Source organism: Tursiops truncatus, chromosome 9, assembly GCF_011762595.2.
Source record: "Tursiops truncatus isolate mTurTru1 chromosome 9, mTurTru1.mat.Y, whole genome shotgun sequence".
Classification (NCBI taxonomy): domain Eukaryota; kingdom Metazoa; phylum Chordata; class Mammalia; order Artiodactyla; family Delphinidae; genus Tursiops; species Tursiops truncatus.
Genome location: NC_047042.1, coordinates 9,519,060 through 9,800,198, shown reverse-complemented (window position 1 = coordinate 9,800,198; position 281,139 = coordinate 9,519,060). Strand labels below are relative to the sequence as shown.

At 54.1% G+C, this 281,139-nt stretch overlaps 7 protein-coding genes and 1 long non-coding RNA gene across 23 annotated transcripts; 2 read left to right on the top strand and 6 right to left on the bottom strand.

Annotated features, from left to right (window-relative positions):
* Nucleotides 1-29,744: 29,744 nt before the first annotated feature.
* On the bottom strand, nt 29,745-55,696 carry POLM (DNA polymerase mu). Its single transcript, XM_019938902.3, is given in 19 exon segments — nt 29,745-29,969; nt 30,199-30,246; nt 30,249-30,287; nt 30,362-30,428; nt 30,430-30,596; nt 30,697-30,786; nt 30,893-31,087; nt 32,405-32,512; nt 34,287-34,358; nt 35,203-35,373; nt 35,498-35,596; nt 36,326-36,504; nt 37,577-37,686; nt 37,815-44,374; nt 48,349-48,423; nt 52,751-53,233; nt 53,583-53,689; nt 54,197-54,526; nt 55,150-55,696. Coding segments are annotated over 14 exon segments (1,608 nt in total). The 5' UTR covers nt 37,991-44,374; nt 48,349-48,423; nt 52,751-53,233; nt 53,583-53,689; nt 54,197-54,526; nt 55,150-55,696; the 3' UTR covers nt 29,745-29,882.
* A 2,747-nt stretch (nt 55,697-58,443) lies between these two features.
* Nucleotides 58,444-68,009, top strand: AEBP1 (AE binding protein 1). Of its 2 annotated transcripts, none has more exons than XM_073809530.1 (21): nt 58,444-58,696; nt 60,354-60,686; nt 61,227-61,289; nt 61,417-61,488; nt 61,620-61,754; nt 61,832-61,897; nt 62,591-62,668; nt 62,791-62,874; nt 62,992-63,039; nt 63,679-63,788; nt 63,867-64,006; nt 64,347-64,431; nt 64,531-64,675; nt 64,778-64,863; nt 65,026-65,149; nt 65,417-65,613; nt 65,702-65,881; nt 66,084-66,435; nt 66,516-66,655; nt 66,809-66,908; nt 67,119-68,009. In XM_073809530.1, the coding sequence occupies exons 1-21, from the start codon at nt 58,444-58,446 to the stop codon at nt 67,724-67,726; spliced, it is 3,399 nt and encodes a 1,132-aa protein (XP_073665631.1). In that variant the 3' UTR covers nt 67,727-68,009. The 2 variants fall into 2 exon arrangements, with proteins under 2 accessions (XP_073665631.1, XP_033718753.1); XM_033862862.2 differs by having other exon boundaries at nt 60,345-60,686.
* A 108-nt stretch (nt 68,010-68,117) lies between these two features.
* POLD2 (DNA polymerase delta 2, accessory subunit) lies at nt 68,118-75,890 on the bottom strand. Of its 6 annotated transcripts, none has more exons than XM_073809531.1 (12): nt 75,844-75,864; nt 75,366-75,424; nt 74,277-74,729; nt 71,376-71,497; nt 71,063-71,186; nt 70,660-70,774; nt 70,316-70,514; nt 69,966-70,046; nt 69,658-69,815; nt 69,327-69,454; nt 68,738-68,839; nt 68,118-68,383 (listed from the first exon to the last, which is right to left on the bottom strand). In XM_073809531.1, the coding sequence occupies exons 3-12, from the start codon at nt 74,494-74,496 to the stop codon at nt 68,223-68,225; spliced, it is 1,410 nt and encodes a 469-aa protein (XP_073665632.1). In that variant the 5' UTR covers nt 74,497-74,729; nt 75,366-75,424; nt 75,844-75,864; the 3' UTR covers nt 68,118-68,222. The 6 variants fall into 6 exon arrangements, with proteins under 6 accessions (XP_073665632.1, XP_033718759.1, XP_033718758.1 ...); XM_033862868.2 differs by lacking the exon at nt 75,844-75,864 and having other exon boundaries at nt 74,277-74,550; nt 74,668-74,729; nt 75,320-75,764; XM_033862867.2 differs by lacking the exon at nt 75,844-75,864 and having other exon boundaries at nt 74,277-74,550; nt 74,668-74,729; nt 75,366-75,764.
* Nucleotides 75,891-86,132: 10,242 nt separating this feature from the next.
* Nucleotides 86,133-91,914, bottom strand: MYL7 (myosin light chain 7). 2 transcript variants are annotated; one of them, XM_033862861.2, is made up of 6 exons: nt 89,573-91,914; nt 89,310-89,385; nt 88,874-88,978; nt 88,366-88,444; nt 88,107-88,155; nt 86,133-87,619 (listed from the first exon to the last, which is right to left on the bottom strand). In XM_033862861.2, exons 1-6 carry the CDS (start codon nt 89,606-89,608, stop codon nt 87,518-87,520), a joined length of 447 nt encoding a protein of 148 aa, XP_033718752.1. In that variant the 5' UTR covers nt 89,609-91,914; the 3' UTR covers nt 86,133-87,517. The 2 variants fall into 2 exon arrangements, with proteins under 2 accessions (XP_033718752.1, XP_073665630.1); XM_073809529.1 differs by having other exon boundaries at nt 86,133-88,155.
* Nucleotides 91,915-92,033: 119 nt separating this feature from the next.
* Nucleotides 92,034-147,584, bottom strand: GCK (glucokinase). Of its 8 annotated transcripts, none has more exons than XM_033862853.2 (11): nt 147,454-147,580; nt 139,152-142,277; nt 102,632-102,794; nt 101,897-102,204; nt 100,761-100,880; nt 98,994-99,089; nt 98,706-98,805; nt 95,473-95,656; nt 94,164-94,319; nt 93,383-93,616; nt 92,034-93,125 (listed from the first exon to the last, which is right to left on the bottom strand). In XM_033862853.2, exons 2-11 carry the CDS (start codon nt 139,194-139,196, stop codon nt 92,981-92,983), a joined length of 1,551 nt encoding a protein of 516 aa, XP_033718744.1. In that variant the 5' UTR covers nt 139,197-142,277; nt 147,454-147,580; the 3' UTR covers nt 92,034-92,980. The 8 variants fall into 8 exon arrangements, with proteins under 8 accessions (XP_033718744.1, XP_033718746.1, XP_033718748.1 ...); XM_033862855.2 differs by having other exon boundaries at nt 101,897-102,111; XM_033862857.2 differs by having other exon boundaries at nt 101,897-102,051.
* A 27-nt stretch (nt 147,585-147,611) lies between these two features.
* Nucleotides 147,612-156,615, top strand: YKT6 (YKT6 v-SNARE homolog). 2 transcript variants are annotated; one of them, XR_012333841.1, is made up of 8 exons: nt 147,612-147,865; nt 150,317-150,399; nt 151,588-151,688; nt 152,703-152,807; nt 153,095-153,160; nt 155,408-155,509; nt 156,098-156,240; nt 156,324-156,615. XR_012333841.1 is itself a non-coding variant. In XM_033862852.2 (7 exons), the coding sequence occupies exons 1-7, from the start codon at nt 147,762-147,764 to the stop codon at nt 156,357-156,359; spliced, it is 597 nt and encodes a 198-aa protein (XP_033718743.1). In that variant the 5' UTR covers nt 147,612-147,761; the 3' UTR covers nt 156,360-156,615. The 2 variants fall into 2 exon arrangements, 1 of the variants encoding a protein (XP_033718743.1); XM_033862852.2 differs by lacking the exon at nt 156,098-156,240.
* Nucleotides 156,616-157,038: 423 nt separating this feature from the next.
* On the bottom strand, nt 157,039-159,750 carry LOC141279503 (uncharacterized). Its single transcript, XR_012333842.1, has 2 exons — nt 158,975-159,750; nt 157,039-158,141 (listed from the first exon to the last, which is right to left on the bottom strand). It is a non-coding gene; the product is annotated as an uncharacterized lncRNA (long non-coding RNA).
* A 2,403-nt stretch (nt 159,751-162,153) lies between these two features.
* On the bottom strand, nt 162,154-255,280 carry CAMK2B (calcium/calmodulin dependent protein kinase II beta). The gene is made up of 24 exons (XM_073809526.1): nt 255,112-255,280; nt 221,595-221,689; nt 203,243-203,302; nt 196,198-196,252; nt 192,420-192,485; nt 186,639-186,711; nt 183,218-183,320; nt 183,046-183,129; nt 182,246-182,340; nt 181,964-182,086; nt 181,421-181,504; nt 180,622-180,664; nt 179,625-179,699; nt 174,422-174,459; nt 174,187-174,258; nt 172,643-172,687; nt 171,030-171,078; nt 169,520-169,633; nt 169,098-169,178; nt 167,948-168,061; nt 163,123-163,198; nt 162,923-163,017; nt 162,511-162,745; nt 162,154-162,291 (listed from the first exon to the last, which is right to left on the bottom strand). Exons 1-23 carry the CDS (start codon nt 255,174-255,176, stop codon nt 162,513-162,515), a joined length of 1,938 nt encoding a protein of 645 aa, XP_073665627.1. The 5' UTR covers nt 255,177-255,280; the 3' UTR covers nt 162,154-162,291; nt 162,511-162,512.
* Between the last annotated feature and the right edge of the window lie 25,859 nt (nt 255,281-281,139).

Here is a 281,139-nt window from a genome sequence, read left to right as displayed (position 1 = left end):
GATAAAGAAGATGTGGTACCTATATACAATGGAATATTAGTCAGCCATAAAAAGGAGTGAAATTGGATCATTTGTAGAGATGTGGATGGACCCAGAGACTGTCATATGGAGTGAAGTAAGCCAGAAAGAGAAAAACAAATATCATATATTTGTGCATAGATGTGAAATATAGAAAAATGGTACAGATGAACCTACTTCTAGGGAAGGAATAGAGACGCAGATGAAGAGAATGGACATGTGGACACAGTTGGGGGGGAAGGGGAGGATGGGGTGAATTGGGAGATTAGGTTTGACATAAATACACTACAATGATAGATAGATCTAGTTCCTACCAGATAGCTAGTAGGAACTTGCTGTATAGTGGAGCACTCTGTGATGAATTGGATGGGTGCCATGGGGGGCATGGGGGGGATGGGGGGTGGGAGGGAGGTCCAATAGGGAGGGGATATAGGTATACATAGAGCTGATTCACTTCATTGTACAGCAGAAACTAACACAACACTGTAAAGCAATTATACTCCAATAAAAAAAAACTTAAAAATATATTTAAACAAAGATATGTCTAAAAACAATGTTCAGTAGGTGACTTGAGAGCAGTGTTACATCAGTGATTTGAAATTATGCCCATACATTAAGGCATGGACAGAATTTTTTAAGAACAATTTTAGAAAGATTGTTCTAAGAACACTACTTGCCTTCTTTATTGACAAGTGTTATATCAGGAAATGAATGCTATTAAAAAAAGAATGTATATATGTGTATGACTGAGTCACTTTGCTATACAGCAGAAATTAGCACAACACTGTAAATCAACTATACTTCAATTAAAATTAATTAATTAATTTCAACTGAAAAAAAAAAGGAAATGAATGTTATACACATTCCACAAGGTAGGAATGGAAATTTATAGGAACACTCATTACAAAGATGTTTCTGAGAACACACTGCATGCTGTATTGAGAATAGTGCACTGCCAATGAAAAGACATCGTGCCCATTCTCAAAGGTAGTTCAGAAGTCTTTCTGAACACCTATTAAGATGTTTCTAAGAATCCTACTTTCATCTGCCTTACAACACTGTTTTATCAGTGCATCGACTTAAAGAAAAAGGCACAATGTAAGAGTTGTGAGTTTAGGGGCTTCCTTGGTGGCTCAGGGGTTAAGAATCTGCCTGCCAATGCAGGGGACACGGGTTCGAGCCCTGGTCCGGGAGGGTCCCACATGCCGCAGAGCAACTAAGCCCATGCACCACAACTACTGAGCCTGTGCTCTGGAGCCCGCGAGACACAACTACTGAGCCCATGCGCCACAACTACTGAGCCCATGTGCCACAACTACTGAAGCCCATGCACCTAGAGCCCGTGCTCCGCAACAAGAGAAACCACCGCAATGAGAAGCCCACGCACCGCAAGGAAGAGTAGACCCCGCTCGCCGCAAATAGAGAAAGCCCGCACACAGCAACGAAGACACAACACAGCCAATAGTAAATTAATTAATTAATCTTAAAAAAAGAGCTGTGAGTTTAAGTTTTATTCAGGGAGCTTACTGGGGACAACGGCCCAGGAGACAGCCTCTCAGTAGCTTTGGGGGAACTGTTCTGAAGAGGTACAGAGGGAAGCTAGTTTATATATGATTTTGGCCTAGGGAATGCTTAGAGCCTAGCATACATCTTGGTAAAAGATTACTGCTAGTTACAAAGAACAGACATCTCAAGTGAATGATTTTAGTACTTTTCTATGTTTGGGAAGATGCAAAGAATCTGGGTTCGTTAAAATTCTTCCTGGGGTCTAACTCTCTAAGGGGTCTGCTTGTCCAAAGCACAGAGAATCCTGTGATCGTCTTAATTTCCTCTAGGAGTGCACTGTCGGTCAGCAACTGCACTGGGCTATAATTAGTCCTTGTAGAATTGGGTGGTGAGTGAAAACACTGTGTGTTCTTTGTTTACAAGTGAATGGAAGTGGCACCCATCTGCAATGTGTTTGGAGAAGTGTTTCAAGACACTTGTTACAAAGATGTTTCAGAGAATGCTACTTGTTTGCTGCATTTAGAGTAGTGTTATATCATTGACTGGAAGTTATAATCATCTGTAATTCACGTAGAGAAGTGTTTAAGAAAACTTGTAATATAGATATTTCTAAGAATGCTATTACATTGAGAAAAGTGATAGTCATTTAATGGAAGTTATACTCATTCTGCAAAGAGTGTACAGACATGTTTAAGAACACTTGTAATAAACGTGTTTCTAAGAATGCTATATACTTGCTTGCTGTGTTGAGAACAGTATTATATCAGTTAATGGAAGTTATACTTGTTTGGAAAGCATGTAAAAACGTTTTAAAACACCTGTACAAAAGATGTTTCAAAGAACACTACTTGTTTGTTGCATTGACAAGTTTTATCAGTGAATGAAAGAGACATATTCTGCAATGCATTGTAGATCAGTGTTTCACAGAAACAGGCTCACAGACATAGAGAACAGACTTATAGTTGCCAAGGTCGGGGGCAGGGATGGATTGGGAGTTTGGGATTAGCAGATGCAAACTATTGTATACAGGATGGATAAACATCAAGGTCCTCCTGTATAGCACAGGGAACTATATTCGATATCCTGTGACAAACCATAATGGAAAAGAATATGAAAAAGAATATATATATCTGAATCACTTTGCTGTATACCAGAAACTAACTCAATATGGTAAATCAACTACAATTCAATAAAACTTTTAAAATAGAAAAATAGGGATTTCCCTGGTGGTCCAGTGGTTAAGATTCTGCACTTCCAATGCAGGGGGCCTGGTTTGGTCCCTGGTCAGGGAACTAGATCCCACATCCCGCAACTAAGAGCCCACATGCGGCAACTAAGACCCAGCACAGCTAAATAAATAAATAAATAAATATTTAAAAACAAAATAAAAGGTGTCTCAAAGAACACTACTTGCATGCTGCATTGAGAACATGGTTTTATCAGAGAAAGGGTAGCACCCATTCTGTAAGGCATGTACAGAATTTTTAAGAACACTTGAAATAAAGAGATTTCTAATAACGCTACCTACCTGTTAACATTGAGAGCAGAGTTACATCACTGATGGAAGCTGTAGCCGTTCTGCCAAGCATATATAGAGTGTTGCTCAAGAACCCTTGTAATACCCTCTTTCTGTTTTGGTGGTGGGCTGGTTGAAGATGGAATCCACCGAGGAAGGAAGGCCTAGGTCTTCAGCACCGTGTGTGCCAGTCCAGAAGCAGCACTGTGAAAGCCTCTGTAACACCCACTGTAGACCCCTAAAAATCAAGGGGGCTTGGATTTGGACATTCTCAGTAGGAATGGTTAAAGGCTGATGAGATCATAAAGAGATGAGGCCAGATAGTTAATAAATCCTATAGTTCAACTTGATTCATAGATAGAAGCTGGATTCATTTGATACCAGAGAAATGAAACTTCAGGAGACTAGTTTGGAGTCTCACTTCTTTCCCAGCCTGGAACTCTTGGGAGGTGTAAGTTTTGGATATACAATAGATAATAAGAGCATTTTTGTTTTATGAATTAAGGTAGATGATTCTTCAAATTAAAGACAGACACTGACTTTTCTCACCAGAAATGGTTTATAGAATCAACTTGCAAAAATGTAAGATGCAACAACAACAACAAAAAAGAGTAAAATATTTTCTTCTATTATTCTTTGCTTCTTTGCTAGATTGTAAACCCCATGAAAGGATAACTTGCTTATCTGTAATACCTGGCCCAGAATAGATACTCAAAAAATATTTGAAGTTAATTAAAATCTCCATAGAATTTTTCTTTGAATCCCTGGAAAATAACAACCATTTTAATGGCATTTCAGCAAGACGTTTACATGGAATAACTGGGACTTAAATTTTGACTCTGATATATGAACTATCTGGATACCAATGAGACTACTTAATATCTGATTATGATGCTTGATCCTTTAAGAGGCAATGAAGAATGGCCGCCAAAGCAATCTGTGTATATGAGGAATAGATATATAAAAGCTTACTAATATTTAATAGGAAATCTTTTATCATGTACATTTTATTGGAGATTTTTCATTGATTTAAATTGCACATACCCCTCAGGTAGGACTAAAAAGTCTTTTTTTTTTTTTTTGCTTTATATTTAATGTTGAAATATTCTCAATTGTTTTGGCTAAACTATACTTCGCAGACTTTTAAACCTGTAGAAAAGCAAAGACTATGACACTGGAGTAGACATAAAGCACAAAAAGGAAAGATCGATAATTTGTGTACACTAAAATTCAAACTTATGTTTGCATATCATGTAAATGACAAGGTCTCCATTTAAATCAAGAAAATGATCAAAGGATATGAATGGACAGTTCATAGATGAGGATCCCTGAGTAGTCACTCACAGGACAAGGTGCTTTATCTAACTAGTAATAAAAGAATTCCCCATTAAAACAACACTGAGATACCGTTTCACTGCCATCAGATGGGCAAATATGAAAACAAAGAAAAACAAAACAACCTCGACACTTAGACGTGTTGCTGAGGCTCACGTGGGCTCTCATCTTTGTTGGTGGCAGTGAAATTTATGTTATTACTTTAGAGAACAGTTTGGCAACATCTAGTTTATTGGAAGATGCTTATACCCGGTCTTTGGGTATATATATTCTATAAGAATTCTTGACATGTGTACTCAAGGAGACATGTATAGAAAGTTCATTGCAGTTAATATTTTTAATTGTAAAAGCCTGGAACCAATATCCATTAGAAGAATGAATGAATAAATTGTGGTTTGTAGCATTTGGCTGTTAAAATGAATTAATACAAGCTATGTATATTAACTTTACATATCAAAAATAATGAATTAAAAAAATGGCCAACTGATATGTGTTGTGTGAGACGATTTGGTAGTTTTAGAACACGCAAAACAAAGTTTGATGTATATACATATATTAAAAGTATAAAAGCACGCATGAGAATGATAAACACCAAAGGCTGGCTTGTTTATCTCCGAAGAGGAAAGAGGAAAGTGGACTGAGGTGTATACAGGTGAAGCTTCAATTGTACCTGTAATTTGTTACCTCATTAAAAATTATCAGATGTGAGGTTTGTGTTTATTAAAGCTGAGTGGTGGTCATTCTCCATACATTTTTGATATTTAATAATAAAAACCAATATTTTAAAAAAAAGAACCTTTGTAATAAAAATGTTTTTTAAGAATAATACTTACGTACATCATTGAAAACAGTGTTATATAAGTGAATGGAAGTAGCACCCTTTCTTCAATGCATGTGAAGTGTGTAAGATCATGTAGTAAAAATGTTTGTAAAGGGCTTCCCTGCTGGCGCAGTGGTTGAGAGTCCGCCTGCCGATGCAGGGGACACGGGTTCGTGCCCCGGTCCGGGAAGATCCCACATGCCGCGGAGCGGCTGGGCCCGTGAGCCATGGCCGCTGAGCCTGCGCATCTGGAGCAGAACAGTACCTGCTTGCTGCTTTGAGAATAGTGCTGTATCAGTGCTTGTGAGTTTTAGCCAATATACGGTGCATATATAGGTGTTAAAAAACACTTGTATGAAAGGTATTTGTAAACACTTTACTTGCTTGCTGCCTTGATCTGTATTATTGTAGTGTAAATCCTGACCATTTTTTCCCCTTTTTTGTAATGCAAGTGCCTGACTTAAGCTTAAATTGATGAGGCATCCACTTCCAAGACAGCCATCTTGAATAAACACATTGCCAGCCACACACTAGATATAGAGCCAGGCCGCCTCCCCTCACTGAGGCTCCTTTGTTTTAGAGATCTTGGTTGACTTCAATAACTGACCATTTGGGCCACTTGCTTTTTTCTCCTCCTGTGCTTTAAATTTCCACTCTTACATTTTAAATTCACCAATAGTGAGCCCACAAAACCCTAGGCCTCCACCCTCAGCCCCAATAAAAGCAGTACCCCAGGACTGTGCTATCTCTCTACCTGTGACCTCGCTGTGTGGTTCCAGGCATGCCATGTAATTTCCAGGTCATATAAGTAATAAACCTTTACTTTTTTCAGTTTCCTGATGGTTATTGCTGAATGGCATCTCGTAGTCATAAGAACCACAAGGACCGATCCAACTTCAACACTGGTTATTGATAGGCAGAGACCAGCACAAAATAGTTATATTATTTAATGGAAGATTTACCATTTCTGCAAAGGATGTGTAGAAGTGTTTAAGAACATTTGTAATAAAGATGTTCCTTAGAACGTTACTTGCTCTTTGCATTGAGAACCATGTTATACAAGTAAATGAGTGTCATACGCACTCTGTAATGTATACAAGCGTTTTAAAAAAAAAAAAAACCTTGTAATAAAGATATTTCTAAGAATGCTAGTAGCTTGCTGTGTTTAGAGCATTGTTATATCATTGAATGGAGGATATGCCCATTGTCGACTGAAAGAAAAATGCACGACACAGAAGTTGTGAATTAAGTTTTATTCAGGGACCTTATAGCCCAGGGTACAGCCTCTCAGTTAGCTCCGAGGAGCTGCTCCAAACAGGCAAGGGAGGAGCTAGGATATGAAACCATGGGTATGGAGTCAAATCCATTTCACCTGCCTTCACTAACCAAGTTCGTTCAAGACTTAAACGTCTTCCATGTAGCCTAAACAATAAAATGTTTGCCTGAGTTGTTTTCCAGAAACTGGGCGTCAGCTCTGTCTACTTCACGCGGAGCTGGTTAAGACTGGATAGGGCATCACGCATGTCCATTCAGTGACCTTTTGACATCAGAGGGCTGAAAACTCCACCCTCAGATTGTGCTAAGCGCCTCCGTTTTGAACGTGCAGAGACCTGTAGTTTGGTTACACCTGCACAGAATGACGATTACCACACCTTTTTCCAGTCACCTTTCCCCACACTCCCCTGCCTCAGACTACCCTGCTGCTTTATTCTTTATCCCATAAATAACCCAAGTCCCTCGCCTTCAGGGAGATGGATCTGAGACTTGTTCTCCCATCTCCTCATGGGGCTGCCTTGCAAATAAACCCTCTCTTTGCTGCAAATCTCTGCATCTCAGCGTTTTGGCTTGCTGTGCATTGGGCAAAATGAATCTAGTTTGATAACATATATATGAATTTTTTTGCTAGATAAAACATGTAGTCGAAAATCAAAAGATTACTGATAACCAAAAGAACAGACATCTCGAGTTAATTTTAGTGCTTTTCTATGCATGGGAGAATGCATGCAAGAATCTGTGGTCTTGAAATTTTCCCTTAGATATCCATCTTAACTATCTAGGGGCCAGTATATCCAAAGCACAGAATGTTTGCTGTTTTTCCTCATCCTGAATTCCCCTCAAGGTGCACTGTCAGTGGGTGACTGCACTGGCTAATAGCTTGATCCTTGTAGGACTAGAATGGATTCTTTTCTTTACACTATTCTGCCTGGCATGTACAGAAGTGTTTAAGAACACTTGTAATAAACTTGTTTCTAACTATTTCCTTGCTGCATTGAGAATAGGGTTATATCAGTGAATAAAAGTGGTCCCAACTGTGCAATGCATGTAGAGAAGTGTTTAAGGACATGTAATAAAGATGTTTCTAAAACTTCTACTTGCTTGCTGTGCTAAGAACAGTGTTATCTCTGTGAATGGAAGTGGCATTCGTTCTGCAGTGAATGGAGACAAATATTTAAGATCATTAGTTATAATGCTGGCAAGGGTGTGCAGAAAGGGAACCTTCCTACACTGTTGATGGGGAATGTAAACTGGTGCAGCCACTATGGAGAACAGTATGGATGTTCCTTAAAAAACTAAAAATATGATCCAGCAATACCACTCCTGGGCATACATCCAGAAAAGATGAAAACCATAATTCAAAAACATACATGCACCCCATGTTCATTGAAGCACTATTTACAATAGCCAAGACATGGAAGCAACCTAAATGTTCATCAATAGATTGAGCATCTGTGTGCCAGGGAGTTTTAAGAGCTTTACCTATATTAACTCATTAAACATCACAACAATCCTATTAAAAAAAGAAGAAAGAAAATGTGGTATGTATACAGTGGAATATTAGCAATAAAAAAGAATGAAATAATGCCATTTGCAGCAACATGGATGGACCTAGAGATTATCATACTAAGTGAAGTCAAAGAAATACAAATATTATAGGATATCTCATATGTGGAAACTAAAAAATAGTACAAATGAACTTACAAAACAGAAACAGACTCACAGACATAGAAAACAAACTATGGTTACCAAAGGAGAAGGCGGGGGAGGGATAAATTAGGAATATGGGATTAACAAATACACCCTACTATATATAAAATAGGGGACTTCCCTGGTGGTCCAGTGTTTAAGACTCCGTGCTTCCAATGCAGGGGGCATGGGTTTGACCCCTGGTCAGGGAACCAAGATCTCGCATGTCACGTGGCACGACCAAAAAGATAAATAAAATAAAATAGATAACCAACAAGGACCTATCGTATAGCACAGGAAACTATATTCAGTATCTTGTAATAACCTACACTGGAAAAGAATCTGAAAAAGAATTTTCAGATAAAACTTTTTTATATGAAAGTATAAATGTCACTAGTGAAGGTAAATATACAGTAAAGGTGGTGATTTAATCACATATAAATCTAGTATTAAGATTAAAACAAAAAAGCAGTAAAAATAACCATAACTACAATAATTAGTTAAGGAATTTACAAGATAAAAAGATGTAAAGTGTGAAAAAGAATATATAGAATATGTATATCTGAATCACTTTGCTGTACACCTGAAACTACACAATATTGTAAATCAACTGTAGTTTAATAAAAAAAAGTAAAGGTGGTGGTTAAATCACATACAAAGCTAGTATTAAGGTTAAAACCAAAAAGCAGTAAAAATAACCATAACTGCAATAATTAGTTAAGGAATTCACAAGATAAAAAGATGTAAAGTGTGAAAAAGAATATATATATATAGAAGAATATGTATACCTGAATCACTTTGCTGTATACCTGAAACTATCACAATATTGTAAATCAACTACAGTCCAATAAAATTTTTTTAAATCCCTAATTATAAAGATTTTTCTAGAACTCTTTGTACTTGCTGTGTTGAGAACAGTTTCATATCAGTGAATGGAAGTCATACCTATTTTGTAATGCATGTACTCATACGTTTAGGAAAACTTGTAACAAAAGATTTTCTAAGAATGCACCTTGTTTTCCACATTGAGTACAGTGTTATACCAGTTTTACCCACTCTAAACATGTACAGAAGTGTTTAAGTACACTTTTAATGAAGATGTTTCTTTAAAAAGTACTTGCAGCTTGCATTGCAAGCAGTGTTGTTATCACTGAATGCAAGTTATACCCATTTTAAAATCATTTTTAATTGACAGATAACATTATATTAGTTCCAGTTGTACAACGTAATTATTTGATATTTGTATATATATTGTGAAATGATCACAACTCTAGTTAACATCCATTGCCACACATAGTTTCTATTTTTTCTTATGAGAATTTTTAAGATCTACTTAGCAACATTCAAATATACAATACAGTATTGTTAACTACAATCACCATGCTGTTCATTACATCCCCAGTATTTGTTTATTTTACGACTGGAAGTTTGTACCTTCCGACCCCCATCACCAATTTCTCCTCCCACCCCCTGCCTTTGGCAACCACCAATCTGCTCCTTGTAGCTATGAACCTGGGTTTGTTTGTTTCTTTCTTTCTTTGTTAAATCCCACATATAAGTGAGCTCATAAGGTATTTGTCTTTCTTTGTCTGACTTATTTCACTTAGCGTAATGTCTTCAAGGCCCATCAGTATTGACAAAAAATGGCAAAGATTTCCTTCTTTTTTATACCCATTTGGTAATGCATGTAGAGAAGTGTTTAGCACACTAGTTATAAAGATTTTTCCAAGCACAGTACTTACTTGTTGCATTGAGAATAGTGTTATATCTGTGATTAGACATTATACCTATTCTGCAATAAATATACAGAAGTGTTTAAGAACCCTAGTAATAACGATACTTCTAAGAACACTACTTGTGTGGAGAACAGTCTTATACCAGTGAACGGAAGTTACACCTATTCTGCAATGCCTGTAGAGCAGTTTTTAAGAACACCCATAAGAAAGAGATTTCCATTTTCATTTCAGACATTTTATTCAAAACTTTTATCCCCCAATCTTCTTTATCTTATATCATTTTGAAAACTAACCAATTGCCTGGAATAGTTATGTCTAAAGAAAAAGCAAAGTGACTATGGAGAAAACTTGAACAAAATAATTTTACTCACTATGAATTTGAGGAATAATATACATTAATACTACTTCTTTAATTCACTAAGCTAAAAAAATTTAAGTTTTTTTCCTGCACAAAATAAATGTGCACTGAAAAAGAAAAAGAACTATTCAAATTTTGGAGAGTCACTGGTTAAGAACTTAAAAATTTGGTTCCCTACATCTGACATCTGTTTGCAATTATCCCTTTGGCGGGCTGTCATCACTCCAGGCAAGTCTGGGTTTACAAGCTATGCTCTGAGAGTTAGCTGTTTTTAAAGAAAAACTGTATTACATTAATTTATAATATAGGCAACCATTTAACAGAAGTATGATTTGGGGCCTACTAAAAGACTTATTTTTCCATGTAAATTGATGAAAGATCAGCCAAATTAAAGAAAACTGCAACCATTGTTATTTGTTGCTTACCAGCTGGGTGCATATAGTAGAAAAGAGAAGACAATGAATTCACGTGAGAGAGGGTTAGAGTGGGGAAGTGAAGCTTGAGTAGAAATTACCTACTAATCAGGTCTTCTTCTAACCCTGAAATTCTATGGTTCTGTGAAAGGGAATGAGAGACATAAATCATAAATGTCTATTCTGGTCCTTTGCCCAATTTTAAATTGGATTATTAAAAAGACAACCCTCAGAACGGGAGAAAATATTTGCAAACGAAGCAACTGACAAAGGATTAATCTCCAAAGTATACAAGCAGCTCATGCAGCTCAATATCAAATAAACAAACAACCCAATCCAAAAAAGGGCAAAAGACCTAAACAGACATTTCTCCAAAGAAGGTATACAGATTGCCAACAAACACATGAAAGGATGCTCAACATCACTGAACATTAGAGAAATGCAAATCAAAACTACAATGAGACCTCACACTGGTCACAATGGCCATCATCCAAAAATCTACAAACAATAAATGCTGGAGAGGGTGTGGAGAAAAGGGAACACTCTTGCACTGTTGGTGGGAATGTAAATGGATACAGCCACTATGGAGAACAGTATGGAGGTTCCTTAAAAAACTAAAAATAGAACTACCATATGACCCAGCAATCCCACCACTGGGCATATACCCTGAGAAAACCATAATTCAAAAAGAGTCATGTACCACAGTGTTCATTGCGGCACTATTTACAATAGCCAGGACAAGGAAGCAACCTAAGTATCCATCGACAGATGAATGGATAAAGAAGATGTGGCACATATATACAATGGAATATTACTCAGCCATGAAAAGGAATGAAATTGAGTTATTCATAGTGAGGTGGAAGGACCTAGAGCCTGTCATACAAAGTGAAGTAAGTCAGAAAGAGAAAAATACCATATGCTAACACATATATATGGACTCTAAAAAAAAAAACTGGTTCTAATAACCTAGGGGCAAGACAGGAATAAAGACGCAGACATAGAAAATGGACTTGAGGACACGGAGATGGGGGAGGGTAAGGTGGGACGAAATAAGAGAGTAGCATTGACATATATACACTACCAAATGTAAAATAGATAGCTAGTGGGAAGCAGCTACACAGCACAGGGAGATCAGCCCAGTGCTTTGTGACCACCTAAAGGGTTGGGATAGGGAGGGTGGGAGGGAGACACAAGAGGGAGGGGGTATGGGGATATATGTATGCACATAGCTGATTCACTTTGTTATACAGCAGAAACTAACACAGCATTGTAAAGCAATTATACTCCAGTAAAGATGTTAAATAAAATAAATACATAAATTGGATTTTTACTTTTTGAATTTTAACTTTTGCTATTGAGTTCTATGAGCTCTTTATATATTTTGGTTATTAATCCCTTATCAGATATATCTTTTGCAAATAATTTTCCCCATTCAGTAAGTTGTCCCCACTTTTGTTTATGGTTTCTTTTCTTGAACAGAAGCTTTTTGGTTTGATGTAGTCTCACTTGTTTATTTTTTATTTTGTTGCTTATCATTGAGATGTGATTTCCAAAATATCATTACCAAAAGCCATGTCAAGGAGTTTTTTTCCTGTTTTCTTCTAGGAGTTTCATGGCTTCAGGACTCACATTTAAGTCTTTAATCATTTCAAGTTAATTTTTGTGAATGGTGTTAAGTTAGGGGTCGTTTCACTCTTCTACATGTGAATATTCAATATTCCCAACACCATTTATTGAAAAGACTGTCTTTTCTCCATTGAGTATTCTTGGCCCCCTTGTCAATTATTAGTTCACTGTATATGCTTGTGTTTATTTCTGGGCTCTCAGTTATGTTCTATTGGTCTATTTGTCTGTTTTTTATGCCAGTATCATATTGTTTTGATGCCTATAGCTTTATAGTATAGCTTGATATCAGGAAGTATGATGCCTCCTGTTTTGTTCTTCTTTCTCAGGATTTATTTGGCTATTTGGGTCTTTTTGGTCCATATAAACTTTAGGACAGTTTTTCTTTTTCTTTTTTTTTTTTTTTTTGGCTGTGCCATACAGCTTGTGGGATCTCAGTTGCCCGACAAGGGATTGAACCCAGGCCACAGGAGGGGAAACACCAAGTCCTAACCACTGGACTTCCAGGGAATTCCCTAGGACAGTTTATCTATTTCTATAAAAAAAAAAGTCATTGGAATCTTGATAGGGATTGCACTGATTCTATAGATGGCTTTTAGTAGGATTGACATTTCAATAATATTAATTATTCCAATCCATGAACATAAGATACCTTTCCATTTATTTGTTTTTTCACTTGCTAATCTTAAAGTGTCCACTGGAGGGGCAGGGGCCTGTTGGGAGACTCTCTGGGAGTGGAGGCACTGGTGAGTGCCATTTTCCTGCTCTCCCTCTGTCTTGCTAAAACCAGTGGATCTCATCTTTGTTTTTTCTTTTTTTTTCCTTGGCGAATGCCACCTCCACACTCTCCCTTTGCAATACTCAATGGTGCCAGTATTTCCCAGAGGGGAGATTTGAGAAATTCTGGTGTCCCAGTTTATTTATTTATTTATTTTATGTCTTGTGCCCCAGTTTTTGTAGCTGCAGCCCAGGGGACACCTCTTGTGTGTTTGGCTTTGGAGGCCAGGGGGACTTCTGTTCCTGGGTCCCACAAAACTGTAACAAAAGGAGACATACTTCTTAGCAGACTACCACCCCCAGGGTCTACACAGACAGCAGACTAAAACACACCCCTGAGAGGCCTCTTTACTTGTCTTGGAGCTTCAGCCTGCAGGACAGGCTTTGGGTTTACCACACATCTAGAGGCTACGAAGGTGCTCTCAGGGAACATAAGCCAGGGGATGCTATCTTTGTACTCACCCTCTGCCTTGCTATAGCTTTCTGGTATCTCCCAGAAAAGAGGTTATACATTTGTCTGGAGCCCCGGATTTTGAAACTGTCGCCCAGGGGGCACATTTAGATCACTTGGTCCAAGGCCAGAGTTTACTATTACAGTCTCACAAGACTGTATTTATTTGCATACTTTAAAAGTTGCTGCCTGAGGGTCCGGATTCCAATCAGCCTAAAACTGGGTGCAGACTGAGATCTCTCCCTTTGGGGCACTGGCAGGTCTTGGCACACCCTCAACTACTGGAAGCTCTTAAAAATAAAATAGGCTGCTTGGACAATCACAAAGATTTGAGCGACAATGAAGAGCTAGGGCAAGTTTGAACAATAAAATTTATCTCCTATACAAGAACACGCCTTTAAGATTAGAAGAGGTAGCTGTTTCATCTAATACATAGCAACAATGAAGAGGGTCAAGCAAAATGAGGAAACAGAAGCACATATTCCGAATGAAAGAACAAAACAAAACCTCAGGGGAAAAAACCTTAATGAAATGAAGATAAGCAATTTACCTGATAAAGAGTTCAAAGTAATGGTCATAAAGATGCTCACTGAACTTGGGAGCTGAAAGGATGAAACAGGTGAGAACTTCAACAACCAGAGCAAAAATATAAGAAAGTACCAAACAGAAGTCACAGAGCTAAAGGATATAATAACTGAACTAAAAAAAAAATATTCCAGAGGCGTTCAACAGCAAAATCATCTAGTTTGCTAGCCAAAGAAATGATTAGTGATCTCGAAGACATGGCAGTGGAACTCATTTAATCAGAGGAGCAAAAACAGAATATAAAAAAGTGAAGATAGCCTAAGGGATGCACAGGACAACATCAAATGGACTAACATTTATGTGTATAGGGGTCCCAGAAGAAGAGAGAGAAAATGGAGCAGAAAACTTATTTTAAGAAATAATGGCTGAAAACTTCTGTAACCTGGGGAAGGAAACAGACCTCCAGATCCAGCAAGCCCAGAGATATCAAAATAAGATAAACCCCAAAAGATCCACACCAACACCTGTTATAATTAAAATGTCCAAAGTTAAAGAGATAATCTTAAAAGCAGCAAGAGAAAAATAACTTGATATATACAAGGGAACCACCATAAGGCTATCAGCAGATTTTTCAGCAGAAACATTGCAGGCCAGAAGGGAGTGGCATGATATAGTCAAAGTGCTGAAAGATAAAAACTTCCAACCAAGAATACTCTACCCAGGCAAAATTGTCATTCAAAATTGAAGAAGAGATAAAGGATCTTCCACATACACAAAAGCAAAAAGAGTTCATCACCACTAAACTGGCCTTACAAGGGTTGTTAAAGGGACTTCTTTAAGCTGAAAAGAAGGGGAGATAATTAGTAACAAAGAAAACATATGAAAGTATAAATCTCACTGGTAAAGTATAAATGTCACTGATATATAGTAAAGGTGATGGTTTAATCACATATAAAGCTAGTATTAAGGTTAAAACAAAAAAAGCACTAAAAATAACTGTAGCTACAATAATTAGTTAAGGGATTCACAAGATAAAAAGATGTAAAATGTGACATCAAAAATATAAAATGTGTGGGGCTTCCCTGGTGGCACAGTGGTTAAGAATCCGCCTGCCAATGCAGGGGACGTGGGTTCGAGCCCTGGTCCGGGAAGATCCCACATGCCGCGAAGCAACTAAGCCCGTGCGCCACAACTACTGAGCCTGTGCTCTAGAGCCCGCAAGCCACAACTACTGAAGCCCATGTGCCACAACTACTGAAGCCCGCGTGCCTAGAGCCTGTGCTCCGCAACGAGAGAGGCCACCACAATGAGAAGCCTGTGCCCCGCAACAAAGAGTAGCCCTCGCTCACTGCAACTAGAGAAAGCCCGCGTGCAGCAGCAAAGACCCAATGCAGCCAAAAATTAAATAAATGAATAAATAAATAAATTTAAAAAATATATATATATATATAAAATGTGGGGTAGTAAAAATGTCAAGTTTTAGAATATGTTGGAACTTAAGTTGCTATCAACCTAAAATACATTGTTATAAATATAAGTTATTATATGTAACCTTAATGGTAACCACAATGCAAAAACCAATAGTAGATACACAAAATATAATGAGAAAGGAATCTAAGTATCCACTACGGAAAGTCATCAAACTACAAAGGAAGAGAGCAAGAGAAAGTGAAAGAAACAGAGAAACTATAAAGCAGTCTAAAAACAAGTAACAAAATAACAATAAGTACATATCTATCAATAATCACTTTAAATGTGAGTAGACTAAATCCTCCAATCAAAAGACAGAGAGTGGCTGAATAGATTTAAAAAACAAAAAAACTACCTATAGGCTGCCTACAAGAGACTCACTTCAGATGTACAGACACACACAGACTGAAAGTGAAGGAACTGAAAAAGCTGTTTCATGTAAATGGAAACCAAAAGAAAACTGGGGCATCTATTCTTATATCAGACAAAATAGACTTTAAAACAAAAACTAGGGGCTTCCCTGGTGGCGCAGTGGTTGAGAGTCCGCCTGCCGATGCAGGGGACGCGGGTTCGTGCCCTGGTCTGGGAGGATCCCGCGTGCCGCGGAGCGGCTGGGCCCGTGGGCCATGGCCGCTGGGCCCGCGCGTCTGGAGCCTGTGCTCCGCAGCGGGAGAGGCCGCAGCAGTGAGAGGCCCGCGTACCGCAAAAAAAAAAAAAAAAAACAAAAACTATAGTAAGAAACAAAGAAGGTCATTACATAATAACAAAAGAGCCAATAACAATAAGAGGATATAACATTTGCAAATATTTATGCACCCAACATGGGAGCACTTTAACTTTTAAAGCAAATATTACCAGACCTAAAGGGAGAAATAGATAGCAATACACTAATACTAGGGGACTTTAATACCCCACTTACATCAATGGATAGATCATCCAGACAGAAAATCAGAAGAAAACACCAGCCTTAAAAACACATAAGGCCAGATGGACTTAATAAATATATAAAAAATATATAGAAAAAAATCCATCCAAAAGCAGAAGAATGCATGTTCTTCTCAGGTGCACATGTAATATTCTCCAGGATAGATCATATATTAGATCATATATTAGAACAAGTCTTAATAAATTTAGGAAGACTGAAATCATATCAAGATTTGTTTTTGACCACAGTGGTATGAAACTAGAAATTGATTACAAGAAGAAAACTAATTCACAAATATACGAGGTTAAACAACATGCTACCAAATAACCAATGGTTCAACAAAGAAATCAAAAGAGAATTCAAAGAATACTTTGAGACAAATAAAAATGGAATTACAACATACCAAAATTTATGGGATGCAGCAAAAGCAGTTCTACAAGGAAAGTTCATAGCAATACATGCCTAACTCGAGAAACAAGAAAAACCTCAAACAATCTAACTTTATACCACAAGGAACTAGAAAAAGAAGAACAAACAAAGCCCAAAGTTATTAGAAGAAAGGAAATAACAAAGATCATACGGAGATAAATGAAATGAAGACTAATAAGATGATAGAAAAAAATCAATGAAACTAAGAGCTGGTTCTTTGAAAAGATTAACAAAATTGACAAACCTTTAACTAGATTCACCAAGAAAGAGAGGGGGAGGGGCTCAAATAAATAAAATCAGAAATTAAAGAGGAGACATTATAATTGATATGACAGAAACACAAGGGATTATAAGAGATTACTATGAACAATTATATGCCAACAAATTGGACAACCTAGAAGACATGGAGAAATTTCTAGAAACATACAACCTTCTAGGACTGAATCATGAATAAATAGAAAATCGGAATATACTAATTAGTAGTAAGGGAATTGAATCAGAAATAAAAAACTTCCCAGCAAACAAAAGTCCAGGACCAGATAGCTTCACTGGTGAATTCTAACAAACATTCAAAGAAGAATTAATACCAAATGCTTTCTCAAATGTTTTCAAAAATTGAAGAGGAGGGAATACTTCCAAACTCAGTTTATGAAACCAGCAGTACCCAGATACCAAAACCAAACAAGGACACCACAAGAAAAGAAACTTACAGGCCAATATCCCTGACAAACATATATGCAGAATTCCTCAACAAAATATTAGCAAGGCAAATTCAACAATTAAAAGGATCACACAGCATGATCAAGTGGATTTATTCCAGGCATGCAAGGATATTTCAACATCCACAAATCAATCAATGTATTAACCAAATTAACAAAATGAAAGATTTAAAAAACATCATCTCAATAGATGCAGAAAAAGCATTTGACAAAATTCAACATCCATTTATTATATAAACTCTCAATGAAGTAAGTATAGATGGAACATACCTCAACATAATAAAGGCCATATATGAAAATATCCAGAAGAGCCAAAGCAACTTTGAGAAAGAGGAACAAAGCTGGAGGCCTCACGCTCCCTGATTTCAAACTATATTACAAAGCTATAGTAATCAAAACAGTATGGTACTCACATAAAAACAGAAACATAGATCAATTGAACAGAATAGAGAGCCCAGAAATAAACCCATGCATATATGGTCAATTAATTTATGACAAAGAAGCCAGGAATATACAATGGGGAAAGGAAAGTGTCTTCAATAAATGGTGCTGGGAAAACTGAATAGCCACACGTAAAGAATGAAACCAGACCACTAATTTACACCATACACAAAAATCAACTCAAAATGGATTAAAGAGTTGAGTGCAAGACCTGAAATCATAAAAAATTTTGAAGAAAACATAGGTGGTAAGCTTCCTGACATCAGCCTTGGCCATGAAATTTTGGATCTGACTCCAAAAGCAAAGGCAACAAAAGCAAAAATATACAAGTGGGACTACTTCAGATTATCTTCTACACAGCAAAGGAAATCATCAAAAAACGAAAAGGTGACCTACTGAATTGAAGAAAATATTTGCAAATCATATCTGATATGGGGTTAATGTCCAAAATATATAAAACATATTTAAAAGTTGTAACTATGTATGGTGATGTGTGGTAACTAAGGCTTAACATGGCAGTCATTTTGTAATGTATACAAATATCGAATAACTATGCTGTCCACTTGAAACTAATATAATGCTGCATGCCAATTATACCCCAATAAAAACACTTTTAAAATTAAAAAATGGTATTCAGAAAAGATGATGTAAAAGTGTTGATGATTATTCTCTATTGTTTAGATTCATTATACCTTGCTTAAATCTCTAGGACTTTTTTGTTACTTGGCACAAATTTGTACCCTTAAATGTATGTCCTATCCCATCCCATCCCCCTTACAACCATCATTTTACTCTATGAGTTTGGTTTTTAGAATTCACATACAAGTGATATCATGCAGTATTTGTATTTCTCTCTGACTTATCTCACTTGCAACAAGGCTTATCCATGTTGTTGCAAATGGCCCAATGTAAAATAAATAAATAAATGTATATATCAATTTCTTTATCCATTCAGCAATTTATAGGCACTTAGATTGCTTCCATAGCTTTACTATTGTGATAAATAAACATAGGATTGCATATATCTCTTCAATGTCTTGCTTTCATTTTCAGGGGGTATACACCCAGAAGTGGTACAGCTGGATATGATAAATCTATTTTTAAATTTTTTCTGGAATTTCCATATTGTTTTTCACAGTGTCTGAACCAATGTATATTCCCACCACATGTACAAGTGCTTCCTTTTCTCCACATTCTCGCCAACACTTCTAATCTCTTGGTCTATAGTTTCCTTTTCTTTTGTTGTGCGAAATGGCTTTGGAATAAGGATAATGCTGGCCTCACAGAATGAGTTTGGAAGTCTTCCTTCCTCACAATCTCTTGGAAGAGTTTGAGGACTGGTGTCAATTCTTTTTTCTTTTTTTAAAGTAAATTTTATTTATTTCTATTTTTGGCTGCATTGGGTCTTCATTGCTGTACGTGGGCTTTCTCTAGTTGTGGTGAGCAGGGGCTACTCTTCATTGCAGTGCGCAGGCTTCTCATTGGGGTGGCTTCTCTCTGTTGTGGAGCACAGGCTCTACAGCACAGGCTCAGTAGTTGTGGCGCACAGCACAGGCTTAGTTGCTCTGTGGCATGTGGGATCTTCCTGGACCAGGGCTCAAACCTGTGTCCCCTGCATTGGCAGTCAGATTCTTAAGCACTGCACCATCAGGGAAGTCCCTGGTATCAATTCTTTAAATGTTTAGTAAATAGAATTTGTCAGGGAAGCTGTCAGCTCCTGGGGAGTCTGCTCCTCCTATATTGAGAGGTTGATGCCTGATTCAATTCCTTTTGTCATTATTGGTCTGATTTTCTATTTCTTCCTGATTCAGTTTGGTAAATGTTGCAGGAAATTTATTAATTTCTTCCAGATTATATTATTTGTTGTCAATTATTGTTCATGGTAATCTCTTATCCAATTTTTTTCTGCAGTATCAATTATAATGTCTGTTCTTTCTCTTATAATTTTTTATGAGTCTTTTTTTCATAGTTTAGCTAAAAGTTTGTCAATTTTATTTTATTTTTTTAAAACAGCTCTCAGTTTTGTTAAGCCTTTCTATTGTTTTTCTGGTCTCTATATCATTTAGTTCAGCTCTGATCTTTATTTCTCATTCACTGAATTCTTCAGCTTCAGAATTTGTTTGGTCCTTTTTTATAATTTCAATCTCCATAGTAATTTCATTAATTATATTTTTATTTTATTTTATTTATTTTTGCATTACACGGGCCTCTCACTGCTGTGGCCTCTCCCGTTGCAGAGCACAGGCTCTGGACACGCAGGCTCAGTGGCCATGGTTCACGGGCCCAGCCATTCTGCGGCATGCGGGATCCCCCCGGACCGGGGCACAAACCCACATCCCCTGCATCAGCAGGCAGACTCCCAACCACTGCACCACCAGGGAAGCCCTCATTAATTTTATTCATTAATTTTATTCTTGAGTTCATTGAACTGTCTTCTGAGTTTTCTTGTAGCTTGTTGAATTTCTTCATAACAGCTATTTTGAATGGCTGAGAAAAAAAACTGGTAAACTGGTAAAGTAGACTTAGCAAAAATTAAAACATCTGCTTTGAAAAATACACTGGTAAGAGAATGAAAAGGTAATCTACACACTGGGAGAAAATATTTATGAATCACATAACTAACAAAGGACTTATGTACAGAATACAGAAAGAACTTTCAAAATTCAACAGTAAGAAAGCCAACGATTCAATTTTTTTTTTAATGGGCAAAAATTTGAACAGACACTGCACCAGAAAGAATATACAGACAGTAAATAAACCAGTGAAAAGACGGCTGACATTTGTAGACACTGGGGGATTGCAAATTAAAACCACAATGAGCTACTGTTACATATCTACTAGAGCAGTTAAATACTGAAAATACTAAGTGCTGACAAGGATACAGAGCACCTGGCGACTGGTACATGTTTAACTTACACGTGTGGCTCTCCTCACTAGTGCAAAATGATACAGCCATTATGGAAAACAATTTGGCACTTTCTTATAAAGTTAAACATACACTTATCATCGAACCTGGTGATCCTATGTCTTATTATTTACCCAAGAGAAATGAAAAGCTCTGTTCACACAAAAACCTGCATATGCATGTCTACAGGTGGTCTATTCATAATCACCAAAACCTGGAAACAACTGAAATGTTCAACAGGTGAATGGGTAACCTGTGGACTATCCATGGTATGGAATATTATGCAACAAGAAAGAGGAATAGGGCTTCCCTGGTGGCGCAGGGAATCTGCCTGCTAATGCAGGGGACACGGGTTCGAGCCCTGGTCTGGGAGGATCCCACATGCCGCGGAGCAACTAGGCCCACCCGCGAGCCACAACTACTGAGCCTGCACGTCTGGAGCTTGTGCTCCGCAGCAAGAGAGGCCGCGATAGTGAGAGGCCTGCGCACCGCGATGAAGAGTGGCCCCCGCTTGCCACAACCAGAGAAAGCCCTCACACGGAAACGAAGACCCAACACAGCAAAAATAAATAATTAATAAACTCCTACCCCCAACATCTTCTTAAAAAAAAAAAAAAAAAAAAGAAAGAGGAATAGCAGGAACTTAGATGAATCTCAAAGGCATGTTGAGTAAGAGAAGCCAGTCTCAAAAGGTTACAAATAGGTTCCACTTACATGACATTCTGGAGAAGGCAAAACTGTAGAGACACAGAAAAACCAAATGGGTGGGCTTGGAGTGGGAGAGCATATGACCACAGTGGGACAGGATGAGGGTCTGTCCTGATTTTGGTGGAGGTGAATGGGTCTAAATGTTAAAACTCATAAACCTTTACACCAAAAGTGTCAAGTTTACAGCATGTTAATTTAAAAAATATAATTTTTATGTGGTGATTGGCCAAGGAAGTTCTCACCTGATAAAGAGACTTTTGAGTTGGAAGATCACTTCCAGGTGGAGAGTACAGCAAGGGCAAAGGCCCTATGGCAAGGAGCATGCCAGGGGATTTGAGGATGAAAGACCACCATGTGGCCGGCCCCCCTCAGTGAGAGGATGAAACACCCACTGGCCTCATGGGTGTCTAGGACGGTTCAAGTAGGAAAGCAGTGAGGCAGGAGCACACCTGCTCATCACAGGGCAGTGGGGCTTGAGAGAGGGGTAGTGCCGGAGATAAGACAGGTGGAGGCCCCCAGGGGCCACTGTGAGGACTTTGGCTTTACTGAGAGGTGGGGATCCACTGGAGGGCTTTGAGCAACGAGTAAAAGATACCATGTGACCTGTTTTTAAGACTTTTGAGGACAGACCTTAAAGGAGCAAATGTTGAGACAGGAAGCCTGGTTGGGAGATACAGGCCTAACCCAGGCAGGAGGTGGTGGGTCAGCGTTGAAAGTTCTCTTCCTCCCACCTCCCTACCCTTGGGCCCTTTCTCCAGATGCCCCAGCACACCCTTTAGCCCGAGGTAGATTCCGAGCAGGCAAGAGACCCGCCTTCACCTCTCAGCTCAGAGGCCCTGAGGCTAGAAGCTGAATCAGGCACTGTGCAAAGCACTTGCCACCCACTACCTCAGGCTCTATAACAACAACCCCAGAAACAAAGCCCCATTCAGGTCCATGCTCTACAGGGGAGAAGCCTGAGGCCTCTGGCCACGGGTCACAGAGCTATGATGCCCCTGTAAAAAATTAATAAACAGAAACCTCAATTAAATGGAGCTGGGAGATCAGAAAGGGAGCTCCCACACCCTGCAACAATAGCAGAGCCCAACAGGAAGAAGAAAGAGTCTTTTCAATCCTGGCAACTACTCAGCCAATTAAAAAACAGGGACTCTTTGTTTATTACAGCCTCCCAACTTCCTTTTCCCCCTCCTTCCTTTGCCATGTGGGGACTTGCATGTGGCTCACCGTGGTTGCAGACCCTGAACTGCAATTCTCTGCTGATCCCAAATAAACCTACTTTTGCTAGAGAAATAACTGGCAGTCTATTTGTTTTAGGTCAACATTTTGGTGACTTGTACAGGGATCCAGAGAAGACCCCTGATGGGCTTGTAAGTAAACAGGTGCAGTTCCCACATGAGCCCATTGCTGCTCTGATTTTCTCACTGACCCTGGAGTTTGAAGGTACTTCTCCTGGATCTGAGCCTCTGCCCTCTTTGAAGCTCTCCAGGCTTTACCTGGGATCTATTTTAAGGTCTTGTCCTTTCTGGATAAGGCATGTTCTGTACTCAAGTACACATCTGATTTTGAAATCAGACTGTTCCAACTGGAACTGGCTAGGCTTCAGCCCATTCCTTTGGGAACCGAGGCTATTTCATCAGAACTGTGCCAGTTCAGCCTTCGGGCCATTCCTTTAGAATAGGGGCTGTTCTGTTGGAACTCTGCTGAGAAGCCTTTGGCCTGGCTCCTCTAGGACCAACCTATTCCTTTAGAACTGGCTGGTATTAGGCCTGCAGGCTGTTAGAGATATTTGAACTGTCTGGGCTGCAAGCTGTTTAAGCTGTAAGCTGCTTGAAATGTTTAGACTTTTAAAAAATTATCCTCTTACTCTAGAGAAAAACTGCTGAAAAATGGGATCCCAATTATCTAAATATTTTGAGGGCAGCCCCCGCCCCCCACCTTACAGGGACTCTGGCTGATTTTTTTTTGTTGTTAATTTATTTTTTGGTCATGCAGTGCAGCCTGCGGGATCTTAGCTCCCCAACCAGGGATCGAACCCATGCCCCCTGCAGTGGAAGTGTGGTGTCTTAACCACTGGACCACCAGGGATGTCCGTCTGGCTGATTTCATGTTTAAAAACTGTAGCTCTTCCTCATAAGAATTTCTAACTAAATGGACCCACCTCACCAAATGCAATCTAGAATATCGATGGCCATTATGGGGAGCTTACTTTTCTTAAAACGGAATTGGACTATCAGAGCCCTAAAATTTCCAAAACTGAATGGAATGCGTATTTTGATTGGTATTTTGAGGCTTCCAAATGTTATCAGCAGCCTAAAACTGACTTTCTGCAAAATAAGACTTTGAGGCAAACAAATCATTAAAAAGATAGAATGGCTCCCAAAGCCTCAGGCTCTTCTTCCTTGGCTGCTTTGTCCCGGGCTCCACCTCCAGCAACATCCTGTCTCCCGCCCTCAGCCCCTTGTGCTCAGGCCATGCCTCCAGTGCCAACTTCCTGCTCTTCTGGGCCACCTACACCTGCTCTAGCTCCTCAGTTCCCCATACTAATTCTCTCACTGAACTTCCCTTTTTCTCTAAAACTCTCCCCACTCGCTTTTCCCCTGAACTTATCAGAACCTGTCCCTTTAAAATTAAGCCTCCTAAGAATCCAGACTTACACCCTTAATTTCGTATACTCCCTGGACTAAAGGTGAACTGTGAGCCACAGTCAAAGATGTTTCCAAAGTAACTGAAGATCCTCACAGATTTGCTGAGGAATTTAATATAGTCATTCAAACTCAGCAACCGGGTTTCTCTGACTTACATCAGCTAGTTCACATGCTTGTCGGTGAAGGCCAGGCTCAGCATTGGATGAGAACTGCTACTTGGGAAAATCCTAAAAGGCCTTTAGAATTACAACCGGGAGACCACCCTGCTAACTTACATGATCAGGCTCACGCAATGCTAGGCGACTTCATGGGGCAATTCCTGCAGCTTTTCCAAAGCCTGTTGATTGGAACAAAATGCAGGCTTGCACACAGTAATCTAATGAATCTGTTCGTGACTATTAACAACTGACTTCAGATTGTTTTTAAAGAAAATTCTGATCTTCCTTCAGATGTTAATTCTACCCACGCAGCTTTTAACTCTATGTTTACTAGTGGGCTGAAGCAGGACCTTTCCCTTCTAGCAAAAAGGAACAGGATGGAATGAAAAACTGTGTCCACTCCAGATTTAGTTAATCTTGAAAACCAGTTCTCTCACTTTCTTAGAGGAGTCACCTAAAAGGGAGACAGCTAAACTCCTTTATCTTCAACTCCAGCAAATGAAGGCTCCTAAATGAAACCAAAACCCTCCTATTTGTTTTAGGTCAAATAGGTCCTAGTTTAAGCCCTACTTTCTGCTATTGTTGCAAAGAGCCTAGACTTCGGAAAAGAGACTGTACAAATCTAAGTGCTTCAGGCACCTTCAGTCTCCTAACCAGCTTTTCCACCATCCTCCCAATTCTCAACAACGGGGCTCTTCTCAATCTTCCCTCTTAACCGGCTTAGAGAAACGTTTCTCCAGATTGGGGGTGAATCTCTTCAGTCCTAATTGACACTTGGAGCCACTCTCAAGGCTCAGCCCCACTACTATAAAGCAGCCCCTGCCTCAAAGTGAACAGTTCAAATAGTGGGGATCTCCAATGAACCTCAACAGGCTCCTGTCTCTGAACCTATTCCACTCTGTTTAGGCCCTCTGAGAGATACACACACTTTTCTTCTTAGTTCCTCCACCTCTATCCATTTATTATGCCGAGACTTCTTAGAGAAGCATCAGGCCAGAAGTTCTTTCTCCCAAAAGGGGGAAATAATTCCAGAATTTGACAGTAGTCATCAGAGTAAACAACAATGTGAATTAAACGACTCTTTGATATCTTTCATTTGCTCCATCTCTGATGATACTAGAGCTGATTCTGGAAACACAGATCATTTGTCCCTATTGAATCAGCTACCATCCTTTTTATGGGCAAAATCTCCACTGACACTGGCAAAATTCACAGCATATCTCCCATGGAGATTCAAACAGATCTCTCAAAATCTCTTCCCAGTATTGACAATGTATAAGTAAAGAAGCCATCCCAGGCATAAAGCCCGTAATTGAAGATTACAAGGTTGAGGGCCTCATTAGTCCTTGTACTAGCCCTTGTAATACTCCCATTTTACACATGAGGAAACCTAAAAGCCAAGGGTATAGGTCTGTCCAGAACCTCCAAGTAATAAACAACATAGCTATCCCTTGACACCCTGTTGCTCCTTTCATACGTTCCTAACAGTCATTCCCATAGGAGGTAAATTCTTTACTGTAACTTGATTTATGCAGTGCATGCTGTCACATTCCGGTTGAACCTAGCGAATAACTTTGCCTTCACTTGAGAAGAAAACCTATTCACCTGGACAGTAAGACCTCATGGTTTTACTGAGAGTCCTTATTTCTCATAACTCCTGAAGGCTGATCTGGATGATACAAAGTTCCCTAGAGGTTCTACTTTGCTTCAATATGTGGATGATTGGCTTCTTCGCTCTTTCTCAAACCTCCTCACTGGAAGTCATCATCCACCTGCTAACGATTTCAGCCTTAAAGGGACATACGGCAGTGAGGATAAATGGCAGTTTGCCCCAAACCCAGGTTCATTGTTTACGGCATCTGATATCAGAACAAGGGCTACACTTAGTTCCAGACAGACTTCCTGGTGTGCTAAGTTTCTCTAAACCCAAAACTAAGCACCAACTGTGAGGTTTTCTTGGGCTAGTTGGTTATTGCCAAAATTGAGTTCCAAATGTCTCTCTCATGGCCAAACCTCTGTATGTTTTACTGAAGCACAACTCCAATCCAATTTTATGGGAAGAACCAGATACACAGATTTTAAGGACTTACAGGAGAGTTTGAAGAACCCACCTGCCCTTAGGCACCCCAATGATCAGATTCCCTTTTTGTATACGAAAAAGAAGGGAATGCCCTTGGGATACTCACCCAAAAGCAAGGAGACCCCCGTCGACCCATAGGGTATTATGGCCAGCAACTGGACCCTGAAAAACGGAAATACCCTTCTCGCCTCGAGCCATCACGGCCACTGCCCTTGTGGTCAAGGTCGCTGAGAAAATCATTGTGGGATCTCCTTTAATCATTTCTGGACCTCATGCAATAGCCCTCCTGAATTCTCATCACACTCAACATTTCTCAGTCAGCCGTCTCACCTCCTTTGGAGTCCTTTTGTCAGCTGCTCTTCACATAACTCTTCTACGTTGTAATAACCTTAACCCTGCTACTCTTCTCTCCTCTGTCACTGAGGAAGTCCCTCACAACTGCTTAACCCTTGCTTAACCCTGACAGACCACCTCCTGACTCCTCATAATGATGTCTAGGAAATTTCAGTCGGTAACACCGACTTCTCACGTTCACTGACGGTTCTTATTTAAAAGGGGACAATGGCAGATGTTGTGCTGGGGATGTTACTGCAACTTCTTTTGATGTTGCTGAGGCAGCATCTTTACCTACAGCTACTTTGGCCCAACAGGCTGAATGATACGCTCTCACACAGGCTTGTACTTTAGCCAAGGACAGAACTGCCAATATCTATATCGATAGTAGATACGTTTTCGGAGTAGCTCATGATTTTGGAATGTTGTGGAAGCAATGTGGCTTCCCTATTTCCAGCAGAAATAAAATTTAAAATGGCCCCCGGGTTCAGGAATTATTGGATGCAACACTTTTATCCACCCTTGAGTTATTAGTAAGATTCCAGGGCATTCTAAACTGGACTCTCTGGAAGCTAAGGTAAATCACCTTGCCGAAATTTCTGCAAGGAATTCCGCCTTTAAAGGAACCACAGCAGCTAAACTTCTGTCATGGTCCAAAGGGATATTTCCTCAAGTGATACCTTGAAAACCTGGCTCGGGAAGCCCAAAAACTGGCCTCGGGAAAAGACTGGGAATTCAACGACTGTTGGTTTGATAAAAAAGAGAAAGCTCTGGTTCAGGCCAAGTAACAACCCAGTCCTACCCACTCCTCACCACTGTACATGCATTAAACCACTGGCCTAACAAAATGACAGCCTTCATGAGTCAGTACTGGTGGGGAAACACTAGCAACGCCACAGAAAGCACCTACTCATTGCTCCCCTTGTCTGAAGTACAACCCAGGGAAGTCTGATTGTACGGCTCTGGACGTTTCAAATTGCCTGATGGATCATTTGAGATCTGGCGAATGGATTTCATACAATTTCCTCCACTTCGTGGATGTAAGTATGTTTTAGTCATGGTATGTATGTTTTCACACTGGACTGGAGCTTGCCCTTGCAGATAGGTTACTACCTCTTCTGTGACTCAAGTGCCTTGGGAAAGATTATCCCTACCTGGAGAACTCCGCTTCAACTTCATGATGACAGAGGAACCCATTTCACTGGCCAGGTGCTTCAAAAAGTCTGTGCTGTTTGGCCAGTTTTACACTTTCACTGCACTTACCACCCCCTACCCTCTGGTTTGGTCAAACACACTAACAGCATTATTAAGACTCAACTGGCAAAACGTGTAGAGGCCCTCCAAATACCTTGGTCAAAAGCATTGCTGTTGGTCCTTCTAAATCATAGACCCACCCCTTTTGGAACTTTTATACCCTTTGAGGTAGTCACAGGATGCCCAGTGCACTTGGCTCCTGCCTCTTTTTTTTTTTTTTTTTTTGCGGTACGCGGGCCTCTCACTGCTGTAGCCTCTCCCAGTTGCGGAGCACAGGCTCCGGACGCGCAGGCCCAGCGGCCAATGGCTCACGGGCCCAGCCGCTCCGCGGCATGCGGGATCCTCCCAGACCCGGGCACGAACCCGCATCCCCTGCATCGGCAGTCAGACCCTCAACCACTGCGCCACCAGGGAAGCCCGGCTCCTGCCTCTTTTGACCCACAACCAATAAGAAGAGAGATACTCCAATACTGCAAAGGCCTAATTGCTTCTATTAAAAATAACCATGTTTTGGTAAGCAACCTTTTCACAGTGCACTCTTGGGAGATGAAGACCTTAAACATCACACCCTGCAACCTGCAGGTTTCATCTATTGGAAAAGACACCTCCAGAAGGACTCTCTTCAACCTTGCTGGAAAGGCTGCTATCAGGTACTGCTAACCAACCCTTGTGCTGCAGAACTCCAAGGAATACAACCCTTGGACTCACATGACACACCTAAAGAAAGCACCAAACCCTGTCTGGACCTGCAAATCATCTGGTGACCTGAAAGTAAACACTTCCCTGAACTGAAGCAGACGACATCCGATGAGCCAGCTTTCCAAAGATATTCAGACTAGGCCTGTTGGAATTTTGTCACCAGACCTTTGATTACATAAGGCTTCAGATAATCTCTACCGTTTAGGATCTTGGTAAAAGACATGGACGTCAGATAAAAAGTGCCTAAGAGTTGTCCCTCCTACCCCTCCTTGTTACTTAAATATAACCTCAATAGATCTCCAATCTGTGCACTTTCCCTCTGATGTGGGACACTACACCCAGGAAACGTCCTTCCTTGTATTGAGGAACAGAAAGACCCTGAAACTGGAAAGCCTGACTCAGATTAGTGATGCTTTCAGAGATGCATCTTGATCGAAAGGGGAAGTGTAAAAACATTAATAAGAGTTGGGAGACCAGAAGGGGGAGGGCTCATGCCCTGTGATGGTAGCAGAGCCCAAAAGAAAGAAAGATCTCCTCTTCGTTCCTGACGAGGACTCGGCCAATGAAAAGCCATGGACTCTTGTTTACTATAGCCTTCCCAAATTCCTTTTCCCCTCTGTAAGAGCGTTTTCCTTTCCATTTTTGCTGGGGACTTGCACATGGCTTGCCATGGCTGCAGACCCATTCTCTGCTGATCCTGAATAAACCCATTTTTGTTGGAGAAATAACTGGAAGTCTATTTGTCTTAGGTCCACATCCCCCACCCTCACCAGCACCCCGTAGCAGACCTCTGGGCAGAACCAATGCCCATGCTCCCCGGTCACCCACACCAGCAACACGTTCAGAAAATACAGCTTAGTTTGTTCCACATGCTCATTTCATGACAGCTTGAACTGGGTGTATGTGGGGGGCTGGTGGTCCACACAGACAGGGCTCCCACTTGGGAGGGGTGAGGACTTGGGGCAGCAGTGCATCTTCCACCTGGAAACATTCAGGGACCAGAACACCCACAGCGTCTGGCTCACATGGCACCCTCCATTTCCAGAGAGCGGAAGTGGGGGCCAGCTAATAGGATCAGGCATTTCTCGGCTGGAGGGGAAGGTACTCAAGGCCCAAGAGTCTGAAAATGTCTTCCTCTGAAGCCACGTGGAGAAACGTCTTCTGCAACAGAGTGCAAGCACGAGTGCCTGGGAGCCACTCCACCACGCGGCAGCTTCCCGGAGGCAGGTGTGGGGAGGAGGCTGGAAGGGCAGGCAGAGCCCAGCCCCGCGGTGGGGTGCTTCTTGAGGGCCCTGTGGGTCCCAGGTTGGAGGGCCCTGGGGCCGACGCAGACTGTGGGCCGGGCAGAGAGCCGTTTTCCCCACCCAGGCCTCCCGTCCCAGCAACACACCTGCCCCAGATCAAACAGACCATGGCTGTTCAGCCAGAGCCCTTCCGGCTCTCCTTGCAGCTGAAGCGGCGCAGCTCCCGCTTGAAACGCTGGGGAAGAGTGACTGCATCAGCAGGGCCGCCAACCCCAGACCCCAGGGTGGCCGCAGCAGCACACTCCCTACCTTGGAGCCAGTCCAGCCGAGTAGCGCAGAGGGGAACTGGCCGATGGGGGTGACCACCAGGTGGTCGGGGTGGGGCAGGGCCTCTGGGCGCCCCTACAGCATCCCCTGGGGGTTGTGGCAGGTGGAAAATGCAGAAAGTCCCCTCGAAGGCATCCATGGTGTGGCTCTGCCGGTGCAGGTGGGTGGGGTTGTCTGCCTGCCGGCTGCGCTGGTGCTGGCGGTACAGGACAAGGTCCTGGGGGAGAGCAGACATGGCCGGGCACCGCCATGTGGGGCTGGGACAGGAACCAGGATCCTGGCAGGACCGTCAGCGGGGGGAGCAGGAAGCCCCTCACCTGCTTCTTCAGGCAGCACATCACTCTGGGCAGCAGCCCTGCCTCCCGGCCCTCCTGGGGATGGGTGATGAGGAAGTCCACGTCGTGGCCCTGAGGGGGCCAGTCTGACTCTCAGCCTCCGTGTTCTCCCGAATCCCTTCAGTGAGGGAAGGCCCACCTCAGTGGTCCCGCCTCAGACGTCTTCACTGGGAAGGGCCTGGAGCTGAGCCGGAGGGCGTGTGGAGCCCCCTGACCTCCGGAAGCCGCCGGTCAGCGCGACCGTGGCCCCAGGAAGGGCCTGCCCCACGGCTGCCTCCACCGCCTGCTGCAGGGTCTCCACATCTGACCGCAGGATCCGGGTGCTCAGGTCCTGGTGGTGCTGGAGTCCTGTGGGCAGCACAGCTCTCCTGACCTGCCCAGCCCGGCCCTCTCTAGCTGTCTCCCACTAGCCCCTCCTCTCCCTTAAATATCAAACGCTTATTTTGAAACAATTGTAGGCTCACATGCAGTTGAAAGAAATAACAGAGGTCCCCTGTGCCCTCTGCCCAGTTCCCCGCAGCGGTAACATCTGGCAGAACTACTGTAGGTCACACCAGAATTCTGATGCTGACACAATCAAGATACAGACTATCCCTTTCAACGCCTCGGTTTTCCCATCCATGAAACGGGGCCGGGAGGCGATAAAGAGATGTGAAGATGGCTCTGCCGCTTAACAACACCTCGCTCTAGCCTGTGTCCACCTCCTCCCCTGTCAGAGGGATCACTGGGCCTTCCACACACACAGTTAGGAGAGGTTTACGTGAGGGAATAAACGGCCCCGGGCAGGATGCGCGCTCAGTAAGCGCTGCGGGCCTCTCCTGCGGGGAGAGAACACTGAACGGAACCGACGGATGCCACCATCACGCTCCACCGGACGCACGGCTCTGTGGTCTCACGTCCTGCTGACCGGCCAGGAGACTCTCCCAGGACCCCCAGCTGGCCTCCCCTCCCCCAGTCCCCAGGAAGATGTTCAAAGAGGCAACGAGTGCTGGGCTGTGGGGCTCCTTCAGCCGGGTCCCCGATCCAGGCCACACGGAGAGAACACAGAGTCTGCTCAACACCTGCGACCTGCTGGCCTCACGCCAAGGAGCTCACGGGATTCCCATGCTTTACAGAGAACGTAATTCAGGCTCAGAGAAGTCAAGACTCAGGGTCACGGTCTCCTACCTAGAAAGCGGCAGAGATGGGACTCAAACCCAGGCCTGACAAACTCTCAAGTTCACGTCTCTCCACCGCTCGGCACCACCTCCCACTAGCAGGCTCCTCACTGAGCCTCTCCCCGCTGAGCACAGGTCCCCACGCCATCAGCCAGTGGGCCAAGGCGCCAAGCAGCACACAAGCAAGTGTGCCCAGGGCCCGGGCTGCTCTGACATGCCCTCCCCTCTACGGAATCAGGAGTAAGGGGTACATGCCTGGTCCAGGCCCAAGTCTAACCAGGAGGTCCTGAACGGCACGGCAGCTACTCTGACCATTATCGCTCACTGAGAAGGGGCTGCACCGGGTCCTGACTCCACTGGGTCAGGAAGCCCACCAAATAAAGATGCCCGTCTTCACACTCACCCCATTCCCTGCCACACAGGCAGCCACGAGCATATGCCATGCGTCAGAGCTAAGGGCTCCATGGTGTGGGAGGCTTTCAGGCACAGGTGCTTTGGGGAAGCCCAGGGCCCAGCGCTCCCAGAGGGCTCACCTGCTCTCTGCTCTGGGGCTGCTCTCGGAGGTCGTCCAGCGTCCGCAGCCCCTCCTGGTACCACCGGTCAGCGGTCCTTAGCCCGACCCCAAAGATCTGAGTGAAGAGCTGTTCTGAGGATGAGCACAGCACACTTGGTCAGGAGCAAACTCTTACAGCGAGATGCAGATGACGACACTGATCCGTGCAAGGCGTGTCCCAGGACAGCACCACTGCAGCGTTACACAAGTGGCCTCATTAAGTCTTCGTCTGGCCGGGCAAGTGGCATCCCCACTCACATTCTTCAAGTTTAAGCAACGTGCTCAAGGCCACACAGCGAGTGCACAGGCAGGACTCAAACCCCGAGCCCGGCCTACACAGCCCACCCTCACAGGGGACGGCAGGGAGAGACCCCACGTGCTCCCTCCCCAGGCCTCGGTCCCCTCCTCGAGCAGGGTCTCTCCCCAGAACTTGTACAGTTCTAGCCTATGATTCCAACATCACCAAAGTAGGCGACCTGACAGTCCGTACATTCACTGGGAAAACCATACCATCCCACCCAACAGCAGCTGGGACTTATTACTGTGGCTCTGCCTTTTAACAGGCAGCAAAAAGGGCAGTTAATAGCCAGGGGGTTGTTTTAGCAGGATCTGGAAGGAACAGGTTAGGGCTGGCTGGGGCTCTGTTCCAGGTTCAAACATGACAATTGCCACTGCCTGGCCACGGGTCAGCAGAGATGTCCAGGCCAGTGGAAACTAACTATGCTGCTGGAGCTGACCTCTCGTGGGGTGGCCAGCTGCCCTCACACGGGTATCCCACACCCAGGGTGGGCGCTAGCAACTCACCTGTTTCTTCCTTGACTATAGCTCGTTGGACAGGGGTGGGCACTTGCCCTAGGCCAGCCACTCAGAGCCCCTCCCCAGGGACTTCTGAAACACAAGAGCAGGCCCAGGGGAGGAAGAACAGCTGGGTGGCACTCGTGTCCCTGAGCCCCACTTCCTGCAGACCAGCTGTAGCCTGCCCTTTTGGGACTGTGCTGGCCATCCTTCCCTAGATCCCCTGAACCAAGAGCATGAACTGGATGGGAAAGATGCTGAGAATAACCTAATCATGCTGTTTATAACAGTAAACTTCTAACTGTTCACGTACTTCTCTCCTGGCCTGGATGCCTTCTGGGACTCAGGGGTACCCCGGGGGAGGTAGCAGATGACTGTGCCCTCTCCCAGCGCTTCTCCAGCCACTAATTCCTGTGTTGCCTCCACACCCCTGAGCCCCCCACCCCCCGTCCTTTACACAGGGTTCCTCTCCCTTTTTGAAGCCCACCCCCCCGACCAGTCGCTGATCTGACAACCTCCAGCCACAAAACCAGGGTGTCTAAGGAGCCCGACCAAGGCATCCACAAGAGCTCTGGCAGCTCCGTTATCAGACCAGAAATGGGCGGGACCAGCGGGAAGGTGCGTCGTGGACACAGGCAGGACGCCACCAAGAAAATGAGTACGTGAGGTCACAAAGGTGGAGACACTGTGAGGGTGAGCAGCCCCACAGATTTAACGGTCCCCGTGGCACCCGGAAAAAGGTTCTGTTTTGTTCAGTATGCTCTGTGTAAAATGCCAGAGCATGTGATATACTTGAGAATATGCCATCAATAGTCAAATAAGAACACATGGTGCCGAGTGATCTAGAAAATTCCCTGTGCTCAAAACAAGCTTCTCGTCCGCCTCCATCTGGCTGCCTCGTGTATATCGGGTGTCGGCTGACCTGCCAGTTCCTCAGTGAGACCTTCTCTGACCCCGGGGGGGACCCACTGCCCCCACTTTCCACCTGACATGGCATGAACCATATGCTGTGGCTCTGGGGGAGGACCGTGGAGCTCCGTGCCCCTGCCGGGGGCTGCCCTGCGTACCTTCATGGCCTGGTACCTCTCCGAGAGCCGAACTCTCTCCACCTCCTCACACACTCCGTGTTCCAGCAGCTCCTGTGGGAGAAGACAAGGCCTGACTGGCAAGAGGAGACCTGGGTGCCCAAGGCCCAGCAGGGGGGCTTTGTGGGAGCAGGATCCCGGGGGACTTGGAAATGAAGACTGTGCCCAGGGAGCCTCCAAGCCCCTAGGGCGGGGAACGTGGGCCACCTCTCAGATAAATAGCAAGCCCTGGGATACGTAAACAACTGCTTTTAAAACATAGATGAATTCAGCAAGACTTCATTTAAAAGCTCAAGTGGGGCTTCCCTGGTGGCGCAGTGGTTGAGAGTCCGCCTGCCGATGCAGGGGACGTGGGTTCGTGCCCCGGTCCGGGAAGATCCCACAATGCCGCGGAGCGGCTGGGCCCGTGAGCCATGGCCGCTGAGCCTGCGTGTCCGGAACCTGTGCTCCGCAACGGGAGAGGCCACAACAGTGAGAGGCCGCGTACCGCCAAAAAAAAAAAAGCTTAAGTGAATTCAAAAGTATCTTTTCCATCGTGATATACTTGCTCAGTGGTAAGTGTACAAAAGGACAACTTCACATTTGGGGTCCTCAAATACTTCGCATTGTAAAAAGAGGTGCGCATGCTCAAGGGTCCTCTTCCACCATCCGCGACAGTCTGCGCTGGTCCAAGTGGAGCCAGCTACCAGCCTGCCGGGCTCCCGGCAGCTCCCTTGGCTGAGCCCCTTCGGTCCCCCTAGGGCAGGTGCTGTGGCCCCCATTCACACGTGAGGAATCTGAGTGAAGAGGGTGGCCGGCCACAGCTGGGCTCTGAGCCACCAAGCCACCTGCCCTTGCCAGGCCCTGAGGCCCCCTCACCTCCCCCCACCCCGCCCTGCTAAGTGCGGGGAGCACCGACCTGGACGACCCTGCACGAGCGTTCTCCAAAGTGGGCCAGGCCACGCAGCTGGCTCAGGGCTGTGACTGGGCTGGGAAGGGCCTTGAGCGCTGAGGCTGCTCTGCACAAGGAGAGTTGGCGGCACTCACTGCCGGCGAAGCCCGCGGCCTCCGCTAGCGTCTCCAGAGCCTACTGCAGGGAGGGGCCCTTGGGGAGGGGCAGGGATGGCGGGGTACCTCACCCCACCCGTCCCTCCAAGGCTGGGACAGGGGAGGGCCTGGCCCCATCCCAGGGAGGCAGGGGACCCAGGGCTCACCGAGAGGCCGGCATGGTGGTGCGTGAGGGGTGTGGGCCGCTGGCAGGCACAGGGCAGCCTCCATGCTGGGCGTGGCAGCCCCTTCCCGCACACAGCCACCTGGGGAAGGGCAATATACAGGCTGCTTCGAGGCTGCAGGGTGGGCAGGGGCCAAGGAAGCCCCCCGGAGCCCTGCCTCTCCTGGGTGGTCACCTAGGGCTCTCGGGACAGACGGGGCCGACTCTCAGAGGGCACAACTGCCAGAGGCACGGGGCAGAGGCGGTGTCGCCCTGCAGAGGCCAGAGCGGCAGCAGTGGCACCAGCTGCCACCGCACGTGCTGTATGTGCCCCACCTCCCAGAACCCCCTCCGGCAAGTGGGCTGGGGTGCCTGTCACCCCCACTTCACAGACGGGGACACCGAGGCCTCATGGCTCACAGGCAGAGTCAGGATTTGAATGCGGGCAGCCCTGCTCTGAGCCCACACCTGCAGCCCCCAGCTGTGCTCACCCAGGAAGCACAGAGGTGGGCAGAGGCCATGAACCTCACAGCACCCCGAGGACGGCCTCCTGCTGGCCCCACTTGGGGTCACAGTCTCTCCACTTGGTAAGCAAGAAAGGCCTAAAGATGGCAAAAATAAGTGGATCTCAAGAGAGTTTGCACCAATGGTGAGAGGAGAAGCGGGAACGGCCTGGCTTCCCAGGGCCCCTTGGTGGTCCGGGCTGAGCCCTCACCGCCCACCTCATGTGAAAGACACTGAGGCACGGCTGCCGTGTCACCTGTCCCAGCTGAGCTCTGGCCTGCACTGGGGCCTTCTCTGGGGCCCCACCCTCATCCTTCACCCAGCTCACCTCCAGGCAGTGCCGGCACTCCACAGGGACTGGCTGCCCAGCCGCCATGCTCTCCGTGAACCAGCTTACGTCTAAGAGCACTGGGCGGGTGCATCCTGGGTGAAGGGCCGCCGTCCTGCGCTCCTGCTGGCAGACGGCCTCCTCTGCTGAGATCCCGTCCATCATGACGTGTGTCACCTCTGAGCTGGGTGGAGGGAAGAAGAGGAAGTGAGGCCCAGAGCCCTTTCCCAGACCTGCCATTCTTCCTGCTGCACTCCATGCCTCCAGGCCTTTGCTGTTACTATCCCCTCTGCCTGGTGACCACCTATTCATTCTTCAGAAAAACCTCCCAACCCCTCCTCCTGGCAGACAAACATCTCCACCACTCCAGCATCCGCAGAGCTGTGCGTGGTTCTCAGCTCTAGCTATGATGAAAAGACCAACCCTTTTTTGTGTTAACTTGTCTGTCTCCCTCTCCCCCCAACCCCAGAGGAAGGAGAGGCCAGGGGTACAGGGGCCAGGACCAGGAGGGGGTCTTCATCGAAGTGCTGGAGACAAACTGCTTGGGTTTGAACCTCAGCTCTGCCACACACTTGCTATGTGCCCTTGGGCACATCACTTATCTCTGTACTTTGACTGCCTCATCCACAGAGCAGAGATAATAACATATCTACTTTGCAGGGTTGCTGTAAAGATTAAATGAGCTAATAAGCAAAACGGCTTAGATAGTGCCCAGTACATTCTAGGCTGTGGTCATCATCCTCTCCTGAGTGGGTCTGCTGCACCCCTGGGAATGGTTAACTAAGCTTCAGGGGGACTGGCCCCTGATTCACTTGCTCTTTCAACTTCAAAACCATGGGAACCCTCCTCCCTTACTTTCAGCATTGCTTCTGTAGTGGTTTTGTTTTTGTTTGGTTTTCTTCTACTCTTTGAGCCTCACTCAAGTCACTTTCTCAGCCCTGAGGAGAGAAATCAGTTTAGCTAACAGGGCAAGATGAATCCACCTAAGGAAGGACTGTTAACCACCGCTACACTCACATGGCCCTTTATAAAGCCTCCGGCATACATTCTCTCCTTGTCCTACAGAAACACTCCTGACCCTAACTGCTAACACCCTTTTACAAAAGAGGAAATTGACAGGAAGGCTATATGACCATGAAATGCCAGGGCTAACTTGGAATCCAAACACCTCAGGTGCCCCTCCGCTCCGGGGTCAGCTGCGTGGGAGTCGTTTCAGATCTCAATATCCTCAGCAGTAAGGAAACAACATACGTGAATGTGGCTGATCAGCTGCAAAGTTCCGAGCACGGGCATCTGTGTTCAGGCCATCACGCCACTCAGCAGCATCTCCCGGCCCACCGGGCGCGACGGCATGGTGATACCTATACGGGCGTGCCACGTTCCCCGGTGAGGCGAGGCCGTGGGCGCCGGACCCGCCCCGCGCCCCTCAGAAAGGTCGGCCCTAGGAAGGTGGCCTCGCCTGGCGGCGAGCTTCGCCACGACCGCGCACCTGTAAGCGTCCAAGACGCGGAAGCCCTTGGAGAGAGCCAGGCGTGTGAGGAAGGCCCGGCGGTTGCGGCCCATGCGTGGCTCAGCCAGGCAGACAGTGACCCCAGGGAAGCGTACCGCGGAGGAAGGGGCGGTGTCCGGGGTCCCGACCCCCGCTCGCCGCCGTTTTGGTAGCATTCGTCCCCTGGCCGCGGGTGGCGCCCGGCGAAAGCAGAGAGAAGCTGGACAGAAGACGGAAGGAAGGCGGACGGAAGGCGGGCGGAAGCCGCACGGATGCCGGAAGCCAGCGGGAGGAAGCCAGCGGGCGGAAGCCGACTGGAAGGGGAAGTGGCGCCCGGCCACTCAAGGAGGCAGGCCCCGCCCCATGCAAATTAAGTCTCTGGGCGGATTTCGCCCCCAGGGTCGTTTGGAGCGAGGTAGAGGTCCCGGGGTTCCACCTGATTGGGTGTTCCGGCCTCTCAGCGCCAGAGGCCCCGCCTCTATGCAAATACAGCCAGAGCACACGCCTTTTATTTAAATTACACTCGCAGAAAGTCTCGTCCCATCCTTGGGACCACCCGGGAGGAGAGACTGGGTTGGAGGGTAGGGGGGTCGGGTAAAAGGGGTGCGGGCAGAAGCTGGAAGGGAGGAGGCGGAGGTTAGGGAAGTCGTCCTCGGAGGCTAAGAGGGGAGATCGAGGTGGGGGTATCCGGGGATCCGTCCTCGGCGCATGGGGGAGGGAGATGTTAGTGGTGGGTCCTTGGCGGGTAGGAGAGGGATCCGTTCTCAGCAGGATAGGAGTATCCGCCCCAGCCCCTGCTGTTCGCCCCTGCTATTCGCCCCCTCCGACTGGGTCGGGCTGGACCGATGGGCACCGGAAACCTGGCGGCGCCGGGCTCCTGGATAGCGGGCCCGGGCAGATGCGCGAGTGAGCGTGCTGGTGGAGCGACCGCTTCAAACCCCTGGAAAGGGTTTTCAGTCTTTCTCAATCGAATGGCGTTAAGGACGACTGGCCGGCCATTTGGAAAAATGGAAGTTGGATCCCTCCCTTACTGTTTAACACCAAAATAAAATCCAGATGGATCAAATGTTAAAATCTAAAAAAGAAAAAAAAATGTACTGGGGAGTCGATGAATGTTTTTATGGTCTAAAGTATCACAATAAACCTGAAGACACTAAAGGAAAAGAATGATAAACTTGAAGACATACAAATTTAAAATGTATTTAAACATTAAAAGGCAAACCAGGGCTTCCCTGGTGGCGTAGTGGTTGAGAATCTGCCTGCCAATGCAGGGGACACGGGTTCGAGCCCTGGTCTGGGAAGATCCCACATGCCGCGGAGCAACTAAGCCCGTGCGCCACAGCTACTGAGCCTGCGCGTCTAGAGCCTGTGCTCCGCAACAAAAGAGGCCGCGACAGTGAGAGGCCCACGCACCGCGATGAAGAGTGGCCCCTGCTCGCCGCAACTAGAGAAAACCCTCGCACAGAAACGAAGTCCCAACACAGCCATAAATAAATTAAAAAATAATAATAATAATAAAAAAGGCAAACCAGGGGAAGAGTGTGACACATTTTGAATTTAAATCTAATTCCTGTAATTATGAAATTGTCCACGGATTAATAAGGAAAAGACGACAAGCAAGAACACCAGTAGGCAATTTACAGAGGAAATGCTACTCAAAAACATACCAGATTCCCTGACTCGTCCAATCAGGGAAGGGCAAACTTAAATGAGAGTATCTTCACTTATCGCATTATCGGACGTTTACAAAATTGATCACACATGAGGGAACTGGCAGATTGTAGGAGGGACTTTTTGGAAGCCAATTTAGCAACCATAGCCAACAAAATGAAAACAAAAATCTCACCCAGCAATTCCTTTTCCAAGATTGGTATTGTGTGGAATCCCTAGACCAGGTTGGGAAAGCTGACATCTTGACAACATCGAGTGTTCCTGTATGTCTCTCATATTTTCAGACACTACGCTTTGGAATCTCTTTGTTATGCTATGTGATCTCCTCAGTCTTCCCTGCCTGCAGGCACAGGGCTGAAACAGGCTGGTGCCTCAGCCCAGGCCTCCTCTCAGCCTCCACTCCAGCTCCTGACCTGCCCTCCTGGGCCCATGACACACACCCTGGCTGGGAGGCCTGGGATGTGGCCCCTCTCTCATTTCCTGTGCTCGTTTCTCCTCCTGCCATCTGGGAAGGGGGAGCTCCCAGGCTCTCTGCAAGGAGTCCGTGTTCCCCATCTGTGGGTTCTGCCTTTCCTCAGAGAGCAGCAGCCTATCCCCTGAAACAATTTCCATTCTTCTTGATGGCCTCTGTCTCCATCCCAGGCACCTGGGTTCTCTTTTGGGGCGGCAGAGGCAGCTTTTTTTTTTTTTTTTTTTTTTTTTTTTTGCGGTACACAGGCCTCTCACCGCTGTGGCCCCTCCCATTGCGGAGCACAGGCTCCGGACGCTCAGGCTCAGCGGCCATGGCTCACGGGCCCAGCCGCCCCACGGCATGTGGGATCTTCCCGGACCGTGGCACGAACCCGTGTCCCCTGCAACGGCAGGCGGACTCCCAACCACTGCGCCACCAGGGAAGCCCCAGAGGCAGCTTTTAATGACCCATTGCACCTGAATACTTAAAATACTGGGCAACTTGCAAAAATGAGGATTTCCACAGGCCCAGGGAAGTTTTGTGAGGGGTGATCCTCAGTGCCCACTGAGTGGAGGCCTGGGCACAGGTGGGCAAAGCCACAGCATCGATGGTTGGCGTGCTCCTCTCCTCCCCTCCCTGGACCACCAGGTCACTGTCCATCCAGCTGGGAAGTGGAGACCTCAGCCCTCTATCTCCGATAAACCTGGCTTGGGGTTCCCAAATGTCTAAGTCCCCAGCTCCCTGCTGCCCACGCTGAGACCACCCCCCCAAAAAAAGTCAGAGGCTGCACAGGTGATCTCCTGGCTGGGCCCTCTCGGCAGCCCTGAGGGTGGCAGTCCTCCCTTGTGTTCTGCACTGTGCTTTCTCATGCTGTGTTTTGGATTAGTTTTACCCAGATGTATGAGCTCGCATCTTTCCAAGATGAATCTCATCTAGCTATTTCCTGTTCCCACTTCCAGTTCAGAAAAGGCCCCTGGGGGTGATTTTTCAGTCCTCGTGACCTTCATAAAACCTCCCCATGGAGCACCGTCTTTGAAGTCCGCTTCAGTGCTGTTGGCGCCTGTCCTTGGCCTGTGGGGCCGGGACTCTGCCTGGCTCTGAGGCCCAACCCCCCACCGATTCCCGTCTCCTGCGGGTTACTTGCCAGCTGCATTCCAGAGGGTGTGCGGTCAGCCTGCTGATGCTGTCAGACTGGAGCTCCTGAGGACCACTGGCCCAAAGTTCTGACCTCTAGTGCCACTCCCTGGACCTTCCTGAGCTACCCACTGCATCACTGTGGGTTTGGGCTATCTGGTGCATCAGTCTGCCCAGGCTGACAGAACAAAATACCACAGACAGGGCAGCCAAAACAAAAGAAACATTTCTTATTATTCTAGAGGCCGGAAATCCAGGATTAGGGTGCTGGCAGGCAGCTTTCATTCTGAGGCCTTCTCTCTTGGCTTGTAGACGGCCACTGTCTCTCTGTGTGCCTACACGATCTCTTTGTGTGCTCGTGGAGAGGGAGAGAAAGAGATCTCTTCCTCTTCTTTTAAGGCCACCAGTCGTAACAAATTAGGACCACACCCCTGTGACGTCATTTAACCATATTACTCCTAAAAGGCCTTTCTCCAAATACAGTCACATTGGGGGTTAGGGCTGCAACATATGAATCTGAGGGAACACAATTCAGTTCATAGTACCTGGTGTATTTGGTCCTGTGCTGCTGTAACAAATTACCACAAACTGGGGGCTTGAAACAACAGAAATTTATACTTGTAGTTCTGAAGCCTGGAATTCTAAGATCAAGGTGTTAGCAAGGCCGTGTTCCCTCTGAAAGCTCTAGGGGAAGATCCTTCCCACCTCCTCTAGCTCCTAGTGGCTCCTGGCATTCCTGGGCTTGCGGCTGCATCCCTCTGATCTCTGCCCCATCCCCAACCCAATGGCTGCCTTCCCTCTGTCCCTTCCCCTTTTCTTATATATATATATATATTTTTTTTAATTTTTAATTTATTTTTACTTTCTGGCCACGCTGCATGGCATGTGGGATCTTGGTTCCCCAGCCAGGTTCAAACCCGTGCCCCCTGCAGTGGAAGCGCAGAGTCTTAACCACTGGACCACCAGGGAAGTGCTCCCCCACCTTTTCTTATAAAGGTACCAGTCATTGAATTTAAGACTCACCCTTAATTCAGGATGACCTCATCATGAAATTCTTAATTACATCTGCAAAGACCCTTATTCCAAATGTGGTCACAGTCTGAGGTTCCTCATGGGCATGAATTTGGCAGGGGGGGCACCATTCAATCTACTACCCTGAGTCCACACCTCCGACCCAGGCTCAGCCCTGGACTCTGCTGACAGGTTCCATGGCCCATCATGGATCTCTGCAAAAATCCGTCAGAGCTGCAGGATATAGTTTCTGATAGGAATAGATGTGCTCATGCCAGGGACTGTGGCTTGCCATGGGCCTGCCAGGTTATGTGACCAAAGGAGATGCTTTATTTTTGAGAAACTATACTGTCTTTTAAGGAAAACATGGGTTCCCTTTGCTTGTTGGATGGTGTCTAAGTCTGGTCAGGCAGCTATAATGAATACCACAGATTGGGTGACTTGAAAAAAACAGACATTAATTTCTCACAGTTCTGGAGGCTGGACATGTGGAATCAGGGTGCTGGAAGATTCAGTGTTGGTGAGGGCCCGCTACCAAGCTGCAGAGTTTTCACTGTATCCTCATATGTCAGAGGGGGTGAGACATGGTGCCTCTTTTATAAGGGCACTAATCCCAGCTACGAAAGCCCCATCCTCATGACCTAATCATCTCCAGAAGGCCCCACCTCCTAACACTAGCACCTTGGGCATCAGGATTCCAACATGTGGATTTGGGGGAAGGGGGGACACAAACAGATGGGCTCTGTGTAAGAAGGAGGTGGGGGGCTTGGAGGCCTGGGACAAGATCTGGAGTGGGAAGACTGGGCCAAGGGGTAGAGAAGAATCCCTGACTCCCTCCCACCATGGGGACTTGGCCTAAGAATGATGGAAAAGAGATAGATGTGTCCTTAAAATGAAGGCTCTTAGCGTTCATTTGTCCAACCAGCCCTGAATCAGCATGGTTGGTAATCCTTAGGGGAAGGGCTAAGTGGTCTGGAAGAATTACGAGAAGAGGGATGTTTGCTGAACCAAACTCCGTCACAAATTGACACAACTGTCTACCCTTTCCACCACAGGTAATTCCATTGATATTAAGGCAGAATATGACATTATTACGTTCTTGAGTGAACAGACCCAATGTCATTTGGGTATTTTCCAATTTACTACTGTTATTGAAATAAAACACAGATATGACTGTGGGGAGTTCCAGCTTATCGGCTTCAAGGAGAGCCCTGGGCTGGAAGGTTTGGCTCAATGCCCAAGGTTGTCATGGACAGTGGCCCATGGGGTGGAGGGTATTGAGGGGCCAGATAGGGAGGCAGCAGCCTGCCCCAGGATATGGGGCAGGTCAAGGTCAGAGTCTGTCCTTCACTGGAGGAAAGGGGGGTGGGTGGTTAGCTCAGGAGGGTGTCCGTGGTCAGGGCCGCATGCAGATGGAAAAGGATGGAATCTGGGTATAGTGGGGCGGGGGGGATCCTAGTCAGTACAACTACTGACATTTATGGAGGGCTTGGTATAGGCCATGTATTGTGTTAATTATTTGTTCTATTACATCTTTATTCTCTCCCCAGTTGTATGGAATTGGTACTGCTATTACTTCCCCCATTTTACAAAGAGAAGAACTGAGGCCGAGAGCCAAAGTACTCTTTCCAAGTTTACAGTGCACACAGAGGCACAGTTATGATTTAAACAGTGGCTGTTTGACTTCTGAGCCAGCCTCCCAACCACGGATTCAACAAAACTGTGTTGCCCTAAGTGCAGGAGGTACAGATATAAGACGCACAGAAGGACCTGCCTTCATTCCATTTTTGTAGAGGCAAGACAGACAGACAAATAAGGAGAATGCACACGGTGCCGGGTGGTGCCACGGGGCACAGAGAGCATGGCCGAACCAGTCCCTTCGGCGTGCACACCCTTCTCCAATCGTGCCTCTGATGCTCTCTCCGGCAAGAGGTGGGGTCTATCCCCTCCTTTTAATAGGGGGCCGGCCCTGGAACTTTCTTGGACCAACAGAAGGCAGCAGAAGCGACATTGTGGGATGCGTGGGCTCAGCCTGACGAGGGCACGCAGCTTCCATTTCTGCCCTCTTGGAAGGCAACTGTCACGGAAGGAAGTTCAGGCTGCACTGTGGGTGCTGGGAAACACGTGAACAGAGAACCAGGAGCCCTCGGGACACCAGCTTCCGGCTGACGTCTTAAAGCAGCGGCGCTAGATCGTTCCTCATATTCTGTAGGCAGACTCCGCACGTGGCGTCAGCCGGCTCCTCCCCCATGCAGTGGCTCACAGAATGGTAAGGAATGATGTAGCACCGCTGCTGTAAGACAAATCAGCTTTAGGGCATTTTGTCACACAGCCACAGATAACTGAGAGGACGGGAGAAGGGCAAAGCGCCATGGAGAGAACTAAAGTCAGGGCGGGGGGGACTTCCCTGGTGGCGCCGTGATTAAGAATCCACCTGCCAATGCAGGGCATGTGGCTTCAAGCCCTCGTCTGGGAAGATCCCACATGCCGCGGAGCAAGTAAGCCCGTGCGCCACAACAACTGAGCCTGCGCTGTAGAGCCCGGAAGCCACAACTACTGAGCCCACGTGCCACAACTACTGAAGCCCGTGCGCCTAGAGCCCATGCTCCCCAATAAGAGAAGCCACCGCAATGAGAAGCCCACGCACCGCAACGAAGAGTAGCCCCCGCTCGCTGCAACTAGAGAAAGCCCTCGCGCAGCAGCAAAGAGCCAAAGGAGCAAAAAATTAATTAATTAATTAATTTAAAAAGAAAAAAGAAACGTGGTTGAGAGTTATCTATCATTACGTAGGTTATGGTGGAGCGAGAGAGAGAGAGCGAGAGAGAGAGAGCGAGAGAGAGAGAGAGAGAGAGAGAGAGGCAAGCAGAGGGAGTCCTTTCATTTAGAAGTACACAGTCAAATATTTCCTGGTGAAATCATATGATGTCTGGGATTTGCTTCAAAATCATGTCGAGGCGGAGGAAAGGGTGGGACACAGATGAAACAAGATGGGCCTTGAGTTGAGAACTTTGATGACAGAGGCGGAAAGTTCGGCATATCACCTCTCCACTTCTGGATATGTTTGAAATTTCAATAATAAAATGTTTTTTTTTAAGCATGTGCACTTAAAATGAGAGCAGCGCTCTCTGCCAGGAGCAGTTCTAAGCACTTTACACGTGTCAGCTCATTGAGGCCCAGGACATTCCTGTCAGTGGATGACATCCATGTTCCCATCTTGCTGGGAAGGAGAGAGAGGCACAGAGAGGTCAAGTGACTTGCTGGAGTTTGCACAGCTGGTGAACAGCAGCCTTGGGGTGCTGCCTTGGAAAAACACCCCTGTGTTCTTCTTTATTCTCACGTGACACTTCTGACACTAGATGTGTGGGTTTTCCACACCCAGCAATTCTCCAGCACCAGCTGGGCGTCCTAAGTTCAACCCAATTCTGACACTGACCAGAGTTAGTGCAGACCCGCCTGGCCCCGCCTCCACTTCAGATGCCAACATTGAGTCCACGTTGTCACCTGTGCTTCTGACCAACTGGCCATAAGCTGGGGTTCCCATGAGCCCCTTTCTCCAATTTGATATTTTGTTAGAACAGCTCACGGGACTCAGGAAAACAGTTTACCTACTAGATAACCAGCTTATTACAAAGGATATTGAAGGATATGAGTGAACCGCTAGATGAAGAAATAGACAGGGCAAGGTCCAGAAGGGCCCTGAGCACAGGAGCTTCTGTGTCCGTGGAGCTGGAGTGAGCCCCCCATCATATGGATGTATTCACCAGCCAGGAGCTCTCTGAACCCCATCTTTAGGGACTTTTATATAGCCAGCTTCATCACACAGGCACGATCGATCATTAACTCCATCTCCAGCTGGGCTGAAAGTTCCAAGCTCCTTATCATGGCTTGATCTTTCTGGTGACCAGCCCTGATCCAGAAGCCATCCAGGAACCCACTTAGAGTCACAGAATTGCAGCAAAAGATCCTCCTTCCACCCAGTAGATTCCAAGGGATTTAGGAGCTCTGTGCCAGAGAGTGGGTTCAAAGACCAAATATTAGAACAAAAGATGCTCCTCACGTTCTTATCACTTAGGAAATTCCAAGGGATTTAGGAGCTCTGTGCCAGGAACCGAGGGCAGAGACTAATATATATTTTTTCTATCATTTCACAGATGTGACCCGAGGAGCCTAGCTCCATCACAGAATTCCTGGTCAATGTGCTTCCAAAACTCCCGGCTGATTATGTCACAAACTGTTACTTGTTCTCTCTGGGGGATCAGACAGTTTGAAATTCAGAAAAACTTATCATAATCAGTTTGTTATTTTGCCTACTTGTGTTTTCTAATTTTCCTGCCATGAGCACACACCAATTGCATAATAAAGAGATTTGTAATAAGAAGAGTTTTCTTTTGACCGTGCCACGTGGCTTACAGGATCTTAGTTCCCCAGCCAGGGACAGAACCCGTGCCCCCTGCAGTGGAAGCTCGGAGTCCTAACCACTGGACCACCAGGGAAGTCCCAAGAAGAGTTTTAGATAGACCTAGAACCAGCAGCAGAGAGGCCCGGTAGGGGTGCTTAGCCCAGGGCTCCTGACCGCAGGGGTGCAGGGGTGGGGTGGGAGTTACCCTGAGACTTCCCAGGCCCCACCCCTGTTTCCAATGGCTCACAGCCGGCAGGGTTTCAGACCCAGCAGCAAGGTCGGCAGGACCTCCGTGTGCCCACCCCGGCGCAGGCACTCGGGGCCCACCTGCAGGCCCTGCAAGTCCCGTGAGGAGCACAGGCTCATTTGGGGATGTGGCATCTCAAGGGGCAGGGGTTAGGGCAAAGTGGCCACCATCACATAACATCTGATCCTTTCATCAAACCTGGAAGGGGTGAGGTCGCTGTCCCACTCCCCACGCACTCCCTGGGCGCATCTGCCCTTCCCCTTCACCCCTCCGTCACTCCCACATCCACACAGCCAGGTTCACGGTCCCAGTTCCAGGACTGTGTCTGAAGGGCAGGCCCCCATGCTGGTCTACCCCTCCTCTCCCTGTACCTACTTTCCTGTGGGCCTTCTTGGATTCCCACCCACCAGTTCCCAACCAGCAGCCTCGCTGGCTCCTCTGTCATCCGCTGGGCCCAGGTCTTGCGGGTCCTGCCCCAGCATCTTCCCCCGCTTGGCATCCCTGCCCGTCATGACCCCTCTGCCCTCCCCATCTCCACACGGCCGCACGAAGTCCCACTGCCCACAGCACAGAACCCAAGTGCAAGTTGGCTTCCAGGGGTCTGCTGACCTACCCGGGCCTCACGCTGCCCTCAGCCCCCTGCCCACACTGTGCCCATCCTGAGATCCCCTCGGCAGTTCCCCTACAGCAGGGTCTTCGTATGTCCAGTCCCCGCTCCTGGGTTACCGTCCCCTCCCTGCAGGGACTCACCCAGCTCATCCCCCTCACTCTTTCCTCCAGAAGCCTCTGCTGGTCCCCCGGTCCGGGTTGGGTCCCTGCATGTCCCCCAGCCCACTGGCCCAGAGCATCTGTCTCCTCTGCTGGAGAGAAAGCTCCCAGGGCACGGGTCCTCCCTGTGTGGACTTGGGGTGGCCATGCCCACACATGGAGCCAGTCTACGGACACTTTCTGGCTGGGCGAGTCTTCCTGGCACTAAATGCATGTATCCTATTCTTACTGCCCTCAGCAAGTGCTTCTTGCTAGGAGATGACCCCGTGCCCGAGGTGAGCCTGTGAGGCCCAGGGCTGGCTCGACTGAGCTTATACATCCCCGTGGGAGACCCTGAGGGCCGGCCTCGGAGGCCCATGTGATGGTGATCTCCCAGAATCCAGGTCTTTGGGGTTCTAGACATGGAGTCTGACCCCTTCTCTCTTTGGGATGGTGTTTGTGCAAAGAACTATCAGTGGATGATTTAAAAGGTGGGCAGGGGTCTGGGCCTTTGGTGGGTGAGGGCTGCGTGGTGTGTACTGGGAGGGAACTGGGGCTGCAAAGGCCACCACGGAAGCAGGGGAGGAGGACGGCGAGCCAGCCCGGAAGGAGGTCACGACGGGGCCTCTGGTGGCTCTGGGCGATCCCTGGGGCCTGGTGAGAGTGCCAGGTGCAGGAACAGTTCCCTGGGACTGAGCAAGTGGAAAAATGAGTGTGAACAACTCCTTAGAGAAGCCTGGCTCTCAGGGGGAAGATCCGGATAGAGACGGCAGCTATGGGTTTCAACACTGAGAACTCTGGGCGCGGCAGCGGCCTGGGGGGCGCTCTGCAACTCCACGCTAATGGCAGGGGTTGTGGAGCTGGGGACGCATACCTGCTAGGGGTCCCCTTCCTCCTACAGAGCTGGTCAGCACGTCTTGTTTTTGCTGGCTGGGCTTCTGGCTCAGGTCTGCAGACAAACATGCAAGAATGTGAATACCTTACACACAAACTGATTATAAAATGGCTAATACCACGACGTGTTTCTTATTCTTATCTTCCCTGGGATTTCAGCTTTCACACCTTCCTCTACCAGATGCTAGTTGTTGTTTTTTTTTTTTTTTAACACCTTTTGAAGGTCTTAGTAATCTTACCAGACACAAAAGTGAAAATAATGTCAGCTGTAGAAAAGACTGTCAATTATTCCTCAGTATTTATCTCATTCTTCTTTGATAACAGAACTCACACTTAGCTGGCACAAGGCTGTCAGAAAAAAGACTCCACTTCTCAGCTTCCTTTGCAGCTGGGTATGGCTGTGACTGAGTTCTGGCCAAGGCCAATGGAATGAACTTGGAGCTTTGTGTGAGCTTCTGGAAGAAGTTCTTAATGGAAGAGATGGTGCCCTTCTATGCCTTTCTACTGGCTGGGATGATGCAATGATGACTGGATCTCAAGCAGCTGTTTTGCATCATGAGATGGAAGCCAGATGCTGAGATGGAGGAGCAACAAAATGAAAGGAAGGGGACTCTGAGCTGGTCTTTGTCTTTTGTTTGTTTGCTTTGTTGTTTTTTGGGGTTTTTTTGCGGTACGCAGGCCTCTCACTGTTGTGGTCTCTCCCGTTGCAGAGCACAGGCTCCAGACGCACAGGTTCAGAGGCCATGGCTCACGGGACCAGCTGCTCCGCGGCATGTGGGATCTTCCCGGGGCACGACCCCATGTCCCCTGCATCGGCAGGCAGACTCTCAACCACTGCGCCACCAGGGAAGCCCTGGTCTTTGTCTTGAAGCTCACAGACAGAACCTGCATCAGTTATCGAGACTCCCTTGGTGCTCACCCACTGTCATTCTCTTCACCAGTGTCAGTACCACCCTCCACTCAGTTCTGACTAGCTCCAGGACTGTTGTCTGTCTCACAAGATTCTGTTACGGTATTTATTCTGTATTTAGTCATTTAACAGATATTTACTCAGGGCCTCTGTGGGCCAAAGAGCTGTAGTAGGAAATATCACAGCCCCTGATCCCTTGGTCTTGCGACACTGGCACTGCTGGTAGGGAGACAGATGATAAACATCTGAGATGAGTGTTAGCTATTGCTGAGTAACCAACCACCCAACTCAGCAGATTAAGACAATCACATTTATTAGCTCACCTGCCTGCCAGCTGCCTGGGCAGCTCTGCCCATCTGAGCCCAGCTTGGCTGGTCTCACTGGTCTCCCTCTTGTGTCCCACTGGCTGTGGCAGCCTGTTTTGCATGGTCTCAGCTTTGTTCCCTGTGGTCTTGTCCTCCAGCAGGACAGCCCAGGTGTGCTCTCATCGTTCTGGAAGGTTGTGGGGAAGGGGAGAGAGGATGCTTCAAGTGTTTTTTCAAGCCTCTCCTTGGACCAAGTTTGTTCCTGTCCAACTGGCCAAAGCCATCACATGGCCAAGCCTGTAGTCAGAGTAGGAGGGGCCTACAAGGTTACAAGGCACAGGGCAAAGGGCATGGGCACAGGGAGGCCACTTAACTGGAGCCATTAGCACCATCAGTATCGCCCAATGGGTCAATATGTCAGAAATAAAGTAGGGGAGTGGGATGGTTTGTTTTGGCAGATGTAGGAGAGGGCTGAAGTTTTATGAAGGGCAGCTGGGGAAGCTTCAGTGAGAAGCTGGGAAGGACACTGCAGGCAGAAGGAACAGCAAATACGTCCCCTGAGGCAGGACGTGCCCACCTGTCGGTGGGATTTCCTCCCACTAAATCAGGAACGTGTTGTATTAGTCTGAGGGCGGGGTGGGGGGTGGGGCAGGGGAGGCCTTCTCAGGGCCTAATGCAGCACCTCATTCCCCAAAGTCCCCCTGGACAGGATGGACATCCCAGGCTCGCCACCTCCAGAGTCACATGCTTCACCCACCTTGAGGTCACAATGCACTTCAGAACGGGAAAATCTGTCCTTGGAGTGGCAGAGGGGTGCAGATGTTGGGGCACATGCTCATTTATGAGGCTGGCGTCCAGTTTCCCGAGAAGATGAGCCCAGGGCCTACCCAGGCCTCGGGTCCTCTTCTGGCTCCAGGGGAGGTGGCCGGTGCAGCCATACCTGGGCACATGGCCGACCCCTCCAGCAGCTGATTGGAATAAGGTATAGGGTGGAGTCCAGTTGCCAGGTCCAAGTCCCCTCTGGGAAATGCATCGAGCTGAAGTCCAGGCTGAAGTTCTGGTGTATGGAGGGGTCTGGGTGAACAGTGAAGGCTGGGCTGCAGGGGAACGTGGTGGCCCTCTGTCCTACCAGGCACCTGTGGGATCGCCTGTCAGGGCTCAGCTGCTTTAGAGAGCGTATCAGGCAGGGTTCCCCAGAGAAACAGAAGCCGCAGGATACATGTACACGTATAGAGAGAGACTTATTAGGAAGGATTGATTCACATGGTTATGGAGGCTGCCATCTGCCGTCTGCAAGCTGGAGGCCCAGGGGAGCCAGTCGTGCAGCTCAGTGCAAACCCAAAGGCCTGAGAACCGAGAGAGCTGATGTCCGAGGGCAGGAAATGGACGTCCCAGCTCAAGCAGAGATTGGGGCTACCCACACTGGGGAGGGCCATCTGCTTTTCTCAGTCCACTGATTCAGATCAGTGACTCTTTTTCGGAAACAGCCTCACGGAAACACCCAGAAATAATGTTTCACCGTTGATCTGGGCATCCCTTAGCCCAGTCAGGGGACACACAAAATTACTCATCACAGTGGGGTTTCTGATCTCTGCAGCCAAACGGTCCTGCAGGACAGTGCTCAGACAGTGATTTTCTGGTACCGCCTCCACCAGGAGGGTTTTTTTTTAAAATAAATTTATTTATTTTATTTTTGGCTGTGTTGGGTCTTCATTGCTGCGCACAAGCTTTCTCTAGTTGCGGTGAGCGGGGGCCACTCTTCATTGCGGTGCGCGGGCTTCTCATTGCAGTCGCTTCTCTTGTTGCGGAGCATGGGCTCTAGCTGCACAGGCTTCAGTAGCTGTGGCTCGCGGATTCTAGAGCGCAGGCTCACTAGTTGTGGCACATGAGTTTAGTTGCTCCACGGCATGTGGGATCTTCCCGGACCAGGGCTCGAACCCGCGTCCCCTGCATTGACAGGCAGATTCTTAACCACTGCGTCACCAGGGAAGCCCACCAGGAGGATTTTAATCTTTGGGAATTTGATATTGGAAAAGTACTACTCAGTGTATTTTAATTAGCATTTGCATAATTTTTCATGAGGTCAACATTTTTGCATATGTTTATTAGTGGCATGCGGGATCTTAGTTCCCCGATCCGGGATCGAACCTGTGCCCCCTGCAGTGGAAGCGTGGAGTCTTAACCACTGGACCACTACGGAAGTCCCCACTTACGCTTCTTTTGTGAATTGGCCTCTATCTCGGGGCTCACTTTTAAAAATGGAAACAAGGTCAAATTAGCTTTAAAAATGTAAAGAATGTTTTCCCTTTCTCAAAGAATTACTATTTTTCAGGCACAGCTTTCTAGATTTATCTCAGTGAAACCTTGTGCCCTTTTCACAAGGAGCGATACTGTCAGTATTATCCCATTTTAAGGAGGAGAGAAACTGAGGCTTGGAGAGAGGCTCTGAGGTCACGGGCAGCTCCTAAAATGTTCACTTTCTGACCTAGGGCTTGTGGACCTATTTCCAGTGTTCTGTTTGCCTGTTAATTTCATTTTCAGGATATTCTGAACAGAAAGCTAGTGCTTTTATGCAACCAAAATTCTCCATCCTTCTACAGTTTCTGCTTAGAAAGACTTCCCCCACGAAGATTATAAGCACAGATTTCTATGTTTTCTTTTACAACTTTGATGGCTTCTCTTTCAACATCTACATCTTCGATCCATCGGAGTCAATTTAGATGAAGGTGGGAGGAATGCTGAGCATACTTTTTTCCAGTAGAGCCTGTTTGGAACCGGACAACCCTGCCTGATTGTCACATGACACTGCCACACGCAGCCCTTGTCCTCATCCCAGTCTGCGGGCTGCAGAATTACTCAGGCACTGGAAGCCCGCCTCCCGCCCCTCAGCCCATCAGCCCCCCTGCGGCTGCAGTGACCCCCCAGTCTCCCGGGGGCTGGGTCCTGCGGTGAGTGGAAGGAATTCCGGTGAACTCTGCTCACTCAGCAGTCCAGGCCTGGGGAGCTGGGCGGGGGCACCAGACTATGGAAAATCACATGTGGTTTTCAAGTTGTTGGAAACCAAGAAAATCATTCTGCCAGTCGTGCGGACAGCTAGACACTGTCTGGGAGACCCCAGGTCCCATGGCTCTGGGAACCACCCTCCTGGTGAGCCCGGGCAGACTTACCCCCGGTGTTGTCCAAACTGTAGACAAGAGGGTGTTTCCAGGGCCCTCCCCTGAGAGGGAGGGGCAGAGGGACCGGATGGGCCTGGGTCCTTCTCGCTTGGTCCCTCGAGGCCAACTCAGGACTCCAGGAGACTGGGAGGGCTGGTGCCTGATCCCAGGGCCTCCTGTCCTGAGGCCCGGCTTCCAGAGCCTTCCAGTTACAACTCCGACCCCCACCTCACCGCACACACTCATTTGGGCCAGCTGGGCCGGGTCTGAGCTGCTGCCTTGGAGGCCGCGGGAGCCTTGGAGGAGCTCTGCCGCTACTGCTCCCAGCCCCAGCGTTCTGCGGCTGCCGCAGTTAGAAGTGGGACACACTGGTCCTTTTGGCAGGTGAGTTTCCCACCTCTGCCCAGGCTGAGGCACCAGGGTGGCTCCTGGTGATACTCGGGCCTCAGCAGGAGGGGCTGGTAGCCCCGCGGCCTGGCGGGCCGATGCCGGATGCTGTGTAAACCGGATGGAAAAGAGCATGCGGTCTGGCCTCATAGACACGCCATCACTGACGTGCTGTGACCTGGACACATCACTTCTCCCTGGGCCCAAGTTTCCTTACTTGAAAACGGGGCAAGATGGCGCATATACTCTACAAGCATTAAAAGCACCATCACTGCCCAGCCCACTGTCCACGTGCTGGGACCTGAGATGCAGGCGACTGACTTGAGGAGTCTGAGCCCGGGAGACAGGGTCTCCCCCGCCGGGATCCCCCTTCCCTTTCTCCCACAGGGCAGGACTCCACTTCCCGGGGTTCGATGCCCTCCCCTGTGCCCTCTGTTCTGGAGGTCCAACCACTCACATCCTGTTCCCTCTGGCCTGAACATCTTCAGAGGAAGGATACCTCCATGATTGCTGGGCCTCTGGGCCACGCTCAGGGCTGGACCTTGTGGAAAGCTCCGTGGAGACCTGCCCAGTGAACAAATGAGCCGCAGTCAGGGACACACACCCACAGACACGTGCTTAGATCGCTGGGGACCCAGGGGCGGGCTGGGGGCTAGGAAGTGGAGGGTGATGAGATCATGGACTCTCAGGCTACAGTGACATGGGATGAGGCAGTCTCCTGCCAACATGGCTGGCAGTCCTAGAAGGACGGCCTGGGGGCATCTTTTCAGACACTGAGGAAGCTGGGGTGTGGTGCCCCTGGGTGCAGAGACTCTGCTGAAACCTTTAGAATGGATGAGTTCCCTGAGAGTCCCAGAGCATGGCTCCTCCCATTAGGGAAGAGAGGCCACCCAGGGTTTGGGGCACCCTCCTCCGGGGACCCCCTCATTCCCTGGACGCGGAGAGTGAGTGCTCGGAATGGGCCACTCCATCATCTCTCCATCTCGTGCGGAGGTGTGGTCACTAGGTTTGTAGTGACCTCAGGGTTCCCACCCTGAGGTCTGGTGGGAGAGGGGAACGGATCAAGGTCACCTGGGGCCCACGCAGGGATGAGACTGACCCTCATGCCTCCCAAGGCTCCAGCCAGAGTTGCCTCGAGATCCAAACTGTCTGATCTGCAAAGACAAGAGGCTAACCTTGCTAGACCAGGCCTGTCTGAATGGGAGACCCTTCCTAACAGGGGCGGGGCACTGCTAGTGGTCATGGAGCCATTCCCCCCCACCCCAACTTACAGCCTGAGAAAACCGAGTTATTCAAGGTCATAGTTTTAAGTGTGGCTTCTAGGATGGGCAGAAGGAAGCAGGAGAGCCCCTCTCCCTGCTGCTCCAGGTCTATCCTGGGTTCTTCTTTTCATGCAGGAAGCTGTCGCATCGGAAAGCATTAACAAGGCAAAGCCTGACTACAGCCAAGCTTCGATTTCTCATCCCTGGGGGACTGACCCCACCACAGTGGGAAGAGGGTGGGTTCCATTTCCGTTCCACCTGCTCACCCCCTTCCCAACGTGGGAGCTTCTGGCTCCCCGCCCACCCCCGCCCCGCTGAGGGCATTACTGACAGGGGCAAAGCCCCCATGTGACAGCTTTGCCTACATGTCCACATTCCCCCACCGCCATCGCCCCCCGCACCCCGCCCTTCGCTGCAGTCCACAGGGCCTCTGCACTGCACCATTCCTCCCAGATGGGTCTCTGCAGACCTCTGCAATGCCCCTGCTGCTGACCCCAAGCACGGGCACCTCGGCCCCCAGCCAGGTGTCTCTCCTGGGGACCTCCCACCCTGGCAGGCAGCCCTCCTGGCATATGGTTCTTCCTCAATGGCCCTCAGAGGTAAGCTCTTGGCCCATGAGCTAAACTGGACCGACCCCAGCCTGGGCAGAAGTGAGAGTGCAGGCCCCGCCCCCTCCTCTCCCCACCCTTGCATCTGTGGGCTCCGCCAGCCTGACCCTCACAAGGCTGCAGGAAAACTCCACACACACACACACACACATACCCAGCCCATGTCAGGCTCCCCCAAGAACTCTGCTCCCCAGCTCTGGAAGCAGCAAGGGTTGATCCACCAGGGTGAGATGTCGCCTTGTCTCTGCCTGTGAGCCTAGTCCTGCTGCAGCCCCTAGGGTAGGCCTCGCTTCGTAGGAGGGAAAGGCCCAGCCTTCTCTTAGGTAGCTGGAGGTGAGGGGACCCAGGACGTCCAGCGGACTCCCAGACTAGCTCAGGAGAGCCCTTGGACATGGGTACAGACACCCCACCCGCTGGCAGGGGGCCTGGATCCCAGAAGGGAGAAAGGCAGCCACAGGAGGCCGCAAGCTTCCCGCCTCTTGGCCTGCCTCTTCCCGGCCTGGGCTGTTGCCCTTGGGGAGTTTGGTTTAGATGACAGGTCCTGATGGGCCTAGGTCTGCGGGATTTCCTGAGTGCAGGTCTTAAAGCTAAGTGGAGTCCCAGCCCTGCCCACCGGGGGAAGCACTGCCCCCCTCCACCTGCCCAGACTCTTGGGTGGGAGGGGGCGGGGGGCCCCCAACTCGCTGCCCACCCCACCCCAGAGCCCAGCTCCCCACAGGCCTCTGTTCATGTTTCTGTTGGTGACTCACTGTGACTGAGCAGAAGCCTCTTGCTATTTCTTTCTAATTTTCTGAGGGCTTCTATTTTCCCTGGCAGAGGATGTTGAGCCCAAATCTGATCCACGTGTGAGCCAGCTGAACTCGGGAGCTGTTCCCAGGGAAGTGACGTTCGACAGCCGCCACCACCCCCCACCCCCAGCCTTGGGCCTCCCTATTTGACACACTCAACTGGGGGCAACAGAACAAATTCCAAGACAAAAGTTTCGAGAGCGATGATTCAGAGGCTCGCAGAGGACATTTATGGGTAAGAGCTTTCTTCATCCTACTGCTGCCAGGACCAGCCTGGGTACACACGGCAGGGCGAGGACAGCACAGGGACAAGGAGGCCCAACTGGGGGGGTGGGGGTGGCGTCCTCCGAGAGCCCAGGTGGGTCTTGGTCTCCTAAGGGAACTGACAAGAACTGGAAGCTGCTGGGTCGCGAGTGCTGAAATTGCGCTCGGCACAGCACGTGCAAAGTCCCTGTTTGGTCAGCGGCAGTGAGGCCACGGAGACCGGTGAGGTTACTTGCTGTGATCAGATGGCCAGGAGGGCGGAGCTGGGATTTGCCTGTAGGGACCAGCTCTTGACATAGTCCCACTGCCTTTCTAAGTACAAACCAGTGAGCAGCGAATGAAGGGCCTTGAAAGAAAGTGGTGAGAGAAGGGAGAGCCCCCTGGGTCCTGCCCCCAGTCCCGGGCTGAGCCAGCAGCTCGCACGACGCTCCCTGGCTGCTGCCTGTTCATCATCTCAGGCTCTCCTGGGTTTTCCCAACTGGGCCAAACCCTCAGACAACGTTGGCTCAGGGCTGACTGCTGCTAAACTTGGCCCATGGGCTCCAGATGTGCTTTTTCTTGCTTCCTCATCCCATCAAGGAGGAACGTTCTGGGAGCTCTGGCCTTAGGTGTCATGCCCATTTGGGGCCAGCCAACACCTGCCCCTGGGGAGAGACTTACGGAAACACCAGGTACACATGGCATAACTCCCTAAGCCAACACCCATGGCAGACATTACTAATCGATCCTGGGATTCTCTGACTACCCAATCTACATGCCCCTGCTGCGTCTGGTCCATATGGTAGCTGGAGCTATGGCAAACACAGTTTTAAAAAACTGGGTTCTGGTAAGAGGAAGGAGAGGAACGTCTGTTTGTCCTGGTTGGGATCTCAGCTGTTCGGAAAGCAGTGTATCCCTAGAGGTGAAGAAATGTTCTTTGCGGGGAGATAGTAAAAGAAACCATAGGGGAGGGAACCGACCGTAAACATCTGTGGCTCCTATTCGGGTGGTGAGTGAACTGTTCCCGTGGTAGGTCCCAGCACCCAGGTTTGTTGGGTTGAAGGTACCCATCCTCTCTTGCCAGCTGGCCCATGTCCTCAGGGGTAGTGTCTGATCTCCTATGCCTTTGTGGCCCCTACATCTTCCACACGGAGCTGGGCTCACACGCACCGCCCCTAAAATATTCCCTTGATCTGACCTGGCTTCACCTGAGGCTGTACCATCTGCTAGAATGGGGCCACATAAGCCAGCTGGCTGCCTCCCACCTCCGTGCCGGGCTCTTCATCTGGGATCCCTCCCTCTGTTGCTGGGAGTGCAGGGGAGGACAAGAACCCCCTGAGCTTGTATGGAAATTGCTGTGTGAGTGCTGAGTCCCTCCACACCCCTGACAGCCCATGCCTATGAATGACACACACAGTTTAATACAACTTGAAAGGCATCTCGTCCGTCTCTCCCTGCTCCATCTCTGACCCTCCCTCCAAACTTGACCTAGTATGTCAGTCCCTTGGGAGGGGAGGGGCAATCTTACATGGGGGCTCCTACCTCCAGTAGAGCAGTTAGCCTGCCTTGAGGGCGGTTTTGCACCTGTCCCCCTCACTAGAGGGTGAATTCCCAAAGTGCGGTCCCTCCCAGGGGGACCAGCACAGGGCCCGGCTCTCACGGACCTGGGAGGTTAGCTGGATGTCTGAATGAAGGCTGGTGACAGCTGGCAGAGCTGCCAGGCCAAGGCTCCAGAGGGAGGAAAGGATAGGTGGGGACACTGCTGCGGGTCCCGAGATGGGGAGGGTCCTCGAGGCCTGAGTTCGTGGCTTGGCTCTGCCATCAGGGGTCCCGCTCACCTCCAGCCGGTTCTGGGGCATCTCGCCTCCAGTTCCCATCCGGCTTGGGGGCGGTGTCGCAGACGGCGCGGGGCAGGGGCGTCGGAGCGTCCCCTCCGACGCTCCCTCCCTGCGGCCTTTCTTCCAAGGCGCGGGCCCCGGCCCGGGACACAGCCCGCAGTTCCCACTCCGGGAAGTGCCAAGCGCGCGCGGCGCCGGGACTGCTCGGCTCCCCCCGCAGCCCCTCCGTCCACGCCCGGCTCCTCCTCCCCTTCCTCCTCCTTCCCCGGGGGTGGGGGGAGCCGGCTCCGGAAGCCCCAGCACCCCCGCCCCGGCCGCCTCTGGCGCTTTGGAGAAGGCGGTCCGCGCGGGAGCGCGCCACGCGGGACCTGAGCTCCCAGCCGCCGCCACCGCCTCGGAACCCCCAGACCATCCCTGAGCCCACACCGACCCCTAAGCCACTGCCCGTCCCGGAGCCCTCAGCGCCCCACCCCGGAGTCCCCTGCCCACCCCGGAGCCCCCCCCCACGCCCCTCCCCGGAGCCCCCGCCCGCCCCTCCCCGGAGGCCCCCCCCCCCCGCCCCCCGTGCGGGCCGCGACCATGGCGGTCCTGCGCGGGGCGCCCCTGCTCGGCTGCCTCCTGGCGCTGCTGGCACTGTGCCCCGGGGGGCGCCCGCAGACTGTGCTGACCGACGACGAGATCGAGGAGTTCCTCGAGGGCTTCCTGTCGGAGCTGGAGTCCGAGCCCCGGGAGGACGACGTGGAGGCCCCACCACCCCCTGAACCCACCCTTCCCGTCCGCAAAGCCCAGACAGGGGGCAAGCCGGGGGCGCGTCCGGGGGTGGCCGAAGAGGGTAAGAGCACCGGGTAGGGGTGGCCCTCGGTGTGATGGGGGGCCTCGGGGAGACCTGCACCTCAGGCTTGAATGGCGGGCCTCGGTGGTGTCTGGCCGAGGTCCAGTCTGCCCAGCGTGAGGAATGGCTCTGTAAGGCACAAGAGAGCCCAGATATCTGGCGGGACATTGTGCCAGGCAGAGGTCAGTGCTGGCTTGGAGCCCTTTGGGTTTGGAGATGCATCCAGCAGGTCCACTGCCCGGTGGAACTGGGTCCTCCCAATCCGTCATGCACAGCCCCAAACCCCAAACCCCCAGAGGGACTAGACGTGAACTAACTGGGGACTTTGCTGCCCCCTGCCCAGGTCAGTTTGAACGGGAACGGCCCTGCCGTCCTGATGGGGCCACTCAGTGTGCTTGTGGCACACGCTGGCCGTGCCCACACCACTGCCAGAGTCCCAGCCTGGGACACCAGCCTTTTACCTGTGCTGCCTGGCCTCCTACTCCAGGAGCACAGAGCCGGGGGAGGGCCTTGCAGAAGACCCTCGTCTCCACAAGGCTCCCAGAGGCACTGGGCAGTAGTCCTGGGTTATTGTGAAAATTAAACGAGGTGATGCATCGCCAAAGCATGTAGCCTAGTGCCTCTTATATAATCAGCTGTCAATAAATCTTAGCTGTTTACTGTGACCTTCCGGAGGGTGGGCAGGGGTCTTGCTGATCTCTCTCCCAGGAGACTCCAGGGCACCGTCCATCATTCCTGAGGTCAGCAGCTCCTCCCCTTCATCCCGCTCTAGATCTTTCCTGGCTCCTCCCTGGGACCCATCGCGGCCTCCCCCGCCATTCCGGTCGAGATTGCTGTCCCGGCCTCTTGCACGCTGCTGTGGCAGCTCTGTTTCTCCTGACTGTCTGCGTTTTGTAGATTTTCCAGTATTTCGGTCATGTGGCCCCCACTCCTCCATTACATTTTCAACAGCATTTGCTCAGGGGCCTGGAGGATTCCTATAGGCAGCCCTAGGCCCTGCCCCTGCTTCCTCCCTCCCCCAGACTCCGAGATGGGCGAGCAGCTGCAGTGCCCACCTATCCTAGCTGTCCTCTGTGTGGCCTCAGGACCCCCTATGGTTATGGCTTCCAACCCACCCCAGACTCCTTACCCCTGGATAGGGGATAGCCCATGAGTGTCGCTCTTCTTTGAAGCTTTTCTAGCTTCAGAGAGGCCCCGGGCCCATGCCCTTTACTTTGCGTGGCAGTTGGCAGGGAGGAGACTGCCTCCCCCTTTAGACTGGGCAGTCTCCCCAGGCCTGGATGGCTTAGTCACCTCTCTGCCCCTTCTGTGCCCAGCACAGAATAGTGGGCCCTGACTGGCCAAGGGGCCGTACGGCGAAAGAGGGGATTGTGAGGTGCTCCTCTGGAGGTTTTGGGAGATGGGAGGACGAGGGCCTACCCCCTGGGAAGCTGAGCTACCCAGGCCAAGGTGTGGTGGTGACAGAAAGCCAGTCCCAGCTCTGCCATGACTGCAAGTGGCTTCACCTCTCAGTTTCCCCCATCTGGGAAATGCAGGGCTAACAGCAGCCCCTCTGCCCAGGTTGTAGGCACCCTGCCGGGGGTGGGGGGGCACATGGGGCATAGAGGGGGTTCTTCATTGATTTTACCTGAGTCTGCATCTTGAACAGCACCTCCAGGAAAAGCCAAAGACAAAGGGAAGAAAGGAAAGAAGGACAAAGGCCCCAAGGCGACCAAGCAGCCCCCGGAGGTGCCCTCCAGGCCTCCCAAGAAGCCCAAGGAGAAGCCACCCAAGGCCACCAAGAAGCCCAAGGAGAAGCCACCCAAGGCCACCAAGAAGCCCAAGGAAAAGCCACCCAAGGCCACCAAGAAGCCCAAGGAGAAGCCACCCAAGGCCAACAAGAGGCCTCTGGCTGGGAAGAAGGCCCCCATCCCAACCCCCTCCGAAAGCCCGAAGTGGCCACTGCCCCCAGTCGCCAGCCCCGGCCTCGAGGAGCTGCCCCAGGAGGGAGGTGTGTGCTGGCTCTTCTGAGACTGTGGGGCTCTGACCTGCTGGGCTGCAGGGGGAGGGGGCTGAGGGCGGGTCCCTGAGGCCCTGCCTCTCGCAGACCCTCAGAGCCCCCAGTCCGGGTGGGCGCTGCGGCCTCACTGTTGTCCCTCCCTCGGTGCCGCTCCTCCCCTGGGGAGGAAGTGCTTGGCAGCCTCGTGGTGGGGGGCTTGCTCTCCACCGTCCTGGGATCCGTCCCCTGGGCCCCATCCAGAGCCACCTGCCCACAGCATCACTGGGCTCTGAGCCTGGAGGGTGCCCGCCTGCGGGGGCAGCTTTGCGGCAGGTCCTCCCAGACAGCAGGGCCTGGGCTCCCCAGAAAGCCGTCCAGCTCTCTGGCCCCCCGGAAGTGCCAGCAGGGTGCTTAGGGCTAGAGCAGCCCGGGCCTCCCGGGAGTGAGCTGTTCAGGGGGTGTCGGCAGGGCCCGGGTCTCGTGGAGGCTCACGGTGCAGCCAGTGGTCAGGGCAGGCCTCCCGTCCACCTGCTCCTGGGCTTTGTGTTGCAGACGGGCCCCTCCCAGATCCCTGGCAGGGCCCAGCAGGAGAGACCGACGTGGAGCGCCAGCCTGGTGAGTGGGCGCCAGCCACCTGGCCTCAGGGCACCAACCGCCCTGGCTTGCTGGGTCCCCGGGGTGGGCTGGGGTGGCGGCGTCGGGGAGTGCCTTCGATGAGGCGGCCACAAGCGCTCTCCCTCAGAGCCAGAGGAGGAGACAGAGCAGCCCACGCTGGACTACAACGACCAGATAGAGCGGGAGGACTACGAAGACTGTGAGTAGGACCCTGCCCCCCCACCCAGGCCCCGCCGGCCCCGCCTCCCCGCCTGGATCCCACCCCCGGCCCCCGGAGGCCCCACCCTCCCTGGCCTTGGCCCCAGCTCCGAGCGCCCCCCTCTCCCCCAGTTGAGTACATCCGGCGCCAGAAGCAGCCCAGGCCGCCCCCCAGCAGGAGAAGGCCGGAAAGGCTCTGGCCCGAGCGCCCCGAGGAGAAGGCTGAGCCTCCCGGGCCGGGGTTCGAGGCCCCGGAGGAGAGGATAGGTAGGATGCGGGCAGACTTGGGGGGCGGGGTGCCAGGCGAGGGGGCTCCGGCTCAACCCTGCCTCCCACCTCCACAGAGCCGCCTCTGAAGCCGCTGCCACCCAACTATGGGGACGGCTACGTGATCCCCAACTACGACGACAGTGAGTGCCTAGGGCCCCTGCCCTCTGCATCCCAAGGTCGGGCTGCCTGTGCCTCCAGCTTGGTGGGAGTTACCTGGCCACCCTCTCCGGCCTGGCCGCCCTCCCCTGATCTCCTCCCTCAGGCTGGGTCTTCCTGGCTCCCAACTTCGCTCTTCCCCCCATCGCCCTGAGCCCCAGTGGGCTTCACTCTCGGGCCCTCCGAGCTCCGGTCCTGGCCACCTCGCCCCTCGTCCCTCGGGATTCCCATGCCGCCTTCCGCTCCCTCCTGCTCCCGGCCCCTTTGGACCCCATTCCCCTCCTCCTGGCCTCGGTCCCCATCAACCCCTTGGCCCCAGCTCAGCCCTCCAGACCCCCCTTCCTGCCACAGGTGCCAGTCGTCCTTCGGGTCATGTCCGATGTCCGTGCCCCACTCCCTGCCCAGCCTTTCCCCACCTTTCTCCGGGCCACGCCCTGCGGGGGCGCCAGGCTGGTGACTTCCTCGGGGTCTCGCTCACCCCACCTGTGCCCAAGCAGCCTCCCCCTCCAGGAGGACCCTCCCTCCTCGTCTCAGCCCATCTGGACTCTTTAAGGCCTACCCTGATCTCACCTCCTCACCTTGTGCACCGCGTGCCCAGTCCGGCCCACTGGGCTCCTGTGAACCTAGGAGCCCCGGCTCGTGGTGGGCCATCTCATCAGGGCTCTCCCTCCCCACAGTGGACTATTACTTCCGGCCTCCCAGGCCCCAGAAGCCTGACCCTGGCCTGGAAACAGATGAAGAGAAGGAGGGCCTGAGTGAGTGGACCCAGGCTGCCCCCAGCCCCCCGTGCAGGCCTGACCCCCACCCCCCCTGCCCTCTGAAGCCCCCCTTAGCCTGGGGCTAAGCCGACAGGCCCCTCCCCGCTTCCACCCTTCAGAGAAACCCAAAAAGGAGGGCGGCAGGCCCAAGGAGGAGGACACGCATGACAAATGGACTGTGGAGAAGGGCAAGGACCACAAAGGTGTGTCTCTGGGGGCTGGGGGCTGGGCCCACACAACCTGGGTCCCCGTGAGAGGTCCGCCAGACCCCCGGCTGCTCTGGGACCCTCAGCACCACCTCCTCCCTTTGTTGTCCCCAGGGCCCCGGAAGGGTGAGCTGGAGGAGTGGGCTCCAGCAGAGCAACTCAGTGAGTGAGGCGCTGGGGGTCTCGGGGGGAGCGGGATAGGTGCGGGGGGCTGGGGGGGGCTGTGAGGGCTGCAGCATAGCTACGAGCGCCAGGGCTGCCATGGGCATGTATGGAGGCTGTAGGGCGGGTGTGACGGCGCTGGGGCCGTGCCATGGCCGCAGGGTGACGGCGATGGGGCACGTGACCCACCTAAGGCCACACATTGGTCCCAAACCCGGACTTCCTGTTGGCACTCCAGGCCTCCAGAGCCCCTTCCTACTCTTAAAGTCCTGCAACGCGAAAGGGAGAGGCCCTGGAGTGTCTCTGTCCTGGGCCTGACCCCAGGGGACAGAGCTCGGGGCACAAGGCAGGTGCGCAGATGGCCCCGACGCAGACAATGCCTGGGACCAGCCAGGCCCTGGGGTGGCTGTCCCTGTGATTTCATGTGAGCCCCATGGTCCCCTGGAGCCTGGTGTCATCAGCCCATTCTCCAGAGGGGGAAGCTGAGGCTCAGGGTGGGGAAGCACAGGCTGGAGCACAGCTGCCCTCACTGGCGCCCCCTGATGTGAGGGGAAGTGGGTGCTGGGCTCCTCCGTTCTGGGTTCGGTGGAGGGAGGGACGGAGCCAGGGGGCCACCAGCCTGGGGTGCCGTGTCCCCAGAGTGCCCCCCCATCGGGATGGAGTCGCACCGCATCGAGGACAACCAGATCCGGTCCTCCTCCATGCTGCGCCACGGCCTAGGGGCACAGCGTGGCCGGCTCAACATGCAGGTGGGTGTCGGGATGGGCCCATCTCCCAGCTGGGTAGGGGTTCCCTGCCTGCTCAGCCCCCCTGCTTGTCCCCGACAGGCCGGCGACACTGAGGACGACTACTACGACGGGGCGTGGTGTGCCGAGGACGACTCTCAGACCCAGTGGATCGAGGTGGACACCAGAAGGACCACCAAGTTCACGGGCGTCATCACCCAGGGCCGCGACTCCAGCATCCAGTAAGTCCACCAGGCTCACAGGCACTTGGTGGGGGCAGGTGGCTCCAGGCACAGCTCTGAGTCCCGTTCAGAACTTTCCAGTGGGCCTTCCAGGGCCCTCCCCCGCCCCACCTCACCGCCACTCCTCGGTTATGGCCGGTCGGTTCCCTGGGTCGAGATAAGCAAACCAGTCGCCCACGGCCACGCAGCGGGCATGGCAGCCTCTCCCGACATCCGGGCCAACACCACACACCTGCTAGCTCTTAGGTTCTTGGGCCCAGAAGAGGGGGCTCAGGCCGCCTGAGGGCCTGAACCTGGGGCGGGGAGAGAAGCCTTACCCTGACCACCATCCGCTCCCCAGTGACGACTTCGTGACCTCCTTCTTCGTGGGCTTCAGCAATGACAGCCAGACATGGGTGATGTACACCAACGGCTACGAGGAAATGGTGGGCACCTGAGCCCTCGGCTCTATACGCCCCTCGTCTGAACCGCAGGTGGGCTCTCGGCTGGGGTTGGGGGCTGCTCTGAGGCCTGCCTCTTCCCAGACCTTCCGTGGGAACGTGGACAAGGACACACCTGTGCTCAGCGAGCTCCCGGAGCCAGTGGTGGCCCGTTTCATCCGCATCTACCCACTCACCTGGAACGGCAGCCTATGCATGCGCCTGGAGGTGCTGGGGTGCCCCATGTCCCGTGAGTGCAGGGGGCTGGCAGGGGCATGGATGGGAAGCTGGGGCAACCCGCGGTGGGCTGGCAGGTGGCCAGCTCAAGGCCCTGTCTGCCCACCCTCTGCAGCTGTCCACAGCTACTATGCACAGAACGAGGTGTTGACCACCGACGACCTGGACTTCCGGCACCACAGCTATAAGGACATGCGCCAGGTTGGGGTGCTTGTCCTGAGGCCACGGACTGGGCTCAGGGCTAACAGGGGAGCCTCCCCATAGAGCAGACCCAGGCCGTGGGAGAGATGTGGTCACTGCGGGTGGGCTGGGGGTGGCGGGAGTAGGTGGGCTGCGTAACTCTGTGTCTTCTCTGGCACCCAGTTGATGAAGGTGGTGAACGAGCAGTGCCCCACTATCACCCGCACATACAGCCTAGGGAAGAGCTCGCGTGGGCTCAAGATCTACGCCATGGAGATCTCGGACAACCCCGGGGATCACGAGTTGGGTGAGGGCCCCGACAGCCCCCTGGAGGCCTGGCCCTCCCCACGCCCAACAGATTATAGAGGCAAGGCCCTGGCACTGTAGCTGGGTCTGCGCCGTTGATGTTTCCAGCTCACCACCTCCCACCTATCTTTGGAGCCCCTTGCTGGGCCCTACAGTCCTCAGCCACCCTCACCCCTCTGGGGATGAGGCCGGGTTGGGTCCTTCCTCAGATCCCCTGGGCCTCAGGCCTCAGGAGGCTGCTTGGTTGCTGAGGCTCCTGCCCTTACAGGGGAGCCTGAGTTCCGCTACACAGCTGGTATTCATGGCAACGAGGTGCTAGGCCGAGAGCTGCTGCTGCTACTAATGCAGTACCTGTGCCGCGAGTACCGAGACGGAAACCCGCGCGTGCGCAGCCTGGTGCAGGACACGCGCATCCACCTCGTGCCCTCGCTGAATCCTGACGGCTACGAGGTGGCAGCGCAGACGGTGGGTAGAGGGAAGGGGGTAAGGCAGGGCCAGGGTGGGGCAGGGCTGTGGGTGGGCTGCTGATGCTTACCCCCACCTGCTCCCCCAGGGCTCAGAGTTTGGGAACTGGGCGCTGGGACTGTGGACCGAGGAGGGCTTTGACATCTATGAGGACTTCCCGGATCTCAACTCAGTGCTCTGGGGAGCTGAGGAGAGGAAATGGGTTCCCTACCGGGTCCCCAACAATAACCTGCCCATCCCTGAACACTACCTGTCTCCAGATGCCACGGTGAGGCCCAGCAGGGCCTGTGGGAGCAGCCTGGACCCTGGGGTCCTGGAGCTCCGGACTTGGGGGTGGGCTGTGGGTTACCCAGCCCGGGTGCTGAGACTGCAGGGCCTTGGAGGGACTGAGGGGGCATGAGTACCAGTATGGGGTCTACATGGAGGGTGACGGAGGCTGTAGCCCACACCTCACATACTGGCCACCCTAGGTGTCCACGGAGGTCCGGGCCATCATTGCCTGGATGGAGAAGAACCCCTTCGTGCTGGGAGCGAACCTGAACGGCGGCGAGCGGCTCGTGTCCTACCCCTATGACATGGCCCGCACGCCCAGCCAGGAGCAGCTGCTGGCCGCGGCCATGGCAGCTGCCCGGGGAGAGGACGAAGAAGAAGCATCTGAGGCCCAAGAGACCCCAGACCACGCCATCTTCCGCTGGCTTTCCATCTCCTTCGCCTCTACCCACCTCACCATGACCGAGCCCTACCGGGGAGGGTGCCAAGCGCAGGACTACACTGGCGGCATGGGCATCGTCAACGGGGCCAAGTGGAAACCCCGCTCTGGGAGTGAGTCAGCCTGGGAGGGTCTGCGGTGGGGCATCTGGTGTGGGCAGGGGTGACTGCGGCTCTGTGTCTGCCCTGCCCAGCTATCAACGACTTCAGTTACCTGCACACCAACTGCCTGGAACTCTCCATCTACCTGGGCTGCGACAAGTTCCCTCACGAGAGTGAGCTGCCCCGAGAGTGGGAGAACAACAAGGAAGCTCTGCTCACCTTCATGGAGCAGGTGTGCGGGCTGCCGGGAAGGGCGTGCAGGTGGAGGAGTGGGGCAGCATTTGGGGAGAGGGTGGCGAAGGGCGAGGGGACCTCGTGCATGGGACAGGGCAGCAACAGACCCAGTGGGCTCTCCATGTGGACACCCGCCCTGCCTCCCCTGCAGGTTCACCGCGGCATCAAGGGGGTTGTGACGGACGAGCAGGGCATCCCTATCGCCAACGCCACCATCTCCGTGAGCGGCATTAACCACGGAGTGAAGACAGGTACACAAGTGCATACCTCTACGCCGCTCTGCCTCCCGAGGTGGGGGGCACCAAATCTGTACGTGCCGTTGGCAAGGCAAGCCTGGCCTGCCTAGCACGTCCCTGCTCCTCTGGAGCCCCCCAGAGGGAGGGCTAGGGGGATCTCGGACAGGAGGACTGGGGCCTGGGAGGGGGTACTCCTAGGCAGCCGAACCCGTCCTCCCTCTGCAGCAAGTGGCGGCGATTACTGGCGCATCCTGAACCCGGGGGAGTACCGCGTGACGGCCCACGCAGAGGGCTACACCCCGAGCTCCAAGACCTGCAACGTGGATTACGACATCGGGGCCACCCAGTGCAACTTCATCTTGGCTCGCTCCAACTGGAAGCGCATCCGGGAGATCATGGCCATGAACGGGAACCGGCCCATCCCGCACATCGACCCGTCGCGCCCCATGACCCCCCAGCAGCGGCGCATGCAACGCCGCCGCCTGCAGTACCGGCTGCGCATGCGCGAACAGATGCGGCTCCGGCGCCTGAACGCCACCGCCAGCCCGGCCACCGTCCCCACGTCGCCCCCCACCCCCCCGACACTGCTCCCCACCCCCTCCCTTGCCCCCTCCCCCGCCCCAAGTTCTACCCTGGGTCCCTGGCACTTTCCACCCGAGACCACAGCTGGCTGGGAGGAGTCAGAGACCGAGACCTACACGGAGGTGGTGACGGAGTTTGGGACAGAGCTGGCGCCCGAGGAGGGTGAGGAGGAGGAGAGAAAGATGGTCACGGGCCAGGAGATCCCCTTCACCACAGTTGAGACCTACACAGTGAACTTCGGGGACTTCTGAGAACAGGTCTGCCAACGCGCGAGCTTGCACCAGTAGTCACACTGCCCTGGCCCACTCAGCGGCCATCAGCAAACGGAAAGACCCCCGGTGTGGGCCCTGCCAGGAGGGGGCATGAAGTGATGGAGACCTAGGAGCCAGGGTCTGTGTCAGGCGTCTGCTCCACCGGCCGCTCTGCTGCAGGGCCGGGCTGGGGCAGCTTGAGCGAGCCCGGGTGCGGGGGGGTGGTGGGGGCAGACTTCTCCACCATCTGCTCCGGCCACACCAATAAACCAAGCTCACGGCAGATGTGTCACTGACCGCTTGCCATCCTGACCAGCTGGGAGAGGGGAGGAGGAGGGAGGCTCCCTCCACAGGAGTGCCCTGGCCCGCCACCGGGTCTGCCCAGCTCAACACCAGTAAACACTCAGGCTTTATTTACAAAGGCAAAGCTGCCGTGGTGCTGACGCCACAGGGAAGGAATAGCGGGGGCCTCTCCGGACAAGGCCGCCTTTGTGAGTCAGGGGCCCAGATCCAGGCCTCCCAGGTCCTCCTCCTCCGCCCCAAAGCCTGAGAAGCTGATGGGCTGGCATGCCAGGCTGCGCAGGTTCACCAGACAGGCGGTCTGTGTGGTGCTAAAGTCCGGAACAGCCACCAGCAACACTGTCTGGTCCTCGGGGCCTGCAAAGAAGCCACGTGGGGGCGCGCCTTAGGTTCTGGGTGAGGCCCGTCTCAAAGGGAAGTCACCAGAAGTGAACAGGAGCCCCCCATCAGCACCATGGGAGCGTGGACCACAGAAGCTCCTTGAGACCAGAAACGAAAAGGGCCAAGGACCCCATAAAGGTCCAAGGCTAAAGCCACACTGACCAGAATGAGCTCTGGTGGGGACAGTTTCAGTCCCTGCAGAGCCTGGGCTGTCCACCGATGGGCGCCTGGACACTCCAACACAGGCTTTCTCTGTGAGCCTTGGCCCCAGCTGAGAGCGTGTCACCCGCGTCAGCCCAGGCCTGGGACCCCCCAGAAGACAAAACTTACCTCGGATGATTTTGGAGCCAAAGCTGAGGGTGTTGCCACAAAAATAGACGTGAGGGCACTCCAGAAAGATGAACGGGTCGGTGTTGTAGAAAGGGTAACAACCTGGAGAAGGAGGACCCACAGCTGAGAGTGGGGCTTCTCAGCCGCAGCGCGGAGACACCTACACATCTCGGGTAGGGCTGTCCCGTGTAGGATGCGGAGTGCCATCTCACACACGTGACCCTGTGGCAGCTGCCACAACAAAAACATCTCCACACACTGCTGCGTGGCCCCAGAGGCAGGGCAGTATGCTCTACCGCTGCCGCCTTCGCCCTTCTGGGTGGGCACCGGGCCAGGGTGCAGTGCCCTGACCGGCCCTAGCTCCCACTGTGCTCCCATGGCCTTCAGCCCTAAGCAGGGCCTTGGCCACGAACAGACGTAAGATTCCACAGTAGCTCCCAAGACAAACCAAGCTTTGGGGCTTTTCCTTAGACAGGTCACGGCTAGGCTGGTGGGTGCAAATCCAGGCTGGGAACCCTCCGAGCATGACAGGAGCCCCTTTGGCCTTCCCCGGCCCTTTGCTCCACACCACGTGTCTGAGTCCCAGTACCTAGGGTGTCAGGGGCTGTAGGGCTGACGTGACGGACTTGCAGGGTCCACTCCAGGATCTCCAAGTGGTCCTCCATGCTGCTGTACCGGAAGATGTCACTCACGTTCTGTCCCGACGTCCCCAGGAATCTGCAAGGCAGGGCTCGGCTGACCCCACCCTGGGGGGCCACCGTCTGCACTCCTCCCACGGCTGCCGGCCCAGAGCTCACCTGGCACCCTCACAGGGAGTCCCGAGCCCGACTCCAGGTGGGCCCTCCACAGCCCTGGGCCCAACCCTCCCCTCCTGGTGCCACCGAGGCAGAAGGCCAGGGGTCAGCCTGGAGTGGGGCTACCTGACTCCGTCGATGGTGGCCTGGTAGGGGTTGGTGACCAGCTGGAGCGTGGAGTAGGCAGTGGCCAGTGGGAACATGCAGGGGTGCAGGGGCTGCTGGGGGAGCGTGTAGTTTGTTGGGTCAAATTCGCCTGGCATCACATCCACGGGCACGGAAGCCTGGAGGGCACAGGGGCAGGGGAGCTCGCAGGGCCCAGCTCCCTCCATACGCACCCCACTGGAGTCCACCTTCCCCAGCCCACCTCCAGTGCCCAACTGCAGTGCCAGAGACCCCGATCCCGAGCAGTGGCCTGCCCCCAGCTCACTCACACTCAGCTGCAGGAGGATCTCGTCCAGCATCTTGACAGCCTCCACGCTGGCTGCCTGGGTTTTCTTGGTTAAGTACTTGGCCTGGGGGGAGAAGCCCATACACAGGCGATCAGCCCCCAAGGGAGGCTTACATCAAAGCCATACCCAGAGCCCCCGCCAGGAGGGCTGAGAGCAGAGCAAAGCCCCACCCACAGGGGGACAGTAAGACTGCCGGGCCTCCGGCCCCCGCCACCGCCCTCAGAAAGCAGGGCCTGAGGACAGGAGATTCCTGGGTCACCAGGCCTGCGAGACCCCGTGCCCGACGCTCCGCGGGGAAGGAGGGCTTGAACGCAGGCAGGTGGGTGCCGTACCTTATTGATGGAGTCTCTGCTCTGGGTGTTGTGGCTCAGGAGGTTCCCAGCGAGGATGACCCGGGAGACGTGGGCGGCGCTGCACTGCTCCCCTTCATCCCCAAGCTGCCCCGTCACCACGTCCACTAGCAGCTGGGTGCCCAGCAGGCTCTCGCCCCCGCCTCCACCCAGGCCCAGGCCGGACACCAGCAGCACAAACCTGCCGGAAGAAGTCGGGGTCTTCGTGGGTGCTGGGAGGGCTGCATGGAGCTCCTGGTGGGGCTCTGTCACCATCACAGGGGAGCAGGGGCCAGCGAATGTGACTCCCCCGGACCACTGACCGGACCCGGGCCCCTGCTCCTCACCTGGCCGTGTCGAGGGGGCGTGTGGGCTTCTGGGGAGCAAGCCCTGCAAAGCAGTGGTCCTCCACCAGGAACTTCCCATCGTCTCCTGCAGAGCCCAGCACAGCCAGGACCGTCCCTGGGGAGCAGCAGGGTCAGGCCCAGGAGGGGGGGGCCCGAGGGGCTACCACCCCCTTCCAGGCACCCAGATGACAAAACCAGCAGCTCTCCTCTGCTGGTGAGTTCTCACTGAGGACTCAGGACTGGGCATCTGCTTCCTGGAGTCAAGTGCCTCCGGGCGGAGGTGGGAAGAACTGACCCCTACCTGGGTCTCACCCACCACCTGAACCCAAACCCATGGCTGCAAGAATAATGCAGGTGTTCGCCAGCACCCAGAGGTGCGGGCCACCCCCTCCCCCCTCCCCACCTGTGACCAGCTTTGCCACGTCGATGGCACCCGCCAGTTTGATACGCTGCAATTCATCTTCCAAGATCAGTTCATCGTCTGCGTGGATGTATTTGCTCCGAGGAGGCTGGGGGAGCAGGTTGTGCTGGAATTCAAAGATGGGAGTGGTCATGGGGCCAGAGCCCACTCTGGCTCCGGTGCCACGTCAGTGAGATGGCCCTGCAGCCCCCTCCCCCATGGGCAGAGGCCCAGCCCTGATTCCCAGGATGCAAGGCAGGTGGTCCCATCAGTGCCCCCAGGGAAGTATTCTGGGGGCAGCCCGTGGGGTCCTCACCTCTTCGCTGACCTCCCGCAGGATGGACGGCTGCAGCAGCATGGCCTTGAAGAGGGTCCCTACCACACAGCACTTCTCCCCAGGCTGCAGCTCACACAGCTTCTTAATCAGGACTCCATTGCCTGCGGCATGAGGGTCTGAGCTCAGAGACGAGCCCCCTCCACCCCCTCACGGCCACGGAGCACCGCGGCCCTGGGGCCCTGGCCTCCACGAGGAGGGAGAGAACGTCAAATGCAAGGACCCCTTAGACCTAAAGGATCGCTTGGCCCCAGGGGGACAGAGGGACTCTGAATGTGCCTGCGCTCTGTATGCCAAGCGTTCTCACAAGAGAGGCAGACATGCAGAGAAGGCGACGTGAAGATGGGGCAGAGACGGGAGGGAGGCAGCCGCGGGCCCAGCAGTGCCGGGGCAGCCACCAGAAGCTGGAAGAGGCAAGGAAGGACTGGCGGGAACGCGGCCCTGCCGACACCTGCATCGTGGAGCCCTGGCCTCCAGAACTGGGAGAGAATGGGCTTCCGTTGTTTGAAGGCACTCAGTTTGCGGCTCTGTTGTTTATTACAACGGCCACGGGAAGCTAATGCAGAGTTTCTTCACTTATACCTAAATTATAACGCTGATCCTTAGAAGGAGGTATGCCAAGTCTCAACACAGCCCTGCCCTAACAATATTACAGTCTCTTTTGAGAGTTTGGATTCTTTCATCCGCCCCACAAATGCCTCGTCATCTGAAAACAGAGATACCCCAAATCCAAACTTCATATCCCCACCCGCCCCATTCTGCTCCCTGTGGAGTCACCAGAGGGCCTGGGATCCCAGAGAACAGCACACAGGAAGCGTTAGGGACGGGCAGGAAGACGGGCGTGGGAGAGGGGTGGTATGCAGGGGTCACTCGGGTGGGCAGGAGGGAGGAACCACGTCCCAGAAGGCCTGAGGGTTTGTTAGTACAGACCCCAAGCCTGGAGAAAACGCTAACAGGAGGGGATGGGATAATGTGGACTTGGGACCAGCCCGTTCCTTAGCCCGGTGACTCCAGCACGTATCCCTCCTGCCCCGGAATAACCAAGAACATCCCACAGGTCCACGCCCTGGGGAGCGAGGGGGAGTGCTTCAAAATAAGATAAGGAGGGCGCCGGCACTGGATAGAAATGCCAGACGCCACGAGAGACAACAGATGCCAAAGCCACAATGTCCACCGAGCCCTCACTCAGCCCCAGGTGGCCGTGCCAAGCCCTGCGCTTGGAATTCTTCCACCCCCGACAACACGCCAGTGGAGATATTATTACCCCACCACCTGGCTGAGGAAACTGAGGCACAGAGAGATTAAGGAACACGCCCAAGGCTACCCAGCTGAGATCCAGTGTGCATGTCTGAGCACCAGGCAGAACCACACAGCCCTGTGCTGAGGGCGGGACATCTGTCCATCCGGGCGGAGTGTGGGCGCCAGGCCAGGCGCCAGCACCGAGAGTGAACCCGAGGCCCATCCTTGCCCTCACTGAGCTTCCGGCGCAGACGGAGAGGCAAGAGCAGGAAAGGCGGGATCTGCCGCTGGGACAAGTGCTGCGAACGGAGAAGGCCCTGCTGGCCCAGGCGGCCTCTCGAAGCACAGGATGTTTCAGCTGAGGTTGTGAAGGAAGCCTGGGGACAGAGTGTGCCGGGGACAGAGCGTGCCAGGCGCAGGGAGAGCCAAAGGTAAGAAAGGGCTTGAGGTGTTCAGGAAACTTGTGAGTGGAGAGAGGTGAATTCTGAGATGGACTGAGCTCTGGGGAGGAAGCCTGGCCACGCAGAGAAGCCACGTGGGGAGTGAACGATGCTGCCTACTGTCAGTCACCCAGCCAAGGCCCCATTCATCATGGGCCCCACTCTGTGAACAGAATAAAATGGCTGCTTTCTGTCACTGGGCAGCTTTGTTAGAAGAGAAACCTGGCGGGGATATGTATATACGTGTAACTGATTCACTTTGCTGTGCGGTAGAAACTAACACAACATTGTAAAGCAACTAGACTCCAATAAAAATTAATTTAAAAAAAAGAAGAGAAACCTGGTACCACAGCAGATGCTGCTGTAAAGAATCTAAAAGATGACATTGACCTTAGGCTCGAGGAGGGTGTCCTCGAGGACTTCAAGGAAAGTGAGAGAAAGGCATTGGGAACCAGAGGAAGGAGACCCTGGCAGAGAAAAGGTGAATAACACTTTTGCCTGCAGTAAGGAAAACAGAAAACATCTCTAACATGAGGATGTAGCTAGGAGATCGGGTCAAGTGTTCTCCTGGCTGCGTATAATAAAACCGGAGTCAATCCAGCTGACCTGGTGGGATGGGACAGGCCTGGGAGCCAGTGCTCGCCAAAGCTTTCCCAGTGGTTCCAATGTGCAACCTGGGCTGAAACCCAGCAAGCCTGGTGCTGGGCGGCGGGGTGGGGTGGGGGGCGCAATAAAAATGAATAAGACACGGTCTCACCCACAAAATTTCAGTTTAAAGACATAACACATGAAATGAAAACTACGTGGAAAGCTACCCTTTTTTTTTCGTAATTTTTTTTTTTTTTTTTGGCTGCACCACGAGGCATGTGGGATAGCAGTTCCCCAACCAGGGATCGAACCCATGACCCCTGCATTGGAAGCGAGGAGTCTGAACCACTGGACCACCAGGGAAGTCCCAGAAAGCCACTCTTATAAATAGTAACAATGAGGTGATGGGGCATCACCCAAAAGTTGAAGGTGGTGGGGGTCCTACTTCATCAAGAATAACTTAAAAGCAGGAAAGATCACCAAGGAAGAAATGGGGAAAAAAAAGAAAAAGGCCTGCACTGCCCAGGCCACTTGATTAGGAAAGACAGACGACCCCAAGGGTCTGGAGATCCGTGCCCAACAAACCCAGAAGCACTTCCCCAAACTCATTACTTACCCCAGCGCTGCTGGGCCCGGCTCACCAGGAAGGGCCTCATCTGGATGAGGCGGGTGGCATAAATGTGGGCATACTGCCGGCTAAAGTTGCGCTCCCCCAGCCGGAAGGGCTGCGAGGAGTTGGTGTAAGTCACCACGGGCACCCGGGCAAAGGTAGCGTTGCTGGCTGATGGTGGGGACAGCAGAGTGTGGGCCCTCTGGGCAGCCTGCTCAGAAAACATGTCCGTGCTTGACGTGTCCAGACCGCTGTGGCCGGGACAGGGAGGAGGCGGTCCCTGAAAGGACACAAACGCAGTCCTGCAATCCCTGCAACCTCCGCGGCAGCCGCGTCCCTAGTGTGGCTCCGCCGCACCCACAGGGCCCTGAGGGTGGGGGAGACTTGTAGTGCACACCAGACTCCGGCCAGAACAGCACCTGGAACTCGACTAGGTTGGATACCAGTGTCCCCTGTAACCTGCAAAAAGGGAGATGAGGAAAGCTAGGAAATGCTTCTCCCACTGGCGCTCTCCAAACCCATCTCAAGTGTCCACTGCCTGCTCCACACCTCAACCTAGACAATGATCAAGGTCTCAAATTCCATGTCCCAAATGGAATTTCTCATCTGCCTCCATCCAGCTCCCTGGCACCTGCCCCATCTCAAGGCATGAGGCCAGCCTTATTATTACACAAGCCTACCATAAAATAATTAGCCTATGATTAAAAATATAAATAAAACAAAACATAAATCAGTCACTTCTCTGCTCGAAACCCTCCAAAGGTTCCCCATTTCACAGAATAAAACCCCAAGTCCCTACAGTGGCCTATGAGATCTGCCCCACTGGTCCTGCCCTCCTGTCCCCCCACCAGGAGGCCTGCTCTTCTCCCTCAGGTCCCTCAGGTCTGCTCAAACCTCACCTTCTCCACCTGCAACCCTCCCCTGGCACTTCTCCTCCAATGTTTATTGTTTTCCATGGCATTTATCTTCCAACAGACAATACATTTTAAGTTTATTGTCTGCCTCCTCTGACTAGAATAAAAGCTCCAGGAGAGCAGAGGCATCAGCACCTGAGCCCACTTTCCAGAAGCAGCCCGGAGCCCCACTGAGACGTACTGTAGGCGTCAGATCCACAGCAGGTTCCAAGATCAGTGCGTGGAGCAGCTCAGTCATTTCTTTACATGCGTACAGGGATGATAATAGTTTGCATGGAATGGGTTAAAAAAGACGTGTCACTAAAACCGATTTCTTCCTCCCGCCTTTTTAGCACAGCTATTAGGTGGCTTGAATTCTGCCCTACAGAACAGCTCTGGGCTGGGACGGTATCTGAATCAACTATCTACCCCAAAGTGTAGAGCGGCGGCAGCGCTCTGGCCGCAGTCTCGAAGGAGTCTCGCGGCCTGAATCCCCAGGCCACGGCCCCGGCCCGCAACCTGGGGCCGTCTGGGGGAGTACAGCACAGAGCCTGCTCAGACCTCCCTCGCGAGATGCCTGTTAACTCGCCCCCACGCGAGGACACCCAAAGAGCCAGCCCCCCCAAAGAGCCAGCCCCCCCAAGCATCCACGCGGCCTGGGGAAGCGAGACCCCACTCACCTCGCCGCACGCCGCGGCCCCGCCCACAGCCGCGCGCCATCTCCCGCCAATCCGCGCGCCTTGCCCCGCCCACAGAGGCATCTCGCCAATCACCGCGTGCTCCACCATGCTCATCATCGCGGGGACCGCCCGCCGCCGCGCACCTCCTCCCGCCACTCCGCGAGCCTCGCCCCGCCCATGCTGCATCCCGCCAATGACAGCGCGCTCCACCATGCTAATCACCCCCCCACCAGGGCTCGCCCACAGCCGCGCCCGCCCCGTCCATTGACGCGCGCCCCGCCCCTGAGCTCTGCGCGTGCGCGGGATCACGCCCCCGATTCCAAGGGAAACGCGGGGCGGGGTTGCAGCTTAGGGACCGGTGTGCACTCGTGTGCGCCGTGACGCCCCGACCCGGCCCTTCCCGGAGGCCTGACCCTGAGGTCACTGCGCCTTCCCTAGAGTTGGCGCCCCTTGCGCCACCCCAGGACACCGCTGGGTCCCCGCTTCTGCGGTGGACGGTGGGAGGGCTGAGGACGATTGTTGCACCGCCTAAGGGGAGCGATTACTCTGCCGCAAGTCCGAGGACAGGGCCGGGCACTGGGTTCCAGAACAGTGGGGGAGGACTTAGAGTTAGGGTCAGGGAAGCGGACTGGCTGGCTGAGGCCTTCCGCACGGGGCCAACAGCCCTGCCAGCCTCCACCCAACACTTCCTGGTCTCTGTTGTCCTCACTGCCTCTCGTCATCCACACTCCTCCTACCCACCAAGGAATTCTCGTGCCGTCCCGCACTTCGTGCGGGCTCTTTTCCACATCTCCACCAATCCACATCGCTTGGAATTCCTAAGCGAGCCCCAGTGGCCCTTCCCCATGACGCTTCCTCTCCACTGCCACCAGCGCCGGGATTCAGTCTCTTTAGCACATGCTGTTCTGCTGGTTCACTCTGCATCTGTTTCTCAAGTCCCAGTCTTGTCTCCGCAACAAAGTAGATAATAGTTATGGATAACACATAAAAGCCCTTGCTATGGACCTGACACTGTTCTAAATTCTTGACACATACAAATTCAGCTAATCCTCCAATAACCCTTTGAAGAGGAGGAAACTGAGGCACTGAGAGGTCACACGGCTAGTGAGTAACAACTAGGATTCACTCTGAGGCAGTGTGACTCAGCCCTGCCATTGTATGTGTGCTGGCTCTCTGCATATGCAGGTCAGCTGGACTGCCCATCTAATTACCCATTACTTCACTTTTGTCCCTGCCGTTCAGACATTTGTCAAACATCCAATTAGACTGGATTGGATAAGTCTGCCCTCAGAGGATGTGCGGAAAGCTAGTCTAGTTCACTTACCACAGTGCCTGACTCATGGAAACTCCCAGTTCAGCCTGTATTTGTTGAATGAATAGATGAGCACTTTTCGGGGGTGGGGGTGGGGCGGGGCATGTAATGTGCTAAATGTCTCAAGAGCATTTATCTTATTGAGTCTTACCATAGCCCTGTGAGGCAGGTACTATGATCTCCGTTTTACAGAAAGATTCATAGTTGCACAGGGTCACACAGCCAGGGAGCTGGGGGCTGGAATTGATACTTCTGCTCAGACATGAAGCTGGGCAGCCTCTCCACTGAGGTCGGCTACTGGCAGGCCTATGTCAGGCACACAGTTGGGGCAGGTGTGGGGGTGTAGGACAGACCCGGAGGCAACAGTCATAGTAGGAATGATGGTGGCTGGGAAAGGGGGGGCTGCGGACAAGTGGGTGTGCTTCCATGGGCGGAACATCCTTCCCTAACTCTCTTGCCCTGGCTGTCTGCAAGGATGGAAAGGCTTAAGTGTTGATTTTCCCAGCCTCCCTGGCAGCCAAGGGTGATGATGAGATCAGATCTGGCAGAGATGTAGGGGAAGTCTGGCAGGGATGGGGGCGGGTGGTGGAAGGTTGGGTTTCTGAGCAATCTGGTTTTGTGATAAGAAGGAGGGGCACAGCCTACTACTGCCTTTCTCCGTTCTTTCTGTAGTGAATACAGTGCCTGGTAGTGTCCGGCAAAGGTGCCAGCCCGGATACCACTTAGCTACTGAACCAGGACCAGCAATTGCTAACTTCTTATTTTATTTTAGAAAAGGAACCCCTAATTTGTTTTCCCCACTTTGGATTTTCTGAACATGAAATGAAACATGTTTTGTTTGTTTGTTTGTTTGTTCTTTGGCAGCACTGTGTGGCATGCGGGATCCTAATTCCCCAACCAGGGATCAAACCCACACCCCCTGCATTGGAAGCACAGAGTCCTGACCACTGGACCACCAGGGAAGTCGCCCAAACATGTTCTTTTTTTTTTATTTTTATAAAGTTATTTATTTATTTTTGGCTGTGTTGGGTCTTCATTTCTGTACGAGGGCTTTCTCTAGTTGCGGCTAGCGGGGGCCACTCTTCATCGCGGTGCGCGGGCCTCTCACTATCGCGGCCTCTCTTGTTGCGGAGCACAGGCTCCAGACGCACAGGCTCAGCAGCTGTGGCTCACGGGCCCAGTTGCTCCGCGGCATGTGGGATCTTCCCAGACCAGGGCTCGAACCCGTGTCCCCTGCATTGGCAGGCAGATTCTCAACCACTGCACCACCAGGGAAGCCCCAAACATGTTCTTAAATGAAGTATGTAGGTATATAAAAGAGCAGAGGGGTCCCAAAAGGCTGAAGTGGTGTCTTTGGGATTGGGTCCCTCAAATAAGTACTAGTTTCCATTGAAAACAAGGGCTGGGTGGAATGGCATTACAGGGTGAGGGCCTTCAATGATGCTCACTAATGTGGTTTCATTAAAAAAAAATTTTTTTTATTGTGGTAAAATATATATAACATAAGATTGACCGTTTTAACCATTATAAAGTGTACAGTTCATTGGTATTAAGTATATTCACATTGCTGTGCAACCATCACCACTGTCCATCTCCAGATGTTTTTCATGATCCCCAACTGAATCTGTGTATCCACTAAACGATAACTCTCCATTCCCCCTACCCTAGCCCCTGGTAACCTCTAATCTATGTCTCTGTGAATTTGCCTATTCTAGGTATCTCATATAAATGGAATTATACAATATCTGTCCTTTTGTATCTGGCTTATTTCCATTAAAATATCTTCAATGTACATCCATGTTGCAGAATGTATCAGAATTTCATCCCTTTTTATGGACAAACAATAATTCAGTGTATGTATAGAACACATTTTGTTTATTCATCCATTGATGGATACCGATTTGGGTTGTTTTCATCTTTTGGCTATTGTGAACCATGCTGCTGAGAACGTGGGTGTACAAATATCTGTTTGAGGTCCTGCTTTCAATTCTTTTTGCCATATACCCAGAAATAGAATTGCTGGATTAAATGGTATTTCTATGTTTAATTTTTTGAGGAACCATCATTCTGTTTTCCACAGCAGCTGTACCATTTTACATTCCCACTAAGAATACACAAGAGTTCGGGCTTCCCTGGTGGCGCAGTGGTTGGGGGTCCGCCTGCCGGTGTGGGGGACGTGGGTTCATGCCCCGGTCCGGGAGGGTGCCGCGGGGCAACTAAGTCCGTGCGCCACAACTACTGAGCCTGCCCTCTAGAGCCCACAAGCCACAACTACTGAGCCCGCATGCTACAACTACTGAAGCCCGTGCACCTAGAGCCCGTGCTCTGCAACAAGAGAAGCCACTACAAGTGAGAAACCTATGCACTGGAACTAAGAGTAGCCTCTGCTCGCCACAACTAGAGGAAGCCCGCGCGCAGCAACAAAGACCCACCCAGCCAAATAAAAAAATAAATAAAATTAAAAAAAAAACAAAACAAAGGTAGTTGATTAGTTGGATATCAGTATAAGGGAGACACAGCATTGGTGGGAGGTTGGAGGACTGGGTTTGGGAACAGATGGAAAGCACAGGAGGGCCGTGAAGCTGGGAGCACAGCAGTCATCTCCTGTCTGGAGTTCTCTGATCTGATGCCAGCCCCCAGGGTTCCCTCTGCCCTAAGATTACTCACTCATGAAACAGTCTGGGTAAGGTGGTCCAGCTGGCTGGCCCAAGTGCCTGCTGCCCCCTGTGTAGATGAGGTCTGAGCCCCTCGCCTCTGTAGGGTTGGTTACCAGGAACTACCCCCATCAGAGCCACACACGTTCTGAGAGAAGTAATTCCCCATGGGAATCAGTGCTATTAGAAAGCGGACAGGCACTGAGCTGGGAAAATGACCCCTGTCCACTGCAAGGCAACTCCTTGCACTATGGAAGCAGAAAGCTGTGGACATTCGCAGGGAGGGTGTCGGGGGTCAGGTCAGGCCAGCAGCGGGAGTCAGAGGGGGCAGGACAATCAGGCTGGAGCTGGGCTGACCAGGGCACCTGGGGAGGTGCTGGGGAGGGCAGCCTTGTAGGGGTGGGAGGAGGACAAACTCTCACCCTTGTAGGGGTGAGAGTTAAGGAGCGGGTCGGGGGAGGATGGTAGAGGTGTTGCTGACGGCAGAACGGGGCAGGCAGGGATGGTAAGGCTCTATTTTGGAGCTGGGTGGCTGTGTGCGTCAGCAGAGCATCCTGTGGGCGGGGGCAGGGCCAAGGCGAGTTGGCAGGTGGAGGTCAGAGGCTGTTCCAGACCCCTGGGGTAGCGCAGACGGGCACAGCAGGGCAGCGGGCGGCAGAGCTGGAGGGGACAGTGGGAGAAGAGCTCCCCCTTTTCCCCGCAGCCACAGCTCCTGCCCCTTTCCTCTGTGCTGTCTCCTGTGGCCGAAGGCCTGCTGGAGAGAAACCGCAGACCCCACGGACCCACAGAACCTACAAAGCTTCCCGGTCTCAGGCTCCAGGAGTCGGGACATTCGTAATATCGCTATAATCATTCGCGAGACATTCCCCGAGCACCTGCTACGGGCCAGGCTTGGTGCTAGGGATGGGAAGACGCACGTCTCTAAGCTTGTGTTGCTGAAGCCGGGAAGCTGGGCTGACCTAAGGGTGGTCTGGACAAGCCCTAAGTGGAGCATGGCCCAGACCTATGTCAGGAGATGGCTTCCTAGGGAGGTGGTACCTTGTGCTGGGGCCTGAAGCCCAAGGAGGCCAGAAGGCCACATGTGGGACCTGTGAGGGGGCGGGCACAGCCCTGATGACCACCAGAGCTGTTCCAGCACCTTCTGGCTCAGCTCCCTCCAGCCTGCACTCTCAGCATCTCCATGCCCTGTGTCCTCCATCAGAGGAGCTGGTCTCAGTAAGTCTCTAACCAAAAACCATGGGTGCCTGGGGTACCAGTGAGCCGTGAGCCAGTTGGAGTGGGCCTTGTTTCCTGTAACCAAAGGTCAAAATGAAGGAAAGAATCTCAATTGTCAGTTCATCGTTCTTAAAGTTTTGGCAGTGCTACTGTTGGGACTCAGGGTGGGCCATCCCATAATAGGCCACAATGGCATATTGATTATTTTGAATTAAAGTTACTTAAGAAATGACCAATGCAGGAGGGACACCCTAAGCCTCCTTTCTGTCTCCCTGAAAGCAGGAAATCACCTCTCTTGCGAAAGGGCTCCCTACGCCTGGAGGGGGGAGGACACCCTTATTGCTAGAGACGGGAAATTGGGGCGAGAAGCCCGTATGAACACACCTTGTGACTTTTTAAATTTACAACCCCAAACCCAAATTCTGTTTAGATTCTTCCCCAATTAAGCCCTCAAAATCTCAGTTTCTTCATGCCGTCAACTCCTCCCAAATTGGTTTCTTTGTCTAAAAAGTATAAAAGCTGCCTGCTTTGGTGGCTTCTTAGGTCCCATTCCCATGAGACCTCCATGTGCAGGAATTAAAATGTGTTTCTTTGTCTCCTGTTAACTGGTCTTGTTCAACTTTATTATTGGTCCAGCCACAAGAACTCACGAGGGGAGAGGGGAAAATTTCCTTCTCCTTGACATTATTTCCTCCTCCTCTTATCTATGACAGCAAAACAAACCATCCCAAGTCTTACTGACTTAAAGCAACAATTTCCTATTTCTTGTGGTGCAGTGGGTGCCCCGACAGCTCGTTGTCTCTTCCTGCCTGAGGTTGGACATGGCCATTTGACAGCAGCTAGGGGTCCAACAGTCTCGGTTCCAAGTCCAGCCTTGGGTGGGATGGCTGAGGGCCAGGGCTCTCTCTCACGTGACCTTTATTCTGGGCTCTGCCTTGCACAATGACCTCCCGTTCCAAGGAAGTGAGGACAGAACCACAGGCTGCTTGAGGCCACCAAGCCATGGGCCAGCCCAGGTTCCAGGGTGGAGAAACAGACTTGGCCTCCTCATGGAGCAGCTCTGCATGAACTTGACACACAGACAGCCTTGACTATGGTGTGATTGCCCCACTGTGGTATGCAGACGAGCTGTGGCTCGCAGGGGCTCTGTCACCTCAAGACAGATGACAACTCCTCCAGCTTGCCACCCTTTTAAGGCCCTCACCACCTCCCATCCCCCCTCCTTGCTGCTAGGAAACTGTCAGGTCACCTGTGCAGACAGCACCCATTAACTGTCTGGGGTACCAGCCCACCCCCAAGACATCTGCACATTCCTCCAGCTGCACATTGAATCAGAAAAACAAAATCAAGTGCTGCAGTGGCCCCCGTCCTGTGGATATGCCCGGTGGTCCTGAACTAAAACTAGTGTCTGTCACAGGGGGCTTACTCTGGGCTGATCTCAGAAGAGGCTGGCAGGGTGTGGGTGAGTGCTGTAAAGAGGTATATATCAATAATTCACATGTTTTCATTTTCAGCCCCTGGGTGTGTGTGGGGGGCCTCCACGTGTGAGGACTCAGCCCGTCCATGGGCTCTCTGGGGCCACCTGTGGCCAGTTTGTTGTCCTGGAGAGGAAGACCCAAACTTATAGCCTTAGTGCCACATGCTCTGCTCTGGGATCAGTCCGCACAAAGATCGACAGCAGATTCAAACTTGGCTGTGCCACCTCCGGGCTGTGTGTGGCTCTGAAAAGTTTGCTTAACCACGGGGTGCCTCAGTTTCCCTGCCGCTGAGGTGGGGATAATGGCCATACTGTGTTGGTTAGGACTAGGTTCTGCTATAAGTATAAAAAAACTCCAAATAATAGGGCTTCGATCACATAGAAGTGCTTTTCTCTTTTTTTATAAATTTATTTATTTATTTTTGGCTGTGTTGGGTCTTCGTTGCTGCGCGTGGGCTTTCTCTAGTTGTGGCGAGCGGGGGCTACTCTTTGTTGCGGTGCGCGGGCTTCTCATTGTGGTGGCTTCTCTTGTTGCAGAGCACGGGCTCTAGGCGCATGGGCTTCAGTAGTGATGGCACGTATGCTCAGTAGTTTTGGCTCGCGGGCTCTAGAGCAGAGGCTCAGTAGTTGTGGCGCACGGGCTTAGTTGCTCCGCGGCATGTGGGACCTTCCGGGACCAGGGATCGAACCCGTGTCCCCTGCATTGGCAGGCGGACTCTTAACCACTGCGCCACCAGGGAAGCCCGATTACATAGAATTTTATTTCTCTTCTTGTGGACAGGAGGTCTAGCTGTCGTGGGGTGCCCCCAAGTGTCAGGGACCCAGCTGGGTCCAGCTCACGCCCCCCCCCCCACAACAGCCCTGGGGGTCGTATGCCAGGAGGGGAGGTAAAGAAGGGCACACATCTGTCTCTTAAGGGCAAAACTGATATCCACTGGGTCACACCTATTGGCAAGGAGGCTGAGAAGTGTAGACTTTACTCTGGGGCTAGAGGCTGGCAATGAGGAGTCTGCCACGTGTGGCCCTGGAAGGTAACTCCACAGTGCCTGGTGCAGGAGTGCTCAACAAGCATCAGGTGCTGTTCACATCCAGCCCTGCCTCTCCTTCACAGATGAGGAAACCGAGTCCCAGAGAGGGAGCAGGGGTCGTTCAAGGTCACTCACCTACACGATGAGTGCGGCCCCCTGACTCCCAAGGCCTGCTCCTTTGCCGCGGAGAAGCCCTCCCCGAGCACGGTGCCTCCCTCTGCATCTCCACATTCCTGGCCTTTCAGGCCAGAAGAGTCTAGAAGGCTCACTGCAAAGAGGCAAGTGTATGTAGACCTATTATTTACCAGTCTCTCCAGTGTAACTGCATCGTTGCTGCAGTGAAATCAGAGCAAAGCACCAACACTGAGATCTCTCGGATCAACTCAGTCACCCAAACTGGGGGACTGGACCTCTCAGCCTGCTGGGAGAGGGCCTGGACCAGAGGGTGGGCTATGGGCTATGGGGAGAGTGACAGCTATCAGACCCTGTCGGCTAATTCTCCGGACAGGCCACATCTTCTGGAGAAGCAGACGCAGATTTCTCATGCCAGGGCAGAACTGATAAAAGAGGCTGTCTCTAACTTTATCAGTGGTGTCAAAATGGCTAAAGAAAGAATGTGAGCCCTGCCTCTGAGATGGGGTGGAGGCAGGGCAGGGACTGGGGCCCGGGCTGGCGGCTGCACAGTCTCAGGATAAAATTAGAAAATACAGCGAACAGGGGCCTGGATCCACCCTGACCATGCGCTGCACACCTGGCCAGCCCGGTGAGGCCACTCTGTCCCCACCCTCCCATCCCCCACTCCCCACCCGCTCCAGCGAGGCTGAGGCTCCGGTGGGATGGAGCTTCAGGCGAAGCTGGGGTGATAATTCAAAGAACATTCTCCTGCCAACCCAGAAAACCTCTCCACCAAAGTCACAAGAAAGAAGACAGATGCGTTACTGAATAAGCACGAAGCCAGGACTCTGCTCATCACAGAGATGGCAGAGCAGGAAGTAGTCTCGCCCCTTTCATGCCAGTTCAACCCATCTGTCCTCATCCTCAAGAGAAACAGAAACCAGTCCTGAGTGAGAGGCCTGGCAGCACTGTCTGTCACACAGCTCACCCACCGCCCACCCCGCCCTGCCCCACTGGGACTGAGGGGGCCACCTGCGTTTGCTAACTGCCTTTATCTGGTGGAAGAGCAAACTTCTCATCTCTTTACAACTGGAAGCAGGTTTGCAAGCTGGGCCATGGAAATCAGGCTCCTACCACACAGGGCATCTGGGCGAGGCGGGTGCAACCTCTCTCCAGAGAGATGCCCCCAGGTTCTTGGGAGACGGTCCAGCGTTGTCAAACTGGCAAGAGGCTGATTTAGCTTTTAAACAGATTTACACACATACACACACACACAAAAAGAAGGGAAAGAACTTACAAGTTTTCTAAAGGAAATGCTCTAAGGAAGGGGAGGAGAGTGTTTACTTTCTTTGCATCAGCGAGTATTAACTTTTTCTCATTTTTAATTTGCATTTGCCTTTGCAGCCATCTCTGCTTGCACCACTCAAAGCCCAAGGGACTCAGCAGCACAGCGGGTCGGCCCTGGCTCAAGGCCCTCCTGCGGGTCTTACTGAGGACAGTAGCCTGAGAGACAGCTGCTCCGCGAGCTCCTTGGAACTGCTCTGAAGAGGAAGGCGAGAAGCCAGTTTACATACGATTTTTTTGGCTAGGAGATACATGTAGTCAAGCATACGTCTTGGTAAAAGATTACTCCTAGTCACAAAGGACAAAGGATGTGTGACTCCTAGTCACAAATCAAGTTAATGATTCTAGTACTTTTCAATGTATGGGAAGATGCAGGAATCTGGGGTTCTTGGAATCCTTCCTGAGATATGCATCTAACTATCTAGGGGCCGGTTATCCAAAGCACAGAATGCTTCCTCCTGTCTTCCATCCGGATGGTGGGCGACCGCAGTGGGCTGTGACTTGTAGAACTGGGTGGTGAACGACGCTTTTTGTTCTTTGTTCACACACCCATGATCTTTTTGGTCTGTTTCAGAGTCTTTCACAACTTTTCCTTGAAGAGGCTTGAATTATAAAATCATCCCTTACTTCTTTTTTTTTAATTAATTAATTTTTGAACTTTATTTTTTTAATATTTGGAGCTTTTTATCAGTCATTTTTCTACAGCTATCATGGTTTATTTTATTTTATTTATTTATTTTTGACTGCATTGGGTCTTTGTTGCTGCACCAGGCTTTCTCGAGTTGCGGCGAGCAAGGGCTACTCTCCCTTGTAGCGTGCAGGCTTCTCATTGTGGTGGCCTCTCTTGTTGTGGAACATGAGCTCTAGCTGTGTGGGCTTCAGTAGCTGTGGCACTCAGGCTCAGTAGTTGTGGCGCACGGGCTTAGTTGCTCCGTGGCATGTGGGATCTTCCTGGACCAGGGCTCGAACCCGTGTCCCCTGCATTGGCAGGTGGATTCCTAACCACTGTCCCCCCAGGGAAGCCCCATCCCTTACTTCTTGAAATCAGTTTGTTGAACAAGCAGAACTCATGAGCTAGAATCATAACACCTGCTTGATGCTTGACTTTTGTTTTTGCTGTGTGTGTGTGTGTGTGTGTGTGTGTGTGTGTGTGTGTGTGTGTGTGTGTGTGTGTGTGTGTGTGTGTGCGCGCGCGCGTGCGCGCGCGCGTGCTGTGAGGCTTGCAGGATCTCAGTCCCCTGACCAGGACTGAACCCGGGCCCCAGCAGTGAAAGCACCAAGTCCTAAACACTGGACCGCCAGGGAATTCCCAACACCTGCTTGATCCTGTTCACCCATCTTCCCGGCAAGCATGCTGTTGGGGGGGGGGGTGCGGGTAGGGGGCAGAGTCGGGGAGGCTGCCTGCTCTCTGGATGAAGACTCAGGCAGTGCCATGACGTTTGTGATCACGAATAAATAATAGAAAGGCCATGATAACTTTAAATCTCAATTCGCAATGTAGTAATTAAAATTGCCAAGTCCCAGGTAAACATCCAAACTGAACACCCGTCGGGTGAAATGCCTTTCCTCTTGCTTGCCTTCTGGAGGGAATGTGGTCAGTTCCTCCTTTCTCCCTCACCTCCTCCCGCCTCCCCAGCTGGGGGATTGCAGCAGGGCCTGGAGGGAGCCGGTGGGGGGGGGCGGGGGGGAGGCAGAGAGCTCTTACTCAGCGTTGCTGGTTCCTGTCCAGAGAAGGACTTCCTGTGTTCTGGGTCTTGCCCAGGTTCAAGCTGTCTCTCTCCCCGCTGCCTCTTCCTCCCCCTCCCTGCCGTGGGTGCTCTGGAGGTTGCCCTGCTCCCCCTCCCATTCCCAGGATGAGGCTGGGTGCCCCCCAGCTCCTGGTTTCTGTAGGTGAGGTGGGGAACGGGACACTAGCAATGCCCTCCAGAGACACCCATTCCCTCTCTCTGGCAGCCTGATCCTTTCACCCCCGAGGCATGAGGCCAATTCCGGAGGATTTCCTTTGGAAGTCTGCGTGTACTCCAGCCCCTCCTTTGGTGACAAGGCACCTCACCTGTTGTGTTTTCAGATGGGTCCCTCGGTGCCTTTCACACAGGGCCCAGCACACCACACGTGCGTGCAGAGACGCCCACCTGAGCCCGTGTGCAGAGATGGGGTCCCAGGAAGGCAGAGTCCTTGGGCCATTGGCAGATGTTCACTGAGCAGAGGCCCGTCGCGTGGCTCGATCCGGGCCTGGTGGAGACGGGCATAAAGCTCTGGGTTTCCTCTCCTAGAGGAGTGGCCCTGGGCACCCTCGCAGGCCTCGGCGTCCTCATCTGTAAGCCGGGCACATCCCGGTTCATATGTCACGGGACGGTGTGGGGTGAACGGAGGGGGCCGGTGAGGGCCGGGCTGGTTCTTACAGCAGTCCCTGTGGAGCCCCACCCCATCTGTCACAGACAGGCCACCACTGTGGGTCTAATTCGGAAACAGCGTTTATTGAGGTGCCCCCGCAGGCCGGCCCTGAGTCCCAGCCGCGAGCGCCTCGGGCTCACTCTTCCTTCTCGTCCCCATGCGTGATGATGTAGCACAGGGACTTGTAGTCGATGTTCCCGGCCAGGTCCATAGGCGTCAGGGCGAACATCTGCTCCACCTGGGGAGGCACTGGTGAGACGCCGCCCAGCCAGGGCGTCCTGGGGGCCGGTGCCCGTGACCCGAGGAAGGCCTGAGACCCTTCGCCCCGCCCCTGGGGCGGTACGCTGCCCCTTAGCGTTTTCAGCCGGAGGCTGGGGCAGGAGCGAAGGGTGCCGTGGGTCTCAGGGCCCACCCTGGCCACGGGCCCGGCCCCCTCCCCTCCCCTCCCCTCCCCCTCCGCAGTGTAGGAAACCTCTTCCAGATCCTGAGGTGCACCGCACTCTCACGCCTGGGCCTCTGCACACACAGCTCACCCAGCCTGCACCCTCCTCCTTTTCTGATTCCATGTCCTTCACCCTCCAGATCCCAAGAGAGGTGGCACCTCCCCGGAAAGCTGGGCCCTACGCCCACGAGGGCAGTGGGTCACCGAGACCTCCCCAGGGCCCTGCGGGCTGGGGGCCCTGCGAAGGGGCCTGGAGGGGTGTCGAAGGAGCCGGAATCTTCACCTCGGCCAGAGAGAACTTGTCCGCCTGGGTCAGGAGAAGCTGCTTGAACCTGGAGGAGGTGGGGAGCAGTGGGGAGGGCCTTGCAGGGGCGGCCGATCCGGGAGGGGAAAATGGGGGCTCCCCTGGCCCAGGTGGCCACCCCCCCAAAAGCAGAGCGGGCCCCAAAGTCCAGGTGGCCACCCTCACAAGGCGACCCTCCGCCCTCCCTGCTTCCATCCAACATGGTGCCCCCGGCGCTCGCCCTGCTGCTCCCACTTACTCGTCCCTGTTTACCACGCCCTTGCCACTGGGGTCAAACAGGCGGAAGGCGCTCAGGATGGCTTCCTCGGGGTCTGTCCCTGGGAGGCCGAGGGGGTCAGGTAAGCAGCCACACTGCCATCCTCCCGGTCCCACCCAGGAGGAACCCAGGGTGCAGGGGGAGTCCTCCAGGCCCAGAGAAGCGAGAGGGTGTTCCGACAGAAAGCGCCCCTCGGGGCTCAGAGGCGCCAGGAGCGGCTGTCCTTCTGAGATGGGCGAGCCTGGCAGGGAGACTAGGATTGGGGATTTGGGACTGGAATCTGAAGGCATATTTCCCAACCCCGAGACTTGGGGTGATCAGTGCTCATGGGTCTGGAATGCAGAGGTGGCCCCTACAACCTCTGGGCGGGCGAGGGCCAGGTACGGTATGGAAGGGGTCTGGGTGGGATTCAGGCCGGGTCCAGGCAGGGTCCAGGTGGGGTTCAAGCTCGCTGCCTGGCCAGGGGGATCCAGAGCCGCCCCAGGCTCACCGTTGAGCTTCTCTCCAAAGAGTGTGAGGAAGACAGTGAAGTTGATGGGCCCCTTCCCTTCCTGCAGCATGGCATCCAGCTCCTCTTCTGGGACATTCACCTTCCCTGGTGGGGCGGGACGTGAAATGGACACAGGGACCTTGAGTGTCCCCGAGTAGGGCCTGGGCTGCCCCTCCCTCCTTCCCAGGGTAGAGAGTGAGAGGCAGCTGTGGGTGGCGGAGGTGAAGTGGAAGGAAAGTGTGATGGGGGAGGGGGTGTGATGGGGGAGGGGTGTGAGAGGAGGCGGGAGGGTGAGCCGGGAGAAGAATACAGGCCGGGTTGCTGCCTGTTGAGAGCCTGCCTGTCCCCTCTCAGCGGGCTCCCCCCAGCCCAGCAGCTCTGAGCCGGGACCCTGGTGCCAGCAGGGCCGGGCCGGGCGGGAGGTGGATGCCCTCACCTAGCTGCGAGTAGGTCTCTCGAAGGTCCGACTTGCAGATGATGCCGTCACGATTCTGGTCGATGCAGCTGAAGGCCTGTGAGGTGCAGGCTATAGTCTGCAGGTGGGAGCAGTCCCCACCCGGGGGAGGCGGGAGGTAGGGGCATCCTGGGTGGTGGGAGGAGCAAGGACAGGGGCCAGGACCACTGACCTACAGAGAAGAGGGGTGTGCTGGGGGCAGGGTGTCCGGATGGGTCCCAGGTTGTTGGGGGTAGGGCACTCACTTCCTTGAACTCCTGGATCTGGGCTTGCTCAAACATGGAAAAGACGTTGGAAGAGCCTCGCTGGGCCTGCTTGGTGGCCGCAGCCTTGCCCCGGGTCCCCGCCTTCCTGCTGGCCTGCAACACAGTGGGAGCGGAGGGGTCCTCTCCCCAGCTCCCTGAGGACTCCCTGCCACGGACCTCCCCAGAGCATTCCCGGGAGAGCCCGGGTCAGGGTCCTCTTCCTGTCCCTGGAGACCGTCTCTCCGGGCCCAACACAAGCACAGAAGTCACTGGCTTCGCTCCCCCAGCCCAAAGGACAGCACCTGGGGGGCCGCTGGCCTTGAGTCCCCCCCACCTGGCACTCACCATCGTCTCTCTGCAGCAGCCTGGTTGCTGCGAGGGGCCCACAGCCCCCTTTATGTCTCAGCCTTATCACCTGGAGCGCACCAAATAAGGACAGGAGGAGAGGATAGGCCCAAACTTGGCAGCCTCTGCCTGGGCTGGGGGAGGACAGGGCCCCCGAGCAGATTCCAGCCACGTTCCTGGCGACCTTCAGGCCCCCCCGCCTTGTGACATCCGGGTGTCTACCCACCCTGACAGCACCGGGTGAAACGCCTCCTGAGAGCAGAGTCGCAACTCTCACCACTCTCATGCTGAACGAGGGGCCCCTGTAACCCCACCTGACTGTCCTTCCTGCAGTTCCAGCCCAGAACCCACTCAGGCCAAGAGGACAGCAGTGGTGCGGGGGCTGGCCCAGGGCCCCCACTGGGCTTGGGAGGGCAGTTGGTGGTTCTGAGGATGGTCTCTGGCCTGAGACCCCTGGGGATTCCCAGAGGTTTTGCTGAAGATGCTTGGCCCTGGCCTCTGGCTCCTCTGACCAAGGGGCAGAAGCCAGCCCTGAGCTGCCTGTGACCCCAAACAGAGCCTCCACGTGATGCTTTTGGAGCATGGAGCACTGCCTGGACCCCAAGCCTCCCCTGGGATCCCCATGAAAGTGGGTCACGAGCCCTTCTTGCGGGGCTCAACCGCAGAGTGAGGGGCCCAGGCTCCGTCCGCTGTGCCAGAGCAGCAGCCTCGAGGCTCCTTGCAGGCCCGGGGCAGACAGGGGCTGGGGGGCTGGGGACCGCCCAGAGCAGGAGTGGGCTGCTGGCTGCTCCCTGAACCGGGTACAGGAGACGGCCCACTGGGGTGAGGAATGCGGGGAGGCCAGCTGGGAGAGCAGGGTTCTCATCCATCAGCCCCAATGTCCCTTTTGTATAGCAAGTAAGTATTTTATAACACCTCCTTTACTCTCCTGAAATGAAATTCATAGGCTATACAAGCTACCTCCATGGAGAATTGTAAAAAAAAAAACAAAAAAAAAACAATACAATGCCCTAAACCATAACATAAAGGACAGCTAGGAAATAATTTATGGTAAAATGAGATCAAATACTGCAGCTGAATGGTGGAACACAAGTACATTACTACTGATAATGAAGTCATCAGATGCTCACACAAACTTCTGATGCATAATTTAGACTCGAGAGAACTAAATTCCACATGAGGCATACCAGGAAACGAGAGAGCATCCCAAGGAGGATGTGAAACTCAAAATCACAATTGGAGTTAAGTTCTGAATAAAACAACACAGTCATTCCAGATTTGCTGGATAGTTTCTCTCATTGAAAAGTGAGTGGAATACACCCTACTATATACAAAATAGATAATCAACAAGGACCTACTGTATGGCACAAGGAACTCTACTCAATACTCTAATAACCTATATGGGAAAAGAATCTGAAAAAGAATGGATATATGTATAACTGAATCACTTTGCTGTACACCTGAAACTAACACAACGTTGTAAATCAACTATAGTCCAATATAAAATAAAAGTTAAATTAAAAAAAGATGATAACATCCAAAAACCTGAAAAAAAAGTGCGTGTATGTTAAAATCTTACGAATACGTGTTCATAAGTAACTGGTCTTAGGCCCTAGGCTTGGCTAACTTGAAGTAGGCATTTCATTCAGGACCAAATTGGAAGGACCGCAGAAATCATGTGACTTCTTGTAATCCTGGCCTCCCACTGCAGTCACTGTCACAACCCAAGTGGCTCCAAGGGATCCCCTGTTGAGACCGACCTGCAGCAGAACCAGTCCCAAGAACCAGCCGTGCCCCTTCCCAGAGCAGCCCCACTCCTTCCCTGACACTCCCTTGGAGCTCTCGGAGACCTCAGAACCACACCCCACATCCCACAGGCTGGTGGGCAGAGGCCTGGGCAAGTCCAGGACCTCTGACCACACCCCGCCACACCACCCCATTCCTGTTCCTAAGGCCTGGTCTGTCACTCTTCACAATCCCTGGCATAGCTCTGTGGAGAGGATGGCAAACTCCAAAACACGCCTAGGCCTGCAGAGTGTCTGTGTACATGTGACCACGTCTATATGTTTACTGTCCCACAGTCTTATACACAGAGATCAAAGAATGGTGGACAAGGTCATGTTCTAAACTTTTAATTAAAAAAACCCACACAGTTCCAGGTTGGGCATGGAGAGGTTGGTGTGGTACATGGAGGTCTGGTGAGAAGAAAGAGGCCTGGGTTGTCCCTTGGGGGTGTGCTGAGTGCTGCTGGGGTTTCTGAGTGCCCAGCGCCGTGGGAGCTGAGGACTCGATCCTGGAGACGCTCCCAGGCCTGTCTGTGGGTAGGGGGACTCCTCCTCTTCCTGGGCCCCTCTGGGCAGGGGCTTTGGGGACTCTGTCTCTTGCACCTCCTGTGAGGGTCCATCCCAGAACCAGAAACCACTCAGGGATGGCAGGATGGGAGGGAAAAGGCTGCCATCTCCAGGCCTCGGGGTACCCACAGCCTCCAACATGGAGCTGGTCCCTTCCATTTCCCAGGCCTGGGTGATCTGCAGCTCCTCGGGGCCCCCTGTGGAGCCCAGGTCTAGGTCTGGCCAGGTCATGAGGGCTGCCTCCCTATGTGGGCTGGGTTCCCAGGGAAGCCAGGCCATGGTAGAGTCCAGAGGGCACCCCCTTCCCAGAGCAAGGGCTGAGCCAGGCTGAAAGCTCCAAGAGGCAAGCAGTGCAGAAATGCAACAAAATCCTGAGTTAATAACTCCCTTCTGGGCCCCTGATTGCAGCAAGAAAGGTGAGGTACTTTGGGGGTTCTCCATTCCTGTTCATCTCAGCCCCCAACCCAGTCAGGGCCCTAGGGCTATCCTACCAACTGACCCTGAGAGAAGAGGCCTGCTCAGGGCCTCACCGCATCCCCAGAGAAGCTTTCCCCATCTCCTGGGGTGACAGCGGGGATGGGAGGCATCCAAGGTCCTTACAAGGAGAAGCCTCTTGACTGGACCAGGTTGGGGGCACCTGTAGGAAGTGTGTCCCCTGGAGCCCAGGTCTAGAAGCGGCCACAGCCTCCTCCTTGCCTTGCAGCCTTTATTCTCACTGGCCCAGCATGCAGGCCTTCTTACAGGCCACCGCGGAGATCAAGGCCGCACCCCGGCCGCTGCCCTCCTCCGACTCGATGAAGGTGATTTCACAGCTGGGCGTCAGCCTGCGCACGCTGGCGTGGAAGCGCTCCTTGAAGCTGAGCAGGGGGCAAGCGGGGCTGCGGTTAGTTAACGCGCTTAAGACAGGGCAGGGGGTAAGCCAAGGGGAACCTCCCCCTGAGTCTGTGGGCTTAGGGGAGCGAGGAGATTAAGAATCCTTGGGACCTCGGAGAGCACCCGTTTCGGTCTGCATATCATAGATGGAGACCGATGCCTGGGCTCTGCCCTTACGAGGCGAATTCACAAGAGGGAGGCTGGACCCGGCGGGGAGGTGCAGACGGCTAAGCGGGCTCACCTGGGGTGCAGCTTGTACACTGAGCCGTCCACGCCCACGGTGATGCGCATCACGTCCTCGCTGCGGCTCTCGCGCATGCGGTTGATGACGCCCGCCAGCCCCGCGGCGCACATGCGCGCGGCGCGGGTGGACACGCTCTCGCAGGCGCGGCGCACGATGTCGCAGTCGGTGGCCGATGGCCTCAGCCCCAGCGTGCTCAGGATGTTGTAGATCTGCTTGCGGTCGCCCGAGTCACTGCGGGGCGGGGACAGGAGGGCGTCGCGGGAGGGTCACTTGGTCCCGGACCAGCCCGATCCCCACAGCGGCGGCTTCTTCTCCTCCCCCTGGCCACCTCTCCCAGGCAAAGCGCTTTTGGGGCTCAGGCTTCCGAGCGGAGTGGGTCTGACTCCGCCAGGGACCAGCAGTAATCTGGTCATTACTCCTCTCTCTAAACCCAGGGTTTCCGCCCTAACGTGGGTGACACTGCCGCGCCTCGGGGCTGTTGCGTGGATGAAGTGAGACGAGGTCCACAGCGGGTGGGAAGCACAGAGAGGATGCCTGGTCTCCGTCAGCTGCCCGACGCCGGGTTCCCCTGGGGGCTGAAGGCTACTACTGCCCCGGTTGCCCCACCCCGGAGCCTTACCAGGTCCTGGGCTCCTGCCCACTGACCTCACCAGGGCCCCGCCCCTGCGCTCTGAGCCCCGCCCGGGCCCCGCCCCCACGCCCCGTGGGTCTGGGTCCAGGACCCACCCCGCGCACGCCACCCGTGTACCCCACCCTTCGACCCCGCGCGCCCGCGCACCTCTCCACCTGCGACACGAAGCGTGTCTCGAAGGCGCCGCGCGTGCGCAGCTTCTCTGAGGCCTCCCCGTGGAAGAGCAGGTTCTCGTCCACAAGCTTCAGCAGCACGAGCCGCACCAGCTCGCCCATGTACTTGCCGCCGATGAGCTTCTCGTACCTGGACAGAGAGCAGCCGGGTCACCCCCAGGAGGGAGGTCCCCACCAGCAGGCAGAGGCCAGCCACCACCCCCAGTCACGGCCACGAGGAGGCCATGTGGGACGCTGTGACCACCCCCCGCCTTGGCAAAACCGGGTTCATGCCCGTTCCCACATTTATCAACAGGGGCTTTGGGGCCTTGGGAGGACGCTCTACTGTGGGGCCTCGGTTCAGTCCCTCTGAGGCCATCCTCAGGGAGGACCCTGCGCTGAGCCCACTTGGGTTTTCCCACAGCTGTGGAACGAGTGCTGTTCTCATCACCCAGTGTCAGTTGGGGGAGCTCAGGCTTAGAGCGGCTAGTGACCAGCCTTGGGCGGGCCTCTGCTCACTTGCTAGGGCTCCTAGGTCCCTGCGCTCCTGGAATCCACGGAGTTGGCCCGGTGGCGCTAGAGTCTGTAAACCTCCGTATTTTCATCTTGTAGCACATTGAATACTACCGACCTAGTAGAGGTTTATGAGAGCCCGAGAGGAAGCTCATGAAAGCATTAGCACGTGCCTGGCGCGCCGTAGAAGGCGGCTGATAAAGGAGAGCCCTGACTCAGGACAGGCTCTGTGAGGGCTGGCTCTGTAGCTGTCCGCCAACCCGCAGCACACCCCCAAATACTATGATTCATTCTGTGAACGTGTTCAGAGCTGTACTTTGGGGAACTCTGGGCTAAACCCAGTTAACGTTGCTGGGGGGCGTCTCAGAGCCTTCCTGTGCCAGGGGTCACCTGTCGGAAGCGGGGAGGTTCCTGCTCATCTATCCACAGACCCTCTTTTTTTTTTTTTGGAGTCTTAGTTTGGCCACACTGCGCGGCATGTGGGATACGACCAGGGATGGAACCCACGCCCCCTGCAGTAGAAGCGCAGAGTCTTAACCACTGGGCCGCAAGGGAAGTCCCCATAGACCCTCTTTTTAAAGACTAATCCTTGGCATCTCTCACTGTTCCCGGTTTACAGAGGGGCACACGCATACGAGCTGAAGGAAGAGAAGAGCCAGCTTACGAAGGGATTGTCAGTTTGCTTTTCCCCAGAGCTGTTTAAAAACAAGCCCATTATCTGCGGGCTGGCCCCATCTGCCGCCAGAGCGGGGCGGGGCCGTCGTGTGGGGAGGGGGAGGGGCGGTCCTTACAGCTGCTGGCCGGGGTTCAGGGAGTTCTCGTCCACCACACGGTCGTACTCCAGCAGGAACTCGTCCAGCTCGCCCGAGTCCCCGAAGGCACCCCACTCGGTGTTGACACACATGCGGCCCTCGTCCCCTTCCACCAGCTCCACGTTCTGCATCTCCTCCATGTAGCAGGCGTTGCAGCCCGTGCCTGCAAGAGGCGGCAGCGTCAGGCCGCACCTGGCGCTGCGCTTCCTGGGATGCCTGCTCTGCTGGGTGCATCCCCCCCGGCAGGAAGCCCCGTGTGGTCCTGTCTTCCCAGCTTCCTTGAGCCCTCCACCCCCAGCACTTCCTACATCCCCTGGAGCAAAGGAAACCAGCTCTCCCAAGAGCTGGAAGACCTGGGTTTGCTGTGTGACCTCAGGTAGATAAGCCCAACTCCCTGGGCAGTTCCTCTTCCCCAAGAGGGGTTGGTAACACCTACTCCTATTACCTAGGTAGTTGAGAGAAATGAGGGAAAGAACATGTGTCAGAGTGCTTTGCCAATTAGAGATGGGTATGGGATGTTATGATTTTGTCTTATCTATGCACCACCCTTGTGTTCTGGCACTTTCTAAGCATGTGTTTGAGCTCCTCTGTACCAGGCTCTGTTGTGGGGAGGAGGCGGGCACCCAGAGGTGAGTATGTCACAGCGTGGGCCCTTGGGAGCAGCACACGGGCCATTGCAGGCAGGCCTGGCTAAGGAATTTGTAATTTGCAGGGTCCCATGCAAAGTGAAAACATGGGGTCCTTTGTTCATAAACTGAGAGTTTCAAAATGGTGACAGCAGAGCTTCAATCTGAACGTGACTGCACAGCCCTCAAGCCATCAGGGACAGCAACTCAGTCATGCTAACCTCACACCAGCAGTGGAGCTGCCTGGAATTCAGGCCCAGTGATGCCGGGCCTTCCAAGTTTTTGTGGGGAAAAAACAGAAATCCAGACTTTGATATGGTTTCTCCCAATGTTTAGTGCTTGGTGATTATCATAAACATGTTTCTAAGCACATCAGGGCAGATGCGACCACGCGCCACTCTGCCATCTCTGCTCCAGATGGGGCGAGCCCGAGGCAAGCGGCTGTAGAGCCCAGGTGGTGGTGTCTTGGGGAACCGGAGAGAGCCAGGGGAGCACTGCCAGGGCCCCTGGAGCTCCTGTTTAGGTGTGGACTTAAAGAACTTTCCTATCAAACTCTTAGAGGAAAACAGGCAGAACACTCTGACATAAATCACTGCAAGATCCTTTTTGACCCACCTCCTAGAGAAATGGAAATAAAAACAAAATAAACAAATGGGACCTAATGAAACTTCAAAGCTTTTGCACAGCAAAGGAAACCATAAACAAGACGAAAAGACAAACCTCAGAATGGGAGAAAATATTTGCAAATGAAGCAACTGACAAAGGATTAATCTCTAAAATATACAAGCAGCTCATGCAGCTCAATATCAAAAAAACAAACAACCCAATCCAAAAATAGGCAGAAGACCTAAATAGACATTTCTCCAAAGAAGATATACAGACTGCCAACAAACACATGAAAGGATGCCCAACATCGCTAATCATTAGAGAAATGCAAATCAAAACTACAGTGAGATATCATCTCACACCAGTTAGAATGGCCATCATCAAAAAATCTACAAACAATAAATGCTGGAGAGGGTGTGGAGAAAAGGGAACACTCCTGCACTGTTGATGGGAATGTAAATTGATACAGCCACTATGGAGAACAGTATGGAGGTTCCTTAAAAAACTAAAAATAGAATGACCATATGACCCAGCAATCCCACTACTGGGCATATACCCTGAGAAAACCATAATTCAAAAAGAGTCATGTACCACAATGTTCACTGCAGCACTATTTACAATAGCCAGGACATGGAAGCAACCTAAGTGTCCATCGACAGATGAATGGATAAAGAAGATGTGGCACATATATACAATGGAATATTACTCAGCCATAAAAAGAAACGAAATTGAGTTATTTGTAGTGAGGTGGATGGACCTAGAGTCTGTCATACAGAGTGAAGTAAGTCAGAAAGAGAAAAACAAATACCATATGCTAACACACATATATGGAATCTAAGGGAAAAAAATAGGTCATGAAGAACCTAGGGGCAAGATGGGAGTAAAGACAGACTTACTAGAGAAGGGACTCGAGGATATGGGGAGGGGGAAGGGTAAGCTGGGACGAAGTGAGAGAGAGGCATGGACATATATACACTACCAAATGTAAAATAGATAGCTAGTGGGAAGCAGCCACATAGCACAGGGAGATCAGCTCGGGTGCTTTGTGACCTCCTAGAGGTGTGGGATGGGGAGGGTGGGAGGGAGATGCAAGAGGGAGGGAATATGGGGATATATGTATATGTATAGCTGATTCACTTTGTTATAAAGCAGAAACACACCATTGTAAAGCAATTATACTCCAATAAAGATGTTAAAAAAAAAAAAAGAACTTCCCATCCAAAAGGTGAGAATGAAAGGAGGAGATGTGAGAAACTAGAGGAGAGGCAGAGAGCAGGTCGCTGTTCCCTTAGGACATGTGCATGCAATTGGAGATGGGTCCTAAGAATACAGAAACCCTCAGGGCTGGCCCTGAAGAGGCCATGGAAGCAAACACATTTAATGCTGACTTTCTGGGAACCAGGGAAATACCCACTCGCCTGTGTGTCCAGTAAACACTCCTCAGTAAACACTCATTGTAAGGCCTTGGGAACTTCTGGGAAAGGCCCTTGGTTGGTGGGAAAGGGCCACTGGGGCCAGTGCTGCCTCCTTTCCTGGTACCTGCCTCCACTTCGGGCAGGGCAGATGGCTGCCCCGGGGTGTGGTAAGACTGTCCAGGGAGGGATGACACCACTCTGGTTTATCCTCTTCCACTTGGACAAATCTGTCCAGGTCGGTCAACTTACCAGATAAGGTGATTTAATTAAATCCTGATGGGCCAGGTGGACGTGAGCTGGTACACCATCTGAGGCAGTGACTTGTGAGTGTTGAAATGCTTCCTACCAATAAACAGCACCTGTTTATTGGTACACCCAATACCAATGTACATTGGTGTACTGTCTTCCGGGACACCCCTGCTGCTCCCTAGGACCCTGGGCTCCAGCACCTCTGGGGTCCATGACTGGTGCAGAGGCCGTGTGCAGCCTGCTGAAGACGGGAAGCCTCGGCCCCGTCTTTGGTGGTGGCCAAGGCCCCTGGGTCAGGCAGGGGGCGCATCCTTACCCACAATCATGCCAACCTCACACCGGCGGTCTTCATAGTAGCAGGAGATCATCGTGGCCACAGTGTCGTTCACCATCGCCACCACGTCCATCTCAAAGTCCTGCCAAGAGGCATAGAGGCAGTGGTGATGGGGCTGGGGGGGTTCTCAGCCTGCTCCAGGCCAGTCCAGCCAGGTGCAGAAGGCAGAGTCCACTTCCTGGGGGGATGCCCAGAAAGCCCTCCCTGGCTTCCCCGCAGGAGGGGAGGGGGAGGGGGCCCAGGGTAGGGGCAGCTGCAGATGCTACTCACCCCTCTCCGTTTGATGGCATCTCGCAGGAGCCCCACGATGTTGTTCCCTTCTGCTCCTGAGGCCTTGAAGCCCTTGGTCCAGTTGAGAAGGATGCCCTGGGGGGAGAGGGGGGCCTCGGTGGCTGCTGGATGCTGGGGGCAGGCGTGAAGGGACGGGAGCTAACTTGGACCACAGGGATGTGTACCCACTTTATAATTAACTTTTCTTTTAAATTAATTTATTCATTTTTATTTATTTATCCGGCTGCACCAGGTCTTGGTTGCAGCACGTGGAATCTTCGTTGCGGCATGCGGGATCCTTAGTTGCGGCATGCGAACTCTTAGTTGTGGCATGTGGGATCTAGTTCCCTGACCAGGGATTGAACCCGGGCCCCCTGCATTGGGAGCACAGAGTCTTAGCCACTGGACCACCAGGGAAGTCCCTGTGCACCCACTTTAAAGCTGAGGAAACTGAGGCTCAAAGCAGCCGTATAAGTTCAAGAAGTGTTGGAGGTAATTTTCTACCAATATCTCCTATTTCTGCAGGGCTGGGTCCCAGCCAATTTAAGAATGCTTGTGTAGTTAAGCCCAGGGTCGTCATCCCAGAGTGAGGATGAGGTCCAGAGGGGTGCAGCCAGTAGAAGATCGGGGTTCCTCTCCTGTGTGCACCCTCTGCGTGTGAAGGTCCCACCTGGCCCTCAGTGCCCAGCAGGGACTGGGGCTTGGAAAAGCAATATGAGACGTTGCTCCTGCTACTGCTTCTGCCAGTACTGACCTGGCTTTCTCTCTGACCCAGAGGTCCTGTGTGTTATGTATAACTGTGCGTATGTTTGGATAATTTACACACACATGTATATATGTATGTATAATCAATGCGTGTGGGTGTGTATGTATCGTTGACCTGTGAATGTGTATATATGCATGATTGACATGCGCATATATGCATGCATGTATACTTGACGTGTAAATATGCATGTTTATAAAATATGCACGTTTATATGTATGTATACTTGATATGTATAATTTACATGTATATATGTACGTATGATTGGCATGTGTAGATATATATGAATATATAACTGGCCTGTGTGTATATATGTATGTATAATTTATGTATGCATAAAAATATGCATGTACAATTTATGTGTTTATATGTACGTATAATCGACATGAGTGCATGCATGTGTATAATTTAAATATGTGCAGTGCATACATTTATGTGTACAATTCACATGTATAATTTATGTGCATATATATGTATAATTTACACGTCTATGTGAGCATGTATAACTGGTGTGTGGTGTGTGTGTGTGTGTGTAATTTACATGTACGTATGTGTGTGCGTGTAACTGTGACAGCCTAACTTGCCAGCTGGAAGGCAGGGTAGACCCTCAGCCCCGGCACATTGCCACCTCTGCCACAGGCAGCGGTACAGCATAGAGGTGACACACAGGTGTGCTGGAGCCTGTTTGCCTGAGTTTGAGCCGCAGCACCGCCACTTCCCACCATGGGCAAGTTGCTACACCTCAGTTTCCTAACCTGTAATGGGGGAGATACGCACGGCCTCATAGGGTTGTGGGAGGCAAATAGTAAGAATCAGCTAATACGATCATTTCCCAGAGTCTCACGAGAGGTAAGTGATGGAGCCAGTTTGAATCCAAGGCTCTTTCCCAACAATGGGAGCTGCATTTGAAGGCAGCACAGGGCAGAGTTCATGGGTGCCTTTCTCCGGGGTGTCTGTCCGTCCATCCGTCCACCTCCCCCCACCCACTCTACACCTGGTCCCACCTTGTCGATGTCTTCGTGCCTCACAGGAAAGGAGAAGGTGAAGCCCAAGGGTAGCTTCTTGTGCTTCATCTGATGCTTGTCCAGGAAGTCGGAGATGCACTCAGAGATGTAGTCAAAGAGCTGCGGGACGCACACCGAGGAGGCCATCAGCGGCAGGGGCGAGCCTCCTGCCGAGGCGCTCCTCAGCCCGTGCTGAGCCACAGGGCCCCAGGAGAGCGTGGCCTCCGCACTGCTTGTCGGGACTCAGGCCCTGAGCCCCGCCCCATGCCACAGTCCCGCTGACAGCAGCCCTCGGGACAGGGCAATGCCAGGACGACGGGGTTGGTCCCTAGCCCAGCTGTGCTCTGTTAGCCTGGCCCTCCCGGCTGGACCCGGTGGAGTCCAGTCTCAGGCTTTGGACAGAGGCACATCCCTGGCGGTAACTACGATTTCTGACTCCAGCATAGAGTGTTCTTTGTTGCCTCCAAGTGTTCTGGCCACCCCAGCCCTGGGCCTGCGAGGACCAGCTGCCACCCCATTCACAAAGGCCTATCCACAGAGCTGGGCATTACAGAGTGCCCTGCTGATTGACCGAGCTCCCTGGTGGCACCAGTGTTGCTCCACGCCCAGACCCACGGCATGTGGGGCTGCGGCAAGGACCAGGCGGCCGCTGGCCTCCTACCTTGAAGCCCTGCCCCTCGCGGGGATTGGCTCTGGCTGCTCCCCACCTCCGCCCAGGGCTCATCCTACTTCTGTGGTCCTTCCCGAGTCCTCCCCGTGGTCAGATATTAGCATTGCAGTCATGCCACTTGGCACCCATGCTAGTGGAGGGTGAGGGCGACACGTGGGGTGGAGATAGAACGATGGGCTGCGAGCCTGTTGGACCAGCGTGCTCTCTTGGCTGCCCTGCCTTGTTCCAGATCCTTCTGGGAAATTGGGCAGGGGTGCGGCCTTCTGGGGCCGCACCCAGTGGCCGTCCACCTAAGCCTCTCAGCTCCCTCCTCCTCCTGCAGCAGGGTCCCCTGAGGCTGGGCCCACAGCTCTGCCCGCCCCTGGTAGACAGGTGGGCCCTCCCACCAGGACTAGCCATGCTCCGAGATCCTGGGTGGTCCTGACCGAGGTCCCTGGCCCCACAAGCCCTAGCCCGAGCTGCTCACCATCTCAGCAGTGCCCGTCATGGCGTCCTCGGGGATGGAGTACATCTGGTGCTTGGTTTTCACACTCCACTGTCCCTCCTCCCCTTCCCCCACCTTCACAAGCATCACCCTGAAGTTGGTGCCGCCCAGGTCCAGGGAGAGGAAATCCCCGACTTCTGCAGCCACAGAGAGAAGCACATCAGTCTCATGGGCACCGCCGGGCAGGAGCCCCCAAACTGGGAGAGGAGGAGGGGAAGGCATGGTGGGGGGACCAGAAGAGCTGGACGAGGGGCCTCCGATGCCAGACATCTGGGGGACCCCAGGATAAACTGTGGAAAGGGCAAAGGTGAACTGGGGAAGGCAGCAGGAATCCCTTGTCTTGGGTTGAAGCTGCCCCCAGCCCAGGGCCCACCTGAAGACCTAGGAAAATGGCCCAGACTCAGGATTGGGCTGGGAGTCCCCCAGATGACTGCGGGAAACCAGTTTCTCATTGTGAGATGAAGAGAGCCAGTTTCCTGAGGCCAGAGTGAGCCTGAAGGCCCCAGGGCTGGGCCAGCGGCGCAGAGGGTGAGACCTGGCTGGTGTCTGGGGCACAGCATTTTGGGGAGCTGACTCGGGGCTGCTGGGGACAGTCAGGGCTGTTAGGAAGGGCCTGGGGCACTTCTCCCTGCTGGGGCCAGGGGAGAGCTGCCTCTGGATGAGGACCTGATGGTTCCCATGTGAGTCCCATCCCTGCCCCACCCTGGACCGCGGTACCTGAGCCTTCCGGGGTAGAGCGCACGTAGGTGGGCAGCATCTTCACACTGGCCTCCTTGTGTGTCTCCAGCCTCAGGCCTCGGTCCATCTCCTTCTGCATCCGCCTCATCACCTTCTTCAAGTCCTCGTCCTGCAGCTGGAACTCCGCCAGGATCTGTTCCACCTGCACAGGGAGGGAGATGGGGAACAGCTGGGCGGACGAGGGGCTGTGCAGTACGGGGAAGGGGGACCACAGAGTGTGTGTTTCCCACACACACCGACGGTCTCCTTTTGCCCCCTGACCCTGGGTCCAGGATGGCCCATCATTTCAAACTACCACAGTTACAACCAGTTGAAAAATTAAGACAGCACAGTTCCAACGCCAGCTTCCAAACAAATGCAGCTTGGGGCGTGTTGGGGGGTGAGGGGCAGAGGGCAGACATGGCACCTCCCTTTGTACCCCTGATCCAGGCCAGGGGAGGAGGGAGGCGCTAACCAGGAGAGTGAGTGAGACAGGGGCTGGCGGAGCCCGCCTGGAGGGCGATGGGCAGCTGGCGTTACTGTCTAAAAGATCCGATCATTATACCTCTAGGAATCCATGCTAAGGGAGTTAGTGGGCCAGTGCGTACACATGTCCGTAAGTGATGGTCAAGACACACTACTTAGAGGTGAAAGTTAGTTAGAGGTGTCTGGTGGACTAAAGCATGGCAGTCCATAGCCTGGAAGGCGCTGAGGCCCTCAGAGGGAGGAGAGGTCCCTATACATTGACAGGAGGGAGGCTGGTACACAAAGCTCAGATTCAATTCCGCCATTCCCGTGAGTGTGGACGGCCTGCGTTGGGTTCTCCTCCCGCTTGCTCATCCCTTCATGGTGGCATGACATTGGGCTTAAACACCGTGCCCATGCCCACTAGTCCCCCGGAAGCAGGGACCCTGCTCTGACCTTGCGTGTGGACCGTGGTGTGGCTGCCCTTTCCCCTTTGCACAACAGCACGTGTTCATGGAGAGAAGACCACTTTGATTCCCTACATATTTGGACCAACAAGGAAAGGGAGGCTGCTCGAATAAAAGCCGTGGGTCCACTCTTCAAAAAACTCCTACTCTCTCGCTGGTAGTTTTCCATGTAAGCTCGGGGGGTGGAGATGCTCTGAATTCCAATCAGGAGACAACACGGCTGCTTGCCCCTTCTTCCTCAGTTTTTAGAGCCCACATTTTGTTGGGGGCCTGGGGAGCTATCACGTCAAAGGAAGACAGCCCCTTCCTAGGCCCAGGGGACAGCCCGTGACTGAGCTAAGCCAAGCCCAGCTATCTTATCCCCTTTTGCTGGTGACTTGGTTTAGAGATGGGCATGTGGCCCAGTTCTGGCCAGTGTCAGGTGAAGGGAAGCCTGATTTTAGCAGGAGGGGGGCCTTCTGGGAAGGTCAGTGCGCCTCTAACTTTGTGAACATAGCTGTATGAGGGTGTGTTGACCGGCACTGCAGCAGCTATCCTGAACCACGAGGAGACAATGCTGAAGAGAAAAGGTTGTTAGCATATTATAGATGGCAGAGAAGAGAGACAGAGTGAGCCCAGCCCTGATGACATCACTGATGTGCTGAGCCAACCCTGGACCCACCCACCTCCAAGTGCCGGTTGTGGGAATAGATACTAATCACTTAAGGCCACAGTCAGTCAGGTCTTTAGTTTCCTGCAGCCCAAAGCACTCCTAATGCATACAGATCCTTACTTAGGAGCGAATTCTCTTACCAAAACCTCACACTTAGAATTTAAACCCAGGGAAGGTCACAAAGGGATGGGGCTGATAAAGTCTACAACAAGACACACAGAGTCAAACACCAGTATTTGCTAAGCCATTCTGCAGCTCTGGGGTGAGCTACAGCCCCAGATGGGGTGAGGGTGCAGCCCACCCCAAGGCCGTCCTGGCAGGACATACCCCCGGAGAGGCCCTCACGCTCTGTGAAACGATCCAGGCTGTCCTCAGAGGCCCATGCCTACAGCCTGGCCTCGTCTCTGTTTCTTTCACACACTTTCAAGTAAAAGGCGCCAGGAAGGAACAGTAACATTAACATTTGCTGAATCCTTGCAATACGCCAGGCTCTGAGGTGAGTGCACTACACAAGCTGCCTTTCTTTCATCCTTGACACAGCTCGGGGGCGGGGCTGGCATCCGCTCATCTTCTAGATGCAGCCACTTGCAGCCAGCACAGAGTGAGGCCAGCACCCAAAGCCACGCACGCAAGGGCCGCTGTCAGAAGTCCTCAAGAGGCTGCCCGGCATCTCTCCCAAAACAGAACTGTAAGACATCACGGCTCTTAACAAAAGCGATGCTGACCCTGCAGAGGTCCAGCCCGCAGGCCCTGCTGGGCTCCATCCCCTCCCTCTCCGTCATGGCAGCCCAGCCAGTGGCCTCGAGCCTGGACTCATGAGGGGCTGTGACCCAATGCCTTCACCCTCTGTGTCCAGGCCCATGTGGGCAGAGTTTGGGAAGGGTGCTGGAAGGTTCCATGGCTGCAGTCCAACACTCCAGGCGGCCACAGGCTCACACGGGCCTCCAGAAACCCTCCCTGGGGCCGTGGGGCACATCCTCCATGGTGGGTGTGAGCCCCTTTCTCGGGTGCATTGGGGCCTGCAGACACCACAGTTAGCCTGCAACCCTGAGAGGAGGCACTCCGACCTCACCCCCAAGGCTGCGTGTCTAGGCGGACGCCAGTTGGGTTCAAGTCACGGGGCAGAGGCCTGCCTCACAGACCCCGTGGAAACATCCCCAGAAGCAGGCACTGTGCACCAGGCCCCGCTTGGGGCATCCCCAGTTCTCCCTTACGCTTAATCCCCCTGGAACCCAAGCATTTTATCATCTCCACTTCCTTTCCAAGGCCACAGATCTAGATGCTCAGAGCTGGCTTTGAACCCAGGTGCTGGCTCTGAGCCCTCCTCCCCTCCCTACCCCGCTGGGCTGCCCAGCCCTTCCCTGAGCGCAGGCTGGGTGTGCGTGCAAGCTGGCTTAAAGGTCTTGCCGAGCAGCCTAGGAACCCCAAGAAGCCACCTGTCCCCCCCAGGTCACAGAAGAACAAAGCACAGACAGAGCCTGTCCCCCCAGCCCTGCCCCCATAGCTGCACCCCTGCCTGCTCACCAGGAGGTCACAGGACACAGCATCAGGGCTCACGGCTGCACCCAAACATGGTGGGAGGGGGTCTCCTCCCTGAGCAACTCTCTTACTCTCCAGGCAGGGCCATTGCCACCATCTGACAGTGCCACAGCCCCCCAGGACTCCGGCTTCTGGTGCCCTGGCCCGGGGCTTCGCAGGAGAAGAGCCAGACTGCCCAGTGCCCTCTGGCTCTCCGGGGTCCTCCCATCCTGGCTCTCCTGGGATTCTCCAGGAGAGTCTGAAGCTGGCGGGTTGGGGACACACTTCCCCAGGAGTATGCGGCAACTGGCCCAGGGTCACCCACTGTGTGTACACAGCCATCCCATGGCTGCAGCTGGACCCACGCAGGGCTCATACTGCCCTCCAGGACACTGGGATGGGTTCTGGAGCCCACAGGGCACCCAGCGTTTGCCCAGGGGCCCCATGCCTTGGCCCTCTGGGGCCCGTCCACTGCTGTGCAGGTGTGGGAAGCCCTCTCAGACCTTTCCCTGTCTCCTCATCTGTCAAATACAAGCCCCACAGGATGTCCTGCCATCTTTCCTGAGCCCTTGGGGCAGGGTCCCAAAACACTGACTGTGGCATAAATGGGGCAGGTGTCCCCAGCCGAGCCCCACCAGCCCCCGTCATCCCTGCCCAACCAGCTTGGCCCCTCCCACTTTGCTTCCAACCTGTACAGCCTGTGGCCTTGTCCAGACCCGTGTCCTTAAGGACTGTCCTCATACTGATGGCTGAGCGCTACGAGGGGACGTTCTGCAGACTGAGAAGGGGTGGGTTGGGCTGGGGAAATCCGCCTGGTCTCTGCAGGCACGTTGGCGTGTCTGTTAGCCAAGGGGAGATGGATGCCAAGTAGCAGTTGAATAGTGAGGCCAGAGCACAGGGGACAGCCTAGCACTGTCAGCCCCAGGAACAAGTCCCCTAGAAGAGGCCGGCCCTGGAGACCCCTCCTGGAGAGGCTGGACAGTGGGTATCGGGAGGGACCAGCTGCCTCTTAGCCTCCGCACCTCTGCGCCTCCTTCCAAGGGGTCCAGAGCTCCCCCTAACCTCCACTCTACCAAACCACTTGCCCTACCCACACAGGAAGAACCTGCCCCAGCCGTGGCCCTGGGGACCACTTGCCCTGGCTTTGGGGTGACCCTTACCAGATTCAAAGCTGTCTGGACCCAGCTCCTTGTGGCCTCCATCGCCAACTCTCTGAGGCGCCAAAAGGTAGGTTTGCGGGGAGGTAGAGACACTCCTGTCTGCGGAGGCGCAGGCTGGGCTGCAGGCCGGGAGTCTGAGGCCCGCCCGTGCAGGCGCGAGCCGCCTAGCCGGGGAGTTGCCCGCGCAGGCCGCCCAGGGCTTCTGCAGAGAGCATTCAGCAGCTGGCTGTTGAAATACTCAGCCTACCGCCACCGGGTCAGACCAGGCCAAAAGGGCAGACGAGGCCTGCCTGGAGTGAGGGGTGATAAGGGCCACGAGGGGAGGGCTGTGGGGTGGTGCCCCATGCCTTCAGCCCACCGGGGTGGGGATTCGTCGCCCAGAGTTTCTGCGGAAGGGGCAGAACCGTTCTATATGCGCTCCAGTCCTTGGATGTGCCAGGGCGGCAGTCATCACGCTGCTCAGGTCAGGAAAGCACGTTGCAGAGCCAGGCAGACAGGGCGGGGCTGCTGAGGGGCTGGCCCCATGCAGGTCGAAGGGTCTGGGCTTGCTCTTGGACCACGGGGATCTCTGGCTAATTTTCACCTGGGGCCTGTCCTGTACTTGGGAGGGGAGACAGGCTGGTGGCTGGGAGGCCAGGCCTGAGGCCCTGAGCAAGGCAGGCTCCTCGTGAAGCAGGGCTGCAGAGGGCAGGGACCTCCTGGGCCGCTCCTCTCCTAAGCCCTCAGAGCCCTGCCGTGTGGCCAGTCAGGATCGGTTGGCAGGATTGGTTAAGGGGGGCGGGGGTTGCACGAAAGACCTCGGTCGGGTCATTGAGAGCCAGGCTCAGGCCCTGGGCAGAGGCGGGACTGGAGGGTGGGGGTGAGGGATGGTGGTAGGTGGGGCCAGGAGGTGGGGTGGGGAGGGGAGGGGAGGGGTGGGGAGGGGAGGGGTGGGGAAGTGAGGGGGAGCAGATGGAGGCGGGGTGGGCACCACCCTGATGACTGGCCCCACCCCCACCCAGGGCCATCTGCCCCCACCAAGTAGAAAATGCTTGTTTTCATCAGGGGTCTTCAATTGTAAATCGTCAAAACCTGCCTCAAAAGGCCGGGAAGGTCATCCTTGGGTTTTGGGTCTGCAAAATCCAGGCCAGAGCTCGCTCTGAGAGCCACCCCCTTCCCCACTCCCAGCTCCCTGCCCGGGAATGAACCCGTCCTGCCTGGACCTGCAAGAAGCTGCTGAGCCCTGCTGAAACCAGCAAGAGCTCAGGAGTGGGCGGGGTTGGGGAGCGGTAGCCTGACAGGATGCCAGGCTCTCCCGCCAATGGCCAGCGTGGTCATCCCTGAGGAAGCCCCTGACATGACTGATCCCCTTCCCAAAATAGAGCCCCAAGGGCTTCACCAAACCCACATGTGACAGATCACTGTCCCCCCAGCCCCTGGCTCTGAGCCGCTGTTTGCACAGGGTGGGCAGGGCTCACCCCTGGGTTTGGAGTTGGGGGCCTTCTGGAGCAGCCAGGCCAAGAAGCAGCTGCTCTTCTCTTGGTCCAGGCACATAGCACCTGAGAAGACGATCAAAATCCTCCAGCTCTCCTCTGGGAAGTGGGAGAGGACAGGGCTGGGCAGAGATCAGTGGGGCCCTTTCTTGTTTGTTGGACTTCCAGTGTCCTCTCTGGCTTGCACTTTGACCAGCAAGCACCCCTCACCAGAGCCCTTTCCTGGGGCTGCCTCCTTGCATTCCCCAGCACCTGTGAGGGCAGGAAGGAAGGCGTCCAACAGCCCCACTTCCCCATACTAGTTAATCCTCCGGAGCCAGACTCTCGTGCAACATGCCAGCTCTCCTGTGCTCCCACCACAAGAGGTGTGCCCTGTCTCACCGCTTCCTGTTTAGGTGAGGGAGTGACCCCAGAGGGTCAACGCTGGGCTGGGGTCAAGGATCCCTGCAGCAAGGGATAGACCTGTCCAGAGAAGAGGGGCCAGGAGAGGGAGGGCCTCAGAGACAATGGCTCCAGAGGGATGCCCAGGACATAATTAGAGTCTTCAATATCTCAAGGGTTGTCCTGAGGAGGTTGAATGAATGTGGTTTCTGCTTAGACTTTCCCCCCCAAAAAAAACCAGAACTGCACAACAATGGGCTAGTATGTCTCAGCAGATAGTGAGCTCCCGACTTAATAGGGAGAGAGAGATGTGGGGCATCTGAGAGCAGGACCAGAGGGACTTTTCTCTATGTCCCAGTTGGTACCCTCATCTCTCGGTTGCTCAAGGAGCTGACTGACAGGCATGATTTAATTTTCTTTGTAATTTATCTCTAGGAAATAATCTGACAAATTCGGAGATGGATATTCCAGGTTACTCTTTCTAGGATCCAAAAATGGGACATAATCCTCACACCCAACCTTAGGAAATTGTCTAAATAAATTATGCTACATTTATATGCAGTCATTTAAAATGGTAAGATTGATCGGCCTCTTTTGGCATGGAAAGATGTTCATGACATCCTGTTTAAAGAGAATGTGGTGGCTACCCTCCAAAAGGGCCTCCAATGAGCCCCATGTCTTGCATTCAACCCCCCGGGTAGGCTCCACCCATGCTGAATAGGTCTGGCCTATGTTACTAATAAGCTATTGCAGAAATGACGGAGCGTGACTTGTGAGGCTAGCCCATCAAAGACACTGAGGCTTCTGCTTTTCTCTCTATTGGATTCTTTACTCTGGGGGAAGCCAGCACCAGATCATGAGGACACTCAGGTTGTATTGGGAGGTCCACTGAGAAAAACTGAGACCTCCTGACAATGGGCATCTCCAACTTGCCAGGCAGGTGAGCGAGCCACCTTGGGAGCAGATGCAACCATCGAGCCTTCAGGTGATGCCATCCCAGACAACATTTTGACTAAAACCTCAGGAGAGACACCAAGCCAGAGCACCCTAGCTGAGCCACTCCTGGACTCCTGACCCACAGAGACAGTGTGAGATAATAAAGGTTTGTTTTTTCAAGCCGCTAAATTTCGAGGTAGTTTTTTACATAGCAATAGAAGACAAATAGAAAAAACAGTTATAAAATATAGCATGATTCATTTTTGTCATGTATATGTATATTATATCTAATATACACATGGGAGGAAATACAGAAAAATGGTAATAGTAGTCATCTTGATAATGGAAATATGAGTGACTTAATTTTCCTCTTTCCTTATCTGTATGTCCTAAGTTTTTCTGCAATGAATGTGTATTAATGGAGTACTGTTTTAAAATCAGGTTGAAAAATAAAAAGTTTGGGCCTTATCTGCTATTTTTGCACAGAGGCTCTGATGCCCAGACTCTGAAGGATGCGGGCTCAGAGTTAAATGTGTCAAATTGCCGGCCCCCATATTCCAGTGGGAAAGAAAGCGGGGCTGGGATCTGGAGATGCCAGCCCCTCCCCAATGGCCTGATGGCCCTCGGCACCAGCTGGGCAACAGTGTGGGCACTCCCTGACCTGAAGCAATGGGGCCTGGAGGTCAGCATGGAGTTGCACGTGTTTGCCTACAGCAGGGTTGACTGGAGACTCGCTGTGCCCTTGTGTAAGGGCAGGCCAGGGGCCTGGTGGTGAGAGGGTGTCAGGCAATGTGGCCATGTCAGGGATACAGGCAACGGGGAGAGGAGACAAGAGACAGCAGAGTGGGCTGGGGTCATGATAACCACAGCTGGTGAGTACCCAGGGGCTTCCACGTGCTGGCTGCTGTGCTAGATGCTTATGTGGATCACAACTGGCCTGAAAGCCCAGGGCAGTCATTTTAAATGTGGGGAAACTGAGGCCCGTGGGAGTTAAGGGAGTTCCAAGATACCACAGCCATTAGTGACTTGGCCAGGATTTGCCTACAGCCCAGCCTGACTCCAGGTGTACTGGAAGATTAGTCTTCCTGACTAGAGGGGGAGGGCTCCTTCAGGGCCAAGCACATGCTGAGGGTCCGGAAACAGCCTCTGGAGCTGCTTCCATGCTGGAGCGTCAACTGGTGGGGCTGGGACAGCAGCAGCTGCCAGGGTCTGCATGGCATGGTACAGCCTCTGACAGCAGGTGGGCCTGGAGGCCTGGGGCCAGGTTTCAGGGGGACACCTAAAGGCTGTGGCCATGGGAGGGGTAGGGGAAGAGGGTGGGTGAGGAACAGCGAGTGTCCGGCACATTGGTTGGGGAGGGGGAGGCAGGCTGTGGGATCATCCAGGACCCCTACAAGGAAGGCAGGATAACGCTGGGGTGACACAGGAACACAAGGTCACCAGCCTGAGTCGGAAAACTGCAGTTCACTGGCCGTAGGACTTGGGCAAGTCCCTTAGTTTCTGGGCCTCAGCTTCCTCATCAGTAAAGTGGAGGTAACGACTTACCTACCTCACAGGGCTACTGAGGAGATTCAACGGGATAATGTAGATAAGACTCTTGGCAATACAAGTTGTTCAATAATTTGTAGCTATTTTTACTACCAAAGGATGCTTTAGCCCCTGGGTCAGAGTTTAGAATACAGGCCGTCCAAAGCTCTAGATCTCTAGCAGGTCCTAATCCAAAGCCCCACCCCCATGCCTGCTGATTATTTTGGTGTTCTGAGGAGGCAGACACGTGGCACAGCCTCTTGGATGCCACTCCCACAGTAAACCAATGAAGCTTCTTGTCTGGAAAGAGGATGCCGTCACAGAAAATGGTGGAGTAGGAAGTTCCAGAGATGAGTCCCTCCACCAAAACAAACACTACACGAGAAAAAAATGATCAAAATAAACCTGATTGGACACTTATAGCAACCAGGGGAGTGCTTGATGAAAGGAGAGTTTGCTGATGGTTTGTAAGTGAGTAGTGGACACAAACCAGCTACCAGCCCCATTCCCCACCATGGCCATGGGAATGGCACCCGTGTTCCTTGGGCAGTCAGGACCTTGGGCTGTGCATTTTGGTTATTCTGGTGGTTCCCTGAGGGCTCAGTACAGAGCTTGCCTTTGTTTCATCCTCCTCAGGCTGCAGCAGCCTCCCTGGTGGCATTTAGCAGAAGAGTTAAAGAGACATACATAACAGTTTAATTTTTTTTGTATTGTTTTGTTTTTTGGATCCAGACATTTAAGGATTTCTCTGTCAGGTCACAGGCTGACTGCAGAGAAATCAGAACAGAAACTTCAGTGAACATATACAACAGGAAATACGGATTTTGAAAAAAAAAAAAGTTTGGATAAGTCACTATACAAATGAACAACTGCAGTCCTCAACAAGCAACAAAACCAATCTTTACAGAGGGGGAGAATCTGACTTCCAGAGTTACCACAATATAGTACTCAACAAAAAATTAGAAAGCATCCAAAGAAACAGGAAAATACGGCTCATTCACAGGAAAAAAAATCAATAGAAACTATCCCTGAGAAAACCTGAACACTGGAATTTACTAGTCAAACACATTAAATCAATTGGAATTACCAGTCAAAAAACTTAAGTTAAACATGCTCAATGAGCTAAAGGAAAAGAACTAAAGGAAATTAGAAGAACAATGTATGAAAAAACAGGGAATGACAATTCCCTAGAATTTAAATTATAGAAAGGAACCAAATAGAAACTCTGGAGCTGAAAAGTACAATAGCTAAAATGAAAAACAACAAAAAAGAAAATGCTAGAGGGCTGTTTTGAGCGGGCAGAAGAAAGAGTCAGTGAACAAGAAGATGCGGCAGTTGAACTTATCCAATCTGCCTAGCAGAAAAAAGAATGAAGTAAAATAAGCAGAACCTGAGAGACCTGTGGGACACCATAAAGCATTCCAACGTAAGTACTGTAGGAGTTCCACGAGGAGAAAAGAGATGGAAGGAGGCAGAAAAAGCATTTGAAGAAATAATGGCTTAACAATTTCCTAAAGTATTTAAAGTATATTCCCCAAAGCATTAAAAATAGGGACTAAAAAATATACTTGTATGCTAATCTTCATAGTAGCATTATTCACAGTGGCCAAAAGGTAGGAACAATCTAACTTTCCATTAACAGATGAATGGATGAAAGAAAAGTATTATTAAATATACTGGGATATTATTCAGCCATAAAAAGGAATGAAGTTCTGACACACTACAACATGGATGGATGTTGAAAACATTATGCTAAGTGAAATAAGCCAGACACAAAATGATAAATATTGTATGATTCTGTTTACATAAAATATCAAAATAGGGGCTTCCCTGGTGGTGCAGTGGTTGAGAGTCCGCCTGCCGATGCAGGGGACACGGGTTCATGCCCCGGTCTGGGAGGATCCCACATGCCGCGGAGCGGCTGGGCCCGTGAGCCGTGGCCGCTGAGCCTGCGCGTCCGGAGCTTGTGCTCCGCAACAGGAGAGGCCACGACAGTGAGAGGCCTGCGTACCGCAAAAAAAAAAAAAAAAAAAAAAAAATCAAAATAGGCAAATTCATAGAGACAGAAAGTAGGATAGTTGCTACCTAGGGAATGGTAGGGAGGAATGGGGAGTTACTGAGTTTTCTGCCTGGGATGATGAAAAGGTTTTGGAAAAAGTGATGATAGTTGCACAATATTGTGAACGTAATTAATGCCACTGAACTGTACACTTCAAAAGTGGTTAAAATGGCTAATTTAATGTTTTACATGTTTTGCCACAATAATAAAAGAGAGAATACTAACAAGCTGTTTATTTTTATGGTAAAAGCAAGTTTTTTACTGCCCCAAATGGAATCACCACTCAATCACCCTTGCACCTTCGTTCATTCTTTCAACAATGTTTACCAGCAGGTGCCCTGCACACTATATGGATGTGATATGACTTATGAACAGGGTGAGGGAAATCTACTTCTGGATTGCCCCAAACTGGACATAAGCCTGAAGAAGGTTTTGAGAAGCCCCGTTCAGTCATTTCTGTAAACAACAGGTCTCAGACCTGTGGCAAAGACTAATTCTCACTGTGAGCTGTTGTTTTGGATGCCACTAAGAGGGGAATAGGGACTAAGAAGAAAGACAATATAAAAACCATGTCGAGGAGAGAGATTTTGGTTGTAGTTACTGCCACCATTTGTCTATTAGCGAATAGATGCGATGCCCTAAGTTTTTGAGGAATTGTATTGCTAACCCCCCCATGAACTTGGCCTGAAAAAGCTTTTTCTTTTTTTGCAGTACGCCGGCCTCTCACTGTTGTGGCCTCTCCCATTGTGAAGCACAGGCTCCGGACACACAGGCTCAGCGGCCATGGCTCACGGGCCCAGCCGCTCCATGGCACGTGGGATCTTCCCGGACCGGGACACAAACCCGTGTCCCCTGCATCGGCAGGCGGCCTCTCAACCACTGCGCCACCAGGGAAGCCCTGAAAAAGCTTTTGATTGCTTAAGCCACAAGATAATCCTTGGGCCCCCAAACTTTATCAGAAAGAAGTAGGCTGTGAAAGGGTATTACATCATAGAGGATAGTGGTCAAAGAAGAATCTCCCAAAGGGTGGGCCCTGGGGCTGCAGAGTCTCCCCCAGAGGGCAGAACTGGAGTCCTAGGGAGGAACATGTCCCCACCAGGGCAAGGTCTTCCCAGTCCCTGCCTGGTGAGATTTCATCATCACTATGGATGTCACTTCTTTGTTTTCCATTCTTCCCCTTTCCCAATAGGAATTTGGATTGTGGACACTCTGCCCACTCCCCTGGTCCTGGAGGGAGGGAGGAAGGATGGATGGTGACTCATCTTTCCTTCGCAGACGATGGGACCGTGCTCAGCATTACTTGCACCTGGTGGAGATGCCTGCATCTCCCCCTGGATACGAGGACTGTGTGGGATCTTGGCTCATCACCTTTGGGGAGGGATGAATGTGAATTCTAAGTGTAAGAAGAAGGGTACCCGTGGACTGTGGTAGAGATTACCAGCTGTGGGCCAAAATCCGTGTCCTCTTTGCCCGCTGTGATAACAACTCCACGTGCATGGCTGGCTAGCCACTCTGTATTCTCAGCCTCTCTTGCTCTGAGATGTACCACCCTGCGTGAGCCTACCATTTCCTGGTCCAGGCTTTCAAACAGAGTGGCTTTTCTAGATTCTTTCTTACCTTTCTGCGGGCTTCATCACACTGATGATGAGGAAGCTTTAGGAGGCAGTGGAGACAAGAAATGTAAGATGCCTGGATTCCTAGATTACCATGTAGAGGACAACCTCTCAGCCAGCTCACACTTGCATTGACTATCATATGAGCCAGAAATACAATTCTGCTCTGTAGACCCATTTCCTGTTTTGGTGTTGGTTACAGCAATTAAGCTTGCCCTAATTAATACTCAGAATGATAGCACCAATGAGCAAAAATAGAGCTTGGGAGGGGACTGAATCACTCATTTATTTAACATTATTAAGCACCTAATTTGTGCTTAGTATGAGGTTTGAAAATGACTAGGTTTTAGTTCTCAAGGAGCTTACAATCTAGCAGAAGGAACAAGCAAATAACAAGTACAGACTGATACTGGCAGAGCTACAGAGTCTTGGGGGAACATGGAGGAGACTGATGGGGTTTTCTGGAGAATAGGATTTCTCAGTACTGCTTCCTGCTGCCCTTAATGCATGAGTGGGAAGCGGCCAGCAGAGAAGAACATTCCAGATAGAGGGGCCAACAGGACAAAGTCAGAGGCATTTGGAGAAACACAGATACTTACAGTGGCTTGAAACAACATGCACAGAGGGCACACCCAGGAAATCAGATTGTTGCAAATGGCACTTGGGCTAAAGAGGTAATCTGAGTTGGGTTACAGATGCCTTTGAAATGCATAACCATGAGTGTACCAAAAATAAAAATTATGGGTAGGGACTTCCCTGGTGGCGCAGTGGTTGAGAATCTGCCTGCCAATGCAGGGGACACAGGTTTGAGCCCTGGTCCGGGAAGATCCCACATGCCACAGAGCAACTAAGCCCGTGTGCCACACCTACTGAGCCTGCACTCTAGAGCCCGCAAGCCTGCGTGCCACAGCTACTGAAGGCCGCGCGCCTAGAGGCTGTGCTCCGTAACAAGAGAAGCCACCGCAATGAGAAGCCCGGGCACTGCAACGAAAAGTAGCCTGCACTCACCGCAACTACAGAAAGCCCGCGTGCAGCAACTAAGACCCAACAATGAAGACCCAATGCAGCCAAAAAAAAAAAAAGTATGGGTAATAGCCAAAGCAATACTCAAAGGAACATTCATGCCCTTAAAGGCACTCACAAAAAAATAAATGGAAAATCAATGAACAAAGCATTCCTCTAAAGGTCTTAAAATCCCCAACACAGAGAAGATAAAGTAAACCTAAGGATAAAGGAATCAGTAATGATAAAAGCAGAAACCAATTGTACAGACAGCATGCAAACAAAAACAATAGTAAACTTGATTAAGAAATCCCAAACCCAGATCTTTAAAAAAGACCAATAAAATAGCAAACACTTGGTCATCTAATCAAGGATAAAAGAAGACACCAATAAATAACTTCAGGGATAAGAAAGAGACATAACCACAGATAAAGAGGAGCTTGAAATGTCTTATGAAAGTTATGTGTAAGACTTGCTTCAATAAATTTTTAAAATCTAGAGAAAAGGGATGATTTTCCAAATAATATGAATTATCAAAATTGACTCAGGAAGATAAGAAAAACCTGACCAGATGGAGAAAAATAGAAGAAATGTTAATAGATGTCAAAGAACTTCCCTTAACAAGAATACCAGGTCCTGCTAGGTTTTTTGTTTGTTTGTGGTTGCTGCTGCTATTTTCATATGGCTATGGAAATGTCCAGTGCAAGGCCTGGTCCATAACAAGTCTTAATAAATGCTTATTTAATGACATGATAAGTAGATAAGACTTAATTGGCAGGCAGGGACAGTATGTGAGGGGCCCAAAAGTTGGGGCTGTGTGTTCAACTGCGTCCTGCAGACAGTGGAAGGCCGGATGGTTTATGACAGCAGGGGTACAGGGGGAAGGGAGATGAGGTGGCAGAGGTGGGATGGATGGGGCTGGGAAAGTAACAACAACAAACAACAACAACAATAATGGCTGTTTATGTGCTGTGCCAGGTACAGTCATCAAGACACAGAAAGGTAAGTTACTTACCCTTATCACCCTGCAAATATGAGGTTCAAACTCAGGCATTCTGTCTCAGTGACTTTTAGTCACTGAGCTATCCAGCCCCAGACAGGCTTGGGGTGTCATCACAGGAAGACTGCAGTGATGGGTCAGGGCTGTTGCCCAAGGGTTCAGCAGTGGGAGCAGAAGGCTGTGAACCCTGTTCATAGAAACATGTTTCCACGTTCCTAATAGGATCCCTGTAGCTTTACTCTCACCCCTTTGGCAAAAACCATGTCTGATAAAATGCCTTGTGTCCAGAACATATAAAGAACTCTTACAACTCAATAAGAAGACAATAACCCATTTTTTTAAAACATTTTTTGATGTGGACCATTTTTTTTTTAAGTCTGTATTGAATTTGTTACAGTATTGCTTCTGTTTTATGTTTTGGTTATTTGGTCCCGAGGCATGTGGGATCTTAGCTCCCCGACCAGGGATCGAACCCCCACCCCCTGCATTGGAAGTCGAAGTCTTAACCACTGGACCACCAAGGAAGTCCAATAACCCAATTTTTAAAACCTCACAAAGAATGCCCAATAAGCATATGAAAATATGTACCTCATTAGTCAACCACTGAAATGCCAATTAACACCACAATGCTCTGCAACTGTATACCCACCGGAACGAATAGAAGTTAAAAGATGGCCAAAAGCAAGTGTTGGGGAGGACGTGAAGTTACTGGAGCCCTCAAATATTAGGAATGAAAATGGTACAGCCCACTTTGGGAAAGAGTTCGGTGGTTTCTTCCAAGGTTAAACATACACTTGCCACCTGACGCCACCTGGCATCACTCCTAGATATTTATCCCACCAAATGAAGACGCAAGTCTACACAAAAGCTCATAATTGAATATTCACAGCAGCTTCATTCATTGTAGCCAAACCTGGAAACCCCCCAAATGCCTATTAGCTAGTGAATGAATAAATGGACACATAGCACATCCCTGCAGTGGACCACGGCTCAGCTGTGGAGAGGTAAGAAGGACTGGCAGACTGCTGATATGTGCACAGCATGATGCAAAGTCAAAGAAGACAGGCACAAAACACTATATTCTCAATGATCCCACTTATATACAAAAGGCAAAACCAAAGGGACAGAAAACAGACCAGTGGTTTCCAGGGTCTGGGAGTGGAGGAGGTGATTGACACCAAGAGGCTGGATGCACGGCCACCATCAAAAAATCTACAAACAATAAATGCTAGAGAGGGTGTAGAGAACAGGGAACCCTCCTGCACTGTTGGTGGGAATGTAAATTGATACAGCCACTATGGAGAACAGTATGGAGTTCCTTAAAAAACTCAAAACAGAGCTACCGTATGATCCAGCAATCCCACTCCTGGGCATATACCTGGAGGAAACCATAATTCAAAAAGACACATGCACCCCAATGTTCACTGCACTGCAGCACTATTTACAATAGCCAAGACATGGAAGCAACCTAAATGTCCATCGACAGATGAATGGATAAAGAAGATGCCGTACATATATACGATGGAATATTACTCAGCTATAAAAAGGAACGAAATTGTGCCATTTGGAGAGATGTGGATGGACCTAGAGACTGTCATACAGAGTGAAGTAAGTCAGAAAGAGAAAAACAAATATCATATATTAACGCTTATATGTGGAATCTAGAAAAATGGTACTGATGAACTTACTTGCAAAGCATAAATAGAGACACAGGCTTAGAGAACAAATGTAGGGATACCAATGGGGGAAGGGAGGGTGGGATGAACAGGGAGATTGGGATTGACATATATGCACTACTATGTATAAAATAGATAACTAATGAGAACTTACTGTACAGCACAGGGAACTCTACTCAGTGCTCTTTGGTGACCTAAATGGGAAGCAAATCCAAAAAAGAGGGGATCTATGTATACGCGTAGCTGATTCACTTTGCTGTACAGCAGAAACTAACACAACATAGTAAAGCAGCTGTACTCCAATAAAAATTTATTAAAAAGAAAAAGAGGCGGGATGGAGGGAATCTGTTGGGTGACGGGAAGATTCCGTATCTCGACAGTGATGGCAGTTACATAACTGTACACATTTGACAAAACTCATCAGACTGTACACTTAAAAAGGTGAATTTTACTGTATGCATTTTATATCGTCATTTAAAAAAGAAGAGTAGCAGTTGAAGTTGAAGAGAGTCAGGGAACCACATTAGAGGTGGAAAGACACAGGCGCCCGTGCAGAGAGCTGCTGCCTTCCTCAAGCCTCCTTCTGCAGCAGGGTCTCTCCACCCCGAGGAGCCAGGACCCTGGAAGTCATCGTTCCAGTTCCCTCGTGGCACTTGGAGCAGGAGATGGGAGCTGGTGGACACTTGCTACCTACCTGACCTCAGACATGTGATTCATGCCTGCTCCTAGGGGTGAGGGCAGACACTGTTTCTTGCCCCCCCCACCACTGGTTCCCCTTCTTTCTTGCTCATGGACCCTCCGTTTTGTTTGGGGATCAGGTGGCGACAAGCCCAGCACTGGGGGATGGCCCCATCTGGCCTAAAGCCCACCCCTTCTGGAGCTGCCAGGAGGGAGGCACCTGGGGAAGATGTGGCAGCAGAAGGCCCACCCCTCTTGCATTTGGAGCCTCACTAGGTCTGTTGGTATCCCTTGTGCTGTGGCTGCACCTTGCAGCCATGAAGGGGAGGTGAAAACAGCCAGCACAGCTGACCCAGAGCCTGACATCAGGGTGTCACTGTATTGGGCTGAGAACCACTTCTGGCCTGTTTATTGTGTGAGATTATGAGCCCTATCAGAGAACTCAGTGATAGTTGGGTATCTGGTACAGCCTACTGGACCCGAACTGCCACAGTGGGGACTAACAAGTCATTCAGCTCTGCTGCATGTGAGAAAGCCTAGAGAGGGGGAAGCAAGGGACAGTGGGACACCCATAGGTAATTACCCTCAACAGGGTGGCTCAGGAAAGCCCCCAGGAGGTGAGGCAGAAGCTGGACTTTACTCCCTTCGAGGTGATGGAAACCAGCGCTCTGCCGGAAAATGGTTAACAACTGGCTCTCCAGGGGAAAAGACCTGAGTGGAGGAATTGAACAGAGGCCCCCCAGCCTCCCTGGAACCTGATCCCCTGACCCTTCTGGGCCACCTCCCGGAGGCTGTGGTTCTGGCAGTGGCCATGTGACAACGGCATGGGGGCTCTGCTACATGCTCCCCCCGTCGCTCCGGCCCCACCACCTGCAGACAGAGTTGGGGCTGTGTCTGAAAGGATGGAGGGAAACGCCCTGTTCTACCCTCTGACTTACTCCATGGCTAATGGTGCCACTGGTCAAGCTAGGTCTGCTGCTTCTCCCCACGTGGATTCCCCAGGTGGCTGAACTACACTCATGACTTTGCAGCCACTCTGAAAACATGTTGGTGAACAAATTTCCAAGAGCAAGAGCCTACATTCCTTGTTTTAAATGAAAAATAAATGATGCCCATCCAAACACTCCATCTCATTCTCCAAATATCACTAAAGCTCTCTTTATATACAGCAATCCACCAACAATTTTTGCATACTATAAAGCATTCAAAACACCAACTACCTAATCATTGAACTCTTAAAGAACTCAGCGGTGGCTGTATTTGTATGGAGTACACAGTGGTCCTGCTCACGGCATAACCTATCACGTTATAGGTGGTGTTGGTACCTGCCACGATTCCCTTTGCTGGGCACTGCACCTGCTCCCCAGCTGCTCCAATTGGCTGCCAGCAGCTCACAGCTGGACCCTTCTCCTAAGACTTGTCTTCAGTCTATGAAGTCACCCCACCCATAAATACCTGGAAGGTTATGTGCCTCCGGGATTGGCAGAGAAAATACAGTGTGTCACGCAATATTGGGAACATATATTAAAAATTTATTTGTTGTTTATCTGAAATTCAAATGTAACTGGGCATTCTGAATTTTTATTTGCTGAATCTGGCAGCCCTGGCCCTCCCACTGGGACCCCCAGCCAATGACTGCCCAGTACAGGAGCGCAGAGGCTGCCCGGCCTCAGCAGGGATGACTCACGACGCCATTCATGCTCCAGAGCTCCCCGTGAGATCAGACTGGGGATTGACTTCTGCTGAATCCGAATCTGCCTCCAACCCTGTCTTACCCCAACACCCATGCACCTGGCCTCACCTGAGCACACCCTCTCACAAGTGACCGGTACCGGAAGCCTCGTTGCACACCTTCTGGGACCCTCCTCCTAAGCCCTAAGTTGGTGCCAGGCTGGTCTTAGAAATGAGGTGGGGCTCTGGAAGTGGATTGTTTGCAGCGGGATTGACGAGAGGAGAGGAGCGTCACTGGTGGCAGAAGCAGTACTGGTGGCAGACTTCCACTGATTCCCATGGTGGGGGCAGAGCGCTGATGGAAGGGAAGGCACCGCCCGTGTGATGTCTGGCGCTGAGGGCTCTGGGGGGGGACGTCAGCCTAGGTACTGTGCAACTGAGTGGCTGTTGATAAGTGTCACAATGCACTGGAAAGAGAAAATGCCAGGCTCGGATCTCTTGATTTAAAGCAAAGTGGGAGAGGAGGAGGGTCTCCTGGGCAGTATTTGTCTCCTGCACCCAAAGGCCAACAGAGCTGGAGACCAGATGCAGGACTTAATTGTAAGGGAGCAGCATTTGAACTTCAGAGAGGGCAAGCTTGCCCCGTGAGGGAGGAGTGTGGGCAGTGGTGTGCTGGCCAATGGTTAACAAGTGGCTCTCAGGGATGATGGAGGACGTGGTTGGTAGCATTTTCTTTTTTTTCTTAATTTACTTATTTAATTTATTTATTTTTGGATGCATTGGGTCTTCGTTGCTGAGCGCCGTCTTTCTCTAGTTGCGGCAAGCAGGGGCTACTCTTCGTAGCAGCGTGCGGGCTTCTCATTGCAGTGGCTTCTCTTGTTGCAGTTGCAGAGCGTGGACTCTAAGCATGCAGGCTTCAGTAGTTGTGGCATGTGGGCTCAGTAGTTGTGGCTCGCGGGCTTAGTTGTTCTGTGGCATGTGGGATCTTCCCAGACCAGGACTCGAGCCTGTGTCCCCTGCATTAGCAGGTGGATTCTTAACCACTGCGCCACCAGGGAAGCTCCTGGTAGCATTTTCTGATTTTCATGGTGTAAGCCCTCCCTCCATGGCCAATTTCAAGCTGCCAACACGGCATCACTGAAGGAGGAGTTGGAAAGAGAGGCAGGTGATTGGCTTTCCGGGTATGTGTAGATGAGCTTGAGAATTTTGAATTCCCAGATTCCCATGCAGCCTCTGCTCTGGGCTTACAGAGTAGCCTTGTTTTGAGAAGGAGGCCTTGTCTCCCTTGACAACAACGCAGAAGTCTCAAAGAGACGATGTATGTCCTTCTCAGGACCTGCCTCTGCCTCTCCCCCTGGCCATATGCACTAATGTCAAATCTCAAAATGGCCAGTTGGGGAAGGCTTGGACCTGCTGAGGGAGGAAAAGAATGATACGCTGAGGTTTCTGCAGGCTCTGGCTAACATGTTCTGGCCGGAAGTGGGAGACTTGACCTGCACGTGCTGGACCAAGGCAGGTAGACTCTAAGGAGAAGGGTAACTTTGCTGACAAGGGAGCATTCACCGGTGATGTAGGATTTAACACCCTGGCAAGAGTCCCAAGAGAGGGTTCCATTACATTGCTGGGGTGGCTCTCAAAGCTTTAAAAAAGCAATGACCCACATTAAAGGAGGTAGAGTCTTACTATATAGCATAGGGAACTATATTCAATATTCTATGATTATCCACAATGGAAAAGAATATTTAAAAATATATATATATGTATAACTGGATCACTCTGCTGTACAGCAGAGATTAACACAACATTGTAAATCAACTATGTTTCAATTTAAAAAAAGGAGGCATAGGGCTTCCCTGGTGGCGCAGTGGTTAAGAATCCGCCTGCCAATGCAGGGGACGTGGGTTTGAGCCCTGGTCCAGGAAGATCCCACATATCGCAGAGCAACTAAGCCCCATGCACCACAACTACTGAGCCTGTGAGCCACAATTACTGAGCCCACGAGCCACAACTACTGAAGCCCCCATGCCTAGAACCCATGCTCCGCAACAAGAGAAGGCACCACAATGAGAAGCCCGCGCAGCCCCACGAAAAGTAGCCCCCGCTCCCTGAAACTAGAGAGAGCCCGCGCGTAGCAACAAAGATCCAACACAGCCAAAAATAAATAAAATTTTTTAAAAAAAGTTTAAAAATAAATAAATAAAGGAGGCAGAGGTTCTTGAGTTTATATGGCAGACCGTGGAGGAAGTGATCAAAAGGATAAGAGAAATGGGTATAATAATGTTGATCTGCTCTGTAAGACTGGAAAACCCACAAGGTGGCCATACTCCTTTGAAAAGTAGAGGGATACTCTGTTTTCCAAGGCTGTAGGGGACATGCTGATGAGGGGACATCAACAGAAAGGCTCAGAGGGGGCTGTCCTCTGTAGACCAGAGCTGATGGGAGGAGACGTTGTTTCAGAATTACACTCCTTAGTAGCAGTGGGGATGCCAGATCCCTTAATGGCAGAGACCAGAAGCAAAGCAGGAATAATTACCATACTGAGCAGCAAGACTGGCAACCAGAGGGGGTTGGCCTACAGGGATCTAAGGAGAAAGCTGATAGAGTGTTGTATCCTTCGGGCCAAGAAAGGGTGAGCAGAAGGCTGAGGTCAGCCACCCCAGTGGAAAGTTAAGATGGAAAGGCATAGTTTCCAAACCCGACCCTGTTCTCAGGTCCAGAACCCATTGATTGAAAGAGGGACTGAGTCTCCATGAGGAAGGAAGGACCCCGAAACACCACGGCAAGTATATATAATAGGGATATGTGGCTATTTGCCTGAATACACATAATATTCAGATACTTCAATGGCTATTTCATGGCAATTGACATGGATATCTAGGGTCCCAATGTATTATCATGGCTCCCCTGTTAGCACAGGGGCATACTGGGGTGAGGGGATAAATAGGGTTCTCGCCCTGGTCTGCCTTATGTGGGATCTACTAGTTCCACGGATTCACTCAGTGGCCACTTCCCTGGATCCTGAACATATAATTGGAATGGATTTACTTAGCTATTGGAAGAGCCCTCACAGTGGTTCCTTGATCCATAGAACGAGAACATTTGTAATAGGAAAGGCCAAGTGCAAGCCCTTGAAATTGCCACAAACACACACACACACACACACACACACACGAGCCAAAAGAAAAGTGTCAAATCCTGGGGAAACGGCAGAAATGATTGCCATTCTTAATGACTCAAAGGGCGCAGGGTGTGGGTCACATCATATGATCATTAAATTCTCCAGTCTGATCCCTGAAAACTGAATGGATCAGAATGGATGGCAGTGGACTGACTACCACACATTCAGTAATACAATTGCAGCTGAAGTGCTGGATATAGTATCTCTTCTAAAACAGATTAACACAGTTTATAGTAGGTACATAGTAGGCAGCTATTAGTCTGGCAAATTTATTGTTCTGGACTGAAAGTACCCCCAAAGTTCATATGTTAAAGCCCTAACCTCCAGTGTGATGGTTTTTAGAGGTGGGGCCTTTGGGAGGTAATTAGGTTTAGATGAGGTCATGAGGGTGGGGCCACCATGATGATATTAGTGTCCTTACAAGAAGAGGAAGAGACGGCAGCTCGAGCTCTCTCCATCATGTGAGGACACAGTGAGAAGGTGGATATTTGCAAGCCAGGAAGAGGGCTCTCACCAGAACCCAACCCTGCTGGTACCCTAATCTCGGACTTCCAGCCTCCAGCACTGCGAGAAATCAATGTCTGCTATTGAAGCCACCACCCATACTGAAGCTATGGTATTTTGTTATGGCAGCCCAAGCGAAGGCATTCATTGTTTTACAATTCCCTTCAGGAAGGAAGAGCAGAAGCAGTTTGCGCCCACATGAGATGGATAACAGTATTCAGTCACAGTCTTGCTCCAAATGATGTGAATTCTCCTGCCCTCTGTCACAGTACAGTCCCAAGACACCTAAACCATCTGGTCTACACAGACCACAGAACATTATATTGACTCACCATATTGATGACACCATGCTAGTTGGACCCACCGAGCAAAAGCGGCAAGTACCATGGATGTCCTGGCGAGGTACACCAGGAAAAGACTCAGGGGCCTGCCACATCAGTGACATGTGAGGGGCCCAGTGGTCTGGACATGCCAAGGACAACTGCTTTCCAGTGAGTAACAAATGATGTGCCTTCTTCTCTTATCGCTAAGAAAGGTGCATAGTGCTTGACAGGCCCCTTCAGATTTTGGAAGCAGCATATTCTGCCCTTGGCAATACTGTTCCAGCCTATTTACTGGATGAAACAGAAGGCTGACAGTTTAAGCGGAGACAGAGAAAGAAAGGGCTCTGCAGCTAGTCGGCCACAATCAGCCCTGACTCTGAGGCCATGTGACGCGGCAGCCCTGATACTTGAGGCGTTACACTGTGTGAAGTGTGATAAACCCCCAGAGGAGGGTCACAGACCAGAACCCGGGCTCTGCACCAAGGTCCTGCCAACTGCAGCAGAGAACCAAACACCACTTGAAAGGCAGCTCCTGGCCTGTCACCGGGCATAGGTAGAGACAGAGCATCTGACCATGGGACATCGAGTGACCACGTGGCCAGGACTGCCCGTCATGAGCTGAATGCTGTCAGAGCTGCTAAGTCATCAGATCGGGCAGGCCCCGCAGGCATTCATCATAAGATGGAAGTGGGGAATCTGCAACCAGGCTCAAGCAGGTCCAGCTGCAGGAACAGCTGGCCCAGACCCACCTGTCACCTACCACTCCTGCACCGATGCCCCCGTGCCCCTCTCTCAGCTCCCAGATGGCCTTCCCTTTGCCTGGCTGTGGAGGAGGGCAAAAACCCACCCACGCTTGGTCCACGGACAGGTCAGCTTGGCCAAGCTGGGTTGGTACAAGCTGGGAGTGGACTTCTGCTGCACCGCAGTCCCACTCAGGGGTGGCCCCAGAAGACAGCGGTGAGGGGAAATCCTCTCAAGAGGCAGAGTGTGGGGCCGGGCACCCAGTGACTCACTTTGTGAGGAGAGAGAAGTGGCCCAAAGGTCAAGGTACGCAGAGACCATGGACAGGGGTGAATAGCTTAGCTGGAAGGAGAGAGATTAAGAGGACTGGGGACAGGAGAGGTGTGGGGAGGAGGCGTATAGATAAATCCAGGTGCATGGGAGTTACTGCCTGTGAGAAACCATCTGCTAGAGAAGAGGCACTAAATAAGCACGTGGAGGACTGACCAGCAGCTCCTTACGTCAGCTCAGTGTTTACACGATGCCCTCACAAACCAATAACAGTGGTGGCGGAGGTGGAAGCATAGGCTCCCTTTTGCCAAGACTGATCTAGCTTTTGCTGCTGTCAAATGTGTGACCTGCCAATATCAGAGACCGACCCTAAACCCCTGGTGTGACACTGTTCCTCCAGGAGACCAACCAGCCACGACTCGGTGACAGGTTGACTACCCTGGGCCCTTCCCTCTCTGGAAGGGGCAACAGTTCATCTGATATTCCAGGCACGCATCTGCCTTTCCTACATTCAGTGTTTCAGCCTGTTCCACCAACCGAGGAACCACAGAATGTCTGATCTACTGATATGAGATCCTCCACAACACGATCGCAGACGAAGGGCCCCTTCATGGCAAAGGAGGCTTGGCAGACAGCACACGGTCCACGGGATCCACTAGTCCTCCCACCTAGAAGCTGCCCCCCCCTTATACAGTGGTCACACAGCCTCCTGAAGGTACAACTGAGCTGTCAGCTTGAAGATGCTCCCCTATAGAAGGGGCAGGTGACCTCCAGGGTGCAATGTCCTCTTTAATGGCCACTGGGTGATGCTGTGTCCCTAGAAGGTAAAATACATGGGTCTGGGAACCAAAGGCTCTTCATCACTCCCCCTGACCCATCTGGGGAACTTGTTCTTTCTGTACCCACCACCTTAGGTTTTGTGGGCCTAGACGTCCTGGTTCTCAAGGGAGGGCTGCTTCCAGTAGAGGTACAAGAAGAGTCCCGCTAAATTTAAAGCTATAATTGCGACCTGCTCACCCATGCTCCTTGTGCCGGTAGCCAGGCAGGCAGAGGACAACAGCCAAGGCCAAGGAGCTCGACTGGGTACAGTGAAGGGCACTGGGTCTGGGGTGGCTGGAGTGTGGCTGCAGATTTCAGGCCTTGAGGCTAAAATCTGGGCCGCCCCATGAGGGTCTGGCTCTGCGCTGAGGCCACGGGAGGTTCTGTGCAGGGAAGGCACACCTGGAATTGGGCTCAGATGGCTCACTCAGGAAGCAGTGGGAAAAGTGGGCTTGCAAGCTGAGGACCTGGAGTGGGACGGCCAGCGGAGCCAGGCGTGGGGGCGAGGATGGTAGGGCGGAAGGGCTGCTGGGGCCAGCTGGCCAAGGGGCACACAGCAAGGACGGGCTATGCAAGACAAGAGCCCAGAGCAGGCCTGTGAGCGTCTTGGTGAGTGGAGCTGGGCTGCGCGGGGGCCACGCTGCTGTTAGGACAGGCATGGACGGGGGTCAGGCCGGGTGTGCCCAGAACAGGACCCTTGTCCTGCGTCCCTACACCAGCCCCTGACTCCTGAAGGCGGCTGATTCTAGTATCTCAGGCAGCTAGTGCCTCGGGCTGGGCCGGTCAGATTGCGCGCACCCTGTGGCTCTCCAGTGGGCTCGTGGTCCCAACAGAGCCCCGAGGAGTCCTTCCTGGGAATCGTGTCTAGCGGCAACTCACAGGGAAGAGCTCTCCTTTCCCTCTGGTTATAAGGCTGTAAGGCTGTGAGCCTGGAGCTCCATCGTCAGGTGGGGAGAGTGACACCAGCCCCAGACAGAGGTGGACAGAGGGGCCTTGGCTGCCTTTGAGTCTCAGGTCCTGCTCCCCAGAGCTGTCCTACCCTCAGCACATGGAGCTCGGTCCCATCAGGCCAGTCCAGCCCCTCTTTGCTTCCTCTGGTTCCACTGAGTTTGCGTTGCTTATGGCCAGGGATTCCTGACGATTCCCTGGGTGACCACCTGTCAGAGTGGCTGTGACCTGTGCTATTGAGGGCGGTAGCCACTGGCTACATGTGGCTCTTGGGCACTTGAAACGTGGCAAGTCCACACTGGGAGATGCTGTACGTGGAAAACACACATGGCTTTGGAAAGCAATATGAACCATAGCGTGTGAAATATTTCATTGACAGTTTTTATGTAGGTTACACATTTCAATGATAATATTGCTTTTGTTTTTTTTCTTGGCCGTGCTGCGCAGCTTGCAGGATCTTAGTTCCCCAACCAGGGATGGAACCTGGGCCCTCAGCAGTGGAAGTACAGAGTCCTAACCACTGGACCGCCAGCGAAGTCCCAATAATATTCTGTTTGTAGTGGGTTAAATAAAGCATTATGAAAATTAATCTCTCTACTTCTTTTTACTTTTGTAACGTGCCTACTAGAAAACGCTGCGTTTCCCCCGGACAGTGATGTGCAGGGGTATGTGCCTGCATTGGAGGGAAGGCTGACTGAGGGTCACCCATCAGACACAAGCAGAGCACTTGGCCGTGGACAAGGGGAAAGGCGGGGGACTCCTGGCTCTTCGTGGCGGTGCTGTCCCTTCATCCTCACGGACCAGAAGCGTCAAGTCCTTGCCCCTCCCCTAGGAAAGTGGTTTTCTCCTGTGCTGCAGGGCCTCATGACCCAACGTGTCCCGTCCTGAGTGTTCTTCCTGCCTCGAAACCCTCATGGGCACATCCCATCTGGGCTGGCTTCCCCCACAGGCCCCTGTGCAGCATCCCTTCTTGCTGGCCTTCCTGGCCAACCCACCTGGAAAAGATTGAAAAGGAAGGGCGTGCCGTGCACCTCATCCCAAACTCCCTAAGATGTCCAGGAGCCACTTGCCCTGGTTCTCAGTCCCTTCCTTCTGCTGTTTATGGGCCCCCAGGCCCTCCCCTAGCCTGGCCTCTCCTGCCCTCCACTGGGCCACGCAGGAGACTGGTACCAATTCCTGAACGTAGGGAAAATGCAGGCTGTGACCTTGCACGGGTCTGGGCTTGGGCAGCCTCCTCTTTTGCCCTCCTCAGGGCTGCCCAGGAGCGGGAATAGCTCTGTGTGGTCTGCTTTATAAGATTTTGATTAAAAGTGTCCGAATTTTTCTTTTTTTTGGCTGTGCCCCACGGCATGCGGGATCTTAGTTCCCCGACCAGGGATCGAACCTGTGCCTGCTGCGTGGAAGCGCAGAATCTTAATCAGTGGACCACCAGGGGAGTCCTAAAAGTGTCAGAATCTGATTAAAAGCGTGTGTGCAGTCGGGGGCGGGTGTAGGGGGCGGATATCTACAGCTGCAAAGAATAAGTCCTCAAAGCCAGTGAGCCAAAGGGTGAGGCAGGCAGGCAGGGCTGTGCCCGTCACTGAGCTGGGGGTGGGGGCAGGGAGGCAAAGCCACCCCCTTAAGAATTCCTAGTCCCTGGAGTCTGTGAAATGTGGCCTTACACGGCAAAAGGGGCATGGCAGCTGTTAAGAACCCTGAGATAGGGAGATGGTCCGGGATTATCCCGTGGGCCCAATGACATCATAAGCATCCTTAGAAGAGGGAAGGGGGAGGCAGGAAGATCAGAGAAGAAGATGTAATGACAATGACGGAAGCAGAGATCGGAGGGATGGAGGACGCAGGGTGAGGACTCTGTATCTTCTGGAAGGGGATGCATCGCGTTCCTCCTTCCATCTGTCTACTTGTGGGACTTCTCTGCACTTCTACTCACGGTGGAAGTGTTGTTCTGGAAAGGTCGGGGCTCAGTTACCTAGCATGAGGGCCCCACCCTGCTCATGCCTGCAAGAGGTGCACACTCAGGGGCTCACACCCATACAGCAGCCCAGGGGGGCACTGTACAGGAGGGGAAACTGAGGTCTGGAGGGATTTCAAAGTCGCCGAAGGCCACCCTGCTGGAAAGGGGAAGAGTGAGGTTGAGCCTGCAGCCCAGCCAGGCACAGGCTGGGAGCAGAGGGCAGTCCTTGGAGGTGGAGCTGGCCTCCTTCCCTTCTGGGTGCCCAGACCAGTTCTGCTCTCTGGGGAGTGCTAACGAGGGAGGGTCTTTATCTCCTCCCCGCCCCTCACCTCCCCTGGGGGCCAAGGATGGATCTGCTGGGTCCTTACAGGCCGGAAGCACTCCACCCAGGTCTGTTGCTGATGCCCTGTGAGGGACAAGACAGACGGGCTCCAGGCTAGGCATTTACAACTTGGCCTCCTGTTCACATTGCTTGGGGTGAGAAGAAGATGGGCTTCAGGTCGGACATTTACAACCAGCCTCCTGTTTGCACTTCAAAATAGAAATAACGACAGAAACAAGGTAAACAGCCAGGCTTTGTCTCCTGAAGACACTTTAAGATAACGGTCCTGGCAGGAGCAGAGAGGGACTAAACCCTGTTTGAGTGAAGGATCAAGAGGTCACATATTTCCCATCCTTGGGGCAAGGGAGACACTACACATGCGCAGAAAGGCTCCTTGGGGGTCAAAATGGAGGGGGCGCTACCCCATAATATGTGATGCCAAGGCCCCCCCATAGGCCTCTGGGCTGGAACCCATCATGAAAGAAAGTTGCGCACACACGTTGGGGACGTCCTAGGGCAGGACAGGTGTGGAAAAAGAAACCAGGTAATTGGCCAAAGGTAAACAAAGACCCGGAAGAACTGCCCTATATGAATGCTTTAACTGCTTCTTTACCGCTCTCCTCCTCATTAGGGAGGACGCCCACACCCTTGCTCACCGGGTGTGCATCTCTGCCTTACTTCTGTCTTAACTAAACAAACGGTTTCTCTGTGTGCTCTCCCACTTGTTGTACTGTGTCTCTAATAGTCAACTTGTACCCGTTTTTACAGTTTTTGCCTCCTTGAGAAATGCAGTTTTCACTGGGGGCAAGGGCCAGGGGAATTTTGTTTCTAGCCTCTAGCCCCTGGTGGTCTAGCAGCTAGGATGCCTGGTTTTGATCCAGGCTGCCCAGGTTCAATTCCTGGGCAGGGAACTAGATCTTGCTTCAAGCCACCACTCACTGCCGTCTCTCCGAGATCAAACAGGTCTCCTGCCTGGGCAGGGTGGCCGGCACAGTGGGCCGAGGGATGGGCAAGCCCAGGGTACCCAGCGTGGAGGACCACAGCCTGTGCCGAGCTGGCTCACCACTCAACACCCAGGGTCCTGCTGAGCTGTGTGTGGCAGGGGTGTGTTGGAAGGTCAGCAGGCATCTGCAGACATTCACAGAACATAAGGCCATGGTCCTAAATGTGCTTCCACAAGCACACTATGCTAGGACACCTTAGAGGGGCGGAAGCAAAGGAGACAGTGTAGGCACTATCAACCCCGGAGCAGTGAGCAGTGGTGGCCAGAGCCCTAGGGCCTCTCAGAAGCTCCTGGTCCCTGCGTCCCCATCTGATCGACCTCCAGCTACACCTCACAAAAGTCTCCACACCCAGCCTATTGCCCTGCTATTGCCCCATTTTGCAGACCAGGCGGGTGAGGCCCAGAGCCACGCAGATCTCACCAGGCCTCGAGGGAGCTGGCTCCAGAGCCCATGCAGGCTCTGCCCTCTGCAGGGGCCACCTCTGGGCTCATGAAGTCACTGCCTAAGAACACATGCTCTCACTGAACCCAGGTCTCCATCACTCACCCTGTGCGACTTCAGCAACTCACGGGGCTTCTCTGCCTGCAAAGCCCTCCTCTGTGAAATTAGGGGCAGGGCAGCCTCCGAGAACCATCGCCAAGAACAGCCAGTGGTTGAGCAGTGGGCAGACCTGGCCGGTGGGGACTTGGCAGCAAGGGCCCATCGCTGGGGCTCTTCCCCTCGGTGAGACTCCTGCTTGGGTCCAGCACCAGTGGGGGAGACTTGGAAGACCTGCCCGCTGCCGCCAGCTGGGCAAGTGCAGCCTGGTGGGGGGCAGCCGAGGGGGGAAGAGCAGATATGGATTGAGCGAGACATGTGAAGAGCAAGTGCAGGTATGGTAAGGGGGCAGTGATCGAGAGCAGGGCAGCAGCGGGCCCTGAGGCATCGGGGCCCAGGGGCAGCCAGCCGCCCACCCGGAAGGGTGGGTTCTCTGGCATGGTCTGCCCGCACACCTGACCCTTTGTCCCCCTTACCCCGCAGGACCACTCGTGTTCTGGGTACACACTCTGGCCTTCATGGCCTCTGCAGCCCCGCTCCCCCCAGTGCCCCTCCCAATCACCTCCCTTCGGTCTAGAACATGGCTGGGCTGTCAGCACCAGGCAATTCCCACTGGTTCCAGCAGCTGGTGGGACCCCCAGCACCCAGCTTGGCGTCCGGGGGCTGCCCTGCGGGGAGCACGTGGGAGGCTCAGAGTCCAAGCACCCTGGCCCGCCCCAGCCCTCAGGACGGGACCTTCTGGCATCAATGGCCGGAGGATGAGCCAGACTGGCTTTCTCAGGGGCCAGGGAGAGGCCTGGGCCAGAAGCCCAAGTCTCGTGGAGAGGAGAGTCCAAGACCCAAAGAGAGAAAATGTGAACACATGTCCGAAAAGCAAAAAAGACCAAAAAAAGACCATCTGAATCAGGGGGAAGTGGTCCATGTTCTGGAGTGGAAGGTTCATCTCTCCCCAAGTCAAAACCCCCATGGTGCTTTTTATGAAACTTGACAACTGGCTTTCAACTTCACTGAGAAAGGGGAGGCAGGAGCCGGCACCACAACTGCATCTGAAACGCAAGTGGTTTTAGCGAGGGATTCCTTGGAGCAGAAGTAAACAAACAGAAATGGACCCTCATCAGGCACATGTACTTGCTGGAACTTCGTCCCATAAAGCTGGCTTCTCTAAACAGCTCGATGGCCTGTACACAAACTGGTCACCAGGAAACGGCTGCTCTTTCAGAAATAAAGGAATAGAATACATGGCGCAAGAGAGGAGATGGTGGTGGTCAGACGACCAGGGGCCTTGGTGGACGCCAAGAAGCTTCCTGGGAGGCCCCTGGAGGCTGAGGAGGGAAGTGGCCTGGAAGAGGAGGACGTGGGCTCAGCAGGGAGCCCTGTGCTGAGCAGAGGAGGGGTGCAGAGGAGGGGCCCGAGGGGACTCCAGTCTGGGAGGAAACTGGGCAGGGGGCAGACCCAGCCCTGAGGGACTGATGTGGGAGGCAGCAGGCCTGGGGGGGATGAGGGGGCCTCTTCTCAATGTGCACCCAGCCTGAGACAGAGAGAGGGACAGAGACACAGAGAAGCAGCGAGACACACAGAGAGAGACACAGTGACAGCGAGACACACACACACAGATGAAGAGACAGAGAGACAGACCTAGAGAGACACAGAAAGAGAGGGAAAGAAAAAGAGGCAGAAATAGACAAAGAGAGAGAGATAGGGAGATAGAGACACACACAGAGAGACGCAGAGACAGAGACAGAGAGACAGGAGAAGGAGAGAGACAGAGAAAGAGAGAGAGACAGAGGAAGAGCCGCGTCCTCCTGAGGATCAGCGCCCACCCATGAGACGGGAAGTGAGGTGAAGGTGGAGGGGCTGGGCCAGGCTAGGCCTGCCCCGCTGTCGCCGGGATGGGGACACATGCGGAACACGCCTGGGCTGTCCCCAAAGGCTGCAGCACAGCCCACAGTGGGGGCCCCAGAACCTTCTCTGGAGGGCCGCCCTTGAATGCAGCTCTCACGTCGCTTGCCTCAGGTGGCTTCAGGGCAGCTCGGCAGAAATGGGGGAGGCGGCCGAGAGCACTCTGTGCCTCTCCCCCGCTCCCACCCTCCGGTGCTGCTGCTGCAGGAGCAGGCGTGGGCCTGGCTGGGTCTGCACTGCGTCTCACTGCCGGGTCCCCTTGGCCTGCTCCTGACCCGAGAAGCCCGACGATGACACCTCTCCAGAGCACAGTCATGCTGGGGATTTTAATGCTCTTCCTGAGGCGCCTGGACCCTGAGGCCTGGGACGCAGGCAGCTTGCTCAGCTCTCCTGGGGCAGTCTCTGCTCCACGGCCTCCCAGCCCAGCCCCGTCACGGGACCACAGGGACAATGTCTCACACTGCTCAGAGCCAGAGGCTCCTGGCCGAGAGGGGCCCACGGCAGGCAGGCACAGCCCCAGCCCCTGCTGCTGAATCCACACCAGCCACGGGGAGCCTGGTTCCCCCCACACTCAGGGTCTTATCACCGCTCTGCTCAGCGGAGCCATCTGCTCCTCCCTGCATAGGCCCCTTTCCCAGAACACCTGCTTGGGGCCCACCTGGAGCTTCGCGTCCTCCTGAGCATCTGGCAGTAGCAAGGTCTCCAAGGGGCTTGGGGGGCAGGGCATCTCTCCCGCTGGGGCCCCAGATCCGCTGGGACAAGTCCTGCCAGGGAACCTGGATGCGCATGCCTGCCAAGTGATGCAGACTCACCCCATCTCTGAGCCTTCTCCTTCAGCAGCGAAGTGCCCAGGGCAGCTGAGGGGGGCTGAATGGAGGGAGGTCAGTGCCCCCTATGGCTCTCACCCCCACCCCTCATGCTATAGACTGAATTGTGTCCCCCCAAATTCACATGTCGAAGCCCTAACCCCCAGTGTATGGTGTCAGGAGGTGGGGCCTTTGGGAAGTGATTAGGGTTAGATGAGGGCATGAGGGTAGAGCCCCCACAAGAGGAAGAGATCAGAGTGCTCTCCTTCCCCCCCTGCAACTATGTGAAGACACAGCAGGAAGGCAGCCATCTGCAAGCCAGGAAGGGAGCCCTCCCCAGAATCTGACCATGATGTCACCCTGATCTCAGACTTCCAGTGTCCAGAACTGTGAGGAAGCAGTGTCTGCTGGTTAAGTCACCCAGATAGCAGCTGGGCAGACTAAGACACCTGGAGTGTTACCTTCCCAGCTTTCCTCCTGAAAAGTGCTCCCTAAACCCACCACATAAGGCAAACTGTACCGGCTCTAGAGCCCCCATCGCTCCTGCCCACCAGCAGAAGGGCACAGATGAGGGAGGGGGAAGAATAGACCAGGAACTTCCAAGGTGGCTCCCAGGACCCAATTTCAGGTCTCCTAGAAGTTGTGGCCATCAAGAGATAGAACTCCATAGCAACCTAAATGTCCACTGACAGATGACCAGATAAAGAAGACATGGTACACATATACACTGGAATATTACTCAGCCACAAAAAAGAATGAAATAATGCCATTTGCAGCAACATGGATGGACCTAGAGATTATCATACTAAGTGAAATAAGTCAGATAGAGAAAGACAAATATCTTATGATATCACTTATATGTGGAATCCAAAAAAATGGTACAAATGAACTTATTTATAAAACAGAAATAGACTCACAGGCATAAAAAACAAACTTATGGTTACCAAAGGGGAAAAGGGAAGGAGGGATAAATTAGGAATTTGGGATTAACAGATACACACTGCTATATATAAAACAGATAAACAACAAGCACCTACTGTATAGCACAGGGAACTATATTTCTTATGTTGTAATAACCGATAATGGAAAAGACTCTAAAAAAGGATATATGTATCTGAATCACATTGCTGTATACCTGAAACATTGAAAATTAACTATACTTCATTAAAAACAATTTTTTAAGGAAAAAGATGATATTTTTAACCCATTTACAGATGATAAAACTATGGGGAAAAAAAGAGAGAGCTCCATGCCAAGGGAATGACTCTGTGGTGGAGTTCCACAGCCGCAGGCTGGAGGGGAGAAGAAGCAGCATCAGTAGGAGCGGGCCTGCCCCCAAGGAGCTCTAGAAAAACCACGTAAGAAGCTGCCATCCCCCCAGGGAAGACACTGAAAACGGTACTGAGGCCACACACTCTTGCAGATTATAGGGGGATGACCACAGGTGATCCGACAGGTACAGAGGCAAGATGAACCAGAGAAACAGAAACGGCAAAACCAGGACTTCCCTGGTGGCACAGTGGTTAAGCATCCGCCTGTCAATGCAGGGGACAGGGGTTTGAGCCCCAGTCCGGGAAGATCCCACATGCCACGGAACAACTAAGCCCGTGTGCCACAACTACTGAGCCTGCACTCTAGAGCCTGCGAGCCACAACTACTGAAGCCCGTGTGCCTAGAGCCCGTGCTCTGCAACAAAGAGAAGCCATTGCAATGAGCAGCCTGCGCACCGCATCGAAGAGTGGCCCCCGGCTCGCTACAACTAGAGAAAGCCCGCACGCAGCAGCGAAGACCCAACACAGCCAAAAATAAATAAATAAATACATAAATTAGAAAAGAACGAGCAAAACCAGCAGCACTGCAGTTCCCTCCAAAGCAACCTGAACGTTCTCCTCCTGGGAGCCTGCGTGGATACAGCCCCAGCCGACCACTCCAGGCTACACGCTGGCTTGGGGTGGGTGTATCACTTCCCAGGGATGCAGGGCTGGACCTGGGTGGGCCTGGCAGCGAAACCTCAGATCCTAAGGACGGCCCTGAAACCAAGCTGAAGCACCCCCACCCCGCTCCCCCAGCCCCCAGACAAGAGGTGGGTCCTCTGGGCAGCTAGGACAGACGGGAGGGGTGTGTACGTCACAGCCCCACGCCTCCGTTGTCTGGCCCTGGCACCTTGCTAGCTGGCACTCTAAGGGCAGCCGGCACAGGCCTAAGACAAGCGAAAAAAATCAGTAATACTCAGGCCCTCTTTCTTTAGAAATTTGGCATTTTGCTCATCGTAATTTTTCGCATGGATTTTGATTCTTTAGAATTTGAATTAGAATATTATTTATCTTGATGACTGATGTTTTTGGTACCCCCTAAGGCACGTGCCAGAGGCAGTGCCTCCCTCTCCTCTCTGCCCTGACAAGGCTGTCAGTGAAACACCCCTCCGTCCCCCACCAGCGATCTGGAACCAGCCTGGCTCCTGAACGGGGGCCGGCACACCGCATGTGTGGAACAGAAACGGTTTACCGCGTGGAGCATTGTGTCCCTGGGACAAACGAGAAGGGGGCATGGGCCAGCCCCAGTCTGACGTGGTGGCCTCCCCACACCAGCTCCCCACGGCGAGCCACAGGCCCCACCTCTCACTGTCGCCACGCTAGCTCTCTGCTTGTGCCAAAGACCCCGCCTCCCTTCTCCCCAGCTGGCCTCCACGGCCCCTTTGCGTAGGATTTCTCATCCAAACTCCGGTCATCGGCCCAGGAACCAGCAGACGTGGGCTTCCTGCTGCCTGCAGCTGCGGGCACCCCGACCCAGGCTGGTTGTTTTTCTCCCAACATCATTAGCTCTGCCAGGAGCAGAACGAGCCCAGTGTTTATGCTGACCTTGTCATTTCACAGAAGAAGGAGAAGAAAAGACATGTGAGGAGGAAACCATGCCAAAGGGACTGGATATGGGCCCTCTCCTCCGTCTCCCCCGCCCCGCCTGGCTTGGGGGAGCAGGCAGGCTCTTCCTTCTGCCCTGTCACCAGCCCTGGCTCCGCTCGCACACAGGGCTGGCTCAGAAGACGTCTGGATTTTTCTTTGCTTTGGAAAAAGTAACTGCTCTCAACTCCTCACCAGGAGCAACAGCCCTGAGGCTTCTTAGGAAAAGATTCCTGCAGGGAAGCGCAGGCATCTGAGACCTTTCGTGATGTCTGTTGAGTCTTGCCTCATGGCTGGGCAGTTGGTTCTGCCACCAAGATCCCAGGCCCCAAGCCCCCCAGCTGGGGCTCTAAACTCCCCGGACCCTCTTCCCAACAGAGGTCACCTCCCGGGCCTCCTGGCAGCCTGTGACTTCCAGGTCACAGGGCCGGAGTCTGGAGCAGTAGGGAGAGGACCTGGTTTGCCCAATGAAGTCACTGTCTCAACTGGACAGCTACATGTAAAAGAATGAAATTAGAACACTCCTTAACACCATACACAGAAATAAACTCAAAATGGATTAAAACCTAAATGTAAGGCCAGACACTATAAAACTCTTAGAGGAAAACATAGGCAGAACACTCTATGACATAAATCACAGCAAGATCCTTTTTGACCCACCTCCTAGAGAAATGGAAATAAAAACAAAATAAACAAATGGGACCTAATGAAACTTAAAGGCTTTTACACAGCAAAGGAAACCATAAACAAGACGAAAAGACAACCCTCAGAATAGGAGAAAATATTTGCAAATGAAGCAACTGACAAAGGATTAATCTCCAAAATTTACAAGCAGCTCATGCAGCTCAATAACAAAAAAACAAACAACCCAATCCAAAAATGGGCAGAAGACCTAAATAGACATTTCTCCAAAGAAGATATACAGATTGCCAACAAACACATGAAAGGATGCTCAACATCATTAATCATTAGAGAAATGCAAATCAAAACTACAGTGAGATATCATCTCATACCAGTCAGAATGGCCATCATCAAAAAATCTAGAAACAATAAATGCTGGAGAGGGTGTGGAGAAAAGGGAACCCTCTTGCACTGCTGGTGGGAATGTGAATTGGTACAGCCACTATGGAGAACAGTATGGAGGTTCCTTAAAAAACTAAAAATAGAACTACCATACGACCCAGCAATCCCACTACTGGGCATATACCCTGAGAAAACCATAATTCAAAAAGAGTCATGTACCAAAATGTTCATTGCAGCACTATTTACAATAGCCAGGACATGGAAGCAACCTAAACGTCCATCAACAGATGAATGGATAAAGAAGATGTGGCACATATATACAATGGAATATTACTCAGCCATAAAAAGAAACGAAATTGAGTTATTTGTAGTGAGGTGGATGGACCTAGAGTCTGTCATACAGAGTGAAGTCAGAAAGAGAAAAACAAATACCGTATGCTAACACATATATATGGAATCTAAAGAAAAAAAAATGGTCGTGAAGAACCTAGGGGCAAGATGGGAATAAGGACGCAGACCTACTAGAGAATGGACTCGAGGATACGGGGAGGGGGAAGGGTAAGCTGTGACAAAGTGAGGGAGTGGCATGGACATACATACACTACCAAACGTAAAATAGATAGCTAGTGGGAAGCAGCCGCATAGCACAGGGAGATCAGCTCAGTGCTTTGTGACCACCTAGAGGGGTGGGATAGGGAGGATGGGAGGGAGGGAGACGCAAGAGGGAAGAGATATGGGGACATATGTATATGTATAACTGATTCACTTTGTTATAAAGCAGAAACTAACACACCATTGTAAAGCAATTATACTCCAATAAAGATGTTAAAAAACAAAAATAAAATAAAAGCATTACCAAAGTCAATGCCTCATAATTCACTCCCAGCAGGTCGTCCCTAAAGCACCTGCACATACAATCAGATATTGAGGCACAAACACTTGGTCAAGTTAAACAAACCACTGAATACAGGAACGTGTAAGAAGCACTTCTAGAAAACCGAATGCAGCAGAGAGCTACCTTTTCCTTCTTGGCGATCTCCATCCTGGCTCTGTCATCCAGCATTTGTACCGCAGCCCGCCTGGGGGAGCTGGAACCCCTCAGTGTTCCCCAATGGGCTTCCAAGGCAGAAATATCCCCAGGCTTCTCCCAACCAAGGGTCACGGCCGGCCCGAGTGTCTGGTAGAATATGGTCCACCTTCTGGCTGGCTTCTGGCTTGAGGTTCAATCACAGAGTTTCCTCCTTTTCATTGTTCTCCAGCAAGCCTGCCAGCCTTCTCTTCTGGGTCCTAGTCGGGACCCTTCCCCACTGAGGCCTTGTCAGGCCAGGTATCATCGGGGCAGGGCCATTGCCGGGCTCCAGAGCTGGTCAGCACTGGTCAGCTTTCTCTCCAGGCTGTGCTGAGCTGTGACAGCGTGGTGTCCTCTAGACAGACTCAGCAGAAAACGTCTTCTTTCCTCCTGTGGCTGGGGGACAGCTTTTGAGTAATTAAGCTGTGGGCGACTGTTCTTTTCTCACACCCCAACCTGCTTCCCTGAGGCTCAGTCACGGCCCAACACTTCCTGCTCTGACCAGGTATGGAGTGGGGAATTCTCCTGCCAGGGCTTTCTGCGCTCCTGCGAGGGCCCATGCTGCCATGGCAACCAGGAACAGGCCTCTGCGCTCACACCCTCCAGCCTCTGCAGGGCTGACCATCCTGTCATTAGAGCTGCCATGCAGAAAACCGGGGCTGATGGCAAAAGGCCTCCATCCCCATCACCATAGCGACAGCCCAATCACCTTATCACCGCAGACTTTGCCACCTGTCCAGTTCCCAGGGCAGGGTCACAGGGTCTTCCAAATTCATGTCCTAAGGAGGAGAGGCCCCCTTGAGTCTGGGAACCAGAGGAGAGGGAGCAGGTGGCTTAGCCAGTGGCATTGCCACACGTGCCCAGGCCACCCTCAAGCTTTGGTCACTGCCTTCCCTGACTACCATCTGGAAACATGAGCTCTGCTGGGATCCAGCAGAGGGAGAGGGAAGGAGTGGCCGGTGAGATCTCTCCAAATGGGTACGCTGAAATATTTTTAAACCAATTTCGTATTGATGGTCATCTGGGCAGTTTCCGTTTTCCCCTGTTATAAATCTTGGCCTTTTACCAGGGTCAACACGTGCATGTGTTTCTTCTGGATGCTTCCTAGAGGCTGAATTGCTAGGTCCAATGCTGGGCACATTTTATGATTGTGCAGACAGGACTACATTGGCCCCTTCAAATGGCTTCACCAATTAATCCTTCCAGCATCATTAGCAGTTTGACTCCATGCTGGCCAGTCCTTGAGATGATGAATCTTTGTAACTTTTGCTTATCTGTCGTCTCATTATCATTTGAATTGCAAAGTGCTGGACACCTTTTCATATGTTTATAGTTATTTGTATTCCTTTTTCTAAGGATGATTTGTTTATATTACTTAACTGTTTTGTTATTGAATTGTCTTCTACTTTTCAATTTGTATAAACTATTTTTATATTCCATCCATAATATCTATTAATCCTTTTCTTGTTGAATATGCTGTATTACCTATTGCTAAACATATGGCTTGATCAATGGTGTCTTTTAACACACAGAAGTATTTCTTTTTTATGAATTTGGCTTTCTTTCTTTTTTTGAAGCTCGTGTCTTGTTAAGAAAAGCATTTCTGGGGGCTTCCCTGGTGGCACAGTGGTTGGGAGCCTGCCTGCCAATGCAGGGGACACAGGTTCGAGCCCTAGTCCTGGAGGATCCCACAGGCTGCAGAGCAACTAAGCCCGTGCACCACAACTACTGAGCCTGCACGCCACAACTACCGAAGGCCGCGTGCCTAGAGCCCGTGCTCCGCAACAAGAGAAGTCACCGCAATGAGAAGCCCACGCACTGCCAATGAAGAGTAGCCCCCACTCGCTGCAACTAGAGAAAGCCCATGCGCAGCAACTGAGACCCAATGCAGCCAAAAATAAATTTTAAAAATATTTTTTTTAAAAAAGAAAAGCATTTCCCATCCAAAATTAGAAAAATGTTCTCCCACATTTCCTTGTAATATTTTTCCAATATTTAAAAAATGTTCAGCACTTCAGCCCCTCTGGAATTTGCTTGTGTATAGTATGAGGTAGGAGTCTAACATTTGTTGGCTACCTTTTCCCCACTGATTTGTATTGATAACTGCACCACAGTTTATGCTCCATTGTTGTATTTCTCTGTTGTGAGGGAACGGCTCTGCTCTGGTCACCTTGCAGGTGTCCTCAAAGGCCACCAGGCCAAGTCTGGGACCACAGCTAACCTGAGCCTGTCAGAACACTTTGTGATACTCCAGGAACTGAGGTTGGACTTGTGAGGAGCTGCTCTGAGGCCACCGCCCACTCTCTTCCACATCTGCCCAGGAGGCATCAGGAGGGTTTCCCCTCATCTCTGGTTCCGAGATACGAGGTTTTCTGTCCCTGCCCCCAGGGTGTAGCTGCCATCTAGAATGGGCTCCCAGCCAGAGGTGATGCCTTGGGGTGACTTGAGGCGCAGGCATCCAGCTCTCTTTGGTTGGGTGTCATCCTTTCTGGTGCATGGGACAAAGATGGGAAGTGGCACATTTGGGTGCTTTTTTTCTTTCTTTCCTTCCTTCCTTCCTTTTCTCTTTCTTCTCTTTCTTTCTCTCTCTCTCTTCCTTTTCATTTTGCTGCCTGTGTCAGCAACAGACTGTCTAAATGTAAAAGTGGCTCTTGGTACTCTGCCTGCCTTGGCCTCAGCTCTGTCTATGAGCTGGATGTCTCTCTGTCCGTTCCTGTAGATACCACATTCTTTCAGTTGGCACTTTTCAGTTTTTTGATATCTGGTGGGAAGGGATCCCTTCCTTTTGTTTTCCTACAAAATTTTCTTTACCATAAGGCTTTTATCTTTCATATAAATCTTAGAATCTACTCTTCCCATTTCACTAAAATAATGCTGTTGATAATTTCATTGGAAAGGCATTGAATTTGTGGATTTGGGGATCCATTTTAGAGAACAGACATCTTTATAATGCCATTCTTCTCATTCAGAAATGTAGCCAGTTGCCCTGTTTGTTGAAGTCTTCTTTTATGCCCTTCAGGTGAGCTTCATTATTTTTCTCTTATAGATCGTATATATTTCTTATTAGATTTATTCCTAAAGAAAGAAAATATATTTATATGGAGGAGAAATTGTCATTATAATTATACTGATTGAAACGTTTATGATTCACAAAGTACTTTTGTATTCATTCTGTCATTTGATCAGACAGTCTTGGGGCAGTAGGCAAGGGTGGTATTATTTTTACCACTTTCAAATGAGTTCACTGAGACTGGGGATGTTGAAGGATTGGGCTGCAAAGGCTCACCATCCCCCAAGGACAGGGGCCAAGGCAGTCCTCATGCAGAAGTCCCAGGCCCTGCTGCATAGCCCTGCGGCCTCCCTGGCCACAGATGACTGGAATGTCACCTGATCCAAGGGCAGCCACACTGCACACAGGTCAGAGCCTTGGGAGTGACCTCACAGGAGACATTTACCCAACAGGGACTACTTGGAACAACAGGTGATTTCACGGGGGCCTCAAAGTGGCAGAATCGCTGAACATTCAAGTCTCCACAGGAAAGTCCTGCATCTTCCTCCCTAGGGTGAGGCAGAGGATGGTACATTCCTGGGGGAAGTATCTGTGGTGCAGGAAGGAGGAGCGTCTTCAGGGCTCCCCTTGCTTCCTCCCCGCCCCCCCCACCCGCCCCTGCAGCTCCGGGACCTTGTGCTTCAGGCCCTCACTCTGCTAAGCCCCCATCACCCCGCCTCTCCCCAATTTAAACCTGCCTACCCTGGTTAGCCTCTCACTTTTTGCCATTCTCCTCCTGCCTTCTTTGTGTCATTCTAGTGAAGCTCATATAAACATATGTATTTCATCTTCTATGTTTAAGCAGAAGTTTGTACCAATACTGTTTGGGGTTCGCTGACCTTTTTAACCTGGGCAAATCCCATTGCTTCTCCCAAGTGTCAAACACGAAGTCCTGGGCTTTGCTCTAATTGGACGGCCTACGCTGCTGGTGGGGGGAGAAGGTCTGCATTGATTGGCTGAGACGTGGGTCAGGTGCCCATCTGTAGACCAATCTCTGAGGCAATAGGGATGGGACTGTGTTGATTGGCTCAGACTTCCTGGCACCCATGTGGAAACGGGGATTGTGGGGATGGAGGGGGCTGGGGAGGGGGCTCTATCGCTTGCACTTTCAGATTCTTAGTCGTGACTTTTCCTTTATGATGACTCCCGTCCTTGCTTTCTGCTCTCAGAGGTCCTGGGGACCAGGCTGCTGTGAGGCCCAGACTCCTCTTTCATGGTGGCCGGCTCTGCCTCTTTCCCAGGGCCTCTGCCTGCCCCCCTTCCCCCCTTCCTATTCTGCAGACTTTCTCCCACTTTCTGTGCAGGGCAGCACCACAGGAGTAAGGGCGCCTCAGGTCAAGTCACCTGCCTAAGTGACCATGTATCCAGAGTGGGCTACACATCCATCCCTAGATCCGGAGCAGGGGAGGGGTGCCTGGTGGTACAAATACAGCTCCTGGGAAGCCCCTGCAGGAGAGGCAGTTCTGAGGGTGCCTGTCCCTCTATTTCAGGGAGCTCCCAGCTGCCTCCTGTCTTCCTTGGCTGTGATCTCTTCCTGCCCACTGCCTCCAGGTAAACCTTATAGTATACCCGGTCCTCTCCTGCTCTGTCATCTTCTGTTCCCTCTCTGCTGGTGGCAGAGCCATGTCTGTGCCTGTCTTCCCTGTGGCCTGGAGAACAGAGTGGGAGCACAGGACACGTGGGTAAGCAGTGGTGGTAGTCAGCAGCCTTCCTGGGGGCTGGGTCTGCTAGTAGACCCCAGTTGATGGCATCAAGTCCATGCTCCTTAGACTTGGTGAACTACTAAGAAAGTGTAGGGGAGGAATAATTCTCCTCTGCCCTCTTTGGCTCTCCAGCTGGGCCTAGGAACTAAACTGACATTAACAGGAGAAAGGCATACAGGTTTTATTTAAATTTTTACCTGTACAGAGGCGCCTTCACGAGAGAATGAAAATCCAAAGAAGTGACCAGAGAAAAAGCTTTTATACTTTTATAAAAAAACAATAGTGACGTGCTCTCAACTCCTTTGGAGGCCTGACCACATTGGTGGCCCCTTTCCTGGGAAGGCTGTGGAGGCTGGTGTTAGGCTTAGAGTGAAAACAGTGCTACTGCCCTGGCCTTGACTGGCCGGACAAGGGGGTATGGGGACCGAGGCCACTGAATGGCTGGTTTCCCCCCTGGGCTGGGCCTCCTGGAGTATGCCCCTCAGCCAGCTTTTATCCAGCTCCCTAGAGGGTTCCACTGTGCAGCTAAATTGAGTGCCTTCCGAGAGCTGAGCAAAGCCTCGAAGGTGGGTGGCTGCCTGCCTTGCCCAGTGGGGGCGAACTTAGAGAGCCTCAGCCATTTGTCATGGGCAGCCTTGTTCCAGTTCTGTCTGCAGGGCCCAGCAAATGAGGGGGGCCAGGACTCCAGAGAAATATGCCATCCCCACAAGTGTGGATGCTGCATGCATGACGTCAGCGCCCTGCCCTACAATCTTTTCTATCCCCATAATTGCAGACTTACAGGACAGCTGCAAGAATGGTACGGTGAAACTCCTGGATACCCTTCATCCTGACTCTTTAAATTTACCGTATTTGCTTTACCGTCCATATGTATCATAGATCTGAACCCTTTAAGAGCATGTTTCAGACAGGCTGTCCTTTTACCCGAGTACTTGTGTGTATTTCCTAAAAACAAAGAATTCACTTACATAACCACAACACCATGAGCAAATCAAGAAATTAAAACAGATACAATACTAATCTGCAATCTATAGACCTTCCTCAGATTTCAGCCTACCATCAAATCTCCACTTCCCACAGCCTGCAGGACACCTGTAACCCACCATGACCTCTCCTCCTTTTTGTCATGAACGGTAACAATACACGTAATCATCATTGTTGTTAGTTGTTAAACAGCTACTGTGAGTAGAGCTTGGAACATAATGTCTTATCATTCCCAGCAACATGCTTATGGAAAGGGTATTTGTCCAGTTTTACAGATGAAAGAGAGAGAGACTCAGAGGAGTTAATGGTTTGTTCACTTCTGTGGTTTTGTGGTTTGTAGAAGTGCTGGGACTGAATCCAAGCTGGGTGACAGCTGGGGTGTTGGAGTGGAAGGTGGGTCTTGCTATTAGTAAGATGGATGAGCTTGGGGAGCTGGTAACCACATAGGCCAAGCGAGGCTTTCTGGGGTGATGGAGGACAAGCAAGGCCAGAGAGGAGGGAGAGCGCTGCTAGAGCTGTGAAAGTTTGTTACGTGTTTTGGTGTTGACGTGTGCCTCTTAGGAGCAATTTCCTTAACCTGAATCTCAGTTTCCATGTCTGTAAGGTGGTAATAATATTTTCCTCTGTTTTTGTGAGGATTAAATGAGGACGCATATGGAAAGTGCTTGGTGTAAGGGAAACTTCAAGACAATTACTATTACGTGTCACGTGAATACATTTAAATCTATTCCAACCCAACACTGTCCTCCTGATTCCTCCTTTTGTACGACTTTTAGTGGCAAAGGAAAAGGGACTTTGAGAACTGTCTTCAAAAATGGCTCTCACCCGCCCCCTATAGGTCAACCATGTCAGCGCAGTCAGGATGGGGCTGCACAGCTCTCCACCATCCCGTGACACTGGCCTGGCGTTGGCCAAAGTCTGTTCTTAACGTTTAGTACCAGCATGGAGGGGATGTGGGAAAGCTCTGTTCACCCTCTGCACTTGGAAATAGCCAGGGAAGAGGGTCGGTGAGGAAGGTACTGAGTGAAAGCAGGTGGTGGAAACTTCCTTCAGCCACAGGAATATTTAGAGCAATGGTTCTCTAAGCCACTGTTCCCCAGGGTCCATTTGGCAATGTCCAGAGACATTTTATTTATTTGTCTGTTTGTTTATTTTTGGCCACACGGATGCAGGATCTTAGTTCCCGACCAGGGATCAAACCCGCGCCCCCTGCAGTGGAAGCTCAGAGTCTTAACCACTGCACAGCCAAGGAAGTCCCACCAGAGACTTTTTTTTTTTTTTTTTTTTTTTCAGTACGCAGGCCTCTCACTGCCGCGGCCTCTCCCGTTGAGGAGCACAGGTTCCGCACGCGCAGGCTCAGCGGCCATGGCTCACGGGCCCAGCCGCTCCGCAGCATGTGGGATCTTCCCGGACCGGGGCACGAACCCGTGTCCCCTGTATCGGCAGGCGGACTCTCAACCACTGTGCCACCAAGGAAGCCCCAGAGACATTTTTGGTTGCCAAATGGCCGGTGGGGTGTCACCAACATCTAGTGGGTAAAAGGCCTGAGATGTTGCCTGCAATGCACGGACAGCCGCCAACAACAAAGAATTATCCAATCCGAAATATCAACAGTGACAAGGTTGAGACACCCTGATTTAGGGTAATGTTTAGAGTGATGCCGTTGGTTTTTCAAATATTACCATCTCTTTCCCATCATTTCAGATCTGGCTGCTTCTAGCTTCTAGCATGATAGTTGTGTAACCCTTCTGCCAACTTCCAAACACCAAGGTTCTTTCACCTCTGGCCTGCAAGATGCTTTCGGATAACATACCATTTAACAAACAAGAAGCATGAAAGATGTACTACCCTTAGGGAACTGAGCCTCATTCATCCCGATCCATTTAAAAAGCACTATTCCAACATCTCAAGCAAAGTAAGTTTTTCCAAGTCACAGTAAGCCAAGCTGCTCCCTCAGTTTGGAGATGAATTTCTGCCCCTTTTGAGGTGAAGTGGCTCTGCTACTCTGTGAGGTCAGCAGTTTGGCTCCCAAATCAGTGGTTAGACATCTGGTTTCCCAGGTGGTGGGCAGGCCCAGGAGCCCTCACCCCTGCGGGCTTGTGCTGAAGGGACCTGTGTGACCAGGGACTTGCTCCCAGGCAGGCAGGAGGAAGGCGTGGGAATGGCAAGAGAGGACTCAATCATCTGAAAATGAGAGGCATGCCTTCACCTCCCGGCAGGTCCCTGCCTTTCTTCACTCAGAAAGGAGATATGATTCACAAAACACTTTCCAGGGACAGCAGTTCGCCCATAAATCAAAGTCCCTTGTGTGGGGTTTACAAAGCCCTAGCGTGTGGGTGGGACTCTGGGTCTCACCGTTCGGAGGGAGGACAGCGCCGGGGGACACAGGCGACCCTACAGGGCTCAGAACGGACCGGGAGGAAGCGAAGGGCCCCTGGGAGAACTCAGGACGGCCAGGGAGAAAAGGACAGGCCCTCACAGAGAGAAGGACAGCGGGGGAAGGCTAAAGACTTACGAGCAGCGAGCCGGCCGGCCTACGAAAGCCCGAAGGGCGGGGACCGACCTCATGCGCACGCGCAGCACTCTGCCCCGCCCCCTCGCCCTGCTTCCGGCTGCTCCTTTCTGCATCCGGGGCACGAAAACCCTTCGGTAGGCCTCGGGCGGCGGCCTCTGATCGGAGCCGGAAGTGGACCCAGAGCCAGGCGGAGGAAGCCGGCGGCCGACCCGTCAGCAACCTGTGGTGGTCTCGAGGGGCGGTGCCGAGCTGCTCCCTGCGAGCCGATCCCGCGGCCAGGCGGGTAGCCGGCCCGAGGGCGCGGCGCCATGAGGCTGTACAGCCTCAGCGTCCTGTACAAAGGCGATGCCAAGGCGGTGCTCCTCAAAGCCGCGTACGACGTGTCCTCCTTCAGCTTCTTCCAGAGGTCCAGGTAGGCGGGCCCAGGCGGGCGGCGCCCGGGCGGGGAGGCCCGGGGTCGGGGTTGGAGACGGCCCCGGAATCGGGGAAGGGCCGTGGCTCGGCCTCCCGCAGTGGAGCCGGCGGTGGCCTCTTCCTCGGCCTGCGGACTGTGCCTCTGAAGATTCATGTTTTTTTCGATCGCAAAAAGCCTTATCCCATCGTAGAACGTAATGCTGTAATCAGGGTTTTTCCAAATTTCTGTCGTATAAAAATTATTAGGGGGCTTTGAAAAAGTGCAGATTCCCCAGGTTCACGTCCAGTGGAGGCCCAGCGATCTATATTTTAAACCAGCAACACCCACTTAGTGATGCTGACCTAGGAAGTTTACGTGCCACTCCTTAAGAGCCACGTTTGTATTATCTGGTGGGGCTTTCCAGCAATTCCGTATGAGAGATATTGGTATACTGTCGTATTTTATGGGTGAAGTCACTGAGGTCCCAAGAGATGGATGGCAAACCAGCCAGGACCCCAACGCAAATCGTACGCTCTTTATGGTTGGGCGTTAGTGGTACAGAAGGGTTCTACGGTGAAGATTTGGAAGGAAGCGTGGGATTTGTAGCGCTTACAAGCTTTTGAACGTTCGTGAGGCACTTTAATGCAATCAGGTGTGTGTTAGAATTACCACAGACACTTCCAGCCTGTTCGTGGGAGGGATGGGGGTGACTCAGGCACAAAAGGAGAAGGACCCTACAGAGTCTGGGTCTGTGGTCATCCAGACTCCGGGTCTGGGGGAATCTGCAGTCTGGATTCTGTTTTCGCTGCTTCAGTGCGGCTGTTTTGTTCTTAATGAGAGTGGCTTACTGGCAGGATCTCAGACAATTCCTCTTGTTATTTTGTCGAAACTTTCTGCTTCTTTCTGGGTCCTTCTTGGCACTTGGTAGCTTTCTTTATCATGACCTCTAGTCTCTGTTCTGTGTCCCTTCTTTTCTGTGATCGAACTTTGGGAGCTAACTTGGCTAATTCTGATTCTTTCCCTTTTTCTTTTTCCCCTCCGCACGTATACTGAAGATTCTCAGAGATTTCACTGTAGGACTTTCACCTCACTGGTTTGCGATACTCAGACCAGTTTCAGATGATTAACACAACTGCGATACTGTAGGGACAGCTCTACCAGTGCCTCTTAAAACAACACGTAGTCCAGCCGAGCTCACTGTTTTTCTCATAAGTCCTCTTCTCTTCCATCCTGCCTGTCTCAGGATTATCAGAGCCCAAGCCTCAACCCTGCGAAGGGTTTTCCAGCTTTTCTGGCCCTTGTAGGCAGACTCTCACAATGAATGCAGTTCTTCATTTGTCTAATTATAGTCCTGCTCTAAGCTCTGTCTCTTTTTAGCTTTACTGCAAGGACTTCCTTATTTTCAGAGTTTTCTCTAAGGGATCATCTTGATCCTATCACCCTCTCAAAATAATAATAACAAGTAATACTGTGCGTCAGACATCGTGCTAAGTGCTCATGTAATCATCGCAGTAAATCTCGATTTGTAGATGAAGCCTGGTGCAGTAAGTACCTTGCCCCGGAGGTCATACGTCTCATAAGTGGTGGAGCTGGGATCCCAGCCAGGGAAGTCCCCTCCCGAGTCCTCAGTCGTCTGTGTGGCTCTCCGTGCGGTTTCAGAAGTATCCACATCTGCTGGGGCTAACTGTGGATTCCCCAAGTCACGGCCCTGTGCTGATGGCCCTATACATGGCATTCCCAGTCAGAGGCTTCTTGTTAACTTCGCTTCCTCCAGCCGGACCGTCATCACCTGGGACCCTTCCTTTCTGGCCACATCTCTCAGTGGGGCCCGTGAGCCGCCTCCTCCCTCTCAGCCTCTGTGCGAGCCATTTTCCGTTTCCTTGTCTTGTCTGAGCTCTTGCCCTGCCTTCCTTCCAGAGTGCCCCGGGCTCATAGGGTGGATTTGCCCCAGCAGACCGGAGGCCTCGTTCTCTGCCAGAGCCAGCAGTCACTGCGGACATGTCACATTGCCGGGTTCAGCCAGTGGCAGCTGCCATAACTGACTGTGCATCCGCCGAACAGTTGTTGCCACTTACGTTATTCTGTCACAGATTTTACTTGTCCCCGCTTCTCAGACGTCAGTGGAGCCTTGAAAACAGGAGCTGGCTTTTGCTTCTCCGCTGTGCCCCAAATCATACACTGACCAAAATGTTAAATTAAGTATAACCTGTAGAAAGTTCCCTGGAAGTCTGGAAGTGGTTTGTTTGAGCGAGCTAGGTAGCAAGCAGATGTGGTTTGAATGGTCTTGGTGATTTCTAATTACCTGTATTTGTGATCATTGACAGGGTGTTTATTATTTCGTCCTAAGGTTGGGAGGGAAAGGAATGAAACCAAGAAGCAGTGTCTCCTTAGTGTATACGCTCAGAGGTCCCTTTCCACTGTGTTGGGGACAAGGTGACAGGAACAGGTAATATGTGTTGTGTTTCTTAGCGTTCAGGAATTCATGACCTTCACAAGTCAGCTGATTGTGGAGCGCTCCTCGAAAGGCAGCAGAGCTTCTGTCAAGGAACAAGGTAAGAGGACCTGCTACCTTGTGAGTGTGTGCTGGCCTGGCTGCCCCACCTCAGGCAGCTCGGAGCTCGATCAGCAGGAGTGGTTGCCGCGTGATGAAGTGGGCTACCAGGACCCCACTCCTCTGCTAGCTGCTCTCTTCCCTCCTCCTCGTTTTCCTGTTACGCAAAATTCTATGCCCACTGTTGGTGTCGAAGTTGCCTGGTTAAAATCACCCCCAAAAGCTTGGACTCGCTTAAGATTGGGGTCCGCCTCTCGGAGCAGTAAGTGGCCTTCCTGCTGTGTCCTCTTTCCCCTCTGGAGTTGTAGACATCTCAGGAAAGGACGTCCACCCAGCCCTGTGGAGGTAATACTGTATTCTGTGCTGCTTAGATTTTTGCCCAGGAATCTGGAAACTCATTATTTTTTCCTCTTGACCTTAGTTTTTTCTTTTTCATGATTCAGGTTTCCTTTAAAAATTTTTAGACATTTATTTTAGAGGCATTTGGTGAGCTGTGTCATCTCTGAATCCTTTTAGTGACAAAAATTAATTTCAGGAGTTGTGACTGTTTTGCAGAAGCCCTTGTATAGACTGTACCTTTTGATAATTTGATGACTTCAGCACATGCTTGAGACCCCAGCCAGCTGTGGCTAATTTTTTTCTGGATGGGCTTTGTCTCTTCCTCCCATCCTGCCCCGTCCCCGCCAAGGCCCACCAACAGAGTGGAGCAGGCTAGGTTGCTGTAATGAGGAAGGCTGAGGCCCTGACAGGTGATTTCTAAGAAAGTGGAGGCTGCTTGGCTTGGCCAAGGTTCCATCAGCTTGGGAGCAGAGCACAGCAGAGCCCCAGAGGGCTGCAGCTTCCCAAGATACAGGCGAGCCTGACCTAGAGCTCAAGGACGTGACTTGGACATGCACCTGGGGCCCTGTTGCCTGGGATGTTTCTGCACCACTGGTGCTCCTTTAGACCCTGGCTTTGCACGCTGGGCCTTGGGGCATTCACTCACCCTGCAGCAGGTGTTGGGCCGCGCTGCCGTCAGAACTACACGCGCTGTCCTATGTGCAGGGCCTGACCATAAACCTCACTTAGAGCCGCTTCGTTGGCCCAGGAGGCAGGAGCCCAGCACTGTAACACTCTGACTGGTTTTGGTGGTGAGAAAGTCTAAAGCCCTCACGTCACCCTCTGTGTGTCTGGCCTCTTGTCTCCCTAGAATATCTGTGCCATGTCTACGTGAGAAACGACAGTCTGGCGGGAGTGGTCATTGCTGACAGTGAATACCCATCCCGGGTGGCGTTTACCTTGCTGGAGAAGGTGTGTCTGCAGCTCGGCTGGACTGTACTTGGACAGACGAGTGTGGACTGGGGCCGGGAGTGACGACAGGGCCCAAGGCGGAAGGGGCGAAATAGTGTGTCCAAAATCAACCTGTTCTCAGCTTTTCTCCTCACCCTAAACCAAGAGAGAGTGTGGGAGCCTTCCCAGTCCCGTCCGTCCCACCCCACCGTACCCCCTGCCCCTGCCGGTTTCTGCTTCTCACCCTACTAGTGTCCCTGGTGCTGCCTTGACTCTTCTTGTTGGCCACAGAGTCACAGCAACTCTCCTTCCGGGAGGGGGCCCTCGCGTCAGCTCTGGCTGTGCTTTTGCCCCCGTCACTCCTCTTGCTGGCTCTCTTCCTGCCTCTGCCCTCAAAGTCATGACTTTCATTTCTTTCTGAAGAAAGAAATGCGTGCTCTGCCCCGTGACCCACGTCCCCTCCTCCCCTCTTCTGCTCCGGCAGGCTCGTAGGGCGCACACTGGGCCCCTCCCCACCTCTGTGCCTCTGCTGCAGGAGTCCCCCTGCTGGCCCATCGTGCAGTTACAGCAGCTTCTTGCCGCGTGTGGGGCTAGCGCCGCCACTTCTTCAGTGTGTTTGTGTGGTGCTGATGATAAACTCCTCAAAGGCCCTGGCCTCACATCCCCCAAAACAGTCATACACTTATAAGCACATGAAATCTGGTGGCTGCTTAAACTCAAGGGACCTAATTACCTTTCTGAAGAGTTGTTTTGGAAAATTAGAGGGCCAATATCCTTTGTTCTGGAAATTCGTAACCTGATAAAAGTGGAAATCTGTAGTTTGAAATTCTAATACTTCTGTCATTCACCAGATGAGGTTCATATGAGGCTAGGCATCCTCGGTTTTTAATTCCCAGAATACTGAGGAAGGAGGAACTTGAGCTTAGATTTTCCCCTTGCCATTAGCCATCCTCCTCTACCCTCCTCCCTGGGTCCCCTCTTTCGGATGAGCACAGCAGAAGGGAGGGCGTGTTGCTGAGCTCCTCTGTCCTGCAGGTACTGGACGAATTCTCCAAGCAGGTCGACAGGATAGACTGGCCAGTTGGATCCCCCGATACCATCCAGTACGCAGGCCTGGACGGTCACCTCAGTAGATACCAGGTAGGGTGTAAAGACTGTGCCAAAGCTGTGTGGAACAGAAGAGCCGGTGGCCCTGGTGGCTGTGGCTCTGGGTGATGTGGATGTTGATGTCCTTTTGAAAAACGCAGGGACCCACATTAAGACCTGGAACCCGAGCTCCTAGGCAAGCTTTTGCTTCTCTATCATGTGGTTAAACAGCCTGTGGTTTTTAACTTCTGAAAGTGTGTCCAGCTCACTTGGTTTTGAGCCCCGTTTTCCAGGTGGCCACTCCAGTCCTGACATGGTTTTTATTTTTGGGTCTTTCCTAGAACCCCCGAGAAGCTGACCCCATGACTAAAGTGCAGGCTGAACTAGATGAGACCAAAATCATCCTGGTAAGTAAGTAGGAGAGCAAGTCCCCAAACTGAGGGGCAGAAAGATTTGCCGGTAGTCAAGCCCGCGCGGCCGACACTTGCTTTAGTTGTAGTCGAAGCACTTTTCTGAAAGTGGTGTTTGCCCACCTGTCCCCGTGCATCAGAGGCCTCAAAGCCAGACTCACTCAGACAACCCTAGCAGGATCCCTCCCGCGCCCCGTCTTGGTTAACGGCACCCGTTGTTTGAGGGACCCAGCACATTCCCGTCCGCGCTCCCTGTCTGGGTAGTTACTGGGTTCGGGGGATCTGAGTTCTGTGGTCCTGCCTCTGCAGTGCCTGTCTTAGCTTGAGCCACTGCCCAGCAGGCGCCTCCCTTTCAGGGTCTGGGCCTCGGCACAGACTGAGGCTCACCCGCTCTGACTAAATGCAGGCCCGGCGTTGTCAGAATCAGGCCTGTTTTAGAAGAGCGGGAACCCTGCATTTTTAGCTGAAATATCCTGGTTTGTAATTGCTTCAACATTTTCTTAAAACTCTGAGCTACCTTTGGCCCTCAATCAGCACTGGCTTTGATTCTTGGGGCCTCTGCCTCTGACTGGTCCCCTGGCTTCCTGCCTCCCTCCAGTCTTCTGTCCACTACACAGTAGCTGTTGATCTGTCACTCTTCTGCCTGAAGTCCTTGGCAGCTCCCAAGTCAGCTCCAGGATAAAGTGCAGGCTCCCTGACATGGTCCCGCACCCCGGGCCCTCCCTCCCTTTCCTGTCTGCCTCCTGCACGGGCGCCCTGCACTCAGGCCACCAGGGTACTCGGAGGCTGTACAGGCCCTTTCCGAATGTCGCTGCATTGTCATTGCACGTTTATGTGAATCCTGACCCGTGTGCGAGCTCCCAGGACTGGGAGCTTATCCTGAGCTTTACGCGCCTGCTCACAGAACAACGCCCGGCTTCGGCTTAGGGCGAGGGCTTAGCCCGCGCCCGGCAAGTAATGGACACCTAAGTAGATGGATATAAAACCCAGGAAAGGGGGCTTCCCTGGCCGTCCAGTGGTTAGGGCTCCGCGCTTCCACTGCGGGGACACAGGTTCGATCCCTGGTCAGGAAACTAAGATCCCACAAGCTGCGCAGCACAGCCCCCCGAAAATTAAAATAAAACCCAGAAAAGGTGGCCAGACAAATCCTACCCCAAATATAAAACTCCTACCAACGCTGGCTCAGCTTTCATGCACAGGTCTGGGGCAGGACCCAGCAGGCTGTGTTCTATAAAGAGCATCCCAGGGGCTCCAAGCCTAGGTCTTCTAAACCATGCTTTGGATAATGTTTGGGGGCTTTGGAATGAAAGTTAGATGTGACAGTTTTCAGGCACTTCTCTGTCTTTTGTGACATGTTTCTGCATGTTTCCTAACCGAGCCCTGTCTCTGCCTTCTGCTGCTTCAGAACCTGCGCACGTGAGCACCACAGAGCCGGGGGACACATGCTCCCCGTCTTTCCTTCTCTCTCCACTGCAGAGAGCAGATGGGTCCTGGACACCCAGCCCATTCTGGCTGCAGTGATAAAATCTGGATTACTGGTTATGCTACCTTTTATCCCATTCATGTCTTGAGCCAGTTAACTTTTTATGGTGGAAATCTGAGTTGCTCGGCTGTGTGTAGAGATAAAGCACATTTTTGCTCACTCCTCATTCTGTGCCGTTTCACATGTGCAAAGCTAGGTTCGTGCCACTTGTTCTGAAGAGGCCTCTGAGGGCCTTGCGGCTGCCCTAGCAATGGCCGTCTGGGGTGGGAGTGAGTCGGCCACTTCCTGATGGTCCTGGCAGTGGGGCTGGGGGCTCTTCTGAGGGCCTCCATCCCTTCACCCGTTCAGAAAGGGTCTGTCTGTACTGCCTAAGTGCAGAAGTGCTCTCGCAGAATTGACAGTAATGCGATTTAGACACAGTTCCCCTGGGGGAACAGGAAGCGTTCTGTGCAGTAGGAATGTGTGTGTATAAATACAGGCGTAGGTGATCCCTCCTGGAGTGTGGCTGGCTGAGCCTGTGCTGTGGAGGATTTGGGGGAAGTGCTTTATGTCCCAGTTAGAACCTTCTAGGTTCTCCAGGAAGGTCACTAGGTCCTGTTTCCTCCACAGGTCTGGGACACTGTGTCTTGATGCAGTGGCCCAGATATGGCGGAGGGGCCCAAAGGAAGTGCTTTCTTGTGACTGAGCTTCTCGAGGGGGCTGGCGTCTACTCACTTTGTGAACAGAGCAAAGTGTTCTTTTCTGTTTTTCTTCTTGTCCAGCACAACACCATGGAGTCTTTGTTAGAGCGAGGCGAGAAGCTAGATGACCTGGTGTCCAAATCCGAAGTGCTGGGAATACAGTCTAAAGCCTTCTATAAAACGGTGAGTGCGGCCCGGCTCCCGAGCACCCCTTCCCCAGAGCAGTGCTCACCACTAAACAAGTCTTCCTTGGAACGTTCAGTAACGTGGCCGGTCAGTAGCGGCAGGTTCACTGGGGCGCTGTGGGAGCCTAGGTGAGCTGGGGCCTTGCCCCGCCCTGCCTCCAGGCTCCCCCCTCCCCAGGCCGGAAGGGTGGGCCCCGCATCCCTGCTGCCTGCCGAGAAGCAGCAGTGCGCCGCCTTCCAGAGAGTTCCTTATGTTCCTAGTTAGCTTCCCTTCAGCCAAAGGATTTCAGTTTGAACAGCGGGGCGCTGCGTTTACTTGGTCCATCCACACACACGTTTGCTCTCACGTGTGCCTTGGAGGGCGATGCCAGTGGGGCTAGGGGGCATCTGCGAACAGGAGGTGAGAGGGAAGGTAACGGAGGCCCCACAAACGAAGTGTGAACCTCTCTGTTCTCTGAGGACATCCTCAGTAAGAAGCACCCCTGTGGGTTAAGACAGCTTTACGGGGAGATGGGGCCGGAGCAGAGGAAGAGACTCAGCCAACCCGACTTAACGTTCCTGTTCTTTGTACTTGGCTTGACAACAGGAAGTTTACTTCCTTACTGATAGCGTTAACGGAAGGCGGACAAAATAACTTCAGGGGTATGAACTGCTCCTGGACAGCTTCGCTCCAGGCGTCGCGGACGGGCCGGTTCTCTCTCTCTCTCCTTGCGATTCCCGGAGCCCCCGGTAAAGCCGCCCAACCCCCACGGAGCCCCCAGTGCTACGTGTGCCGAGGTCCACCTCTTCAGCTCTTCTTTGTCTCTTTCCAGGCCCGGAAGCAAAACTCGTGCTGTGCGATCATGTGACAGCGGCCGGCAGAGGCCCCTGCGCTGGAACGCCACCGTCACTCACATCGGAACTGCAGCCCCCAGGGAGCAGACCCACCGTGGAACGACCCGAGTGGGACAGACTCAACTTTGGCTTTGGAGCTCGTGGGAGGAACCGAAGGGTGGAAGGGACCTGGGGGTGGGGAACGTTCAGATTCACATGTCTAGTAATTTGAGGCCCCCTAAACGTGTATTTTGGGGCCGAATGAAACCATAAAGCTCAGTGACTCCTGTAGATGCTGCAGGGCTCGTTTCTAACCCCCTGGGAAGGACGTGTGCAAGGCCCACGGCGGGGTCAGAGCTGGCTCTTTGTTGATCGTCAGTACACCTTTGGGTTTTATCTGTACGCTAGCTGTGTTAACAGTCCAGTGAGTGGGGTGCCCTGACTACAGGGCTGGGGTGGGACAGACAGCCACTGCGGGCGCAGTGGGCGTGGGGGGCGCCGATGGGGGCTCGGGCCAGCGTGTCCATGTCGGGAGGAGACAGCCACTGGGCTTCACAAGTTCTGAGACCTTGTTTGCGCTCCTGCTGAGGTTGACTTTCTGCAGTGCCCGTCCAGCGAGCTCCAAAGAGATGCCTTGGAAGTTCGGGAGGGGCGCCTGCCCGGACTTGCGGTCTGGCTTTGAACATCTGGATCATAGCAGGGTGTGCTGTAGGCTCTCATGAACAGGTTTCACTTGCCTTTCTGGTGACAAGACTGTCCTGACAATCACCTGGGACTTAACACACGTCTTAGCAAGCGACCTTTACTGTGGCCACCACTACCAGGCACCAAGAGAAGGTGCCAGCCAGCCCGGGGGCTCCCAGCACCCCACTTACGGCCTGAGCCTTCCACACTCCAGCCCAGCCCCCTGCAGAAGCACCGCTGAGCCCGCACCCTCCCCCCCCCACCCCAGCCGCCCCCAGCAGCACGAGGCCCACGGCTCTGAGGCCCAACCCTGGAAACAGACACGCAGAGCAGCCCAGGCAGTGGCCCGGGGGGCTCTGGGCCCTTCTCAGCCTCTCTGGTCCCTCGGGCCCTACTGCCATGTTCCAGACTGCCTCCTGGGGCCCTGCTGCGCTTCTTGAGGACACAAGCTCGGGATGCCCCTGCGGGGCTCAGTCTCCGCGGAAGCCCGTGCTGGGGTGGTGTCAACCAGTGTGGTCTCGTCCCTGGGTGTCCATCCCTGCGCACTCTGTTCTTGCCCTAACTGGGAGGTCCCACTGCCCTGGCGGGCAGTGCCAGCGGCCGCGAGTTCCCTTGCTTGGGCCAGAAGGTGGGATCCGCGTGGCTTCCGAGGACCCCACCCGAAGAGATTCACCTGCCAGCTGCCCTTTTTCTCTAAAAGCAGCCTGCCCGTGTGAGTCCTGCTGCCGCGGATGCCCCTGAAAGGCGCAGACCCAGCCTGCTCGCTGGCGCCTGAGGTGGCCGTGAGCTCCCCTTAGGAATGATTTGAGCTTTGTCTGACTCTCCTCCCACTTCGGAGGATACTGGGGAGGAACTGGGGGTGGGGCTGGCCGAGACCCCGCATCCGGCATTTCCCCAGCTCCTCTTGTATTCTAATGTTAAATTGTTTGGCAAAGTGTATTTTAATAAGTGCCGCCTACCTTTTTCTCTCTGTGTTCTGTCTGAAAGGTTCCTATCTGGATAAAGTTGACTTTTGAAATTCCAAAATAGTCCTGTGCTTTGTTGGAGCCCCAGGGACCCCTTTCCGCGGGAGCCCTGCCCCTCCGCGCCGTGCGCCTGCAGAGTGTGGGGTCCCCCGTCTCCTGGGGCAGTTCCTGTGGGGGGAGACAGCATTTCCCTTAACCCCCCACCCCCGCTCCCCTCCCCACCAGGCCCAAGCGGTCATCTCCCCTCAGACTTTTCTAGCAGGAAGTGGGTGACGGAGCCGCAGGGCACAGAGAAGCCCTGCTCTGAACCCTGTGACCTGGTCCTCACTACGCCTGGGAGGCTGCCGCACAGCCACAGGGCCGGGGCCACGCAGATGGGAACCCCTCCAGCGCGTGCTGTCTTTGCTGGGGTGTGGGAGCTCCCTGTGCTCCAGGCATCCTTGCAGGCCTGGGACTCTCATCCTCGTTTAGGGGACATCCTCGGCAGCTGGCCATCAGACGGTCTGCAAACACTTCTCAGTCCGTCTCTTCGCTGGCCTGGGGCCTGTTTTCAGCCTTACTTCTGACCATCGCAATAGGGAGCAGCGTGGGCATTCCCAGCTTTTCGTGCCCAGAGGACCCGCCAGGGCAGGGTTTTTACCCATGGTGCAGGGAGCTATGCCCAAAGCACGTGCTTTTTAAAATGACAAGTGAAAGGCCCTCTCACTGACCTCCCTCTGCCCATCCTGCCGGCCCTGCTCTGGGTTTCGGAGTCCTGGCACACCTCAGGGTTCAGAATCTGCAGTGGGGGGGATGGGGGGTGGGGGGAGGCGGTGGCGGGTGCCCGGAGGGAGGCCTGGCCTGGAAAGCCTCCTCGGATTACAGCTGATAGGTGAGTGGAGCCCTAGATACTGCGGCGGCGGGGACAGACTCCACTCGCGGGCTCTGTCCTAGATTCTCTGTGCCCTGCTCTCGGATCCTCCGAGGTGCTCCCCGTGCAGCCCTCCCTCCTGCCTGCACACCTGAGAGCCCCTGCCGGGTATCGGCCACGGGGCCGACAAGCTGGCATCGAGGGCCTCCTGGCCCATCTGAAGGTGCCTGCAACCAGATGCCGAGGCTGGAGGAGGAGGCCTGTTCTGTCCCAGTGGACAGGACTGAGCTGGCCCGAAGCGGCAGCTGTCTCGTCAGAAGTCACTTGGACCCCCCTGGGTGGGCGCGTTTGGTGTATCAGATTGTCTTGAAGCCTGTATTTCTGTGCTGAGTAAGCTCGAGGCGTAAGGTACAGACAGGCAGCAGGGCCTGGGGACCAGGCGTGGAGGTGAGGCTGCCCATCTCCACAGGAGGGTGCCTCTGAGGTACCAGCAGGGCTGCCCAGGGTCTGCCTGGGAGCGAGGTGGGCCAAGAGGTCTGCGGGAGGGACAGCAGAGCACAGGCAGGCCCCAGAAGCCCTCGCCCGGCGGGGCCTGAGTGTGTGCGGCCACGAGGGCAGATGTCCGGAGGGCCAGGCGACCATGCAGCGGTGTGGTCATGTGGCCACGTGGTCAGACAGCCGCGGGGCCGGGCTGCCATGCGGCTCTGTGGTCAGGTGATCAGAAAGGCCAGCAGCCACATGGCCAGCGCTCACTCAGCCACACAGGCCGAGGGTGAGTGTTCCCGAGGGAGGCCCAGCAGGCTTTTGTGTCCCCTGCTGTAGGGGTGCCATGGGCAGCCAGGTGACACGTCCCTCCATGCTGGGGCTAAGCTGCAGAGGGAAGGCCTGGTGGGGACCACCTGGCTGTGCCGACCCTGGGCCCTCGCTCCCTCCCGCCCTCTCCTCAGTCTGGGACCATCTGGGAGCCTCCGTACCTGGCATCCCTCTGTCCCCCTGGTCTCTGCTGGGCTCTTGCTGTTCGGGGCTCCTCGCAGAGTCTCTCCGGGCCCCCGTTGTCATCGCCCGCTCTGTCCTCTGCATCTCAGCAGCCACTGCTCTTCTGCTCCTGACGTCGGTGTCTGACATCCACGCTGGCCTGTGTGACACCTACATGCTGTCTACACAAATCAGCGTGAGGGCCCACAGGAGCAGCGGGGGCTGGCCTTGGGCACCGCATGTTCTAATCAACGTGCACGAAGAACGGATGGGTGGAGGGAGAGATTGGACAGGGCAGCAGGCCTTGGTCCTGTGGCTCTTCCCACATAGATCCGCTCTCCCAGCCTCATCTTCAGAGGCCACTAGGGTGACGGGAGAGGTTGGGGGCGTGGGGACTCAGGGGTCTGTCCAGGGCCTCAGGGGAACCAGAGGTTGGGGTGGGGATAGCTGGCAGAGCTTGGCCTGCAGCGGCACGGAGGGGCCCCACCTGGGCGTGCCATCCACCGAGACGGGCTCGGGAACGTCTGGCCTAAGGTTTCTGCAGCCTGGCCAGCCCGGGGCGCACATGGTGGAGAAGGGACCTGCCGTGAGGTGAGGGGTCAGCAGGGTCCCAGCATAGAGCACGCGGATGCACTTGAAGCAGTTTGTCCTGTTTTCCTTTTATTTGCAGTTTCCCGAGACAGAACAAAATAATAATTTTGTACACTTACAAGGCTCAGAAAGAAAAGACAATGAAACTCAGCAAAAAGAGAGAAGAGGAAAGGCCGGCCAGCACCGCAGGCAGCCGACCCTCTGCAGGGCGGGCTGGCCGACGCTGCCACACCGCGGACATCTAGCTAGAAGAGCGGGTGTGGCTTGCTCATGAGGGGTCATGCAAAAGAACTATCCCCCAGAAAAAAAACCCCAAATTATCCCAGACAGGCAGCTCCGTGGAGAGAAGGGGTAGAGGAGGGGAGGAGGCCCAAGGAGGCGAGGTTGGCCGGGCCACACGCTGTCCACGGCGGGCCCTGCCGCTGCCCGAGGCCCAGGGAGCCTGGCAGGTGTTTACCCCGCGTCCGTGGGTGGGGACAGCTGTCCTGAGCACAGCCGCGGACGGGCAGGCGAGCGTCCACTCTGAGTGTCTGTCGATGGACAGTCCCCTTGGAGACCAGCATCCTGTGTCCTGTTCCCCACTCCAGGCCCCTCCCTTGGCTTGATTGGGGGGGAAGATAAAGAAAATCCGTGTTGAAAACAACATGAGTGGAAGAGGGCAGGTACTGGGGCAGGGGGTCCTGCACCTCTGCGATCACGGCCCCTGCACCCCCCCAACCACAGCCCAGCGGGCCAGCTCAGACCCGCTCACACACCCAGACGACGGCCCTTGACTCTCTCTGCCGCCCCCTGGCCACGTGGCCCATCCCGGAGGCTCGCCACAGTGCCCGCCAGCACGCAGGGGGACCCCAGGTGAGCCCAGCCCGCCTTCTCCCAACCCCGGGGTCCCTGTCACACGCAGCCCCGTGCGGCCCTCCGCTCCCTGCTGCCCTGGGCCCAGACTCCGAAAGCGCAGCTTCCTTCAGCAAACACCTGCCTGGACTCTGCCTCGGCCTGGGAGCCAAAGGCACCCACCCGCCTCTGACCCCTCTCTCCTTCCTGCCCCACACCCACACGGGGGGAGGGGGGAGGGGGGCAAAGAGGGAGAGGTGCCTGAACAGAAGGGAGGCCAGCCCCGGGGTCCCCTGCACACTGGGCCGCAGCCAGCAGCATCCTCTCGGCATGTCTCTTGCCAGGCATGAGGTCTGAAAGTAAGGGGTGACCCCCCTACACCCCCTGCCCGACCCAGTGCACCTCCCTGGCCCCAACGGGGCCAGAGCTGGAGCCCTGGGCCCGCCGGGCCTTCTCCGAGGGCTCCGCATCCTCCCAGAGGGGCTGGCCCAGCCTCTGCACTGCTCACCCATGCCAGGGACACCGGGAGCTCGCACCTGCGCCTCCCCGGGGAGGACAGGAGGGAAGGGAAGCAGGAGGGAGGACAGCCATGCTCAGCCCCCCCAGCCCCTCCCCAGACGACACCTGACACTCCTGACAAGGAGCCATGCGCGGCAGGGAGGATGCAGACGCGTGGGGGTGGGCGCCACCTAGCAAACACCGTTCCTTGGGTGGCAGGCCCCTGCGGACAAGTTCACTGCCCCGGCCGGTCCCCGGAGGAGGCCAGGAGCAGACGGACACGTGGAGCTTAGGCGGGGAGCGGCCAGAAGGTTCGAAGCCCCACAAACGCCAGGGCTTTTTACAGCTTTTTCCCTTGTTTCGTTTTTTTTTCCATTTCATCCGACATCAATTTTGTGTGTGCGGTTGTCGTCTTGTTTTTAAAAAGAAATCACATCTGGTCTTGGTTTTCTGCAGACACAGGCACCAGGGGAGGAACGAGGCAGACACAAACATGCGACAGGCAGGCCGTGCGCCCGAGGGCAGCTGGGCTCCAAACACCGAGTCTGTCCCGTGAAACCAGCCGCGGCAGCTCTGAAACGGGGCGGACCGAGGGCGGGCAGGTCAGCGTCCGGCGGCCGCTCTCCGTCTGACACGGGTTTGGCGTCTGCAAGGTGGGCGCCTGCGAGGCCGCCCGGCGAGGAGCCTGGAGGCCCTGACCCGGCGCCCCTGCCCCCCTAACACCACGCTGGCCTCCCCACCGCTCTCCGCAGCCCCGCCCGGGCGGCGCTCTCCTCCCCCCAGGGCGCTCACCTTCACTGCAGCGGGGCCACGGGCGCCCCCGAGCAGTGGAAGTGCACGTTCTGCCACTTGCCGTCTCGGCGGTGCCACACGCGGGTCTCCTCGGACTGGCTGGTGCGGGGCCGGCCCTGCCCGTCGATGTACTGCGTGAGGCGGATGTAGGCGATGCACGCGGCGTCCTCGCCGATGACGTGCACGTGCGGGTTCAGGATCGTCGTGTGGATCGGCTTGCTGTTCTTGGCGAGTACTGTGGGCGGGGCAGGGGCTTGGCACCGCGCCGCCGGCCCAGCCCCCTACGAGCGCCGGCCCGGCCACCCCTCCCCCTCCGGCGGGACGAGGACGGGACAGGGCTTCCCTGCGCGCCCGGCTGGGGGCCCGCGGGCTCCCCGGGGGTGCCGCCCTCTTCCTGCCGCCCCACACTCACAGTTCTCGAAGTAGAATCTGTGGAAGTCCATCCCTTCAACCAGGTTGCCCAGGGCTTCGGGCTCAAACGAGGTCAGGCCTGGGTCGCAGATTTTCCTGGGGGGCAGACCCAGGTGAGGAGGGGCCCCTCAGAACCCGCCCCGTCCGTCCACCCCCCTCCCACCCCGCAGCCCCAGGATGGGCCCAGGAGCCCTGACTCACGCATAGGCCTCAAAGTCACCGTTGTTGACGGCCTCGATGAGCTGCTCCGTGATCTTGATGATCTCCTGCTTCCGCGCTGTGGGGGACAGCCGCCCAGTGACCCGTGAGCCACCCCCCTGCAGCCCCGGGGGGGGGTCCCGCGCAGAGCACCCCCCGCCCCCTCCCCCTCCCCCTCCAGGAGGGACCCCGAGGCTGCCCAGCTTAGACTGCTCCCTTCAGGGACACCAACGGGGTCCCCATTTCCAAGTCCAACAAGCCTCTGTCTTATTTGTCTTAAATACAACATCCCTGAACGACGGAAATACTCCATCCAGAGTACAAAAGGTCTGGAAGAGGCAGTAAGGGGAAGCCAAGCCTGCCACGCCCCAGTCCTTCCGGCTGTATCCCCTGGGCCCTCCGCAGCTGCAACACTGTGACCAGCCTTCCCAGCTCCTGCCCGCCCCCCACCACGGACATTGCTCTCATAGGCCTTCTTCGGGAGGCAGCTGTCTAGGCCGCAGGCTGCCGCCTGGCCTTCCACCTCCTCCAGCCTCCACCTGTCTGCGGTCCTGGGACCCCAGGCCAGTCCTCTGGCATCACCTTTCCATCCTGCACCCTCCACCTGAGGCCCTGCGCCAGCAGCTTTCTCCGGGTTCCTGCCCACTTGACCTCTGGTCCTGGACAGACCCAGTCCCCCGGGTGCGCGCCTGGGGGCTCCTTTATCTCTTTAACTACCATTTATTTTCAGGCAAAACATTTTAAACACATGGAAGAAGCAGAAAGAATAATATAGCCCACAGCCTGCTGATTCAAATCTGAACCATTTTCATATTTGCTTTAGATTTCTTTTCAAGAAATAAAACCTTCCAGATAAAGATGCAGATGCCTGTGTTCCCCTGAATCTTGTTGTTCGCTCACCCTCCCCAGAGAAGTACCGTCCTGAGGTGCTTAACCACTTCTGTGCAGATACAGAAACACCCAAAGGCACACAGGAAATACACACGAGTGTGCACACAGGCACAGACGCATCCACACGTGGTGATCTCTTAAAGCAGTGATAACATGCCAGTGATAAAACTCAGACCCAAGAAGGCCACCGAAAGCACGACCCCAGGAGCTCTGTCCCCCAGTTCCCTCCCCGGTCACGGCCACACCAGCTGCGCATGTCTGCGCACTCCCAGCATGGGTACTGGTGTCCCCCCTGCTCCCAGCAGCACATCGGGACCACAGACTCTGCACGGCTACTCCTGTGGGATGGGCATCCCCACTCAACCAGGCCTAGTGATGGGCATCTGTAGGTCTCCAGTCTTCAGCTGGCAGAGCAGCCGGGACCAGGACACACGTGAGTTGATCTGCAGGCTACATTCCCAGAGCGCGGGTTGCCAGCTCCAAAAAGGTGCAGTTAGCATTTTGAAGCATGTGCCCACGGCCCTCCCATCAGCACCTTCGGCTGTCTGGGCGCTCACTTTCCCAGGCACCCAGCTAGGAAGCGGACAGAGTCCATGGTAGAAGATGCTGCCTGCTGCGTGCGAGCCCAGGCGTGCCCGTGTCTGAGCTGGGAGCCTGGGTCGTGTCGCACCAGCTCTGGACAGTGGCTGCAGGGTGAGCTCCATGACACCCAAGGGTGTCATGGTTGAGCGCATGCATGAGCATATGTGTATGTGTGTGTGCACCTTCGTGCACACGTGCGCAGGTGAGAGAGTGGGCATGTGGGCATGCGTGTGTGTGTGTGTGTGCGTGTGTGTGTGTGTGTGTGCGCGCACACCAACCCGCAAGCACGCGTGGGCTTCCGCTATATAAAAGAGATGCTCTCTCTGGACCCGGCGGCGCTTCTGCCGCCGAACTCCGTGTCTGGACTACAGCAGGGTTTGGGCTTAAGGCTGTCTCTGCAGAACCCGAGCCCCACCTTGTCTGGTCAGCCCTGGAAGCTGGCCTCCAGGAGGCGGGCTGTGGGCCCAGCTGTCCTGATGCCCCACGTCCACCTGCAGAGCTCGGTCCCAGCACAGCACGTGCAGGCCGGCCTCTGTCCTCACCCTCTGGGTATTCCACACCTCCACCCACACACCGCGCCCTCCCTCGCCCATCCCAGCACACTTCGTCTCCCCTCTCAGGGCTTCCCCCGCAGCCTGCCCACCTCTCCACCTTCTGCCTGGGCGTTTCGCAATTCTGGGCAACCCTCTCTCCTCTGGGACCTCATCCACCCCCATCCCCAGTTCACCTGTCACCTCTGCGGAGGTGGCCTCGAGCTTCAGGCTCTGATCTCCCCCCAGTGCAGCCTAGCTCCCCCACCAGACCCCGCCCAGAGGGGGGGCAACACCCAGCCCCTGCCACTTCCGTCCCTGCCCAGGGCGGTCTGTCACCCGGGACCTCGCCGCCTCCCGCCTGTGGCACCAGGTCCAGCCCCTGCTCAGGAGCCCCCACCTCCCACCTGCGATTTACTCTGTCAGCTCCAGGCCATCCTGCTGATCTCGCCAAGGGGACGTCTACGCACCCCGACACCCCGACACTTGTCAACCCCCCTTCTTCACAAACGTCGTGAGCCGCCCCCGCCCCATGTGAGCCCTTAGCCAACAGCCTTGCAGCTGGAATTGAGTGACCTTTTCTGTTTTGTTTCCCGTGCACTCTGATTTTACAGTCACCCTACTGCACTGTGGCGAGCTGAATCTTCCACTTAATGAAGTAATATTGAGCATTTTTAAACAAAGCGTAATTAAAAATGGAGTCAGTGTAAAGAGAAAGAATTAAGTAAATAGAAACCTAGGGTCGCAGCACACATTGCAAAGTCTGAAGTTTAGGAAACAGCCACCACGTCCATTCTGCAGATGGGAAAGCTGAGGCCACACGAGCCCAGTCACAGCCCAGGAGTGGGCTGGACGCTCCTGACCCTCGGAGGGGCTGCCGCCCACGTCTAACCCCACGCTGCGGAGCAATCCTTCCTCCCCCCCAGTGGCATGCTGCGCGAAGGGACTCCTGGGGGCGGGGGTGAGGCTTGTTATTGAGGACAAGCCCCCCCCACCAGACAACTCCGGGGACGGAGCTGAGGTCTGGCTTGAAGTGCAGCCCCCATGTCCCCTCCGGCTCTCCTGGGGTGAGCTAACAGGCCAGGGAGGCCCGGCCACCGGCAAAGGGTCCGGGGGTACCCCAGTGACCCCAGGCTGACCCCAAGGCCTGTCCCTCGGCAGCTGCAGGGGTGCCAGGATGCCCCCAGCCACCCCAGGGAGGCAGCTGCACAGGATCAGCCTGGATTGTGCGTAATCCCTGATCGTGGAGAACACGGCCGCGGCCAGTGGGCACCGACCCCATTTCCACACTGAGACAGCTGGCGGGGACGTTCCCGGGAAAGGAGGGTACCCACAACCCAGCCCAGGGATGGCCCTCTGCAGCCCGGGCCTCGGTGCCGTGAGGGGCCGAACCCTGGTCCCAGAGCTGGAGAGGGGGCACCCCGGCTCTGGCACTCAGCCCACTGAGCGCCATAACTCACCCCACAACGGCCCCTCAGAAGTCCCTTCTCCGGGCCGGCCCCACCCACGTTCCTTCACCCGAGGACCCTCACACAGGCCTATGGAGCTGGGATGCTGGGAACTCCGGGTGAGAGGAGGGTGCACATCCCAGCACGAGACCCCTCTCCCTGAGGGAGACTGATGGGGCCCCCCCGCCCTCGGTGCCCCCGGTGCCCCCCAGGGCTTTGCATCTTCCCCTCCCCTGCACCCTGCAGGCCCGGCCACCCTCCATCCAGTGCTGGTCACAGCACCTTCTGTGGCCACACCTCCCGGAGTCAAGCTCAGGACAGACCCCTAAAGGGGCAAGCCAGTGCCGTGGGCCCCCCAGGTCAGCCTGGGGTGCTCAGCACCCGTGGCATGCCCTGTCCTCAGAGGTCCCCACCTGGCCCGCGCACGTTCCTAGGGTGGGTCGCAGCCCCGGGCCGAGGTCACGCTGCAGGTGGCCCCCTTGGGCACAACCCTCCGCATCTCCTCCCCTCATCGTTCTCATCTGTGAAAGGAGGGGCTGCAAGGATCCCAGAGATGGGGACGTGGTGGCCTCTAGACTCGGATAGGACGCCGCACAAATGGGGACGGGGATCGGCCCCCTCCCACAGGCTCCGCTGTGCGCCCGCCTGCAAGACCCTGTCCCTCACCTCGGACACTCGCCTCCACGCCCCTCAGGCAAGCCCGGATTCAGGCCACAGTATTCAGGCCTCCGTGCCTGCCCGGCTGCTCCCAGGGCCTCCCTCCCCCCTCCCTCCTCTCGGCCAGGCCCCTGGGGCTGGCCCACAGCAGGTGGGCGGGGGTCAGCACCCTCCCGGCCCGGCACTCACCCAGCCTCTCCCCCGCCATGCCCGGCCCCCGGCCCCGCAGCCTCTCCTCTGAGAGCCCAGTGTCTCCCCGGAGGTGGGGATGGCTGCCGCCCTGGGGTGTCATCCATCCCTGTAAGCGATACTGGCGGGCGGGCGGCAGACGGGCTGCGGCGGCTCCTCCCTCCCTGGGGAGGTGGCCCAGCCCAGCGCCTGCCCGGCCGGGCCCCCACCCCTAGCATCACCGGCGGGGGCGTAACCCCAGGCACCACCCGGCCGGCGCCGTCCCATCCTCGCTGCGGAAGAAACCCGCAGACTGCAGACCCTGGGAGCGTGTGGCTCTAGATCACGGGAAACTGCTTCCTGGTTCTCTTCGCACACGTGCATGTCTTTAGCCAAACGGCAGCTCCGTGTGGAATTCCCTGCACCCCACGTCCCCCTACCCCCGAGCCGGCCCCTTCCCAGAGCCAGGGGGCGGCGCACCGCAGCCAGGGGTCTCCACACCCCTGTGAGCCCCCAGGAGCAGCCAGCAGGGCCACTCAAGGTGCTACTTACACAGGGTGGGTGGGGAGCCTGGGAGAGCCGGAGGAGGGCAGGGTGGGGGGCCCTGGGCTTCTGGGGTCCCCGAACCCCTCCTCACCGTGTTCAGGATGTCAGAGATCCTGAGGGCTGGGGCGGAACAGACGAGACGTGAACACGAGAAACACGAGGCAGGCGGGAAACACACAGAAGACAAAACCTATGAGCTGGTGAGCCAAAGCCAGAGAGTGGGGGGACGGGGGGGTCACGAGGGGACATGGGGGATGGAGGGGGACAGAGGGGGGACATGGGGGATGGAGGGGGACAGAGGGGGGGCATGGGGGATGGAGGGGGACAGAGGGGGGACATGGGGGATGGAGGGGGACAGAGGGGGGACATAGGGGATGGAGGGGGACACGAGGGGACATGGGGGATGGAGGGGGGCAGAGGGGTGGAGAAGGGACGTGGCAGTGGAGCGTGACAGAGAGGGGTGTGGGGCACAGGGGGAAGCTTCAGGAACGTTCAGCCAGCTGCACCTGTCTGACCAGGTCGGTGGGGGGATGTGGAAAGCTGCTGCGGGCGGAGGGTGCCCTCCATTGAAGGGCAGCCTGGCCCAGGAAGGGACAGAGGAGACAGCCCAGTGCAGGACAGGCCCTCGGTCAGCGCCCGACAGGTGAGGAAGGGGTGAGTGAGTGAAGGATGAGCAGAACATCCGGCCCCTCTGTGGAGAACCCAGTTCTGCAGGGAGGCCGGGCCCTTTCTTCTCCCCTTAAACCCCCAGGCCTGTGGTTGAGAGGATTTCTATAACAGCTCCTTGTGCCTGGGCTCCCCGAGGCTCCCCGGGGCCCACACGGAGTCAGCGTGACTGGCAAGGGCACGGCCCAGGGCCCGAGGGGCAGGGCACATGGGTGGGCGGCCTCAGAGGGGCCCTGCCGGCTGCCCTGGGCCTGGGAGACCCTCTGGGGGAGAGGCCTGGGGCCCCGGACAGCAGTGCGGGGAGCAGTGTGGGAGGTGAGGGTCGGGGAACCGGGCTGGGGGGTAGTTAGCGCGTGTGCCCCCCGACGGCCAGCCAGGCCACACAGTTAGCCAGGCCTCGGCAGCCCGGCCTGGGAGCAGCTGAGGCCGTGCACGGCAGGACGCAGGAGCCGCTGGGCAGCAGAAGCAGCAGGCCTGGGGCACTACTTACATGGGGTGGGCGGGGGGCCCTCGGCTTCCGGGGTCCCCGAGCCCCTCCTCACGGAGCTCAGGATGTCACAGATTCTGGGGGCTGGGTGGACAGGAGGCAGACATATGAGGAGGCTGCCGGGCGAGGCTGGGGGAGAGGAAGCAGGGCCCCTGCTCTCTGCCGCCCTGGGGCCTGTCTCAGCATCAAGGAGCCCTGGCCCTGACACCCGAGCAGAATGGTGGACCGGGTGGCCCCCAGGCCAGTGGGGAAGGCCCGCACGGAGGGGGGCTTGAGGGGCAGAGGCCCTGGGGAGCCTCAGAGGGGGGCTGTCGGGGGCAAGCTGGTGCCCAAGCTCGGCCAGCCCTTGGCTCTCAAGTGCCCCCTCAGAGGAGCTGCAGGCCCTTCAGGGAGACCCCCACAGCAGCAGGGGCCCGGCTACTTACATGGGGTGGGCAGGGGGCTTATGGGAGCCGGAGGCAGGCAGGGCGGGGGGCCCTCGCCTTCTGGGGTCCCCGAGCCCCTCCTCACGGAGCTCAAGATGTCAGGGACCCTGGGGGCTGAGCGGACAGACGAGATGTGAACACGCAGGTGAGGACACGCAGGAGAGGAGGGAGGTGCAGGAGAAGGAGAGGGGCTAAGCTGGAGAACCACGCGGTGGGGTCCAGGGCTCCTGGAGCACCATCACCCCCGCGCGCCCAGGGCTGTGCGATCACAGCAGGTATGTGAGGCAGACACAGGACCACGTGCAGGGCTGGACACGGGGCCTTCGAAGGCCGGCCTCCAGGTGGGAAGGTTGTGTGCCAAGGCCAGCAGAGGCCAGGCCTGGGCCCACCGAGGCTTCTCCGCATCTGACGGATGACACAGCTGAGGTGAGAGGCTCCCGGGGCCCCTGTGCCTGCCCTGCCCTGTCCCGCGAGGCCCCTTGGGCATCTGCCCACCCTCCCCCAGCCAGACAAGGGGTTGGGACGAGGCTGGCCAGGCTGGCCCGCTCCCCTGTGCTCCTGCAGGCTCGGGCTGCCTCAGGCCCCCAGCCTGCTGAGGCAGGGACAGAACCACAGGACAGGGCCTGGGAGAGGTCTGCAGACCTCCATGCTCCATGCTGATGGTTCGGGGCCTGCAGTCTGGAGAAAACACGTGAACGCCCACCCTCCCTGCATCCAGAGGCCAAAGTCTTATGCTCGCTTCCACTCTGGGGCAGGGAGGGTACTCAGGACAGGGTCACTGCATCCCCCCTAAACTGGCTGAGTGGCCACTGTCCAGCCCAGGGGCAGCCCTGAGGGCACCCAGCGCTCAACTACAAGCGCGTGGCCAAGAGGGTCAGGCGGGCCCTCCACGTGGGGACGGGCGGCCTGGTCTGAGTGGAGGGGGGACCAGATCCCCTCCCTGGGGGCAGCTGAGGAAGCCGAGGGTGGAAGAGGGGGCCCTGGGTGAGCATACGGCGCCCGGCACCCTGGGGCCCTTGTGGGGCACAGACGGAGCACGGCCCAGCTCGGCCTGGGAGCCCTGAGAGTGGGTGGGAGCTCGAGTCTCTGCAGCCCACCCCCCAATCCCACAACAAGCCCAGGAAACGCCCCTTGCTGCCCGTCCCCGAATCGACTGCCAGACGGGCAGGCACAGGTTTAAGGACCTTTGAGAGAAGAAACAGCAAATTCAACCGTGGGAGCTGGGCGCACAGCCCCCAGAGCAATCTGGGGGCCCGTGCAGAGAACCGGCCCAGCCAGGGCAGCGGCTTCCTCGCTGCTCAGGGAGCCCGGGCCTGTCAGGCTCTGCTTGGATGCTATTCCGGAGACTGCCCGGCGCCGGTCTGTACCCGGGCTCAGGTGGGACTGCAGCCCTGAGCAGGGTCAGCCCTTGGGCACACGCCCGCACCACAGGCCTCGGCCTTTCTCCATCCCAGCTCCCCACCCGCCAGTGGCCTGCCCCGCTGCCCCCGCAGGCGGGGAGCTGGGGTACCTTTTGTGTCTTCGTCCTCTATGGTGGTGTGGGTGCTGTCAGACGACTCCTGGGGAGACACGGGGAGACAACGGGTCAGGACGTGGCCTGAACCCCAGAAACCCACAGGCAGCGCTGGAGCTTCACACCAGCCCCAGGGGTCACCTGTCCCCAGGCTGGGCCGCCATGTCCCCAACAGCTGAGGACCCCAACTTCCCCTTCTCCCCACAAGGCACACCCAGTGGAAAGACTCCGTGTGCTCAGATGACTCATCCACAGGAGAGGAAAACAAGCTTTTTGGAATTCCAAGATTCCGAGTGGAGCAGAAAATCACCCAGAGCCCGTGCATTTTGGCAGACAAGGCGGAAGCTTCCAGTAGCTGCTCCGGAGCCCTGGCCAGGGCCCAGACAGACTGCAGCAGCGACCACACCTCCTCCCCAGGCCCAGACCGTCCAGCCAGGCCTGGCCTTACCTCTCGGGTGGCCTTAAGGGCAGAGAGGGGGCCCCAGCACCTCCTACCTCACTCCTGGCTTACTGCCCTTCAGATATAAAACCAGGTGCCAGCCACCTGTCACCGGGTCCCCAGAAGGCCTGCCTGCTCCTCAGAAGGAACATCTTAACAGGGTCCCCAAGGGACCCCCCCGCCCCCTCCAGCCCCCTCACAGGACACACTGCTTTGGGCCCTGGCCCAGGAATGCGGGTGTCTACAGGTTGTAGGATCAGGGCTCACACCACAGCCCCAGAAGCCTCACTCCAGACACAGCGTCCTAGGAACACCCATCCCTGGCCCCGAGTCACAGAGGACACCCGGGCTCTTCCTAGCACCTTGAGCCTGGGGGCCGGCCCACAGCCAGTTGCCCAAGGCCCCCTGGTCCTGGCCCATGGCTGGGGTGTGTGGGGACCCTTTGAGGATCCCAGGCCCAGGTGGAAGTCCGCTTCTGGAAACACAGCGTGGCCGCCCACCCATCCCTCCCCCCACCCCAGAGAGCCAGCCCCTTCCCTGGCCCCGGGGTGAAGATGCCGATGGGATGGGAGCTGATGCCAGAGCAGAGAGGAGGGGCAGGAGGAGGGGGCAGCTCAGCGGGCAGCACCGGGCGCAGCGGGCAGAGGCGACGAGCAACGGGTGAGGTCGGGGAGTCTGTGTTGCTCCCCTCTCCCCCGCCCCACACTCGGGGGCACACCGGGCAGCCCACGCCGGCCCTTCTCCCCCGGAGCACGCAGCCCTGGCCGCGCATCACGGAGGACACCCAGGCTCTTCCTGGCGCCCTGAGCCTCTGAAATGGGCCCTGCATTCAGCTGCTCCTGGCTAGGCTGGACCTGGCCATCGCCAAGGCAGGATGGAGAGGGTCTGAGAAGTGGACCCTGCTCAGGACATGAGGAAGCCCAGGCTCCTGTGTCCACCGTGGACTTGGTACAACCATGCCTCCAAAAAGGGCCGCACCTGGGGCCTTTCCCCAAAAGGGAGCAGCCCGCGGACCTGGGGGGCTCTGTCCTGCCTTGGGAGGGGTCCCTGCACAGTTGTCTTGGCACAAATGCTTCCCCGGGGTCAACATCCCAGAGCTTCCCCAGGGCCAGGGGGTCTGCCTACTGCCTGAGCAGACACTCCCAAGAGGGCGGTGAGGAACGCGCAGTACCTTGATCCCGTCCACTGGGTTATGAATGACGGTGGTTTGAGGTTCCTACAGAAGAAGGAAGCACAGAGGAAGGAAAGAGGGAAGTGAGAAGAGGAGGAGAGTGGAGGCCCCCCAGAGGAGAGGAGAGGAGAGGAGAGGGTGGCAGCTCAGCAGGGCGGCAGATGGCCAGCGGGGAGCAGAGCAGCTGGAGAGAAACCTGGGACGATGTAGATGGAACAAGCAGACCTGCCGGGACCTCGCCGGCGCCTGCGACGGGAGGGCGATGGAGAGCGTGCGCCTGAGGGCGGTGGCGAGAAGCCACACGCTGGGTGCCCTGCCTCGGGCGCCCTGCCTCGGGCGCGCCGCCTCCTCTCTTTGCAGCCGGGCCCTCTGCCTCGGCATGGGCGGGGCACAGTTTGAAGATGTCATGGGGGTGGGGTGGCACATGGGATGGATGGGGTCCGAGACGGGGCTGGCTGCGAGGCCGGCACGTGGGACCCTCCCCTCCTGGACCAAGGCCGCCCTTCCACTCGCTGGATGGCCATTCGGCAAACCCAGCCTCTCCACGGGCGGTCCAGGGCTCACACCCAGAAGCACGGCCTGGGGCCCGCGGGGACACCAAGTGTGCTTTCAGCAAACTCAGAACCTGTGGACCAGCAAACCCCAGCCTCTCGGGATGGCCTGCTCTACACGAGACACCACAGGCGCACAGCATACTGGGCAGGAGGGCCGGTACCCGCTGGCCACAACCCTGCACCACCAGCTCCATCCCCTGGACAGGACCCTCCAGGTGAGGGCTGGTGCTGGCGGGTCCGTCTGACCTCACGTCTGCCCAGCCCTCCCCAGCAGGAGCCCCCTGAACCCTCCAGGCAGCCACAGGCCCGCACAGCCATAGAAGTGTACCTCCCCACACCTGCCTCGGGGCCTGCAGGACACAGACTCTGATGGGAAATGCCATGGCTGCTGCTGCCCTAGACCCGACAGCTGCTGCTGGGCCATCACCAGGGAAACCACCAAGGGGTCTCTGACTCCCTCCAGATCACCGGGCTCTGAAGCTAAGGTCAGGCCCACCCATTCTTCCCGGGGAGAAACCAAAGGCTCCCACCTCCCAGACAGCACACCCCTGCAGCACCCAGGAGAGGGGTTGGCGGGGGAGTCCCCACTGCCTAACCTGTCCTCACCCCCGACCCCCGGGCCACTCTCCCTGCAGAGCCTGCCTGGGCCCATCAACGGGGGTTCAGCCCGTTGCGAGCAGAGAGGCCGAGCAAGGTTGGTGCCCTGGATCCTGGCTCTCAGCCTCACCGGCTCCCTGACGGGCTCTCACTGCTGACCCACAAGTCAGCAGGGGCCTGTCCGCTGCACCCAGAGCGGCTCTCCGGCACGGCCTGAACTGGAGTCCACCCTCACTCCCACACCCGAGCGGCGGTGGGGCTGGAAGGGCTAAGTGTCATCTGTCAGAGACAGGCTGGCACACACCCCAGCTTTACCCCAGGCCTCCCGACAGGTGGCTAGCACACAGCCGGGGTACAGGAGGGCCGAGAAGCGGGGGACGAGGGGTTCAGTACCAGGGCAGCTGGAGGAAGCGTCCCCTTGGGGCTGGTGGCAGCTGCACTGTTTTTGGTGCTATTCGTCTGGGGCTGCAGAGAGAGGAAGAGAAGCCATTAGGGAGAGAATGAGGGGGTCATGCCCCTTCCTTGGGAGGGGAGGAGGCCCAGAGGGAGCTTCAGGGATTGGGCAAAGCTGTAGGCTCGAGATGGGGGCGGGGGGCCCAGACCCCCCAGGGCCAAGCCAGCGCCTCACCTTGACTCCGTCTGCTTTCTTGTTGAGTAAACTCTTGGCTGCTGCATTGGAGGAAACAGACGTGATGAGTGAGGGGCCCGGGTCCCAGGACAGCCCACCCCCTCGGCGTGAGGCAGCCTCGGGGGCCTGCGAGGAGCCTGGGCTCCCCAAGATTGAGCGAGCAGGCGACCCAAGGTCCCAAGGCAGAGGTAGCTTCTGCGCCCAGCTGGGGACAGAGCGGGCCTGTGCCCTGTGCCGAGCAGGGCCGCCCTGGGGAAGGCCTGGCCAGCGCTGCCCGAGGACCCTCGTCCCCGGGACAGGGCCTTCCCCCCGGCCATCCGCCATGACCTGGGAGGACACCAAGGTTTCTCCTCCCACCTGTGACCAGCGGCTTCCGGGAGGGCAGCATGCAGGTTCCCCGAAAAGGAAGGCAGGGCTCTGCCCCTCACCCGAGATGGGAACACAGGGCAGGACAGCAGGTTGGAGTGGTAGGCACCCCCATGTCCTCAGGCAGGGGTGGGTGGGCTGCCGCTGGCCACCCACAAAGGGAGGGGCTTGCCCCAACCCCAGGTGCCTGCTCTCAGCCTCCTGGCCCCCCTCCCCTGGCAGACAGGACTCGGAGCTCTGGTCCCACGGCCAGGCCTCAGGCCACGCCTCTCAGCTCAGAGCCCCGGGGGCAGCCTCACTCTCCCTCTTAAACCACCCCGCAGCCCGAGCCTTGGGGCCACCGCTCGGCCTTGCTCTGGCAGCACTGACTGGGCCAACTCGGGCCTCTGTGCCCACCCACCAAGGACCTTAAGCTCTGAGTGACATCAACAGGATGACACACCTGGGGGAGGGTCCGAAGAGCCACCTGCATCCCAGGTTCCCACCACCCCTCAGAAGCCCAGGCCCAGCAGACGGCCCGTCTCATCCCAGCCTTCCCCGCACCCCCGGGGAGGAGGTCGGGGGCGGCTCTGCCTCTGCCTCTCTGTGAGCCAGCTTCAGGGGCCCTGACCTGCCACACCCCACAGGCCCTTAGCCCCCCAGCATCTGCACCCTCTGCAGAGGTTAGTTTTAATTACAGAACTCGAAAAAAAAAAAAAGAAAACAAAGGAAGTCAGCTTACCTTACGGAAAAGGAAAGGTGAGAAGGGGAGGAGAGGGAGTGAGGAAGAAAGAAGAGAGAGAAAACAAGGTTTGTGGACGTTCAGGCAGGGAGTGCAAGTCTGCAGCCCAGGGCTCAGCGGCTCCTGCCTCACCCGCCCTGCCCACGCTCACACCAAGCAGTGCCCCAGGACAGCCGGTGCGGGTTAGAGAAGCAGCCCTGGGGTCGGATGCCGGAGGGTGGGGTCCCTCGCCTTGGAAGGAAGGTGGCACAGTCCCCACCACCGGCTCCAAAAGCTCTGGCTGGCCAGCCCTGAAGGGGAGGCCGCCTGCCCAGAGGGAGGAGGGTGGCCCCCAGCAGGCCTGTGCGGGGGGGACCTTTCCTGCTGGAAACACCCCTGGAGGCCGTTGACTCGGCCGGCACATCAGAAAGACCCAGAGAGATGCAGCGATTCTCAAAGTGCGGTCCCCCTGGACCCCACCCCCGCCCCCGCCAGCAACGTCAGCATCTCATTGCCTGGGCTGCCCCAGACCTCCTGAGGCAGAAACTCGGGGGTGGGCTCGGCATCAGTTTAACTGTTCATCTGCTCTGGGGGATCCTGCTTCAGTTCGAGAACCACTGGTCAAGGTCCCCAGTGCAGCGACCAGGCCGCTGGGCCACCCCCTGCTGATCGCCTTACCCTGTCCAGGTGGCCATCGCCGCCCTCCGGGCTTTGCTTTGGCACACAGGTGGCTGCCCCCAGCCAGAGGGCCCCGCGGGGTTATCGGAGACCTGCTACACTAGGCGCAGCCTCAGTTCCCAGCCTTCCTCCCCAACGGACCCATCAATTCCCTCAAGTTTCCCTCCCAGGATCCACGGGCCAAAGTTTAACGAGAAACCTGACTCCTGGCCCAACCCTGTCGCCCAGTGGGCTTCACCCCGTGAGAAGCACCACAGTACCCCAGCGAGTGACGGGACCACAGGTCATCCCTTTCCTCGTCCCCCAGTTCATCCTCGCAAGGGCGAGGCCTCACCTGGTGAGGCCGGCCTCCGCAGGCATCCAGGACCAGAAATGCCGCCTGCTCAGGGCCACAACCCACTTCCCACTGCGGGGACTGTGAAAACCTCCCAGGTGGCAGTTACGTCCGCATGCCTGTAACTCACCACGGAGGAACAATCGAGTCCTGCAGACATGGGAACTCCCAGGCCTCCAGGGCCTGCAGCCTCACTCCTGACCAGCATGGCCCTAGCCTCCCTACTGACCCCGAAGTGGGGGTCGTGCTGTGGTCACAGAGCCCGGGGACCCTGTCTATGCTGGCCGACCAGCTGGCTGGACACAGCTGGAGGAAAGTGGGGTCCAGCCCGTCTTGAAGGCACTCGTCGTGAGAGCTGAGCAGACGAGCAAGCTGACCCCCGCCCCCCCAACTTAAGGTGGGCAGTCTGGGGAGAGTCACCTCCCAGTGCCACACAGCCTTGGCCAGCGGCATTCCCGGCCAGCTGAGTTAGGGCCAGTGCACGCCAGTGCTGGTCTGAGAAGTCCGGTCAGGGCCAGCCCAGTGCCCTGGTGGGGGCAGAGTCAGCTCTGCCTGGTCTTCCCTTTGGGCAGGAAAGGCGGGCCCCTGGGTCAGATCCTGGGACAGTCCTGGGTCTTAAGAGGGTTCCCTTCAGTCCCTGATTCTATCAAAACCCACATTCCAGACCGTGCTACACGGGACGGTACCAGTTCCCCTCCCTAACAAGCCACCCCTCAGGTGACTCAGTCCGCCACCACGGCCCAGGCTCCAGGATGCCCTGCAGCAGACACCTGTCCTTGTAATCGATTCCCAAACACTCCTCCTTGCGAACCCCTGTAACCTACACCTGTGTGTCTGGGTACAGGGTGTCTGGACACACAGCTGCCGTCTTCCTGAGCTTAGCTCCTGGCCGCCGCGTTTCCTGGAAATTCACATCTCTGGCTGAGAATAATTCCAGAATCCTGTTGACTCCTGTCTACACTAGCGGTCAAAGGCATAGGGAGTTTCCTTTGTGTTTCCTCAAGTCGAATTCAAGTCGAATTCATTACTACACAGCAGGAGCCAAGGTGGACCAACCAGGCGCCCTAGACCCCCAGAGACAAGCAGAGACCCTCTGCCCCACCCCGGCCCGGGTCCTTGGGGCCAGGCCATCATTGCCACCCCAGCAGTTTGCCTGAGTCTCCTCTTGGTGAAGGCCAAGTGGGACTGACCAGGCCGCCTTGATGAACTGCAAGAGATCTACAAAGACACCCGGTCTTCCGCTGGCCGAGGGCACTACGTCACCCCAGAGGCCGTCATCCACAGAGAAGCAATGGCCTTGGGACTGAGCCCCCTGCTTGCCGTGTCTGCTGGGTCCAACGCACTGGCTGAGGTGGGCTGACCTAGCGGGGATGGGGGCTCAACCCACAGGGCCCAGCCTTTACCTCGTCCCCTAGCTCATCACTCAGGGACAGCCATGCTGGGCTCTGTCCACATGCACGGACCACCCCCAGGACAGAGCAGCCCTGGGCGCCGGGGGCAGAGCCGCACATGCTCGCGGCCTCATGCACGGACGCTCCACATCCCCTTGCAGGCAGCGGGCATTGCAGGTGGGAGCCCCGGGCAGATAGCGGCTCAGAGGCGCCTGCCTCGCTCACCGCTGCCCCATCCCCGGCTTCACCAGGAGCCCCTAGTCTCACTGTCCCGTGTCCCACTGCCCCTCCCTCCCTCTCAGGTGCTCCGGAAAGGCCCAGAAAATGAAGCTGACTCAGGACGACCCCGGGGGCCTGCCTGCTGGACCCGTCACCGGGCTCACGGGAGGAGCACAGGCCCTCCTGCTGAGGACAGCCCTGCCCTGAAAGCCCCAGGAGGCAGCAGCCAGGGTCCTCTGGGTGGGCAGGCGGGCCTGCACACCCTGTGGGGCCACGGGGTAAGAGCTGGGCTGGATGTGCAGTAAAGAAAGGGCCCGGGGGCTTCCCTGGTGGCGCAGTGGCTGGGAGTCCGCCTGCCGATGCAGGGGACACGGGTTCGTGCCCCGGTCTGGGAGGATCCCACATGCCGCGGAGCGGCTGGGCCCGTGAGCCATGGCCGCTGAGCCTGCACGTCTGGAGCCTGTGCTCCGCAACGGGAGAGGCCACAGCAGTGAGAGCCCCGCGTACCCCCCACCAAAATAAAAAAAGAAAAAAGAAAGGGCCTGGGCCTGGGAGGGGCTGGGCGTCTGCCCTGTCCCGGCCGACACTCAAGGCACCGGCAGGAAATGCCGGGCTTCTTCTAGGCCCCTCAGCTGCAGCTGGCTCTGCCCGCCCTACACTTGTGCCACCCTCAGCTCAGGCTGGGGCCATGGGCCCACTAGGAAGTCTTGGGGTCCACTAGCCTCATGTGATGCGGCCAAGGTCACGGCTGGATGAGCGGGAGCTGGCATGGGCCTTCTGGGAGGTCTGCCCCTCACAGACTGGGGCACAGGTTAGCAGAATGAGCCTCTCCCCTCACAGGGTGGGGACGAGGTAATGGGGGCCTCGTAGAAAGAAACCAAGAGGAGGCCTTCAGAGTCATTCTCTGGGTGGCCGAGGGCCCCGTCTTGGGGCTCACGGGGCAGACGTGCGTGTTTGGGACTCAGCACAGACCACCGGCTCCGTGCGAGCGGCTGGAAGCACAGGGCAGAGCCCTGGGCGCGTGTGCGGGACAGGTCGGGGGTGGCCAGGGTGGCCAGTGGGCTCTCACGGGGCAGGGTCTCTGCCCACGCCCTTCTCCCCAGGGCCCCCACTCGGGATTTAAACTCCCAGCAGCAGCCCCGAGGCTTCCTGGGGTTGGTGTCAAGGTCATTCTGAGCGGGGGTCATGATGGACAAGCGGGGCGTGAGACTGAGACAGCAAAGGGCTCTGACCAGAGGGGTCTCCTGACCCCCAGACTCAGGAACCAGGACTGGGGAATTCGGTCAAGGGCATGGAGGGCAACTCGGCTCAGGGGTCAGCTAGCCTGGCCCCTCCTGAAATAGGTGGGGTCTGAGGCCGCTGGGACAGTTGGGGCTGCCTCCCTGCCCACGGGGGCTCTGTGGGCGTGTCCACGGCGGGAGCAGGGGCTCCCGGGGCCTCTGGGGAGGCTCTCAAGGCCCAGCCGGCGGCTGCGTGCAGCGAAGGGACCTGCATGCCGACAGGCGGGACATCTACCTTGTTCCACCAGCCCCATGGTGGTGCCGGAGGCCGCGGTGGACATTGTGGCTGGAGCGGTGGTCTGTCTGCCCACTGTTAGCACCGGGTTAGAGACGAGGGGAGGGGCGGACACAGACGAGGGGTGGGCGAGGTGAGGGAAGAGAAGAGACAAAGGAAGCAGAAGAAGATTAGAGTCAAAGTTTAGGTGACAGATGGTTCCAGAATCCCTTCACAGGAGCGTGAAAACAAGATGGAGACCGACGGACACCGGAAAAGCGTTTGCCTCCTTTCTCCTTGGAAAACCCCAGCGGGGCCTTCCGGGTGCCGGGCTGGGCGTGCGGACAGGACACGTCCTGTTAGTACTGGTGTGACGGCATGCCCCCCCGCCCGGCAGCACAGCACCACAGCAAAAGTAACAGGATGGGGCGCGTGCTGATGCAAACGGACAACGAGGACGGACCACAGACGCACCCGCACCAGCATCGCGGGCCACAGACAAGCCACAGGAGCGCCGGGGGCAGCGGCCCTCCTCGGGTGACACTGTCCCCGCTGGGCCTGCCTGGGCCCATGGCCTCAGGGGCGCCGACAGCCCCCCAGAGCGGCCGCACACCCCCAGCCCTGCCCACCCTCGGCGCCCGGGTGGGCGGCCGCCAGCCAGAGCATCGGAGCCTCCTCTAGCCGCCCCCCAACCCACACACAGAACGGGTGCTCAGAGGATTCAGGACAACAACGAGGCCACAGAGGTGCCGACCAACGCCTGCACAGACACACGGAGCTGCGGCCTGGCCGGCGGGCAGCTCAGACACAGACCCAACACTCAGGGACGGGCCCTCGCGGGGCCCGGCCGTAGCCCAGGCCTCCTCTGTGGCCCGAGGGTCTCAGAGGGCCAAAGGTCGGGCCGGGCCAGCAGCAGAGGAAGGGACAGTGGGGTGAGGACACGGCAAGCAGCTGGTGGCGGGTCGTTCCCCAGCCTTCCCGCCGTAGGCCTGCTCCTCCTGGAGAAGGCTCTACTCACCTGAGAAATTCCGCGTGGCCAGCATGGTGGTGAGGATCGCGCCCTGGGGAGAGACACACGGCTGAGGCCAGGCGGAGACCCCCGCCCGCACCTCGAGTCACGGCCTCGCAGAGAGGCAGCTGCACCCAGACATGCCACCCACGTCCAGCATTAAAACAGGGACGCACCCCAGGTCCTAAACTGCCCACTGAGCCCAGCTCTTAAAGGCGTCAAGACCCCCCGGGGCTGCAGCTGGGGGTCTGCCTCTCCCCACGCCACCTCCTCTCCCTGACAGGCACGTGCACGCCAGCCGCCAGGCCTGGACACTCACTCTCAGCACAGAGCAGCCTGTCGGGAGGGCGGGCCTGGCTCCCAACGGCCTCCCTGCCCAGGGCCCTCCACCCTCCCTCCCGCCCTCCCCCTGCCCACGCAAGCAGCAGAGCTCAGCTGATCTCCTGACCAAACCTGCCCCAGGTCAGAAGCTTCTCAGCCTTCTCCCGCTCAGAAAGTATGACCGACCACAGGGCGCCTTTCCCCCCAGGGAGCCCCAGGAATGCCTCATGGGCGGCGTGGGCGGCTGAGGAGGGACCAGCTGTGCACCTGGGGGCCAGGCTCACGTCTGGGCACCTCTGGTGTTGTTGCCATGGGGGGGCTAGTCTGGGACGGCACTGACGAGCAGCCCATCCTAGGTGACTGGGACCCCCACAGGCCTGCCCGAGCCCCTCCAGCTGCTCCCAGGGCAGGGCCCTCGGCCCCTCTGGGTGGGTGAGCACGTGTGCCTGGCGTGGCACCCTGGCCCTCACTGGGGTCGGCATCTCACCTTGAGCTTCCGCCGGGCATTGAACTTTTTCAGGCACTCCACGGTCTCCTGCCTGTGCATCATGGAGGCCACAGTGGAGCGTTGCTGTGGGGAGGGGGGAGGGAGGAGGGGGTCACACGCTGCAAGGAGCCCTGAGGGGCATCAGCTCTGTCCCCAAGGCGGGGCTCTAAAGAGGGGGCTCGGAGCAAGGCTCAGGGCAGCAGCACCCCCAGGGCCCTTGTGCCAAGAGCTGCCGGCCGCCCACTGCAGCCAGAGGCCACCTGTCCCCGCTGCTTGCCTAACCCCCCAGCCCGTCACCCCTCATGGCCCGTCTGCCCCCCTACCTGTCCCTCACCCACCTCACTACTCTATCCCCTCACGCCCTGGACTGGGCCGCCTCTTCCCACAGAGCTCCTTAGTCTCCCAGGGACTAAGGTCTTTAAACCCACCAGCCTCAAAGCCACAGGCCACGCAGCCCCCGGGAAACCAGGGGACCCACCGGATGCGAGGAGAGCGCGCCAGGGTCAACGCGCCGGGGGGTGGTCCGAGGCTGGGGCGACTTACGCAGACCCATGGGTGCTTCAGCGCCTCGTGCGCCGTGATGCGCTTGGCAGGGTTGATGGTCAACATCTGGTTGATGAGGTTTTTGGCTTCAGGAGTGACCGTGTCCCACTCCGGGGATGGGAACTACGAAGGGAAGCCACGCACAAGGGAGCCTAAAGCCCCCTTCCCAGGCAGAAGACGGAATTCTCCGGGGGGGGCCTCATCTGGACACGGGCGGCGTCACCCCGCTCCCTGCCTCTGCCTCCCCCAGATGGGGAGGGTCGGGGGGGTCCCGGCACTCACGTCGTAGGCCCCGGCCTTGATCTGCTGGTACAGCTTGTGCTGGTCCTCGTCCCAGAAGGGTGGGTAGCCCACCAGCAAGATGTACAGGATCACCCCTGCGGGGAACCGCAAGCGCAGGGCCTCGCACTGCCGCCCTCACCGCCTGCGCCCAGCGGCTCAGCCCCAGCCCACAGAGCCCACAGCGCGGCCACAAGCCAGTGGGGCGCTGCTGCGTGGGGTCAGCTGTGTGACCCCCGGCGTGGGGGTCATATGCCCAGCTCTGCCGCCTGACAGCTAGGGGACCCTCAGCCAGTTTCTCAGCATCAGCTAGGGTGGGGGTCACTGCCCGAAGCCAGCAAGCCCCATGAGAACACTGGGACCCTCAAGGTCCAGTGGGACGCCCCCCCCCGGCCCCCGCAGCCAGCGTCAGCAAGTGTCACTGTTTGGAGACCCTGACGGAGGAATGGCATATACATCTCCTTCACCTCTGCTCTACCCTCATCCTACTTCACAGGAGAGGCCCGAGGCCGGCCCCCTCCGCCGCGCAGAGGACAGGCCCCGCCAGGGTGGTGTGCACGGTCTCCAGCCCTCCAGCATCCATCCACCACCTGGGCTCCTGCCGCTCCTCCTCCAGACCGCTCTGCAGAGCGCGGGGCAGGTGCTGGGGCGGTGGGCTTCTCAGCAACCGCCAGGATCGCATTAGCGACTCCAGTCTGGGTGGAGAGGGCGCTCCTAGCGGGGGGTAGCCCTGTGAGTCAGCCCAGCGGCGGGTCCCTCACAGTGGCCCTGCGGCCCTACCCCGCCCCGCACACCAGCCTCACCGCACGCCCAGATGTCCACCGGCTTGCCGTACGCCTCCTTGCGCAGCACCTCTGGGGACAGGTAGCCTGGCGTGCCAGCGAACCCTAGCGGGAGGGGAAAGGGCCGTGTGAGGGGCCCCGGGGGCAGCTGACGCCCCCAGCCTGGCCCCCGGTCGGCCAGCCGGCTACTCACCAAACCAGGCCTGCTGGTCCCCCTGCACCTCGATAGCCAGGCCGAAGTCCGCCAGCTTCACTGCGGCCCCTTTGCACTTGCTGGCCAGGAGCAGGTTCTCGGGCTGCGGGGAAGGCGACCAGCCCGAGGGCGTGTGGTTTACACCCGGGGGTGTCACGGGAGGGAGGGGGACAAAATAGTGCTTTGCAGACAGGGGCACACAGGCCTGACCTGTCACCACGTGGGTGTCCCCCCAGCGCAGCTGACACCCTTGGCTTGGGCGTATCCCAGAGCTCTGGGCCCCGCCGGGCCTGCACCCCGCAGTCTGTCCCTGCCCCGCACCCCCGGGGGGCAGGGACAGGCGCCCCAGAGCTGAGGGAAGCTGGCTTTCAAAGCGCAAGCTTGTGAACTCAGGGCGCTGGGACCAAAAACTGAGCGCAGCCTACAGGCCCTGGCAGGCTGTGCAGGGGCCCGGGACGTCCACCGGCAGAGGGGCTTCCCTCCCTTCACCACGGCTGGCTGCACAGACAACTGCCTGCCGGAGCGCTCAGGTGCTGCTGGCAGGATGGCAGCCCTCAAAGGGCAAGAAGGAACAACCGAGGGCCCCGAGAGCCTGGCAGTGCAGGACGTCTGTCCACCAAGTCCCACCGGCCCCATGCTGGCCGGAGGGGGCCTGCCTCGACCGCAGGTGGGAAAGGTCCCATGCAGACCTCCCTGAGTCGGGCAGCAGCGCCCTTGCTCAAGCTGGAAGGACATTCATCCCTGTCCCACTGGAGCGCCGAGGCTGCTGCCCCCTGATTGGGGACACTTGGCCCCGAAGGCCCGAGGGGGTCCCTGTGCGCTGGGCCCTGTGCGCTGGGCCCCTCCCATCCCAGCCTATCCCACCAGCCTCACCACCTCCCAGCGGCCAGCGCTCAGAGCTCAAAGCCGCTGGACTTCCTCATGCCTCTCTGGGCCCTCGGCTCCCTCGCCAGGCCACCCTCCCGACGGGAAGGCCCGCTGAGACCACGCTGCCACTTTGGTGCTACCAAGAAAGACAAACACCACGAACCGAACTGAGTTAACCCCGCTTGTACACCTGGGGTGTTAGGACGACACACGTGGAAGAGATGAAGTATGCCAGTCCCACCCGGCAGAAACCAGTTCTTCCAGGCCCACACACAGCTGGCTGGACGAGGTGCTGTCCCTGCAGGTGATGTGCGCTGGGGACACTCAGCCCTGTCTGCCCAGCACGGCCTGGAGGACTCTGAACATCTTTTTTTTTTTTTTTTTTTTCGGATTATTGGTCTTTCTTGTTTTTAATACTCCCCTTTTCTTCCTTTTTTAAAGTTTATTTCTTAATGCATGTCCCATCAACTCTTTTGGCCACAGCGCACGCCATGTGGAACTTCCCCGACCAGGGATCGAACCCGCGCCCCCTGCATTAGAAGCACGGAATCTTAACCACTGGACCACCAGGGAAGCCCGCCTCTGAACACCTTGATTTTGCAAATGTGCGTGGGGCAAGGGGACCCCAACCTCTCCACACACCCCACATCAAGAAGTCTGAAATAAACACAACATTGTAAATCAACTATATTTCAATTTTTTAAAATTAAATTTAAAAAAGAAGTCTGAAATCGTAGGGGTCAGGGACTGCAGCTGGGGGCTTGACCTGACTTCTACAGCTCAGATACCCCCACCCCGAGGAAACAAACCAGCTCTCCTCCCCAGGAAGAAGGAGCTAAGTGAACTTGGTCCCTGGGAAGAGCTGGACAAGAAGGGTCGGGGCCGGGCGGGGCGAGAGGCAGGGGAGCCAGCTGGGTCCGAGCAGTGGTGCCCTGGCCCCGGGCTCCACCCTGGCTCCCTCGCAGCACCCTGGGATGGCATCAGCCCCCTCCACTCTCTCCACCCTCCACACCTTGGCTGAGAGGACACCCACCACAGCACCGCTTCTGGGGGGCTGTCTCAGTCATGATGGTGGAGGCCTCTCTAGAGGAGGAGGGGCAGTCTGCTCCCCCGACACCTGGCAGACTCCTGCCCCCTTCTCCTCTTTTCGGCAAGGGTTCTGTTTGCCCCCAGGGCACACCTGGCCTGGGGGGAGCATCCATCTCCATTTGCCTGCTTTGGCCTCTAAGTTACTTATGCATCACGGGGTCCACAGTCAAGGGGGGATGCGCGCCCACTCCCCTGCGGCCCCTCCTCCCTGAGGCCCCCAATGAGGCCGATTCAGACAAGACACAGCGACAGAGGGGGACCCACAGGACAGGCAGACACGGCGGGCCTGGGTGGGCATGTGAAAGGACAGGGGACCACACGGCACATGCAGAGAGAGAGCGGGAACGTGAAGGGCACAGGAGAGGGTCCTGGGCCTGCTCCTGGCAGGACAACATTCCAAGAGCAGCCCCACAAAGATTAGCTCACAGACACACACCCCTCGGTGGCCCGAGGAAGGGCGTGACCCCGTTCAGCCCGAGCACGCATGGGAAAGTTGGTCTCAAACGCCACCAGCAGGTCTCTTAGCAGGGATGACAGGCCCAGGGGTCCCCCCACCCCCCAACAGAAGAAACTGACCCAAACCCAGACTTGAAGAAAGCTAAAATCAAAGAAAGGAGGAGAAATTGAGAGGAGGAGGAGGGCGGAGGGGGAGGGGGGGGAAAGGAGGGAGGGAGGCAGGAGGATGGGGTGTAGTCCTCCTGAAGACCCTCCCACCGCACTGAGCCCTGTGGATGACAAACCTTGCTTTAAATGCTCTATGGTCACTTTGCCCAGAGCTGAGCCAAGAGCTACTAGAAGAAAGGGCTGGAAGTTTGCAGAGACCATCCAGGCTGGTCCCTCAGCCCCTGCTCCCGAGGCATCAGCCCCACCTGCACGCACATCACCTGCCAGGTGTCCCACCTGCCAGGTCCGAATCTCAACCGGAGCCCAGAAAGCGAGACCCCGAGTGGACACGTGTTAATAGGCTGATTTTTGACAACTGTCCCCTCTCAGCCCCGGAGCCTAGAGGTGTTGGGAGGGACGTGTGCAAATACACGCATGTGTGCACACACACAGACACCACGCACACAGATGTGCACACATGCACATACTCTCTCACACGTGCAGGAACGCACATGCATGTGCACACACGTATACACACGTGTGCATGTGAGCACATATACACCTGTGCCCACACAGGCACACACACATACACGTGTGCACACAGACCCACATTCTCGCATGCACGTACCTTCACACACAAACACACATGCACACACACAGGTGCTCATACACGTGCTGATGCACACGCACACACACTCTCACATGCATGCACTTTCACACGCAGACACACACGCACGTGCACACGTCCCACACACACAGTGTCTCCTGGCGCTTGCACTGCCCCAGCCCAGAGCCTCCTGGTAAACGCAACATGCAGTTACAGACAACAAACACCTGGCACAGAGCGCGGTGGGGGACTCACCTTGAGGTCCCTGTGGACGACCCCCATTTGGTGGCAATGGAGAACCGCCTCCAGGATCTGCTGGATGCAGTGACTGAAGCAAACAGCAGGCGCGTTAGTGCGGGTGGCCCCCGAAGAGTGGGCGGGGGCACAGGAGCAGGGTGCTGTGTGGCACTGGGGGGGGGTCCCCAGCCTGGCAGGGGGCCGCGGGGAAGCAGGGAATCAAGGTGCGGCCTGCCACATGGGAGAGGAGACACTGGCCAGGAGGGGACCTCTGAGGAGCCTTCCTCACCCCCAAAGGTCAGCACAAGGCCCAGCCAGGCCCCCTGCGCCCCCCACCCTGCCTTCCCCTCGGGCCAGGCCCTTGGAAGTGCTGCTCAGAGGAGACACGCCTGGCCCCAGGGCCCTCCTCCCCAGGCTCATGCTGGCCAAGCCTGGACCTGAGCTGGGCGCCCTGCAGGAGGGAGGCCCGGCCTGAGCCCACACCCTGCAAGGCAGGCTGGAGATGGGGGAACCCGGGCAGGAAAGGGCAGAGGTGAGAGGGCGAGAGTGGGGTGCCGCAGTGTGGGGTGACGCCCTGGCCACTAGGGCCCCCCTCTGTTCTGGGGCAGCGCTAATGCGGCAGCCTCCAGTCACTCATGTGCTAGGGCAGGAGTCATTTCATTTGAATAAACTTGAACATCCACGCTGGCTGCTGGCTGCCGTGCTAGACAGCTCAGCTCCTTAGCAGCCCTGGGGTCCCGGATGCGCTCCTGGCGAAGAGGCAGCCTGGCACGGCCCAGGGCCCCAAGCCAGGGGCTTCCTTCCAGAGCCGGGAGAAGTCCCGAGCCCTCCAGGGTATTACTGGCTGGAGGGAGAGACCCAGCTCTCCTCAGGCGCCTCCAACACCGGTGCTTCAGCAACGTGCCCTGAACATCAGACCTAGATGTCCCCAGCCCCTGTGGCCTGAGCCTGCCTCCCCCAGGTGGCCCCAGGGGACTAGAAAGTTTCCAGCTGTTCCAGGCACAGACCCTGGGCACCCACAGCAGCCCTGCAGCGTTACCAGCCACGGGAGACAGGAGGGCCGCAGGCTCCCTGGAGCTCACCCCCTGGGGTCTCAGCCACAGCCCCTCTGGGTGGGGACAAGGGATGCACAGGCAGACTCCCTCAGGACCCTTCCTGCCATGGCTGGACCCTGTGGGGTGACTGAAGGTCAGCTGGAGGGGTGGGCTTCGTTTTCCTAACAGCAAACTCAGAGAAGGGACAGGGGACCAGGCCTCTTCCTCAAATACCTATGGCCACATCTGGAGCCCACCTGCTGCATAGAAAAGTAAACCTGAGTTCCCTGCTGCGGAAACCTAGACCTCAGAATCCTGATGATGGATTCCTGAGGTTTGCAGGGGTCAAGAGGAGCCGGGCCCAAACCTGTGGGCGACAGTCCCCCAGCACCCCCTGCCCTTAGGTGCCTCTAGGGGCTGGAAAGCCCATCCCCGCCCCACGCCCTGAGCTCTCCTGCCCGACCTGCTCCCAGTGCCTCCCTCCCCACTCCTGCCCCTCCCACAACGTCCTCATCTGCCAGGAACAATCCTTTGTGGTCCTCACGCCCATCCTTGCATCCCCAGCTCCACACCCAGCCACCACCAGCCCTCCCGTGACTGCAGACACGGGCTCAGCACCCCTCCTGTCGCCCAGGCTGATCCACTCAGGGGCTTCCCTCCTCATGGGCAGAGCTCAGCCATGAGGTCGGGGAAGCTCTTTTGAGGTCAGGACAGTCTGCTGGGTGGAGACAGAGGCCAGATAAAGGCCCAGCACTTGTAGCTGAGGCCACTGAGCCAGGGCCCTGGGCAGCGGACTCTGGCTTTCCCAGTCCCCGGGAATCTGCGGCTCCCTGGCAAACCCAGAGCCCTGGGGAGGCATGCTGGGGGCACCAATGCATCCTCCCGGAGCTCAGCCTTGAGTCCCTGGATCACCCACACGCTGCAGCACCCGACCCCATACAGGGCCTCGGGGACCCTGGGGCAGACCAGCCCCCGCCTGTGCCGCTGCACCCGGACCGTGGTTCTGCCCCGGGGACACCCGTCCCTGCCATCCCCGTGGTACCCCGCTCCTCCCACCAGCGCATCAGCAGCCCTCGCAGCCCACGGGCCGGCATCTCCTGGGCCCCTGGCCACTCCCCGAAAGCCCTGGAACGGTCCGGCCCCAAGCTCAGGCCTGCCGAGAGCCCTGCGAGTCTTCAGCTTCGGGTCGAGCCCCTCTTCTTCCTCCACCCTCGTGAGCTTGCCCCGCTCTCAACCCCAGGATGCTCTCTGCACTCTCCTCCGTGTCGAGCGAGCGTGAGGCACCCCCGTCGTCCACACTGCAGTCACGCGGTGGCCCTGCGCTCTGTGTGGGCGTCTGGGCAGCGTCCGTCTCTGCTCCGGACTGTGGCCTCCACGACCACAGGGACATGTCGGTTCTTTCCTCTCGATTGTGTCCTCAGGCCCAGCCTTGTAGGAACGTGTTCCCCAAACGTCGCTCGGACCCAGGGATCCATCGGCCGCAGCACCGATTGATACGTCGGCTCAGATGGGGGTGGGCTGTGCCCTGTGCCCTCCCCCGCGTCTCCTCTTGGGGATGCAGGGCCCCAAACCAGCGCCAGAGATGGGGTGACTGCTCCTGCTGAGCCAGCATGTCTCCCCGAGCATCACAGAACTCAGCCCGTTGGCTGAAATCCAGCCCTACAGCTCTGATGCAGCCCCTGTCCACCCAGCCCGCAGGCCCTGCTCAGGTCGCTTCGTGGCCGCCCTGATGGAGAGATGTGCTGGCTTAGCCCCCAGTACTCACAAATGAGCTGGCCAAGCAAACCACATTCCCCAAGAGAAAACGGTGCAGGTCTGCTCACCCCCTCCCCACAGCCAGTGCGGCAACGCTGCTTGCCTGTCTCCCGGGCCTACTCTTCACAGCATCTCTGGGACCGACGTGGCAGTGGCCTCTGCGGCCTGCAGGTGGACACCACCTGCCTGGAGAGCGGCCCATTCCAGCTAGCCCACCCTCCAGGGACCTCTGGGGGGCCGCTCCCGGGGCTCTCGTCACCCTGCTCTCGCCCTGGTCTCCCGGCTGAGACCACGGCCTTGGAGGACATGAGGCCGCCTGGCCAGTCATGAGGTCCTGCCTCCCTTCTGCCTGCCATTTACATCGTACCGTCTTCCTCGTGGGGCCTTTTTTCATATTCTGAACAACTCAGAAAGTCACTTTTGTGGTCAGAATTGTTCCCAAGCGGCATTCCAGACGCTGGCCGGTCCTGGACGTTATTCTCATGGTTCTGGGCTCTGCTGTCACCTCAGATGTGCCCCTCCCCCCTCCTCCCCTCCCCCCTCGCCCCCTCCCTGGGACAGCCAGCCTTCTCACGGGCCCCCATAAGCATCCCTCATGAGCCATATTGCTTTTCAGGGTTTTTAAAAGTGGGCTCTAAATATTTTGAACTTTTTGCTTTCCCAGGTTTGAAAAAGACCCCTCCTTTTCCCCACAAACTCCAAAATAAAGATCCCACTTCTTCCTCAGAGGAATCTCCAGCCTTCTCGCTTAGAAAAAGGTTCAGAAAAGCAACTCCTGCCCTGCTTCCTCTTCCTCTAGAGACGTGACACGTTGGAAATTCATCACTCGCTCAGCTTTGAGCAGCACGGCCCCGGGCAGGCCACCAGAAGGGTGGCTGACGCATTTGGTGGGGGCCAGGCCTGCACGCTGGCCGGGAAGGTGCCCACCACCACGGCTGCGCGTCTAGGGCTCCAGCCTCAGCAGAGCCCAGGCCCCTTTCACTGGTGGTCCTGGGGGAACACCCTCTCAGGGCGGGAGAAAGCGTTCACCCCATCTGCCACAGTTCCTGACGATGCCCGTGGGAGACCCACCCACGTGGGCATCCACGTCACTCTCAGGCCGTCCTGTCCGAAGGCTAAGCACCGACACAAAGGTCAAAAGCACACTTCCAGGGTCCAGGACTCCTGGGAAAAGGGGCAGCCTGAGGTGCGGGTTTAACGAGTGAGGCCAGCTGGAAGGGATCCCCGAGAGTGTCCCTCGCTCCCTCTCGCCCCCCTGGTAGCCTGGCTATGAGCAAGGTGGAGTCTGTGAGAGGAAACTAGGCATTTGTGGGTGGGGCCCCAAACGCCAGGAAAGCCTCCATAGGGGAGGCCCAGGCAGGAAGGTCAGGATGCCGGCCATCCGGGCAGGCAGGAGGGAGCTGCAGAATTGGGGAGCGGGGGCAGGGGCAGAGGCGGTCATCGGAGAAGACGAGGTTGGAGGCAGGTGAGAGTGGGCAAGGGAGGAGCTCCGAGGACACAGGTGTTGGAGGGACGGGGCATGCGTGGGGGACGTGGCAGGGGAGGGAGTGTGGCCGTCGGGCATATGGGGAAGAGGCGGGCACTGGGGGCTCTGCTGTGGGCCACGTCCCCCTCCAGCGAGACCACCAACCACAGAGCGCAGGAGGCTGCCAGGCCCTGGGTCGTGCCCAGCGGTGGGTGCTGAGAACCGAGGAGCCCTGGCAGGACGCTCCAGGTGGGGGTGGGACGAGGACGGTGAAGGCAAGCGCCCCCCGAGGCGCCCCGGTACCGCTGGAAGGCAGCCCTCCTGGCCCCAGCGCTGCCCTGGCTGCGGGCCCTGGGGCCCGACCTGGGGGCAGCCGCTGGGGACCTCCTCTCCTGTCCTGCCCTGACAGATGTCAGGACCCCGGGTCTGGGGCTCTGGCTCCACCCAGCAGGCAGGCACGCATACTTGGGACATTCTCGCCCAAGCATCCCAGAGCAGCAGGAGGTGCCTCTGTTCTACTTTTCTTGTAAGTAGGAAATAAAAATGGAGTCTTCCTGCTCTCGGAGGGAACGGGTCGCTCCCAGGCTGCTGTGCAAAATGAAAGCCCTTCCTCAAGGAGCCTCAGAAAAGCAGCCAGTGCCCTGACACCCCAGCTCACCCCGGCTCCAGCACCCCACGCCAGCGCCCGCCAGGCCCCCAGCCTCCTGCCGCCCAGCTCTGTGGGTGCCCGGGTGACACCAGGGACCCACTCACATATTCTCACGGGGACCCAGGCTGTCACCGACGGGCAAGGCTGCCTGGGGGTGCAGAAGCAAGTCACAAAAAGCTACTTGTTAAAATAACGTTCATTTTCTTGATTAGAAAAGGAATACATATTCGTTAAAGAAAAATTTTAAAATAGACGAAGAAGATTAAAAAATTTAAAAGCATCCGTAACTCCGCCGCCTAGAGAGGGCCACTGTCAGCCTCTTTTCTTTTTCTTTTAAACGCGTGTGTCCTTGGGAGCTGGGCGGGCCGGGCTGGGCAGGCCGGGATTGGTGGCCCGCAGCCATCTCCAAGCTGAGATGCGCTGTCAGGAGTGACACACCTGTCACGGCTCGGGGTGGCATCTGGCCCACAGCACGGGCCAGAGCAGGTCACGGGGGGCCTGCCCTTCTGGGGGGAAGGGCCCTGCTATCTCCCAGCAGCTGCACTGCAGATGGTATCTCTGAGAAGGTCGGTCCCCTTCGACCACCATGAGGGCTGACCAAGTCCAAGGGAAGGGCAGGAGGATGCCCACCGCCATGCTCTGTCTGCTCTCCCCCCACCAGCTACCCCAAGGAGAGCCCCTCTGTGGGCCAGTTCCCACCCACCCCAGGGGAGACGGGGCAGGCGTCCGCCAGGCGGGCCGCCTGACACTTCTGCCCAGTGGACCGTCGGCCTGGGCCATGTCAGGGACAACGTTCACGAGAGCAGATGTGGGCCAGAGGGGCAGGAGCCAGGCTTAGAGAGGGAAGGCCGGGCAGGAGAAGAGGGGCCAGGATGGTGTGAGGGCTCTGCACCCACCTGGCGTCTGCCTCACTGTAGTACTCTCTCGCCACGATGTCCTCAAAGAGCTCCCCACCAGTGACCCTGTGGGAAAAGCACACAGAGGTCGCCCTGTCACCTCCATCGCCACCTGCTCGTCACCACCGCCGGCAGCACCGCCGTCTTCACCTCCACAGCCATCAGTCCCACCGTCCTCACCACCACCGCCTCCGCCCCTTCTCCAGCGTCACCCGGGACTGACAGCTTACCGAACGCTTACTCACATAGGGCGGTACTTCACATTTTAGCCTTCACGCCCCCTCCATGACACTGGCACTCTTAAGCTCAGAAAACTGAGTCTCGATGATCTCAGGGACTTTCCCAGAGTTTGCGCTCAGGCAGCCCCGGAGTCTGAGCCAGGCCTCTTCACTGTTACCCAGGCCCTGTGACTAATTCCGGTTCTCCCTTGTCAAACCCCCCGAGGCCAGGGATGCGGCCCACACACAGGGCACAGCGGCAGAAGAGATGGTGCCTGGAGCTGGCCTCGCTGGTGGGCGAGGGCACGACGTGTTCAAAGCCCCACTTCCAGAAGGAGAGTGGGACCTCTGTCCACACACTCTCTTGCCATGTGTCGCTTGCCAGAATGACTAGATCCCCTGGGCTGGGAAATGTGGGCGTGGACAGCAAGGTGAAAAGCAGGGCTGAGGGATGGATGCACGGGGAGCAGGGAGGAGCCACCCCTGGGTCCGCCCAAGCCCTTCACTCCACCCGGCAAGCCCTGAGTCCACCGGAAGTCTCCATCTAGGGCTTTTGTACCCCTGTGTGGTCCAGAGTCTCCCTCCTGTGTCCTGTGGGGACACCGAGGGACACTCCCTCCGCAGCCACACCCTCTCTCCACCTGCAGCTGCGCTGGCCTCATGCACTGTGATCTCTCCATTTGCATCTCAGTTCCCATTAGTTCTCGAAGTTGGGGCTTGGGTTGGCTCCATTTTGTGCCCAGCACTCAGCGACCACGGGCATGGGCCCTGCTGGACAGTGGCCCCGGCGTGGGTGGGCTCCCTCTTAGTGTTAGAGAAACACAAAAACGAGGATGCACTGGGTGTTGGCGTGCTCCCACTCGAGGCTAGATGCTGGCCCTCAGATCCTGTCAGGCTCCCAACGAGTCTGGGACTTGGGGGAGCTTTTAGGGTCCCCCTCTGCCACCCGCGGAGGTTCAGGCTCAGAGCAGGTGACCGCCCGAGGGAGCAGAGCCTCATGCGTCTGTGTGCACACGTGTGTGTGTGAAGCGGGAGGATGAGGTTCTACGTCCAGCCCAAGGGAGTGGGACTCACTGCCTCTCTCTCTGCACACACAGCTCACAGGTCAGGCTCTGCAGACCCTGAGTCCAAGCATAGGGCGGAGGTGGAAAGGCCACAGGTATTGCTCGGGGCTGTAGCAGGGGCACAGGGAGCCCCCGCAGGAGGCTCCACCTGGGGCCGGGGACAGGCCCTCTGGGTCCTCGCATCCACAGGAGGCTTCAGTCTGTGCATCTGGGGCCTTGTGGTCCAGAGCTGTAGGTCAGGCAGTTGGCTGCAGGGGGCTGGCGTCTCGAGCTGGCCGGGAAGGGCCTGGTCTGGAGGCCAGCGTTCTCCCTTTCCTCAGGCTCCAGCCAGACAGCATGGCTAGTTCTGGGCTGCAGCCACAGCCCCTGGGAGAGCCCTCTCCTCTGTTCCCAGGCCTGGTCCCCAAAGCCGAGTGACATTCTGAGGCATGGGGAGTGGGGAGACCTGTCAATCTCCAAATCCACAGAGCCCCCAAACTGCCAAAGGGCCTGGGGCTTCCTGAAGGTGAGGCCAACCCAGGCCAGAAACGTCTCCCCAATTCTGGGGCTACAGAGTGGCAGAGGGGATGCAGAGTGGCACAGGAGGGCTGTGCGCAGGGTGGGGGGCATCTCCACGCCTCCAGTCCTACCCCTCCCTCAGCAGCCCCCCGCGCAGGCCTTCCCTGCCCCCCCAAACAGCTGCCTGAGGCCTAGGGCTGTCCTGGATGCTGCAGAGTGGGAGTTTCAACAGGCCTGGGGGCCACAGAGGTTTGGGGGGAGGATGTGCGAGGCCCAGGTCCCCCCTCCTCGTCACCCTCTCCAAAAACACCAGCCAGTTTCCTCTCTCCAGCCCTGCTCAGAGCCTCTCCCCACACCTGCCTGTTGTGTGGAGCAGCAGATTCAAGACCCTCTCACACACGTGCACGCACTCACATGCACGAGTGTGCACACACGTACACACACACGCACGCGCACACCATTCTCTCCCACCTTGTCCACTCCTGAATCACACATACCCACCCACCTGTCGGCCACCAGGGGCCCGTACATGGCCACCCTCCAGCCCGGGGGCCTCTGTATTTCCTGGAAAAGAGGCTGGTGGAACTGGGTGGGTCTGGGGGCCCACGGGGGTGACAGCAAGCTTGCCACCTCCACAGGGGCCAGGCGACAGACGTTTCAGGGCACAGCCTCTGCCCAGCAGCGGCAGCTGTGTCACAGGTCGGCCCTGGTCACCCGGCTGGTGACTTGAAGTGGTGTCTTGTGGGACACAGGGGGACCGAGAGGTGGCCCAGCCCCTGCAGGCCTCTCCTGGCCAAAGGACCCCGCGTGGGCCAGGGGTTCAGGCCTCCATGCCCCCACGGCCAAGGCATCTGTCGTTTGAGAGAGATGGGAAGCTCTCCCATGGAGACATGCCCTGCCCCCATGGCCACAGACCCCAGGCTGGGCTTCGTGGAGGCCACACAGAGCCACCCCAAAGCTACAGCCCCTGCCCACCCCAGGGTCCCGAGCTGTGCTGACTCACGGACAGCTAAATATAGCAGCACTCAGCCGGAGCTGTCGGGAAGTGAGGGGATGAGATCACCGCTTCTAAATCCAGCAGGAAGTGAGAGGCAGCAGAGGCCCCAGACGCTCTCACTTAGCGCCACACACGCATGCATGCGTGCACACACATGCACAACATACCCATGTGTATCCACTCCCACAAGTCACATGTGTACGTGTGTACACACATGCATGCGCACACCCCATAAACCACATGCGCGTGTACACAGACACGCACATGTGGGTGCACATGCACACCCACAAGCCACATGTGTGCACACATGCACCCATGGACATGCACACACACATGTGCATGTCCACACCCCAACTCATACACATGTTCTCACACACACATAAACCACACACGTGTTCGTGTAATCACACTCACATACGTGCACACACTGAAACACACGTGCACACTCATAAACACACACGCACACATGCACTCATAACACACAGGCACTCTTGTGCACACCCTTCCACAAATCACGTGCACATGTGTACACACGTACACGCCCCCACAAATCACACACACACGTGCCCATTCATCAACATACACAAATGCATCCACGCAATCATAAACCCAGAGGCACTCTTGCACACACATGCACACACGCAAATGCTCACGCCAGCCGGTGGGCCCCAGCCAGGGGAAGGAAGGGGAAGGAAGACCGAGGGCCCGTTCCTCCGGGGGTCCTCCCCTCCCTCCCTCCCCTCCGCCCCAGCCTCCAGGAGGCCCTTCTGTGTGGGGGAGGGGACCAGCCGGGCAGCCCCATCCCCCTGGGACTCTGTGCACCAGCCAGCGCAAAGCCAACAGGCTAAGAGCAGAGCCGAGGGAGGCTGGCCCACGCGGCTGGGGGCGAGGCTACCCGGGAGGCGGAGGACTGCCCGCAGGGGCTGGGGAGACCAAGGGTCCCAGCCCGGCCCAATGCTGGGAGCAGATGAGAGCACAAGTCCCTAGGCTCCGGCACTTACAGATCGAAGACCAGGTAGTGGAAGCCTTCCTCAGAGATGCTGTCGTGGAGACGCACTGTGGGGATGGGAGAGGCCGTGAGCGTGGGAAGCAGCCCGGGGCCTACCCACGCCTCCCAGCCCGCCTCCGACCCGTCCAGTCCCATGGCCAGTAGCACAAGCGCTCCAAGGAGGAGGGCCGAGGCCTGGGGCTTCCCACAGCCCGGGCTGGGCAGGGCCCGGGGGATGCTGCAGGCAGAGCCCGAGGGGTGAGCGTGGGCCCTGCAGGCCGGCCGGCCCCAGGCCAGTATCCAAGGGCCTCAGGGGTGTGGCCTTGCCTTTCCTTTCCTCTGCCGGAGGGAGACCCTGACCCTTCTCAGCCCCCGCCGGGTCCCCTGCTCCCAGACGCAGCAGGGATAGGGCTAGCGGTGCAGGGACGAAGGCCCACACCACCAGGTCTGGAAAGGAGCCGTCCAGGGGCTTCATGGGAGAGGAGTGCGGAGGGCGCCATTGCCAGCCTCTCGGGCCAGGCTGAGGAGGCAGGGACCCCCGGGCGGAGGACCACCTGCCCAGGGCCCCGTGCGGCATCACTTCCAAAGGTCAGACCCTGAGCTCCCATTCCAGAAGCGGCATGGTCGGTAGGATGGTGCCAGGCCACGCACGCGCTCTCTGCTTTAGTGCGTTTTCTTCACTCCCTGAGCCTGGAACAAGGGCCCGGCCAGAGCCGTGCTGGTTAAGAGTTGATGAATGAATGAATGAGGGAATGAATGAATGAGTGAACAGCGAAGTGGATGTCAGCACAAAGAACACAAGCCCGGTGCCTCCTTTTCCTCGAGGTGAAGACGCGCCCGGCACTCAACAGCAGGTATTTCTAGGAACGGCTCATTTGGACACTGCCCCCCACGTGACGGATCCTGCCTCCTGTGTCAGGAGCCCGCAGTGTGCTCATCCCGAGAAGTTACAGGTGCACAGAGAGGGTAAGTTACTGGCTGAGGGTCACACAGCTCACACAAGGCCAAAGCAGTAGTGTGGACGGGGGCTCGGAGCCCCCACCGAGCTGCTGCTCCGCCAGCCTCAGCCCGCTCCGCCCCTCAGCTCCTTAGGCCTCACTCCCCACCACCACGAGGGATGGGGCCACCAGCACCAAAAGGGTGAAGAGCAGAGCTTCTCCCGGGGCCCACAGCCCCTCACTCACGCCCTCGAAGCTGCCCTAGCTCCCAGCTTCGCGGCCAGCATCCCCCCTCTCCCAGCTCCGGGCTTCCCAAGGGCCCCGCCAGCAGCGTCCTCACACCAGGAACCCCAATGTGACCTTGGCCACGGCCTGGCGCCCGGGGGGCAGGCCCCTGACGCAAGCAGTCAGGGCATCTGGTCGCCAAGGAGAAGGGGCATGGGTGGCTCCAGGGGCGCCTCGGCTCACACATCTGCTTCTCTCACCATCCCCCCCTCCCATCGCTCACTGTGATCTCTGTTCAAGGGCCCGGCGTCCAGCCTCACCCCACCCAGGTGCGCCCGGACCCCGACTCCATCCGGGCGGGTCTGCAACTCCCTAACACACAGCAGACCCCCGGCTCACTGCGACCTCCTCGAGGCCCCTCTTGCAAAATCCCTGAGGGACCAAAAGCCCTCCCCCTGCTGACTCCTTTCTGCGGGGGGCCCAGCACATCGGCCCCTCCGAGCAGCCTCCCCTGGAACTCCAAGCAAAGAAAGGCCTGGGGTGGAGGGGCGGCATGGAGGGGAGAGGTCCACCCTCCACCACCCCGCCAGCCCTGCAGACAGCGACCCAGAGGAACCCCCCCCCCCCACCGTGGGGCCTTTCTCTCCTCCCATGCAGGGGAATCCCCCTTCCCCAGGGGAGCCTCAGGGGTCCATAAGTCTGGGGTGCTGCTGGGCCTTCCTCCTGGTGGAGGCCACCCCGCCCCCCGAGCAGGTGAGAGGGGCTCAGGTTCCCAGGTCCTGCTGGCAGGGCCCTGGGCCTCGCCCTGGGAGACACTGGGGGTTCTGCATGGGAGTCAAGGCCACGTGGGCATAGACACTTTTTTTAGTTAAACAGTTTTAACATTTAAAAAATAGTTATGCGTTACTTTAATGGTTTAGAAGAAAACCTACCTAGCACATCAGACCCGTGATTTCACAGGCAGTACTAAGTCAGGAAAGGAATTGTCATAGAATCTATTTTACTTAAATAACAGTAAGTAAATAACACTGCGGGTGGCATGCAGAGGCGGCAGATAAAGTCCCAGTAATACCTGAAAGAGTCTGGCCTGGGAGCACTGGGTCACGGGGACGAGGGGGTCGGGGGAGCCCAAGGATGCGCCTCCTGCTGCTGGGGCCGCAGCTCCTCCAGGGACAGGACCCCGAGTCCCAGGCCAGGGGCCTCTCGGTGGGGGGTCCTTCTGCCCTTCCAAAGCTGTCCCTGAACCCCTCCCTGGTCCCTTGTGCTGTGAGGGAGGGCAGGGCCCTGCGACCTATCATATGATGGGCTTTGGGAAGGAAGAGCTGAGGAGTGACAGCATGGGCCCTGAGCGTTTGGAGACTGGAAACCTTTCACCTTCCCCTCCTGCACTGGCCTCCTCATCTCAGCAGGAAGTCCTTGCAGGGCCATTGTCCCCCGTGGTGCCCACCCGCCCAGCTCCTGGCTGGACCATCCTGCAAGGGAAGGCAGTTCCAGCCCCAGAAACCAGGAGGTGGGAATTTGCCACCAATGAGCCGGGCCCAGGAGAGAAAGGGTCAGCGTGCAGAGAGGAGGCTGACGGGGGGCTAAGGGGAAGCTGGGGGGAAGCCAGAGAGAGGCTAAAGGGAGGCTGAGGGGAGGCTGGAAGGAGGCTGAGGGATGCTGAGGGGAGGCTGAGGGAGGCTGAGGGGAGGCTGGAGAGAGGCTGAGGGAGGCTGGAAGGAGGCTGAGGGAGGCTGAGGGGAGGCTGGAAGGAGGCTGGAAGGAGGCTGAGGGAGGCTGAGGGGAGGCTGGAAGTAGGCTGAGGGAGGCTGAGGGGAGGCTGAGGGAGGCTGAGCGGAGGCTGGAGAGAGGCTGAGGGAGGCTGGAAGGAGGCTGAGGGAGGCTGAGGGGAGGCTGGAAGGAGGCTGAGGGAGGCTGAGGGAGGCTGAAGGGAGGCTGGAGGTCGGCTGGGGGCTGCCTTCTGAGTCAAGGCTGACGGGCTCTGCTCACTGCCCGATGGGACCCATTCTAACAAGGCTGTGGAAGATTCTGCCTGCCACGGGCACTGCTTAATCTCTGTCACCCACAGTCCCTGGGGGCAGCGTGGGAAGTCTGGGACACCCTCACGTGCTGAGCAGCAACCTCTTGAGGTGGCTACAGCCCACCAGTGAGGTGAGGGTGGAGGTAGCCTTGCCCTCGGCCGAGTCTCCCGTTGGCACGGGGTAGGTGTCCGTAAACATGCGCTGACGAGGGGATTCCTGAGGCCCCGGGTGGAGGGAGCCAACCTCATGGACAGTCGAGTACAGCGCAGACGTGTCTGTGGAGGGCATGGCCCACAGCAGGGCCCTTGCGGGTCATGCCCGTCCCCAGACGCCCGGGCCTGCTTCCCGGGACGGGCCCACACTGCCAAGGCCGGCCCACACCTGTCTCCTCTGCCCAGGTGTCCCCTGGTCTCTGAACAGAAACTAAAGCCCCTGGGAGGGGAGCTTCTACCCGGGGGCCTGACTCCGGGTACCAGCTCCTAATGCTACAGCCCAACCAGCAGCCCCCACTGCCGTCGTGCTGATGGGGAGAAGCACTCACACCCTCTGCTGGGCCTCCTTTAAGAGGGGAGCTTGGCTCCTCCACCAAACAAACAGAATAAGGCAGGGTGACAGCCTGACCCCTCCCAGACTGGATCATAACTTCAAAAATTAAACACAGAACCGCCATATGGTCCAAGAATCCACTGCGAGGTATACCCGCAAAGGACTGAAAGCAGAGACTTGGACACCCATGTTCATGGCGGCATTAGTCACGATAGCTAACAGGCCAAGTTCCATTGATGGATGAAGAGATAAACACAATGTGGAATATACATACAGTGGAATATTATTCAGCCTTAAAAAGGAAGGAAATTCTGACACCTGCTACAACACGGATGACCCTTGAGGACATTAGGCTCAGTGAAATAAGCCCGTTCCCAAAAGACAAATGCTGTATGGTCCCCACATCGATGAGGTTCCCAGGGTGTCAAATTCATAGAGACAGAAAGTAGAATGGTGGGTGCCAGGTGCTGGGAGCAGTGGGGGCGGGGTAGTGTTTAATGAATGCAGAGTTTCCCCTGGGGGTGATGAAAAAGTTTTGAGTACAGATGAGGGCGATGGTTACATAACATTGTGAATGTACTTAGTGCCACTGAACTGTACACTTAAAAACAGTTAAACTGATAAATATTGTTACGTATGTTTTACCACAATTTGGGGAAGAAAAGGCACTGTGTTCCTTGTTCTCCTTCCCTCTCCATCTCTGTCTGTCTGTCTGTCTCTGTCTGTCTGTCTCAATCTCTGTCTCGGCCTCTCTCTGTCTCTCTTTTTCTTTCTGTCTGTCTCTGTCTCTGTCTCTGGAGCCCTGGGCAGGGCCAGCTCATGGCCAAGCCACCTGTGTAGCTGCCCCAGGCCCCAGGCTCAAGAGGGCCCTGCCCTGCTGTTGCTGTTTTGAAATTCATAATAATTTTTGAAAAAAGTCCCCACATTTTCATTTTGCACCGATCCCACAAATTAGGTGGCCGCCGCAATCACCCAGCTGAACTGCTCTTGAATCCACAGAAACAGAGAGAATCAACGCTTGTTGGTTGCGTTTGGGGTACTTAGTTGCCAAGCCTGGACGGCTGACACACTTGTGAAACACGCCTAGTCCACAAACAAGGAGACTCTGCCTCAAAGCAGTTCAGTGGCTGCTGTGGCTTTTGAGGGGAAAGGTGGGGCCCGAGTCCAGATCTCTGAGCTCTGAACCTCAGCACACTGCCTCGGAAAGGAGGGCTTTCACAGCTCACGCCCGGCTCGCCAGGGGAACCCTCTCGGGTCCTCTCAGGGGGGTCCCTGTGAGTAAGGTAGCAGCATCTCCACTTTCCAGACGGGCAAACTGAAGCTCCTCCCCTGCCCACGCCCTGAGCACAACTGCTTCCTGAGTGAGCCAGGACAGGAAGGGGAGCCCCTCCCAGAGCCCCTACCCCGCCTCTAACTGAACGTGGTCCTGCTTCCTCTCCCGGGGGTGAGGGGCTGGGAACACTTCTGTTCAGAGATGGGGCTGGGTAGACACAGGCCACGGAGCAAGGGGCTCCCCTCACCTCCCCCAAAAGTCTCCCCCACTACTCACTCCTCAGAGAGCCCCTCCTGAGTCTACAGAGAATGTTCAGCTGAACCCCACAGTCTCAGCTCTGCCTCCCCTGTGTTCTAGAATAAGCCCCCTAGGCGGACTCCAGGGACCACTCGGAACGCACCCAGAGCCACACGGGGTATGCAGGCAGGGCAGGGGGGCTTCTTGTTGAAGAATTGGCCCCGAACACCAACCCAAGAACACCTGGGTCTTCTCTCTAGTAAGAGGATTCCTGAAAATCACTCAGAATGGGGGACCCACACTTGATGGGCGCTCAGCGGACACAGGGGAGGGAGCTGGCATGGGAAGGGGTGTGGGTAGAGCTGGCGGTGCGGTGGCACCAGCCAGGAGCACCAAGAGAGAGGGTCCTCGGGCGCCTGGACCTGGACGGGCAGAGGGGCAACAGCCCTTTTGCCAAACGAACCCCAGCCCAGTGAAGAGGGGGCTGGGGTCCCTGTGTACTCCCACCTCAGAATCACCCATCAGGCTGGCTCAGATTCCGATTCCTGGGCCCGCTCTAGGCCTCCGAGCCAGGCTTTCCCGGGGGCAGGTCGGGAATCTGTGCACCGTGGTTCCAACAGTCTCAGCCTTGAGAGTCCGTGGGCCCAGGCACAAGGGGCGGCAGCAGCCCTGGGGCCGACACCAAGGGACCCCCCCAGAAACGGGAGATCTGCTTTGCGCCCGGGCTGGGCCAGCTGCAGAAGAGCCAGCGGCCTGGAGGGGCCACAGCCAGGGAGGCAGCAGCTCCCACAACCAGCTCCGAGGGCCCCAAGCCCCACTGCGGCCCTCCTGGCCCCGCGGCCGAGGCCCTGCCCTGGGAGTGGCACGGACATGACTGCTGAGCACAGCCTGGCGTCCCTTTTAGACAGAGTCCTGGGCGCCATCCCAGCACAACTGAGTCAGCGCACGGGCAAGAGTGCCCAGGAATCCTCCCTGATGAGCTCCCTGGGTGCCTCTGAGAACGTGGGCCCGCCCTCCCCCCGTGCCACCCGGCTGCTTCCCGGTGTGGTCAAGGGCTGGGTCCTGGGTTCCTCAGGAGTCCCTAAAGGGACCAGAGGTGCAGAAGGACAGGCAGCTGTGCTGCGCGGACAGGGGCCGCTCACGGCTGAGGCGGGCAGGCGGAGGCTGACAGGCCCCGGGAGATCTGCACCAGCTTCCAGGGTCTGGGGTCCCAGCAGCTCCTACGCTTGTGTCTGGACTGAGTCCCTACTCAGTCTGGGGTTTCAGAAGGAAGGGGCCTACCGTGGGCAGGGCACCCACACTCCCTGAGGCCAAGACCTGGGCTCCTGGGGCTCCACGTGCCCCCAAGGGGCAGCTGATCCCCGCCCCAGATGGCAGTTCCAGGGGCCCCGGGCTGGGGGGACGGCAGAGGTTCTCCAGAATCAGACCTCAGACCTCAGGCCTCAGGCCTCAGGCCTCAGACCTCAGGCTGGGGCTGTGCCTCATGTGGTCTTCGGTTTCCAAACTTTTTTCTCTGTATCAGGTCGTCTTGTGGCTTTTCTGAAGCCATGGAACGTGAGGCCCCTGTGTGTTTTCACCAGAATCATGGATCAGACTTACAGAGTGGTGGGCAGGGACCCGTCCAGGAGGAGTCCAGCCTTGACCTCCCCCAGAGGGTTGCCCCAAAGTTCCTGCAGGAATCCCTCCGGGTCAGGAGGAGATGTTTCCAGGGGCCTGAGGGTGGGATACTTCAATGGAGAAGGAAAGGGACGGACGCCTTTGGGGTCCTCCTGCTGGCTGTATGGGAGAGCTGGGACCCCTACCCCGAGGGCTACTCACCGATGTTGGAATGCTTCAGAAGACGGCAGATTCGAGCCTCTCTCTCCAGCTTCTGGTGATCTGGGGACAAAAAGGGACACGGTATCACCTTGTGGCCCTGCAGCCAGTGACACCCTGTGCCCCTCGACTGCATGCTGGACAGACTGCCAACCACGAGACTCACGGCCAGGAGGACCTAGCCACCACCTCCCTCAGTGCCCACCCGGGTGACCGCTGCCTGCCCAGGGGACACGTCACGTTGTGCCCCCCACCCCCATCCCGATCCCTGGCTGGCAGTGTTGAGCTGGAAGAGGCTGCCCAGTGCCTGGGGTGAGAGGCCCATGGGAGATGGGAGCGGTGCTCACTCGGGGCCAAAAGTTTCCCCAGGTGATTCAGGAAGAGAAAATGCCATCTCTCAGCAACAGAACGGACAGCACCAATTCAATCTTCACTAATTTGTCCTAATTCCAGACTCTGCAGAGCTTTCTGCTGAGGCCTAATTTGCTCTTCAGAAGCGGCTGAGGGGCTGGCAGAGCAGGGCTGTCGGCCCGCTGGGGGCGTCCAACCAGCGCTGCGGGTCAGCATGGGCCTGGGCCAGCCTCTGGCTGGACATCTGGGCAAAGGATGCTCGACCTGACCCCCACCCCTACGCACAAACCTACAAAACACAGGCCTGAATTTTGACGGGCCCTGGTGTTCATTGCAACGTCAGCAGGAAGGAGAGTCAAAGCCTCAGAGAGAAGTCACCCCGGGTAAGACTGTTGCTGGTCCCTTCCCCCCTCCAGCCCTGTGTCCCTGCACCCATCCCCAAGAGGCACAGGACCTCAGTTCCAGAGGCCACCCCCCCACAAGGACCAAGCAACTTATCAGCCAGAAATTTTATCTTTCAAACAGAGGTGCCAGGAGGATTTTAAAAGCTGATGGAGATTGTCACAGTAAAAAACTAAAAAAAACACATTTCCACTGAGAGGAGAAGGCAGAAATAAATCACACAACAGAATATACCCATCAACGTGTGCACATCACCCCAACCTCCCAACGTGAGGCCAAGTGGAAAAAGCCACTCACGGAGGAGGACCCAAACCGCGCGTCGTTCACATGGAGGCCGACACGCACGGCACCGGGCACACGGGTGGCCGGACAGTGAAGAAAGGTGGGGATTCAGGATGGCAGCTGCTCCAGGGCGGAAAGTGACTGGGGAGGGGGTGCTCGGGGCCTGGGACCCCCCCACCCCGCCGCTGCTTGCACTGAGCCCTTCACTACAGGGGCCTGGGGAGGACATTAATACACCAGACAAGACCACAGGACCGCCTGATTCACCAGGGAACGCCTGACAGCCCTCACTAGCGGGACACAATGTGCTAATTACAGAATGTCCTCAGAAGCAGTAAAGCCACTCGGCAGGGCTCCTCAGACCTGCCAGCCCATCCCTGCCTCTGCCTGGGGGGAAAGGACCCAGCCACCAACAGGTCCTCCTGCAGGAAGGGAGCCCGCTGGCTAGTGTGTGGTCAGCTCTCCCTGGGCCATGTGACAGAGGCTGGGAGAATCAGGACAGTCCTGAACACGGACATACCTGGAAACACACATGTGCCTCTCCTGAACGGGAAAGTCATGCCTGCAGACAGGAATCTCTCTGGGAACACCTGGGGCATCCAGCTGGCTCTCCCTCCTCTCAGGATGAGCACTCAAGCCTCCCGGAGATGGTAACACCTCCCTGAGCTGCCCACCCGGCTCCCATCTGTCTTGCCAGGCCCCTTGGCCCTGGGAGGGCTCTGGCAGAACCGCAGGGCAGGGGCCGGGCGTTCGGGACAGACCCTCGCACCCTCCCTTGCTCCCTCCCTCACACCTTCACCTCCACATCCAACGCAGCAAGCACTCTTGTGGCCCATCCTGTGGGGGGCGGGGGGGTGGGAGGGTGGGCGGGGCAGCTACAGCATCAGCAGGCGAGATGCAGCCCAAGAGTCACCATTAGGAGGGATAAGTGGAAAGTGGCCGCAAAAGAACACAAGCGGGGTGGCTTTCACTTTTCCGTCTGTATGAAGCTCCAAAACAGGCAACAGTCAGCATAACCAGGTGGGGGGCGGATGGCTTTCCACAGATGTGAGGCCCACTCTAGAGAAGAGCAGGGGAATGGTTCTCGCAACATCCAGGACCACTGCTCGCCCGCAGGGTGGAATTACAAGGGCTGGATGTGCACGGTTGTGGGTTTGTGGGTTGCTTTGTTCTTTCACAGTGTTTCTTTTTACATATATCATTCTGAACATTTTTCAAACTTAAAGTTGCAAGAATAGTACAAAGTACTATTGGACCGCACTTCTGTATCTCTGTCCTTCCTATACATACACTTAGCTCCTCTGAAGCATGTGAAAGTAAGCCCCGCATTCGGTGTCCTTCTACCAGGTAACACTCGGTGTGTTTCATAAGAACAAGGACGTTCTCTTACATAATCTCAGGGCAGTTACCCCACTCACTAAATCCAGTGCAGATACGATACTCAATCTAACCCACAGTCTACGTTCCAATTTTGTTCCTGTCCCCATAATGTCACAGCAGATTCCTCCTGATGCGGACGGCACCTGAGCAGCTTACCCTCATGCAGATGGGGCCAGAGGAAGGCTGAGGTCAGAGAGAGACAGGAGGCTATGAGGCGGTGGGAGCAGGGGTAGTTTTCTCTGGAAAAACTGCCTGACTGCAGTCATAGATAAAAACCGGGAGAAAAATCCATGTGGGACTCCATCTTTGGAAAGCAGATAACAAACAACTATATGTTTTTACTGAATCTTGTCACCAAGGTCAGAGAGCCTCATCCAAAAAATCTGGACCTACTCCGAGGCATGTTCGGGGGGATAAATTATTTGTTTGGGGTCGAGAAGAGACACCATTACTCAGCCATAAAAAGAAACGAAATTGAACTATTTGTAGTGAGGTGGATGGACCTAGAGTCTGTCATACAGAGTGAAGTAAGTCAGAAAGAGAAAAATAAATACCGTAAGCTAACACATATATATATTTTAGTATAACACATACTAAAAAAAAAAAAAGTTTCCGATGAACCTAGGGGCAGGACAGGAATAAAGATGCAGATGTAGAGAATGGACTTGAGGACACGGGGAGGGGGAAGGAGAAGCTGGGACAAAGTGAGAGAGTGGCACGGACATATACACACTACCAAATGTGAAATAGATAGCTAGTGGGAAGCTGCCGCATAGCACAGGGAGATCAGCTCGGTGCTTTGTGCCCACCTAGAGGGGTAGGATAGGGAGGGGATATGGGGATATATGTATACGTATAGCTGATTCGCTTTGTTATAAAGCAGAAACTAACACACCATTGTAAAGCAATTCTACTCCAATAAAGATGTTAAAAAAAAAAAAAAAGAAGAGACACCAGGCTGCCCAGCCCAGGTGCTGGTGTCCACCCCACGGCCACGCAGGTCACTGACACTCCCGGCTGTCCCCTTTCCATATTGGGCCCAGCAGCACTCAGCCAGAGAGCAGCTCTGAAACTCTGCATCACAACACGTGGTCCGAGCTGGTAGGAGTCCAAGTGTGTACATCACATCAAGATAGTAATTGCTTCACTCTGGGTGGCAGAATTACGGGTAATTTTTATTCTTTATATTTTTTCCCCAACTTGGACAACAATCTTGTGTTACTTTTATCATAGGGAAAAATATTGGGTTTTTTTAGAAGTTTGATCCTGTCTCCAGGGAGCACAAAGCCACTAGTTAAATATGATGAGGGTGTGTCATAAAACCCACTATGGTAACATTTGCCCTGGAATTAAAAATCTAAGCTGATATTCCATGATCTCAGATGGGAACCAGAAGCCACAAGAAGGGGCTGGAGGAGGAGGCTGTCCCTCTCCGGCCCAGGAGGCCCATCACGGGCCCAACACGTGGCCATGTGAGGAAGAATCCAGCATCCTAACTCTGCCTGCATCCTATGATTTTCTTTCTACGAAGTTGAGGCATCATTTCTGAATGTCCAAATGAACATCGTAAAACCCACCATAGACATGGTGGGTTTAATTTAACCCAGTCTGGTTGGCAGGAAGTGTGTCCTGGCTCTAAACCACCAGTGGGAACCTGGGAGGACACCTCCACCCCACCGCCGTCCCCCAGCGGACAGCAGGACGTGGGACCGGCCAGCAACCCCGGGCAAGCCCTGTGACCTCTCAGAACTGCCACACCTACTCATCCCTGCCAGCCTCCCTCCTTTCCGGGGCCCTGGCCCCAGGGACCTGCCTGGACTCAGAAGACCACGGCAGTGACCACCAAGCAGGCCCGTGGAGAGAAGGCAGTCAAAAGGCTGCCCATCCCACCCAGGACCCATCAGCACCCCGGGTACCCCAGCCCAGTACCCCCTCCTGAGGGAGGTCCCAAGAGTCCTCCTGCGCAGCCAGACCCTGCCCTGCCCACCGCAGTGATGGGCAGGCAGCAGGTGACCCCAGGAGGGGCCAACCAGGCACCTGCCAGGGCTGTGGAGGCCCCGGTGCCAAGAGGCTCGAAAGGGCCCTCCCAGGGCTGTGGCCTGGTGCCCTGAGGGTCCGGGTGCCCGGAGCTGCCCTGAGGCCCAGGCACCTGTTGCTCGTGGCCCTGCTACCACGTCGGCTGGCGTTTTGTTACGGAACATTGGGACGTGTCTCGGAACGTGAGCCACACCTGTGCAGTTTTGAACGCAAGGACGAGTGAGCCCCGAGAACCCACCCACCCCACTGACACCCCCGTGCATCCTGTCCCCAGAGGGCGTTGGGCCCCCTTTCCAGGGTCGGTCCCTGCATCACCCCTCACGTGCCCTGTCTCTGGGGTCTGAGGGCGACCTCTGAAATAGGACATGGAAAAATGGGGAGCCAGGGAATGAGGGCACAAGCTAAGCTCCCCGCCAGCCTCCAGAACCCCACCCTGTCAAGGCGAGACCTCTCCGCCCTCCTCCCCGCCACAGACCCAAGGCCAGCACTGACCGTGTCCCGGGGACCCATGGGACACTGGTCCTGGGTCCCAAGGAGCAGGTGCAGCAGTGTTGTGATCCCTGAGGACAGCGGAGTCGGGGTGCGGGGGCTGGTGCTGCCTGAAGGAGACTCAAGGGTGGGGCGCCGGAGTGGGGCTTTGGAGGAGCGTGCCATTCATGCGGGCACAGACTCGGTTCTCACACCCCCTCTGATGTGAAGCTCTAGGGAACCCCTGAGTTCAGCCATCTCTTAAATGCTCGGGTGCCTGACAGATCCACACCCCACATGGAGACCAGCCTAAGTGCCTGCGGGCCTGTAGCCAAAAAGCGACCGTCTTGCGTCTGGGGCAACCTGACGTGCACGCGACACTTACACTTGCTCCCGCGAGGGGGCCGGCAGAGGCAGAAACAAGCTACTTATTTCTCCTAGCAGAGAAACACCCCATCGATAAAACACGGCATTCATTTATACTCTATAAAAGCGCTTATCAAACAAAACAAAAAGCACTTTACTCAAAGACACCAGCGACACTGGACCTGCCATCACCAGCTGTCACCCGCCTGAGCTCCTGTCGCAGCCCCTGAGGCTCCAGACCCTCAGCTCTGTGGCCCGTGCCCCAGCAACGCGGGACCTGGAAGCTTCTGGGTGATTCTGCCTTGATCTCTGTGCAGGCCCACCCTGCACTCTGGGGGTCCCCGAGGTGTGGCGCCGGGTGACCCGGGAAAGGAGGTGGCCCCGTGCAGCCCTGCACGCCTCACGCTGGGTGCACACCCCACACAGGATGGCAGCTCCCAGACCCCAGGAGCCCCCAGGAGGCGGGGAGGGGCCCGCTTGGGGTTGTCACTGTGCCCTGGCTGGCACCCACCGCTGCGAAGGGGATGGGTCAGGGGACCCCAAGGGGCAGGAAGAGACAGGCGCTGCCACACGTGACCACAGGGGGGCGCTGTCCACCCACTCTAAGCGTTAACTTTGACTTCAATAACTCCCCGTGGAATGGCAGAGAGACTCAAACCGGCTCTTCCCCGCCACAAACTAACTCATCAACAGGGCGAGTCCTCCCAGGCAGGGACCCCCAGGTGGGGGCAGCCGGAGCTGAGTCAAGAATGAAGAGGTAGCAGCTGAGGGCAGGGCGGGAGATGCCACCCTTGGAGGTGGGAGAGGATGTCCGTGGGCCCTGCTGCACCCTGCAGGGTGGGGCGCACCGCAGGGTCGAGAAACAGGCACCCAGAGGAGCTCAGAGCCCCCGAGGCTGGTGGCCTCCCTCACAGCCCCCCAGTGACGGCCGCCTTCCCAGCCGCCACCTGCTCCCTGGCTGTGGGTGACTCACAGCAGAGCGGGGCGGTTGGAGGGTGAGAGGAGTCAGGAGAAGGGCAACGGAGGGACGTGGGTGGGTGCCTGGCCCCTCGCCAGCTGCCACGAGCGGCAGCAGTGCCGTCACCGGCAGAAGGACACCCGCGAGGCGCCGGGCACGGGCAGAGGAAGGACGGGGCGGTGGGGGGAAGACAGGAGGCCCAGCCGTGAGGAGGGGCTGCCACGCTCTCCCCGGGGCTCGGCCTAGGACAAGTGCGGCCACGTCCCGGGAAGTCAGGAGTAAGGACAGGTCAGGCTGGACCGAACATGAAACCCCGCGTGGAAAGCCCACACCACCTGGCACGTGGAGGGGTTCAGGAATGCTCTCTCCTCCCCGATGCCTACTGGACCCCCCTAGGCCCTGGGGCCGGGCGGGCTGTGTTCACTGGGGAGACCCCACCTGCACAAGGGTCTCTGCGGGCTTCTGCATTTCCCCCCCCTGCCCACCCTGGCTGGAGGATGACCTGGCCAGGGAGAGCTGGGGACGAGGGGATGGCAGAGGGCTCTGCTGGGGTCCTGGCCTGGGACATGGGAGGCTGGGACACGTCAGGGAACCGGCTGGAGATCGTGGGCCACCGTGGCTGCTGCCCAGGACACTCCGCCAAACTCAGCAGCTCCTGGACACCAGTCAGCAGGGATCTGAGCTTCAGGTTGGGGTCAGGCCCCCGCCCCGGGGTCACCATCCACTTCTGCACTGAAGCATAGACGCCCACCCCTTGTGGCCAAGGCCCCAGGGGAGAAGGATGCCCACGGCGAAGGGGTGGACAGGCTGCGGGGTGTGGGAGTGTGCGTGTGGCCAGGCCCCAGAGGGTGACTTGTCTACAGAATCACCTTCCTGAACACGCAGCATGGGGGTGCGGGTGTGGCTGGAGGACGGCAGCTGCGGGGAGTCCAGGCAGCAGCCCCTGCCCTTGGCTGCCTCGCCTGTCCTCACCCAGGTGGGTGTGACCAAAGGCCAGGCGTCCTGCACCAGCCAGAGACAGTGCCTCCCCTCCCCGGGGGGGGAGGTCAGATGCCCATGTTGCCCACCTCAGGAGGTCCGAGGACAGCCGTAGCCTGCAGGGCTAGGGGCAGCTCCCACGTCCCATCCTGGCTGTCCAGCTGTTGGCTCCACAGGGTCGGGGGCTGCCCAGGCTCCTGTTCCTTCCAGGCTAACCCAGCAGTGAACCCAAACAAACGTCGTCAAGCTGGGGTGTGGCAGGCTCGCCTATGGGCCGGGCTCGGGTGGCCACTGGGACACGGGACACAGGGCCCTGAACGGGACCAAGTCTTGTTCTCTGAGTCTGTTTCCCATGTGTGAAAAGGGTTGGGGGGTGTTCCCAGGGATAGGTCATGGAAGAGAGGAAACCCCAGCTGCTGGCCCCTCCCCGCTGCCTGCCCACAGAGCTGGGCACCTGGCCTGTCATCCTCGCTGCTGTTCTCGCTTCCCTCCTCCAGCCTCCGTCCAACACGACACTCAGGACCCCAGCAGTTGTCTCCTCTCCAGGGGCTTCTATTCTTCCAAAGGGAGGTGGGGGTCCACGGCTGCATTGGACAAGGGCAAGGACCCATTGTCCCCAGGTGACCCGCGTCACTGGGCCCCGGGATGCGTCATCCGGGGTTCCCTCCTCTCCTTCCCACCCGTCTCCACCACCTACGCCATCGGATGGCACAGAGAGCTTTCTAGACTCTTCAGACGCTCACGGATATCCACATCCCACTTCATGCGGGCTCACGGTAATCACTGCCCAGCATCAACTCCTTCACTCAACGTGTCCCAAAGCTGTCAGGCTCCAGGGGAACAGAGCGCGGGAACACGGGCCGGAAGCTCTTGTGGTTCCAAGCTGCTGAGTCAGACTCTGATAGGACATCCTGGACATTCACAGCAGCCAGCGGGGTCCACAGCAGCGCCCACGGCACCCTCCAGCCTGCGCACCTCGCCCTCCCACCTACAGTCCTGCCCTCAGGGTCCCAGGAAGGGGATGAGCAGGCCCGGGGGTGGGTGGACCAGGGCAGACAGAGGCCAGTTCAAGTGTAAGCACCGGCACCTGCTGACCCTGGAGGCTCCCGCCTCAGCTTCAGCCCCTTTCTGGGTGCAGCAGGGACAGACTGCAGGAGAAGACAGGGCTTTCGGGAAGGACGTCCCCAAGCCAGGGCCTCGGGGGCTCTCGCCTCCTGACAGGGCTCGGGGGCTGGCACATGTGGGAGCGACCCCAGGGGCAGCGCAGGGTCCTGCAGCGGGGTCTGACCATCCGGTCACTGTCAAGGGGTACAAGCTGGTTCAGGAGCTGGAAGAAGGTCACAGGGGAGCGTTGCCCCGGGACCCTGGTCGCTCCTCTGCTCCAGAGCACGAGAGCGTCTGCGGGTGGCCTCGGATTAGCCTCTGCTGTCTGCTCTTCGGCTCTCCAGGGCTCCCCGCGACATAGGGCTGTTATTAACATCGCCTCCAACTTTCAGATGTAGGATGCGGCACAGGAAGGCTGTGGGGTGGGGCATCAGAGCTGGGCCACCAGCCAGGGGGGCTGGCATGGAGACCTCAGCCATCCTATGGTCTTTCTCCTGGGGCTTCTCAAGCCTTCAACGGGCTAACATGCTTGACCCCAGCCTCCTCACCCAGGGAGCATCTAGGGCCCTGGGGGCATCCCATCCTGCTCTGCATCCAGCACTGGGGTCCCCAGGAAGGTCTAGTCACGCTTCAGGCCCTGGCGGGCACTGGCAAAGCCATGATTATGAAAAGAGCAGCTCCCATAGTTTCCTGTGTGTGTTTTCTTTTTAAAAGGCAGCACGCAACCAGCCATGATGACACCAGCGTCACCTGGCAGCCACACAGCCCAGGGAGGGCACCTGTGTGGGTCCTGCAGCTGCCACTGCCTCGTTGGGACAAAGAAAGGGCCCTCGAGGGGCAAGGACAAGCTGCCAGGTGTATGGGAGCTGGGCCAGCGACCTGCTGCTCCCCACACCGCAGCGCTGAGGCCTCTGAGCTGTTAGCTGGCCACGTGGTCCCCAGAGCCCTCCCTCTGCGGTCCCCGTGGCCCTTCAGCTGCTCCTCCATGGGAACAGATTCGCCCTCTTCAGGCTCAGAGCCGTCATCACCCAACACGGGGCACAGCTCAGCTCTGAAACAGACGTGGCATTTCATGATGTAAGGCCTGGCACTGAGGCCCCGTGTGATGTGCTGCCCTGATGTCTGATGAAACCGGGAGGGCCCGAATGGCCTAGCTGTAGGCTTCCCCAGCCCGCTCACCCAGCCAAGCGGCCCTCCTCCCAGGCAGACCAGGAGCAGAGCAGACCCATCCCCAACTGGTGGCCTCGGTCCCCTGCCAGCAAGGAATTATTCAAACAAGCAACCACATTCCCCTGGGGCAGCCAGGGGCACCCCACTCTCTGGTCACCTGCTCATTCTGCCCCAAGTGCACCCGAAGTGGCCTGCGTGACGTGCAGTGTCCTCCCCGGGCTCTGAGCCTGTGTGACACAGACTGCTGTCCATCTCAGCTGTCTGGGGTCCCCATCCTGTGTTTGGTCATGCCCACGACCCTAGGGCGGGCTCCCACGCTGACTAATAGGCAAAAAGGAGGTGATGTGAATAAAAATGACTACCTCTCGAGTCCTCAGTTGTGTCAACTGTAAAATGGGACAGTAGCACCCTCCAGTACAGTAGGGCAATGGTGACAGCAGGAGCCCACCAGTGGCCTCCTCCTTTCCTGCTTCCTTCCCCAGCCCCAGTGCAGTACGTCCTATGCCGGGGCTGGGGTCTCATCACAGCCCACCCCAAGATAGCACCCGTGACACTGCCACAGCACGGCGTGCTTTCCAGGCTAGGGCATGGCCCCCAGAGGGTGCAGGGCTTATTCTGTCAGGGTCCTACTCAGACTCAGCAAGGCCTCTGGGACGCCTCCCTCCCACCAGCCTCCTCCTTCCATCTGTAGTTACTGGTGGCCCAGACCACCACCTCCCAACAGACCCCTCCTCCAGCTCAGTTCTTGAGTTGGAAGCGCTCTGCTCCCCCTACCCCTTCATCATGTTCATTAGGGACTTACTGTGCGCAAAGCACAGCCTTGGGCTCAGGGAGGGAGACCAAGAGGCCCCTGCGCCCCGCCCCCCCCCCGCCCCCGGAGCTGGGAGACAGGCTGTGCGGAGACAGACAGCCAGCCTGCTGGGAGCCGGGGGCTGCCGTGCTGACCAAGACGGCGGGTCCTCAAGCCTGTGGCTGCCCCTCTGACCCTACGCTCACCTCCAGGGGGGCCCTTGGTGCATGTGGGGTGCACAGGGCTGCCGGTAAGGACCCCCCCAGATTTGGGGAATGACAGGAATGGCTGATAAAACAACCCCACAGGGGCCCAGGAGTTCGTGGAGATTTCCTCCCAGTAACCCTGGACCAGTCCCCCTTTTAGGCGCTGCCACCTCCCCACCCTCTCTTGACCCTCTACAGCTCAATGGGGTGGGCACCGCTGTGGCCTGAGTTCACAGAGCATCGCTATCAGGCCCCCCCAGCCCCTGGGACTCAGGGTTCACAGAGGCAGCCATGCCCCAGAAACAGACACACCCCAGAACCAGGGAACAGGGCCACGGAGCTGCCACATTCTCCTCCTCACAGGTGAGGCCACCAAGCACACGGAGGGGGTGTCCACCAGGACCCCTGCCCACACAGCCTGGCCTCCACCCCCCCTTTCTTCTCCTCTCCTGCCTTCACTCCAGTTTGGGGAAGTTCTGACTTAGCCTGTTTGAATAATGAATTAACGACAAAGACCTCTTCTCTCAACAACTCTGTTTGGCATTGCCTGATAAAACACAAAATGACCAGTTAAATCTGAATTTCAGGTAAGCAACAAGTTTTTTTTCATATACATATGTCCCAAGTTCAGATAAATAATTTTCTAATACAAGTATGTCCCGTGCAGTTTGGGACGTATTTGTCTTCAAAGATTTTTCACAGCCTATCTGAAATTCAAATTACTTCTAAATCTGGCCACCGCAGCCGGTTCCCTCATTGCTCCCCCATCCTCTCCCTGGCATGGGACTGGGGGAGGGTCCCCCCCGCCCACAGGGGCCCCCAACTTTCCCTCTTCCTCCCTCCCCACCTGCAGATGGGCACCCCCAACTCCGCAAAAACCCAAGTCCTGGCAACAGAACCCGGGAGGGATGGGTCTGTCCAGTTAAAGACTGAGCCTGGGGCCAAGGAAGGGACCCTCCTACTCCACCCACCTTCCGGGTCCCTAGGAAGACCCCTCCCACTACCCAGCGTCCCCTGGAGCCCCGATTCGAGAGCAGGGTCGATCAAAAGCTGGCTGGGGGTTTGGGACATACTTATTCTAAAAAAATATTGTTTATCTGAAATTCGGACATTATACGGTGAGGCCCTGACTCCGCCCCTGGGACGCTAGGAGCTGCCAGGGAGGGGCAGGGGCGGGGCCGCGGAATAGGCGGGAGGGGTGCCCAGGCTGGGGAGGGGTGCCCGAGGGGGGAGGGGGGAGGGGAGGGGAGGGGGGAGGGGAGGGGAGGGGAGGGGAGCCCAGCGCCCGCGGCGCATGCTCAGCCGACCCTGCAATGCGGCGCCGCGTCCTCCGGTAACCCAGTTCCGCGGATTCCCCCGCGCCCGTTATCCTCTGACTCGGTCGTCTTCCCGTTTGTGGGTCGCGGGGGGCCGACAGCAAAGCGGCAGCGCCGGCTGCAGCAGGAAAGCCCCCGGTTCCTGCTGGGCGAAGGCTTCCGGGCAGGTTTGGCCGGGGTGCAGGCTCAGCCCCAGAGCCCCTAGGGGCCAGACAGCTCCGCCCTGTCACAGCTCCGGCAGGGGTGCCCCCCAAGGCAGAAGGGGCCACACAGGCCCTGCGGAGGGGGTGGCCCCAGGTGAAGGTAGCTGGGGGTAAACTGGGCATCAGCCTGGGGGCGGGAGGAGGCTCAGAAGTGAGCCCCAGATCTCAACGTCTGTGGCCTGTCTCACCTGTGCGCTGAGTCCCTCACCTGTGCGGTGACTCCCTCACCCGGGCGGTGACTCCCTCACCCGGGCCGTGAGCCCCACCTATGCAATCAGCCTCCCACCTGTGAGGTCAGCACCACCTGTGAGGTCAGCTCCCCACCTGTGAGGTCAGCCCCCCACCTGTGAGGTCAGCCTCCCACCTTTGAGATCAGCCCCCTACCTGTGAGATCAGCCCCATGCCTGTGAGGTCAGCCCCCCACCTTTGAAATCAGCCCCCCACCTGTGAGGTCAGCCCCCCACCTGTGAGGTCAGCCTCCCACCTTTGAAATCAGCCCCCTACCTGTGAGATCAACCCCATGCCTGTGAGGTCAGCCCCCCACCTTTGAAATCAGACTCCCACCTGTGAGATCAGCCCCCTACCTGTGAGATCAGCCCCATGCCTGTAAGGTCAGCCCCCACCTTTGAAATCAGCCCCCCACCTGTGAGGTCAGCCCCCCACCTTTGAAATCAGACCCCCACCTGTGAGATCAGGCCCCTACCTGTGAGGTCAGCCTCCCACCTGTGAGGTCAGCCCCCCAACTGTGAGGTCAGCCCCCCACCTTTGAAATCAGACCCCCACCTGTGAGATCAGGCCCCTACCTATGAGGTCAGCCCCCCACCTGTGAGGTCAGCCTCCCACCTGTGAGGTCAGCCCCCCATCTGTGAGGTCAGCACCCCACCTTTGAAATCAGCCCCCCACCTGTGAGGTCAGCCCCCCACCTATGAGGTCAGCCCCCGACCTGTGAGGTCAGCCTCCCACCTGTGAGGTCAGCCCCCCCACCTGTGAGGTCAGCCCCACACCTGATCCACCCTGGGTCCTCCGCAGCTGGGTGAAATCTAGAGCCGCCCGTGTCCCAGGCTCTGCTCATTACGGCTGTGGGATCCTGAGCACGTCTCTGCTTCTGTGGGACTCAGTTTCCTCGTCTGTGGAATGGGGCGCCCACCACCGACCTCGTGAAAACTGCTGCTGAGGGTCAGGACACAATAAACGCCTAAGCCCTCGTTCCTGTGCAGGGTCCTTCCCCCGAGTTCAGCTGCAGGCCGGGGTCATTTCTGGGACACCTGCTCCCTGGACACTGGGGGCCAGTAAGAACTAATGGAGCTCAGTCCATGGGGCTCCCTGCAAAGGCCAACAGACCAGCCCCTTAGTGCTGGCAGTGAGCGGGGGGAGGGGGAGGGGGAGGGGACGCAGGAGCAACAGGAAACCTTTGTAAGCCTCATGGGCCCATGCTCTCCTTATCCCCCCACCCCGTCAATTAATTTTCCTCTGACTGCTTTTGTTAACAGTTTAATAATCTCCCATTATTCAGTACATTCACAGCCTCTGAATGCCTCACAGTCCTCTATTTAATTATTAAATTAAAAAAATCTAACTCTTCCTGCCTTGGGCCCAAGCTGGGTATAACCTGCAGTGTCCTCGTGGCCTCAAGGACTGCCAGCTACCGGGTGGGACAGTGTTTGTGTGTCCAGCACCAGCATCGTCCTCCTGCTGCTCTCCTTATCCCTGGAAGCCTTGAAGGACTAAGCCTGTCTCCTCAGCCCAGGAGTGGACACCCTCCCTGCAGTGCTGAGTGAGCCCGCTCCACACTGCACTGAATATGAAGCCGGCACAAGTGGGGCCTCCCCTCTGGCCTCTGGGTCCAGTCTCCACTTCCCCACTCTCCCTCTTTCTAGGGCGCTTGCCTGGCGTCCTCCTCCCCACCCATGGGCCGCTCCCCTCCACTCGCGCCTTCCAGGACAACAGGTGGGGCAAGCATCTCTGAAATGGCCTTTGTGGGAAGGGGACCGGTCTGGCATCAGGACCCTCTGCTGGGAGCATGTTGGACCCTGCAGAACACAGGTGCAGGCTGCACGGTGGTCACCAGGATTCAGGGAGGAGCAGTGGGCTCCAGGCCTCCCCTCCCTGCTTCCCCACCACCCTCAGTCTTCACCATGAAACTTCTCCTGAACTTGGACCTCCCAAATGCTCAGCCGCTCAGGGACCAGGGGCCTCCCCTGCAAACCCCACCCTGCAGCAAACCCTCTTCTAGACCTCACTCCACCCAGTCCCTATCCCAACTTCACACCTGGGAGACTAACCTCACTCCAGCACAGACTACACATCTGCTCTTTCAAAATCCATTCACTCGGGCTTCCCTGGTGGCGCAGTGGTTGAGAGTCCGCCTGCCGATGCAGGGGATGTGGGTTCGTGCCCCGGTCCGGGAAGATCCCACATGCCACAGAGCGGCTGGGCCCGTGAGCCGTGGCCGCTGAGCCTGCGCGTCCAGAGCCTGTGCTCCGCAACGGGAGAGGCCACAACAGTGAGAGGCCCGCGTACCACAAAAAAAAAAAAAAAAAAAAAAAATCCACTCACTCAAAACATTCATTCATTCATTCAAAAACATGGAGAGCTCAGCACCAGTCAGGGCCTGAGCAGGGTGTGGAAGACACAGTGGTGAATGAAACAGATGAGGTCCTGGTGGTCTCGTGGAAGAGACAGCCAAAAAATAAAAACAGGGTGCTTAGGTCCCAGATTCCCACTGGAGGCTCAGGGGAAACCCCTCTGAGGAAGTGCCATCAACAGGAGTTAAGCAGATACAAAGTTTAGGAACAGCATTTCCAGAGAGAAGGCAGGTGCGAAGGCCCTGGGGTGTACAGAACCAGAAAAGACCAAGTGCCTGAGCAGAGCTGCTGGGAGGTAAGGAGAAGACAGGGCCAAAGGCTGAGTGTCAGGCCAGGTGAGAACTTTGGGTTTTATGGAGCCAGTCCCCAAAGGCTGGTAAGGAGAGGGTGGGATGTTCCTACGTGTGTTTTCCCAGGCTCTGGGCCGGGAAAGGCCCAGAGACGAACCCACTGCATTTGCCCTCAAGGAGCAAGTGATCAATGAAGAAATGTCTAAGGTGACTGCTTCGGGACCTGGGGGGTTCCAAGCTGGATGTGAGGGCCCAGGGAGGCTTCCTGGAGGAGGAGTCCTGGAGCCTGCAGGCTGGGCAGGATAGTCGGGAAGAAGGCAGCAGGTGCCCTGGCAGCACCACACTCAGCCAGCTCCTTCCAAGCACCTTAGTCCTTCTCTCACCCTCACAATGCCCCTCTGAGGTAGATATCAGATTTATCCCAATTTTACGGCTGGGGAAACTAAGGTACAGGGTGGCTAAGTAACATGGCCAGGGTCATACAGTAAGGTGGTCAGGGCCGTGCGGCGACAAGACCAAACCCAGCAGCCTGGCTGCCCCCATTGCTGGTCCACACTCAGCGTAAAGATGAGGGTCGGGGGCCCAAGACCCTCTCCCCTCACCCCTTCCGCTGCCCACTCAGCTCGGAAAGCCCCGAAAGGGGCTGGAGAGGGTCAGAAGATCCCTGGGTCCCTGCACAGGGAAGTGCCAGTTGTTTCTTGAATCCTTTTCCGTTACAGAAACATGCTGAATCCTATGGGTGAAATGGTGGCCGGCCTGGGATCTGCTGCAAGATATATGGGCAGGGGTGGGAGATGGGGAGGGTTAGAGATGAAAACTAAATTGCCTGGGAGCTGGAAACTGTTGTGTCGAAGCTGGGGGCTCCTTCTATCATTTTTTCTATATTTGGGGATGTTTGAAATTTTCCATAATGACGAGGTAAACGGGGGGAACAAATGCCCAAGACCTCCACAGACCTGGGCAATGCAGGGGCCCAAGAGTAGAGGCAAAGCAGGGGGTGTCCTGGCTTCCCTGGCCCGGAAAGTGGTCCCGAGGGAAGGTGACAACAGACAAGGGCTGGCTACTTCGATTCCAGACCAGTCCGGGCTGGCGGCGCTGCCTGCCACCATCCAACCCAGGCTACGCCCAGCCAGGAAGGAGACTGAGGCCAGGCGCAGGGCTGACGGAGCCCCAGGTCTGCACAGCTCCACAGCGGTGCCCTTAGCAGGGGTCTCCGGGGGCCCAGCCTCCGGGACTCAGTGGAAAGCAGGCTGGCTCTCAGGAAGTGGGCAGCAGGCCTGCTACTGCAGGGGTGGAAGAAAGAGCAGGTTGTAATTGTGGAGCACGAAAGGAATTTGACTTCCACTGCTTTTTTTTTTTTTTTTTTGCGGTACGCGGACCTCTCACTGTTGCGGCCTCTCCCGTTGTGGAGCACAGGCTCCGGACGCGCAGGCTCAGCGGCCATGGCTCACGGGCCCAGCCGCTCTGCAGCACGTGGGATCTTCCCGGACCGGGGCACGAACCCGTGTCCCCTGCATCGGCAGGCGGACTCTCAACCACTGCGCCACCAGGGAAGCCCTTCCACTGCTTTTGATCCTCCCGATTTATAGAACACTTTGAGGATATAAACAGGGGAGCATGAGGTTCCTTGAAAGGAGCTGCGTGATTCCACGGAAACATACACAGGTGGTTTTCTGCCTGAGTTCCACAAACTCCTATTCATCCTTCAAGACCCATCCAACCTCCCTGTTCTGTCCCCTGTGCTCCCACCCCTCGAATGGGGCTGTAGTGGCTTGTTTGGGTCTGTTTGCTCATCACCCCATCCTCAGTGCTGGGCACTGACTGGGAGAGGCTAGGTAAAGCTGGTGGATGAGTGAGGGTGTCCCTCATGAGTCCATGGGACCTCTGAAGGTGGGCTCTCTCTCCTCCTGTGGCCTGGCACAAGCCTATGGAATGAAGCGGAATGTTCCTCCTGCTTTAGAAACTCCACGGACACACTGTGCGGACACATCCTCCCGAAAACATGTGACGCTGGTGGCTCACCACCGCCGCACACCCAGTGTCAGGAAACACGGACGCTGCCCTGCATCTGACGGCACCACGCACACAGCAAACGCTCGGTAAATATTAGCTTGTGCATTATGATTACGATCGCAGTTTAGCTGCGGGATCTGAGCTTTCCCGACACGAACACCCCAGGGCTGTCTGGCTCGCAGACTCCTGTCTCTGCGGGGCCCTGTGTCATCCTCATCACCCGAGCACAACCAGCCCCTTGGCCAGGCTGGGACAGCAGCGCCCGCCCCTGGAAACACTCAACCCTGAAGGCCTGGGACGCAGCAGGCGCCCAAACAACACCTACACGCAGCTCAGCGAACCGCACAGCGGGCTCAGCCGCCTGCCCACACAGGCCGCCGGGCTGGAAACTGCAGACCCTACAGACGGAGGCGTTCTCAGCACCCGCCTCGGGGAGGGACTCGGGCCAGGACTGCCTGCAGTCAGGGCCTCTCTGCGGAGAAGGAGCCTCTCTGTTGGCTCAGATTTGTGTCTGGGTGTTAAGTGGGGTCATGTGTGTGCCTGGAGGTGGGAGACCGTCAGGCCAGGGGCTTAGCTCCCTCTGCCAAAGGGGTCACCCAGCCCCTCCTGTCTGACCCTGGGGCTGGAGATCCGCGGGCTCCCCACAGCACAGGGGGCGGCAGTGGTGCTGCTACCTCACTGGGACGGCCCATGCCTCCACACCCACGCTGGAGGCCCCACCAGACCCCCTGCCTGGCTCCCGGCCCCCTGTCCCCTCGGTTCTGTGCTCTGACATCACCTGCTCAGGGCGGCACCTCCGCCTTGGCCTTGTCGCCCCATGTCATCCCCTGCCCCAACGTCCCGCCTCATCCCCGCCACGTGGAACTCCACTGGATCCCCCGAGGGCAGGGGTCTGTCCGTCTGCCCAGAACGGGCCGTCCCCCAGCAAGGGCTCTCGACGGTGCTGGATGGGGTGAGGCCACACGCCCGGGGCCAGCACCAAGCCCACCCCTGCAGACCCGAGCCCTCCCCAGCATAGGCAGATGAGTCCCCACGTGCATCCCTGCGTCCGGAAGACCGGCGGGGGCTGAGTTAGGAAAAGCGCCGTTTGTGCCGCCCCTCAAGCACTGCCCTGTCACCCAAAGTCTTCAGGTCCCCGAGGCCCCCTCTGGCCCACAGTTCGTGGGCAGACGACCTTACCTGAGCACTTCAGCCACCTGGCCGCACGCCTCTCCCCGTCCAGCCCTGGGGAGGTGAGGCAGGGGCTCCACGAGCCTCCAAACCAGAGCAAGAGTGCAATTCCAGATGTGAGGGTGTGCGGGTGCCTCTCCCGGCCCCACTCGGCCACGGGCACCGTTCACGTCCCACTGCCCCCGCTCCAACTGTGCCCCCGTGAGCCACGGGCCGAGCCCGATCCCTCAGGACGGGCTCCAGCCCCGGCCCCCGGCCCTCGCCAGCCAGCACAGCCATTCCCTACCTCTGGCGGATAGCTTCTTGGTGTTGATGATCTTCGCTGCATACTCATGGCCGGTGCAGAGCTTGACACAGCGTCGGACCACAGAGAAAGCCCCCCTGGGGGAGAAATGGGAAACAGAGGCAGGGAGCCGATTAATCCCCTGGTGAACACCCAGCACCCGGTCATGAGGCCCAGCCTCTGTGCGAGGAAGGGGCGCCCCTCCCCCAAAACGACTCCCAGCCCACCCCGCCCAGTGCCAGCCCGGCAGGGGCCCCTTTCCCGGCAGCTGGCAGAGCCCAGCCGACTGGCACACCCAGCTCCTGCGAGACACCCCGCTTGGGCATCCTCATGGGCCAGCTGGACCGAGGGCCTCTAAGCGAGCATCCTCCCTCACTCTATGCCCAGGACGTGAGACCCAGTGAGTCCTCCCAGAGCAATGAACCCTGGCCCAGCTCCAGACAGCGGAATAGATTGGTGCAGCCTGCGGGGACTCTGTGAAGGTTCTGGAGGGAGGGAGAAGCATCGCATAATTAAGCTGCAAAGCTGGAGGCCAGGGCCCCCTCCCCCGGATCCTCCACCAACACTGCCCCAAGTTACAGCAGAGGCTGCAGAGGCCCATAGCAGAGGAGACGTGTACACGCCCACAGCATTAGTGCTCCTGAGAGGAGAGGGGACCAGCCTGGAGAGCCAAGAGAAGGGAACCCAGGAGAGTGGGTGACCACTGCCAAGGCCATCAAGACGTCCTGCACGTGGCCCCGAAACAGTGACCCTTGAGAGGAGGAAGTTTTGCAGGAGGCGGCACGGCAAGCCAGAGGCCAGAGAACAGGCCCGTGTGGGTCCAGGGCAGGCGTGGGGCACAGGCCGGAGGGAGCCTGGGGCCCGTCAGAAGGCCCTCCGCGGTATTCAACTTGTCACCACCGTCGGTTTAATTTGATTTGAGATCATCTTCGAAGAACATTAGACCCAGCACGTATGAGACACAGCCGGAACGGGAAATGTCTTGGGAAGGGTCCAGACTGGAGGCCGCCAGGGAGAGGTGGGCACAAAGGCCACAGGTGGCTGAGCACGTGGGGCCAGGGGGGCTGGGGACACCCCTGACCGCAGGCCCCTCCCCCGCCTTCCCTCCCCAGAGGCCCTGCAGGCACAGCCTCCATCGGAACACAGCCTCCCCCCGACCCCCGTCATAACCCCACCCCGGAGCCCTGCTGCCCACGCAGCCTGAGAAGCCCACCAGCTGCCCAAACCCGGACTCTGGGCCCCAGGAAAGCAGTGTCTTAAACAGGGAACGCTTTTTCGCTCTAATCCTGTTTGAGATCAAAACGTCATTAAGACAGACTATTCACTTCCTTGGAAAATAAATAAATATTACGCTAAATCTATTTGAACATTTTCTTAACGACCCGGGTCTTTACGATCGCTAGCTGTGCTCAGAGCCGTAGCTTTGCTTTTCCAAAGTCAGCCAGGGAACTGGGCAGCGGCTGCCTCTGCGGGACGGGGAGCCGGGGGGCACAAAATTCACTCTACATTCTCTGTCCTGTGTGATTTTCTCACTACGTGCATGGGTTACATTCTCAAAATATTCTTTTTTTATTATTATTTTAAGAAAAATAACATAAAGAAAGGATTTTTTTTTTTTGACCGGTGAGACTAGCTTGGGAGAGAGCGTGGTGAGGGGGAAAGGCCACAGGCTTCGAGCAGGTCTGGGTTCAAGGCCTGCTCTGCACCGGGTTGCACCCTCTGAGCCTCAGTTTCCCCATCCATCTAAGGAGCGGGAAAGGCTCACAGAGCCACTGCGAGGGCCGCCCGAGGCTGCGTTGGCCTCACCCTCACCAGCCCAGCCCAGCCCTGGTCTTCGAATCCGCTTCCTGCCCAGGAGGGCGGAGGGTATCACACGTACAGGGCTGAGCCGCCACCCTTCGCGTTCTGGCCCCCAAAGCGCACGGACAACCAAGCACTGGCTCACAAGCCTCCTTGGGACAGAGCTTCCTATGCCAGAATCCGACCCCACGATGCTGGAAGTTCCCAACAGCCAGAGGGCTGCTTTCAGCATGGTGGGCGCCAGGCGAGGCACCAAGGGGCCCTAGGGTGAGCTCATCCCTGGAGGGGGAAGGGACCCACGCAGCCTGTCCACCGGCTGCTGCCCAGCCAGGGTAAGTACGGGACTAAGTGACAGGGAGCCGGGAATCCTCCCTGGCGCACGGCAGGATGCGCATAAATAAAGTGAACGAGAGCCGGCAGCCAGATGGACGATCCTGGACAGGCTGCCCCACTGCCCCACATCTTCCAGCTCAGACCCTGCTCTCTCCTCCGTAGAAGGCTCTGGGTTGGTGATGAGGGCAGTGCCAAGCGGGCAGGAGCCAGACGCTGGAGGAAACCAGGAAGGCGGCAGGCACAGCTCCCGGCATCCAGCAAGCGCTCAATAATGGTGCTCACAGGCTGCACTCAGGCTGGCACAGGACCTGCTCCTGGACACAAGCCTTCCTCTCCTGGAGTCCTGCCTGCCGGCTGCGGGGGAGGGCACCTCTGGAGGCCCCTCTGGTGTAGGGCTTCTCCTGCCCCTGCTGCCCGGCCTGAAGAGAAGTTCTAGAAACAGCTGCCCGACCCCCGGGCCTGGCCACCCCTCCCTGGTCTGCCACGGGGCACCTGCACTCCAATGCCTGTCAGCTGTAAGGGGGAACCTGGGCCGGCCTGGGGTGAGGCTGTGCCGGGCCCCTGGGGAGCCCTCAGAGCTCAGTCTCCCAGCTGAAGACACGTGGAAGTCGCCAGGAAAGCTTGGCCAGGCGCCTGCGGATGCTCACGAGTTAGAGGGCTCTCGGTGACTTAACTACCCAGAGGGAGAGTGCAGGGAAGAGGCTCTGCCCCCGATGACCACCGCCCCTCGGGCAGCCCCTCAGCTCCCCTCTTCCATCCTTGAAGCCAGCCTCCCAGTCACCACCATCCCCCAGTCTCCTCCCACCCCCACCCCAGGCATCCGCCCCCTTCCTGGTCGCTCTGCTAGTTAGTCGAGGCCCATCACAAGGAAGCCCCCCAGAAGCGCCAGTGCCGTGCGGGCCATGGGCTGGGGGCCCCGACACCTTGAACATCACAGACAACAGTGAGGTCAGCAACCACCCTCCCTCAGTGCTCACAGCATCTGCCTCCCAGAAACTTACAGTCACTGAGACAACACCACGGACGAAGGGCCCGGGTCCGCATCCTAAGCGCATCCCCGCTGCCCCCAGGCAAACTCCTTTGCATCCTTCAAGACTCAATTCAGTACCTCCTCTCGGAAGTCTTTCCCAGAGCCCACAGGAAGTCAGCCTGGTCTCCTCCGGACGCCGATGCTGCACGTGTCTCGGCTCACTTTGCCCACTTCATTATAATTACTCATCTGTCCAGTTCTGGCCCTACGCTGTGGCTCTCCACATGCAATCGGGATGCTGGGGTCAGGCCCAGTGTCCAGACTGTGATAAGAGAGTAAGAGCACCACAGGTCGACTGTGGAGAGTGGAGATGCTGGACCTCAGCATGTGTCAGGCCAGCGGGACAAGAATGGGCAGCCTTCTAGAAGGACAGGGAGAGCCCGGGATGGGGCAGACTCTGGACCGCAGGCCAGCAGGAGAGGGTCACCTCCCGAGGCTTCCCTGGATGAGTGTAGGTGGGGGGATGTCTCCTGTGGAGCGGAGGTCACGGAGCCCCTGATCGAAGCAGGAGGCTCCCCACCGTACCCACAGATAGGCTGAGATGAAGATGCAGAAGCACACACAGACAGGGCGGACAGTGGACTGCATCCGGGTGGGACCTGCCTGCGCTGCCCGACACTCCGACCGTCCACGAACGGCGTGGCGGGTGGTGGCCGGCTGCAGCGTCAGCAAGGTCACCCAGCCGCAGCTTGTGGGGGAGAAGCCAGGAAGGTGGGGGTCTGGGTGAGGGTGAAGGTCAGGGAGGGTGAGGGTGAAGGTCTGGGTGCGGGTGAAGTTGCCTGGGAAGAGGGTGCGCCTGGTGGGGGGACCCCCTGAACCTCGAGGTCGCCACACAATGCCCGGTGTGGCACGTACTGCTGCGCTTGGGTTTCGAGTGATCTGAATAACGTGCTCAGAGGAGGAGGCTCCCGGGCACCAAGCATGTCATGGGGCTTTTAAAAATCAGGTAAAGCTAATGAAAGGAAGAAAACACTCTTTCAGTCCTTGCCGGCTGGTGGATCAGAAAGTGCTCTCCTGTCTGCTGTGGGACCACAACACCAGAGAGGCCGGCCAGAGAGAGGGGGACGTTAACGCCAGAGCTGCCTGGGGTCTGGTTTGCTGCAGGTGGGCGCCCAGCACTGCTGTGGCCGCGTGGACCCACGGTGGCACCCGAGGGTCAGTCTCTCGCCAGCGAAGGGGGTGACTGGCCCCTGCACACCGGGCAGACGCAGTGAGCCAGCCAGCGGCTCCCCATCCCCTTTACTCTCTCTTTGCTCCCCGTCCAACCTGTGGCCATGCCTCTGAGCTGCCCCCGTGACCGCCTGCCCGCTGCCACCTGGAACTTGCCCCTGACACTGATTACCTGCAGCCCCCATGGAGGCCCCCACTACGCCTGCTTTGGGGACCTGTCCGCTCCCTGCTCTGTTGGCCGAGCCCAGCTGCCCCGCCTGCCCTCTGCCCGCTGCCCGCTGAGCCGAGCTGGTGTTGGTGGGAGAGGCTGCTGGGGCGGGAGGGTCCGGTCTTGCCCTGTCCCCACGGCAGGGACACAGAAGCGCTGACCACGGATGCTGCTCTCGGGACCCTGCGTCCGGGGCCTGGGGCTGCAGGGCTTCCTCATGACGGTCACAGGCAGCACGTGCAGAGGTTCCGGCACGGAGCGGGCGTCAGAACCTTGCAGCCCGGGGAGCCCCTATTTGTGCTGCTCAGCGGCCGCTCCGCGCTTCCACTGCATCCCTCCCAGTAGACATTCCAGGGACGTGGCGGCTCCTGTCTCCACCGCCCCCATCCCTGGCTCCACCCTGCACCCGACTCCAGCTCTCTCCACCCAGTCCCGGCCTCGCAGGCACCTGCCTGCCTGCCACCAGGGCTGCGAGCTGTTTGCACAGCCCGGCGGCAGACACACCCGGTGGCCCAACAACCCGGGACATCCCATCCATACTCTGCTAACTCAGGTGCTCGGGAAGCAGGAATCCTGACAGCCAACCAGAGACAAGGGCCCACGCTCCGACCCGTCCACGGCCTTCTTAACTTTCACAGCCCAAAGCAGCCAGGAGTCCCGAGGGAAAGGAAAGGACCAAAGCCTTGTTTATCTGCTTTGTAAAGGCTCCCACACAGGGTGAGCGCAGGGGTGCCCGCTCAGTGAAAACAGCCCTCCTGGCCCCCGACTCCCCAGGCAGATCCACACAAGAAGAGCTTTCTGGAATAGGCTTAACAGGCAGCAGAGGCACTTGGCTGGTCCAACGGTTTTATTTACCGCGTTAATTAACACATGGATGACCTGAACCAGCCTGAGGCCGGGTACGTCCATTCTGCCCGGTCTGGGCCGCCCCAAGTCTGGCTGAGGAGGGTCTGGGCCAGCACTCGGGGGCGGGGAGAGCGGGTAGCGGGGAGGACAGCCCAGCAGACACGCTCACTCACCACGCCAGGCCCTTGCTTGCTTGGATTTGTGGATTTAAACTACATCAAGCTGCTGCTTATGTGTGTGTTAGCAAAAATTTTTTTTTCTACCTTTGATTAAAATGACGGGGGAGGTCCCTTTATATTTTTAATCTGGACCTAAGCAATTTGGTAGAAAATAGGAACTTCTACATGAGGTTGTTGTGGGGGTTTTTTCCTGCTTATAATAACAATTTTGAAAACAGAATCCCTGCTCGCAGCAGAAAATGGAGTAAACAAGTGGTTTCAATAGAGCGAGTCGAAGCCGCCTCCATCTCTGTAACCCGTTGTCTGGCGTCCCACGATGTCCCATGATGTTCTGATGTGTCTCCAGTGAGGTCTGCACCACAGGAAGGCTTTCCTCTTCAACACTCAGGAGACTCTTGCTGTTTCTGTTCTGCTTTTCCCTCTCACTACTTCCCCACCCTGTGAACGACTCTTCCACGGCACGATCCGGCAGCTACATACTGCTTCACTGGTGGACGCCGTCCAGGGACACCAGGAGGGTATGGGACCCTCCCCAGGCTCCCCGGCCTCGGGGTCAGAGCCGGTGAGGAGAGTGTGCTGGCTCCGAGGGGATCTGGGCAAGCGCGTGCCATGCTGGGCAGGAGCACGGGGTCCCAGCACAAGAGCGACATCCAGAGCGCAGGCCCATGAGGGTTGCCCAGCATCCACCAACAGGACGGCACAGAGCTCGGGGGACCGTGTCCCACTCCTGCCCAGGACCCAGAATGTCCTGGGTTCCAGGACAGGGCCTGAAGTAGACACACTAGAGACCGACACTGGACAACATGTAATCCCTGTGGTCTCTGCAGCATCCTGGCATGCCTTTTATCAGCGCGTGAGTTCCTGCTTTTATATTTAACATCACAATTTATATATTTAACATCACGCAATTCCCACTCTCTGACCTAGATCGCATATACTTGTCATCTTCACCACAGAGAACGTTCCTTCCATGGGTAGCCGAGTGCTTCCTTGATTGGCAGGCATTCGGGGTGTTTCCAATTTCCCTGCTTGTAAATGCCTGCCGTAAACATCTCGGTTATTTCTGTAGGGTTTATTTCCAAAGGCACAGTCGCTGGGTGATTTACAACCCACGCCAGCGATGAAAACGCCACCTCTTGCCACTTCCCCAAAGTCCGACCCTGGGCTTTCCAAGGTCCTTCCTTGGAATCCTGGCAGCTCCCTGGCCCCGACCTCTGAGCCTGGGCCAGAAATGCAAGTCTTAAGTCATCCATGCTGTGCTAGGGTACTGGGGCCACCACAACACAGTACATGGGCTGGGCAGCTGAAACAACAGAGATCGTCCCACAGTTCTGGAGGCCGGAAGTCCAAGACCAACATGTTGGCGGGGTCGGTTCCTTCTGAGGCTGTGAGGGAGACACTGTCCCAGGCCTCTCTCCAGCTTCTGGGGTTTTGCTGGTGATCCCTGGGGCTCCGTGGCTTGTAGAAGCATCACCCCCATCTCTGCCTTCATGTTCACATGGCATCCTCCCTGTGTGTCTCTGCCCAAGTTTCCCCTTTTCATAAGGACACAGTCCTACTGGATGAGGGCCCACCCTCCACCTCAGCTTAACTAATTACGTCTATGACAACCTTATTTCCAGATGAGGTCGCATTCTGAGGTACGGGGGTTAGGAGCCCACATCTGAATTTGGAGGAGACCCAATTCAACCCATAGCACATGCTGGCCCCCAACTCTGCCTTATGGAATCTGCCACTGCGTGTACCAGTCAAACATTTCCCAAATGACCATCATCACATATTAGCTCCACAGGATGTTCCCAGATGTTAGGTACGAAAAGGGTTCTGTGGGCAAAAAGGTTTAGAAACCAGTAAGTTAAAATGTTTTCCTTCCTTCCTTCCTTCCCTCCTTCTTTCCTTCCTTTTTTACTGCAGGACTTCCCAGGGCCTTTAACATGGTCATCTGTACTGTGAATTTCCAACCAGTGAGTATGAGGTACAGCCTTTCCCTAACTTCTTTGGCCAGAGAAATTTTTTTTTTTTTTTTTTTGATCTTCACTGTTTCACTTTTTTTTTTTTTTTTGACAGCTTTATTGGAGTATAATTGCTTTACAATAGTGTGTTAGTTTCTGTTGTATAACAAAGTGAATCAGCTCTACGTATATATATATCCCCATATCTCCTCCTTCTTGCGTCTCCCTCCCACCCTCCCTGTCCCACCCCTCTAGGTGGTCACAGAGCACCGAGCTGATCTCCCTGTGCTATGCGGCTGCTTCCCACTAGCTATCTATTTTACATTTGGTAGTGTATATATGTCCATGCCACTCTCTCACTACGTCCCAGCTTACCCTTCCCCCTGCCATGTCCTCAAGTCCAGAGAAATCTTTACCCAAAGAAGTCTCAATTGGTCCAAGAGCGGGGGACAGGGAGGGGTTCTAGTCTAAGGGCTCAACACCGAATGCAACCCTCAACAAAGAAACAAATGGCCTGGGTGGGACAGAAATGCCATCTGAGGACACCCACCCAAACACAAGAACAGCAGCGCTGCCCATGGAGTCTGTGGGTGCATCCCAGATGGAGAAAACCCCAGCGTGGCCCCCTCTTCTCCCTGCCTGCCCCTTGGAACAGGGCACCCAGGCCATGGCAGCCGCTCCTCCCATCGGAAGCCCCCTCCCCACCCATGCGGGCATCAAGGTTCCCCCACTGCCCTCCTCCCAGACACCCCGGGGAGCAGGGCTTCATCTGGAAGAGCCAGGAACGTCAACTCAGAGAGAACGTTTTCTTACATTTCTGACAGTGCTGAGAGCAGACGGAACGCTCCGTGAGCAGACTGGGGAGCCATGTCCTGACCACATAAGGCTTATGACAAAATGCACCCTACATCCTAATGAGATTTAGATATAAATGACCACAAAGGGGAATCCTTTCACATTTCTCATGCGCTCATGTCATCATTGTTACTTTATACAGTCACGTCAAGTCTGTGAGTCCTACACAGATGAGAACAGCCCGACTCTGACGCTTGTCCATGACACCGTGTTGCTCTTAAACCTCTCGGGCCTCACACCTCACACGGTCACTCTCAGTACCGCCCAGATCCACCACCCCTCCCCGCCATAGCGGGGTCCCCTGAGTCCCCGTTCCACTGGGTACAGACATCCTTGAGAAGCTTCCTGGAGGGCTCAAGGCAGCAAAGCCAACAGGAATAAGAGGGTGGGCACCAGCCCAGGGGACACAGCGGGATCTGAAGGAAGTGGGACTCAATGGGATTACTGAGTGGGTACAGAGTTATTGTTTGGAGTGATGAAAAAGTTCTGAAAATGGGTTGTGGTGACGGTTACACAACACTGTGAATATACTTGACGGCACTAAACTCTACATTTAACAATCGTTAAAATGGTAAATTTTATGTTATGTATATTTTACCACAACGAAAAAAAGTCAAAGGATGGAGAAAGATATACCATATTGATCTCAGACAGAGCAGACTTGAGTACGGAAAGTTACCAGGGACAAAGAGAGATTTCCCATCATGATAAGGTGGTCATTTCTCTAAGACATAACCCTTAGCATGTATACCCCCAGCAGCAGCAGGACAAACTATATGAGGCAAAACTGAAAGACCTGTAAGGAAAAGTAGGTGAATCCACTAGTACACTTGGAAACTCCAGCACCCCTCTATCAGAAATGCACAGACCCAGCAGGCAGAAATTTGGGAAGGACACAGCTGAACTGAAAAGCACCATCTATCAACTGGATGTAATTAACATCTAGAGACAACTTCATCCGACAACAGCAGAACACACATTCTTCTCAAGCTCACGTGAACTTTCACTAAGATAGAGCACATTCTGGGCCATAAAACACCCTTAACGAATTTATAAGAAAAGAAATAATACAAAGTATGCTCTCAGGTCACAATGGAATTATATTGGAAATGAAAAACAAAGAGATGGCTGGAAAACCCCAAAATACATGGGGATTAAACAACATACTTCCAAATAACACAAGAGTCAGAGAAGAAATCTCAACAGCATCACCTCTTGGGTAAGGAGGCTAATGACAGAGGATATGAATCAGGGAAAAGGTCAGTGGGTCAAGTTTACCTTTTTTTTTTTTACTTCTTTTTTTTTTTTTTTTGCGGTACGCGGGCCTGTCACTGTTGTGGCCTCTCCCATTGCAGAGCACAGGCTCTGGACACGCAGGCTCAGCCGCTCTGCGGCATGTGGGATCTTCCCGGACCGGGGCGCGAACCCGTTCCCCTGCATTGACAGGCAGACTCTCAACCACTGCGCCACCAGGGAAGCCCACATTATTTTTTAAATGGAAAATCGTCTACGTGTAATATTTTACAATTTACAAACATTTAAAAATAAAAACTATGGAATAAATTACACAGTAAAATAAAAAAAGAAGAAGAAATCTCGAAGGAAAATTTTAAACATTTTAACAAAGTGAAAATGAAAATAAAACTTATCAAAATTGTGGAATGCAGTAAAAAAAAGTGCTTAGAAAAAAATTATACCATTGATTGCATATATTAGGAAAGAAGATTTAAAATCAATAATCTACGTTTCCACCTTAGGCGACTAGAAATAAGAAGAGCAAATTAAATTCAAAGTAAGCAGGAGAAAAGACATAATAAAAGTCAGAGCAGAAATAAATGACACTGAAAACAGGAAATTAACAGAGAAAAATCAATGAAACCAAAAGCTGTTCTTTGAAAAGATTCATAAAGTTGACAAGCCTTCAGCCAGGCTAAGATAACAAGAGAGAGGACACAGACGTCAGAAATGAAAGAGGGGCCATCACTACTGATCCCTTGGAAATTAAAAGGATAATAAAGAAATACTATGAACAACTCTATGTCCACAAACTTGATGAAACCCAGATGAAATGGACCCATTCCTTGAAAGACACAATTTGCCAAAACTCTCACAACAAGAAATAGACCAGAACAACAAATACTGTATTATATCATTTATGTGTGGAATCTAAAAAATAAAACAAACAAATGAATATAACAAAACACAGATTCACAGATATAGAGAACAAGCTAGTGGTTACCAGTGGGGAGAAGGAAGGGGGAGGGGCAAGATAAGGGTAGGGGATAACAAACTACTGTTTACAAAATGGATAAATTACAAGGATATACTGTACAGCACAGGGAATTCAGAGAATACAGCCAATATTTTATAAGAACTTTAAATGGAGTATAATCTGTAAAAATTTTGAATCACTATATTGTACACCTAGAACTAATATAATATTGGAGATTAACTATACCTCAATTTTAAACAGTAAAAAAAAATAAAAGAAATAGACAATTTGAATAGACCTATATCTATTAAAGAAGTTGAATCAATAATAACATTACAAGAAAACTACAGATCAATATTTCTCACAAACATAGATGCAAAAACCCTCAACAAAATATTAGCAAATTGAATCCACTAATGTATAAATAAAATTATACGTCACGACCAAGTAGGATTTATCCCAGTTGTGCAAGCCTGGCTGGTTCAACATTTGAAAACCAATTAATGTAATGCATCACATCAACTGGCTTAAAAAGAAAATCACATGATCATATTAATAGATGCAGAAAAAGCATTTGACAAAATCCAACACCCATTCATAATAAAAACTCTCAGGGCTTCCCTGGTGGCGCAGTGGTTGAGAGTCCACCTGCTGATGCAGGGGACGCAGGTTCGCACCCCGGTCCGGGAAGATCCCACATGCCGCGGAGCAGCTGGGCCCGTGAGCCATGGCCGCTGAGCCTGCGCGTCCAGAGCCTGTGCTCCGCAACAGGAGAGGCCACAACAGTGAGAGGCCCACGTACCGCAAAAAAAAAAAAAAAAAAAAAAAAACTCTCAGCAAACCAGGAATAGAGGGGAACTTTCTCAACTTGATAAAGAACATTGTATTAGTCAACTCAGGCTGATAACAAAATATTATAGACCGGGTGGCTTAAACAAGAGAAATTTATTTATTTTCTCATAGTTCTGGAGGTTGGAAGTCCAAGATCAAGGTCCGGCAGGGTTTGGTTTCTTATGTGAGCTCTCTTCTCTTGACTTGTAGGTGGCCACCATCTTGCTGTGTGCTAACCTGGCCTTTCCTCAGTGGGTACGTATGGAGAAAGAGCAAAGTGTCTGGTGTCTCTTCCTATGAGGACACTAATCCTATCAAATCAGAGCCCCACCATTATGACCTCTTTTAACCTTAATTACCTCCTAAATAACCAATCTCTAAATACAGTCACATGGTGGGGGGGTTAGGGCTTCAACCTATGAATTTGGGGGGCACACAATTCAGTCTGCAGCAAGCATTTACAAAAAACCTACAACTAACATCATATTTTTGGTGAGAAAGTAGGTGCTTTTCCTCTAAGTTCAGAAACAAGGCAAGAATGTCCCTTCTCACCACTCTTTTTCAACATCATACTGGAAGTCTCAGCTAATGCAGTAAGGCAAGAAAAGGAAATAAAAGGTATACAGACTGGAAAGGAAAATATAAAACTGTCTTTCTTCCCAGATGATATGATTATCTATGTAGAAAATCCCCAAAGAATTGACCAAAGAAATCCTGGAACTAATATATGATTACAGCAAGGTTGAAGGATACAAGATTAATATACAAAAGTCAATTTCTTTTCTATATATCAGCAATGAGCGAGTGGAATTTGAAAGTAAAAACACAATACTATGTACATTAGCACCAAAAAATGAAACACTTAGGTATAAATCAACAAAATATGTACAAGGTCTGTACTGATGAATGAAATCAAAGAAGAACTAAATAAACGGAGAGATATCCCATGCGTGAATAGGAAGACTCGATATTGTCACAATATCCGTTCTTTCCAAGTTGATCTATACATTCAATGTAATCCTAATCAGAATTCCAGCAAGATATTTTACGGCTACAGACCAACTGATTCTAAAGTTTATACAGAGAGGCAAAAATTGCTTCTCGGCTTTTTGGCTAAGATCAAATGTAGCAGACAGAGAAGCAAAAGACCCATAATGGCCAACACAATATTGTTGAGAAGAACAAAGTTAGAGGATTGACACTACCTGACTTCGAGACTATAAAGCTACGATAATCAAGACAGTGTGGTTTGGTAAAAGAATAGATAATAGATCAATGGGAGAGAACAGAAAGCCCAGAAATAGGCCCACACAAATAGTCAACCAATTTTTTTGTGTGTGTGTGGTACACGGGCCTCTCACTGCTGTGGCCTCTCCCGTTGCGGAGCACAGGCTCTGGACGCGCAGGCTCAGTGGCCATGGCTCACAGGCCCAGCCGCTCCGCAGCATGTGGGATCTTCCTGGACCGGGGCACAAACCCGCGTCCCCTGCACCGGCAGGTGGACTCTCAACCACTGCGCCACCAGGGAAGCCCAGTCAACCAATTTTTGACAAAGGAATAAAGGCAATTCAAGGAAGAAAAGATTGTCTTTTCAAAAAATGGTGCTTGCTATGGACTGAATGTTTGTGTCCATGCCCACCCCCAGGCCCCAACCACCAAATTCATATGTTGAAATCCTAACCCCAACTGGACAGATTAAGAGGTGAGGCCTTTGGGAGGTGATTAGGTCATGAGAGCAGAGCCCTCATTAACAAGACTAATGCTTTATAAAAAAGACCCCAGATAAATCTTTCCAGCCCTTCTGCCATGTGAGGACACAGGGGAAAGATGACCGTCTAGGAAGCAGGTCTCACCAGACCCTGAATCTGCCAGAGCCATGATCTTGGATTTGAAGTTCCTAGAACTGTGAGAAACAAATCTTTGTTGTGTATAAGCCACCCAGTTTACGGTATTTTGGCTATAGCAGCCTGAACAGTCTAAGACAGTATTGGAACTACTGGACATTCAGATGCCAAAAAATGAATCTAGACACAGACCTTACACCTTTCACAAAAATTAACTCAGAATGGATCATAGACCTAAATGTAAGATGCAAAACTATGAAAGTCCCAGAAGGTATCACAGGAGAAAATTTAGGTGACCTTGGGTTTGGCAATGACTTTTTCAGATACAACACCAAAAATATGATCCATGAAAGAAAGAATTGATAAGCTGGGCTTCATTAGAATAAAAAACTTCTGCTCTGTGAAAGATGGGGTAAGCAAATGAGAAGACAGACCACAGATGGGAGAAAATATTTGCAAAACACATATCTGATTAAGGACTTGTATCCAAAATATACAAAGAACTCTTAAAATGCAACAATTGGGGCTTCCCTGGTGGCGCAGTGGTTGAGAGTCTGCCTGCCAATGCAGGGGACAGGGGTTCGTGCCCCGGTCCGGGAAGATCCCACATGCCGCGGAGCGGCTGGGCCCGTGAGCCATGGCCGCTGAGCCTGCGCGTCCGGAGCCTGTGCTCCGCAACGGGAGAGGCCACAGCAGTGAGAGGCCCGCGTACCACAAAAAAAAAAAAAAAAAAGCAACAATAATAAAAAGCACAACCAAACAACCTGATTAAAAATAGGCCAAAGACCGGGCTTCCCTGGTGGTGCAGTGGTTGAGAGTCCGCCTGCCGATGCAGGGGACACGGGTTTGTGCCCCGGTCCGGGAAGATCCCACATGCTGCGGAGCGGCTGGGCCCGTGGGCTGTGGCTGCTGAGCCTGCGCGTCCGGGGCCTGTGCTCCGCAACGGGAGAGGCCACAACAGGGAGAGGCCCGCGTACCGCAAAAAAAAAAAAAAAAAATAGGCCAAAGACCTTAACAGACACCTCACCACGGAAGGTATACAGATGGCAAATAATCATATGACAAGATGCTCCTTATCATATGTCATCAAATCCAAATTAAAACAACGAGATACCACCGCAAACCTATTAGAACGGACAAAATCCAGAACACAGACACCACCACATGCTGGTGAGGCTGTGGAGCAACGGGAACTCTCACTCGTTGCTGGTGGGAACGCACAATGGGGCAGCTGCTCTGGAAGACAGCTTGGCAGTTCCTAACAAAACTAAACATACTGTTATCATGTGATCCAGCCATGGTGCTCCTTGGTATTTACCCAACGGAGTTGAAAACTTATGTCCATACAAAAGCTTGCACACAAATGGTTATAGTAGGTGTATTCATAATCGCCAGAACTTAAAAGCAACCAAGTCATCCTTCAGTAGACTGAATGGATAATTAAGCTGCGGAACCTCCAGACAAGGGAATATTATTCAGCACTAAAAAGAAATGAGCTATCAAGTCACAAAAAGACAGGAAGGAAACTTAAATGCATGGTACTAAGTGAAAGAAGCCAATCTGAAAAGGCTACACACTGTATGATTCACAACTCCATGACATTCTGGAAAAGGCAAAATTATAGAGACAGTAAAAAGTGGTTGTCTGGGGCTCTGGAGGATGGGAGGGGATGAATAGAGGAGCACAGAGGATCTGAAATACTGTAATGATGGATGCATGACATTATACCTTTGTCAATCCTATAGAACTGTGCAACACAGAGTGAACCCTATGCAAACTATGGGCTTCAGTTAATATTAATGTAGGAATATTGGTCATCAAGTGTAACAAGTGTATCACGTCTGAACGCAAGTGAGATGGTTACAGGAAAGGGAACTGGGGCCTGGCTGTGAGGTAAATATGGAAACTCTCTACTTTCCATCCAATATTTCTGTAAACATAAAACTGCTCTAAAAAATAAAGTCCATCAGGTTTTTTTTTTAAGTATAAAGAGAAAACAAAGTATCTTTTTATGACAGGGGTAGGAGTTGGGGCATTTTTTTAACCACATGCAGAAAAGCATAAGAAGGGACTTCTCTGGTGGTCCAGTGGTTAAGAATCCGCCTTCCAATGCAGGGGACGCAGGTGGTCAGGGGAACTAAGATCCCACATGCTGCAGGGCAACTAAGCCCGCGCACCACAACTACTGAGCCCGCGCACTCTAGAGCCCGCGAGCCACAACTAGAGAGAAGCCCACGACAACAAAAGATCCCGCGTGCCGCAACTAAGAGCCGACGCAGCCAAAAGAAAGAAAGAAAAGCATAAGGAAAAATCCGGTATATCTGAGTCACATTGAAACCTTGACACCCCAGCGCGACCGAGGACGTGCACAGGGTGAGGAGGGTGCTGGGGGTGTCACAGACTCTCCAGATCTGATAGCACTGGGACCACCCTCTACAGCTTCCAAAGTGTCTGCCCCTGGGCTCTCAGGACCCCTGTGGAAGATGGAAAGGGTGAGGGCACCCAACGCCTTGCTCACGGCACTGTGGGTGGCACAGGCAAGACCTAAACGAAGACACCCCTCCGCACCCTTCCTGCACATTCGCCTATCAGGTGCTCTCTGTTGGCTCAGAAAGTGTAGGGGGCTGGGTGGGAATAGATGGAATATTCCAGTGGGGGCGGGGCAGGAGCCGCTGAGTCTGGGAACCTGAGCTGAGCAGAAGTCTAGCAGCGCCATCGCAGCACGGAGAGCAGGGGCTCAGCTGCCAGGGCTCCTTCCAGGTCTGGCTCACAGGCTGCCTCTTACTGGCTACAGAAAACCAAACGTCGTGGTTGACATCATGCTGGTAGCTTGACGTTAGACATGATGGGGGTATTTACACCACAGGGATGGGCAAGCACTATGGATCAGGGTCCCTGCCGCCCACCAGCCCAGTTGTTAACATCTATCAGGCGCCTCTAGAAAGGGGACTACGACGGGGAATGCCACCACTCCCTTCCCCCTCTGTGCATGGGGTGGAGTGTGGAGGAAGGGGTGGGGTGGATGAGATCCTGGCCAGGCCAGAGGCTTGCTGGGGGCGGGTGCTGCAGGCTGTCCCAGGGGACAAGAGAGAGGCCCCTGGGCAAGAGCAGGTGTCCGCTGAGGACCCGCCTCAAATCCAGCCTGTCGCGTGCAGCCTCCATGGGCACGCCATTCCTGGGCTTCTCGTGGGGCCAGGCTCACGTCTGTGTGCCCCTCACTCTCGCCCACCCCTCCCTCCCCCATTCCGTGTAGGTGTCTGTCTTCTCTCCTTCTCCACCCTTCTCTCCAGTACACTCTTCAGTAGCAACTACACTGGGCCCTGCCCCCCACCCCAGAAGCCATGGAGATGACCCGAGTACTGGGTTTGCATTAAGCAAAGGCCAAAATTAGGACAGAGGTGGGACAGGAGGGCAGGAAAGCCCCAGCACCACCCTGGACCCCTCGGTGCCCGGTGCCCCTTCCTCCCACCAGGCCGGGGCATGGCCTGCGGGTCAGAGCCGGCGGTGCGGCCTGCGGTGGCCTCTGCAGAGGCTGGGGTGAGCTAACAGGAACGCTCTGGCCCTGCTTGGCCCCTGGGGCGGGGCACTCGCTGGGAGGACAACCGGAGGAGGAGGGGGGAGGGGGGTGAGCAGGGCCTCCCGCAGCTGGACAGCTCAGCCTGGACTGGAGGATCTCTGGAATTCCTCTCCTGCCTACGCTGTGGGGCCTCAGCTCATCCCAGGCCCACACACAACACCCAGGGCCTCTGTTCATCCGCTTCAGGAGAGCTGAGCCTGGAGACTGATCGAGGCAGCCTCACCAGCCCATGGGCCACCTGGAAGAACCGTCTCGTACCTGAAGCCCGAGGTGAACTCAGGAACAAGCGAGCACTGGCTCTGGTTTAATTTCTATTCTTCATGTTTTCATGGGTTGAAAGAACTTCCATTTCGTTTTCTGTGAACTGCCTGCTTACACCCTTCATCCGTATTTCAGTTGGAATTTTGGCTCTTTTCTTATTGACCTGTAGGAGCTCTTTATATGTGAAGGCGACCCCCACCCCTTCGCCACCTGCAGCCCCTGTGGCCCTGTGTGTTACATGCTCGGGAGAGAGGGAGCAAGGCACGTTTTTGTTTGCCCCCTAAGATGAACTTGGAGCCTTCAAGGGCAGCGCTTGTATCTGCTCCTGTTTGCCCCCAGAATCCTGACAGCACGGGATTCCAGCTTGTCAAGGGAAGCTGGCAATGATCTGGGGGCCGGGGATGACGTTGGGATGGACAGGAAGGTCCCGCCAAGCCTGGAGCAGCCCAGGCTTCCCACTACCCTGTGTGCAGGTGGCACCTCACTTGGGGCCCTCGTCCTGAATCTCTTGCCCCTGGCCCCATGACCTGCCTGGGGTGCATGCACGTCCCCCTCGAGTGCCCACCAGGCAAAAATCAACTCACCCTGAATTATCAGAGACCAGGGACCACAGAGGATGCCGGAACTGTTATTGACTTTTCCTCTGTTTTCCATCGTGAAGAGCCAGCTCAGAGAGAGGGCCCCGGACCATCCTGGATACCCACAACCATCCTTGCTCCAGCCACGGACAAAGCCGGGGTGTCACATCATGGGCCTCCCTTCTACTGACACTTAGACAGAGAGCACCAAGCCATTTCACCAACAAATGTCTGCAAACACTTTGATATTTTCACAAGCATGAACATGTTATGGGAAGGAAGTGAATTCACCTCGATTATAAAGATGACAGAACTGTGTGGTGATAGAGGTGCTCAGCTGGGGGACTCTGGGAGCTGCCTGCCCGCCCACCTCACCCCAGAGACGCAGAGACCTGATGCCTCTCCACAGGGGTGCTGGGGGGCGCTGTTGAGAAGTCGTGCATGTGAACCCTGAGATTTCTGTTCCAAAAGGAAAACTGCAGTTGGGAGTGTCAGAGAGAACCCCCCAAGGCCACAGGCCAAGGACACATGCCCCCCCCCCCGGGCATCGGTCCATGGTCAGCTGCCCGCCACTGACGGCCAGGCCAGAAGGGCCCAGGGAGGTCCAGCAGAGGCACCGAAGGAACTGGTACAGGAGGTTCCGGCAAGGAGCAGCTCACACTTGCTGAGCTGGGCCGGGTGCTGGGGTCCAGGTCAGCCCACTCGCCTACCTCGGGCTCAGGCTGACTGTCCTGATCTGGGGACACTGACATCCCTTCCAGGTCACCGTGCTCTTAATATGGCCCCCCAGAACCTGAGCCCAGGGCCCGCCCCAGCTGCACCCCCATCTGCCACCTTCACACTCAGGGACCACCCTGGATGGGGACGGAGCCCGGCTCCAGTCTCCACATCTGGGACACACGCAGCACAGCTGGAAGGGCCAGTGCGCTCCGGAAAGCAGCCCAGTGGCTGCCCTCCCAGTGCGACCGTGGATGGACCTGAGGGCCGATTCGGGTTAACGGACAGCGGGATGCACACCCAACCGCAGCGGCCGGGGACTGTCCTCCCAGCCCGGGTCTGTGAGCGAGGGGCCCGCAGAGCGACCTTCAAAGGCAGCTCTTCAAAGCCACATCCGTCCCCCTCGTCACAGTGCCAGGCAGTCACCGACAGGGACAGAACTGAGTCAACCCCCCGGGGGCCTGAAATTACTGCTGAGGCCGCGCAGCTCACAGAGGACAAGCAGGAGTAGACAGACGGGGAGGAGGGACACCGAATGGAAGGTTCCGCGGCCCTGGCAGGAGGCAGGGCACGTGGGCGGCGATCTACCCACAGTGGCCCCGACCCGAGGGGATCTGGAGCTTAGAACAATGGGCTTCCTGGCCTTTTGATTCTTTTTTCCTACGAGGTGTGTATCCATTAAAGCTCTAGGGGTTTGTTTTTGTTTTGCGTTTCAGGTCAATTCGACTTCATCCCTCTTAAGTTTTATTCTCCAGGAATGCAAACACCTGTGTGATGGGCCTTGGACACCCAAGCATCTGACAGGTGAGCTTTGTGGCGAGTCTCAGAGGAAGGAAGTGGGGTTTCCACAGAGCCAATTCGTGGAGACATGAGGGACCCCGCAAAGTCATTTGACCAACCCTCCTGGTTTATAGAGGGGGAAACTGAAACCAGAGAGGTTACATGGTGGCCCAAGGCCACACAGCCCAGTGTTGAGAAGTCGTGGCCAGCAGGAGGAGACCATGTATTCTGTTCTTTAAAACAGCCACAAGAGGGACTTCCCTGGCGGTCCAGTGGTTAAGACTTCGCCTTCCAATGTAGGGGGTGCGGGTTCGATCCCTGGTCGGGGAGCTAAGATCCCACATGCCTCGCGGCCAAAAAAAACAAAACATAAAACAGGAGCGATACTGTAACAAATTCAATAAAGACTTTAAAAATCGTCGACGTCAAAAAAGTCTTTAACAAAACAATAAAGAAAATTTTAAAAATAAAGAAAATAACCACGAGAGCCAAAGTCCATCGACAGGTGAATGGGATAAGCAAAATGTGGTCCACCCATACCATCAACTATTATTCAGCCTTAATAAAGAAGGGAATTCTGACACATGCTACAATATGGATAAAACTTGAGGACATTATGCTCAGTGAAATAAGCCAGACACAAAGGGACAACCGTCGTATGCTTCCACTTACATGAGGTACTCAGAGTAGTCAAATTCAGAGACAGAAGGTAGGATGGTAGGTGCCAGGGGCTGGGGGGAGGGGATGGGGAGTTAGCATTTAATGGGGACAGAGTTTCAGTTTTGCAGGATGAAAACATTCTGGAGATGCATGATGGTGGTGATAATAACACAACAACGTGAATGTACTTAATGCCACTGAACTGCGCACTTTAAAATGGTTAAGACGGTAAGTTTTATGTTATATATGTTTTACCACAAAAAAAAAATCTCCTGGCAGGATAGGCAGCCGTATCTCTAAGAAATCATTAAGAAAAAATGGAAGAAATTGGTAACTTGTCATGCTGACTTTAAAATCAGGTTTTTAAAAAGAGCGCCTTTGGAACCCCATGACAAATCAAACCTTAACCTCTGCTGACGAACAAGAAAAATTTAGAGGAGAAAAAAGCATAAGAATCCCAGACAGAAAGCCATGAACTGAAAGGGACGAGCAGCTGTGATGGGCCCAGTCAGGGCCCAGGCACAGGCAGGGTCGCCACCCTGCAGTCCACGCAGACTGCGCCCCAGTGGGGACCGAGGCTAAAGACCCCACGCACCCTGAGAGGTGACAGCACAGAAGTCCCCAGCAAAGCCGAGCCCCGGCCCCCCACCCAGTGCCAGCACCAACTGTCCCTCGGGGCGGAGGGACACAGGTCGTGGGAAAGCAGAGGGGACTGGAGCTCAGACGACAGCTCAATCCACAGGGAGGAATCACCTGCATTTCAGCGCGGAGGAGCCTGAGGATGGGGAGGTAGGAGAAGGCGTCCCCAGGACGGCATCAGGAGAGACCCCTAAGCATCCTTTAAGTGAGGGGAGAAAGGAGAGGAGACGGGGAACAGAGGGACCAAGCCAGCCCCCCAGCCTCTGCTCCACAGGGTCCCGCCAGCCCAATGGGGGGAAGGCCCGTCGGTCACCACACCAGGAAGAGCCCGGGCGCAGCTGAAGGAAGAAGGAAAGAAAAGTCTGAGCTTGAAGTGGAAGAGAGAGGTTAACCTGCCCCAGGACAGGCCGTCCTCGGCAGCCTGCCCCGCAGGCAAGTGGTCAAGATGAGCATTTGTTCACGGATCAGAAAATAAAAATGGAAGAATACGAACGCGCCCACGCTCAGGCCTGCAGAGGAACCGCGAAAAGCACCGCCTTTCAGGGACCACGGTCTGCACCCCAGAAGTCTCACTGCTGCTCCGAGGCCCCCCCCCCAGACTTGAGGGCCACAGACCCTCGAGGAAGGAAACAGCACAGATGAGGAGACGCCAGGGCCCACCCCATACTGGAACGACGGGGACACCAGAGCCCTGGCTTCAGCGCCCAGGCTCTGGCCCAGGAGTCTTGGATGGGACAGTCCCAAGGGGCTCACTCAGGACAGAAGCAAGTGGATCCCCGGCATGTGGGGCAACGCCAGGGGCAGAGCTCAGAAGCCAAGGCACCTACTGGTCCCCAGAAGTGGGACCGCGAGTTTGAGGCGTTACGGCGGTGTCCTCCCCGACACCGGTCTTCACGAGGGGCTGGAGGACCCTCACCCCGTGTGGCACTTGTCTGCTGGGTTCCCGGCCAGGCCCTGCTCCTAGGCGCTCACGGGTTCCTGGATCTGCCTCGGCCAGAGAGCTGGGGACGAGGCCAGAGGGGGGGTCACAGCCCAGCCTGGAGGGTGCCCCAGGGGACAGAAGGAGTGGGAGACACGGGAGCCTGGGGAAGGGGCCTAAGGAGAAGAGGAGGTAAGGAGAGGTGAAGGGAGGAAGGGAGAAAGAAGGGCGAGCACCCAGCCGAGGCGGTGATGGAGGCGTGCGGGCCCGGGAAGGAGGAGACCAGATGTCCCAGAATCACGGAGCCCAGGGTTTGGGGTTTGGCTTCCATCCCCACTCCAGCCCTTCCCGTCACTGCCAGTCGCGCTGATAGCCTGTCCCCTCCTGCCAGGCACGCCCGTCACCACACCCGCTGGGACCCACCACTCCTGCTCCAAGAGGGGCCTCACCCTCCAGCACCCATGCTGGCACAAACCCCTCCCCCAGTCAGGGCCAGGAGCACGATCCGGGTTGGGGGACAGGGTGGGGATGAGGTCTCTTGTGTCCCGCCATGGCCTTGTGTCCACTCTGAGACCACTCTGGACCCAAAGCCAGTCCAGACCATGGTAAATGGAACACCAGAACTTGGGGAAGCGACAGGAGAGGTTTGTGGGTGTCCCCTCCCGACCTCTCACCCCCTGCTGTCTGTCCCACGCCAGTCTCCAGCCTCCGGCTCCCAGGTGGCTCTCAGCGGCTTCTGAGCACAGTGACAGGTGCCCTGGTGTGAGACGGAGCGAAGGCTGGGGCTAAGGAACACGGGGGATGGCTCACTGCGGCTTGGCCTCGGCGCTTTGGACCCTGCCCTCAGGCACCACAAGCCATAATGTACTCCATTTCTTTTTATGCATGAATAGTACTCCAGTGTGTGGATATAACACACTTTCTTTATCCGTTCATCAGTTGATGGACATTTCGGTTGTTTCTGCCTTTTGGCTACTGTGGATAAGGCTGCTATGAACAAGTTTCTGTGTGGATATATGGGTTTTTTTCACAAGATACTGAATATAGTTCCCTATGCTATACAGTAGGTCCCTGTTGTTTACCTATTTTATATATAGTGTTGTGTATCTGTCAATCCCAAACTCCTAATATATCCCTCCCCCACTCCTTTCTCCTTAGGTAACCATAAGTTTGTTTTCTGTGTCTGTTAATTTTCTTTGTGTTTTATAAATAAGTTCATTTGTATCCTTTTTTAAGATTCCACATACGTAATATCATATATTTGTCTTTCTCTGTCTTACTGACTTCACTCAGTATGACAATCTCTAGGTCCACACGTGTTGCTGCAAATGGCCTTATTTCATTCCTTCTTATGGCTGAGTAATATTCCATCGTATATATGTGCCACATCTTGTTTATCCATTCATCTGTTGATGGACATTTAGGTTGCTTCCATGTCTTGGCTATTGTAAATGCTGCTATGAACATTGGGGTGCATGTATCTTTTCAAATTAGAGTTTTCATCTTTTCCGGGTATGTGCCCTGGAGTGGTATTGCTGGATCATGCGGTAGCTCTATTTGTAGTTTTTTAAGGAACCTCCATACTGTTCTCCATAGTGTCTGTATCCATTTACATTCCCACCAACAGTGTAGGAGGGTTCCCTTTTCTTCACGCCCCCTCCAGCATTTATTGTTTATAGACTTTTTGATGATGGCCATTCTGACCGGTGTGAGGTGATACCTCATTGTAGTTTTGGTTTGCGTTTCTCTAATAATTAGCAACGTTGAGCATCTTTTCATGTGCCTATTGGCCATCTGTATGTCTTCTTTGGATATTTGTTTCCATATCCCTTGGGTACATACCTAGGAAGGGAACATTTTGAGGAACTGTCAAATTGTTTTCCGTAACAGCTGCACCATTTTACATTCCCACCAGCAGTACATGAGGGTTCCAACTCTGCATCCTCACCAACCCTTGGCATTGTCTGTCTTTTTGATTCTACCCTTTCGAGTGGAAGTGAGGTGGGATGTCATTGCGATTTTGATTTGCATTTTCCAAAGATGTTGAGCATCCTTTCATGTGCTTATCGTCCATTAGCATATCTTTATTGGAGAAATGTCTATTCAGGTCCTTTGCCCATTTTTTAATTGGGCCATTTGTCTTTTTACTGTTAGGTAGTGAGTTCTTAAAATATTCTAAATGTAAGTGCCTTATCAGATATATGCTTTGCAAATATTTTCTCCCATTCCGTGGGTTGTCTTTTCACCTTCCCGATGGTGTCCATTAAAGCACAAAAGTTTTTTAATGTTAATTAAGTCCAATGTATTTACTTTTCTTGTGTTGCTTGTGCTTTATGGTGTTGTGCCTAAGAAACCATTGCCAAACCCAAGGTCACAAAGATAGACTCCTAAGTTTTCTTCTAAGAATTCTATGGTTTTAGCTCCTAGAATTAGGTCTATGACCCATTTTGAGATAATGATGTTGAGCATCTTGTGTGCTTACTGTTCACTAGTATATCTACTTTTGTATCTGGTGTTAGGTAGGGTTCCAACTTCATTCTTTTGCAGGCGGATACGCAATTGTCCACTGGTTGAACGGCCCCTTATTCTTTCCCCATTGAATTGTCTTGCCATCCTTTTCAAAAAAAATCAACAGACCACTGATGTATGGGTTTATTCTAGACTCTCAATCCTATTCCATTGATCTATGTGTTTATCCTCTTGCCACACTATGCCCACCTTTATGCCGGACAATACCCACTCTGTCTTGACTGCTGTAGCTGTAGAGTTAGTTTTGAAATTGGGAAGTCTGAGTCCTCCAACTTTGTTCTTTTTCAAGACCGTCTGGCTCTTCTGGGTCCCTTGCATTTCCATATGAATTTTATTTTTATTTATTTTTTTGAAAGGCAGCTGAGGGACTTCCCTGGTAGTCCAGTCGGTAAGACTCCACACTCCCAATGCAGGGGGCCCAGGTCTGATCCCTGGTCAAGGAACTAAATGCCCGCGTGCTGCAACTAAAAGACCCCACATGCCACAACTAAGACCTGGTGCGGCCTAAATAAATAAATAAATGATAGCAGCTGAAATTTTGATAGGTATTACACTGAACTTGTAGATCAACTTGGAGTGTACTGCCATTTTAACAATATTAAGTCTTAAGATCCATGAACATAAAATGTCTTTCCATTTATCTAGATCTTCTTTCATTTTTTTCAACAGTAGTTTGTAGCTTTCAACATTCAACTCTTGTATTACCTTTTGTTAATTTCTTACCATGTATTTTATTCTTTTAGACTACTGTATGAAATTGCATTTCCTAACTTTATTTTGGGATTGAGCATTGCTAGTATAATGAAATATAATGGATGTTTGTATTTTGATCTTGTATCTTGCAATTCTGCTAAATTCATTTTTCAGTTCTAACAGCTTTTACAGGGATTCCTTAGGACATTTTCTATACAAGATCATGATATCTGTAAATGGAGGTAGTTTTACCTATTCCTCTCCTATCTGGGTGCCTTTTATTTCTTTTTCTTGCCTAAGTGTCCTGGCTAGAACCTCCTGTATAACGTTGAATAGAAGTGGACAGAGCTGACACACTTGATTGCTCCTGGTCTTAGGGAGAAAGCGTTCAGTTTTTCACCATTAAATATGTTAGCTGTGGGGTTTCCATAGAGGCACTTTATCAAGTTGAGGAAGTTCCTTTCTAATCCTAGTCTGTTGAGTGTTTCTAGCAGCAAAGAGTAGTAGATTTTGTCAAATGCTTTGCCTGCACCTATTGAAATGATCATATAGTTTCTTTGTTTATTCTGTTAATACGGCGTATCACGTTGATTGAATTTTGTGTCTTGAAACAACTTTTTATTCCTGGGATAAATCTTACCTGCTCATAATGACCCCTTTTTACGTGCTGCTAGTTTTGTTTTGCTAGTATTCTGTTGAGGATGTTGCATCTATATTCATAAGGAATACCGGTCTGTAGTTTTCTTCAGATGTCTTTGTCTGGTTTTGGTATCAGGGTAGTTCTTGGCTTCACAGAATGAGCTGGGAATTCCCTCCTCTCCTATTGTTTGGAAAAGTTTTTGAAGGACTGGTATTAATTCTTCTTTAAATGTCTGATAGACTTTACCAGTGAAGTTATCTGGGCCTGACGGACTTTTCTTTGTAGGACATTTAAAAACTTTTAATTTATTAATTCATCTCTTTAGTTGTTATAAGTCTATTCAGATTTTCTATTTCTTCTTGAGTCAATTTCAGTTGTTTGTGTCTTTCTAAGAATTGGTCTGTTTCACCTAGGTTATCTCTAACTTGGCACACAATTGTTCATAGAATTCCCTTATTGTCTTTTATTTCTATAAGATTAGTTGTAATGTCCCCTTTTATTCCTGATTTTAGCAATTTGAGGCTTCTCTCCTTTTCCTGGGCCTGACCACCCTTTTCATAACTACAACCTTCCTAACTGGCACTTGTGAGTTTCCTTAATTATTCCCAGAGCAGAAGTACTAATCACCTAAGAACCTGATCGTATAATTTGTTTAATGTTTATTACCTGCCTCTCCCACCAGTATAAGCTCCATGAGGGCAGACACCCTCGATTTTGTTCACTAACTGTTTCCTAAGCACCTAGAAAATGCCTGGCAAATGACCAGTGTGCAGGCAGACTTGCTGAATGTGTGAAGAGCAAAAGAAACCAGAAAAGTTGCAAATAGTAATAATAATAATAGAAATGACCTTGAAACTCTAGTTGTGCGCTGTCCAATACAGTAACCACTGCCTACGTGCAGCCCTAAGAACCTGAAACATGGCTGGTCCACACTGAGATGTGCCGTATGTGTAAAACACACAACAGATTTCAAAAACATAACACTTCTTAAAATATAAAATAGCTGAACAATAATTTTTGTATTGATTACATGCTGAAATAATATTTTGGATAAACTGACTTAAATACATATACTATTAAAGTTCTTTTCACCCGTTTCTTTGTTTAGTTTTTTTGTAAGTACTAGAAAAGTCTGAATTGCACTTGTGCCTGACATCTGTGGCTCAAGTTTTGTTTCTTCTGGACAGGCCTGCTCCAGGTGACTTGGATAGGGTCGGGGGTAATTTCGTGGAGTGTTCAGAAAAAGGAAGGCAAATTCCAAACATGTGGTCAGGTGAGGCTCTCACAGAGCCCAGAGAGGGAGCAGGCATGGGGGCCTGGCCTGGGGCACAGAGGCCCCTGCAGGATCTGTGTCCGCGCTGCCCACTGGATCACCAGTGTCCTCCTCGTGTCTGATACAGCTGGTCTGAGGTGGGGTCTGCCAGGTGTAGCCGGGGGCTGGGATCCACCGCCCTGATCGCCTTCTTCAGCAGGTGCAGCTCCTAACTAGACCGGAGTTCTTCACCCAGAAAGCCCTTAACAGACGGCCTGGATTGAACCAACGGCTTTGAAAATCAGGCTGCACCTCAATGTACAAGATCAAAAGCCACGTGAAGAACTTTATTAAGAGACGGGCAGAACGCTGCAAACCCTTTGGCATCAAGCTCCGTGGCCAGCACCTAAGTCATGCCACCCTTCATCAGGTGACAAGACAGATGGCCACTCAGGCCGGGCATCTCCGAGGACCTCCGAGACCACCAGCACCTTCTGCCCCCAGCCACCTACAAGGCTCCCATCTTTTAGAGGGTGACATGAAGCCACTCTGTTGGGCACCTACTGTGCGCTGGGCATGGTTCTAAGCCCTGGAATTCAGCATGGGCTGAGTGACAGGAAGGCAGGGGCTGCCCCCCGCTCCTTGCTGCAAACGGGCACCAACTTGGATGTGCCCGATGCCATGGCGTCCTGTTACATCCGAGGACAGGACACTCTTCCCGTTTCATGGTAACAGTCACAGCATCTCTTCCCCCCAGTGCCCACCGGCTGCTCATAAAGTGGGGAAAGGTGGTAGTTCTCAAATTAGGCCCGTAGAACAGCGTGGGTTATGTGTCCTCCAAAAAAATGTTCTTAAATCTATGCCCGGCTATTGCCAATCTGTTCCAGAATTCAACAAATGCTTGTATCTGGCTTAACAAAGAATCATAACTTCAGTTATTTTAGGATCATTATGTCAATGCAAAAAGAACTATGTCCACCAGGAACTGCGGCCACTGAACGAGCTGGTGACCCTCTAACCTAGGAGATAAAGGCCACCAGAAAGTTAGGCACCTAGGAGCACCACGAGGATGTTTTCATTTTAAATAGATTTTAAATAGATTCAGATCCTTATATGAATAAAATATACATTTCTATGTAACATGCCAATATGATAATTTTTGGAAAACCAAGTTATACATAATGCATTTTTACGTTTCTACACTAACAAAGTGACTTGCAGCTGTGAAAGATGCTTTAAAAATAACCAAATCAGATTCCATTTTGAGGGGAGGGAGAGAGGGGGAATTAAACATGTCAAAAATATATTTGAAATCTCCAGAAAGGCCACATCTCTTGCCTTGGACCAGGTGGCCACAGAGAGCAGTGGGAGGGACAAAATGTTTCCAAGGAGCAGACGCCGTTCATGTCACCTCCCCTTGGTCTTTCTTTTTCTTTTTTTTTCCTTTTATTTTCCCCCTTGGTCTTTCTTATTAAAGCATTTGGTAAATTCCAGGCAGCTCAGTATGGGCTCTCTAAGGGAACCATCTCTGCTAGAATTTCATTTTAAGTAGAAGAAAGAAAATCCGACATGGCGTCTCTCTCCCCTAGGCTCTTGGGGGATCCCCCCAATTTTTTTTTAAAAAAAGGAGAGGAATACGTTCTTGGCTTCTTTTTGAACAAGACCCCTGTGTCCCACACCCAGGCCCCACCAAGAACGAAAGTGTTCCTTCATCCACTACGATCATGCATTCCTGATAACCCTGGGAGCCCCAATTTCAAACACAGCATCCTCTCTTCCCTCTGTCGTGCTTGTCAGAGAAGGGGGACCCGTTTTTGGTTTTAAAAATATGGCCACCACCTATACACCCATCTTTGCTTCTAAGAGAACTGGCAGGCACTTAACTGTAAGAAAAGTCCCCCTGACATGGAGGGATCATCATGAAAAAGTGTTAGAGGCAAACGAATTGAAGAATCACATATATGGCGACTGCATCCGTGTTTTTAAAACCATACATATGTGTGAGGTGTATATGTGTGAGTATACATACCTGCGTCTATATACACACACATAGATCCTTATACTGACATTAAAATAGACAGGCCAGGTTCCTCTGGGGGATGAGGAAACTTGAGTGTGGAAGAGTCACATTTCCTGCACATACTTATGTATTGGTTTTTCTTTATAAGATACTATCCTTGTTGCCTGTTTAATCAATAAAATAAAATTTTAAGCCTTGCCGGCCTCAAATGGGGGCCGTGTTGGTTGTCACAGAGGGACGACCAAAGGAAATGACGTTTTTACAAAAAGGAACCGTAGGGCAGTGCCTTTGCGCTGGAAAAGCACAAAGAAGGCTTGGTGAGCAGCCTGTTAAGGACAGGTGAGGCCCTGAGGAGCCCAGGGTCAGAGGAGACCACAAGCGGGCCATGAGTCGGCCAGTGGAATAACAGTATTTTAAAAACACAGAATGGGGTAGGGTCATGAGCTTCTAAGAGAAGCAGAAGATGGATTCCAGAGTCAACTGCCTGGATTCAAACCCTGGCCCCGTGTGGAGCTTCTCTGAGCTTCAGGCACCTCTTCTGCAAACTGGGAGTGATCACGGTACCTATTTCACAGATCAAGCAGCTTAATGTAATAAGCACCATTTAACTGTTACCAGCAGAGAAAGAGTGCAAGTCGCAAGCGCAAGATATATTCTTAGCTCTCAGCAAAGTAGGTTATGGTATAAAAATACCGTTCAATAGTAACTAAACTAGCCTCACCTTCATGTGCATCTCACAGCAGCCTCAACATGTGCGACTTCTTCTCTAAATACCCTACATTAGGCACCCAGACTCCAGCGCTGGGGGCCAGCCTAGGAGACAGAGGCCACCGGGTTCACTCACCCCTTCCTCGCACATGCAGGAGACCCCACTGTGGGCAGGACCTGCCCCACACCTTGGTGTCAGATGGTGCCAAGTGACAGGGGAAGACAGAAGTGGGGAGAGGTTGAGTGGGGCAGGAGGCGGGAAGAGGGCACGGGGACCTCGCTGAGCCGCCAGGGGGATGACCTGTGTGGCCATCGGAGGAGGAGGGAACAGCGCTGGCAAAGGCCCTGGGGCAGGAAGCACCCAGTGTGCCCGAGAGCGGAGAAAGCAAACACGGTGATTCCTCCCCCACCTGAGTCCTGTCTTTCCTGGCAACCAGGCTTCGGAGCTCAGGAGGCTCACAGTCGATTTGCTCTGAATTTCCTGAGTTTATCTATTAACTACTTAGCAGGCCGCTTGCTAGTTGAGAGGACGCTGAGAAAGCCGATGGCTATCCTCCCGGCGAGGGGTCACAGCCCGGGACAGGACCTGCTGTCCCCCGACTGGGGCACGCTGGATGGAACCAAGGACATACCAAGGTCAGCTCGGGGCCTAGCTGAGCTTCGGGGGAAGCTGGGAGGGACAGGGGTGCCCTGGGCTGGAGGTGGGGGCCTTCCCGGCTGCCAGGGCAAGTTGCCCACCCACCCCGAGCTGCAGTTCTATGCCTATAAAATGGGGGGAGAGGGGAGGGGGTATTCCCCGGCAACTCGAATCAAATAAAATCAAATGTTGGAAGTGATGCGCCCCTTAGGGGTTGTTACAACCTTCCCCCAAGGGGAGGGGTCCATGAACGCCTGAATTATATCCAAAGTGGAAGCTTCGGGAGCCTGAACACAAAATGCAAGACTGCTTCCTACCCAACAAACAGCCCGACAAATCAGGTTGGCACCGAGCCCGGGGAGGGGGCCGGAGGGAGTGGGCCCAGGGCGGCCACTGAGAACACCCGGACCCCTGCTGGCAACCCCACCAGGGGGGACAAACCCTAGAGAAACCCTCACACCTGCGCGCCAGCAAACCCGCTGCAGGAGTGGAAGAGAGAAACTCTGGGAACACCGAGACTGCCATGAGGAAGGGAGCGTGACGTACTACAGATACTACGGTCACTACACACAAGCAGCAGCAAAAGGTCAGAATGTGTCCCCATGCACAGATGCCCAGAGGCCTAAGCTGAGTGAAGAAGCACGTTCCCAATTTTTTATGTAAAGTTTAAAGAAAAAACACCAAAGAATCCTATATATTAGTTGGCGATCCTTCTATCTGTGCGTAAATGAAGTAAAAAGAGTCTGGCAGGATAAATTCCAAATGCATGACAGTCGGTTTGGAGAATGGTTACTTAACATTTCTTTGTAATGCTTTATTTCTTACAATTTAAAATAAAGGACTTAAAGCCAAAATGACAAAGGGGAACAGTTTCCAATTCCGGGTAGAAGAGACACAAGTGTTTGTTTTATTACCCCTGGAAGATTTTTTCCATTTAAAAAAATCTATCCAATATGGAAACATTTTAAGCCATGTTGCTGGCCGGTCCGTGTTGGGCCGAGGGCTTCACCGCCCTGACCTGTGACTGTCCAGGGCTCAAGGTGACTCTTGACCCAGGACTTAGGCCTCCAGGCTGGTGTCAGGGAGCCCTGCCCTGGCCGGGCAAGGAAGGGCAGAGCCCCAGAAATGAGCTTCTCCTGGCCCTCGGACCCGATGCCCGGGTCCCCAGGGAACGATCCCGCGCAGAGGCAGCAGTGGCGAGGGTGGGACAGGTGGAGAAGGGGACAGGGCAGGGAAGGGTGAGGCTGGTGACCGCATCATGAGAGCAGCTGTGGGCCTGTGGCCCGGCCCTTCCCAGGCAGGGAGTTTAGTGTTGCTTGACTGGTGCCAGGGGCTGCAGCTTTAAATAAACTTGGACGCATCCACCTGGGCCGGGAAGCAACACCAACTGTGCCTCAGGCCGGCCAGGCACTGTCAACAACCACCGACATGGCCACTGAGGACCCCAGCCCCGGGCGGAGATGCTGGCCTCAGTGCCCGACCCTCCCTCCTGACCACCTGCCCCGCTGCAGCTCACCCTGCACTGGCCCAGCCTCCTCCCCGCCCCGGGACGCTCCAGCAGGGCTGTGACAGGCCCCTGGGCATCCCGCACTGGGCCTGGTGCCTGGGGGCCCCGCCAAGGGGTGCTGGGCTGGCCCAGCTGGTGGGGTGTCTTCCCCTCCTCTCCCAGGCCCCTGGCCCCCTAGACAGCTAGGCTTCCTCACCCACTCCCACCCCAGGCCCCCAGCTCCCTTCCCGAGGAGCCTGGCCTCCACTGCAGGGTCCGCCACCCCTCCCGGCCTCCCCGAGGGCAGCCCCAAGGACCTCCATCCCCCAGTGTGGGTGTGGACGGCAGCGATGAGAATAACCAGTCGCTGCTGCTGCAACCAGAGGCCCGAGGTTGGTCTGACCACCCTACAGGGCCGCTGGCCCAGGGAGATTCACAGAAAAGTGAAGGAGAGGTCAGCAGAGCCAGCTTCAGGTTGAGGAGACGGGGTGAACGGGAAGAGGCATTTCTGCCAAAGGGCCCGGGGGTGCCTCGTGGGAGGGCCTGGGTACAAGCAGAGAAACGACAAGAAGGTCCCCTAGAATGGGGTAACCTTCCCCCCACTGCCGCCCTCTGCCTCGGACAACCACCTGCTCCCACCTGAGGACCACCAGCCTGTCGCCCTGTCCTCACAGGCCTGCTCCCAGACATGCCCCGGAAGCTTCCTCAGGGCCTCCGGGATGCACACAGTTTGTGTGCTGGATCCCTTCTCTGCTCTCCAGGTCCCCCTGCCTTGGGGACAGGCACTCAACCAGCCCCTACCTGAGGGAAGGGAATTTTGGGGTCCCCAGGGCCCAGCCTTGCCCGCACCCTGCCGCGGGTTTTCTCCACTCCACCCCACTCCCTCAGCACCCCCCAGGCCTAACTGGCATCGTCCCCCACGTGCAGGGAGGCTTGGGGAATTCACACCCCCCGCACTCCTCCCAGCTCGCGCCCACAATTATCAGTGATCAGCTTCCCTCGCCAACACAAGGTATCACCACAGACGTTTCTTAATAAAAGGAAAAAAAAAGATCTGCCGCTGGATGAGTAAGAGGAAACCTCGCCAGCGCCCCTTCCACGGGGTGGGCTGGAGGAGGACGGGGCTCTGGCCGCGCCGGGCTGGAGCCAGGGCTTCAGGAGTTCTGGAGCCAGACGTGGAGATGCCAGGTGCAGCCACCCTGATGCACAGAGTGGAGACCCGCAGTCCAGAGAGGAGCCGCCGACCCGCTTCGGGGTAGAGCCCGGAGGCAGAGGCAGGTCTAGGGCCCTACACGGCTCCTGCTGGCGAGCAAAGCCCAGGAGCCACCTGTTCCCCGGTGAGGCCCTACCTGAAACGAGCTTTCAAAGTCCCTCCCATCACCTCCCCGCAAACAACTCTCCAGAATCCAGCCCCCACCTGCCTCCATGACCCTGAAGCTCATCAGGCTCCCACCTCACCCCCTCATCTTCACCCCGGTGACCTGATCCAAGCTCCCTGACCTCAGCCCCCAGCACTCCAGACTCCTCTTTCCAGAAGGATCTGGGGGAAAATCCTCCAGAACCCCGATTCCCCTGGGCACCCACAGCAGAGGCTGTTCCCACGCGGCGCGGAGCGCAGCTGGCACCCCCCGCGCGGATGGAGCCACGCGGAGAAGCAGGCGCAGAGCAAGTCCCGCCGCCCCCGCGCCCAGCCGCTTGTTGGGGGTGGGGACAGCGCGGCTCGCGCCGGGAACGACCCTCTCGGCTAGGTCCGCCCCCTCCCCCGCGCTCCAGGCCCCGCGGCCGCCCCCGCGCGCCGCTCCTCTCCGACCTCCGGCCGCCAAATGCGTCACGTCTGCCGGGCGCTCCGGGGACACCTGCTGCCGCCCCCGCTGCACCGAGCCCCGCGCCTCGAGCCGGGGCCTCCGGCCGGGCGGTCGCGCTGGACAGGGCCCGGCAGGGCCGCGCGCGCCGAGGTCCGGCGGCTGGGCCCCGGGGGCCCGGGGGTCGGGGCCACGCGGGACCGTGCGCTCCGGGCTCGGAGCCGGGAGGAGCCGGGGTCGCGCGGGGCCGCAGTGCACCCGGAGCCGGCGGCGCAGAGGATCTGGGTCTCCAGGGTCCCGGCCCTCGGAGCGCGGCGCCCTCCGGGGTCCCCGGCCCAGCCCGCACGCGCCGCGGCTCTTACTTGCCAATATCCTCGTAGAGCTGGTACTCGTCGGTGAAGCGGGTGCAAGTCACCGTGGTGGCCATGGCGGCGACGGACGGGCTTGGCGTGCGCTCTGCTGCGCTCGGGCGGCGGCGACTCCGGCTCCCGCTCGCGGGCACGGCGGCGACACGGGAGCGGGCGCGGGCGACACCTCGGCTCGCGGCGCCGAGCGGGGGCCGGGCTGGGCTGCGCCGGGCGGCGAGCGCACGCGAGATCTGCGCGCTCCGTGCCCGACAGGAGCGCGCCGCACACCTACGCGCGGGGAGCGCGGGCGACGCTGTCACTGCCGCCGCCGCGCCCGCCCCGCCCGCCGCCCCCTGCACGCTCCCCGCGCCCGCAATCGCGCCCTACACTCGCACCCGCACACGCACCTGAGCCCTGCACCTACAGCAGCGCCCGCGCCCTGCACACGCTCTCGCACCCACTCCTGCTCCCAGAATTCGCACTCGCGCCCTTGCCCTGCACATGCTGCGCTGGCACCAGCACCCGCGGCCATGCGCCTGGGGCGAAGCACACAGGGAACCGCTGGCTCCCTGAGCCTGCTTCTCCGCTGCCTCCTGGCGACTCCCTGCACGAGACACACACACACACACACACACACACACACACACACACACACACACACACACTCTCTCTCTCTCTCTCTCTCTCTCTCTCTCTCTCTCTCTCTCTCTCTGCACACAGTGAACCCAGCCCCCCTCTCTCCCCTGAAGGCCAGCCTTGACCTGGACCTCAGGAGGGGCCTCAGGTGCACATGGGGGAGGGGGGAGTCCTCCCTCCACAGACTCATTCCTCACACCCCCAGGAGGAGATGCTACAGGACCCCTCCTGACCGGGTCTCCACCACTCTACACCGCACAGTGCAGACCCCTGGCAGAGCTGCCCAGGAGCCTCCCAGACCAGGCCTGCACCCTGGGGACACTGGGAGTGGGAGATGAAAGGGTGAAGGCTACTCCCTCCCCCATGGTCCGAGCCCCTCCCTCCCTCCCTCCCTCCCTCCTCCTAGCACTGGACACTGGGGTGTCTGGAACAGAGGTCCCAGGAACAGACATTGCCAGTTCAGGCAGAGTGTCGAATCAGGGAAACAGTGGCTGCTCCGTCTGCATCTTGGGGTCCTGAGAGCTCTCAGCCCCCCTGCCCAGGTAGGGGCACACATTTTCCCTATCCCAGGCCTGGTCCACTTGCCTGCTTCCAGCTCGGGCCTGGAAGAAGCGGGTCCATCTTGAAAGTGGCCCAGGAGAGGAGGAGGGGCGAGCGGGGGGGAGGGGCAGGCGAGGCTGGGCTGACCCCATGCCCCACAGAAGAGCCCCTCCCAGGGCCACACCTAGGCTGCCATCCAGAGCCGGGGCTTCAGATCCAGTGAAGACAACCCACTGGTTCAGCAGCCCCATGCTCCTCAGAGGGGAAAGGGCCGGGTCCGTCCTGCGGAGGCCCTGGGGAAATGCAGTTTCTAGCAGCCAGCTCCGGATTTGGGCGGTTCAGCAGGCCCTGACAGGAACCACTTGCTGCACTGTGGGCTCCCCAGGCAGAGGGTCTGGGCCTGTCCTGCTCATCTCGCTCACCTTGGTGGCCAGCCCGGGGCTGGTCCCAGAAGCCACAATAAATATTTCCTGGATAAAAGATCTAATGCAGGGATTCCAAGGCAGGAGTGGGCGGTGGGGATGGACCCAGGGACCCCCCCCGACCAGGATGCCTTTGGCACACGGCTGTCAGGCAGGTGAGTAGACCAGGTGGTGACCAGTCCCTGTACTGGGTGGTTCTGCAGACCCAGCCTGCACCCAAGAGACAGCTGGAGGCCAAGGAACACTTGGGGTAAAGGCCGGACCCGGACTGGGGGCAGAGGGGGCCCTGTGGAGGATGTGGCCTTGACCTCTGCAGGGCCGGGCAGAGGGGGAGACCACCTTCAGGGCTCAGTGCTGGAACCAGAGCACCACAGGTGCCTCCTCGTGGGCAGGCGCCCACCTCTCCTGGGGCAGCCAGGGGAGCACTGGAGGCCCCTCACCCACCAACAGAGGCTTGCTCTTACAGTTGTGTTCTGCCCCACAGGAGCCTCTCCCCACACATGCTGGGCCATCTGCAGCGGAAGGAGAAGGAGACAGTCCCACACAGGAGAATACAATTGGCAAGCAAACAAAACAAATTTGCACCCCTCAGTAAACCAGGCTCTGTCCAGGCTACAAGCAGACCCTGTGCGCTGACAGCGTCACACGTGCTCCTTCCAGTGTGAGGCCACGCAATGATCAAGTGGCATTAAAATCACCATGACAGCAGACACTGATTTGCTTATATGCATTCTACATGTATTATCTCATTTAATTCTCAGTCCTAGGAGACATATAGTATTATGATCCCCACATTAGTAGGGGGGACAGCAGAGAGACAGAGAGGTGAAACAACTTGCCCAATGTCACACAGCCAAGAAGTGGCTGGGACTCAAACCCTACTGCCCCATTAAGCCTCTTTTCTCTTTTATTTTCACACACACACATACAAACACAAATACACGCTCACACACATACACACACAATACACACACATACACAACCCACACTCACATACACTCATATACCATACACATATGCACACACACTCAAACATACACTCTCACATACACACACATATATACACTCAATGCACACTCACACACATGCACGGCGTCCTACAGGCCTGGGCAAGGACACAGCACTCTGGGTGTCTGTTTTGAGGTCCCTTCCCCCGGGTGGGGAGACTGCCCAGGATCAAGTTTACGTGAGGTCAGGGTCACTAAAAGGGCGTGATCTGAGGCCGCCCTTCTACTCCTGTTAGCTCCTGAGGTCAACAGGGCAGCCCCTCCTCTGGGCTGGAACATTAAAGGCATGACACCGAGTGACCCTGAGGAGAGCAGGGAGGGCAGGGTGATCAGGGCACCACAGTGAGGAATGACTGAGCTACCAAAGGGACCCAGAGGGTCCCTGCCTATACAGCCCAACCCCTCAACTCCACTCACAGGACAACCCACTCCCCACCTCCAGACCCAGAGGGTTCCTCCCCAGAACAGTGGAAAAGCTGGAAGGGAGAAGGGCTACCAGCCATGATGCTTTCTGGAGTTCCAGACCCCAGAAGCCCTCTCATCTGGCTTTGGCCTCTCACCCCTCTTGCAGGAAGGGCCCTCTTCTACCCGCACCTCCACGTCATGTCCACCTCCCACCTTATCCTTTCTAGCTGGTTTTCGTCAGTGAGGAGGGCTCTCTCTCCCAGGTGGCAGCTGGGATGGATGTGGGGAATATCAGTTCTGGGAGGTTATTGTTAGGACGGTCACCATGGCAGCAAGCATCACATCTGCAGAGCCAAAAGTGCTGCACATGGGGCTCATTCTCGCAGGAAAGCCATGGCCTCCCCTATGCCCCTTGCCTCCAGGGGTTGCTGTCATGGGAGGGATGTCACTGCCACCACCTCTCCCAGTCCTAGCCATCTGCCTGGAAGAGCAGGCTGCCGTACCCCAGAGCAGGGGTTCATCAATCTCCAATCACCGGGCCCTGACATGGCAGTCCATGCAGGACACTATGGCAGGCATGTGGGGAGATGATGGTAGTAGTGGTGGGGATGGTGATGACGGTGATGGTGATGATGATGATGATAGTTGTGGGGATGGTGATAGCAGCAGTGATGGTGGAGATGGTGACAATGATGGTGGTGATGTTGGTGATGGTGAGGATGGTGGTGATGGTGATGGAGGCAATAGTAGTGATGATGAATGATGGTGGTGATGGTGGTGGTGGTGATGGTAATGATGGTGATGGTGGTGATGGCAGTAATGATGGTGATGATGGTGGTAATTGTGGTAATGATGGTGATGGTGGTGATGGTGGTGGTAATGATAGTGACTGGTGATGGTGATGGTGGTGGTAATGATGGTGGTGATGGTAATGATGGTGGTGATGGTGGTGGTAATGTTAGTGATTGATGATGGTGATGATGGTGGTGGTGATGATGGTGATCATGGTGGTGATGGTGGTAATTGTGGTGGTAATGATGGTGATGATGGTGATGGTAGTGATGGTGGTGATTACGGCAATGGTGGTGGTGATGGTGGTAATGATGGTGGTGATGGTAATGATAGTGATTGATGGTGGTGGTGATGATGGTGATGATAGTGATGGTAGTAATGACGGTGGTGATGGTGGTGGTGATTTGGCGATGGTGGTGGTGATGGTGGTGGTGATGATGATGATGAAGGCCATAGCTACAAGTTACAATGTACCCACTACACTATGGAAACTCTTCTAAAGGTCCAACACCCACCACTTCATATAAACTTATAGCAACCTTGCAAGATAGGGACTATCATTAGCCTCCTTTTACAAATGAGGAAACCAAGGCACAGACCTGTAACTGGGCTCAGATCACACAGCTAATCTATGGCAAAAATCAGTACTAGCTTCCAAAGTCGCCTGACTTTATAGTTGGTGCCTTTAATCACTACACTCTGCTCAAGGGTGACTACTGGCCTTGTGCATGAAGTGAGTGTGTGCCGACTGTGTCCAGCTCTGCCCAGGCACTGTGTCACACCAGGGAACAAGATGGGCAAGGTTGCCACCTTCACAGGGCTTACACCCAATACCAACAAGGAACAAACAAGAAAACATTGGGTAGTGATATTTGCTCTACACAGATTTAAAGCAAAGAGGGTGACAGGGTGACAACTTCAGAGTGGGTGTCCAGGAAAGTCCTCTCTGAGGAGGTGACATCATTTAAGCTGAGATCTGAATGGCAGAGAGACACTAGTATAGGGGGAAAGGGCATCTCAGGCAGAAAAAAACAGCTGTGCAACGGCCCTGTGGCCAGAACCAGCTGGTGTGTTTAAGGAATGAAGAGGACGGAGGAGAGAGTGCCTGCAAAGGCACCACCACATCTGTCATTTGTTCATCTGCATATTCTGCTTGGTACCTGAGTCCTCCAAGGGAGTCTAAGCCACCTGAATGACTAACAGACAGAGTAATAAAGCTAACCGTAGGACATGGGCAGCGTCCCCTGGCCTTTCCAAGGGCTCAGCCCACGGACATGAGGGCGCAAACCCTCCAGGCCTCCTCCTTTCTCTCCAGACATCCAAGCACAAGGTAGACAGCACGGTCTGTCTGGGAGATTCACACTCAGGGTGCAGGGACCCCTGCTGAGGCGACGCTCCCTCCCACATGCTCACACAGGCGTCTCCATCAACCAGGGCTGCTCAGGCCGGCGGGGCAGGCAGCATGACACCAGGGTCCCACATGGCCAGGAGGGGCCAGGGAGCCATGCCCAGCTCGTATTTCCCTCGCCATGGACACTAGGGACTTGTCATGTGGAAACTGCCTCCTGACGTGAGTCAGGAGACCCTGCACTCGGGTCCCTCCTGTGCTCACCTGCTTGCCCTCCCCCCACACGCTTGAAGGGTATGCTGAAGTGGCTGCAGGCCTGGGATCCCCAGCACTAATACAGAGAACCTGGGTACAACAGCTAGGGGCTGCCTGGAAACAGACGTTTGTTCCCTTCTCCCCAGGCACCCAGAGGTGGCACCCCTGGTGGTCACGGTCATGGCTGCTCGGCTCCATGTAGCCTTCAGGGACCCAGCTGCCTACAGCTCTGCTCCACCACTAGGGGCAGGTCCTCTTCCCGGGACCCCAACATGGAGACCCAACCATCAAATCCGTGTTCCTAGTGGCCAGATAGCAAAAGGGAGGATGGACAGAGTGCCCTTGTCAGCTTTGGCCACATGACCCTCCCCATGATGACCCGTTGGCCAGAATCTATCACATGACTTCACTTAGCTGCAAAGGATGCTGGGGAAAAGGTCTTGACCCAGCTAAAATGTGGGGATCCGTCACTGAAGAAGAGGGGAGAAGGCATCTTGGAGGGGGGACAAGCGGTGGTCTCTGCCACCTTACCCGTGAGCACAGCCCACCAGTTCTCCAGGTGTCAGTCCTAAGGAGCCAATGTCTGCAGAGCCCACTGCTACAGAAAGAGCAAGGGCTTGAGTACACACCAGCTCGGGGATCTAATTCTGATCCCAGTTGGGAGTCTCTGCTTTGTGACAGGAGCTGACACCTAATAGCTGTTAGGATTTACTGTTGTTAACAGACGCAAAGCACTATAAACGAAAATGTGCAGAAATTAGAGACAGCCACTTTGGAGAACTGCTTGGCGGTTTCTTACAAAGCTAAACAAATACCTTCCCTATGACCCACTAATTCCACTCGTAGGTATTTACGCAAAAGGAAAAAATTGTATGTCAAAAGAAAACAAAAGGAATTTGTACAGCAATGTTTATAGCAGCTCTATTCATAGTAGCTGAAACTGGAAGCAACGTAAATGTCCACACACGGGAGGGCAGGGTAAACAAATCAGTGTATGTAAATAAGAACAACTACGGATACACTTGACAACATGGGTGAATCTCTTGGAACTAAAGTTGAACAAAAGAAGCCAGACACAAAGAACACATACTGCAGGACACAATTTCTACAAAATTCTAGAACTAATCCATGGTTATAAAAATCAGAAAAGCAGCTGCACTGCTCAGGCAATGTGGGGATTGACTCCCAGCAGCCCGAGGGAAGTCCCTGGGGTGGTAGAACTGGTCTGTATTTCTTTGTGATTACACAAGTGTATACGTTGTCAAAAATGTAGCAAACTGAACACTTAAAATCAGTGCATTTTTATGTGAATGTAATTTATATGCGTGACATGTCATTATGTATGTAAATTACCCCTAAAATTTTTTTAGCTTTATAATAGTATTGATTGATTATTTTTATTGAAGTATAGTTGATTTACAATATTGTGTTAGTTTCAGGTGTACAGCAAAATGATTTATATATATATATATATATATATACACACACACACACAGAGATATATATTATGTATATGTATGTATGTATTTTTTCAGATTTTTTTCCCTTATAGCTTATTACAAAATATTGAGCATAGTTCTCTGTGCTATACAGTATAGGTCCTTGTTGGTTATCTGTTATATATACAATAGGGTGTTTATGTTAATCCCAAACTCCTAATTTATCTCTCCCCACTTTCCTCTTTGGTCACCATAAAATTACACAAAATGTTGGTATCACGTGTGGAGAACCATGTTCTTCTAGTCACATGGAACAGTCCCAGCGATTGGCCAAGTAGCAGACAAAGGAGGGTCTCAAAAAATTCTACAAAAGCAGGAATCAGTGACAACAGTGCAATAACATTAAAAATAAATAACTACAGGAAGACAATTACATCCACTCAGCAGGAAATTTAAATTAGAAACTACAGAAACTACAAAAATGAAACTTATAAACGGACACAAGTGACCACCATGCCTCACACGCTGTGAGATGCAGCCAAGCAGTGTTCAGGGGAGATGAGCCAACTTGACTTACTAGAAAACAAGCGAGATTGAGAATAAACTAAGATTTACAGCCGAAGACACTGGAAAAGAATGACAACCTCAAGAAAGGTAAAGGGAGGAGTTTGATAATGCCAAACAGAAACTAGTGAAATAAAAAACAACCAGTAGTAAAACTAACCAGTAATACCCAAAGCTGGATCTGTGAAAACATTTTTCATAGTAAAATAGACAAATTTTTGATGTCTGGTCAAAAATAAGTCCAAAAGGTTAAAATGGGGGACAAAAATGAAATAAAGAGATAAAGGTTACAAAAGAACACTATGCACAGAACTTCACCAATAAATTGGAAAAACGTAGTTGAAATGGAAAATTTTCTACGAAAATACAAATGACTCATAGAGACTCAAAAGTAAAATACCATAGAAGAAATGCAAAAACTATGGTGAACTTTGCACAATAAGAATGTTTTCACTTATTATATTTGTACTATTTTTAAAAGTCAATGAGAATATGAAAACAAAAAGGTAAGTAAACAAACCCAACAGCCCTGACCAGGAAATGACCAGGGCCCAGGGCACCTGACAGCCTCTGCCCAGGTGCACGAGGAGCTTGTTCTAAATTTAAAGGACTAAAACATCAGGAAATACTGGGTGCTCCTTCCTTTAGTTTTTGTTTGGTTTGTTTATGCCCATGAACCTGGAAGGGGCTGCATTCCTGCCCCTGGTGCCTTTTTGTCCACTTGCCAGGCGACCGTCCATAGTGAGGGTCTACGTGGCGCAGGTGGGACGCGCCGGGAAGCAAGGAGGGTTTGGAAGGATGCGCTCGCAGGGCACCGGTTATTCAGGGTTTGGGAGGAAAGAAGGATTTGTAATAAAGACATGCATAGCAGTGCTATTTATAACCCAGAAAACTGGAAGCAACCCAAATCACCCCCCGCTGGGACTGGCCTGGCAGATACGCGGAGGAGGGGATGGAGATGCCGGGCCACGTGACACGTGGGGAGGGAGAGCTCCGTGGAGACAAGAGCCTCGTGCGTGGGGGAGCCAAATATAATGCAGTTTGCACACAGCCACCGTAATTATGGGGCACTGCAGGCATGCGCTCCCTCAGAGGTGTCAGGCCACGGCCAGGCGGCCAACAGCCAGGGTGACTCAAGTGCTAGTGTAGCCGTGGCCCTCCGTATGCGGGCACGTGGTCACCTCTTTGCGAATGAGGACACTGGGCTCTGAGCTGTAGGGCCAACAGCGGTAAGGGTTGGGGGCACCCCAGCCCTCCCAAGGCGTAGGGGCAAGTGATCCAGCCGGTCGTGCAGCGCCACCCGGAAAGGGTCCAAATGATGGAAATAGAACTTTAAGATCACAGGCCTTAGCCCCAGGGAAGCAACGCCTACCTCTGAGCATGCTGCCTCCTCGCACACCCCGGAAACGTGGGTCTCGGGTAGCGGAGGGGAGGTAACACTTTAAACTCTCCCCAGAGGGCCACGTTCCCTCATCCTGCCAGGACTCGCCCCCCGGCCCTCTTCTGAGGTGCCCCCCACCCCCGTGTGCAGGGTCTCCTGCTCTGGCAGTCATCACATGGGGGTCTCCCAGGTTTCTGGGCTCCCTCTACCCAGGGGTCCTGAGGACAGTGGGTGGAAGAGGGGGCGGGTGGACTCTGCCGGGAGGCCGGCAGAGTGTAGTGGGCTCACTCCTGCCCAGGCCCCAGCCCAGGGTGCCTTGGCCTCCACCAGCTGCTGCCTGCACCTGGCCTTCCTGGTGGGTCAGAAGCTTCACACCATGGACACAGCCCTCCTGCCCCTTTCCCCGGTCCCTGACCCTCCTGCACGGCATCCCCCCAAGCCTGGCAGGCCACTAGGGTTTGCGGGCTCTCATATAGGACAGTCACAAGAGGAGGAGGCTCCTTCTCCTTCAGGAAGGTGACTACAGAAACCCTCTCCATACAGCTGGAGGGCAGGACCTCAGCTGGGGTCTCGGCAGGCTGGCTGGTGGGCCTGGACCCTCATAGCAGTCAGTGTGCACAGGCTCCAGAGCAGCCCCGACTGCGGCCGGTCCCCAGGCAGGTTGCCCCTCACACCACCACAGCTCCCTTGCTCCTACCTGGCTGAGTCTCTATCAAAGTGGCTGGTGCCCAGGGCTTTCTGCCCAGGGTTCTGCAGGGGGGCCATGTTGATTCTGGTCCTATCCTAGGACCCAGGGTCTCCTGAACCCTCCACAGCTTCCCCTTTCTCTCAACTCCCAAGAGAAGCTGCTAGGGGCCACACCGTGGAAACTGCACATCTCACCTTCTTCATGGTGTTAATGTTAACAATATTAATAATAGCTACCATTATTGGCAGGGGTCTAGAAGGTACCCATTTGGAATCAGGACTTGGTGGCCATTGCAAGGGAGAAATGAGTAGGGCTGGGGGTGGGGGCAGGGCTGCATGACCACTCCTTCTGAGGGGGCAGGGTTGGGGGAAGACACGAGAGAGGAGCAGCTTTGGGGTAAAGGCATTAAGTTCCACTCAGGGCCTCCTGGCACCACCACCTGCAGCATCAGGTGAAGATGGACCTGCAGGTCAGAGCAAAGATGGAAACTGAAGGTACAGACCAGGGAATCATCAGAAGGAGGAGGGTGGGAGCCATAGTGAACGTCGCCAGGAAGAGAGTAAAAGGCCAATTATGGGTCTCCGGGGGAAGCCTGCATTGAGCAGACGGTCTGAGGAAGGGTTGATCAAAGAGATCAGATGGAGAAAGCTGAGGGTGAGAGAACTAGGAGAGGAAAGAGTCCTGGAAGCCAGAGTTGAGAAGTGTCCAGGCAGAGAACACTGGTGGTGGGTCCAGTGGCTGGGGCACAATGTCTCAAGGAGGGTGTGGGGGCAGCGGGTGGAGATAAGTGCCACCTTCTCCATCAAAAAGCTTACTTGTGACTTCCATGCCTAGACACTGTGGATAAGCTGGGACCAGAATAACCTTTCCACCAGAGATAACCATAAAACTGGATGAAATGTATGAGACAACTGTTTTCAGGCCATAGGTGACAGACAGGCCAGACTTGAATCCCTGAGAGAAGGACAACTTACAATCACTCAGCTCTGTGGCACAGAGGTCACATGGACCTGCTGAGGTAAAGATCAGATTGGGCAGAGAAGCAGTGGGAGTATGTGGGACAGGATGCCGGAGACGAGGGAGCTGTGTGCAGGTCCCCAGAACTCCACGTGCGTACCTGCAAGTCCTTGGCCAAGAGCCAGTCTGTGCATATAGGCTGGGCAGGATCGGGTCATGCTAAATTAGAGGGCCTTGGGAAACACCTCAGATTTTCCAGGATCTGCAACAACAAAGCACAAAACCAAGGTCATCAGCCAGTGACTGAACTGCCTACAAAGCAGGAGTCAAAATTCTTCAGAGGAAATTAACAGAATGTTGAGTTTTACAACATATTAGTCATAATGTCCATAGTCAATTAAAAAATAATCACTATGTATACAAAGGAAAAGGAAATATGATCCCCAGGAAAGAAAAAAGCAATCTACAAAAGCTGAAAAACTGGACACAAAATGACCCAGATGTTGAACTTAGAGACTTTAAGGCAGCTATTATAACTGTGTTCAAAGAATTAAAGAAAGATATGGTCTTAATCAGTGAATGGATTGGAAATTTCAGTCCCCAAGTGGAAAATGTATATAAAGATAGATCAATGGAAATGATCTAATCTGAAGATTAGAGAGTAAAAAGGCTGAAGGAAAATGAATAGTGCCTCAGAGACTTGTGGAACAATATAAAATGATCCCACACACGTATAATTGGAGTCTCAAAGGAAAGAGTGTGAAATTGAGGCAGAATGAATGAAAGCACAATGATCAAAAACTTCCCAAATTTGATGAAAAACATCAATTTACATATCGAATAATCTCAACAAACCCCAATCAGGATAAATATAATAAGAACCACACTCAGACAGACAAAGTTCTGAAAACCAAAGAGAATTCTGAAAGCAGCCAGAGAAAAAAGACACGTTGCTTACATGGGAACGATTATAAGAATTATAACAGACTTCTCACCAGAAACAATGGAAGCCAGACAACAATGAAATGACATCATCAAAGTGCTGTAAGAAAAAAGCTATCAGCTGCCCAAATTCTTATCCAGTAAAAATGTCCTTAAAAAAAAAAAGGTTGAAATAAATTCACATAAACAAAACTAAGAGAGTCCACTGACAGAAAACACACACTACAGTTAAGGTAAATGACACCAGGTGGAAACTCAGATCTACAGGAAGGAATGAAGAGCACAGGTGGAGAAACCTGGCAGACACGATCTTACCCACACAACAGAAGTGAGCATCACCAGAGTGGAACAAATCGACATTGCAGCATTACCTCTGCATCATTTATGAGGAACACAGGGGAAGTAAAACAAATGAGACATTCTACAAAGCAGCAGACCTGAACTCTCCAAAAATTTCAAGGCCCAAAAGGAAGGAAAGACTGGAGAACTGCTCTAGGCAGAAAGAAACTGAACACACACAACAGCTAAATGCAACTCGGGGTCCTGGGCTGAATGCTGAGCCTATAAAGGACATTATTAAGGCCACAGGCAACATTTGCATGGGATTAGATGGTGATATTGGAGCAAGAATAATTTCCTGATTTTAACAGTTGTACTGGGTTGATGTAGGAGAGGACTCTTGTTTTGCACAGGGGCATGGAGGGATAATGAAGAATCATACCTATGGCTTATTATCACATGAGTCAGAAAAAATACATAGAGAAACAGATTTATAAGGCAAATGCAGTGAAGTGTTAACAATTGGGGCATTTGGTTGAAGAGCATATAGGTGCTCTTTGTACTATTTTGCAACTTTTCTGTAAATTCGAGATTATTTTTAAAAAACATTTAAATAAGAAGCATCTTCATTGGGGCAAAAAGGAGGAAGAGACGGCAACAGAATGGGTCAAAGTTCAAGAAAGATAATTATTTTAAATAATTATTTTTTTTGAGGTATCACATATATACAGAAAAGTGCACAAATCACAAGTATGTACCCACAAAAACTTCCACCTTCACCCAGCACCCAGGTTAGGAAACAAAACAATGGCTGCATGCTTCCTATCCTCTCCCAGTTACGACCCCACCCCCACTGTGACAGCCGCTATAGCAACCTTTGCCAACACAAATTAGTATGGACTGTTTGTGAGGTTTCAACAATTGGAGCTGTGAAGCATTTTCTCATTTGTGTCCAGGTTTTCCCCCTCAATACCATGTGATGTCCAAACATGTTTCTGTGTCTAGGACTAGAAACATTTTCATTGCCACACTATCTCCAACTATGCAACTATACCACTGTTCCTGCATCCATTATGCTGCTGTGAACATCCTTGCTCATGTCTTGGTGAAAGTGTGTGCATTTCTTTTGGCAAATACCTAGGAGTGAATTTCTGGGTCATTGGGGATGAGTATGCTCACCTTTAATGGACACTGCCAATTCTTCCCACAGTGGTTGTACCAAGTTACATTCCCACCAACACAATATACGAATTTTGGCTGCTCTACAGTCTAGCTAGTAAGAACTGGTGTTGTAAGATTTGGGGCGTGCGTGTGACACTGTGATCTTAACTTTCATTTCCCTGATAACCTGAGGGTGAGCACCTTCTCATATGTTTTTGGGCCATTTGGATATCCCTTTTTGTGAAGTGCAGTTCAGGTTTTCCCCAATTTTTCTATTGGTTGCTTGTCTTTTTCTTATTGATTTGTAGAAATTCTTGAATATTCTGGATCAGAATCCTTTGTCAGATATATGCATTGGAAATACCTTTTGCCACTCTGTGGCTCGGCTTTTCACCTTCTCGCACATTATTAATAGTATCTTTTGATAAATGTAAGTTCTTAATTTCAGTATGATTAAATGTATCAATTTTTTCCTCCATGGCATTATGCTTTTTATATCCTATTTAAGAAGTTATTGCCTACCCCCAAGGTCATAAAGATATTCTCCTATGTCTTTTTCCTACAACTTTATCGTTTCTCCCTCTGAATTAGTTCTACAATCCTTATGAATTAAGAGGGTGTATGTGCATGTGCACGTGTGTCGTGTGTGTGTGTGTGTGTGTAATTTTTTTCCATACGTGCATTCAATTCACCCAGCAGTAATTCTGGAAAAGACTCTTCTTCCCCCAATTTATAAGCAAGTGTTAATGTTGTCATACATGTGTGGGCCTGTTTCTGGACTCAGTTCAGGTCCATTGGTCTATTTTTTTTTTTTTAAGAAGATGTTGGGGGTAGGAGTTTATTAATTAATTAATTTATTTTGCTGTGTTGGGTCTTCGTTTCTGTGCGAGGGCTTTCCCTAGTTGTGGCAAGCGGGGGCCACTCTTCATCGCGGTGCACGGGCCTCTCACTATTGCGGCCTTTCTTGTTGTGGAGCACAGGCTCCAGACGCGCAGGCTCAGTAGTTGTGGCTCACGGGCCTAGTTGCTCCGCGGCATGCGGGATCCTCCCAGACCAGGGCTTGAACCCGTGTCCCCTGCATTAGCAGGCAGATTCTCAACCACTGCGCCACCAGGGAAGCCCCCACTGGTCTATTTGTCTATCCTTGACTAAGGCCACCCTGGGTAATTACTGTAGCTTTGCAGTGAGTGATGATGCTGCTGGTACAAGTCCTCCAGCTCCTGTTTCACCAGGAGCTCCATTTCCAGCTGGATTCTGATTTCCCAGGGGCTGGAGGCCGCGTCAGACTTCTCTCTGCGGCCCTTTCCGAGTCTAGGCGGCACCCGATCAGGCAGTTAACAGTTTAATTTGTTTTGATCCAGTCTGTCTTAGTATTTATCTTGGAGTAATTAGTCCCTTTACCTTTAATGTACTTCCTGATATATTTGAGTTTATACCTACTATGTGAATCCTTGTTTTCTATTTATCCCACCTGTTTTATATTCTTTCAATCCTCTCCTTTCTTGCCTCTTTTTTTTTTTTTGGATTTTTTTTTTTATTATTCCAGTCTCCCATCTATTAGCCTGTTAATTACGCATCCCTTTACTTTAAAAAAAAAATGTATCAAGGTATAGTTGATGTACAGTATTATTTAGGTTTCAGGTGTACAACATAGTGATTCACACTTATTAAAGGTTATACTTCATTTATAGTTATTATATACATTGACTATATTCCCTGTGTTGTAAGCATTCCTTTACTATTATTTTACTATTTACTATTTACATGCCTTTATTATTCTTTTCGTGGTTACCCCTGATGACAATATGCATCCTTTACTTATTAGGGTATTAGGGTCTACCATAAATTAGCACTCTTTTTTTTAACCTCTTCCCAGACCTTAAAACTCTCTATTTCCATTTCCAACCTTCCTAGTTCTTTTGTTTTTATTGTCATGCATTTTATTTTTACATATTTACATAGTCCTTTTCTTTCCCTAAAATTTTTGTTGCCTGGGTCCTTCTCTCATTTATTCAGTGATAGTCACTGCTTCATGGAAAAGGTAATTATAGTGGAGAACCAAGAAATACATTACTACCTGAATTAATTTATAAACTTTAGCTGAAGCAATATTATTGAAAGCCTGGCTTTCCATGATAAGAGCCAAGCTTTGGGGTAGAGAATAGGTTTCTTTTTCTTTTCTTTCTTTCTTTCTTATTCTTTCTTCCTTTCTTTCTTTTTCTCTTTCTTCTTTTCTTTCTCCTTCCTTCCTTCCTTTCTCTTTCTTTCTTTCTTTCTTTCTCTTTCTTTCTTTTCTTCCTTCCTTCCTTTTTTAGAGGAGTACAAATTAACTCAGTAGGTTGAGTGGGAATACTAAATGCAGAAAGGGAAGATCAAATACAAAAGCAAAAAAACATAGCAGAATGCAATCATATGGGAAGAGCTACATTGTGTTTCCCCTTTTTGTCTTTGGCACAGCACAAACGAAGGGCTCAAGGTATACTTATTTCTATTTAAACATTTTTTCTCTTTCCTTTTTTACCACCATCCACCATCTATTTGCTTATCATAGTACTATCAGAATTGTTAACTTGTACTCCCATGGGTTTATGTACATTTTGAACCTCAGAAGGCCTTATTGTTGTTGTTTTATAGAGTCACCATTCATTTAGATTTACCCTTTCCATCCATTACTCTTTATTCCCTCCTAAGTTTCCATCTTTCTATCTGGGATTATCTTTTTGCCCAAAGAACTCCCTGTACTTTTTTTTTTTTAAGTGTAGATAATCTGCCAATGAAGACTCTCATTTTTAAGTTTGTTATTTTTCCTCAAGTGTCTTCATTTCACCCTCACTTTTGAAGAATATTTTTCCTATCAAATTCTATAGCATTCTAGGTTGGTAGTTATTTTTTCCAGCACTTAAAAATGTTATTTAATGCCTTCTGATTATTCATTTGTGTTGAAAACTCTGCTATGTCTGATTGTTACTCCTTTGAAGTTACTTTATGGTTATTTTTATTTTTGGTTATTATTGGTTATGGTTATTATATATATAATATATAATATATATATTATTATGGTTATTGGTTATTTGGTTATTATTGGTAATGGTTATTATTATTTTTACTCTGGTTCCTTTTAAGATTATCATTGTATTTATCCTGCTTGGGGGTTCATTGAGTATCTTGAATCTGTGGACTGATAGCATTCATTTATTTTTTTTAATTATCAGCCATTAAGTCCACTAATATTTCTTCTGCTCCAATATCTTTCTCTTTCTAGGACTCCGGTGTACACATTTTAGAACTTTTCAACAGGTTCCAAGTATCTCTTGCATTATTTTCTGTATTTTCCATCTTTGTGCATCAGCCTTGATATTTTCTACTGTCCTATCTTCTACTAATCCTATCAGTCAACTTTCATTAATCCTGTTCTCTCGTGTCCTATCATAAACACACGGATTGTACTGTAAATATCAATTATTGTGTTTTCAGCTCTAAAATGTATATATTTATTTATTTATTTATTTATTTATTTTTCCTCTAGTGAAATTCTTCATCTAATCATCTATTTTCTTTAAAATATTAAAAAGTTATTTTAAAGTCTGTCTGATAACCCCAAGATCTGAGTCATCTGAGGTTTCCTTGGTATGTCTATAATTTATAATTGAATGTTGGACACAGTCCATGACAATTGATTGAGGTTCTGGGTTCTTTTACCTTTCTCCATAGAGTGTTCATCTTATCCTCTGGAGGCAGCTAGAGTGTGGGCAGACTATCTTAATCCAAAGTAACAGGAAGCAGGATTTCAGTCTTTAGGCCTCCTTCTATCTTTGGTTCATGGCCATTCCTAGGGTGGAGCCCTCCCCAGGCCCCAACCCAGATCCTAAATTCCAATTTTTGTCTCTTCATAACCATTAGATTGTTGAAAATTCCACTCTTAGCTTCTTAGTCTCTCATCATGTGCATTAAATATATAGGCAAATGCTTCAGGGGCAACATCTGAGTTTGGGGCTTCCAGCCTCTTGAGTGCTGGCTATTTTGTCAGCACTATAATTAAAATTTTCTCTGCTTCTCCAGGAACTTGCTGAGAACTCTGCTGGCTTCCCTGCCTCTCAGGTAGTAGCCCCATGCTCAGATTCCTAGCCACTCTAAGCCAAGAACTGGTTCACACCTGGAGATGTAAGTGGTGTGCAGAATACGAGCTCACATCTCTCCAATTCTCTTTTCTTTGGAAACTTGGCTCCTCAATTCATGGTCGTCTGCAGCTGTCTGATGCCTTCAAACCAATTTTTTCATCTGGATTTTCTACTTGTTCTCAGTGAAGGCAGTGGTCCAGCCAAGTCCTCCACCACAGCTGGAAGTAGTAACTCGAGGAAGGGATGGCATCAAACTGGAAACTGAACAGGTTTCTCTCTCTCTCTCTCTCTCTCTCTCTGTCTCTGTCTCTCTCGCGCGCACACACACACACAAACTAATGATGACCGCTGCCCCCTAAGGAGCCCTTATCACGTGCCAAACTTGGTGCTATGTACTTACATGTGTTATGTCATTCGATTTTTACAGCAACCTCATAGGATAGGTATTATGTCCAGTCCCATTTTACAGATGAGGAAACTGAGGCTTAGAGAGGCAAACTAACTTGTCCAGGCAATCTGTCTATCCCCTGGAACCGAAATACATAGAAAAAAATTTAAGTTGTTTTTATTGTAATATATATGTAATATAAAAGTTACTTCAACCATTTTTAAGTGTACAGTTCAGTGATATTTAAGTACATTCACAATGTTGTGCAACCATCACTACTATCGCTTTCCAAACTTTTTCATCACTCCAAACAGAAACTCTGTAGCCATTAACCAGTAACTCCCCATCCCACCACCATCCAGCTGCTGGTAACCTCTAATCTACTTTCTAGCTCTATGAATTTGCCTATTCTAGATATTTCAGATAAATGGAATCATACACAATTTGCCATTTTTTTCATCTGGCTTACTTCCCATAGCATAGCGTTTTCAAGTTTCATTCATGGTGTGGCATGTACAGTAGTCCCTCCTTATCCACAGGGGAAACATTCCAAGCCCCCCAGTGGATGCCCGAAACTGTAGATAGTACTGAACACTATGTATATTGTGTTTTTTCCTATACAGACATACCCATGATCAAGTTTAATTTATAAATTAGGCACAATAAGAGAATGACAACAATAATAAAATAAAATAATTATAACAGTATACTGTAATAAAAATTATGTCACTGTGGTCTCTCAAAATATTTTATCGTACTGTAGTAACTCTTCTTCTTCTTGTGATGATGTGACATAAGAAAATGCCTACATGCTGAGATGAAATGAGGTGAACGAAGTAGGCATTGTGTGTGTGATGTAGCATCAGGCTACTATTGACCTTCTGACCATATGTGAGAAGGAGGATCATCTGACTGGAGTGATCCTGGAACATCGAGCCATGATGATGTCAGTGGTTGAATGTCAGGAGCAGACAATGTCAGTGATTGGGGATCTCGGGCAGAATGGCACAAGATTTCATCACACTACACAGAATGGCAGAAATTTAAGACTTACGAATTGTCTAAAATTTTTCCATTTAGTATTTTTGGATCACAGTTGACCATGGGTAACTGAAACCTTGGAAAGTGAAGCCATGGATAAGGGTGAACTGCTATATCAGAAATTCATTCATTTCTATTTCGTTGTATGGATATACTACATTTTGTTTATCCAATCATCAGTGGATGGACATTTCTGTTCTTTCCACCTTTTGGCTATTGTGAGGAATGCTGCAGTGAACAATGGTGCACAAGTATCTGTTTGAGTCCCTGTTTTCAATTCATTTGGGCATATATCTAGGAGTGGAATTGCTTGGTCATATGGCAATCCTATGTTTAAGTTTCTAAGGAACCACCAAATTGTTTTCTACAGAACCTGCACCATTTTACGTTCCCACCAGGAATATGCAAGTGTTCTAATTTCTCCACATGCTCACCAACACTTGTTATTTGCCTTTCTAAAAAACATTATAACCATCCTAGTATGGGTGAAGTGTATCTCATTGTAGTTTTTGCACTTCCCTATTGAGTATTGACATGGAGGATCTTTTCATCTGTTTATTGATTATTTGTATATTTATTTTGAAGAAATGTCTATTGAAGTCCTTTGCCCATATTTTAGTTGATTTGTCTTTTTGTTGTTGAGTTGTAGGAGTTCTTTCTACATTCTGGATATTAAAACCTTATTTTCAGGCTTCCCTGGTGGCGCAGTGGTTGAGAGTCTGCCTGCCGATGCAGGGGACACGGGTTCGTACCCCAGTCCGGGAAGATCCCACGTGCTGCAGAGCGCTAGGCCCGTGAGCCATGGCTACTGAGCCTGCGCATCCGGAGCCTGTGCTCCACAATGGGAGAGGCCACAACAGTGAGAGGCCCACGTACCGCAAAAAAACAAAACAACAAAAAAAAAAACTTTAATTTTAATGAAGTCCACTTTATCTAATTTTCTTTGGTTGGTGGTGCTTTTGGTGTAATATTTAAGAAGCCAATATAAAATCCAAAGTTCTGAAGATTTATGTTTTTTCTTCCAAGAGTGTTATGCTTTTAACTCTTATATTTGGGTTGTTAATCCATTTTGAGTTAATTTTTGTGTATGGTGTGAGGTAGGGGTCCAACTTCATCCTATGAAACAGGCAAATTCATACAGACAGATTAGTGGGTGATTAGGCCTGGGGATGGGGGGGTGGGATTAGTAGTGACTGCTAATGGGTAGGAGGTTTCTCTCTGGGGTGATGAAAATAGTCTACATTTAGACAGTGGTGATTGTTGCATAACTCTGTGAATACATTAACAACCACTGAATCGTACACTTTAAAAGGGTGAATTTTATGCTATGTGAATTATATCTCAATAAAGCTGTTATTAAAACAAACAAACAAAAAGAACAGCTGGTTGCCCCTTAGGAGGGGGACAGGCCTGGCAGCCCCGCCTCCTGCTTCTAGGAGAGAAAACATGCTGCCCTCCCGTGGCCTCCAGTGGCTGCCGGCCAGACTCTTGCACTGCCAGGGCTGTGTTCTAAATCAAACACGTGGCCCAAGCCCAGGATTCTTTCTCCTCTGCAATGTCACATTTTAGGGAGCCCTTCCTGCACTTGGAGGGGCACGGGTGTCAGCATCCTCCCAGGGGCCCTGGAGAGGCAACCTTAGTGGCCTTCCTAGGCAGAGGCTGTTGACAACGGGTCCAGAAAGGAGAAGGCGGCAGACACGGGGTGAGGACTGTGCCTGACAGACTGTGTATGGGTCCCTGGGCCACCCCCGGCCCCCTCCGTATGACCCAGGCTCTAGGCTGGGAGCAGAGGGCGGGAGCCAGTCTGGTTGGTGCCGCTGCTGTGTGGCCCCCAGTGGGCCTCTGCCCGGGAAGCTCGGGTTCCCCACCAGGCCCCAGGGGCCCTGAGCCGTCTCTGACTTCGTGCCTCCCAGCAGAGCAGGGGCCCAGAGGAAGCAGAATGCAGCTGGGTGCGAATGCAGGCTGGGGAAGGCAGCTCCCTGGGGTCCAGTGGCTAGGACTCAGCGCTTTCCCTGCTGGGGGCCAGGTCACGCAATGTGGCCAAAACCAGCAAACCAACAGACGAACAAAGCAGCCTGGGGAGAGGGTCCTACAATTGTCCCCGTGAGGTCCATGAGGCCAGGAAGGAGAAGGACCAGAGCGTAAGCTCCCAGGAGGGCATGGCCCTCCACCTCCTGGCTCAGAGGCCCTAGAGGCCTGGCTGGCCTGCGGCCCCTGGTCTCAGGCACTTGCAGCTCTTCAGCAGGATTCAGCAACCACCTGGCCGCTGCAGGCCTGCCTTGGCATTTTAATTGCAGTCATTAAGATGCCTCCTTTTGCTGTGGCCATGTATCTTCCAGGCCTTTCTGTGCAGAGCACCTCAGCCTCATCCCCTCCACCTGGCTCCTAACCCTCTCCCCTGCCCCTCCAGGGCTCACAGTCCCCTAGGGCTTCCGGTCCCGGGTCCTCAGCTGGAGGGGCTGGGTTCTAGGCTGCACCTCAGGAACCCCGCCCCTAAGGTGCCCAAGTGTGCTCACTGCAGTATCCCCTGCCCCCAGCCCCTCCCCGTTGGGAGCCCCCAGCCCCGTGTGCTGCCTCCACACAGGCTCCCCGTGGAGTGGGGACTCCTCCACGGGGCCACTGTCCCTCCACAGTCTGGGTGTGACACACACCCTGTCTGTTGGTCTGTCCCCTCGCAAGGCTATGAGCAAAGCACCCGTCTCCTTGTGCCCCCTCTAAGCCCTGGGCCTGTGTCTGAGTCTAATTCCCAGGAAAAGCTGTTCAGCCAAACTTAGCACAAAATGGCAATTCTGGGGTTGAACTCTACCTAGCAACAAGATTAGCAGCTGATTTTGCAAACTGGTATTTTTATCTCTGGGACTGGAACGGCTGAGAAAAGTGGCCTCCTCCTGCGCCACCTGGGGACCCCACGTCCCCACACGCTCCTCCTGGCCCCAGGCCCGGCTCTGCCTTCCCTTCTTGCTTGCAGGGGTCCCTGAGCCCGGGGGGTGGGGACGGGGATCGCGAGAGCCTCCCGCGAGCAATGTCAGCCCCCAGGTCCGTGAGGAGACGCTGGATGGACGCTGAGGCTCCCTAAGCAGCCTGTCTTCCTGTCCTCACTCACTGTCTCCCTCTTCCTTTTCCTCATCCCTCTGTCCCCCCATCCCAGATCATTCGCACTTTCCACACTGTGCTGTGCTTCGTGCCCCAGCAGACGCGGGGGTGGGGGGGTGTCTGTGGGGCCGGGGTCACAGCAGGCTGGGTAGCTGCACGATGCTCTGGACCACTTCCTCGCACCCCTCTCCCAGCTCCTCTCTGCCTGCCTTCTCTCCTCCCCTCACAATGATGGGAACCTTCCGGCAGCCTCAAGCCCCAGTGCCATTTGTGTGGGTTGCCATCTGCCAAGCTGTCATCTAGGAGCCATCATGGCTCCTTGTTTTAGAGAGAAAATATTGTGATGGGAAAACCTCCTGGAAATGGACTTCCAGTTCCAGAACAGGATGGATGGCGTGGACTCCCTTTTCCAGTTCCTCCTCCCTGGACATAATCCAGCAGACACTCATTAAAGGATCCTGAAAGCTGGAAAGAAGAAGTCAGGCAGCCTGGGGCCACGGGACTTGAGAACATGTTGTATGTCCCGGCATTGCTTTTTATCTCCCACATCAGGGCTGGCGCAGGGGCCTGCAATCTGAATCGCCACTAGGCATCGACAAAACAGGCAGACAACAGGAAAGGCTGCCCTCGGGCCCAAGGATGGGAGAGGGGAGGCCCAACAGAGCTGGTGCTGTGGGCTCCCCCACCAGACACCTAAGGGAGAAAGCGTCATGGAGCCCTGAGTCTCTCCACCTCCAGCCAGTGCCATGCAGAGCCCCAGGCCCAGTGGAAGCACGACGACCTCGCTGCCATGCAAGAACTCCAAAAACTAAACCTTGGAACCCTAACCCATAAAAGTAGGCCTGAAAGTATACATTAAACCTGAAAAGGGTGACTTCCTGCAAAAATAGAGGAGTTAAATAAGATTAAGACTCATAACATAATAACCAAAATATCCAGGATACAGTTGAAAATCCTTCGTCGTACCAAGAACAAGGAAAACCACAATTTGAATGAGAAAAGACAACCGAGGGCAATGCCAAGCTCAACTGGCAGTTGGAAGTATGGGGCAAGAATTTTAGAGCAGCCATCATAAAAATGCTTCAATAAGCAATTACAAACTTTCTTGAAAAACATGAAGAAATGGAAAGTCTCAGCAAAGAAGTTTTATGTTTTTTTATAAAAAATTTCTCTATAAAGAAAAATATTTTCTACAAAGTAAAAATTGTACCTACAGTTGTTGAGTTTTTATCAGAAATGGATGTTGAATCTTGTTAAATGCTTTTTCTGAATCTATTGAGATGATCATATGGTTTTTATCCTTCCTTTTGTTAATGTATTACATTGACTGATTTGCAGATGTTGAACCACCTTTGCATCCCTGGAATAAACCCCACTGGACCATGGTATATGATCATTTTAATGGATTGTTGAATTCAATTTGTTAATATTTTGTTAAGAATTTTTGCATCTATGTTCATCAAGGATATTGGCCTGGAATTTTCTTTTCTTGTGGCATCCCTAGCTGGTTCTGGTATCAGGATATTGCTAGCCTCATAAGATGAGTTTGGGAGAGTTCGATCCTCTTCTGTTTTTTGGAAGAGTTTGAAGAGGACTGGTATCAATTCTTCTTTGAATGTTTGGTAGAATTCACCAGTGAAGCCATCTGGTTCTGGACTTTTGTTTGTTAGGAGATTTTTGATTATGGATTCAATCTCCTTACTAGTAATCAGTCTGTTAAAATTTTCTATTTCATCATGAGTAAGTCTTGGTAGGTTGTACGTTGCTAGGAATTTATCCATTTTTTCTAGGTTGTCCAATTTTTTGGTGTATAATTGTTCATTCCTCTTTCATTTCTGATTTTATTTATTTATTTTATGTATTCTGCTTATCTTGGTAAGTCTAGCTAAAGGTTTGTCAATTTTATCTTTTCAAAGAACCAGATCTTAGTTTCATCGATCTTTTCTATTGCCTCTTTAGTCTCTATTTCACTTACTTCTACTCTAATCTTTGTTATTTCCTTCCTTCTACAAACTTTCAACTTTGTTCTTGTTTTTCTTGTTCCTTGAGGTATAAAGTTAGGTTGTTTGAGACTTTTTTTTGTTTCTTGAGATAGACATCTATTGCTATAAACTTCCCTCCTAGCAACACCCAGCTGACCACGGCACTACAGGACTCAGCAGCCAGCGTGGAGCAGTGGAAGAGGCAGTTCTCCCTCTGCCACGATGAGAACGACCAGCTCTGGAACAAGATTTGATGAGCTGGAAGAGCAATGCAGTGAGATAAACAGAGAGAACGAGAAGACTATCCAGTTGAAGAGAAGAGTTGAGGAGCTGGAATCAGAACTCTGAGAAAAGGAGACGAAGTTGAACGACCTCCAAAAACAAAGTGAAATCATTCCACAACTCAGGTCAGAGTGTGAATACATCGCTGAGAAACTAGAGGCAGCAGACAGTCAGAACCTAGAAGACAACGTGTGTTCTCTGAAGACGGACATTGAGAAGAGTAAGTACCGACAGCGCCACCTGAAGGTGGAGCTGAAGAGCTTCTTGGAGGTGCTGGATGGGAAGACTGACGACCTGCACAACTTCCGCAGGGGCCTCTCCATGCTGGGCGCCAACCACTAGGACCATTTCTGAGTCCCCAGTGTGTGCGTGAGACAGAGTAGCACTAGGATGTCCTCCCATTCGCGTTGCTTCTGTAAATGCAGGTGCAGGTTGGCGTGTTTCCAAACCAGGGATGCCGTCCACTCTCTCCTCTCCAGAACAGAAATCTCCCCTCGCTTCTCTGGCCTTGCAAGTTTGCAGACAACTGGACAATTCTGACTCAGGAATCCAGAACTAGGTCTACCTTAAACGTTTATGCAGTCAGGGCAGGGATGTTTATATCTTTCTTAAGGGCTGTTGCAACCATATGAACTGAAAGAGTATTTTCTAATCCAAATATAAATACCCTTTCCACCTCCTGTTTTTGAGTAGCATTCATAGTATTCGAATGTCCATCAAGCCTCAGCGTATGGGGGTGTGGTGACAGCAACTTCCCTCTCAGTATATACAGACATGCTTTAAAACAACCACTTAGCAGAAACTTGTCCCGAGAAAGAAAACAAGTTTCTGGTGGGTGTGTTTTCTGGCACGGGAATCGCCTATATGCACTCTGCCTGCTTCCACCCGCCCCCAGTTTGTAGGGTTGTGACAACTTTCCTTTTCTTGGTTTTAATTTCTGAGATTACCATGCTGTGTGGACAGCATGCAGTGAGGGTGCATAACACAGTGCCTGGCACAAAGTAGGTGCTTAATAAATATTTGTTTAATTAAATGTACTTTAAAAAAAACACTTCCCTCTTAGAACTGTTTTTACAGCATCCCATCAATTTTGGTATGTTACATTCTTGTTTCCATTTGTCTCAAGGTATTTTTTGATTTCTTCTTCAACCCATTGGTTGTTCAGTAGCATGTTGTTTAATCTCCACATATTTATGAATTTTCCAGTTTTCTTCGTGTAATTAATTTCTAGTTTCATACCACTGTGGTCAGAAAAGATGCTTATATGATTTCAATTCTCTTAAATCTATTAAGTCTTGCTTTGCAGTCTAACATACAAGCTATCTTGTAAAATGTTCCACGTGCACCTAAGAAGAATGTGTATTCTGTTGCTTTTGGATGGATTGTTCTATAAATATCTGTTAAGTCCATCTGCTCTAACATGTTGTTTGAGACCAATGTTTCTTTATTGATTTTCTGTCTGGATGTAAGTGGGGTATTAAAGTCCCCTACAACTATTGTGTTGCTGTCTATTCCCCCCTTTAGGCCTGTTAATATTTACTTTACATATTTAGGTGCTTCCACATTCAGTGCATACATAAATGTTATAGCCCCTTGTTGGACTGACCCCTTTATCATTATGTAACACCCTTCTTTATCTCTCATTACAGTCTTTTATTGTCTGTTTTGTCTGATATAAGTATAGCTATTCCAGCTTTCCTTTGGTTTCCATTTGCATGGGATATCTTTTTTCATCTCTTCACTTTCAGTCTGTGTGTCCTTACATTTAAAGTGAGTCTCTTGTAGGTAGCCTACAGATGGGTCTTGTTTTTTTAATCCATTCAGCCACTCTAAATCTCTTTTTTTTTTTTTTTTGCGGTACGCGGGCCCCTCACTGCCGTGGCCTCCCCCCTTGCGTAGCACAGGCTCTGGACGTGCAGGCCCAGTGGCCATGGCTCATGGGCCCAGCCGCTCCACGGCATGTGGGACCCTCCCGGACCGGGGCACGAACCCGTGTCCCCTGCATCAGCAGGCGGACTCTCAACCACTGCGCCACCAGGGAAGCCCCACTCTAAATCTTTTGATTGAAGAATTTAGCCCACTTACATTTAGGGTAATTATTGATAGGAATATGCTTACTGCCAGTTTGTTAGTTGTTTTCTGGTTATTTTTACAGTTCCTCTCTCTTCCTTTCTTCTCCTTCCTCTTCTTTTCCTCCTTCTTCTTCTTTCTCTTCCTCTGTGACTTGATTTCTTTTGTGGTATGCTTATATTCCTCTCTCTTTATCTTTTGTATATTTACTGTAGGTTTTTGCTTTCTGGTTATATGAGGCTTACATATAACA

Bases quoted from the DNA above. Each gene is read 5' to 3' on its own strand.
- GCK (XM_033862853.2), bottom strand. From the start codon at position 139,196: ATGCTGGATGACAGAGCCAGGATGGAGATCGCCAAGAAGGAAAAG. The intron at 102,795-139,151 runs GTAGCTCTCTGC...CTCCCTGTGCAG, and splicing joins AGATCGCCAAGAAGGAAAAG to GTGGAACAGATCCTGGCGGA. The intron at 93,617-94,163 runs GTGCGCGGGCGC...CCCGCCCCGCAG, and splicing joins TTCGTGTCGCAGGTGGAGAG to TGACTCGGGCGACCGCAAGC.
- CAMK2B (XM_073809526.1), bottom strand. From the start codon at position 255,176: ATGGCCACCACGGTGACTTGCACCCGCTTCACCGACGAGTACCAGCTC. The intron at 183,321-186,638 runs GTGAGTCCCCCA...CCTTCCCCGCAG, and splicing joins TCGTCCACAGGGACCTCAAG to CCCGAGAACCTGCTCCTGGC. The intron at 172,688-174,186 runs GTACTGAACCCC...CTTCTTCTGTAG, and splicing joins CGCTTCCTCCAGCTGCCCTG to GAACCTCAAACCACCGTCAT.
- YKT6 (XM_033862852.2), top strand. From the start codon at position 147,762: ATGAGGCTGTACAGCCTCAGCGTCCTGTACAAAGGCGATGCCAAGGCG. The intron at 152,808-153,094 runs GTAGGGTGTAAA...GGTCTTTCCTAG, and splicing joins GTCACCTCAGTAGATACCAG to AACCCCCGAGAAGCTGACCC. The intron at 155,510-156,323 runs GTGAGTGCGGCC...GTCTCTTTCCAG, and splicing joins CTAAAGCCTTCTATAAAACG to GCCCGGAAGCAAAACTCGTG.
- AEBP1 (XM_033862862.2), top strand. From the start codon at position 58,444: ATGGCGGTCCTGCGCGGGGCGCCCCTGCTCGGCTGCCTCCTGGCGCTG. The intron at 65,150-65,416 runs GTGAGGGCCCCG...CTGCCCTTACAG, and splicing joins CCCCGGGGATCACGAGTTGG to GGGAGCCTGAGTTCCGCTAC. The intron at 66,436-66,515 runs GTGAGTCAGCCT...TGCCCTGCCCAG, and splicing joins GTGGAAACCCCGCTCTGGGA to CTATCAACGACTTCAGTTAC.
- POLD2 (XM_033862863.2), bottom strand. From the start codon at position 75,422: ATGACTGAGCTGCTCCACGCACTGATCTTGGAACCTGCTGTGGATCTG. The intron at 69,455-69,657 runs GTAGCCCCACTC...CCTGCCTTGCAG, and splicing joins GCCACCATCGACGGAGTCAG to ATTCCTGGGGACGTCGGGAC. The intron at 68,840-69,326 runs GTACTGGGACTC...CTCCTTCTCCAG, and splicing joins TACAGCCCCTGACACCCTAG to GTTGTTACCCTTTCTACAAC.
- MYL7 (XM_073809529.1), bottom strand. From the start codon at position 89,608: ATGTTTGAGCAAGCCCAGATCCAGGAGTTCAAGGAA. The intron at 89,386-89,572 runs GTGAGTGCCCTA...TGCACCTCACAG, and splicing joins AGATCCAGGAGTTCAAGGAA to GCCTTCAGCTGCATCGACCA. The intron at 88,979-89,309 runs GTGAGGGCATCC...CCGCCCCACCAG, and splicing joins AGAGACCTACTCGCAGCTAG to GGAAGGTGAATGTCCCAGAA.